Below are 244237 nucleotides of genomic sequence, written 5' to 3'. Positions count from 1 at the left end.
TATTATGTTATGTTGTGAATGTGTGAAACTTGGCACAGAAGTTTGCTTGTTTAGTGCAAAAAACCCCAACAACAGCAAAATTATGACAAGCAAATGATAATAATAATGAGGAATAATGATAAATGAAAAGGGAATTCATTGGTTTCTATTCATTTGAAGTATTCAAATTCTCGTAAAAAATGCAAACAAATAGGAGTTTACATGAATACTGAAAATAATTTTGTGCCACTGAAAACTCTGAAAAGAGGTTACGACAGAAAACAATAAAAGGAATGCCAACCAAACTTAAATTGGTTAAAATATAATGGCTATGTATAAGATAGTGCAGCAGTCTCTGAGTATTGGATTCTATATAAAAATAAAAAAATTCTCTTTGGATTATCGTGTGTTAAATTGTAAAATAACTGGGTTTGTAGATAAAATAGGACCTGATGCTGCTGTTATCCCCCGTCAACCAAAACACTTCACTTGTACTTAATCCTTTAAGTATTTTTATTCATCTTTAGGCATTAAAATAATAAAAACACTAAATAAAAATTCTGATTGAGGTTGTCATAATTCATGCATGACAGGGTTAAATAACAATGATTACAATGAAACACGTCATACAACTATAATAACATTAAATGACCAGTGGGTGGCAGGGTATGGAGTGACACAATAGTGTCCAATGTAGTGATTTATGTGCAAGTATAGCATCAACACTGACACGTATACAAGAAAACAGCCTTTGAATAGCTGCCCATTGTAGTGACCACTATGTCTGAAAGGGTTAAACAAACAAAAACCATTAAACTCAATTTAACAGTTCAACATCTTAACATATGGTTTGAACGATCCTGGACGAGCCCCCAAACTATAGCAAACAGGCTCAAGGTAAATGATATATTGATATGTAAGAGTCCACACATGAGATCTACTAAGTAAACACAAAAGCAACAATGTTGTGTGCAAGTCAGTATAGAAATCAGAAAGAAGGGGAGGTAAAACAGTTAACTGGGCTATATTTGTGTCACCGTATAGGTCTTTGACTATGCAGAGTGAAACATTAAGTGTATGCAACCAGTGTACATGTGCTTACATGCAAAAAACAACAGTGTTTAACAGGAATGCTTGGAAGCCATGCATGAATAGAAATTAATGGAAGTGACACTACAAAAGACAAATGAGACAAAAACATCATAACAATTGTATGAAAATGATAAAATTGCATGATTGTCCAAGTACTTATGGAACTCACTGTAACTCTGTGGTGAGTTAGATCTCAGAGGATAGATGGGACAAGGGACTACAGCAAGCAAAACCCATTTGAGTGTTTCCCTTGGCACCTAGCTAAGGTTTTAAAGTCAGAGACTTGAAAGTCGGTAAGTTTGATGTTAAACAGAATAAAGCTAAACGTGTTACGGCTGTGGCAGCAGTTGTGTGGTGTAGTGAAGAAGGACCCAAAATGCAGGCACCTGCTGTGATGCAAGGGAGCTTTATTGTAGAAGGTGAAAATAACAAAAGCAAGGACAGAACGAAACATATAACCCAAACTGGGGAAACTGATAACAAACAAAACCCGAAACCATAACTCATGGAATAACACTCAGGGAAAAACATATGGAGGTGACAAAGGAGATGAAGAGCGGAGAATGGAGAGCAGAGAGACGCGGATATTCACCAAGTAAGACAGACGGAGCGACGACGAGCAGAGGCAGACACACGATATAAATACACACCAGGTAATCAGGAAATGATACACAGGGAAGGACACAGCTGAAACTAATGGGCATGACGAGACACAGACCTTCAAAGTAAAACAGGAAATTTACAGACTGTTTAACAGCACAAACTCAGGGACACGAACAGAGCACAAGGGGGAGAGCACAGGTAGGAATAGTAAAACACTAAACACAAGAACCAAAACCCTAGGAACTAAGAAAACAAGAATTAACCCGAAACATAAGATGACACCAATATTAAACACAAAACGCTGCGTCTAACGACCCAGGACCATGACAAAGAGGTGATGGGACTATGAGAAACATATTTAAATATCTCAGGAGACTGCATGTTAAAAAAGTCATATCTAACCATATGGTTTTAGATTGTTATCTTAATTATTCCAACAGATTTGTAGAACAACACTTTTATTCACAAATTCAATTAGTTGTCTTCCACACACATATGGACAAACACATAGTTTTCTATCTTTATAAGGAACCTCAGTGACACATCCCTTAAGCAGACTTTTGAATTTCTTTCATAAAAATAGAACCAACAAAAATATCCTTACAATGTATAAACATCCTCAGTCCCGTGGTCTGAAACTTAAACTTGGACCTCACAAAGATAGGCTGACACATACACACTGGCTCAGCTCGGTGTGTATTTGGGTGAGAGCCATGACGCTTGCTGCTGGTTGACATGTTGCATCGCAGCGTGACTTTCTCAAGCAGCAGTGGGTTGCTCAGAGCTGATGACGCCAATCAGGACTATGAATAACACACACATGCACACACAGACACACACAAAAAGAGGGAAAGGAGTACACCTTGTGCGTCACTCGGATTATAAATGCCACCAGCTTTCCTCCCAAACATTTGTCTTTCCTTTTTTCCAGTTCGATTAGTGCTGCAGAATGATCATATTTTCCCATTTTGTAAAAAGATTATTATAAAAAAAAACACACAAAATAAAACTACCAACCGGTTTCATTTTTGTAAAAACAACAGCATAAAATCCCCCAAAACAAACCAAAAAAATGTCACATATTATTAAATAACAGCGATGAACATTATTTTACATAACGATCTCATGGTGTAAACGATTGTTGGAATTTTAGAGAAGTTTATTTTCAATAAAACCATTTCTTAGCTACAATAACGCCTTCAGATTTTCTCAGTTATGGAACCGGCAAATATGTCAGCCAAATGTGGTCTTATGGTAAGAATGGTCTCTGCACACCTGACATCTGGGCCGTATAAGTCATCAATGTAGTCAAGGCCAAATATGGCTCACAGATAACTGCAGGGGTGGGCCACATATGGCCCAAATATTCATTCTACTGTCAGTGCAATCATTAAAGCAAAACAATTCATTCTTTGATATCCGTGGGCTTCATCTCAAACTGACATATTTTCATTCAACATTGTTGTATTTTGTAGTAATACATTTTTTGACTTCGCTGTCTGTTGACAATAAATCCAAAATGTAAATCACATGATCCAATTTTTCTGTCCTCTCTAAAGAGACACACAGGGAAAACTCATGGGACTCATAGGAGACTCAAATGTACAACAAGAAGAAGAAAAAATGACTGAAAAACAATTCACACACAAACAAGGAGCCAGGAAGAAAATGAAGGAAAAACAGGGCTGCACAACAAGGGAACCAAGGGGAACACAAGAGTGCAAACACTGTGGACTGATTGGGGATAAGACACCAGTGCACACAGGAGAAGATAATCAGACAGGGAGGAAGCAAAAAGTAAAAGAAGCAGCATGAGAAAACCAACAATCACAAAAGAGACCAGAAAACTGAACATGATGCAGAGAAAAGCGAAAACTTAGAAATGGAAAAAAAACCTCAACAATATCCCAAAAATCCAACACACACACACACACACACACACACACACACACACACACACACACACAGAATCGGGTCTTGGCAGAGTTATCACTCCTGTCACAGTCTCTCTGGGAGCCTTGGCTCTCGGTATAACACTGGACAGTTTCAAGGTAAAAACGTGCAGGTAAGTGTGTAGATGCAGGATGTTCCCGTACGTGTGTTGTTTTGTGCTCCATACTTGTGTGCGTGTGAATTTATTGGCTTTGTTCCTTCATAATATTGATGAGTGCAATAACTCTTCTGCAGGGCACGCACACACAAACACACAAACACACAGAGGAGAACTATCAATTCAGCTGATGTCTCTAAGAAGGAAGAGGGTTCGTTGAATCGTAAACAGGCTATTTTTATCATTTATGCGTACATGTGTAATTGAAATTGATGCTTTCCCCTGAATCTTCCATAATAAATTTTTCAGATCTATCCCCCCACACACACAGACACACATACATGCACACACACAAACAGCTGTAATACAGCAGTTGAGGCTCTACCCACAAGTCAGCTGGGGCTGACACAGCCTGCAGTGTGGGTAATGTCACCTGAAGGTGCAGTCTGCACATGCTCTGCCTGTCTGGCACAAAGGAGGATCAGAGGGCTGTAGTTGTGTAAATGTAATCACAATTGATGATGCAGTTCTTACAGTAGCCATGACTGTAAGTTGCAAATAACTCTTACTTTATCAAGAATTGATAGATTAGTCCTACCTAAGGTTGATCAGCGGTAAACACATTAGTGCTACAGATGCAATTAGACGTTTAATAAAGTTTGTCTATTAGAGCCAGGGGCTCTGTTAAAATGAAAAAGAAGAGTGTTTATAGAAAATGAGGCAGTGATTTAGCTGGGAGACAGTTGGGGCTTTGCAGGGGCTAATTTTACATCAGAAAGAGGAAGTTGACTGACAAGCAGCCCTGAAGAATGTTTCACTTGTAATTTGTTTGAGGAACTTGTTTGCTCACGATATGCTCGGTAAACGTCTGAAAATCCCTTTGCGTGAAAGTCTGAATCAGAGTGGTGCTCCCGGTGTTTTCTTAATCTCTCAAGCTGAAAACAGGTCAGCAAGATCTAAGACCCCCTTTCAAGAATCTGTTCTTATTTTTTTCCACTCAACTTTTCCATCATCTTTTCTGTCCAAATATGTGGTGGACCTGAGAGGTCAAACTCAATGCAACTTAAGCAAACAAAAAAATGATGCAAAAGTAGAACCCGCCCTCAAATCTGTCCTGAGACGTCTCGGGGTCAACGCACAATAAAGTGGAGTGAAGCCTGTGTGAAAGTAAGCCCAGTCTCTCCTCATTCCCAGAGTGCTAATCACTGCCACTTTATGAAAGCTGGGGTGTTTGTCAGATCCTGTACATGCAAGGTGTACTAACTGTTGGTGTCTTATTTAAACTGGCTAACCATGAATGTAGTTTTTTACATACAGAGTTATGAGAAAGTGCATCTTTAAACCCCAAATAATTTTTTTACTAAATATATCCAAGTAGTTTTCATATGTAAATGTAACAAATCAGCAAGTGACACAATAACACTGCAACCTTATATATTATGTATACATAAATACAAGCTACTTTATAAAAAGAGACATTTATAAGACTATGCAGTAACAAAATAGAGTGATTTCTCTGTATTTTCACTGCCGATGAAGAAAGAAAAAGTACAGGCAAAAATAGGAACGTCTGTTATATGATGATTAGATCAGAAGCCATATGCTACTTACATCTTTAAATAAAGCAGGACCTTTGAGAGGATGAAGGGTGCATTTGGAAGAGACTTGGGACTGGAACCATCTACATCGGCTGTGAAGAACAGCCTGGATGTCTGAAAGCTGCCAACATGGGCACTTGGAGGACACCCAGATGGAGAAGATCCCAAGAGACTCTCTGGATCAGAAAACAGACTTCGTCATTTGTCCCGTAAACAAAAAACTCAGGTCCAGGTAATGTGTGTGATTGTTGTGCAGAGATATTTTGGTTCAATCACTTCGATGACTTGTAGTTTTCACACATCGAGAGGTTTAAACCATTTCACGTGAAATCAACAAAACAATTCAAACTCACAAAGAATGAAAAAAACAAGGTTAAAAAAAATCTGAACACAAAGGGTGGAAAAACTCTAGAAAAGGACATCAATGCAGTTTATTTTAAATCCTATAAATAAACTGTTATCCTTATATTTTATTCTTGAGTGCTGAAACCTTTTTAGTGGCACCAAAAAAAGCTGAATTTCAACATCTGACATTTACAGTTTGGCTGCAAAGTAGTGCTAAATTTACAAGCTGCACTTTCAGCCACAGTTTCACTCTGACTTTCTTTCTTCTTTCTTTTTCTTTTTCTATTTTAAATTGTTCGTTTCTACAGGTCGTCACATTCAGTGCACCGGTGAGCCAAGTTGTCAAAATGATTTCACAGTATTAATTAACTTAATTATTTTATTCATTTTTTTCACTTTGCCTGCTAAATATGAATTGAGGAGCTGAAGACATGCTACTTTTTACCTAATCATGTTGTAGTATCATTACAACAGTCAAGTTATTACATTGCTTAAGTTTTTAGATTCCACTAACTGAAACCGACAACACAGACAGCTGGACCTTTATCTGGAATTTCACTTTGACTTTTTTGTGGTAACTACAAAAATCCCTAAAAGCAAACACTCAAGTGTTCCTGCACCATCTGCACAAACCTACACAAACCCCCGAGGTCTACATGATGAAGACTAATGAGACGTACAGGTCTGCTGGTACCGTCTGTCAACCCTCCATCTTCAGGTCTCCCTCTCTGCCTTGGTTGACTTCAGCTCCTGATCCGTCCTGTTGCTGATGGAGATAAGATTTGTTTTTAAAATCTGTTTTGTGTATTTTCATTAATGTTGCAGATTAGACTAGAACACCTCACAGGTGAGATATTTCAGGTACATCTTACTGGGAGGAGGCCCAGGGGCAGACTCAGGGCATGCTAAGAGATTATGCCTCTCAGCTGGCCTGAGAAAACCTCGGTGTCCCTCCCTCGAGTTGAGCTGCAGGAGTTGATCTAGGTGCAGGAGGTCCGGGCATCTCTCCTTAGACTGTGATCTAAACCCAGATAAGCAACAATAAATGGATGGATGGATGCTACTCAAGCTTAATGCTCTAAATTCTGGTATATATATTTGTGGTTTTATGGTGGTCAAAATTGAAATAAAATTGAAAACAACAACAACAACAAAAACCCCCAGACAAACAAGAAAAGTAAAGTTAAAGTAGTTTTTGTTTGACTAGATTTCCACGTTGATTAGCAATCTCGTCTTCCACGAAGAGCACCAAATGTAGAGCGTAGGTTAACTGTTAAGAATATATAAGCTGGACCCTGAGGTTTATTATAAACTGAGTTGCAGAGTTGCTTTCTACGAGGGGAATTTGCACAGTAGCTGGTGAGGCACATGGCTCTGATGGTTGGGCTTTGGAGGGTTTAACAAGGTTGTGGGCACACTGATGAGGAGATGACAGCATGAAATGTTGCATGAGCTGGTGGAGAACGGAGAGAAGAGTTGTGGTTTAAACGCTCCAAGCTTAGTGTGAAGATGAGCTTCAAGTGTGCCAGGTGATTTAGCATGATCTGCTATGTCCAGTGTAAACACCTACACCAGAGAGAGGGCTAAACAAACAGGAGACATGAGGAAGGAGAAAACAGAGGGAAATGAAGAGAAGAGGAAAAAAGGAAAGTGTTTTATTTCAAAGGCAATAATATGTCCGCATTTTTGTTCTTATTTATTTTCCTGGCAAAATACTGAATTTCCTTTGCATTTATTTCGATTTTTTTTTACACCGTTTTACTTTTCAAGTGCAGCGCTGAAGCATCAGTTTGTCATCTACTGCAACCTTATTTTGAGAATGGCCTGCAGTAATGTGGTATTGCCCTTCACGCTCGAGTGTGCAGTAACTATATCTTGCAGAATAGTTCAAAGCTGACAAGGTCCTTCGGTCAGCAAATTAAACCACATGCATAACTGCTGTTTAACCAAAGCGCTTTGGTCTCGTAAAAAGCAGTTTTTAATCAAAGAGACGCAGATAAGTAACAGGCATAATGTCCACAGAGGGGGTCGCTCTGCGGCTCTGCTCCGGCCTCTAACTTGCACCACAAACGAGAAGATGGTTCCAGTAAACAGCCAACAAACAACTTATCTGCATCCATATCTGGCACTGGTTAGATACTCACCCACAAATGGGACAGATTCCCCGATTACAGATACGCTGATTCACTAACGGCACCTGTTTTTTATGTAATTCAACTCAGAGCTGGGAGGGAAAAACAAGACAGTCAGCAGTTTTTCAGGCAGGCAGATGCCAGCTGCTACCTGGAAGTCCTTGGCTCGGTTTGAAAGTGAGCAAGATTTGGTCCTTTTGATGGAATAATGTTACTCTCTCTCTCTCCCCCTTTTTTCATTAAATAAATCCCAGTATCCCTGTGACTCAGGGTGTTTTATGGGGTCTAGGTTTCTTGATTGACTTCCAGGAAACAGAAGAAAAACAACATTTGTCATTTCTTCCTAAATCTGTGCATGCAGTACCTCAGTGAGCCAAAAGGGGTCAGTGTGTAACTGTGGTTCGGCAAGCAACTCTTAATTTCCCTCCTTTCTTTCTCTTCTTGTCGCTTGTTTTTCTGTCCTGTTTTTGTTTTGTTTTATCTTTTTTCTTTTCTCTGCTTGCCTTCTCAGATATGAAGATGTTCCATCCTTCCTATCTTATCGTCTCTCCTCTTTTCCACCTCTTCTCCTCTTTATAGGAAATTTACTCCTCTGCCCCCTCATCTAAATCTTCCTTTGGCCCCCTCATGCATTTCTCTCTCTTCTTCTTTTGTTTTTTTTTTTTATCCATCTCAAACTCTCCCATCTGTTTAAATGTCTAGTTTTTCCCATCATCTTCTGGCATAGTTATCATTTCCTTCCCTCCCTTTTACTGCTAGTTCAGAATAACTCCTCTCCCCTCTCGATCATCCTTTTGCAAATTTCCCAACTCTTTTAGTGTCGACTCTCCTCCCTTTTCTAACTTCAGTTATTAAAGTTTCAGTTGTATCATTTCTGCACATTTTATCTCTCACGTGTCCTTTCTGTCCTCTGGTCCCTAATTTTGTTTTCTTGTTGAAAGAGGGAGGATTTTCCACACCTTTCCTATCCTTCCTCTTCTGTCTGTGCCATTCTCCTCTTTTGTGTCTCCTTATGTATGTCTCCTCTACAATTTTGTCCTCTCTCCCGTCTCTGTTTTTCCCACCACATTAAAATCTTCCATTAACCTTTGTCTCGCTTCCCTTCTTCTTGCTATTTCTCCTTCTATTTCAGCTCGTCTAATCTTCTCATCTCTATATATTTTCTCTTTTTTTAATTGCTTTTGGAGATCATGGGAGAAAGCTTTTTGTTTTCTCCTCTCATCTGACCACGTTTGCTATTTTCTTCTTCTTTTATTTTTTTTAAACAAATTTTTGTTTATGAGAGCAGTTGCCCTAATAAGTAAATTTGCATCTGTTTTTGTCCTCCTATCCACTCTCTCGTCTCCTTTGTCCAGTTTATTTAGGAAGCACAGCGAGGCTCCTCTCCTGTATTTCTCTGGGTTAATTTCACCTCTCCTTCTCTCCACTTAAAAGACAAAGGAATTAATTTTAGAATTCTTCATGCTGGCATCTCCCTTAGAGAAAAAAAGAGCTATCACTTCTTTCCATTTGGACACACACACACAGGCACACACACACATATATAGTTGGGAAGGATTTTTTGCTAATTCCCTCTCTTTTTCCTGGCAGCTAAATATGGAAAGTTGTTTATTCCAATGAACAGATGCCTCAATGACACACAAACACACACACAGACCATCAAAGACACACATACACATATGCACACAGACCTGTAAAGTAGACATATCACATTCAAACACAGAGACCACCCGTGGCTCTGTGTGTGTGTGTGTGTGCGCATGTGTGAGACACACGCTGAGATGTGTGTTTCCCACTAAACGAGGCAGTGATCAGCTGAAACATCACACTTTGCCGTTTGATGTGATGCTTCCTCCTCCCGCAGGGAATAAAACTCCAAATATTCTCATTCCTTCTTCTCCTGCGCAGGAGGAAAAATGTGATCTGAGCAGATTTTTTAGGCGGGTATGTTGGATCGCTCAGGCGAGGACAGGCTAAAACCACACTCGGGCCAGATTTACCCTTTGTCAAGTCTCGCCTCTCCTCCGCGCTCCTTGGTTACGGTTGCTCGGTAGAACAAACAATAACCAAAGAGAGTCTGTTTCCATTGAAAACACCTGTTGATTTAATTGACGCGTATTTCTATTCAGCCTCATTCAGCCAGTGTGGTTTCTATCAGAGTAGCAGACGATGCAATGACTGTTCATTATGAATAGCCATAAAACCCAATAAAATTCATTATCAGCGCCATCTAGGGTGCTGATAATGTTCAGAATTAGTTCACAAACATACAACCATATGTAACCAAATTTCACTGTCATAGGTGGAGTTTTCCTGCAGGACATGATATTTTAGAACACTTAGAGCAGTTTAGAGCAGCAGGGCCAGCAGGGTCAGCACTGCTGACACTGCAAGGGTTATCTCCAAGTCTTTGCATAGTCCAAAAACATGCGCATTGGATGAACTGGTGATTGTAAATTGGGTGAGGTGTCAATGTATGTTCGTCTCCATGTGTTTGACCTGCAGCTTGGTGACCTTTTGCCCTATGACAGCTGATGGATGGATAAATGGATGGATGGATAGATAACATATGTCTATGTTAAAATATCCAATTTAATGACATTAAAAAGCATGTCTGCAGTTTGTGACTCTATGGATAATTTCCATCAATTTGACTCTGATGCTTGATGGCAGCTGTTGTCAATCACTGTCCACCAATTAGAGTCACTGAACTTTACTTTTTCAACTGTGTTTGTATGGTTGGTGCCTCTCAGAGGATTTTTAATGAATTACCTGACCAGTAATACCTACTAGTATGTCTCGATGTGTGTTACAGACAATCCAAGAAGTTTGTGCTTTTGTTTAGGTGAGTGAAATTATTTTATTAATCTTTTACTTTGCAGTAATTCGCAGGTACATTACAGCCACATCTGTATCTGAAGCCACAAAACATCGTAATATAAACTTGTTTAGAAATTATTACTTCAAGATGGACTTGGTTGCAAAATAACCACTTTTTACACATATTTATATTGTATTTATAATTATGATAATAACTCTTTGGGTCAAACATAACACATGTTCATCAAAATGCCACACAGCAAACAACAGTTGTCGGCACCTTCACACTCTTCCTTCACTGTCAGCTTGGCCTTGTGTGGCTGCAGCTTCAGTGCCACTTCTCAGTCACTTGTCAGTAAAGACAAATTAAACTTCCAATTCCATTTCCTCTCAGCACAAACACATTACAAAAAGAAAATGCCCCGTCCCTCAGAGACTCTTGTCATATTACATCAGCGATGGCGAAGGCCAACCCGAGGATAAAGTCTGCTTAAAAGCTCAAACACCCAGAAGTACGACCTGTTAAAACTCAGAGATGAATTCATAAATCATTCACGTTGTGATTGGTATTATGCAGGAATAAACAGTGTAAATGTGAGTAATAGGAGATGTACGAGTCAGTAATCTGCTGACTTTATACTCAACAAAATCAAAATCGACCCTCACATGATGAAGTGCCAGTGTGATTTATTTAAATTGGAATTACTTGATAATCTCTCAGAGCCTGATGGTGAAAAAGCCAGGGAATGAAAAGGGGTATTATCACTCTTTAAACTTTATAAGGGCAGGTTTTCACATGTGAAGTTGACCTGTAAGATCATATCAAGGTCTAAAACTATTTCCACAACCTTGGGAGCTGGATCATGTGGAGTTGTTTGTACTTAACAGGGACCATGAATGGTCCATAGTGATTTTTTCTAATGGTGATAAATAAGAGGGAGGATACGCGATGGCCAAAGCAAAGTTTTAACTGCGGGAAAAAATCTGTGTCCACTTCTTTGTGCATATACAAATAGGAATGTATTTTCAATGCAGGAGAGGACACTAAAGGTTAATTCCAGGACACGTCACTCTGTTAACCCGAATTATTGTTACTAGTGTGACCTTATGGGTCATGCTAACTTTGTACATCTTGATGCATTCTCAATCATCCAGGAAAGTAAATCTCCAAAAGTTGATTCTGTTCATCTGGACGTAGCGTTTTTGTGGGAGAAACATTTCGTCACTCATCCAAGTGACTTCTTCAGTCTCAGCTGACTGCAGGTTTCCCCAAATCTTATAAACAGTAAATTTGCATAATGACTGAAACCAGCCCACTGAAGGAACAATGGGCTGGGAGGTCAGTTCCTTAATCGTAATTATGCAAATTCTCATGACCATTGATCAACAACCACTGACCAAAACCCACTGATCAATGGCCACGAGTACCATTCACACAGAGTTGGGGAATGGCTGCAATCACAGCATTGTAAGATGGTGAAAGATGTACCCTTAGGCCCGCTGGTGGGCAGCTCTGAACACCACATCCAGAACACCCTGGATTTTGTTGAGAAGGTGAGAGATGTCATTATGGAGACAGATGAAACCATGGTCTCGTACGACGTTACATCTCTCTTCACTTGCATCCCGGTCACGGAAGCGTTGGAGGTAGTCCGTAAGAGATTACAGGATGACACCAACCTCAGCAACAGGATCACTCTCAGCATCGACCAAGTGTGTTTGCTTTTGGAACTGTGTCTTCATTCCACCTACTTCACATACAAGGGTCAGTTCTACAGGCAGAAACAAGAAACACGGGTGTGCCATGGGCTCCCCAGTTTCACCCACCGTGGCCAATTAGTACATGGAAGAAGTGGAAAAGAGGGCCTTGCTATCCTACCCTGGAACACCACCAAGCCATTGGTTCAGATATGTGGATGGCACCTGGGTGAAAATCAAATCTCAGGACGTACTACATTTCACGGATCATATTAACTCGGTGGACGGACACATCAAATTCACCAGGGAGGATATGAAAAGTGGCAGGTTAGCCTTGATGGAAATCTAACAGTCTAAGGACTGTTAGATTTCCATCAGTAATGGGGGACATCTAAAAGCTGACGTGTACCGTAAACCTACACATACGGATCAGTATCTAAGGTTTGACTCTCATCATCCACTGGAGCACAAACTGGGTGTCATCAGGATGCTACAACACAGAGTGAACACCATCCCCACAGACACAGCAGCCAGGGAGGCAAAAGAACAGCACATCAAGAAGGCCCTGAGTAAATGTGGTTATCCCAGCTGGACTTTTGTCAAAGCGGGAAAGGCACCTAAAGAAAGCTCCAGCCGATCCAGGAGAGAAGGACAACCGCTGCCCAGGCGAAAACCTGTAGTGATCCCATATGTGTCAGGAGTATCGGAGCAGTTGAGACACATTTTTTCTAAACACTGGGTCTCTGTGGCTTTTAAACCCCAAAACACGCTGCGCCAAAAATTGGTCCACCCCAAGGATCGGGCCCCCGACACAAACAGAGTAACATAGTGTACGCTGTTAAGTGCCAGGAGGATTGCCAGGATTTATACATCGGGGAAACCAAACAACCTCTGGCGAATCGGATGGCACAACACAGAAGAGCTAACTCGTCAGGCCAGGACTCTGCAGTCTATTTACATCTACAGGCCAATGAATGATGATGAGGATGTACACATCCTGGACAGGGAGGAATGCTGGTTTGAGCGCGGAGTCAAGGAGGCCATTTATTTAGGGAAAGACCATCTCTGAATCGAGGTGGGGGCCTAAGGGTACATCTGTCACCATCTTACAATGCTGTGATTGCAGCCTTTCCCCAACTCTCTGTGAATGGTACTCATGGCCATTGATCAGTGGGTTTTGGTCAGTGGTTGTTGATCAATGGTCATGAGAATTTGCATAATTATGATTAAGGAACTGACCTCCCAGCCCATTGTTCCTTTAGTGGGCTGGTTTCAGTCATTATGCAAATGTACTGTTTATAAGATTGGGGAAACCTGCAGTCAGCTGAGACTGAAGAAGTCACTTGGATGAGTGACGAAACGTTTCTCCCAGAAAACACTACGTCCAGATGAACAGAATCAACTTTTGGACACTAATTTTGTACACTTTAACGGTTTTGTTGAGCTGAGGAAAGTCACACAAAGTCACTGGTTTATCTGCACGATAGCACAAGATCTCTACACTCAGGTAGGTGATACAAAGATTATACACAGCTGTGGCACAAAAATGGGCGGGAAACAGAATAGAGGCAGGAAGTAGAATAACTTGGTTAAAGTGATTTCCAAATTAAACATGAAGTGACAAAACTGAAACCAAGCATACCTTACATAATAAAAGATACTTTATATCATTTTGTGTTAGTTTAAACTTCTTAGCTTTTTTCAGCTTAGGTACAAAAAAGATATTTTGCTTCCTAGAGTTACAGGTTCATATAAACAAACACTTGGTGATGGTGGGGAGGAACAACTTTTTTCTCAGCTCTCAGATGAGGGCACTCATTTCCTGCATCTGGTTTAGGGGGTGAGAAGAAAGTCAAGGTGGAAAACAAGAGTACTGAGAGACCATTAAAAAAAAAACAGGACAAAATGTGACTACAGGAAAGGGAAAGGTAATGGTGAGGGGAGAAGAAATTCTTAGTGCGTCATGGAAAGTCCCCCAGCAGCCTGAGCCTACAGAGGCATAAGTAAATGATGGTTCAGGGTCACCTGATTTAGTCTTATCTATGAGATTTATGAAAAAGGAAAGTTTGAAGGCTAACTGGGTTTGGGTTTTGAAATGTTTGCTCTCTGTTGGAGTAATATGATGCTACAAGGTCTTTAAGGTACGATTAGGCCTGATTGACTCATTCAAATCAAAAAGTATATTTTTAAAAGATACAAAAAGAGAAATAACTGATAATAGGTGATGGGCTGCAAACAGAAACCAGAAGGCTTCCGGCAACCTAATTACTTACGTTTTGTTAGATGCTGAACAATTACAATAATCACCTCCTGGGGGACTTTAAAATGACTGTAAGATGCCCAACTCAAACAACAGTTAAATATGGCTGGGCTGTGAAAACGGCGTTGATAAAAATAGCCACATATTCAGTTTTAAATACTATATGTGTTGCTTTATCCGTAAGCTGACATTTTCAGCATGAGCCAGAGAAATCTCCTAAAATTTGGCAGCGGGAGAAAACCCTACTTTATCTTTAGAGTTAATTACAGCTAGGAAAAATGCTGCAGCTAAACGTGGTATTCCCTTTCACAGACACACACACGCGGGCGTCCCACCACAGGCTGTCTGCTGCTAACCATTAAGGCATGTAAACAAGGCGATTTGGGTGACATACAACCAGAAATGAGAGCTTTCCCAGGGTGCACTCACAGATCTATCCTGTGTTCGTTGGCTTGCGGCTCTGACAGAGCGGCGTCGATAGCGTGACTTTGCAAAATAACTCCCAGTTGGGAAATGACATGCTCAGCAACTTGTTTGGTGTAATTGACTCTTAAGTACTTTCTGACAAATCATAATAGTCAGTGTTTGTGACAAGAAATGTGACTGCAGAGCCAGCAGAGGAGATATTTTTAAGATCGGGTGATCCCCTGAGCAGGAAAATGTTGTTTTTTCGTTTTTATTTTCTTCCTTGCTGCCAACAACAAGGAAGAAAAAATGTGAAACTGCAGCTTTGCTTTCATTATTTTAGATACACCGAATCATGACTGCAGCTTGTTTAATGTTAATATGTTTCTCCACAAACATGACTGCAACTTTGGAGATGGGCGGCCACCGTTTGGCCAGCCTTCAGGCCTGTCACAAGTAACTCTCTGAACTGGTGCCGGTTATCAGAGACAACCAAACATCCACAGGAATATGGTATCATTACTTCTAGGCAGGATTCAGACTTAGAGATATTCAGAAATAATCCCATAGATGGTAGCTTAGCACCAATGGCTCATCACCCAAGCACATTCACCAAATCTTGAACTTGGAGTTCTGCGTACTGAGCAGAATTCCCATTGCAACAACAGATCATCAGCAGGGTAAAACTAACCTCTCTTACGGAGTTCTAAATCCAGCTCACTTCCTGTGAGAGGAAGAGCGACAGAGAAGCAACGCTGCTATGACTGCTTGTTCGCCACAAGTCAGTTATTCCTCTGGTAACTTCTCTGATATCTCCTGCCTAAAACACCAAAAGCCAGAAAAGTCATGAGACCTCACTTTTGGGTGTTGGTTAGCACTTTTGTTGTATTTAGTCCTCTTCTAGACAAAATAATGACAGCACTTTGTGTCAGGGCTGAGCCAACTAATTGGAGTGATGTTGCATGCGGCACCAAAGTCAGTCTGGAACTTTATAATATTGTTGTCCATGAGCATGCTTGCAAAGAGCTGAGAATCATTCACTCTTTTAGTGTCCACTTCATTTACATTCTCTGTCACTACTTTGATACACAGAGAGTTTTTTTCTCATTCTGCCTCCTTCTGTACAAGTTTCTTTTTCCTGTGTTCTGAGCATGCTTTACATTTAGCTGTGAAGTGATTGTTTCTGCCATATTTTTTGCATTTCTCACCATACACTGGACATCTGAGTTTGGTTTTTCATGTGATTTCCCACAGTACCTGCAGTCCACTGTGCTGCTTTGTCTCTGGCTAGCTGTTCCTTGGACAGCAATGAACCTGTCCTGAGATGGCTTTGTTGATCTCCTGAGAGAACTCTGCTGCCCTGCAAAGCTGTATGCATGTGTCAAGTATCGAGCTTTTCTCCCGCAGTAATCTCTCCGTCATGTTGGCATTATTAATCCCACATGCAAGCCGGTCACGAATGAGTGAGTCTCTCAATGTCCAGAAATTGCAAAATTTGTCAGCAACAGCTCAGTGACATAGGTGTTGATAGGTGTCAATCAACCGATTAAAACAGATTATTATTGATTTTTAAAATCTTTTTTGAGTTTCACGTGTACCTATTTTCAGTGATATCAATAGTGGGAAATTAACAAGGCATGTAATTCTCTCTTTTTGCTCTCAAATAACCTGTATTTGACAACAGCATAATGAAACTAGTTTTGGTGCGGCGTCTTGACCGTCTCCAGTTAGTCCCGAATGCTGCTGCAAGGCTTTTAACTAAGACACGGAAAAGAGCGCACATTACACCAGTGTTACGTTCATTACACTGGCTTCCAGTACATTTTAGAATTAATTTTAAAATATTGGTACTGACTTTAAAGCTTTGAATTGTGATGCCCCTGCCTACATTTCTGATCTTTTAGAACCCCACGTTCCCTCTCGCAGCCTGAGATCATCTAATCAAAGGCTGTTGGTAGTCCCATGAACTCATTTTAAGACCAGAGGAGACAGATCTTTTAGTGGAATGCTCACCCTCCATCATCACGTTGCCTTGATTGTATTTATTCTTTTAAAAAGCAGCTTAAGACTAATTTATTTAGATTGGCTTTTAATTAGATTTGTGCTGCGTTTGATTATTGATGTATTTTATGTATTTCTGTTTCTATATTACTGTGAAGCACTTTGTGGTTTTTATCCTGTGAAATGTGCTATATAAACAAATTGATTTGGTTTGATCCCTCTACATAGATTTTAACAAAGTCCACAACCGCTGCCACCATCTTGTTGACATTTTTTCACATAGAGGTGACAGATTCAAGTGCAGCCCGATTCAAATATCAGTCTCCAAGCAAGACAATTATTGTCCCATTTTCAGATTCTGTGCGATCTTATATGACTCTGAACTCATACTGTACAAGCAACAAAGCCTACTGTCTGTCTGTGGTTTGTTAATTTACAGTTTCCATCTTAAGTTTGTTTATTTTGTGCCTCCATTCCTTTGTTGAGTCTTGGCCCGTCTCTTCCATCGTCAAACGCGAACACCAACACAACATATCCGTCTATATATATTTCCACAGAAGCAGAAGTGGACTGACACTTATAATGCACTGGTATTACTGACCACTTAAAGCACTTTAGACTACAAGCCACATTCACCCATGCATTCGTGTCTTTGGACTGTGGGAGGAAACCCACACAGAAAGGCGCCGGCCTCCAAAGCCAAAGCCTTCATGCTGTGAGGCAACACCAGGGGGGCACGGAGCAAATGGTGTGGGGTGGATTTAAACTCCGGCAACCGCAGTAAGGATTTAATCGTACAGTACATGTGGAGCATGCTCTACCAGAAGAGCTGCTCCAGTGCTGCACCTTTGAAAGTCAAATGGTTCATTTTGGAGACCAATAACAAGAAATGCATCGTATCACGTGCCCACTCAGCAATTCACTGAAAGGTTAACCACATCGGGTCAACAGTATCCACCCCCATTACATCACTTAAATGTAAGTGACTGCATATTCATCCTCCAGTGGGCAGAAACATATTTTAGGATTCAATCAGAAAGCAGTGGAAACCAGTGAGATAAAAGTGTTTATCCAAAAGCAGTCTTGCTAAACATAAGGCCCAGGGGCCAGAATCGGCCTGGCAAAGACGCCACTCTGGCCCACTGGACGGCTTTGGAAAATTTAATGCAGAGTGTAAATTTTAGCGCAGGTTTCACAGATTTATTGTCCCCCTGATCCATTCATACTTTGCCAAAGTAATTAAGCAGTGGCTAAATACTTATATGACAGGAAAATTCCTGCTTTTTCACTGTCTATAATAGAAATTTCAGCTTTTAATAAGTGGATCAACAGTGGAAATAAATTCTGCAATTAAAAAAAACTTTTTGTAATTTTGTTGTGCAATTACAAGTGAGTCCGGGCATTGAGCTACCAGAATGTATGTTTTCTGTAATTTTACACATTGATTTCTTATAATTTAGGCCCAAAGAGTCTGACAGATTTCTTTCATTTACTATGACAGCATTTCTTTATCTTGTAGAAAAACAGAGATGTAGTGTAGAAACTGTGCTTCTTTTTTTCTTCTATTAAGATACCCAAGGGATTAAATATGTAGTTAAACTTCTTTACAATGGCAGAGAGGTGAGTTTAACTACTCCAGCCACTTCAAAGATCAAAGTGGGCTGTATCTGGCCTGTGATATGAAACGAGTTTGACATCCTTGTCCTAAAGCCTCAACTACAGCTGGGTAACTGCTGACTCAGTCATTGGCTAATTGGACTTTGCTTGCTCAAAATGTAAAGAAGTCTTCATGCTTTAACATTGTTATTCACATGCATGCAAACAACAAAACACATTCTTACAAACAGACAAACAAAAGCAGTCTCTCACACACACACACACACACACACACACACACACACACAGATGCTATAAAGCAACGACGCGCTGAAGTCTCAGGGGAGATTTCCATATGCTCGCAGCGCTGAACCATGAAAACTACACTCGCGCTCACACCCTACAAACTAGTGATGAAAGTGATTCCTCCAAACGCTAATCATGACTAAAATAACTCGCTTGATCATCCTCTATCAAAGGCCACGGGACTCACCGACATGTGGACAGACTGACAGAATAAATGTAAGTTGACACCAACCCAGTTGTGTCAACAAAAAAGAAAAAAAAACATACAAAAAAAGAGATGTAGACAGGTAGACATATGTGGGACATGGCTAACAACAGGGACTGTATTAAAATTAGAAAAATGAGTGAGACAGAAAAGAGGGTGAAGGCAGAATAAAGACATTAATACTGTTGGAGTCGCATGTGCCAAAGACTTATTAGCTGACCTTGTTCAAAGACTGTTTTCCAATAGTGTTCATGTTAGACAGTTTGAATTAGTGCTCCTGCTTCTGGTGACATTAAAATCGGACCTATTAATATTATTTATTCTTTGTCAGTACTGCTTTCAGCATTACTACAAGTATAATCTATTAATAAGCACTGGGGGAATGAATCCCTTCCACAGTGCTTAATAATCACCATCTTGTGTTCTTTTGTTTGCAACACCTGGACAAGACGTTGAACAGGGTACTTCCTAGAAAGTGTCCCTTATTTATTTATTTTTTTGCATTCTTCAAATGAAATGGAAATGAGATGGAAATAAAGCACCGCTGGCTAAAACCGTCTTCAACAATAGTTTGCTTTCGAGAATGAAAGACATCATCCTGACAACAGCTGGGCATGCTCTTTTGGTCTCTTATTTTTTTGCAGCACCAACACAACACAAGCATCCATCAAAAATTTTAACATTCATTGTTCTTGCATTCAAGTTTTTATTTGCTGCTGTTGGGCTCAAAAACAATTGAAACATGTCAGAAATAATTTTTCAGCTTCTAAGCTTTTGAGGGAAAAAGGCATTGGACGTGTTTGATTGACGGCTGAGTCAGAGGAGGCACAAAACTGAATGTGAACAAATTTTCAAAGACATGCCAAGCAGCCAAGCGTCAGCTCCGAAGTGTGAAAATGCACAAGACGCTGTGGACAATGTGTGTCTTTTACTGTGTATTTTGCTGTGGGTTGTTTTTTGTTGTTTTTAAAATGTTTCTAGTTTTAGGATGACCACACGAGCACAGTGCAGTTCAATTTTATTTTTAAATTTTCATATTGTAAGGTAGGGACTCTAAAATAGCAGAGAGAAAACCCCAACAATCAGACGAGCCCCAATGATCAAGCGCTTTGTGACAGTAGGAAAGAAAAACTTCCTGTCAACAGGAAGAAACATCCAGCCGAACCAGGCTCAGGGAGGGACGGCCATCTGCCGCGACTGGTTGGGCGTGAAGAGAGGGAAACAAGACAAAAGACTGTGAGGATGATCGTTACTGCTCACCACGAGGCAACAGGAAAGAGGAGCATACAGTTAGAAGTCCAACATATATGTGATGAGGAAGGTTTAAGTAGAGGTTACAGGATAGCAAGAATATTCTAAATATGAATGATGAACCACATTTGTTGAATGAACGGGGAGAAAAAAAAGGCCTGGTACATATATTGAGGAATACTGAGAGAATGGGAAGTAGGTTTGGTAAATCCAGACATCACTGCAGGGAAGTAAAGTGGGAAACTGGATGGGAAAGAAAGTCAGCAGGCATGTGGTAGATGGATGGAAAATGGCAGGGAGGAGTTAATGCGACTGACAGCTGACTCCCAGTCGGCATTGATGTGGGGAGGCTCTGACACATGTGGATTTACAAGCTGCTTCTCCCCACCTGCCGCTGAGGGGATTGTCAGCATGTTCATGCCTTTCCCACACATCCACCCTTCGTGCTCTGCTGTCAGCCATTAGGAATCACCAGGGCAGCGACAAGGACATGATCCCTCACAGGCTTCCCACCTGCCAACACTGCCAACTGTGTTCGAGAGAGCACAGAGCCAAGACAGAAGCACCACTGTTGGGAATTACATATGGGTCTCAGCAGTTGTGGGTAAGTGGTTTTCTCAAACAGTATGGCGCCCCTTGCTGGGTGCCTGAAAAGAACATGATGATTTTTCCATATGGCAGCTTGGTGAGCTTAGTGACAGATGTCCATATTTGTGTTTCATAATACTTCACCAAAGACATAAATATGTCAACAACTAAATGATAAGGAATCCTAATACAATCATAAACCAAAACTAGCTCAAATACAAAGTCAACAATCTCTTAAATGGTTGTCAACAGATTATGTGATGTTATTATGTTGTAGGTTAAAAGCACGATAACACATGCCTGCGAGAAGGTCATTTTTCACATGTGCAGGTATTCACTGTTACACCAAATGACAACACTCTGGGCCTAAATTCAACTACTGCCCTCGTCAATCTACCTAGCACACAAAGCAGCAACCAGGCAGCTCACGCGCGTGCTGGAGGGCATTTACACTCTTGCAGGAAAATCTACTCAAGAGGCTGGATTCTCCTATACAGTGGGGCAAAAAAGTATTTAGTCAGCCACCGATTGTGCAAGTTCCCCCACTTAAAATGATGACAGAGGTCAGTAATTTGCACCAGAGGTACACTTCAACTGTGAGAGACAGAATGTGAAAAAAAAATCCATGAATTCACATGGTAGGATTTGTAAAGAATTTATTCGTAAATCAGGGTGGAAAATAAGTATTTGGTCAATAACAAAAATACAACTCAATACTTTGTAACATAACCTTTGTTGGCAATAACAGAGGTCAAACGTTTACTATAGGTCTTTACCAAGTTTGCACACACAGTAGCTGGTATTTTGGCCCATTCCTCCATGCAGATCTTCTCAAGAGCAGTGATGTTTTGGGGCTGTCGCCGAGCAACACGGACTTTCAACTCCCGCCACAGATTTTCTATGGGGTTGAGGTCTGGAGACTGGCTAGGCCACTCCAGGACTTTCAAATGCTTCTTACGGAGCCACTCCTTTGTTGCCCGGGCGGTGTGTTTTGGATCATTGTCATGTTGGAAGACCCAGCCTCGTTTCATCTTCAAAGTTCTCACTGATGGAAGGAGGTTTTGGCTCAAAATCTCATGATACTTGGCCCCATTCATTCTGTCCTTAACACGGATCAGTCGTCCTGTCCCCTTGGCAGAAAAACAGCCCCATAGCATGATGTTTCCACCCCCATGCTTCACAGTAGGTATGGTGTTCTTGGGATGCAACTCAGTATTCTTCTTCCTCCAAACACGACGAGTTGAGTTTATACCAAAAAGTTCTACTTTGGTTTCATCTGACCACATGACATTCTCCCAATCCTCTGCTGTATCATCCATGTGCTCTCTGGCAAACTTCAGACGGGCCTGGACATGCACTGGCTTCAGCAGCGGAACACGTCTGGCACTGCGGGATTTGATTCCCTGCCGTTGTAGTGTGTTACTGATGGTGACCTTTGTTACTTTGGTCCCAGCTCTCTGCAGGTCATTCACCAGGTCCCCCCGTGTGGTTCTGGGATCTTTGCTCACCGTTCTCATGATCATTTTGACCCCACGGGATGAGATCTTGCGTGGAGCCCCAGATCGAGGGAGATTATCAGTGGTCTTGTATGTCTTCCATTTTCTGATGATTGCTCCCACAGTTGATTTTTTCACACCAAGCTGCTTGCCTATTGTAGATTCACTCTTCCCAGTCTGGTGCAGGTCTACAATTCTTTTCCTGGTGTCCTTCGAAAGCTCTTTGGTCTTGGCCATGGCAGAGTTTGGAGTCTGACTGGTTGAGGCTGTGGACAGGTGTCTTTTATACAGATGATGAGGTCAAACAGGTGCCATTCATACAGGTTACGAGTGGGGGACAGAAAAGCTTCTTACAGAAGACGTTACAGGTCTGTGAGAGCCAGGGATTTTCCTTGTTTGAGGTGACCAAATACTTATTTTCCACCCTGATTTACAAATAAATTCTTTACAAATCCTACCATGTGAATTCATGGATTTTTTTTTCACATTCTGTCTCTCACAGTTGAAGTGTACCTCTGGTGCAAATTACTGACCTCTGTCATCATTTTAAGTGGGGGAACTTGCACAATCGGTGGCTGACTAAATACTTTTTTGCCCCACTGTATATATGTATTAGGGGTGCAACAATACTCGTATTGATATTGAACCGTTCGATACAGTGCTTTCGGTTCGGTACGCATATGTATCGAACAATACAAAATTTTTAAATTGACGATGCTATCTGTGTTGAGCGCTCAGTGGATCTGCGCTCGACAGTGCAGCCTAGGCGGAGTAGTCGAACGCAGATTCACTGAGCGCAGGGCAAGCTAGTGAGACCGAAGTTAAGCTCTCGTTGCAACATGGCAAATTGAACCTCCCCCACCCTCATTCAGATCTGGCATTTGGAACTATTTTGGTCTTCATGTGAAGTATGACCCTGAAGGTAAGCGCGTCATGGACAAAAGTAAAACAGTATGCCAGATGTGCCACGCAATGCTCAATTACATTGGTGGGAACTAGTGTGTTAGCGCAGTTAGCTTGTTAACGTGTTGACGCCGTCCAGCCCCACGCGCGGGGCGATCCGCGGTAGCTTGTTAACGGAGATTTGCCGTGTTGTGGCGTTAACGGCATTTCAACGAGATTAACGCTGACAGCACTAGTGGGAACACAACGAATATGACTGCACATTTACGCCGACATCATCCTAGTGCAAAGACAAGTGGAAGCAGACAAAAACAACAAGCACGCATGCTACAAACTTTACCCGAGTCATTTAGACAGCCGTTAGCACATGATTCTCCTTATGGGGACCTGATATGTTTAATATGCTGCTGAGAATATAGCCCAGAAGAAGCGTATAGTATAGCTTTTATTTTGGAAAGAGACATTTCTCTGTAATAAACTCTCTTTTCCAAAGATGAGTGATTTCTCGATCAGATAGATTTTTTTTTTTTATTACTTTGTTGTTTCAGCAACATTAAATTTAAAAACTGTACTTTTGAGTAAAATATATATTTATAATTTTAATAAATGACAAATTAAAAAGGCATGAACATTTTTTTGTATCGAAAAAATATCGAACCGTGACACCAAAGTATCGAACCGAACCGTGAATTTTGTGTATCGTTGCACCCCTAATATATATATAGGGAAACCGAGGGAAAAACTGGCCCGCTTATAAATTATCATCTTTCAAAACAATGGCATGCAGATGACCTCCTTAATTAAAACCTTAAGTTACACCGTTCTTTTATAATACATTTTTTAGCAATTTAGAAAAGGAACTATGAACAGCGGATTTATTTTATGTGCACATTTGCATGTACTGACAGCTGTTACTGGGATATTGATCTTGAAGAAACACTGGAGGATTCTCAAGGACTTCCCGAGGGTTGATTGCTGATTGTACTAGTTGTTGTTTAACTGTGTGCACTGACTTTTTGTACAGCATGCCTAGAAGCTTTTCTACTCAACCACTACCTTTCCCCCCTATGTAAGTGCTTTCTACTGAACATTTACAGTCCTTATCAGATAGCAACTTGGGGTGAAGGATCCAACCTTTCGATTAGTGGGTGACCTGCTCTACCTCTTGAAATGACAGTTTCAAGACAACATGTTGTAAACTATTGTGGGTTGCAGCTTTACAATCCACTCTCATTAGCTTGTGTGCATATCTGATATCTGCTTTCTTTGGAGCAGGGCTCGCAAAATTTCAAAGTCCCTGGAAGCCCTTCGGGCAGGGACTCTTCAGTTTTTGGTAGCCCAAAATAAATTTAAGTAGCCCGAATAAAAAAGAGAGCAATTTTTTGATTGATGTTTTGTTTCCTGTTTTGTTTCCTTTACAATATTATACATTAAAGTATAATATTGTAACAAAACATTAATCAAAAAATTGTTGAAACACAAATTACAACATTGTATAAAAATTACAATCATCAACTCAAATACTTGGTTCTAATTGAACAGAAATTTCTATGAACTTGTAAGAACTGTGTAGGACATGAATCAGTCTGTGTCAGATCCTGAATTTGAAATTTCCACTGAAGTCACGGGTAAGAAGCAAGTGGAACCAAGATGTAGGCCATTTGCTTTTTGAAGTTTGCAAAGACTGCTAAATTTTGCCAGTGGTAGTTCACTCTCTGCAACATAGTACGCTGTTCTAAACAGATTTTTCAGGTTTATTGTTAGTATGTTATTTGCAATTGGTGTTTGTTCTGGGAAAGATATTGCAGACTGAGCAATAATGCATTTCTTTTTTTTCTTTTTTTTCTTTTTTTTTCCTGTCCCATTTGGTTCTTTAGCCGTCAGAATTGTTGTCTGAAGACCAACAAGGATACCCAATGGATTTATTTTGCCAAATGGATCATCATGGCATTGCCGTATTGGTCCATTTGATCGACCTTTGTTTTTATTATTTATTTTATTTTATTTTCAGTTGTTACAGACGGGACAGACATGAGTGAGGGATAGGAAAGGGAGAAAGAAAGAGGAAGGAAAAGAAAAACAGAAGGGGAGAGGGACAGTGAGAAAGGGGAAAAAAAATATCTCCTGGATCACCTGTTGAGAGAAAAAGAAGAAAAAACAAGCAAAAAAACCCAAAGCAACATACTAAACACAACACCATTGCATTAATCTAGCTAAGTGTAAACAGCAGTAAATACTAAATATTGAATGTTGTTGTGCAGCACGCAGGACAGACAGCGCACAATGTGCTTTGAAGTAGCAGCCAAGAAAGGTGTGATTTAAGTCTACGAACAGTGAACACCCGTGTGCACACCTGTGTGGATCGGCGCGCTTGTATTCAAATGGTTTCCCCATGTAATGGTCTGCAAGAGGATGTAGAGAGCCATAGCCCTGTCCCCCAGGGCATGAAGCAGGCATGGAGGAGATCCAGGCCCCAGACATCCAGAGGCCCCAGAGTGCAAGAGCCCAAGGAGGACCACCGGAGGGGCATCCGTGCCACCTTCATGGGAAGGGCTGAGGATCCCCAGATGAGGGGTCACCCAGTAGCCACCGGCAGCCAGCTGTGCCAGAGTGAACCGAGCCGCAGGCACAGAGGCCAGAGGCCCGAGGGCCCTCCGCACCCCGGAAGAGGCCTGACCGAGCAACAGGCGCCAGGCCCCGCCAAGTAGCCACCGGGAGTGAGCTGGTACAAACCTGAGCGCCCAGCCCCAGACACCAAGAACCACCAATGCACCGACCCCTGAGGGCATCAGTCACCGGCAGGGAGTGTGGTGAGGGGAGATATCAATAATGCATTTCTTGCATTTCTCATGGGTTCTAATGGGAGCCTTTCTTAAAATGACTGGTCCCAGTAACAAAGGCGCTTGTCGACTCAGAAATCAAGGGAAAACCAACAACACACCTGGCAGAACATTATGTTATTTACACAGGTGCACATAAGTGGTCCGCATGTGCGCATTCGCTGTCAAAATAAAAGACGCGCACCAGATAAGAAGTTGCAACGCGCGTTTGCGTCCATATAAAAGGCACTGTTTTTGTCCGCTAGAGTGGGATTTTTACGGCACATTCTGCACCACATCTCTGTGCGTTCATCATTTGTTTGAAGCCAGCTCACCTCCTGCAACCACTTTTCCGAGAATACGCGCTTCTTTTGTGATGCCAATGTTCACATTTTGGACAGAGAGGACAGATGGTTTGTGAGGAGTGAAAGAAGTCATCTATGTCCACTGTGAGCGACCATCTTTGAACAGAGGCGGTGGTTTACGACACCAACTGTCTGCCATCTATAATCCAGTTTTGAGATCCCTCCCCAGACGCCTTAACGCCCACTCACATCCTGGGCCATCTAACCTCAGGAATTCGCATGATAAGGTGGGGCCAGGTTTCACAAAGAGCTCACCCGAAACCCTGGCTGATTGGGACCCACACCCAGTTTCTCACCTTGGCTCAGGCGATTAGAGGATCATCAGGGGGTCCTTTTGTCCCTCTGTGGGGGGATACTCCCACTAGGTTTAAATCTGGGACTCCCCACCATTTGACCTTAGAACTGAAGAAGCTTCTCGGATGAGAGGTGAAACGTCTTCAAGCAACTTAAAGAAGTCCAGACGCTTTTCTTTGCAAGCTCCTTTGACTTTTGTGGTTCGGACTCCTGACATTTCTTTGGAGGTGGAGGAACACCAAAGTAATTGCTTAAAGGAGCTTCTTCGACATCTTTAAGAGTTCTAAACAAATGTCTGTCCTCCTCCAGAAAATCTTATGTATGCAAACACGCGTTGCAACTTCTTATCTTGTGCGCGTTTTTTATTTTGACAGCGAATGCGCACCTGCGGACCACTTATGTGCAGCCCTGGTTATTTAGCTTGTCATATTGCAGCCACAGAAATTCTTTTGTCCATGAAACCATAAAGCTGCACTTTCTTTTTGCCTTATAGCCTGATTTGTCATAACTTTTCCGTTTTGTGGTAAGCTTTTCTTTGGCTGTCACTTCTTCACGCTGACCTGTCTTATTTGGCTCAGCAGAACTAAAATATATATCCTGTTGCTTTTACACACGCACTCACATAACGCTCAGTGATTCTCTGCGCGATCAACCTCTCACATGTTTAAGCTGCGGGAGATTTCACTTGTCATGTTTGCATAGTAAGCTAACGATTGATAAGACGATGTCAGAGGAATTGGTGCGCAATTAATTGTCACTCACCAATCAGTGCTGTCGCTCTCTATACACAGTTCGCGCGATTGCAAAGTGAAAGCAAAAAACAAGCGCAAATTCAAACGCGATTTCAATATGTCACATAGTGGCACAGTGGCTCACCGATGCCAATGACATAATTACCCAGCTACATTTCTGAAAGAATGCAAAAGCATTGGCATATATTTTTCCTTCCTATAATAGCCCGACGGGCAGGGCTGAGATATATTTTGGTAGCCCGACTGGAAAAATCGCTAGCCCCGGGACGTCGGGCTAACGATTTTGCGAGCCCTGCTTTGGAGTATTAGCTGCTCCTCTGCCTGCCCTTGGGTTCTCCATGTGTGCATATGGAAAGGCAAGTGGGTCCCAAACGAGCAAGTGAAAAAAAAGAGGCAAGAGAGGCAAAAGATGCTAAGAGGTAAAATATAAGTCCAGCAATAATTACCTCCTATATTTTTCTATAAGCAACACTTCGCAAAGTAGACACATTTATAAATATTTTATTAAAATTTTTTGTTAAAGACAAACTGAACGCACACAAAAAAATTATACTATTCATATTTATTTGAAAACAACAATCCATTTCTTCCACTTCTACTGCGATTCCTTGTTGCAACTGGGGTCATACATGATATTTGTATTAATTCCACAGAACACCATCACAAAAGTTACCCTTTTATATGTATGTTTACCTCTTTTTTTTGTCCTTTTTATGTATTGTTGTCATTTCTATACAATGACTTGTGCTTTGATATCTTCGAAAGAGAGAAAGAGTTTTTAAAGACATCATTGTCATCAGGATAAGTGTACATAACAGAGGATCGAAATAGAAAAAACGTCGTAAGAAGAGGATATACTGGTCGAATACACACTGGTACAGAATACAGAGATACACACTCACATTGCAGCCTGCCCGACTCGGCCCGAAACTGTCAACAAGAGTAAAGAGTTGTTGTCCCAACCGCTCCCTTCTTCTCCTGATTTTAGGATTTTTAAGTATGCTGTTGTTGCCTTGCAACAAATACAATCCCTGCTGGTAGGCAGAGTTTTGGCTAAATATTGCTTAGCTACAAAAGGGATATCCAGGAGATGAAGAGGGACCACAGGCGGGCCAAAAAAGCAGTGCAGAAAGCCTTAAAATCACGACTGTTGTATGTATTCTTAATATTCTCAGACAGTTTAGGGTTAAGAGCGCAGAGCAGTTCTCCCCCTAACCACTTCTTTCAAAATTTGCTGCAAAAGAAAAGGAAAGAAAAACCGTTGAATACCGGGACGTCCACAGAAGAAATATAAGGTGCATTTGTCAGAAAGTTTGATGCATGTGTTTGCATGTGTGTCCCCCTCGAAATAAATCCATTCAGTAAGAGTTTCAGTGGGTTGATTGCCATTGCCCAAAAAATGTGCATCAATAACAAAAAATGTGTGTATGTGTGAGTTTAGGGGAGATGACTGGGTATTTACATGGACTGGAATGTTTTTCCCGTTTACATATCAGGCATTTATTCAAGAATGTGGAGCTACCTTTGCCTCTGCCTGATGTTAATCTTGGTTGCAGATGGATGCATCGGTTGGGCGGGAGGAGTGCGGGGGTGTATGGAGAGAGGCGGGGCAGAGTTAAAACCAACATTTAAGCACAAAAAAAGAAGAAGAAAAAAAGCCAAGGTGCAAGAAGGCATTCACTTAATGCTGAGCGCAAATCTGTGCCTTCTAAAAATCAAAAGAAAAACAAGACATAATACCACAAAAGTTAAGATAAAAAAGAGGAAAAATCACAAGCAGGAGGCAGGCAAAGAGCAGCAGAGAAAATGTACAAGCAAACTACCATAACCTTAATGTGAATGTAATTCTACATGTTAAGTGCAGATAGATAGATAGATAGATGATAGATAGATGATAGATAGATAGACAGACAGGTTGATAGATTCTATATACTATATGTATTAATATGCTGGGTAAATATTCTGGTAAATCTTCTATGTGTATATACCTCCAAGTAGAGGGGGCTCACTTAGACGTATATAAATAGGTCTAACATAAAAAGCCATATTACAGTGTGCATATCCTCGCCCTAATGTAAGCGATAGCAAAAAACCCATGCTTTACATAGAAAAAGGCATCCACGACATTTAAGAAAAAAATGTACAATTTATGAAACATGGTAACAATAATAATAAATAGTATTATAGGATTGCTGCTGTACACAAAAAAGCAATTTTTAAAATTTCACTCATATAAAAATATGTTTTAGTGCAACCGTACGTAATAGTCATATCCATAACTTCACATCGCTTGTCGAGACTTTTAAGTTTAAGGTGTCCAAAAAAACAGAGAGAGAAAGAAAAAACAGGGATGAAAGGGGGAGGAGGATGAGGGAGGGGGCTGCATTTATTACAAAGCTGATACGTGATAGTATTGTACTTTATTTACATTTACTTTCCTGCTTTGTTTGCTTATAAGAACATAAGCAAAAAAAAAAAAAAGAGAGAGAGATAGAGAGATTAAAGAAAAGGCACACACGTAGCTGTCCGATGGTTTTTTGTTTTTCTTCGTCGTACCGTTTAACTAGAGTCCTTTGTTTTGTTTTTAGCAGATTTTGGTCGGGCTCACGTTGGTGGGAGTTACCGTACATGTGTATGCTCTTTAAAGTCTTTAAATAAGAAAGTCTCTGAGAGCAGGCCCCGTTTAAAACAGGCATGCTGTACACGAACATTAAGAGGTCCGTTTGAGTCTTTTATTTTTCTTTGTATGCATTGTTTTTATGTGTGTAAGAGAGAGAAAATGGGAGAAGAAAAAGTGTGTCAAGTGTGCAAAAGTCAGTTTTTCTCTCTCCTGTTGCACTTCATCCCTTCCTATTATCCGAAAACAAACAAACAAAAAAAAGGAGACATCCATCGTTCTCCTCCTCCCCTTGGTCCTCCTCTGCAGCACTACGACACGTCTTTGCTTCTCTTTGTGCTTTCTGCCTCTCTGTCTCTCTCCATCTTGAGAAGTTTGGATGCCATTGGAGGCTGCAGGCTGTCAGATCCGGGGCTCGGAGGGTAAGGGGATGAGGAGGAGGAAGAGGGCGAGTGAGGAGAGGCTGGGACTGATGAGTGGGGAGGCCTGAGTTCCAGGCTGCTAAAGTGCTGAATACCAGGACCTTGAGGAGGAGATGGTGATGGGTGGGGAGATGGCGAATGGTGTTGATGGGAGTCTGGGGACAAAGCTGAAGGAGAGGAAGAGGAGGAAGGCGCTCTGCTTCCGTCTTTCCCGTCATCCACTCTGCCTCCACCTCCACCTCTCTCAGCTAACTCCTTGGAGTCAATGCAGAGGGAGGCGATGGCCTTTGTGCACGTCTGGATTCCCTCTTCCTGCTCCTGCTCCTGCCTCACGCCTCCTCCTCCTTCCTTCTCCTGTGAGGAGCGGAGAGGTGATACTGAATCCCTCACTGTTTCTCCCACTACTGCTCCATGCCCGCCCCTCTCTGAAAAGGAGGTGAAATGTGCCTCGCTGGTGATGGAGTCCTCTGATATGCTCTTCTGCAGTGACATCCGAGCAGCTTGCAAAGCCCCCTGATGGGCCAGAGGGGTGTTAACGGACGCAGGAACAGAGTGTACAATCTGGATTCCACCGATGGGGATCATTGGGTAAGGCGAGCGCACCTGAAAGAGAAACGTTTAATTCACTCACGTGTTAAATGTCTGATCCCATTTATACTGAACCAAATACTCCACTGGAGCACTTATGCCACTGAAAACAGTCCTTGTTTACTCTGAAGTGAGTAACATTTATACTCTTTTGCAGTTTTGGGAAAAAAAAATCTTTAAAAGAAGAAGAAAAGTTGTTTGTAAATGACAAAAACCTGTTTTCTTAGATAAGTAGATCAATTGTTATCTTCTTCTTTAACCTTTATTTATCACATAACAAAACTCGACTTAATTAACAGAAGTAGCATTGTTACATACAAACTTTTTGTATAAAATGGCTTTATAATTATGGGAATAATAATTTAACAGTTGAGCACTTTTACAACATATGCTTTTTTTCTCAAATTAAGTCAAGTAATAAATGAAATATATAAAATATTACTTAACTAAGGACATAAAAACATGAAAATGTCTTAAACTTTCATTCTTTCAAATCTCCAGCAGGGGTTGATTTTTCTGGTTGCAAACAAGAAAAAATTACCATACATCTCACCGCAGGAAATATTTTCCTGGTGAGCCTCAGTAGCTAGTTTCATGTCTTTAATAGAACATGATGTTCATTTTGTAAGTGATCAAATGAACAATAAAGCATAGTATGATTAATGTGTGGCTACTTTGCTATCCACCTCTTGCTCGTGACAGCTGGCTTTGGAAAAAACAAAAAATGCTAAAGGTTCAAGCTGAGGCTTTAAAACAGGACGGGCTGACATCATGGTGGTTAGGTCCATCTTTTACATACAGTTTTTGTAAAACAATCAAAATCTGTATTATAAGAAAAAAAAATAGAAAAAATACCTGTAGTTGAGAATGTAGGGGAAGGTGACTGAAGAGGACTTGGTGGGGTGGACTAGACTGGTTACCACGGCTACCCTGATCCCCTGATGACGGTGAACCCGGATGCTCCTGGAAGCCAAAGAGAAGATGAAGATGAAAACATGCTGCTGGATATAATCACGAACTGCTGAGTTTACTTGAAAATTTCTTCTACATTTTGACAGGCAGCACATGCCCTCAACATAAATACACATGATTATTGGACAATTCTTCTTACAATAAACACACACAGGAGGTTCTTCAATGGAAATCCAAATCTTATGTAACAAAATAAACAAATGAACCCTGATGAAATGAGCGACGGTGCTGGACAACAGGTGTTGGTACGAGAACAAAGAAATCCAAAGAATGAAGGCTTGCTCAGATTTCTTGTGTATGAAAAATGGTTGTTAAAGCATTAATCAGTTATTTGAAGAGCAGTCAGTTATCCAAGCAGAGTCGCTCTTTGCTTCACGCTTTGTTTAAGTGGGACCAGCAGCAGGAGCTGGAGTTTGAAGTAGAGCTCTTAAGAAGAAAAACAGCCGCGCTATTAACCACACCAGCCAGCCAAGATCCCATTACCACCAAAACCCAGCAGCCCTATCTTCAATCATCCGTCTCTCCAACCCTCTCAGTCTATCTGACTCGCTCTTTATTCCCTCATCCTCTCTGAATGTTTCTTCTGTCTGCCAGACGGCTTCGTCTCTGTCAGGTTCTCTCTTTCATGGCTCCCACTTTCTGTCCTTTTCTTCTATATTCCTAAGTTGTGCTTCGGGTTTTTCACATCAAAACCACAGTCCGCATACTCAAAAGCTCTACCTCAACGGTAGACTTTAGAGAGGCAAATGTTTTTAACAAAACCACAAGCATGTATTTACTGAAAGTGAGGAGAAGTCCATTTCTGTGAACAAAACTGATCAAAATTTTCCTCCCAGACTAATAAAAATGATACTTAAGCAAACTTACAGAGAAATCTGAGCCAAAGAACCTGCGAAACAAGCTAACCTTCTAGTTATGAACATTTATTGTTAAAAAGAGAGAGAAGATATCTTCTGACATGAGCAGCAACAAGAACAGTAGAGTACTACTGTTGACAACTGAGAGGAAAAGGAGGTGGATTTGGGTTGCAAATTGGCTTGCAGCAACATTTCAGAATTTCACATCTCACATCAATGTTCATAACCTAGAGGTAATTTTTCATCAAAACTTACAGTATTACTCTCGAGATCTCGTTTGTTGTAATATAAATAAGTTAAATAAAGGATGCAGAATTTCAAAATATGTGCTAGAGATGCTCGTTCATGAATTCATCTGATATAATTCTTAACCCTGTTTCCAAAATATGCATTAGGTTCAAGCTCACAGTCTAACTATCAGACTGCTTATGTCTCTTTCCTGGCCAATTTCTCTCATGTGTCCATGTTATTCTTTAAAGTTAAACCATTGTCTGTCCCATGCACCAATCAGCGTCAGTGTGGAACTAAAATATTTAAACACTGAAGCATAATCATGAACAAAATCTTACCATCTCCATTTCTGTGCTGGCTGTGTGACGTCCCAGAGCGTTGAACTCTCCTTGACCCAACGCACCAGTCTGATGACTCAGCCTCAGGCCCCGCGCCCCGCTCTGCTGGCTGGTGGTCACAAATACGGACAAATATCACATTATACCTTAATCAAGTGTAAAATGTGCATCTGTTTATCTGTTAATGATACTGAGTAGTTTTAAGTTGAACTGAGGTTTGCTGTTAAGCTATTTAAGTGAATCAGTTAGGGGTACTGGATTAAATGGAAAAGGTTCTTCTTCGGACCTGGAACTTGCTAAAACCATTAACCATTAAGTAACAAAGTGGCTGAAATCATTCAAAATTTGAGCTTACCTTTGGTGGTGAAGGTGTTGGTGAAGTCCTCTGCGAGGAGACACAGGCCGGATCATCCCCCTGTGGCGGCCTCGTGGTGAAAGGTCTCGCTTGTAATCTCTTCCCGATGGAGACGTGGGCCGAGACAAGGGAGAAAGCAGTGACAGGTGTCCCCTTCTTGGGGAAAGGTCTCGCCTGTATCCCCCTGCTGCTCCCAGGTCTCTCTTAGGGGAGATGTGACGCAGAGGAGAAATGTCCCGCCGGGGTGACAGGTGTCCTGCGCGGGGTGAGAGGTCACGACGTGGGGAAAGGTAACGGCGGGCTGAGGGTGAGGAGGATGGGGAAATGGGGGATGGGCAGCCAGAGTTGTCCAAACCGGGTGAGGAAAGTCGTGATGAGGGGGAGGAGAGATCTGGGGAGGGGACGGGAAGGTCTTCATCCATGGAGGAGGAGGAGGAGGGTGGAACCAGCAACCTGCTACCCTGCGGCCGCTGCTGGCCTCTCTGGTACTCTGACTGACTGTGCTCGCGCCTGGCCAGGTCGATAGGCGGAGCCTGTGGTGTGATCTGGATACTCGGCACGGTGGTGAAATAGCCAAACAGAGGCGGCCTGCTGGTGTTTCCCAGGAGGTCGGATGCTGAATGGTAAGAGAAGTGAGGAACAGGTTGGGAGGCGGCCACAGCTGTGACAGAAAGGGAGGGCAGGCCATAAGGCTGCGGGCTGGTGGAGCGCGAGCGAGTCTTTGGGGTGGAGTCACCATCATAGTCTTCTTCGTCGTCGTCTTCATCATCCACCTCATCACCATCTTCTTCACCACCCTCTGAGTCATCAGCATCTGAAAACTGGTGATCTGCCATCTCGCCTCTGGAATTCTTCTCTGAAGACCTCTGGCCTTCATCTCCGACATCTTGAAGAAGAGGAGAAAGCAGCAAGAGAGAAGGAAAAAGAGGAAGTGGAAGAAGATGTGAAAAATATTATAAGCAGGAGATGAAGAGTGAAAAACAGGAATGAAAAAGAGATAAGGAAAAATAATTGAAGGTGAAGTAGTAAGGCAAGAAGAAGAAGAATGGAAGGAAAGATAAGAGACAGAATACAGACACAGGGATAAGGACGAAAGGACAGGAAGAGGAAGAAAAAAGGGGAAAATGGACGAGAAACAACAACAATAATGTATAAAGGAGATGAGGGAGAAAAAGCAGAAACAAAAAGAGTGGGAAGAAACATGCAGAGGAGGCAGAGGAAGAAGAAAAGAAAGCAGAAGGAGTAGAAAGAAGGAAGGAGAGAAACAGGAAGAAGACAAAGAAAGGATAAAGTAAAAGGAACAGGAGGGGAAAACAAGAAGGTAGAAGGAGACGAAAAGGACAATGAAGAACAGAAAAATGAGTGGAGAGAGAAATGGTTTGTATTAATAGGTGACAGAGTTTAGGTGTAAAACAAAACACCAATGAAATCTCATTCCCACCAGCTCAAAACAATAAAACACAATAAAAAGAAAGTTATTTAAACCCTCAACACTTTGGTTTTTCCCACAGGATGGACTACAGCCAAATGTTGGCAGGGTCTTATTGTATAGTAGCAGCAAAGTTACTGCTGGCAGGTAACCAACGCTTTAAAATGCAGCCAGACGATTGGCTGAAAAACGCTAATTCTGGGAATTAAAAAGTTTGTTTGCTTTTTGTGACTTTCAAAAGAGTCCAAGTTGAAACAGAGGCATGTTTTTGTTGTTCAGAGCTTCTTATCTGTCCAGAGAGAGATCGAAAAATATGAAATTGATCTAAAAAAAATAAAAAATAAAATAAAGAAATTCCATCAGCATTTTATTTTCCCCCCATATACAGCTGAAGGAAGAAGTAGTTAATAAATCGTATTTAAGCAACTATTTCAGCGGAAATCAGTTGCAATAACATTGGACTACTTTTCCAGTTAGTCTTATATACAACAGTTTCTCACAAACCACCAGTGTTTATGTCTCAGTGACTCACTCACTGGATTTCTGTAGCGCTCCCTTTCCCCAAAAACCCCCTGTGTATATGTGGGATCATATCCCAATTAAATGGCATGCCAAAACATAGTTACATTTAATTTGGTGGTCTACATGGTGGGGCATTACCACCAGCTACCAGTCCCATTCTGGTTAAATACAATGATAAGGGCTCAGTTCATCCGCTTTTACAAAAATTATGCAACCTACACTTTTTATTCGTAAAACATTTTTTCATAGAAATCTGAAGTGATTGGTTGAGAGATGCTCTCGCTGGTATGTCAGTCAGGTATGACAATAAATGCTTTATACTTTATTTTTTATTTGTTGTTTATTTGGTTGCTTAAATAATTAATTAACGGCTATAGAGAGATATAGAGAATCAGTGGATCCATTCTTTACAAGAGCAAACTAGATACCAAGATGCTGTCCATTCAGATGTTTAAAGAACAAAGTGTAGCAAAGATCAGCTGAAAGTAATAACTGCGAATGGTGAAAACTCCATAGATTATAAAAATAATCCCACTAATTTCCAGCTTCATTATCAAGTCATCAGGAGATTAACGGGAAATCGAGACCACAGCCCCGAGAGACAGCTGATGAATATTTCATGGAAAATCATATTCATTCATCAATATCAGCCTACGACAGGTTCGCCAGTAATAATTTTCAGATTATTTCCACATCAGCACATTAATAGCACGGCGTATTCCTTGGCGTATCCTCATGAACCTCGTCACCGAGGTTGACTGGCTAATATTTGTTTCTTTTTCTAAGCTGTAGCTTTAAATTGTTCCTGGAGTATTTTAAGGCCATAAGAGGTGTTTTTAAAATATTTTTTTTAGTCAGCTTGTGTGTCAGGTGTGGTTGTTTGACATGGATGCTGGCTGTCAGGATAAGCTCTGCTTTCCATTACACTAATTGTCTCTGCACAGCTACACCGAGCCAAGAGCTCTGCAGGCTGCACTCAATAAGACAGCAGGATGTAGTCCAGCTCAAGAAGTGTGTGTGTGTAAATGCATGAGTGTGTTTGTCTCCTACCTCCTTCGTCTGCCTCAGTGTCCTCAACAGAAGACATGGAGACTCCCAACTCCAGACACTTTTTCATATGAGCCTTAGACTTCATGTGCTTCGTCAGGTTTCCTGCAAAATGCGCACACACAAGCATAAACACCATTTAATGACCCTTTGACTAGTCTTACTGGAAACCACAGCTTGTTGGGCTGCATCAACACAAGACTGTAAAAGAAAGGATGAAATGGAAATAGAAGCGGATGAAAGAGTGAGACCGCAAGATTGCAATTTACAAATAATATATAATTTATAACAAATTTAATTTAATAACAAAATTACTCAACCTGTCTGGACTCTGCTTCAGTTGGCAGAAAGTATAGAATCCAAAGATACACATGCTTTACATGTGAATTTGAAAATCTATCCCGTGGATAATGGCTTTTTATTAAAGATCACATATCGGGTAGTCAGCATCTTTAACCTCTGATATGATGGAGGTTCCTGCTGACCACAGCTACAGAAAAACAGCTTTTCTGCATGTTTTATTCATTCATTTAACCACTTAGTGCTGCGCCTTAAGAGTTTTCCTACTAAAAGTCTGCCATAAAAAGCTGCTAACACCTGGAAAAATGTTTAGTGTGATGGTCAAGGAGAAAGTTTAGAAGATATTAATGGAGATCTACAATATCCAGTGGTTACTGCAGTTATAAAATGAATCAAACCCCGGCCTTAATAAGTCACTGCATTACTTGCATACAGAGATAAACATAGTTCAGTCAGCAGCGCTGTAGTCAAAAGAAGATTCATTTCCTCTCTACTAACTTATATTTGCCAGTATAAATGCAAAAGAAGCAAAACCCGAGCACGGATCAGAGCAGACATCAGCGACAACAGACACAAAAAAGCACTTAGGGCGGAGGCGGGTTGCAAGGAGGGTTGCAGTTGCACAGTGACTGTAGCCAGGCTTGCTCATAGCATGCTGCAAAACACACAATATAAAAGAAGCCACACCTTTCGTCTTGAATGCAAAGTTGCAGAACTTGCAGACGTAGGGTCGGATGTCGGTGTGCGTTCGGATGTGTTTCTTCAGCATGCTAGGCTTCTTGCAGCGGATGCCACACTCTTCGCAGATGTATTTCCCTCGTCCGCGACCGCGGACGTAGACGTAGTCCTCATTGGATTTATAGCTGGAGGAAAGAAACAGTGCAGCGATTAGGTTTTTTACATTTTTGCAAAACAGGCACTTTGTTAACACAATAGCAGAAACAATTGTTAACAATGAAGCCATGAAAGTGAGTTTCGCTTGTAATATCATAATTTTGTTCTGCCACAGTTGTTATTTATGCTTATGTATACAGTATAAAGATAAATAATGTACTGCTATAATATAACTGCCAGACAGCCCTCTACGGTTGGCTGTGATTCAGTTCACTTCATCACAATTTATTTTTCCCAGCGGGACAATTAAAGGCTGGCGAAGCAGTAAACGGATACACACATACAGCACAATGCTAACACGCACATACAGAGGAAGACACCAATCCAGTTTTATATTAAAAAATATATGACACATGTATTCCAATCTTCATTGGACACTCTATTCATGGTTATTGAAAATCTTTGTCCTTCACCACAAAGAGGTCAGAGGTCAAAGTCAGAGACACAGATGCTTGCTGACACAGAGGTTCTGGTTAAATAAGACTGAAATGAGGTTTCCTCTGCTCAGATGCATCATAGGGCTCAGAGGCTGCAGTAACCATTCATTCATGTTTAAATCTCATCACCCCTGCTGGGATGGTTCATATAGTGCTATATTTTACACCTTGTCATATGTCACTCCGCGGAATTTTTAATTTCCATTTGCAGTCATTTCCAATTGCTTGCCTCAAAGCTGAGGTTAGTCCCATTCATTACCCAACCACTGCATGCCACCAATAACCCCTGGTGACACGATGGACACCAGAAGGACAATACACCCACACCCCTCAAAAAATGCTCAGGAATGACTCAAGGCACTGATTTGGCCTGTACACTACCACAATCCCACAATCTGAGCATTCGCTCGAACGATTCCAGTGAAAAACACAATCCACAGAAGTCCCAGTGACGTTAAACAGATCTGATGGGTCAGAGGTATTCTGGCAGCTTAGGGGCACCAACATATTGTCAGGCATTATCAGTTTTACTCTGAGGAATACACCACGTGTTTGCCTGTGATGTTACATCTCTGATTGTTCATCTGTCTTTTGCACAATCTCAAGTCACACATTTGGCATAAACAAAGTCTTTTATTTTGAAAATAAATATCATCGCCACGCCCGTCTCTGCTCATCAGCTCTGCACATCTTGACGCAGCTTCTGTCAAAAATGGAGAGCGGAGAGCCGCTTCTGGGATGCTTTCGAAGCACGCTGTGAAGCAGCTGGTGGCGTATTCCACGGGGGTTATTGCCACAGCTGATCATCGTGTGTTTGTAGTAAGCTGCAACAGATTACTTTGTGTCTCACGATGATTACCATGATTAATGTAAGCAGAAAACAAGCCTGCTGTCTTTTATTATCCCTGTGAATTCTGTTGACCTGGTCATAACCTCCATACAGATGCAAACTTTCTTTGTTTTAAGCTAAAACGGGAACCACTGGAGCGTTCCACTTCTGGCTTTGTTGTTCATCATCTTTTCTAAAAAAAAAAAAGATAACCACAGTCCTTCAGCCAGTCCCACTTATTCTTTTACAAGATTTCTTTTTTTTAAGCATCGCTGTCAGTCGTGATTTTCTATCCCACATGAGGCTTTGAGTGAAAGAGCGGACACTTGGCAGTGGGATCAGTGCATGTCTGCCTGAGTCTGTCAGTCATGGAGGGAAGTTACCACCAACCACCAGTCAAATTCTGGTAAATTCTGTCTGTTTTTGCTCTGCCGCAGAAGCATCGCATTTAGTTCAGTTTTTTTGTACTAAAGAAAAAAAAACGAATAAATCCTTGTGGAGGAGTAGCAAAAGCTGCTGGAGGATTGTATAGTTTCCTGTTGTGTCTGCAGTGGCTGGAGAAGTGGATAATGTGTAGTTCAGGGCCTCATGTGTTAAAGGAGGTCAAATATCAGATACATCAAACAATCCATCTGCAGCAGCGAGGGGAAATTTGTCTTTCAACTGCACCGCGGACTGGGAAATACCTCTGAGTGCTCGTCTGAGCCGAGACGTTTGCACAGCTGTGTCCAGTTACCAAAAATGAATTATGATGATTATTTCGTTTTATTCTATTTTATTCAGGGCACACGGTAAGATCATAAAAGCAGATTCACTTTCAAAACTACTGAAACGTTCGACTGACGGCGAAACGTAAAGCCAGTAAAAGATCTGGTTCTTTGGCCAAAATTTGCACTTAATGGATTTCTGTCATAGAGAAAGATTTCACCTCAGGTTTCTTTCTTTTTTTAAGGTATGGTCTGTTTGTGTGAGTGTATGTGTGCATATGTTTGTCTTTCCTGTGCACTCTGTTTGTGTGCTTTCATCCACTTATTCCTCTTAAGTGTCCTTTGGGGACACCAGAGAATTACTTCACTGTCTGCTGCATTTAATAACTCCCCTCCCTGTATATATGTGTGTGTGTGTGTGTGTGTGTGTGTGTGTGTGTGTGTGTGTGTGTGTGTGTGTGCGTGCATGCGTGTGTGCGTGTGTGCGTGTGTGTGTGTGAAAGCGAGAGAGAGAAGGGGTATATTTGAATGTGTGTGTCTGCACCGTCTGTTCCATTCGGTAACCTTGGTCTTACTGTCTCTACTGTAGGCTATAAAACATTATGACACTGTGGGAATGTCTCTCTCTACAGGGGTTAGCTTTAACTCCCTCGTACAGGCTTTATTTGACCATTGAATGTACACTTGAAAAAAAAAAATCCCTTAGTTTTCTATATGGAAAATAAGCCAGATGTGAGTTTAATGACAACACAATAATAAACAAAACATTTTCTCTGCTTCGTCGCTGGATTTGAGTAACTTTCAGGAATATAAATAGAATATATAAACTTTGACTGCTCAGCAAAAGATGCCAGCCTTCTCAAATAGACGCAGACATGCAAGCCAATTTATGATTTAAAGCCAGAGTAGATTAAAGATTTCATGATTCTTTGCATACTTTGTGCTATAGATACATTTTCTTTAACCAAAAAAGTTTCATGTGGCCATATTAACCTATTTAGGAGCCTCAAGGTGCTGTGGGCCCCTTTTCATCCTCTGTAAATAGATTCTACCTTCATACCAGGTTCCTGTAAATAGTGAGAATGTATCTGCTGTACTGAAACATTCTTAATATGTCTCTTTACTCAGCTTTATCGTGAATCTATCTGGAAATATTCCGCCAACATGAGAACAATATAAAATAAAGCAATTAAAAACTTTATGCACCCGACAAGATGGAGTCCTCTCACAGTATCAGATGCTGGAGGTGTCTCACATACATGCACACACACAAGCTAAGAATCCTTAATTGTTGGTGCAGCCATGGTGGCACTGGATGCTAAATGTCCATTTTTTATTCTTTTCCCCTTGGACGCCTGCTCAGGTTAACTTGTTTTTCCTTTCTGAACTGAGTGTTTACTCTTGTATTTCACGTCTGCTTCCTGCACCAAATGACAGGGTGTGCATCAGAAGTTAGTGAGGGTTAGCTTACCAGGGCTACCCTTGGAAAACCCCAGAGCCTATTATAATTCTTGTGAAATGATGATCATCCAGTGTTTTTCATGTGACCCCCAGAGGTCTTTTCCAACCATTCATACGTGACTAGTTTGGAGTGACAGCCCTTAAATGCGGTTCATCACGGCACAATTGCCAACGAGTATGTGTATCTTTGAGCCGCCACTTTGACTGAACAACAGTATCTGACACTCTGAGACTAAGAAGGAGACATATTTTATTCAATTTTTTAAAAACACATTAGTTTAACATGGTTAGATTACCCCAGGCATAAACTTTAGTTAGTTTAGCTGGTGATAAGTTTTGCACCTGCAACATCTGTTGTGCTGAAACAATACCTCATACACTCATTTTTTGGGGAACTGATAAATTTATTTGGGAAAATACTGAACACAAGGATGAAAAAGCTAAAGTAGGGTTTTAACAACAGTTAAAGATTTATGTTAAAAGGAGGGGCAACGTTTGCTGTAACAATGTGATTAAGCAGTTCATCTGCTTTGAGTCAAAACCAGAAGATAATACTTAAAGTTATGACTTCTGCCAAAGATTTTCTGCTTTCTTTTTTGGCTTCTGCTTTTATTCATCAGCTGACTCGTGTTCACAAAGATGGATGCAAAGTCGCTTAAAAGAGCTTTCTTATCTCATGCAGGAAAAAAAACCCTTTTCTAAAGCTCTGGTGAATCTGAACTTCCATTTCCAAAGTGTCCTGCGTTTTGTCATCGCTGTATGGTGGAAATATTTTTTCAGTTGTGTGGGAGTAAACGAACTTTATGCAGTTGTAAAATGCTGAAACTGTTCTCTAAAAACAGAAATTGGCAAAAATGCACCGCTTTCAGAAAGGTGCTGCACATTGCAGTAATTTATTAGAACTGCAATCGCGCATGAAGTCACAGACAAACAATAAACTTTGAAAAAAAATCTATAAATAATTTTGAATAAAGGCAAAAAACTCGTAAAAGTGTTAAAACTAAAATAAAACATTGCGCCGAATAAATGAAGTAATCTAATAGGATTTTTAAAAAAGCATTTCTCCTCTCAGCAACTAACAAAAGAAATAAATACTGAAGTTGTTGGTGTCAGAAAAACTGCGTGAAAAAGGCTTTAAAACACAACTAACGAGGGACAAATCCCACTTCACACCAGTCTATAAAACTCAGAGCAAGAATTATGAAAGTTGATGTCCAATTACAGCAATGCAGCCTGAGTCGTTAGCCTGTGATGGGTTTACCAGGCTCAGGCTCTTGGCCCGACTCTCGCAGGCACAAATTAAGCCCAAAGAATAGGCTGTAAAGGGATAAGTCTTCTTTTTTTAATACCTAAGAAGATTTTTCTGACTAATCATGATGAGGCAGATGTCTTTACAGTTCATACAGAGGTCACCAGTGCTCATTTTTATTGAATACTCAGCTGTTAGGATTAAGAAAAAGACAAAAGCAGCTCAGTATTTTGAATCACGTACTTGTAACAAATCACTTTTCTGTATGCAAGTTTTATGCCTTATTCTTGAGTTTCTAAGGGAAAAGCATTAATACAAATAATATCATAAAAGTGGTTATTAGTTAGTATATGTTTACATTTTAAGTAAAGCCTGACCTTTTCCTTTGACGATTTAATTTTGCATATCTTTAGGGTTTTACCTTATCTGCTCTTTTCATTCACAGAAAAATAAACTGATTTTGACCATACAAGTTTTAATCCGCTTTTTAAAATTTTCTTTATCCCTCTAGTCTCTGAGGAAGTGCGAAGCACGCTACAGAATGATCTCTTTATGTGATCTATGATGCCACAGCAGAAACAGCATTTAAATGCTTTTAAAGGAGCAGTTCACCCCAACATCAAATATTTAAATGTTTGCTACCCTGTACATGATTTCTTTTCATGTTGGAGTGAGAAGATTCACCAAGGAATTATTTTATTTCTGTACCTCTACACCAGCCAAACATATTGCTGTGATAATGAGAGGCTCCTCCTAGTGTGACAGGATGTAAACATTCGAGCATCTTCCTGAGCTGAGCTCTAACGTTAGTTAGCCGCATGCTTTATCTGTTAGAAAGAGGACACTTCCTACATGAAGATTTGTCCTTTTCTAGTCCACAATTTCTCCCAACAAGCTGATGCTGCGTGAATGACATCAACTGGCATGGCTTCAAGTACACAAAAGAAAGAGAGAGTAGTTTTCTGGGGGTTTGACAAGTCATGTTTAGAGGCTGTCCCTGTCCCTTTTAATTGTGTATTTTTATTAGACATACCCGCCTTCGAAGATCTTGATGCGTGTCGGTTCAGCAGCAGGCTGTTTGACTGAGACCTCCTTCTCCACCTGCTCCTCCTTTGAACGATCCCATGAAACTACTCCTTTCATCTTCCTCCCAAAATGACTGACATCCACTGGCATCAGCTCTGGCTTCAGCTAAAGAAAAAAAAAAAGGTAACATAAAGGGCAGATTAAGATTCTTGCGGTTGTGTTTCTCTGTAGTTGCATCCATGCGTGCATAATTCAATATTTCTCTTGGCAAACTTTTATCATTCTGATGACTGCAGCACATACCTGATCAAACCGCAGCTTCCAGGCTACAGAAGAGACCAGTTTTCCAGAGCTGGGTGGAGACATAGCTGCCGTTGTATACATCAAATCAGTGTTCCTCTTCTGTTTGGACCGCAGCAGAGCCAGTGAAGCCTTGGTACTCAGGTTCAGAGGATTGGGATTGTATGAGCTGACACACCATGAACTGTAGACGGAGCTACGCAAAGCTGCCTGGGTGCTGTTGGGTTTGGTGTAGTTCAGGAAACACCAGCTGACTCTGCTCATCGTGCGTAAGCTAGGGAACTGGAAAAGCTGCTGGACATCCGCCACATCTGTGAGCAGCAGAGTCTGACCCGCTGCTCCGGGCAATCCTGGGCTTTGGTTGGCATCGAGCTGAACCAGCATGCTGACAGGCATTTTATTTGAAGTAGGTTGCTTCGTGCTGTCAGCGTCTTCTGCGTCATTGGAGGAAACCATGGACTCTGGGCTGGAGCTCGGCTCTTGGGCTGAATCGTCCACGTCAAGCTCCTCTGGGGAGTCGCGGCCACCTGAAGCTGGAGAACGGTCTGTGACAATCTGGAGCGGAGGGGTGAAGCTCTGAGGCCGAGGGACGTCAGAGAGATGGGGGGCAGAGGAACGGACAGGGATGGCAATCTTGGTAGCAACTGGGAAGTCACTTAATGGAGGAGAAGAGGACATCCTTTCAGAATCATCCATGGAGCCTTCGCTCTTCAGACCTCTTCCTTGTCCCTTGTCAGGCTTGCTGCCACCTTCAGTTCCACTTAGCTCCACAGCACTCATCTCCTTGACAATCTGTCCATACATCCTCTCCTCCTTTACTCTTTTCTGTTGCTTAGTCTCAATGAAGAGCTCAAGTGAGCTGGCAGGAGAGAGCATGCGCTTGCCCCCTCCGATAGCAGACCCTGAGGCATCTGTGGTGGATATAGTGCCTGATGTTAGTGATAGGGGGATCCCTGTGTTTAGACGTTGCTCTGGTAGTGAATCTGGACCCTTCCAGAGTGGGTGCCGCAGCACTGCACCATCCGTCTGCCCTAGGAAATGTGCTAAGTTGAAACCTCCTCCAACTCCTCCATGTGGCTTCGTGACACTCACAACACCAACCGGAGGAGACATGTTGCTGTTGTCAGTGCTGCCTGGCCTGGCTGAACCCAAACCTTGTGCTCCACTACCATGAGAAGCTATCAGCTGGCTAACACTGGTGTACATAACACTACCAAACGATGGCACATGGGTTTGGATTCGTACAGGAACCAGCAAACCAGGCAAAGAGGCCTGTGAGCCCAGGTTCTGGGTAGCAAATATGGGTTGGATCTGTTGCAGAAACATGGAGGAGGTGGTGGACAGCGAGGCTGACAGAGGAGAGCTGCGATTTGAAAAAGAAGCAGAGTAAATCTGAGTGGTCGGATTTTCTGATTTTCCATCATATGGCTGTTGATCGTGGACTTGTTGCAGGGAGTGGAGTGGCTGCTGTTTGTGAAGTGGGAGACCGGGTACATTTCCAGGTGACCTGATGTGAAGTTTTTGGAGTTGCAGTTGGGCTTGCTGGGTCTGCTGCTGTCTTGGTGTCTGTTCAGGCTCCTGATTCCAGAAGAGGCCCGGTTGTGGGAAAGAAATGAAAGGAGGGCCACTCTGGTACTGCTGCATCATATCTTTACTCATGACCTCATGACCTGGATGCTCTCCCTCTGATGACGAGCTTTGGGCCTGCAAGCGATGCTGCTGGGACCTATAGAGGACAAAAACATTATCAATTTTGCTGAAGGCTACAGCAATTTTTGACATAGTACTTGCAGTAATAAATGTGACCCTAAATACAACCATAAAATGGAATGCAATGACTTTCAAATAATGTAAAGCCTCTTAAGAGAAGTTACAACCAAAACAATAACATTTCAAATATTTATTTTACAGAAATGTGAGAAAAAACATTTTGTGGTCTAAACAATCAAAATCTTAAATCTCTTTTTAGAATTCTTGGGTGTTCTGTATTCAGGCCTTCTTATCACCACAAATTTAAAGGCCAGCATCCATGATACTACTTTCAACTTTAAATTCTATGCAATTTACCACATTCTGTTCTCATTGCGTTATTTTACACAGTTTCCCAGATGTTTTGGAAGCAGGGCTGTACTATTATTATTTTAGGTTATTTCTCTGTAAGGATATTTTGTCTGACCTGCTATAGAGAGGTTCCTCTGGAAGGCTGTCTTCGCTGACACTCTGTTGGAGAATATGCTGGTGGCGCTGTTGATGTTGGTGAGGTCCTATATCTGTGCATAAAATCCATACATTTGAAAAGGATACTCATTTTACAAAAGTAAGCCATAATAGCAGAATGCAATCCATGCACGGTAGGATGTGGATAGTTTATTGAGTCAAGAAATTTTTTAATAAAAGTTTGGGAAAGTATGATGAATAAAGTATAAGACAAAAAAATGTATAGATAACATACTAAGATGAATGTAAAGCTTACCAGCACCAGTCCCAGTTCTCTTGGTTCTGCTGACTGCTTCGCTGGTGCTGTGAGGGGATCCTGCTGGACCAGGCCATCCGCCATGCTCCAAACTCTCCTGTTTGATTGAGGTTTCTGCGCCCCCTGGCTCCTGGGTAACTGCCTCTGGATAAACACTCAGTGAAGCCTGCCAAATGCAGAGAAGTGTGGAGGGAAAGAGGTTTAGCTTCTAAAATTATATTTGGTTAGCTTGACTAAGGATACCATATAAACCTTAATATAGTGCATGATAACATTGTGATTGCATTGTATTGAGATGATAATGTCGGTATAGCATGGCATCATTAGGATGTCTTTGAATGAGGCTGATGGGAGTGCTAAAATACTAAATTATTTTGTAGTGCCTTAATAAGCTCCTAGTCCTCTTCTTCCATCTAGCTCAGAGTTTTTAAAGGTTCAGTTGAAGAAGTTGCAAGGTTGTTTTGAATAACAAAGCAAGCTTACTGTGGTCATTAAGTCAAGCTTAGCTACAATCTGGGTAGCCCAGCTAATCACAAGACTAGCTCACATTAGCTCACATTATTCTATGCATCCAATTTGCAATCCCAGAAAGGGTGAGCTATTTAAGTTCTTTTTAGCCAGCCCTCTCTTGCTCTGTATCTGCAAGCTTCTTTGAAACCACCTTTACTCCAGCTCTTTCATTCCATCCATTGTCACTGACAACTTCTGTGTTCTCTTTCTGAGGTATACAAATGACACACGGCCAAATTCATCTAAATATAAGTTAATCGTTTATACGCTACCTGTCTAACAAGATATCCACGCCGACGTTCCTTCATTGCAGAAGCACTGGAGTACAGTTCTCCCTGTCTTGAGGTTGACAAGCTTCCATAGTCAAAGGATTTACTACGCATTTCAGGCAACTCCATAGGCAGCGTGCATGGTGCCTGTTCTGATGAAGACCTCCTCATTTCCCTCTGCTGGTGGTGGCTAGAATAACCACTGCCTGGCACAGTCAGGAACTCTGATTGCTTTGGTCCACCACCAGATACTGAAGAATCATCCTTTACAGAAACAAAGAGACAAAGTTTCCACTTTGTTCAGGATGCAAACCCCTCAGTGAAGACCTTACTATAAAAGAGACGTAAATGCACTTGAAATTACTAAAAAAAATGGGGTACCTGTTTTGTTGGTGAGACAGACTTGAGACCTTCATCTCTGTCAAATGACATGGAAAGGGAAGAGGAGTGGGACAAGTTACTCTCTTGACTGGGGCTACGAGAAAGGCTGGTGCAGGTCGATTCAAAGCTTGATTCTCCAGATGAGTGTTCCATATCTGCTAGGCGGAGCCTCTTCTTCTTGGGTGGGAGCTTTTCTGATGGCATTTGGGATAGTGTGTCGCTTCTCTGTGGCAACTGAAACTCCTCGACATGCTGCTGCTTCTCCAGCTCCTTGGTCATTGGAGCTTCTGTGTCCTTATCAGGCTTGTCTGGCTCCTCTGTCACCCTGATTTCAGGAACCTGGATGTTTGGTTGTCTGACTAGTTTGGGTGGGATATGATAAGGCTGTCCAGGTGAGGCTGCAGCTGATGATGATGAAAGGGAGGCCAAGTCACTGTCACTTTGTGGCTGCTGCTCCATGCTCTCTGTCCTCAGAAGGGTGGATTCAGGACTTAGAGCATCTTCAAAGATCTCTGTGTCAGACTGCTCAGAGTACTGAGTACATGGAGCTTTATCTGAAGGCTGATATGCTGGCTGTTCAAAAGACTCTGACTTGTCGAAGGAATTTGGACGGCTGAGAGAGTTGGTGTGCTGGATAACTGATATGACATTCCCAGCTGTTTTTCTGCCCTCAGAGTCAGTAAATAGTGCAATGTCCTCGGAGCACATGCTGGCACAGGTATCAAAGCTGTCAGACTGACTGTGTGCACTATGAAGAGAACCTTTACCTGTTGGGGTGGCTCTGGACCCATCAAAACTACCTTGTTTAAAGTCATAGTCCCCTATCATTTCCACTGAACCACTACAGCTACTGTCGCAGTGTCCAGGGCTGTCCTCATCATCCCCAACACTCTTTTCTTTCCTCCTTTTTCTTGTGGCTATTTCTGACATACTAACTTTAGTACCATAACTAAAGGCAACATGTTCTGGAACTCCTGGGCCACGTTCACCAATCTTCATACCCAGAGACGAAGTTAAATTCTTAGGTAAGTGTCCAAAGCCCTCGGCCTCTCCTACGTGGGCTTCATTGGTTGAATTTTCAAATGCACTCTGTCTTGTGAGCCTACGATGGCCTGGCGGGTAAAACACATCATCTGTCACAACATTGTCAAAGGATTGGCTACCCCGTATCCCTTGGGGAACACTGAGGTTAGGAGGGGTGGAAGTTGGCATGGAGTTACTCCTAATCAGATGCCCAGAATCTGATGGAGGCTCTAGAAGTCCTGTACTGCTTTGACATGGCCCAGTTGGATACTGCTTTGGATCTTCTGAGATTCCTACATCTCCCCTAAAAGAGATATGATCCTCAGCTATCTTCCCTATTTCCAGAATTGCACCAGGTTGCTTCAGGGTAGTCAAGCTAGTGGGGTCTGCCCCTGACATGCCTACTGTTATAGAGTGTCTTGACCTGGAGCTTGGTCGGTAGTACCAAGTTCGACCAAACATAATCTCCTCGTACGTCTTGACGTTGGTATTTGGAGGGCTGATCTGCTGCTCTGCGCTCTCAGAGCGTGAAAAGTAGCCAGAGTCTGTGCTGCCTTTGCTGTGAGGACTGAGGAGGTTAAGTGACTGGGACATGGCAAGGTCAGTGTCCTGTCCTTTTTTGTCACTTAGCCTCAGGGCCAAACGTTGCTTGATGGTTGGGGAGTCATCCAGGGAACGTGCTCTTCCACCAGCCTTTGATGCTAACATGTGGTGTGACACTTTTATGTCATGAAAGGGGGGGCACTCCATCCCTGTGGAGGGGACTCCCCCAGGCTTGGGAACGATAAGAATAGGCACTTTCATAGATCCAATAGGTAGCTCTTCAGGTGAATCTGCATATGCTGGTTCGGCACCACCTTTATAGTGGGAAAAATGAAGATGATACAGATTACAACCATTCACAGTAAACAAAATACATGCAGAGTTTATATCACTGTAGCTGAACTGCGTAACAGCATTATTGTAAACCAATACATTTTTATTTTGGATCATTGTAAACATACCCATAAAAAATAGTATTTTAAGCATCAAAAGATGTTCATGTATGACGTAGAAGATATAAAGAACTGGCTACGTGTTAAGAAGGGGTTTCTATGAACCAAAACTGTTTTGACTCTTTGGGAAAATTCTACTTTAAAGTGTCTTATAGAAGAAAATAACCTGTATTCTTGTCAGCTTCAAAGGAGATCTGGAGGGTTGGACTGTCTTTGTCTGTTAGCATGGTGGAGGGCTCCACGCCTTCCTCATCCGTATCGGTACTCTGCTCTCCATCTGAATGGACCTCAGCCTCACCCACTGGTGATGCCTGGTCCATGTCCCCACTACGGGCCACAGCTAGCTCTGAAAATGGTACGAGTCCAGCTTTGATGGCATGAGCATGGGACTTGCGATGCTTGTAAAGGTTGCTCTTGGTTTTGAAAGAAAAGCCACAGGGTACACAAGGGTATGGCCTCTCTCCAGTATGTGAGCGGATGTGCTTCTTCAAGACGCTGGGCTTGGCGCACGCTCGACCACAGTAGTGGCAGATGTACTTGCCAGGCTTTTTTGGCTTTTGCTCTTTTTTGCCATAGGCCTCCTCTCCGGGCTCCGGGCCTGATTGAGAATACTGTCCAAAGGAGCTGGGTAAACTAGGAGATTTGTGCCGAGGGAACCTCCCTGCACCAGCCCCATGTGGGTGAGTGTGTCCTGGGTGTCCTGGGAATAGGTCATCCGAGGGCAACTGGCCAGCAAATGGCCAGGCATGAGGCTCTAGGCCTGGCTGTGGTTTGGCTCCTGAGAGAAACCGTTCAGATTGAGGATGTTGAGGGTATGGCTGGCCAAGTTGGTAAGGATATCCCCTGTGGAACCCCTGAGCAAAGGGGCCTTGTGGGTCTTGAGATGGCGGGCCTCCTATGGCCCCAACTGCAGATGGTCCAGATAGCAGCTTTCCAGAATTCCCTGTGATTGGGTACTTCTGCTGGGGTGCTGATCCTCCAGGAGCCTCCAGGTCAGCAAAAGTGCTTCGTTTGGTGTTTGCAGAAGGCTCTGACGCCCATTTTCTTTGTAGAGGTACCTTCTCCCTTGGTAGTTCCTTGTTTGGACATTTCTGCCCTGTCGCAGGTGATTCACGAGCCTCCATTTTCTTGAAGCTCTCCGTGGTTTAGAAGCGGGAGAGAAGAGGGGATGGCAGGGAATTTGGGAGGGTAGGTCTTTGAGGGTTACAAGGTCCCGAAACTACCAGGCATGATAGCGGAACCTTTGCTGGCTGCCAACAAGTTCACAGAAACATAAAATATCCATCCATTTCTCAGAAAGACTGATTATAGAGTCAAGCTGGAAACAGGAATTATCAAGTGGAGCAGAAAGAGGAGCTTCAGTGGATAACATCAGAGAGGTTTCTCTCCTTCTGCCATTTTGTAAAAACACGAACGCTGCTCTCTGTTGTTCTTCTGTCCAGTTCATCTAAGAGCAGAAGAAACCTTGAGTGACCTGCAGAGGGACAGAAAAAGAAAAGAAGAAGCACATGGAGAACATTTTAGGCAAATACTGTAGTCAACAATTGTAATAAACTGTGTTTAACAACATACTCAATTACTAACTTTTCTTGAAGGAAGAGAGCTTCTAGATCCTTTTTCTGTAGCTTCAAGTCCTTCAGTTTTCTCACCAAAAGACCTAAAGCAAAGCAAAAGAGAGAAAAGGCTAATTAGTGTTGTGTACAAAAATCATCCAACAATACAGTAATCAGATACACAGATGGTAAATAACCTTTAGTCTGACATCACCCTTATAACATAAGTCGGATTGGTGTTGATGTGACATTTTTTGCTGCTAAATTCAGCACGCTACCACATACTTTGTTGTGCAGAGACGACTCACTAAGTTGTCAAGTACATGCCTGATGTGCGAATATAAATGTCATTGATTGCTCAGTTAGTTTCTTCACACTGGATTCCATCTGTGCTTGTTGCCTTTTTTCACTCCTTTCTCCTCCCTCCCGCCCTCCCTCCTCCTTCCACTCAGTGAGTCACCGATGAAAAGCAAACCCACACTGTTCCTAAAGAGACACAAAGGCTTATAAATAGCGCTGTGGAAGTGACGTCGGAGTGTCATAATATGTGTAGGCGTCCAAAAAGGCCAAGTCGAAGAGCAGCAATCAGCACTAGCACCTTTTCTTCCTCTCTGGGTTACATCTAACTTGGTATGCACTTGGTTGAAAAGCAATCATGAGAATGCTCACAGATACGCAGAAACAAAAGAAGACACACACAGATGTAGACAGAGTGCTTGCAGGCACTGTAACTGCACTGCAAAACTGCAGTAGACAGTGTATATGTGTGTGTTTCCGTTGTTTAACGTTTCTTAACCACACCAACACCTGACAGCAGAAGGGGCACAGAGCCACAGAGCACACATAAACATGCATGCTGAAGTTGCATTTTTGCTTTGTATTTCCTCATCTCAGAGTTTAAACAACCTCCCTCACACTCTGATTGCGACAGAAACACACACACACACACACACTGTGGCCTCAGTGCTGGTAAGCAGGTCTCAGTGACGTTTGTGTCTGGGGGCCCAATGTGAGACCTATAAATAGCACCGGAGGAAAACATGTTTTATTCTTAGCAGCAAGAACGTTAAATTTAAGCTAACTTGTGTTTTTCACATGTACTCCCGAAACCCCTACGCCCACTCAGAAAGACAGACAAACAAATACCAGAAGCATTATCTCAACCTTGGGTCATATCTTTGTGTTTTCCATGGTGTTAAGAGTGAAAGAATGTGGAAGAAAACTCCAGTTGGGCAACAATGGGGATTCAATTGAGTTTAGCTAGCATTATAATCCGGTGATGCTGACTGGTTAGCATTATGGTCAGCTGACACAAATGCAGCCAAAGGCAGACAATCTTGGTGATTACTACAGGGGAAGTATGGTACTAATAATAGTCAAGGCAAGGCACAGCTTTTTTTTAAGACCTTTCACAGTGTGAATCCAGTAATGTGCATGGCATAATTCCCCTATGTTGAAACACTCCAGTATCAATGAGTCATGGCTCATGTGTCCTTTGACGCCTGTAGCAAACATCGGATGTGCCAGTGTGCACAGCAGCAGAGGATGTGCCAAAGAGGAAAGTGGATTAACGTCAGTTCTGGGTTAAACACGAGTCCAGAGTGAGTTGAGATTAAAAGTTTGATTTAGCTGTCAAAACAGCTTGGTCACTGAATATACAGAATATAACTCTACACATGAGGATAATGGTCCGAGATCTTGTTCAAAGTAACCAGAAAACCTTTGATTACTTAAACATTCATAAAAGCTGACATGACAAGAAATTCCCGGACCAGCTTTTATTATTTTATAGTTTGTAGGAGCTGGATTGGCTTGAGACTTCCTGTTCCATCCTGCGGTCATGTTTTATAAATGCACATACATTTTCAAGAGCAATACGAGGTAATTTCACCCTCAGACCATATCTGGTGATTTTGAGACAGCTTTTCAACAACAAGTTGCCCTTGTCTACAGATTCTTTAACATTCATATGCAAATATGTGGTTTGTAATTATCAGAGGTGTTTCCTGCCTTAGGCTTTCCACGTTTGAGCAAGGAAGGGCACGGAGGTCACAGAACAGAGCTGCACCATCATTAAATATTGGAGATAGACCATTTTTGACTGAAGGGATTCTGTGTTCCCTCTTAAGCCCATTGGGAACCATATGTCCTTTATTATTCTTTTGACCTAGCAATATACCTTTACACAATTTCTACTACTTGGTGTGGCTTTTTGAAGAGATCTTTTAAAAGCACCCAAGATGACTTCTACTCAGTGAATGTTTCACAATCCTATCCTAAATAACCACATATGGCTTCCTTAAAAATCATCTCTAATAAAAAAAAAGAAAAAAATCACTTGACTTCTACTGTACCTCTTGTTGCCATTTGGAGGTCTCATATGGATGAACCTGCCAGTTGCAGCTGTACTAGCTGCTATCACGCACACGTCAACATCCATCAGAATTCAACTCACACCCCACAAATAAACCAGCAGTGAAACTGACCTTTCAGCTTACATGGTTAACTTGGCTTAACTTCCCTTCAACCTTATGCAAGGTGACTGGTTTTGTAATGAAAGTTTTGAATGGTCACAATCTGCTGTGTGAGTGGGAGCCTGTAGTGAATGGCTTACATAAAGCTTTATTCATACATTCACCGACACAACCTGCCCCAGTTCCTGTGCGTAGGAGAGACATAGCTACTGGCGCTGTTTGTGTGTGTATGAGCGTGGGAAGTATACGTGCCAGTTGTGCGCGCGTGTGTGTGTGGGCTGGCAAAGGGCATGACGAGACACCCAAGTTGTAGGTAGGTCAAAACTAAGTACATTCAGAGGCTACACTCAGAGGTAAAAATAGTAGAAGTGATACACACTCAAACACTTGTAAAAAGTGATCTATCAAAATGCCCCAAATAAACACAGTTACTTAACATAAAGGAGCAGAGATCAGCTCTGCTTTCATAGACATGGAAATAGATCTAGGCAGTGTTTTATACCCACGGCATGCTTTACTTGGAACAACACACTCGATCTAAGTTTTTACGTTTGTGTGTAGGCAAACTGAATGGTCCTCTTTTCAGTAAGCATGATAATGTGCCCTCAATCGTCCAACCAAAACACATTTCACACAACATTAAACACAACATTTAAAGACAGTTTTAAGGACACTACATGTGCTGTTTGTATGAATGCAGAAACCTCCACGAATTTACTGAAAACGTGTTCAGGTGTTTTCTCAATAATAAAGAATTTGGAGCTTTAAAATATCTATATGAAGGTTAACACATGTATTGATGAAACCTGTTATATTTTTGCTTGTGTTATATAAGATCTATACAACCCACCTGCTGTTCAAATCTTTTGTTTGTGAAATGCAGCCAATCAGAAGCTATAGTAAAAGGAGAGGAGCTAACATGTTAGTGGATGAGCTGAAGGGCTGCACCCAAGCCCGGTATAAGGAATGAATAAGGATTAAGTGAACTGCGTCAAATGGCATAACGCTGTACAATACCATGAATAAGTGCATCCAGCTAAAACAACATAGTTGGATCCTCAGAGACATTTTCAAAGAGCAACATGGAAACATGAAGGGGGAAGGTCATTATTAGGAGGTATGAGGGGGTGTTGTTGGCTAGAGTCAATTTCAGATCATGGTCCGTGTTCAGTTTGTCCTTGTCTCACTTTGCTTCTTACTTTTGCTCTTCTTGATTTAAGGTACCTGGTTAGCTTGTGGTTCTGGAATTAGATTAGTCTCCTTTCTCAGTGTCAGCTATGCGTCCTGAAGAATTAGACCTAAAGGTACTCAGTGTGTTTAAAAGTGATGACAAGCAGTCTATAGAGTGTATGAGGAGCTGAAAGTGAAACTCCTCTCACCGTTGCCTTCACCCAGACCTTGTTTGAACTGGCAGTTTTACCCTGGACATGAAACTTGGCAGTTTTTCAGCAGTTTGTTGAATCCATCCTCTAGCTTTGTCCTGCTGGGATCTTTCCAACACACCTGTCTTTTAAAACTGAGGAATTCAAAAGGATATTGCAACTACTTCTCAATATCCCAGTTTCCTTGTACAGGAATGCCCTCAGACCTCTTGACAGACTGCTTTACAAAATAGAAGTTCGATGGAAACTAATTAAATAAACATGTTGATATAAATTAAGCAACAAGAGATTCAAGAGAATTCATGTGCTTGCAGGTATGTACAAGTAGACTCATATGCACATATGCCCAAACCCTGGAGGTATGAACACTGTGTGGGCATTAACCATGCAGTAAGAACAAAAGGCTGTGTGTGTGTGTGCTGCTCTGTGAAGTGTGTGGGAGGCTGTTCAATCCTGAGGGCTGAAGGCACTCTCTCTCTCTCCCTTTCTCTTTCACTCGATTTCATCCGACTTATTGGGAAGACAGTTGGGAATAATGTTGCCAAAACGACAAGATAATAGATCAACATTTGTACAAATCCCTTCCCTCCTTGAATCATTATGAGAGTATGCATGCATCACTAACACACCCACACGCACGCTCACCAGTAATCCCTCTCCTACAGTGTCTTGTTCAGATATGCAGTAGATAAGCCTCTCATTTACTTTCAGTGAAAGAAACAGTTGAGGACAGAGCTCTGTGCATGTGTGTCTGTGTGTTTGCGCGCGTGTACGTGTGGCTAGTTATTCTTAAATTGGCCCGCTAGGGTGCTGCATACCAACTCAAATGGTTGGAATTCCTGTGACAAAAAAACAGAGAGAAAGCATATTTGCGAGCGTTTGTCTTGCCCTGTCTGTCACTCATTGCATAATATATTTGTAAAAAAGACACGAGCAGAATACAAATTAGATCCCCGTTCCATATTTGATACTCTATGATTAAGACTAAAAGGATAAAGAGGGAGAACACATGACAAAGATGCAGGGAGGGTGCAAGGAAACAGAAAGGGAACAATCATACAGGACACAAATGAGGAAACAGGTATGGATTATAGGATAAAGAAGGAACAAAGCCACTGATGAGGACTCAGATAAGGGAACAATAATACATAAGGAAATAAGAAAGTAGGGATCCAGTTGGAGAATGGATACTTATGGGTATTAACTTACAGGAGAGAGAACAGGAACACAAAAGATGGAACAATTAATGCTCGTTAAGAAAAGAAAGGGGAATTTATAAAGAAAAAAAAAAGATACAGACGTGAACAATCATAAGGGATCCAAGGTAGAGGTAGAGAGAGAAGGAACAAGGATGTAAAAGGCAGGTGGGGGATTTTGGGAAGAATACACAATGAACAGAAAGAGGACAAAGAAAAGCGAACACGCACCCAAGAATACAGATGGACGGAAAAAGCACATAATGTAGAGAGTAAACGAGGAGAGTTTAGGAGAGAAAAACTGTTTGAGAAGAGGAAAAAAGACCAAAAGAGCAGGAGAAAGGGCACAAATTATAGGAAGGTTACACAAAGAGTGAGGACAAAGCTCAAGGACATCAAGGAGGGGGGAAAGCACTTGTCAAGAAAACCGAGACCTTGCTGAGATGTGGAAACCAAGAAAGGAGAAAAAGAACAAGGATGCAATGGGAACGGGACAAAGTGGAAAGACTAAGGACTCGCTTGCGGGAATAAAGATGAAGGAGAGGTGAGGAAACAAAAACGACAAGCACTCAGGTGAAGTTAAAGACTAAGAGTGAAGAAGACTAAATGAGGAGTCTAAAGTAGAACAAAGGTGAGGAAACAAATCTAAGGAAAGGAGACAAGGCAAAACATCAGTAAAAGAGCACAGAATGAAAAGCCAAAAAAGGGGGATAGAGAAGGTATTTAAGGTTAAGGTTTAAATTGAAAGATTTAGGACTCACAAGAGTAATCAAGGAGAGTGCAACAGGACAGAGGTGAGGAAATAAACACTACAGAAAGGTAACAAGCATAGAAACTGGGGAACTAGGCCACAGCAGAGACGATTCAGGTGAGGTAATGGTATGTTTACAAATGGAACGTAGCTGGTGAGGAAGAGGGTCATGCAAGCTGGTGTCAGATGCCTTTACTCTACTAACACACACACACACACACACACACACACACACACACACACACACACACACACACACACACACACACACACACACACACACACACACACACACACACACACACACACACACACAGAGTTATATGTATACCAAATAGATGCATGCATGGACTGATCACAAACAAAGCCTGGGTTCGAGTTTCTGAGCAGCAGCCGAAGTGTTCTGGTGCTTTGGGTGGTCAGAGGCTAAGTAAATTATTTAAACATGTTACTAATGGTTTCCATTCAGTGATTAACAACTTTATACAGCCAAAGAGAGAGAGAGAGGGGTGGGGGTGGAGGGAGAAGGGCCGGTTGAGGGCAGCTGGCAGTGTGTTTGTTTTTTGGCTCTGCTCTGTTTGGCCCCAACTGGACTGAAACCACACACACCTCCAATAAAACTCTACCTTTGTTTTACCTGGAGGGACACAGAAGTTACTGGAACAATAAGTTGGACTGCTAAGAGAGTGTGTGTACACCCATGCCTGTGTGTGTGTGTGTGTGTGTGTGTGTGTGTGTGTGTGTGTGTGTGTGTGTGTGTGTGTGTGTACTGTTAGAGTGCACCAGGAGCTGGTTCATTTACTGGCATAATAACTAGGTGTTTAATCTGCCATTCAACCATCTGTAGATGTAAATTGTGCCAATAAGGGCTGAAATATCCACAACATCTACTACTACTTAAATCCATTCTAAAGTAAGCTGAATGAATATGATTTGTGCAGTGTGCCTATCTAATCCTAGCCCAGTATCCTAAGACTATCATTCTCATTGAAAGAAGAAAAAAGACACACTTCAAGCATGAATGACAACACAGGGCTCTACCTTCGCCAAACCCAGTGAGCTGTAATATACCTCTTCTTGGAATTAGATTCAGATAGAGATAATGTGGTTGGATTCAGGAAAAGTCATCACTGTCATTGTGTTATAGTCATCAAGTGATAATTGAACCAGGCAGAAACAGGAAACGAACGCCTGCTGACCCATTCATCCACCCCAATGACCACAGTGCCCAGGTCAGATTGGTGTAATCACCCACAACTCTCACCTGTCACCCGATTCCAAATCTCTCTTTTGGACTTTTAGGGTTTTTAGTTACCTAAATGTATATCACCCTAAAAAAATGCCCCCCCCCCCAATATTTCCTTTTGCAAATACATTTCCAAGAAAGCACAATTTGATGCTAATTATGAGTCAAAAAAAATGTGAAATTAAATTTTAAATAATTTTTTTACAAGAATTGAAGACAGCAGTGGAGTCCATAAAGATTAGAATAATCTGGACAAAATGTGAAGAAAGGGAGTTATGTCTGAGAGAAAACATCCTTTTATATTTCTGGGTGAAAACAAAAGTGGCATATGTGTGAACCACAGCAGCGGGCTGACTGCAGGTTGCTGCAAAGTTAAATTTAAAGCACTTTAAGACTTCTCTGTGCCAGGCCAAATAAAATCTGTGGCCAATTTCACGCCCTGCCAAAAGTTTTATAAATAAAAAATTCACTTTCTCAGCAGTTATATTACAATACCTGCTTTCTTACATTAGGCCAGGTAAAAGTTTTACACAACTCCGTGTCGAAAATTAAAAAGCCATGTGTGAATTATGATGTTTGCACAAGGCTTACGTCTTAATGGAAATTAGAAACATCACCTTCCTTCTACACACTTACTGTGCCCTTGAGCAGGGCTTTTGAGCTCAAGCTGGTCCAGTGAAATCCAACAGCAGGAGTCTGTGGTTTCACCAGGATGTTCCCAGCATGAAATAAGTGAAATGAAGTTTAGCAGAAGAGGAACACATGCAGCTCTACCTACTGACAGAAAAATCCAGGTCTTAGGAAGGGAACTGTAACACTTTCTCCATCCCAACTACCCTTCAAAATGTCTCCTTGACTTCTATTTCTGTTTTTCACTTTCTACATTTCCCAAAGAGCTTTGACAGCCTCAAAAGAGAGTGCCTGAGCTGGTGCTGTCACCTCTGGGTTATATGTGTAGGTGGTCAGAGAGCTTTTCCAGGTAAAATACACTCAGACTTTTTCATAACCCGTCCTGTCTTTTACTGCAGCTGCACCGAATTCTGGTCTATTTTCTGCTCTTGTGGGTGCAAAATTCAACCTTCCTGCCTCTTTAACAAAACATTTCTTCTTTTGAGAACGTTGAGTGGCACCACAAGAAGGTAACTCGAAAAAGAAGCCCTCGCTGTTCGATTCAGAGGGACTGACGCCAAAATGTGGGCAATAAGCTGCCAAAAGCAGGTCCTCATTCTTTAAAAGAAGGCAGATGGAATAATAAAAGAAGCAAAAAAAAAACAAGCATTTACATCGTCGCAAATAAAAATGTACAAGCGCATTGAGCGCGAGAAAAGTTATAAACAGCAATGAGATTCAGTTTATAAGATCAACCGCAGATATATAAACTGTATACGAAAGATATACACCACATAAACCTGCAATTCTTCTAATGGACAGCATTTGTTTGAAAAGTCAGACACTATAAAAGCCTATGAGAAAATGCCCGTGACCCCAGTCCCTGGTTTCATGATGTTCATTTAAATTATAGTTACATTTTGAGTGAAATGAATTAGGTTGTGGCTATACTGTGATTTACAGATCACTATGGTAGTGACAATCACAAGGAAGCCGTAGCGCTGACCCCTTTGACTCTAGATGGAGACCAATTAAATGAACCAAAAATTAACAACTGAGGCCATAAATGTATTTGAAAAAACTCGAGAGAGCTGAAAGGTCATTTTCCAAAAGACTTCTGCATAATAAGTCTTTGTGGCGCGGGTGTGGTCTCTGGCACGCTGCAGAGGAGGGGTGGCACGGTGAGCTCCCGGGGCGGCGCAGAGGCGGGGCTGAACAGGTGTTTGGGACGAGTGACTGATTGTGACTCTTCTTATGTTTCAGTGACAGTCGAGGAAGGGAGCGGAGTGACTACTGAGCGGGAGTGTCTGTGTCCCGTGCGCTTAAGCCGAAACCACGGCTATAATAAAATAAGTGTGTGTCACTATACCCACAGTGTGTGTGCGTGTGTTAGGGTCTGACGTCACAGTCTTCTTCTTGAAACCTTAGCCGTCACCCCCTGCTGGTCATTGAAGATTTAAGAGCATGTCTTTTGTCCTATCTTCCTTCTCTCCCCCCAACTGGTCAGGGGAGATGGTCGCCCCTCCCTGAGCTTGGTTTTGATGGAGGTTTCTTCCTGTTAAAAGGGGGTTTTTTACTTCCCACTGTCACCAAAGTGCTTGCTCATAAGGGGTCATATGATTGTTGGGTTTTTCTCTGTATGCATTATTGTAGGGTCTAAAATAATATAAAGTGCCTTGAGCCAACTGTTGTAGTTATTTGGTACTGTATAAATAAATTGAATTAAGGCGCTTCTGCACTGACCTTACTTTTCAGTGTGGACTGGGTATGTTTAAATACCAAAAACTTGGCAGATACTTAATTTTTCATAAAATCATTCAAGTTGCTTCATCCATACAGCAAATTACAACAGATACAACACATTTGGGAGCTTTGACAGGTGAAAAAATGCTGCAATTTTATCTAAATAAAGAATTGGCATGATAAACACTTGTTCATGTTCACTGTTGTCCAATGATGTCACCTCATCATCGAACACAGTCACTGTACCAACAAGGTTTCTGTGTAATTTCATGTAAAGTGATACAAAACATAATTTCCTTTGTCATTTCCTGGTCTGAATTCGCACTTCCACCGAGACTTAGCATTACAAAGTAGATTTTTAGGGTTAAGACTGACTTGAAATGACTAAGAATGGGGTATTATGATTGGCCACAGAGGCAGATGAAGACATAGATTCATTTCTGACACAAAAATAATAGCTCCGAAAACTGATTATTTTATCTCCAGAGTGCAAAACTATCATCATTGTTTTGTCAGCCAAGCACTCATGTTGCCCACCGTTCATGTTGAGGCAGCCGTGTTTGGTTTTAATTTAGTGCTGTCAATCATCAGGCAGGCAGATGCACTGCTGGATTTAAAAGAGAAAAACAGAGCGAAGAGGCTCTCCAGAAATGACTGAAATTAAATCTAAAAGAGTGTGAGAGAGATGAATCAAATGAACTCAATTTGAACTGTGATGCACAACAAACACACACGCATGCACATGCACACACACACACTTGAGCAGGCGGCTTGTAGACAGTGATTTACAGCAGGTAGGAAGTTATTATGCTACTGAATATTTCTCTCAGAAAAAAAAATCTGAAAATATGTGTGTGTCTGTGTGTACAAGTGTGTGTGTGGGCCCAGAATAGAGTAAATGTGTGGGAGGTGGCAGCACAGGCAGGTTTGCAGAGACAGGATGAGGGTGTATGTGCGTGTGTGTGTGTGTGCGTGTGTGTGTGTGTGTGTGTGTGTGTGTGTGTGTGTGTGTGTGTGTGTGTGTGTGTGTGGGAGGAGGAAGTTTTTGGTGTGCCAAGGTTATAGTTTTGCTGCTGCTGAATTACAGTTATAAAAGCTTCTGTTACACAACGGAAAATACTCCAAACTTATCACTAATCTGTGACGGAGAAGAAATCTAACTTTATCTTCTAATGCTAGATATAGATATATGAGGACTGGAATGAACAAAATGATGCATAATTTTTTCTGTACCCACATGATCTCTAAGAATATTACAGAGGATTTTTCTCATCATTATTATTATTTATGTCAGAAATTAGGACAAATCCTCTGACAACTTGAATTCTCATTAAGTGAGAAAAACATCAACCTGTAACATCGGTAAAACGCTGCTGACATAATTGATGCATCAAGGCTGAATCTGCGTGCTGTACTCTTTAGTCTTGATACCAGTAAGACTGAAGAATGCAAGACATTTACTCATAATGCAGTATTTTCTTACTTTGCTTTATGCTTCTTTAAGTAACAAGTCTACAGTACCAGCAGTGTAGAAATGCTGAATGACTCATGAATCGAAACTCAACCAACAAATGGGTTTAAAAAAAAGACATGAGAAACACAAAATTTGGGCGACATGATAGGCGGAGCAGTTGGGGTCCCCTGAGCATCTGATCCCTGCTTCCAGCTGGCCGGATAGTATGCTGAATGTCATTGTCCTTTTCTCTAGCCTGCTTAACTGTCTTCATCGAATTGTTAAGGAACAGCTAAAAAGCCAGTGCAGCATAGAAATGCTGTTTAATTTACAAATTTAAGAAAATACACAAAAACTAAATGATGAAGAAGGAAATATGTTTTTTTAAAGAAAATATTTCTGGCGCTCAAATGAAAAGAAAGCTCTGCAAGCTCATAAAGTCCAAGGGGAAAACAATACGAGGGTATTTGTATGTTTTCCTACACGCGGATTCTTCTTCCAGGCTCGCTGGTGGAGTAAATACATGTGAAAACTGTGTGTGAGCCTGCCAGTGTGAAACATGTGAATCAATGATGGTGTTGTATATGTACACACGAAATTATATGTTTTCAGTCTGAAAGTCCTGAGCGGTGAGGTCACTCTCTGGTCTGCTTCAGCGCTGTCCAATGTCCACATGTGTGTATGTGGTTTCAGCTTTGAAAGACATGCACAGGGAGACCACGACCATATTAGTCCTGGAAAAGAACCTTCAGTGTCAAATCAAATGACATCAAGTTTGGCTTTTCTCTCACAAATTTCATTTTCTTACTACTGTATAACCAAAGGCCGATCTACTTGACTTCTCAAATTGTTTTCTAATTTAGTCCCATTTGTTTGCCGTTACCTCTGTTTGCTCTTAACATCCACCATCTGTTTCAAATTAAAATGTTTCTGGCTGCTTACTGGGGATACTCCCCACCCTTCGCTGGGAAGCTTTAATTGTGAAGCCCTTAAGGAAGTGTTGGGTTTGATTAAGAAAGCATGCTCAAAAGCATAGCGAACACTAACAGAAAGACAGGAGGTAGAGCGGGAGGTGGCAGAGCTGAAGATGTTAAGATTTTTATTGGGAGTGACGAGGACGGACAAAATTAGAAATGAGTACATCAGAGGGACAGCTCAGATTGAGTAGTGTGTGACAAAGGTAGAGAGGCGAGGCTGAAATGGTTTGGACATGTGGATAGGAGGAATTGTGGACAAAAGGTGTTGAATACAGAGCTACAACGCAGGAGGAAAAGAGAAAGACCACAGAGAAGATTAGTGGAAGCGGTGAAGAAGAACATATAGGGAATAATGCGAGGAATAGAGTGAGATGGAGGCAGATGATTTGCTTTGGTGACCCCTAAAGGGAGAAGAAGCCTGAAAGCATCACCGATCAGAGTTTATTAAAGTGCATTAATAAACATGTGAGGACAGGCTTCTTGTTTAGAATTAAACACTGATTTGCAAGATGACTGTTTACACAGTGGGAGCTATGAAAATGTGTGTCATTGCGAAGACTGGGGTTTGGTAATTGGCAATTTTGGTTTTCCATATTTTTCCCCCAAATGCTGAACCCATCTGTTAAAATCATAAATTTTAGTCGAAACAGACTGTATATAAAAGATGTTCCAAAAAAAACAGCACCACCACAAACACGGCTGACTGATCCAGTTCTGTGACTTGCGATATGAGCGTGTGTCAGTCAAATCAGTTAATTCTGCCATACTTTGAGCCCTAATGAAATTTAAAAAGGGGCCTTACATGCAGTTTAGCATGTTCAGTTATAACGGAAGGGGGAAATTAGCTATTGGGACCAAAACTGCATATCTGGATGCCAGGGTGTAAACTGTTAATTGCTGCTGTAAAGCAGAACATTTTAACATTGGGGTCTATGGGGACTGACTTGCTTTTGGAGCCAACCTCAAGAAACTTCTTTCTTGAATTCGCTTCATTTTTCAGGCCTGGAGGCTTTTTCTTGGGCGGAACTTTCTCTGATAAATAATGTTCATTTCGAATTTGGAAACAGTGGGAGCCAAAACCACATGGCCCATTTAGTAACTGTCCTGGAGGTATCAGATGTATTAAGTTCGTTAGTGGATCAAGAATCTGCAGAGCTACATGAGAAGTACTCATGACAACTTGGCAAACTTCGTCTGTTAGGCTAGATTGTGTGATAAAATCAAAAGATCCCGAACAGCTACTAAGCAATGATTAAATTTTGTCAGCTCTTCAGTTTAGTATTTTTCTTTATTTATTCTGTTCTCATGCTGCTCAATATATTGGAGTGTACAATTACTGACCCACAGTGATTCTGAAGAGGTAACAAGAGTTTACACACACACACACACACACACACACACACACACACACACTGTGGTTAACATGGGAAAGATAATGTGACACAGCACCAATTCAGGCTGTTAAAGAATTCCGTGTTCCATGTTCAGGCTCCTGGCTCACGCTCAAACATACAGTATATGCACTGTACCTACAGAGTTTTCTTTTCCGACACAGCGGTTCTTCCACAGCTGTGGCTGTTTGACCAACATGTTTCCATTTAACAGAGAAAGCAAAAAAGAGAGATGGCGAAAAAGATGGAGGAGAGAGAGGGGGGGGGGGGGGGGGGGGGCAAAAGAGACAGAGGGGAGGGGGGTGAAGAGGTAAGGAGGGGAAAAACAGGCGTCCTGTTGGTGTAAATTGCCAGTGGAAAAGAGAAGGCAGTCATATTTTCCACAGGGCTGCTGGGCCAGCCTTGAAACTATTACTGAGTTAGCCACATGCATGTGTGTATGTGCGTGCACGTGTGCATGCATGTGTGTAGCTTCATTACATTTTCCACAACAGTTTGCAAAATGCACTAGGAAGCGAGATGGACAGAGGAAGAGGTAGTTAAGATTTTTTCAGGGATGGACATCTTCTCATGGTTTGTTAAAGGTTCTTCTGTAACCCGGCAACAGCCAATAAGGAGCGTAAAGTTACACAGAGAAATTATACCGTGTTGGAGGTTGGTGGAAGCACTGCCATATTTCTTGAACATGACGGAAATCCAGGGTTGTCATCTGGCCCCTGAGTTACCCGTCAGATGGGCAATGCTACCCGATTTGTCTGAACCACTTTAAATCTCCTCCTGGAGAAACGCTTTAAGTGCACAGTCCACAGTCAAAAAGTTGTTGAGGATGACGGCACGTCTCTTTTTGCTCAACCACAAGTCCAGAAAGTGAGATTTTGGTGAGTCCAAGCTTGGCCAAAGCAGCATTAAAATAGGTATGTCACATTAGCTTGATACTTGATTCTATTGTTTTGATGTTTAAATACAGCAAATTGTGTTTTCTCCTTTTGAACCAACGCCTCTGCTTGAAAGACAAAACTGCATGGTCATCAAGTGACAAAAGTCTGACTCAGTCAGGAGGCTCCATCTGGGGCTGAAAAAGGAACCCAATGTTGAAGTGCCCCAAACTGCAGTTCCTCAAGTAGCTGACACTGGCCACAGAAACACTCCTGTGTTAAAAGGCGTATCAAACATGTTAAGAAAAAAAAAGCTCTGTTCTTGTTACAGCTTAAGGCTAGAGATGTGGCCACTTTGACTGACTACGCAGAAAGCTGTGGCTGCTCGCTGTCTGCTATGCTAAAACCCTGTGAACTGGAGCTCTTGACAGTGACTGTGGTGTTGGTGCCATTTGGGGCAATGGAGGAAATTATTTGATGAATATCATTATTATAATAAGTAATACATCTATGCAGTTATTTATACTAACAGCCCGTTCAGCGGGACATTGCTCCACTTTTGGGGAATTTGGTTTAATTTTATACTTTATACTTATTCTATACTTTACTTTCTATATAAAAGGACACCATACCCAATTAAATGGGAGCACTGAGGCAATGCTTAACCCTGCTGTTGCAGCAGTACAAAAAACCCCAAAAAACATAAGACTTCTGCACAGTTGCTATCGGTCTGAATCATGTGTGAGTTTGTGGCATGTTTCGAGGTTTAAGAGTCGCAGAATGCACAAAGAAGACACAAACTACAAACCACTAAAGCTACTGCAGGAGATGCAGGAAATGAAAATGTAACCCAAGTAACCAAAGAGCAAGAGCACTAGTGTATCTGAAGAAATGCAATCAGAGTTTAAATTAATGACTAATTGTTTAAAGTCTAAACAGTTCAAATGTTTAATGAGATGGATCATTCAAACAATTAGCTATCCTAAAGCCCGTTTTAACCAAAAGCTTGGCCTAAGTTCTTCTCCATGAGATGTAGTCTAATAGGATTTTTAAGCCTATTTTCCAGTTTAACCAAATTTACTTTTGGCTCACTTCGGTAACGTAGGTACAAGTAGGGATGGGTTCAATTCACGGTTTTGAGTTCAAATTCCAGTTTCAGATTTGGGTCAGTGTTTTTGTTTACAGGTTTCAGTTTCATGCCCTTGTAGACCTCTATTGGAGACCAGAGCAGCGTGTCAGAGTAGCTAACACTCTGATCTCCTTGATATGGAATTTCATTTATACTTGAATCATCTCCGAGCTGACCTGAAGCCATACCAAAACAATCGCTCCTCTTTCCTGGTTGATGTATATTTAGCCGTGATGCCTGCAGCTGCGGCCGCAGAGACGTTTGTGACGCAAACTGCAGAACCTCCGCACACTAGCAGCTATTGTAGGAGCCCTTCTTCATGCATTCATGTTGAATTAGCAGCGTGCACAGTGGCAGCCGTTGTAGAAGTCGGTGTGTTTTATGTAACTTTCCTTTAGAGATCCGTGAGTCTTTGAATGAAAAGATGCATCGATGCTCTGCTGCTTCCAGAGTGGGAGCTTCCAGCCCACAACAACTCTGTAAATGTTTGACTCAAGACTATTCCTGGTGTGTGTTTGCGCATATGGGCATGATGCTCACACTTATGTAAGTGTCTTTCATCTGCATCCCTCTTCCCCACTCCACTCTCCTCCCATTGTTGTTTTCAGTCCCCTCTTCTCTCCCAACTCAACGCTTCCTTCGATTTTCTGCTGCCTTGTTTACGCATCTCTCTCCTCTTTCAGCCTTCTTTTCCTTTCCATTCACCCCCCTCCTCTGCTCTCCTCTCGTTAAAAAAAGCCTGCAGGCAGGTTTTAGCAGCACCTATAATGCTGAGTTAGTTTTACTCTCAGGAACCAAGTGTCATCCTGGAGGCCATTTTTCACTGTGTTACATCAGAATCTGCAATCCAAAGCTTGCAACATCACCAATAATAGAACTCCTACTATGTAGGGCAGATAATTACCAAAACTTTCAGTCACACACTTCAGAAACCAAGCGGGATGCACTCAGGGCTTTTGTTACCCTCATTTATGTCAGGAAGGCAGACAAAAAGTATTCCAGCGCAACTACTTTTCTGGCTCCGGGCATTGGGAGTTGCCCATTGTGGTGGGCAATAAAATATGTATATTATGGAAACAACACCTTGTACTTGAATGAAGGAACATGCAGTCCTGCAAGAACTGTTGTACTCTACAAAAAGAAGACTAGTATTACTCAGAATTGCAGCCTAGACTTAGAGTAAGTGCTTTTTGATAATTACAGTCTTTTACTCAGGCATTCACTGTAAATCTTAACCTTTCATGCATTCATCTCAGTGCCTCTGCGGCATCAAAAGTATCTTTGGACTATCTACTGGAGAATGTAATTTTTAAAAGAACGGGGTTAATTTCCTAAACTTGTGAGTTGCCAGTGATTGCCAGCAACAGATTATTTTAACAACCTCCAATTACAGGAGGTTCATCTTGTAGCAACAAAACAAGCACATTTGAACCTTTTACCACCCACCAGGGTCAACAGTGAACCACTTAGGGCTAAGGTTTGAGTTAGGCTGAATTTTTGATGAATGCTATAACAGACATACTTTCAGAAAGTTGAGGATGTCACCTTTCAAATTTGGACCCCAAAGATCTTCTGTAGCTAATAAGATTCCTTTATGGGTATCCCAAAAACATGAAAATTCCATATGCTCCAGGCACAGATTTGAAGGTAACACTAACCTACCCGCTCTAATTGCAATACAGTAATGACAACAATATATCAATATTAGCTTGGGGACACATCTCTAGGCTTGATCAACACATTGGATGAGAGTGTCCAATGATAATGGCTGAAACTCAGAAAACTGATCTAATCTGCTAAACATCAAAGATACCAGTTGTTTCAACATTTCAGTATAAGCACATTTAGACCATTTAACTTGCTATACAAACTTAAATGCATTCCCTTGTTCTTCAAATGGCTTTTCCACTTTGCTTTGTGTCTACCATAACCCTAACCTCTCAACACCTCTGTGCCTAACCATAATCTTGGGGATGTAACCCATCTGCCTGATGTAGATCTTTAATCGAGTTATAGGTTCCGCTAAACATGACAAATACTCATCCACTACAGAGGCCTTTGCTTGTGCAGCTACGGCACATTACTTCTGTCAAAAAAATGTTGGGTATGGAGCAAAACCCGCATCTTCAGTCCAACATTATATATTTACACGATTCAGGTGTTTGTCACAAGGATCTCTGCATCCTCCAAAAACACTCAGGCGAAGTGAACCGTGAACACATCAAGCTGTGTTTGTTTGACTGCCAGAGCTGCTCAGCATCATCTGAATCATAGCTGGTGTTTCTGATACGAGCTTCCAGCACTTTCAGTAATGTGTCACAATGACATCATGGCATAAAATAAATCTTTTACACAGCAGCGGTATCAACATGAGAAATTCTCTCCGCTCCCAACGCTTTCTTTTCACCTTAAAGGTGAGAGAATCATCATGGCTTCAGGGCTCGATGTGAGTTTTTCGTTTCTTGCTGTGTTTCCATATGAAACTACTTTTAAACTACTGTTAAAAAAAAACCTATTAAAAGGCAGAGTTGGGGTACAAATCTACAGCTTAAATTCGTAATTCCACTGTATGAACATGTCGGGATGGATCTGTGAAGATGTAAGTGCGACAAAAAGGGAGTACAAACTGCTTCTAACATGATAGGTATTCCAAGAAAGCAGCAGCCATCACTGTCGCTCAAGTGGCCAATTCCCCCCTCTGCCAGTAACTTGATGTTTACAGAAGAATACAACTCCAGAAGGACCAAACGATGGTTGGTTAGCTGCAAAATTGGCCGACAGAGTAGAAAAACCCAGACTCTGCCAGAATGTATCCCAACATTTGGATGATAGCTGCCGGCAATTTCTGAGTCTGTTTGTAGCATCTTATCCTGTCCTGGCTGGTTATTTATAAGCAGCAAAATGTATGTGCTGTGCATGCTGTAGGTGTGTGTGAGTGCACTGCAGTTTATTCTTGACACAATGGGGGCGGGTGGTTGAATGACTACTGTCCCCAACACCCGTTACTTGCATGCACGCGCGCACGTATACACACACACACACACACACACACACACACACACACACACACACACACACACACACACTAGTGCTGAATGTCCACCCACGCACAGAGCTAATCTCTGTCCCTTCACATCCGCAGAGCAGCAGGTAGGTAGGAGGTGTGTGGTCTGAGTGTGTGTGTGTGTGTGTGTGTGTCTGTTCACCAGTATGACTAACATCTTACAGAATTAAAAACCCTCAGTAGCACAGATGGCTCGGTGAGCAAACTAGACGGACAAGAGTTGGCTAATTTCAACTGATTAATGCATTAAATTCTTCCTAGATGTTACCGCATTTTCAGGCCAGAAGCAGACACATCAGGTTGTTTGTGTGCACGCCACACCTGCATGTAAAACTCTTCCTGTTACATTTGCTGCTGCAGTTTTTGCTGCTGATTTGCATCTCTCTTCCTTCTTGCCCTCACACTTTTCAGCATGTAAGACAGAGAATGGCCAGAACTATGCGGACACCTAAACATGACATTGTAATTCCCAAGAAGGTCAACACTGACATTACAGCATGACCTTTTCTGTATTCTCGCTCTTCTTTTTTTAAGTCTGCCTGATATTTTTCACATGGTGGTTGTTTAAGGGTTCCCTACATGTGATGAATTATCTTATTCTCTACATTGTGGACACAGGAAACATTTGACAAAATGGTAATAAATTGTACTCCTATTGTGTTCAGGCACCTCAACAATGGTCAAAAATTGAAATAATAAAATTGTTCAGAGTTTTAACCTTTGCAGACTGAATGCTCTTGTAAGTAGGAAGTAGGTGATGCTGTGCCAGAAACCTATACATGTTGCTCTCTGACGCACCAGAAGGAAAATGTGTTGTAAGAGAACTTCCAGTTTAGAGTCAACATTGTTTTTGCACAATAGGATGAAAACATGTCTCTGACTTTAGGTGTCACTTTATTCCATAAAAGACACCTTAACTTATCGCTATGTATGATATACGGTGCTGTGTAAAAGTCTTCTTTATATCTTTCTGGAAAATGTTAAATAGGTGCAGTGATGTATTGAGACATCTGACAATATAAAATATACACATAAAAGGCAAAAGAAGATTCTGTAAAAGTATGTGTGAGTGTTTGCATTTGGTATGACCACTCTTTGAAGGACATTTAAAACTTTTCTTTGGCTGCCTTTTCTCACACTGCCGCAGTGATATTGAGGTCCAAGTTCTGGGGAGGCCGATCCATGATTAATAGTTAATAATACTATAATAATAGTAGTCTATTCAGGCATGCTTTTACTGCACTGGCAGTGTGTCTGACATCATTGTCAGGCTAAAAAATGGTGTTGCCAATCAAATACTTTCCATATCCCAACACCACTGCCAGAAATGCAACCATGTTTTCCAGACAACTGTAGAAACCCACTGTTGAACCTCTCTCTTGACCCCCTCTATACATATTGACAAATATTTTAACCAAAAATATTTAAATTGCATTCATCACATCATCAGACCTGTTGCCACTGATTGTCAGTCCAGTTCTTCTGTAGTTTGGCGTACCTCACCCTTTTCATCCTGCTTCCTTTCCTTATGAATGGCTTCCTGACAACCATCTACTGAGACTTCCTGATGAAGCTTCAGTGAACAGTAGATGTATCAACAGGAGAGCCAAATGCATGGCTCAGGTCCTGTGTCCGGATACTGTTAAAAAATATTGTTTTATGCCTGTCAAACTGTGTTATTAAGATTTTTCATTGATTTTTCTTTCAACATTCAGTTCAGTGTTTTTTGCAACAGACGGCTAGTAACAAAGTGTGAACATACAATTTAAAGTTGTCTGCTATGTGTAAACACAACACTGGATCAACCCTCGAGGTAGGTGTCTTTTCTATGGTTGAATGATTCATAGGTCAGTGGCTTAACAAACAAACAAACAACAAAACAATCCTTTGAAATGGTAAGGTACAAGGACTGGACTGAAAACGAGTGAAAAAGCAGGACTGGAGAACTGTTGCTCAACAAAACAAAGTCTGGCTCCTTGGAAGCAAAATACAAAGAAATAAGGAGCGGCTGAACAAATATGCAGGAGAAATATCGAGATGTTTGCATGTGGATTAATATTTTAATCCGATCATAAATTTTACCATTGTGACCCTATCACATGACTCCTACCATATGATTGATGATGGTGTTTTTTAATACGTGATTGTCTGATGAGGAAGAGTAGTGCTCTAAAATCACTCTGTTTGAGATATTTCAGTACTGGCTTTTTAGGGTGTAGCAGCTGCCTGCTTTAGCTTGGATGTGCCTCTCTTCCTTTTAGTGTTGTATACACTTCATTACTTTCTACCTGAGCTTGAAACTCCATTGCTGGGATTTTCCTTTCATCGAGACACAACAAGACAGAACTTTGACATGCAGTCTGCTATGCTGACCCGGTCGTCTACATACCTTTGGTCACATCATATAAATCGACATCAAAGCATCAGTGAGAAAGTTATCAGATTTTCTAGATCTACACGGCTGCATTATACATGCCTGGGTGAGTATACTGTATGTGTACAGTGCTGTACTGTAGACAAATCCCCAAGTGTTGTAAAAATATCCCGCATGAAGGGCGCTGACATCCCGTCTCTGTGGAAACCAGATGGATGTTTACTGTCCAAACAGCACACCTGATAGAAGCACACTGACACTTTCAGCTGTGGCGTTTTTTTTTTTTTCAGCAAGTGAATGAGAAAAAGAGGCATCCAGAGGGACAGAAAGAGAAGCAGAGGGTTGAGTTAATTGGATGGAGGACAAGAAGCAGGGAGAGGAAATGTAGGAGAGAGATTGCATAAAGCCGGAAAGAACAAAAGGCTTTACAGCGGATGAAACAAAGACACAGAGAGAGAATCATGTGCAGAGGTCAGGTGAATTTCAGCTTCCAGGAAACAGAAACTTCAGACTGATTAAAGATTCCTGCTTCCTGCTACTGTTCCTGCCTGCAAAGATAGAGGTTTCCATTCGCTCAGAGTCCTTAGAGGCAGAGCTCAACACAGAGTAGCCATCTTGGTCACACCTCCACTCCAGTATGTTAGTGCAGGCTAACTAAACTAGTCCTGACCATCATGAAAAGTGCTAGTAAATTTTCTAAAGTGTTCCCAAAATATCCTTTTAAATCAACTTCCTTCCCCACAGGACGATACAACCACCATGGTGGTGGTGCATTATTTTTCTGTAAATTTCTATTCAGATTTGTCTTTAATTTAACACCTCCAACTCATATAAGTACATAGTATGAATATACTCTTATTTACAATTCACATTAAAAAATATTTTCTAAAAAATGAAATACAAAATGTGAAGAAGAAATTGTGTGCTACTGGAACAAACAGAAGTAGTAGTTCACTTTTAAATTAGCACAAACCTGCAGCGACTGATCGGTAAACATGGCTTGGTTTAACTAGGACTTAAACCCTTCCCTAAATTTAACCAAGTAGCTTCTGTGCCTAGACTCTACCACATCTTAACCACAGTGCTGAAGGATCATGAGACACTCACATGCTCATTTTTGGAACAATCACATGGATGAGTTTTGAGATGCTGATAAACAAGTAAGTGTGGGAAATTTAAAACAGATGCAGAGACAGACTCTGTCTCTTTACATGGTATTGATTATTAGTGTTTGTGCTTAACTCTTAGCGAAATGTGCCATCCTTAGCTTTTTCCTGGGGTTTATCAGCAAAAAATATTGCAAAAGTATCTGGTGAAGGCTCACTCACCTCAATAAAAACCAAATTAAGAATTAATTAAGGACAAAAATGTAACAAATAAATCAGATGACTGTCACTAAGAAAGACTAGTGTAAGCACTTTATGTCCAAGGAAGTTCTACCTAATCAAATATTTCCATAAGTCCATCTGTCCATCCATTTTCTTCTGGTTATCTGGGGCCGGGTCGCAGGGGCAGCAGCCCAAGCAGAGAAGCCCAGACCTCCCTCTCCCCAGCCACCTCCTTCAGCTTATCCGGAGGAACATCAAGGCGTTCCCAGGTCAGCCGAGAGATATAATCTCTCCAGCATGTCCTGGGTCTGCTCCGTGGCCTCCTCCCAGTGGGACATGCCTGGAAAACCTCGCCCAGGAGGCGCCCAGGGGGCATCCTTGTCAGATGCCCGAACCACCTCAGCTGGCTCCTTTCGATGTGGCGGAGCAGCGGCTCTACTCTGAGCCCTTCTCGAATGGCCGAACTTCTCACCCTATCTCTAAGGGAGAGGCCAGCCACCCTTCGGAGGAAGCTCATTTCCGCCGCTTGTATTCATGATCTTGTTCTTTCGGTCACTACCCACAGCTCGTGACCATAGGTGAGGGTAGGGGGGGTAGATCGACCGGTAAATTGTGAGCTTCGCTTTTACACTCAGCTCTTTCTTCACCACAACAGACCGGTACAGCGTCCGCATCACTGCAGCCGCTGCACCAATCCATCTTTCGATCTCCCGCTCCCTTCTCCCATCACTCGTGAACAAGACCCCGAGATACTTAAACTCCTCCACTTGGCACTCCACCCTTTTCTGTCTGAAAAGGGTGGAGTGCCTCATGGTGGAGTGCCTCTCATTTCCAGAAGTGAGAAACTATTTGGATTTTCTTTTGGCTTTTGCCCTCACACTCTGAGGAGCTTATAAGGTCATTGTAGGCCACACTGTGGGATATGGATCTCATAAACTTTGACTGCACACTGAATTGGCAGCAACTTTTTATTTTGCATGTTTTACTTCTGTCTTTTCCTTTTTTTTCTTTAAACAGTGACTGTGTCACCAATCCACTTTTTTTTTTCTATGTAAGACCATTACACCATCTGACATCACGACTCACATTATCACTATGACTCTTTTATTTGAGTCTCCTGGGATTTTGGTCACCTGGAATAGCGTCATTGGTAAATGCCCATTTTATGCTACGTAAACACATGAGGGCAAAACCACATGCGTGATCAATACCAGACACACATGGGCTTGACACAGTTCTTGTTTTCTCCTGCAGTCTTTACTACTGTCTTGTCTCACACATGCACACACAGAAGGTGAGGAAACCAAAGGAACAGATGAAGCTGCTGTCAGCAGCACCTGCTCCTCCTCCACAGCTCACAGTCCTCCCCTGATCCCTCTTGTCTCTCCCCTCTTTTTTTCTTCATATCTTTATCGCTGTTCTCCCTTCTCTTGTTTTTGTTTGTAGTCTCCTCTCGACTCTCTTTCCAACTTCCTCCTCACTTCACCCAACCACCTCCCTCAACAGTCTTATTTCTTTACCGCCGCAGCCTCTTTAACCTCAACGCGGGGTTACAAAACATTAACAAAATCACACGAGGTGAACCATATAATTTGCTGGAAAAAAGATTGGGAAAAAAAGCTGTTTTTCATTCTACAACTACTTTTGCTTTTCCTTGCAATAACTTTTATGTTCTCTTACAATACTTTTGGTTTACCTCGCAATAAACTTTGCACTGCCTTGCATAAAACTTTGCATTTCTTCCCTAAGCCATACGAACAGCTGATATGTCACTTTAGTCCAGTTCAACACACCACCAGTTCAGGGAATGGCATGACCGATGATGTGACGCTCTACATAAAGCATTTGCTGCTCATTACTCTGTTAAACATGTGGATCCCTGATGCGACGCAGCCACTGGCTGTGAGGACAGCTGCGCTGCTCAGCCTTATTTGCACAGCAGCCACAGCTTTGCATGGGGATGGATGGTTATACTGCTCAGACTGCAAATGCGCTTGAATTATTATATTAATTAGACCATGGTAGCTGTACTGTGGCTACATTTACTATTTTTTAATAGTTTTGGCTGTTAGCATCATCAATTTGAATCAGCAGTGCTTCACTTCACCAAAACACTACAGTACTACAACCACACATACAACTCCTTTATGTAATTGGTGCCGATTCCATAAATTAATGTTTCGCAACCCTGCCATTACTTTATAACACAGTATAGGAAGCTAGGAAACACATTAACATTTGACCTGTACACTTAGAGAGAGGGGTCAAGAGGCAACTGAAAATTATGTGAATTAACTACTAGAACATTTGCAGGCACCACACATCAGACTACTTGAACACCTCAGAAGATTTTAAATGCATTAGTACACTATTAGTGTACGCAACTCAGACTATGATTGGATGGGCTACCCAGGTGTATAAATAACAACTGAAATAATTTTTTGATATATATTTCAAGATTTTCATCCATGTTATTTTGTGGTTCTTGATATGAACACCTGTCTCAATAAGCACTGTGGAACAGACTCCAGCTCTACTATCTTGGATGGCAGATATTGAAAGAATTGCTCAGGTTGAGTCTTTTGGAGGCAAAGTTAGGGAGGCAAGAGTGAGATGGTTTGGACATGTGCAGAGGAAGGACAGTGGATATGTTGGATAAAGGATGCTGAATATGGAGCAGCCAAGCAGGAGGAAAATAAGACGAAGGTGACAGAGGTATAGCGTGAGATGGAAGCACGCGATTTACTGTAAACGGTGTAGCCCGAAGAATAAGGAGACTTGGAGAAGCAATGCCAAGAAGTACTGAAGCTGTTGAGTGTCCCATCACATTTCCCATGACAGGTGCTTCATGTTCTTTTGGCTCATTGGATTTGGCACTGATCTGAAGCTCTATTCTTTATACATCTATTTGCACTGGCACAGGCTTTCTGCTCAAGAGTGACACAGAAGAATGTTAAAAGGATGGTGGTGGTGGCTTGAATCAACCGGCCAACTGAGTGGAGTGTGCATGTTCTTCCAATGCTAGGATGAAAAAAATCGATAGATATGATAGGGTTTATTTTTCCTCTATGTGTGGAACTTAACTCAAAAAGAATTACAACCACAAACAAATTAAGTGGAGTTGTTAGTCAATTTCTCAGTCATGAGGAATAAGAACAGGAAAACACAAAATAATCAGAGCGTTATTTTGAAAGGAGAAAGAAGTATTTCTTTCTTCTCTTCCAGCGTGCTAAACATTTTGATCCCTTAGCTCTCGAGGTCAAATTGTTCGACCTCAGATGTCCAGCAAGGGGAGCCGTCACACGACTCGTACTAGACTCGGCCAAACACAAAGAGGAGAGATTCAGGAATCTGCATTTGTGCGATTGTGTGTATTTATGAAAGAGAGGGAGTGAGAGCGTGAGAGGCTGTTGTATTAAGCCTTTGTTTTTCTCTCCACAGTCTTTCTTTGTTTTAATGTCTTGATGTCTTTTGACCTCCGCCACCCTCCCTCTTTCTCTCTTTCTCAATGACTTTCAGTCATTTCTGGTTGACAAAAGCAGGAACAGTTTCCATCTTTCCCTTTGCGTCTCTCTCTGTCTTTAAGTTGGAGAGAACCATGGGGGGAGACTTTCTCTCAGCTTTTCATCCTTCTCAATCCTTCACTTTCTCACTCCTCTGCTCTCTTTTAATCTTTCTTCATTTTTCCATTTTCACTTCTTTCCTTTTCCCACTCTTTCAATTTCTTCCTCGTACTCCATTTCTCTGTTTCATACTTCACTCCCTCCCTCTCCTCCATCATCTATCTCCTGTTTCTATTCATTCCTCTTCTTTTCCCCCTCCTTCCGTTGGTAGTAATCATCCCTCACCTTTTTCCCCATTTAAAGTTACACTTTCTGTCGTCTGTAGTTTTAATTAATCACGCGACTCGTTAGCAAACTCTCCCCCTCGACTGTTAATTAATCAGGTTTCTGGCTTAATGAACAGTCTAAACTCGTTAAACCTGTTTCGCTCTTAATTAGACCGTTAGCTCGGGGGTCTAACACTCCGACAAGACTATTATCCACTACTACGCCTTAATGGCAGCCGCCGTGAGTGTGTGCGTGAGCGTGTGTGTTAAGATTACCTCACTCTCTAATGGGGCTACTCAAATATTTATAGGGCAGGAAGCTGAATGGGAAGAATGATAGCGCTCAGGGAGACAGCAGACACTGAGGGAGTACATGAGAAGACTGATGCTGCCTTCAAGTGCTCCACGTAAGTTCCAACTTCCGGCCTCGGAAGTTGTAAAGATATGAAAAGCCCGAAGGGTCACAACACACCTCTCCTCCTTCAAATGTAATGTGGACATCAGGTTGGACTGGTGAGTGTTTCTAAATTAACGATGGCGGTTATTTAGACCAACATCAGCCCACTGTTGGCTCACAGAAATATATTTGCATGGCCGTTATTTGCCCACATATATCAATAAAAGATGGCAAACATGCGTGGCACAATTCTGCTACATCAATAAAAAAAATCAACAAGGGTAATGCTTTACTCTGTTGGACTGATGCTCGTGTTTACGAGGTTATCTGCTGACCACAAAGGTGTTAACATAGCTGTGTACTGTGTGAACAGAGTGTCCAGTTAGTTGTCCCATGATGTCTAATAGAAACTTATAAAGGCCTTTTGTATGTTATACCAAAGGGTAATCTGATAAATGAAGGTAGCAGGCAGTACCTTACCTGCGAGGGAGATTACAATACGGAATTATCTTAATTATCTGAGGTTGCTGGAGCAGTTTATATGAGAAAGCATATAGAAAAGATGGATAATGTGACACCACTCAGTAGTTTGTGAAGTCCCATCTTGAAGCCTCAAGCACACTCCCTTTAATTTTACACACACAAACTAAAATAAAATATCAACAAACATAAAACCCCATTTTGAAACCTCACGCGATGACAGAGCTGGAAGTTACCCCAAAGTCCATGAGAGAGTGAAGCGCTAGGTTAGCAGCGAATGCCAAATGTTAAACGCTGGCCTAGTTAGTAAGCTTCACTGACCAAAACCTGAATGCCGACTTATTTAATGGGCTTTTAGTCCAATTAAACATGCAGCAAGCCATATTATTGGTCAGATAATTGCATTGAAAATGCTCCAAAAGGTAGAAATAACCACAAGCAGTCACACTCTTAGTAATTGAGAACATGGTTTAAACTTTAAGCCATAAAAAATACACCCCAGTAAACTCACGAAGAGACTGAAAAACGTTTTTTATGCAAGCCCGTTAACATGTTTATCTCTGCTATAAATTTCAGCACTTTAACATCAGAGTCTGCGAGGGCTGACTCACTTTTGAAGCCAGCATCACATGCAATTAATAAGAACGCCCTAACACCCTCCGTCTATTTTAATAAAATCATTACCTGAAAACGCTTTAAATATGATAGTTTTAACCAGACTAGCATGCTTTAACTAGCAAGCTTGGGCAAGGACAGGATGTCATCCATGAGTTTTCTACTGGGGATGTTTGGATAGCAGATTCAGTCTCAGTCTGAGAACTAGTGTTAATTCTAAAAGTCTTTGTTTCAAGTTTACAATGGGAAAAATTGTTTTCAGGAGTCTGAGTGTAACAGAAGCATTTTGCTAACACACCTATCAGGACATTGTGTGCATGTAGCCTTAAGGTCTGAGCTGCTGAAAGCTCTCACATTCCATCTGTAATTTTAGACAAACACAGTAATGTAAAGTGTCAAAACTTGTAAAAGGCAACACAGAGTATGCTAAAGTATCACAGCAATAAGCACTGGAACAATCTGCTGAGGACCATTGGATGTTTTTCCGCTTGTTTGGCACGGGAAAGGTTGGGAAATTTACAAAAACACAAATCTCAGTGATTTAGAGCTGTAATTTAGATCAGATCTGAGTCCTGAATGGTTGCTTCGTCCTTCGGGCGAATCAAAACAGCTCTGCCAAGGGAATGAGGTAATTCCACTTGTTTCCAATTCAGTTCACTTGTTTCAAGAATTTTTCTGGCAGCAAGTGTAAGAATCTTAATAGAAGAGGAAAACAAAGGCAGATTGCTACATGTAATTAAAGAGCCGAAATGTGTGTAAACTGGCACGTGATTGAAAGTAAGTCATGACACAAGTGGCACAACATTGGAGTGACCTCACCCCCATTCAGAGATTTCCCCCTTCGTGTAGAACAAATGGGACTTTAAGACCCTTAATTATGTTAAATGACTGGTTGACGGTTATCTTTAGCGACACAGGAGGCAGAATGACAGGCAGCAAATGAGAGAGATGGGAGATGACGGCATCTCTGTGGTATCTGGCTGGGGAAAGTTGGAGCGATGACATCACACTGTCAGACACACACACACACACACAACACAAATCCACAACGGAGAAAAAGCATGAGGTCAAGGTGTTGTGTTACACTGATGAAAAGCAAGGGAAGACGAGGATAGGAAATGAGAGTTAGGGGAGAGAGAGAAATAACGTGAGGGAAAGCCGGCGAGAGAGAGAAAGAGAGAGAGAGAGATGTGCTCTGGCTGCTAAAGAAAGAAGAAACAATAAAACAAGAGAAAGAAGAAAGATGAGGGAAAATAGGTCAGCATTAAGTCAGTGTTGAGGGACTGGGTGGAACCAGATGGGAAACACATGCTGTGAAGCACACACAGAATGAGTGTGGGTGGAGCCTAATGATGATGACCTATTGACACCAGATACATGAATGACACCCTTCCTCTTTACTTCCTCTCCTCCTGTCATTCGCTCTTGAAAAGATATCCATCTGAACTTTATCACTATCAAGCCTGTGGAATTCTGGGTATCTGAGTCCCTCAAGAATTTTGCAGCAAGCCCCTTCAATCAGTGCTGTAACTTCACAACAATGCTGCATTCAAGTCACATGGGAGAGGGGGTAAATAAGAGCTACCTGTAAGAAAACAGTGATTGCCTAACTTTCAACCTGAGAATAAGATAAGGAAAGACTTCCCAGCCTATTTTCAAATTCTAAATTGCAATACTATTAAAATAATACCATAAAAACACATATTCCAACCAGAAATACTACTCAAATGCATCTATATAACTGCTCTGAACTATAAATTGTAAAGAAAACACATAGTTTTAAGTCACGTGACCGGAGCTGAGGCCTGTTTGGAAGAAGTCACTGTTCAGAGCTGCTGGACACTTGTTACAAAGTGACAGTGTCAAAGTGCTTAGGTATTGAAAAAAAAAGCACTTGTATGAATGTGTGTGTGACTGAGTTGTAGTGAATAACAGTTACGTTCAATTTTTGTTTTTGTTTCAAGCCACGAATGTTTAAAACATAAACCAAAGGTAAAAATAAAATCAAACTGCACGTTGTGGTCACTGAATAGCACATGCTGCAGCAATTTCAATTACTAACAACAGCAAAATTCCTGCCAAAGCTTAATTTTAGCAATGTTGGAAAACCCTTTCCTTTGTTACTGCTGTCTTGATGATCACATACAAAAATAAAGAGCGTTATATATTTCAATCTGGAGTTGTAGATTGTTTTACTGTTTGGGGTTTGCAGGGTAAAAGGGCCAGGGGCTGCTGTGAAGAAGGACAAATCGGTATGATTTAGTGCTGATGTTTGCACTGCAGGTATAAAGAAATGTTTTCACGTGCAGGGCTCTACTCTTTGTAACAGGTGTGAACTAAGTAAATGGCTACTTACTGCACCTGATTGAAAAATTATTCAGCACTAGAAAAATAAACCCATGAGTAGAGGAAAGCTCATCCTTTCCTGAGCTTTCCTGTAATGATGTGATGTCACCTAAAACTCTACCTATCATGTCATTCCATGTTACGTTACTGGATAAAACAAACAGTACAACTGCGGCTGACTTAGGACTCAGATCTTAATTTATTTCTATTATTTATTTAGACTGTTTATGTCAGTGTTGAATACCCAAAGGTAAAGAGATAACACTTCTATTTCCCCAGTTTATTACCGTCATATCAATAAACTACAGAGTTATAATTTTCAGCCTACTGGCTACAATAACTAGTATTAATTGTTAGTAATTGTTCATATGGCTGAAACCTGCTTATTTTTCAGTTCATTAAACATTGAAACGACATGATTTGGTTTAGCATTATTAAAAATGTTTTATGAATTGAAACTTGAGAAACTCGGAGCTGCTGTTCTGGTCTCAGAGGTGAACTAACAAAGAAGAGGCCACAATAATAGACACCCTTTTACAGTTAGAGAAATCTAAATGGCTATGTCGGCTGGTGTGGTCTATCTTAAAGCCACATTAAAAATAAATTAAAAATATCAATGTATTTACCAAATATCTGGAAAACTGTTTACGTGACCTTAACATATAACCCTATTTCGTAAAGAGGGTACTCTGTGGAGGTCTGATCAAGTCATTTCTGGATGTGCCAAAGACAAAACATCTGTAGAAACGTTTTGCACGTCACAGTCAAAAAAAAATTAACTCACACCTGCAATTGAATGAACACCTTGTGGAATTCAGGTGTCCTGTCAGTGTTGGCGCTCACACATGGGAATGTGTGCGCAGTTTGTCTTTGTGGAGCGCTACTGGGCGTATGCATGTTTGCATATTTGTTTTCTTAATCTTTGCATGTTGTTACCAGTGTGCGTAAGTGTGTCTGGGTGAGGACGAAACAGCATGACACCTACGTTTTATTGTCTTTCAGAGCCGCTGAAGCGTGAATACCTGATTGTCTCTATCGTGCAGAGAAGCCAGCCCTCGACACCTGCGGCCGTCACACTGCGGTGTAAACAATACACACTCTCACACACCCACATAGGTAGTATGTAAAGATGGGCACGCATTGATGACATATTGGTGCAAGATCCAAGAAATGAAACATATTACAGTACAAACTCCTGACCAACACTGAAACCAGTCTCACTAACAGTATGCACCAACTGTTCTTCATCCAGGTGGTGTTAACAGTTTAATAAAAATATGCAAAGAGTAAATTTATCGCTGCTCCTTGTTTATTTTAAACTGATTGCATCTTTTCTATCCTAGCTGACCATTCAAAGTATTACTACAAGCAGATTAACAGAAGCATTAGTTTCAGTTAGTTTTCATTTTAGCTTACGTTAAGGTTCACATGGACATTAATTACAACTTAACCTGAAATATACACTTTACCCTGCATGACTTGGCAGGGTGACGTTTTGTCGTAGCTCACATAGCAGTGAAGAAAACAAAAATAGCCCTACTGATTTATGCTCACATGACAATGACAGGGCTGACACTACTAATGTATAAATACATTTACTCCTTTTTAGCAAGAAAGCAAAGTAAATCAATCCTACTGACAGCTCAGTTTGTACAGAGACACCTGATTTCCGTCAAAGACAGAAAGAGCACCGTTCTACTTGAAAAACCCTTCTCCTCACAACAACCAGCCCCCATCTTATCTTAAAGACCTCACAGTACTGCATCACTCCATTAGAGCTCTTTGCTTTCAGACTGCAGAGCCTTCAGCTTTCAGGCCCCTCTTCTGTGGAACCAGCTTCCAGTTTGGATTTTCTACTTTTAATTAGGCATAAAACTTTCTTTTTGATGAAGCTTATAGTTAAGGCTGGATCCTGAACCGTCTTTTAGTTACACTGTAAAAGACCTAGGGTTTGTTTATACACCACTCTACATTTAATCATTTGTTGTTATTAATCTCTCGCTTGCCTTTTGTCTTGACCTGATGCTCTGACCTGAGCCTGGATCTCCCGGATGTTTTTTTGTACTTTATATACATAAAATTGAATTGAAATGGAAGAAAGTACCAAATGAAGCAAAAATTAAAAATTAAACAACCTTAATTGTCCTCAGGTGATAGACGGTGATTTTTAAACTGCATTTTGAGCCTGCTCGAATACAAATCATATAAATATCACATCCTAATTTCGTAGTTTATCATATTTTCTTCCACGTGTAATGAAGTAGATTAGTAGATTTTGTGATGCAAACAGCAGATTTCCAACCAGCTTTCCCATTTTTTCCTGTCACCACACATCACAGCGAGCTATCGCCTGTTACATCACAAATCCGGATCCTTGCAGACATGTTTCCTTACAGCTTAAACGTGTTATCAGGTACCATAAAATAACACATTAATTCAAGTTCCGTCTGATTCTGCTTCTCATGCCGAATCACAAACTCAGGACCACGATCCCATTAAAGTGCTTCAAGCGCTCTCTGCCACTGCTGTGATCCCTGCATCATCACATGTGAAGCTGTCCGTGTGGTATTTGCATGGGAATAATTTGGGATTTTCCACACGTGCCACTGATGTGGTCCCTCTGTAAACACACTGAAAGAACTAAGCAACAACCACTAATCATATCTGGTCGGAGAGACGCGGCCAGCTGCTTCCCTTGTCAGGTGTCGTCAAGGCCGTTTGTACGTCATCACATGTATGCTCTCCCCAGAGAACCTCTTTTAAATCTTCCACAAACATTTTACATGTGGCAGGATTTTTTATTAAAGCATGACATTTTCCCCTCATTTAAGGAAACCTAAGCTGCTCCTACACTCAATTTTATTACAAACACATGAACTGTACAAAAAAAAAAAAAAAACCTGCTAAAAAAACCAGCCGGTCCAGTTCTGCAGGATCCAAATACCTCTACAGGTGTGACCAGTCGTGATCATACCGAACATCATGCACATTTAGACAGAATAACAAACGTCTCCTCTGTAAGCTTTAAGTCAAACAGCTGACTCGAGGTTTACTTCAAATGAGTCAGTGGTGGATTCTGGGAAAGGGTTTGGTAAGGATGACCATGACTGATGGGAAATACATGTACACACACCCAACACACACACACACAAACAGAGTCCCAGATTGTTATGTATTTTATTGCTTTGGCAACATAGTAGTGACAGCCGTGCCAATGATGGATGTTTGAATTTAACTGAACAGAGGGGGAGGAGAGGGGGAGAGACACACACACACAGAAAGATTAAACAAAAAGTGAAACACAAACAGAATTATATTCAAAAAAATAACCAAAGGTACTGAATACTTAGAGACCTGTTTTTTTTTTTTTATAGTTTCACATTTCAAAATACAACCACACGAACTGGGCAACAGTGGAGAAGAGGAAACAGATGCAGCTTTCTTTTGAGACCCCGTCACATGTGTTCTTCTATACCCACGAGGACCCTCAGTGACATGCCCAAGCTTCACCGCCTGACCTCTAACCCTTAACCTTAAAACTAAATCAGGGTTTTAAATGAAGACGAAAGAAGTGCAAGAGCACATGCTCACATTATTGCATGCAAACGAGAATAAATATCTTCTAGATTTACAAAATTATCCATTACCTCATGGAAAAAATGAAACACTTAAAAACTTAATTTTCTGCTGATGTGCAAACCCAAAGCTTAAGTGATTTTAGTGGCACTAAGCTATTATCATTACACGTTAACACAGAAACCAAACCAGCCTCTAGGCCCGCACCCAGCACTGTGTTTCTGGGTCAGCTGCAAAATTATTAATTCCTTCTAAACCCTGGACCAGGCCCCAGTTGGTCAAAAGAAAACTCAAAGATGTATTTCTAACACATGTAGTTATTAGCAACTTTTTCTGATCTTGAAGTTCTGATCGTTTTTAGAAAGTTCTGACCTGCAATGATAATCGCTCCTGGTGGAAACCACTTCAGTGTCGCCAGCATCCAGTTACATATCCAGCAACTTCTTCTTATCACAAATTTCTGGATTTCAGAAAACTCCCTCATCGCCGCAGAATAAGGAAGTGGCTCAATGACATAATTTCTGATTGACCAATGACTGAAATGGTGTGATGTCATGTCTGCTTTGCTGTAAACCAGCTGATTTTCATGAAATGTGGCTGTGCTGCTTGACTAGTTACACATTTTTATTTACCACATATGTGCCAGCACCATTACTGTACCTTTCTGTTGTATGCTGATACAGTTTAATAGAGTACAACAAGGCTGCTGTACAGTACTGACCCTCGCCCATTATTCATCCCGTGCTACTGCGCGCTCAGCAAAATGCTGAAGGTTACAGCTGACTCAAGAAGGTGCTATAGTGGGAAATAGTCAAATTAAAGCGTCCCACAGTTGTCTGCAGTGCACTCCGAGACACAGTCTCTTGAGTCTCACTCAAAAAGGCACAAATATTTTATTTTTATTTTGTGCAATATAACAAATACTTGTGCAACAAAAGATCAGCAGGATTACAAAGTAATTACCCTGTACTGGTAACTGTAGCAGTGTACAATATTACAAGTACAATATTTTCTTTGTATTAGAAGATGGTAGATATTAAAGTACATGGATTTTGTAAGCTAGCATGCCTGGAAAGTCTTGCATGGAAACAGAAAAATGGGCTGGAGCTTTAAAAATAATTCTCAGATAAGACTGGACTGTCCTTTAAAGCCCACAACAGGCTAACCAGTCAAATCAAGGAACAACGAGCCATAGTCAGCCGAAAAGGGTGAGAAGGTGCCTTCTGAAAAGCTTGAAAACAGACAATTAGTGGCATCTTTGAAAGGAAAACGTTCCCTTCTTCCCAGAGACACATATGTCGATGGAAATATAGACACAATGTTATACAACCACAGCCAATCAGAGCAAAGTGAAATAAAACAACGTGTTTCAGACAGATAAAAATTGATTAATCAGATCTTGAGATAATGCAAAATTACTTTTGTAAATTTGTCTAATAGAGTCCAACAATAAAAATATTCATCCCAGGACCACTTTAAATACTTTCCACCGAGATGTGTCGACAGTGATCATGACAAAGAGGATGACTCAGGTCTCCGAGGCCTAGGTCCTCATCAATAGTAGGAAGTAACTCGAACCCTATGGCCTCAAAAATCTTTCCAAGTAACACATGAGACACTATTTATATTTTTCCAAAGAAGTCGTTTTTATTTTTCTCACAAATACATGGACAGGGGTTTGTCTTAGAATTACTCTTCATGAGACCTCAAAGGAATAATCAGTCAATCAATCATCATTTTAATATACTGCCCTGCATGTTTTCCCCCCTCGTCATTCTGGCTTGGCCAGAGTACATTTATAACGCTGCAGGGTTCCCAAGCAGGATCTAATTATCTAATTACGTCCGTTTTGACCTCGAGAGTGGCACGCATCTCCTCTGTCCTTGAAGTCGCCGTGCCCGGTCTCTCAATTTGGCATTTAACCAGCTGATATTTACATCCCTTAAAAAGGCCTGGACTGTTCAAGGAAACAGGACGCATTGGTTGTTTTCCTTGCTCTCTGTAAACTCCTCTTTAGGGCTACTCAGCATGTTCGGCTGAGTAGCCTTAAACATTGTTGTCATCACTGTCAAGTTTGCTCAGATCTTAATTGACAGCAGATGCTCGCTTGTTCTAAATCTACAACAATCTGCTGCTTTTTACGAGTTAATATTTTCAATACTCACAGCTAGTTTAAAGTTACTATCCCAGATGTCTGCCACCTGTTTGCTTCGCGTGCATTTCCCCTCTCTGTCCGCATGCAAACATGTATTTCCATTTAGGTCGTTGCTGTGCATGGGGGCTGCGAAAACAAACTGGATTTATTCTGAAGTTGATATCAGCGCAGCGGGATGCCTGACTTGCCGCCTCTGGAGGTTGTCGGGGCAACTGCATCCTCACTCCCTGTCAATAAACCGAGCGTGGGTGAATTTACCCCTGAATTATTCTGCTGTTTAGTTCTATCTAAATACTGCGGTGACCCGTAATTTGAGCCAGTTCAAATTGTTTGTCATTGCCGTTTATTTTGCACTCTGGACCTCAAATTTGCAACAAAACTGCACCAAACAAACTCTCGCCTCACATTTTGCTGGTGAATCACTGTCTGTTGCGTCATTTGATCTCTTGTTTCTGTATGTTTGGATTATTGTGAGCGAGTACTGTGTTGATGAAAGCCATATTTCCCACAGGGGAGAGTAAAAAAAAAAATCCTCGAAGCCTCGACCTCGAACACCTCTTTTTGCTTTTGTTACAGTGCAAGCATTACCCAACTGGGGCAAAACAGCTGCAACAATATCAGAGCAGAGACAGAAAAGCGGGGAGGGAGTAAGGAGATAGAGGGACGGAGAGGGAGAGAAAGAGGAGGTCAGCGAGGTTCTATTTTTATCTTTCCAGAGTTGGGTCTCAGCTTGAATGGACGTAAAGAAGAATTGTGTTGAAAGGCGCGTGCATGCAAATTGTTTCATAACCTTGGCACGCAGCAGGCTGCTGAAAGCCTCTGAGTTTGTGTGTGTGTGTGTGTTTGAATTATCAGAAAACACTTCATCACATCTTCGCTGTGACATAACTATGGCACATCTTCTCATTGTAACATTTTCTGTGGTGCTGATTTGGGTTTTTTTCATGGTGTCTTTTCATGCTCTGGCTTGTTAATCTTGTGCTGGCAATGTTTAGAATGCTGTCTGTGTGTGCACGTGTGTGTGTGTATGTGTGTGTGTGTGTGCGTTAGCATGTTGGGGCAGGTAACGTATTATTTTACACCTTTCTAAAATACTTTCTCTGTCTGCCAACCGCAGTGTCTGTGTCAAACCAAAATCATTTCAGCTACTTCGGGTGATGGTAATTTGGCTCCCTGGAATGTGTGTGTGTGTGTGTGTGTGTGTGTGTGTGTGTGTGTGTGTGTGTGTGTGTGTGTGTGTGTGTGTGTGTGTTTTATATTTGACTTCTAGTTCCATTTCTGTTTGTGGTCACATTGTAATCCTGTCCTCTCCTGCAGCTCTAATGGTTCACATTAAAAGAATTTTCCTTTTTTCACACACTCATAAAAACATCAGAAACACTAGAAAACAAGTGTAACCAGGTCAGGAGGGGATAAAACCTGAGAAAGCTAACGCTACATTATGATCCATAAAGACATTAAAAGGTTATCAATAAGTTAAGAGAAATGATGTGTAATCAGAAAGAAAATAAAGTGTAACAATCAGAAATAAAGTTTGAAAAGAAGACAAAAACTACTATAAATACCATAGAAACCAGTGTAACCAGGGCAACAAGAGCACAGAAACTCGAATAACTCGTTTTGCAATATTAACTGTAAAAACATGCTAACTTTCACAGAGATCCATCAACAAGTTCAGCACCACCCTGCATTGCTGTTTAACTGAAGAATCACGGATCCCAAACTAATCGGCGCATCGGCATCGTGTCCACACAAGACGCAGGACACTGGATCGTGAAGCAGTCAGACAGGATGTAACCACCTCCGCTGCACTCTGAAACACAGTATTTCCAGTGGCTTGCAATGAGCAGCGGTAGTCTGCTGCTGCGTCAAACACAGCCTGCAGCTCCAGAGATCTCATGTAAATTCTATTGAAAGTCGAAAGTTGATCGCTCTGTGACGAATGTTCGCTTGGCCAATAGAAACAAGGCAACTAGCCATCAACAGGCAGAGAAGGCAAACAGGAAGTTGATCTGAACTGACTGAATACAATTCTGCATTTTCACTGAGACCACAGGAAAGCAGAACTGTATCTATTAGTGTGTCACAGCTTGGAAACCCAGGGTTGTAATCACAGCATTTTAAGGCTTGCGGTTAGTTCTCACTGGCCAACTTATAGATTTGCATGTCCTCCATGCATCCAGGCCAGAGATGAGCCAGTCAGTATGAGATTCACAACAGTGTTGGGCTTCTACACTTGTGGTTGGATTTTACAACACAGCAGTAAAACAATGATCTTAACTCTTCCCCCCCTAAAGATGACATTTAACGACCTCACCAGTACCCTCAGTGACGAGATCTGACACCTCAGTATATATAGGTTGTGCAATTTTCCAAGGGTAGCGCTAGTAAAATGTATAGGCAGAGATCAACCTCTCTAACAATTCTGAAATATGAAAGAAACTGCTGAGTTCAGAAAAGAGAAACAAGGGTTACCCCTAGCAGGCTTCCAAAGGGAAAGGGTTACATTTACAGATGAGGCATCCAAGGAGGAGGCTGATTGCCCACACAGCTTCTGCTTAAGTGAGCTCCACGTGAAGGTCAAACCTCTGCATAAGCTGTAACAACAACTCAAAGCTCCAATACTCAGTCCCTTTGAGTCTTCTGGAGAATGACATGTGATTGGAAATGTTCTCAAAATAAGATCCTAAGTTTGAATTGTATGTATTTATCTTCTAATTCAGGGAGATTTGAGGCTGAATGCAAACCTGAAAGTTCATCAGTTGTTCAGAAACTATTCATATTTTTTTCCCCTATACAATTCAGTGTCACGTTGCTCTAAAACACATGGTCATGGTTGGGTGAGGAATAGTTATCACCAACAATTACCTAGACCTCAGAGGGTTAACGCAGTCATCGTCACTTCGAATGCCAAAATAACAAAATAATGTTTTACTATGGAAAGTCTTTGCAATGTCCCTCCAGTCTGACTGTATACAGGTGTTTACAGTGAAATTGAAAATTCTTTCCTCAAAGAAATTTCCTTTAAAGCAGATTTATGTTATTTCTAAATGCAGCATTAAATGTTAAACATGCTGCGTGGAAAATCCAAAGGTTAAAGACACAAACCTGAATTACCCTGACTATTCAAATGTGTTTGAGTACGAACGGTTTGATAAGTGGATGGAAACAAAGCCTTTAAGGAACATTTTTGGCCCAAACACATTGCTCTGATTCACACCGGTGTTTATTAAAGGAGAAACTCATCATCGCATCTGCAAAGTCCACATTATGCAACACAAACCGCACAGTCCACTGTCCAGAAAAAAAAACCTTGGAACATCTAAAAGTCCGTCATGAAATCAGGATGAGATGCCGGCACGGCTTACCTTTCGGTCTGCGCTCTGTCAGACTGGTTTTAATGGGAGTCCCGACAGAAAGTGTCCTTATATGGCCATCCTGTGAGAAAACACACATGACAGTGATCGTTAGTGTGAGATCATTCATTCAAAAAACAAACAAACAAACAAAAATAGCTGTGACAAGATAACTGGCTATAAAAATATCAACAATATTTTTCCATGATGCATGGAACATGTTAGCCATGAAAATGTGTAATAAGTTTCAGTTATCAAATGCTATACAAACATCCTGTAGCATCAGCAAAGGGCTAAAAAGGTCTGTAAAAAGCATTTCCAGGTGTGAAATCAAGGCTCTTTATACTGCTCACGGCAGCTGTGCCGTTTTTAAGTTTGTCTTTTTATAGAGGTTATTCATACTTGTAGATTCAATCAGAGGCTGCTGTGTGTGTGTGTGTGTGTGGGGGGGGGGGGGGGGGGGGTCTGTGTATTTTTCTGAGAGAGTCCAGTCACAGGAGTAACAGGAAATAGAAGAGAGGAAGAATAAAGAGTGTTGGATGGACAGAGAGAGAGAGAGAGAGAGAGAGAGAGCCATGAAAGTCGGGGTGTGAGAGAGAGAGAGATTAAAAGTAGGAAGATGACAAGATAAGATGGGGTGAGAGAGAGGAAGAAAAAATGGAGAAAGGCAGAGGAGCTGGAGAACAAAGGAGGAGGAGAGGAGACAGGCGGGGAGAAACCTTAGAAGAAGAGGAAGAGTAGAGAGAAAGACAACAGTGAGAAAAAAGAAATGTGGAGTGGGATAAGAAGGTGAAACAAAAGGAAAGACGTTGAGGTTGAGAAGATGAGGGGGAGAACAAGATTGAAAGAAAAGTACCAAAAATAATAAGAAAAGTAAGGACAACAACGACAGAGACGGCGGATGGGTGGGGTTAGGCAAACAGAGTGAAAGAAAGAGCTGCACATTTATAATTAAAGGATGAAAGAGAGAAAAGAGAGAGAGCACGAGAAAGGAGGAGAGGAAGAGCTGAAGAAGGAGAACGGGAGGAGGTGAAAGAGGTTGCTGCACAAACATGGAGGAGACAGGTGGCAAAGGGAGGGCCAGACAGAGGAAGCAAGAGAGAATACTGAGGGGAGACGGGAGGATGGTGTAAAGACAGAGGGGGCAGTGGGGGAGAAAGAAAAAGAGGGAGAAAGAGAAGAAAGAGGAGGGGACAGGCAGAGGAAAATAGAGATGTGTAAACAAGAAAGAAACAAGGGTGTAGAGGAAAGAAAAGAAGGGAGACGAGAGAAAGAATGAGACATGGTAAGAGGGGTAGTGGGGAGCAGGAAGTAGCGAACAGAAAGAGGAGGAAGGAGTGAGTAATAAAGGGGAAGAGAGGAGAGAAAGAAACCTCTCAGACAGGAAAGTTCCTTCTATTCATCTGATTTGTCGTCTCGGTGCCACATGGTTTCAAATATGGCTGAGAACGGAAACACACACGCGCACACGCATACACACACCACATATACTATTTACACACAAACAAGAGCGGAAAAGACCAAAAGAAATCCAAACACATACCAACAACGTAATAGATAGAAAACAACAAAACACATACACTGAGAGAAAAGTGTACAGTCATATGTGTCACTCACACACACACACACACCCTCACACACACTCACACACACACACTGTGTTTGGAGATCAGATTTTTCCAAGTCGTCCTCTTGCTCCAGTCTGCCAGGAGCGAGGCAGGGAAAAAATTACGACAACGTTTTTTCTGTTTCATGTCTGTCAAAACACACGTGCAAACACACACACCGCACACACATGGCGAGGCTGACTCGTGTGTTTCCATCCGTGTGCATGCATCGAGCTTCTCCGCAGAGGAAAACAAAGTTAACCAGCTGCGCCGGGTCGAGTCTCTTTTATTGGACAATTCCTAACAAGATGATCACACTTAATCTACAACGCAGCCTCTCTGCGTGTTTTAGCCATAATCCTGTTAGACTGAGTCCAGTGAATGATTCCATGAGAGCCTAACATGAAACCGATCAGCTCCACTTATTGATTGTAAAACCATGCCTACTGCTATACCTGATGGGGAAATTCATTATGCTTCCAGACTCACAAAAATGCCAGAAAATAATATTTAAACCAGCTGCATCACTTCTAGAAATAATCATTTTGTGATTTTTTTCCTCTGTCGACCTCTGACCCCCAAAAATATTATTACTACTGGTTAATCTGCATTTAATGATCTTGCCTGATCAGTCGTATTCTGTTTAATTTCTCAAATCATAGCAATTGATAACATACATTTTATCCTCAATAAATGACAAACTAACATTCAAATAAGTGTCAATTAGTTTATCATTAATCAGCTATAAATGGGTTAAAAATAGATTAAGTTAAGCAGATTTTAAGCACCTTATCATATAAACACAGATGTATAAACAGGATGAAGGAGGGGTGATATAAATTCCGTAGTCTTAATCAGGTTAACCTCATTAGTATGACTATAAACACACTTAGCAAATGAAGCTGATGCAAGTTGTGTGACACTAGAGGCTTTAAAAGGAAAGCCCATGAATTATTGCTCTAGAGTCAGCAAGAAAAATATAGTTCAAGTAGCATGCAAGATTTAATTTTTAAGTGATACAAAAACACAATGAAGCGAGCAAGGATTTGAAATGTGTTTGCCATATTTCTCAGATTTTTACAAAGATATGTATTTTGAGACCTTACAAACCCAACAAATGTTCTTCAACAAACAAAGAGCCTCTTTTCTTAAGTGTGAAAGGTGGTCAGTGGGCATAGCGTTTAACACACATCAGCCATACAGAGGAGAACATTGGATTTGTTGAGGGATTGCGTTTAGTTGTGGACTGACGCCCAACTGGTTTCATGAACTTGATCGGAATGGCCATTGGATCAAAACAGTGACGCCAGTGCAGACATGCCTTGCACACTCCCTGTTCTCTAACAGCCAGCAGGGGGCGAGTTATTAGAAAAGCAAGTCAAAATAGTTTCACTCTACTTCTCACTCAATATACGAACTTGGTAAACACCTTCCTGGGGTGTTTATGGCCTTGGTTGCTAGTTTTAAGTGTTGTTTTATACAACCCGATGGTCATTTTGTACATTTTGGTCCCATTCAGCATAAAACTGATGATAAACTGGGTAAATGGCCTGCATTTGTATAGCGCTTTTCTAGTCCTTAAGGACCCCAAAGCGCTTTACACTACATTCAGTCATTCACCCATTCACACACACATTCACACACTGGGAACGGCAAGCTACATTGTAGCCACAGCTGCCCTGGGGCGCACTGACAGAGGCGAGGCTGCCGGACACAGGCGCCACCGGGCCCTCTGACCACCACCATGTTGCTTGGTGGTATGCTTACCACTCTGTAATCTGTGGTGTAATCTGTCTCTTAGTCAGAACCTCTTGTCTTGTTTCAAAACTAAGAGGTCAATGGTTGAATTGCTCCACTAAGCGATCAAAAAAGTACTTCACATACCAGCGAGTTAACTATCTTTCTTGGATAGAGTCCATGGATGCGCTGGTTCACATTTGAGGCAGCGGGATGTGGAAATCATAATACAAACATTGTGTGTGTGTGTTTACATTGTAATTAAGGATTATGTCACCCCGCACAACACTGTGACTCATTTCCTATTTATCAACTAACTTACAATGTGAAATTCTTCAAAAAAACAATCATATTTTTAAAAGGACAGTCCAAAATGATTCTATTTAAAAAACAGAACCTTGACTTACATGTTTCTTTAAAAATGCAACTCATGGAGAGAAATGCCGACACCAAAGCTGCTTTGGGACAAGTGTCTATTTCAAGGTCATCTCAATAAGAGCTACCTAGAAAGAAGGTCTTCCCTCACTACTGGTAGGTTTTTCCAGGAATACAAGGAGTGTGAACTAAAAACAATGTAGTTTAAGGTGAACAAACTTCTCTTTTTCGGTCATCCAAATACATTTTTTGTATTCCACAAACGAGATCATACTCAAATTGTTTCAATATTTTACTTACAGTACTGCTTGTTGAGTGTGGAAAGAATGAGGAAAGACTGAGAAAGGAAAAAATTCAGGAGAGAGCGCGAGAGAGGGGATGACATGAAACAAGGTCACAAGTTGGATTTAAATCCACAACATCTGGAATACATGACTGGAGGGTGGGAAACTACCACCAGCCACCAGCCAAACTCTGGCAACTTGTGCCTGTGTCTGGTAGGCTTGGCTTCTGAACCAGCCAGTTTTGGCAGGTAACCAACTCTCATCTGGAGTTTGATTCTGCTCTAAGTAGCACATTCAGCTGCCAAAATGAGGAAAGAAGCAAGTGAATTTTGGAATCTTTTAACCACCCTAGGCTGGCAGATAAAGATCTTCAGCTTTCTTCCCATCATTCCCGATAGTCTGCTCAGTACGCTGCCCAATAAAACCAAGTTGATGTAAAAAACAATCCTTAAAGCCATGTGACTTTGTGAAAGCAAGAGATTAAATCCAGCTACTCACATCATTCTCATTCAGCTTCTTTTCCTACCTTCCTTCCAAACTGGAAGATGGAAAGATCAAGGTGGAGAGGGCAACGGAGAAAAAAAGAGATGTGGAATATTCCTTTGTTGATTTTCCACTGAGCGCAGAATGGGAAGTTATAGGCCTGTGGGCTAGGAACAGTTTGGATTCTATTCTCATCTCTTCCCCATTCTCTTTATTCCTCTTCTCTGATATTATTCTAGTCTTTCCAGACGTGTCCTACTTTTATTATATTAATGTGACAAAACACCCATAAAAAACACCCACTAATCAATCCATCTGCCACAAATAAGGAATCTGAAACAGCCTGGCAGCAATAAGAAATTCATTAAGTTTGCTTCAAAACAAGTGTCCAATCAGCTGGCTAAATGCCTTCTACATATCATTCAGTTTTTCATATAATAATTAGAAGCTGTTAGAAACAACAACGAAAAGTTTGAATTTTTGTTTTTCCAGCCTATCAACCAATTAGCTGACAATTTCACCAGATATTTTTATTTTCTGTTTTGTTTTTTTAAATTGTGCGAGTCGGCCACAGCTTCTCTCACTCGGTCAGAGCAGTAATTAGCAGTAACATAAGATTATCTTAAAGTTGCCACATTGTTGGTAGTTGTATCCACTTTTCATATCAATGACACCACAAGTGATTTTGAAGTTAGATTTTTGGCACCAAGCAAACCACTGAACAGGTAACCAGGCCTCTGGTTTAATTTTCCCCATTAGCGACGTTATGGGACTTGGAGCGCTCTCAGTTAAATCATCGGTTCATTTTGCTGACTTTGGAATTCCAGGTGGATAAATGTGGAAACAATCATGTTATGCATACACGTGATGCTAATAGTGGTAGATACGCATTGGTATTCTACTTAGACTGTTCCAATAACATTGATGATATTTTTTTTTTATATTAAATTGGAAATAATATTTTATCTTATAGAGATTTTTTCCACACTCAGTTTTTTTTCTATTCTGCTCCTATAGGGGCAGCACAGTGTCTTGGTAGTTAGCCTTACTGCAACTAGTCCTTGGTTTGAATTTGAGCCAGAGCCCTTCTGTGTTGAGTTTGCATGTGTCTCCTGGCAACTACTGTCACTGTGCCCTTGACCCGGGCATGAGCTTACAGGTGCAGACGCTGCATGATAGCTGCCCACTGCTCCCAACCTTTAGGATAGGTTAAATGCAATAAATCTCCTTACAGTGATCCCTTAAGCGATCACTGTAAGGAGATTTATTCCATAAACTTAAATATCCACATTCAATTTGATCTTTTAGAAGGTGTTACATGTCTATCACAGCTTGTATTAACCTAGAGAACACATGTATTTCATGTACACTCAGACAAGGAGCCACTAATAAGATAAATACCTACTTGCCCAGCCAAAAACAGTCTAATCCTTCCCATTTAAACCGACTGAGCAGAAAACCAAAGTTTCCGAAAAATGTCTAAACATCTTAGCAAAGCAACAATTTTTTTGTTTCTAATTCCCACCAGATTAAGAACATGCAGTTATAAGTTTTGACCATCAAATTTTCCAATCAAGTATCCACAAATTCTGTACGAGCCACTTTGAACCTGAATACTGATGTACTGTATGGCGCTGTATTTTAGGATTTTATGGTGGTCCTGCAGTACACAGAGAAGTATAGAGAGAAGCAAAATGCCCACTTTTTATTCCACTCTTAAGCTGCTCATTATAAAGGCAGACACTGCACACACACACACACACACACACACACACACACTGATACACACATACAGTAACCTCCAATCTGACAAAAACACATAAACACACATATGCAACATGCAGCTCTGCTCCTTGAGATTTAACGCACACACACACAGGGGGGCGCACACACACACACACACACACACACACACACACACGCACACACATACACAGACTCACTCAAACCACAGAGGAATTTCCTAGTTTCATATAAAACTGATAATGGGATGTGTCCCAGCGGGAGTGGAAAATCAGAGGTGACTTACGAGCCTCCACATTCCAGCCGCACACACATACACAGCTCTTTTCCTTCATCACACACTCACACACAAACACACTTACTTTAACACCTCTTGGAAGAAAAGCAGAAAGAAAGAGGGAGAGGTAGAGAGGGGAAGTTTGGCAGGGAGAAAACAGTTAAGTTTCCACGTCCTCGCTGGGCCTCTTTATCGTTTTTCTTTCGTTTTGACGGAGAAGGAAGGGGAGGCAGAAACATAAGGCCATTCCTTGGAAGTCAGGAGGGCCTTTTAGAACATGTTGCTGCAATGTGCAGCACAGTCAGTGTAAAGAGGTGACAATGCAGAGTCCTGAAGAGACGCAATCTAGGCATGGGAAAGAAAAGGAAACGACAAAGGAAAGAGGGGGACAAAGCAAAAAATAAATGGAATGTAGATGAGGGAGAAACAAGAGAAGGAAGATCCAAAAGGAGAGAAAGATAAAGGGAAGAACATGAGTTCAAAGGAGAGATAAAGTAAGAAGAAAGGAGCAGGGGGAGGTGACAGGAACAGAGAGAAAACAAAAGGAGTATGGAGGAGTTGAGAACATTGAAACGATAAGTTAGGCAACAGAAAACATTTGATGACAAAGCATCTCCATCATCAACCATTAGCTTTCCTTCTTTCAGTTATCATTTCTTCACTTAAGTGGACTTTTAACCCCCATCCTTCATTTCTCTGCCCTCTGCTCCACATCACTCTTTTCATCATGTTTCCTTTTCACCCCATCAACACCTTCTCCCACCTGCGTCTTATCCTCTGTCAGTTCTTCTTTAATACTACTTCATCTTCTCTTTCATCTCTCCTTTCCCCCATTAATCAATCACTCTTTCCATCATCTGCTAACTCTTCATCACCTTTTTTTTTTTTTACCTCTGTTACACACTGCTCCACCTCATTCATTCCTCCATTCTGCTTCTATTCTTCCCTCATCTCTCTTTCAATGTTTCCATCTCTCCCTCCATCAAGCCGGAATCCCTCAGTAATTATTTTCCTTCTTTTGTCACTCCATCAACATCCCTCCACCCCTCCCAGCCTCCATGTATTATTTCTGTTTCATCTGTCCTTCGCTCTAACCCTTTTTCCTCCCTCCATCTGTTCAACCATCTTTCCTGTCATCCCTCCATCATGACGCTCTGTTCGCCAGGCGACCAGAGGCTATGATATGCTGCCACTACCTGCTGCGGGTGCGTGTGTGTGTGTGTGTGTGTGTGTGTGTGTGGTCCTGGCAGTGTTTGGAGCACAGAAGGTATAAGGGGCTTATACCTGCAGAGAGAGAGCAAGAGAGAGAGAGATGACTGTAGAGTGAGGTGTAAAACTGGACGTCAAGGTGATACAGCCACCTGTCCTGCTATGTGTGTGTGTGTGTGTGTGTGTGTGTGTGTGAGAGAGAGAGAGAGTGAGTATTAAGGATAATAGAAGGAAACATGAGTTTTGCAGTTGATTTGGGGTTGAAGGGGAAAGCACAGTTACAGGTCTGAGCAATGTGCTAACCTCTTAAAAGTAGGGCCCCAATATTTCTTAAAAGGCAGAATAATAAATGTAGTAACTTTATTGTACTCTTAATTAATCATGTGAAGCATTAACCATCAGATTTAGTAGCAAAGTTCATTATTATTTACCTCTGAAAGGCTTAATGCTTTTTGTCTTTATAGTCATTTAACTTATTTTGATAGCAAGTTTTCCTGAAATATAAATTATATATTTAACTTCACTGTACATATGAAGCTGAGATTATTCAAGCAAACCAATGACTGGCAAAGTAGGTCAGACCTCACGGGGTTAATTTGGTCTTATTGGCTGGAAATGCAGTTCCTTTAAACAAAACATTTAGTTACTCTGTTACATTTAGTTACTCTCAATGTTACTCTGAAAGAAAAATAAGATGTTAACTTTTCTTTTCTTGGGTTTTGAAATAAAAATATAATAAAAAATAAATGAATTTTAAAAATGCCACAAAGAGGTTGCTTTTTAAACCACCTGAGCTCTCGTTTGGGATAAATTTTTAATTTCTCCAAGCTTAGTTGGACCTGATAATAATATATAAAAATGAAGGTACCTCTTCTAACATTTCATTGCATATGTTACATAAAAAAAAGTATGTCCTCGTGACGACAGTGGGTTTATTTCACGACATAACGCCACAAAGTTAATGCGGCTTAACAAAGTATAAAACACTGTTGAGCAGAATGGATTACAAAGTGCTATATGAAGACTCAGGGTCTCAGGAGGATAAAACCAGGCACTGAGGGCCGACTATGAAACTTAACACAATGACATAGTGACTTAGCAGTCATGCCCTACATCAAGATGTCAAACTCGTCTTATATCTTGAGCCACATAAATGATATATTTTTGTTAATTCATAGAAAATGTTCTTTTTCTTAAGTGGACTCACATAAAAAACCCAAAACAGACAGAAAAACTGTAAATTTTCTGTCATTTAATTGTTTTATGTATTACTTAATTACTTTGGTTTAGTATGAATGGCAAATGCACTGAAAAAAAGAGCATGTTAGATTTACTTAATTCAATAGTGAGCATTGGTTGCACACAGATGTTTTGCTTTGGCAGAAACTTAACTATGTTAAATCAACACAACTTATTCATATTAAATAAACCTGTGCATTTTGTGTTGATAAAACATGATTGAAACATGTTTAGATGAAGTAAGTTGAGCCCTTGGAATATTTTAATCCTTCACAATTTTGTCATTTTATTCCAACACTATTCAATAACCTTTAGTTCAATACTACTTGGTTACTTAAATACTACATGTTGTCTTTATATTAACATATTGTTCAACAAAGGAATGGATTTACAACAACTTCCTTCCTTTATCTGGGTTGCAGGGGCATAAGCCCAAAGTGATAGGTTAAGAGGCAGGGTACACCCCAGACAGCTCACCAGTGTATCACATAGAGACAAACAACCATTTCCACCAATTAACCTAACTCTAATAACTGCATGGCTTTTCACTGTGGGAGAGAACACAGTGCAAACTAACCAGCTTGTGGATTTGAACCCAGGAGCTTCTTGCTGTGGGGCAACAGCACTAACGACCACGCCACCAATCCAGGGTTAACAAGGCTTATCAAGGCTTGATGTAGAATTTTTACGTTTTTGTCCTTGACAGGTTCAACCACAAAAAATGGCGACAGCATACGCGTGGTGTGTGTGTAGTTGTCTGCCTCTTATAACTCCAGTGATTTCCCGGCAGTTTGAAATCTCGTGTGATCTTGTGAATTTCAACTAACCACTCTTACTAGATTGTATCATGTCATCTCAATGAGATCAAATTAAGTTGTTGAATTTCATACATATACTACATGATTTAATTACGTTCACCATAGAAACATGAAATTATTTTGTTCAAATTACAAGTTAGACTTTTGTAAATGTAACAACCACCCATTTTCCTTTTTTTCGGTATTCCGAAAAAAAGTAGAGGCAGCTGCTCAACTTGAATGAGATGGATGCCTTCCTCAAACCATGATCCAAAGTGCGCGAGCCAAAATCACAAGCAGTGTTGCAGGATTTAACAATGCTATATTATTGACTTACTTCACTGAACATGATATGAACAATTTAATATGCCCTCTCTGCATATCATGTAGTTTCTACACTATATAGTTACACTTAACTTTAAAGCATGACGCAATTGTGTTAAATACACACAAGATGCTTACATAAATCCAAGAGATGGGCAATCCCTTTTTTTCAGTGTGCAGGGCCTTGGAGTGCTCTATCAATAGGAAAGGCTGTAAATCTTATGAAAATATAGTATAAATAAAATTGAAATTTGAAATCTATTAACTTCGTCGCGTTTTCCAAAGCCATCCAGTAGGCTGGACTGTCTATGTTTAACACCCCTGCCTTATATCATCCACATCGACTGCCTGACCTTCCGTATTACTGCAAATAGAAGTATTAGTTACCAAAGAAAAGTGCTGTATGAAAAAAGACTCGAAATTAGGTATTCATCAGGGAAGTATTTACTGCGGTCACAGATCCAGTGAGTAATACTGTAATCATCTCATAGACATCAGTATGAGTCGCCCCTGCTGGTCATTAGAAGATTGCAGCTTTACCCCCCCCCCCCCCCCCCCCGCCCCCCCTCCTTTACACACGCACACATTTGCCTACATGTAAAGATCTGCTACCCCAATATTTAATCAAAAGTGTTTCAGAGTTGCTCCCTAGCAGTTACTCTTCAGCTTTGTGCCATAATCAACAGCTGTAATGGTCAACAGTGGGAAAAGTGAACTCAAACTGTAATAAAATTTAAATATATTTTAGTTGTTGAGTATGAACGTTGTTTCTTGACCCTGGAAATTTGATTTATTTTACATTTTTTTCAGCTATTTGCCATTTCTTTAATTACCATTTCATAAGTTACTAAGGACATCTGTGTTGCAAACTGCTGTTTCCTAACTTTGCATGCTGCCGATTCCATCACCGGCACTGTATGTGCATTCAAACTAGTCAAAGCCTAATTTCCTGTAGAGAAGAGAATCTTTTTCAGAATCTTTTTCAGAGAAGCAGCTCCGGTCCCAGACAGACTTTACCAAGCAACAGCCACACAACACGGACAAAAATAAAAGCACACAGTGTGTGAGGCTCAATATTCGCTCTGTGGACGAGCTGTTTCTGCGGGATGATTTTCATACCGTACGCAAATGAGTTGAAGCCTACCTGGAAGGAGAGCAAAAACATTCAGAAATTTTAAACACTCCACTGTTCTCTGGGCAAATGTCAGCTCCAATATGAATTTGTGTTTTTAGTGGGAAATGAGTTTAAACAAATATGACTTTCCTCACTAACAGGCATTCATCATCAGTAATACGATGACTAAAAGTTTATAACCCCAGTGAGCTCTTCATGTGGGGAACAATGTGGTTAAAGTGAATAAACCGAGTTGTATAACGGCACATTTCTGGGAAGCAAGATCTTAGAAAATTCTCCTCTTCAGAGTCACAACTCGCAACAAAATGCATTTAAATGAATAGTGTTATCAGTGCTGAAGAAAAGCAATCGAATGTGGCCTTCACCCACTCACCCGCCTCCGGAGCATCACACCGCTCATGCACATAAACACACGCACACGTGCACTGCAAACACACACGTGCACATACCAGGGCAGAAGCAGCACACTTCACTGTCTGAGAATTTGTGAATGGAAAAATGGTTTAACACACTTGGCGGCAGAGCAGCAGGACTTCCTATGCTTTAGGACCGGAGGAACTGATCATCTCTTGGTCTGTCTGCCTGCTCTGTCTGTCACTCTGTCCATCAGTCAGTCCGGCTGTCTGTCAAATACATATTTGTATAGGAGCCTTATCGCTGGTGCTAAACGGCTGTCTCAGAATTTGCCTGCATGTCTGAGTGTCTGGCTGTTTTTGGCTGAGTTAGCAAGACAGTTCTTTTTCAACCTCTTCTGCCAGGCGTTCTGTCTGTGTGTCCTCGTGTACATTTGTTTACCTGTCTGTCTGTCTGTCTGTCTTTTTCAATGTGTTTACTTGTCCGTCTGACTGCCAGCTCGTCTGACTGCCTCTGTTTTCAAGTGACTTCCTATCTGTCTGCCAGTCTCCTTTCTTAGTTCCCAATCTCTGTCTGTCTGACAGCCCGTCTCATGTTTATGTCTGTCTGTCACTTTATTTGTCTTTTCAGCTACAGTATTTACCGGGCTGTCTTTCTAGAAAAAAACAAAAAAGTTAGACACACAACTGCATCCTTTTAACTGTCTTTGTCTGTCACTAAATTCAGACTGTGTAGGATGTAAATGGTGTAATAGAAACCTGTTTTTTAAAGCATAAATGGGAGCTGTTATGCTCATTTTCTTGTCTCTATACTTTACGTGACTCACACTTCAAAATAATCCATATGTATCTGCAAGTCCTCGGTTCAACTGTCTTAAACAAAGCTGTTTTAGCATCTCTTCCTTTAAGCCTAAGTCTTCTTCTGACGGGCTGTCCCTCATAAATAGAACGTGGAAATGACCATATTAGGGATCTCCCCCCCCCTCTCTCTATGATGTCATACACAGCGAAGAACAGAAAAAAACTATTTGAAACTGAGCATTGAGAGCAGTTTGAATACTGAGCTTTTGCCTCACAGGGATTACTTGTGCACGTACTGACCTCATTATTCAAAACTTTAACTTGGGCAGCCACCCTTTTAACACACCTATACACAAATATGGAAAAGAGGCATGCTAAATTGGACTAGGCATACTTTAATATATTTTCCAAAGTACAAAAATCAGATGATGAGAAGAAAGACAGGAACGACGATGTGAACCAGAGAAGAAGGTCAAATAACATGTATGAAAAGAAAACTCGTTCTAAGGTTATACTGTGATGCCACTTGTAGTAGCAAAAGGGAAGAAGCAAAATAATAAGTAATGAGACAGTGAACACTGTCAAGAAGTATTAGTGGAAGAAAGAGGAAAAGAAAAGAAAAAGAATGGCATTAATAGAAAAGAACCAGAAGGAGAAAAAAAGCTCCAACAGGGGAGAGCAAGGTCACTGTAATCGCACCTCTTTGCTCTGACAGACAAATGGCAGTGTGTGTATACAAGCATGTGTTTGTGCTGTGTGTACTAGAGTAACTTGTTATGCAAGGGACGTCCCAGCGGCAGCGAGGGAGACATGAAACATAAATACAAACACACGCACACACACGCGCACACACACACACACGAGTTCAGCCTGTTTTCTTGTAAATCACTGTGCTCAACGCTCAAGAGGACAAGCACACTAGGTGTGTGTACGTGTGTGTTGTGGTGGCACCCCTCGGTTAATGGAGGGAACTGACACCGCTGTGTGAGACAGTCAGCTGTCTAGTTTATATGTGTGTGTCCATTAACAGCATCCTGGGAGGGAGAGGACGAGCGAGAGAAAGAGAGAGAGGGGGGGGGGGGGGGGGGGCAGATAGATAGATAGACAGATAGATAGATATTTATGATGAACTACTTTATGTCATAGTCACCCTTCTTGCACACATATTACAACACACTGTCATTCACAGCCGCGGACGAGGACATCCCCCCTGCTTGGTTGCTACACACACAATCTCACACAAACACACACACACTCAAAGGAAAGCACCCACTTGACTGAAAAAGAAAGCAAGGCAAAGCAGACGAGAGAAGGGAAAGGAAGAAGAAGCCTGGATATGGACAGACAGACTTTGAACCAACCTGGCCGGCTCTCCTTTTCTATCACCGAAAGCATTCCTCTGTTTTCGCTCTCCCTCCTTCCATCGCCACGGAAACAGACACACCGACCAACCGGCCGACCGTCTCCTTCTCTCTCTCACGCATACACACACTTTCTCTCACATGCACACACAAGTTCAAACCCCCAATATGAAGTCCAGTTTGTCAGCAGCCACCCATTCATCCATGCCTCCATCCGCTGCTCTGTCCGTCTGCCACTGTGTGTGTTTACATCTGAGAGCGCTCACTCGTTCACCAGGCAGGCATGTGAGCGTGTCTCAGTCGGGAGGTGTATGTGTATGAGTCTCTCTCTCTCTCTCTCTCTCTCTCTCTCTCTCTCTCTCTCTCTCGCTCGCTCGTTTTCTCTCTCTCTGTGTGTGTGTGTGTATATGTGTGTGTGTACAGCAGAGTGGGAGCCCTAGAGAAACACTCCTCTTGCCACAGGAGTAAAGCCCAGGCATGACGCAGAGCCAGAAATAGATGGAGGGGCCCCAGCAGGGGGGGAGGAGGCGCCAGGCCAACGCGTATGGCACTTTTGCAAGGACATGAAGAGTGTGTTGTAATATGTAATACACAGTATTTACTACATATATATGAAGGCAACTTAAATGCATGCTTACATTTAGACTTGAAAGGGGTGGCCAGCATATGCACTTTTAACAATGACAGTATTAGTGCGGAAAATCAATTTTAAAGCTGTAGAATAACGTTTCTGAGCAAAGGAACTACAAAAAGTGCAACTGGCTGTAGTGCATGCAGAAGACCAGATGCATCAAATCTGACACCAAACAGCTCATCCAACTTCCTGTCCCTACATATAGAAGACTTATTTTGAGAATGCAAAATAAGGCATAAATGACCACTTTCTCATCATTGCCACATTTGAATTTCCAAAAAGCCAGACTTTGCAAAATCTCAGCGCAGACTGCGCTGTAAGCACAATGTATAAACGCAAAAATGTGAAACTGATCAGAAGAAAGAAAAAACTACCACTGCCGTCATTATAACTGCTTTACAAAAGTAACTCATGCACTCTGTAGCATCATCGATCACACCTGACTTAGTGTCAAGAACTGTTATTCCACTCAGGATTATGCGAGTACCAGAATCCAAAGTGATGTGCACCTCTGTGGTTTTTTAATCCAGCCAACAGCCACTGAGTATTCCCTTGAAGCATGCATTTTCTTTTTCACCAAAACCAAGATGTTTAGATATTTACTCACACACTGTATCATGATATAAGACATAATAAGACACACACAAACTTTTACAGCTTCCTTACTGAGCATTTCCTTATTTTCTGTTACACACATACAGTTACAACTTTAGATGTTCACATTAAACAAAGTTTCAAATAATGTGGTCAATGTACAAGTGATCCCTGTAAAGCATTAATGCACAGTTTCAAACTCTGTTTTCCTACTTTTGGCTCTGAATAAATCCACAAAGAGGTGATATTACAAATTTCAAGCACTGAGATCTGTTCTGTTCAAACCTTCTGTTTATGAGAGGCAGCCAATCAGAAGAAAGACAGCTTTAAGGGATAAGAAAAAAGAGGCTTGTTTCAGTCAGAAAATAAACTACTTTGCTTTAAACAGTCAGCTTACAATGGTTTTTTTCTATTTCAGCATGGTTGATGTCAGCTAGAGGGAATTTCCTTATATGATCATCTCCAGTGTTGCCCGTGTTGCAGCTCAGAACACCGCAAACCAGTCAGTCTAACTCAGAAAGCAGCCACGGATGCTTCCTTTCAATGGAAAATACATTATTACACTTTTTAGTGTGTATAAAGGCTGTTTTTGAAACCTCCACAAAGGCGAGAGAAGGAAGCCCACAAGCATTGGGTTCGGTTTGTGGAAGAGACGTGAGGGGCGACCAATCAGAAAAAAAATGTGACTTTTAAGGAGAGAAAGGCTTTAAAGAGACAGGAGCTAAAACGGCTCGATTCAGACAAAGAATTAACAGAGGGCCTGCATAAAAAACACAGCATAAAATGTACTCCAGAGGAGTCCAAGAACAAAAATAGGGAGCTAGAAATTAGCACAAGTGGAGGTGTGAGAATATAAAGACGGGAAGCATAATAATCTGCATAAAAGCAAAAGAACACATTACATGTGAAAAGAGATTTTGGAAAACCCCACACAAACACATATGCAAATACTGGATACAAGCACACAGGAACTGAAGAATCTACATGCACAAACGGGTAAATACACAGAAAACATCTGACTATACTCTATATGTGTGTCTCACTGGAACCACAATCCATGCTGGTGTGCACTGGGAATACTAAACTTCAATGCATTTGGTATTATTCAAGCACAATGGGCTAGCCTCCGCTCGCTATGCTGCCTTTGTGTGTGTACTGTATGTGTGTATGTGCCTCACGCAGTGCAGTATATTTGTAAATCCCGGCACTTTGCAGCCTGCGCCTGGTTTAACACTGATGTATACACTATGTATTATGTATTGCTACACACACATATACACACACATAAAGATTTATGAATTATGCACATGTGCAGCCTGGCCTGTTCTCTATAAATAGTCCTTGTTCGGTTTAACTCAGCACAAGTCGCTGAGTGTTTTTCTTTTAATTAATACAGTTACATAGTCTGCTGGATTAGCAGTTACATTTCAATTAAGCGGCAAACAATTAGTGTGTTTTTTTTTCATATTTAAGTAACAGAAAGCGCAAAAATATGGCCACGCACACATACACACACACTTCCTCTAACGAGGCCAGATAGATGTCTGTTCTCTCCTAAGCATTAACTGCACATTTATAATTCAGTGCTTTATTGTTGACTATCAGCTATCACACCACACAGACTTGTTAACGTGCACACACATGCATGCAGTAACACACAGAGACACACACACAGTGAGTAGCGACTGCTGGTTATGAAACAGCTGTTGAGTCGAGAGAGCTCTGTATGTATTTGAGCAGTGAGAGTGCAGCTTACATAAATACTTGATCATATCTGGATTGCTCTCAGTCTGAAAATGTATAATCCGCCTTGTTAGGATCACTCGCCAAGAAGATAGAGCAAGAGCAAAGGAGCAGAAAGGCAGGGGAAGAGTAGGAAAACAAAAAAGAAGCATCAACTGTCAGAGCGGGGTGGATACACAGCTCAAAGCGCATCACTTGAACATGTCGTTCATCACAAAACACCTTTTGCATTCAACAACTACAGTTCCCAGCAGGCTTTGACACCCCTCATTTTCCAGCATTGTCATGCCACATCATGTTCGCACTGTGGGAGTTTGGAACATTCATGCATTATTCCAGTATATAATCCCCCAAGAGCCACACCGCAGAAGTGCTGTCTAAGTTGTCCATGTTTGTCCTGAAGTATATTTGGAGCAGCCCCGTAACAAGTTAAAACAAAAAGAATTAAAGTGAAGAGGTGAATCGTTTTAAATTCGATTCAACAGTCAAATTAGTGATAATATCAGATGTGAGGACATTTTTCATTTTCATGTGCCAACATTAAACTATTATCATTAAAATTACATGCACAATGCTTCATTTTCAGTATGCAGGGTTACTGTCGTTAAAGGATGCAAAACACAAGCCACCCAAGCATATGTGGCCATTTGTTTTTATTTTTTCCAGACAGTAACTCGGATCATTTACTACCGGACAATCCCCTCAGTCTTATTTTATTCTGCTAACCAGCTCGGTCTGGTCCTTACTGCGTTTTCCTAGAGGTAGGGGTGGTCAGGTGGGCAGCACTGTGGTGCAACAGTTTGCCCTTCTGCCTCACAGCAAGAAACTCACCAATTCAAACTTTCTGCTCAGCTGGGTCTTTCTTTGTGGAGTTTGGATGCTTTCCCTGCGCTCCTGTACCTGTGTGGGTTTCCTATGGGTGCTTTGGTTTCCTCCCAGTCCAAAGACATGTTTGTTAGGTGATTCCAAGTTGGCTGTAGGTGTGGATGCTAGAGTGTTTGGTGGTCTGTCTCCCTGTGTTAGCCCTGTTAGGGACTGGTGACCAGTCCAGAATGTACTCCGCCTTTCGACTAGTGACAGCTAGGCTGAGCTCTCCTACAAGTCTTAGTTAAGATGTTAAGAAAATGAATGGATGGATGGATCTAATCACCAGCTGAAATCTGTCTTCTGGAGAGCTAGTTGATTTATGCCTCTATATTAGTGAGGTGGCTGTGGCTTAAGAGGCAGAGTACTGGAAAGTCAGTGGTTCAATTCTCCTACGTCTTTGTGTCAAAATGGCATTAAAAGATAACAAATTAGCAAGTAAAAAAAAGTGTAAAATACAAATCTCCCACATGAGTCATGAAAGAAACTCACTTAGTTTTCCTGCATCAAGACACCAACATATATCTCTGTGACTCTGCTTCAGAATGCTTGTACTCCATGCTCTGGCATGGGAACCAGTTACTCATTCTTGACGTCACCCAAAAAGCACTGATTTATATTCTGTTTACTCAGTAGGTAGAAGCAGTCATCAAAACGACACTGCCACACCTTTTTCTCTCATCAAAGATGTGGATGGTGATTCCGAGGTATGGAAACACGTTAAAAACGGCTGATACTGAAAACTAGACAGTCCAGTTAAAATGAAACACATGAAACAACAAAAACTTGCCCGGTGACAATACAGTATGCCCGTTCCTTTTTTTTAACTTTCAGTAGCTGGCAGCTGAAGTGGACCATTTTCTACCCATTGGATACGTTTGACTTTACTGCCTAAGCCGTCCATCATCTTGAACTGTCACTGAAATTAGAGTAGATTAGTTAGATACCAGTAAGACCAGTACATACGCAAACTCAAATTTAAGACCGTCCAGTCCACGTTTGACCGGCAGGTGGATCTTGGGAAGTTTGTTATGGAAACACGGCTACAATGTGCACTTAGCAGCAAGGGGAAAAAAACACTTTGAGGAAGTAATAGATGATTCATTTAAACAGCATAAAATAAAGAGTGAAGGGGAAGTGAGCATGATAAATGTGAGGTGGAACAGATGAGTGTTCAGATTATCATATAGGATGTAGACCGTGACCTGATTTGGATCCCATAATCAGGGAAAGTAAGAACAGAACGTAAACCTCTGGACGGAGGCCGTTTGTCTTTCGTGGCCATTACAAGCCGCTGCTCACTCTTCTTCTTTGTTAATGGGGAATATTAATTTCCTGTATTCCATCTTTACTGCATTAATATTTGATGATTAAATATGGCCGGGAGCGTCTCAGGCTCATTGCCAGCAAGGCTCTGTCTCAGTCTTGGTTTACATTCAGTCTCCCAAAAAGTATTTAATTTGTCTGTTTTATTGTAGCATTTGTCTTTTGCTTTGTGTCTTCCTCTGTGTGTTTTCTTTGGTCAGTTAATCAAGACAAACCCTTGAAATGTCTTCTGTTCCAATCTCTCACTTGCTCCCTTGGAATTATTCTCTATCATGGGTTTCTTCCTCTCGGCTCCATCCGTCGGTCTTAAGCCTGTTTCAGGCTGACTGTTGCCAACAGGATCCCAGGGCTTTACTTCCTTTTCTTCCCATGAGTGACGAGGCATGATGTGGATCCAGCCAAAAACTCTAAAACTGGGAGTTGTCAACCCAGCAACAGTTGTTCAAACAAGTGATATCCCACAGCCAGTTGTGGGTGGATTTAGCCAAAGAGAGCTCAGCTCTGAAGTGGAATTATTTGTGTATGTTGCTTTTCGTCTGTCCACAATAGTCAAAACAAGTTATTAGTTTCTTTGATTTATAATGCTATCTTAGACCACATTTACAAACATATGTTGAATCCATATGCTATTAACACATATATTTTACATTCAATCACATATTTGTGTCTTTGTTTGTCTTTTTGCAAATTCGTGTTGGTTTTTCAGGTGCAGGAAAACAAGAAGCTGTATGGTAACTGTCAAAGACACCACAATGAAAAATAGAGCAAAGCATGAGTGCAGACAGGCCACCAGGTCAAGCTAAGCCACAATCCAGCCAGATTAGTTCATCTCAGTGTCAGCCCTCATGCGCTGGTAGCTTAGCTCATGCCCTTCTACGTATCTGATTGGCTCATACAGAGTACTGCCTTCAGTTGTTGTGCCCCTGCAAGCCACTTTTCAACCCACCTCCTCTTACTGCTTTTCATTTCCTCCATGTCTGACTAAGTCCCTGTCATGCCCGTTGTCCCTGATGCCTCCTCTGGAGTCTGTGGGGGGCACGCTGCTGCTTTCTCTGCCCATCGTTCCATGTTTGCACACGACAAGGTGAGCAGGCCCGAAAACAGGGCCGTACTACTACAACTACTATTATGCAGACTACTTTAACAGTTTCACTACAAATATAATGTATTTGCTATCTCACATTTATAAATTCCAATATTCCAATAAAGTTGCGCTCAGGGCGCTCTCTCGCTCGTATAGATTACTGCTGTTTCATGCCGTTTCACACTTCCAATGAAGAATCAATGGCTACACGTCTTTTTCAGTGAAGCAGCTTGTCGATGAATGACGGGCATGACGCACTACAAATGGAATGTGAGCAGACCAATGATGCATTAAGTGACTTGTAGCTGGCATTGTAGCTTCTGATGGCGGTTTTTTTTCCAACTTTGTGGCTCGTACGTGGATTACTCCATCCATCCATCCATCATCCTCTGCTTATCCAATTCAATTTTACTGGGTGAACTGAGAGGTGGGATAAACCCTGGACAGGCCACCTATTTGTCGCAGGGATAGAGAGACAAATAGGTTCATAGAGATGAAGAACCAATCACTCACATTCACACTTATGACCAATGTAACACACTTGGCTTTGGATTGTGGAAGCAAGGAGAGAACCCAGGGTTGGTGGATTTGGATCTTAACAGTTACAGAGATTACTGCTGCATCGTTTCTGTAATTTTGTACTGGACATTGTGTGTGGTTGTGCCTTCTGGCTTTTGGAAGAATTAAAGGTGTCTTTCGGGTAATGTCTAAAAAGGTCAGGGCTGCAGTGCAAACAGCTCATAATATGTGTACGCAGCGCAAATTACTCACTTGGATCATTTACCACGCCATCAGCTGTCTACTGTACGCACGCCCTCACCTCCTTCTCCACTTTCCACAGCTTTAAACATCGACCAAAACGAAAGCTATCCTGAAGCAGCATTTAACACACATTAATGTGCACAGACACCCACATACACAAATACAGGCATGCAAACAATTAAGACTGCCTGCAAGTGCCCACATGCGGAGTACACACACACACATACACACACATACATACGTGTATAGACAACAAAGAGCAGCCAGCATCTTAGGAAATAGAGCAGAGAAAATGCAGGGCTGTTCTTTCCACAGCAGAGCTTCCCCACAGCAAAGCACCATGGGAAATATGGCATGGTCACAACAACAGGGTGCTTCCCTTCCCGACACTCGGGAGACCCGCATGAGCGAGCGTCTTCTCCATACTTTCCACCTTTAATTTGGATTCTTAAAAGGTGCATTTGACATGTTCTTTCCACAAAGATTTTCCATATTTGAGAAATTATCAATATTGTTTTTCACTTTGATTTTGTTAATAATATTTTCTTTTGTAAAAATGCCACACAGATAAAACCTCTCTTAGCTCAACACAGAGGAAGAGGGAGCGAGAGAGGCACCACTTTAGCCTCTAAGCCATGGGGGACCCAGTAGAGTGTTATGCAACTCAGCCATGCCAACACACACGCTCACTCACACACACACACACACACGCACACGCCAGCTGTCCCTGATTCCAGCAGTGAAAACTATCTCTATGTCTATTTGTTTATCTCTGCTTCCCTGTCTTTCCATCCCTTCCTCTCACTATCTTTCCATCCATCTCTCTCTGTCAATTTGTCAATCCCTTCTCTAATACACTGCCAAAAGTACGTGGACACCCCTTTCAAGCTTGGATCAAGTCTCTTAGTTTAGTAAATCTGAATGCCATGGCATACAGAGGTAATTTAGACTACTTGATTTGGTTGGTTGGATGTTTTTTCTCCTGCCCTGCCATAACATCAAAATTCCTGCAGCCAGGATTAAAAAAAGACCAAAAGGTGACGTCACAGTTCCTATGTCCATCTGTCATATACAGTCTATTTTCTTGACTGGAAAGCACTTTAGGTTAATTCCTGTTGTGATTTAACTTGATATAGGATTAACATTTGTGTGCCTGCATACTTTTGGCCCTGAATCCCTTTGTCTAACCTTTCCGTCTCCCTTCAGTCCCGCTCTCATCTCTTTAGTCCCATTTCTTCCATCACTTCACACTGTCTCTCTTTCTCTCTCTCACCATGTCGGTCTACAGAGTTTCATGTTGCCTGTGGCACCTGTCGCCCCGTGGGGGTGACACAATGTGCGCACACTCACACACACACACACACGGGGTTCGACTTACTCGAAAAGGTGGTATTCATTATTAGAAGTCTTGCAGTGTGTATAGGGGGCTTCCCAAGCATAACACACACACACACGCAACACACACAAGTACCTATTTCCAGCAACCTTCCCAGCAGGGCAAATGAAGACTAAGCACAACCCTTCGAGTTCACCCTCATTAAAGAGACTGTTGCCTGCGTCTCAAACACACACACACACACACACACACAGCAGTGGCCGGCTGCACAGGTACAGCGGACAAAAGCGACTGACGTCAGCTCTTAAAGGTTACCATAAACCTCCCTTGGTGAAAAACACAGCAGATCCAGCCCGATTCCAAAAAAACCCCACAGTGTTTACCCCAAACTTCTGTTCATTAAAGCCAAACCTCAAAACACAAAGGTTATCCCTGACTTTAATTACAGAAAATCAACACAAAACTCAAATCACCCCACATTCCCCCAAATTTCAGAGGTCACACCTGTGACGCAGTGCCTTGATGGAAACAGTATGACAGATATAAAGATGAAAAGGAAGACTTCCTCACTACGCAAGCAAATTTGTCCTTACAATGCAGTCAACAACCGGTTGTTGGAGGATTGTAAATTTGGTAAAACTACTTGATTTTCAGATAAAAGACCAGACTTTTCTTTAGCTCTTCCATTAGTTTCTGTAGCTCTGAAAAAAATGCCTGTCTTCTTAGAAAGAACATGGTTTCCTGTTCCCATCTAACAATAAACGTGATAGCTGAAATTCTTAACAGTTCTGCTGGTATTTAACATAATTTCCAACAAGCCCTCACCACTGCTATGTTTTAAGAGTCTCATGAAAGCTGTATCTGGTTTATACAGTTATTCTTTAGGTAACAATTCAGGTTCTTGAAAACATGTCTAACCAAGCTTCAACTCTTTAATTAGCACAAAAATGCAATGTGTATAACATGATTACAGTTGCACCTGCAATGAAAGATTATTATGTAATTATGCTAACACCTGAAATACAGACTTTAACCCTTGTATGGTGTTTGGGTCTGTGAGACCCGTTTTCATTTTTTTTTTTTTTCAAAATAAAAATTAAACAATTAATTATTTTTTCAACCTGAAATTCATTGGCTTTGGCTTATTTTCTGAGAAGAACATAAATCCGAACTAATTTTCAATGACCTCATACTGTACCTCCCCCCACGCATTTACATTACATACAAGGTGTTCGGGTCCACTGGACCCAGGTCTAATAAAAGTGTTGAAAGTGTAGGTCCTGTGTTCCCACACTCTGTCTTCCTCCTTTCTGGTGCTGCTGATAGTGTTTTCTTCCCCTCCTGCTCCCGCACAAAGTTGCAACATTGTTGAAAATTCAACTATCAACACCGTCTGCTCTTACATTCCCACACATTTTACCCTCTTTCTTGAGGGATCCAAATTTTATTTTCTCATACCCTGTCCCACCTGCAAATTAGGGGCATAATACTATAAATAAGACTTGATCAGTTGTGACAAAGAACCACACTGGCAAAGATGGCAAAAGATTATCTGCTGCGAGGGCCATCCAATTGATTTTGGAAGAGAGAGGGGCTTCGGATGATGATGTCGAGGAAGAGGTTTCAGAATATTTCACATTTCTGAAAATTCAGAGTCTGACAGTGACTTTGAAGAAGAGGATGAGGTTGAGCACCATTTAGTAACAAAACGAAGACGAGTACCCCATCTGCAGCCAGCTCCAGGACCAGAACAAGCCCACCAGACAGCAAGTGAAGAAATATGGATGTCAATAACTGGTGAAATTGAATGGTCTTGCCCAAGAAATGAGCCACCCTGCAGAGCTGTTACTGTGATAAGCCAGGGCCAACACGGCTGACAGGTACTCATGTGCAGGACATCAAGTCTTCATTTGAGCTTTTCATCCCAGATTCCATCCAGAAAATTATTCTGGATTGCAGTAATCTAGAAGGAAGGTGTGTTTTTGGAGAGAGGTGGAAGGAGATGGACCAAATTCATCTAAGAACCCCAAAGGCCTACTTTGCATCAATGTCTCTGGAAAACTTCCACAAAATTTCCAGGATTATCCGTTTTGATAACCGAGACGGCAGAGAGACAAGCTAGCTGCCATCAGGACAGTGTGGGATATGTGTGTGCACCACCTCCCCCTGTTTTACAACTCTGGGCCTAATGTCACCACTGATGAGCAGCTGATCCCATTTAGTTGTGAAACATATTGCTTCACGTGTAAATTTGTTGTGTCTTTCCACTCACTCCACTTGATTATAACTGATTTATTTTTTTATAACATTTTATAAAAAAACCCCCAAAAAAACAAAAAAAAACGAGAAGCACATTAATTCATAAATGTGATCTAACAAAGGTAAAGGGAAAAAAAAATCATGTTTGCTGTTCATATGGCTTGTAATTGGGATGAAGTAAACATCTGTTGAGTAATTTAACATAAAATTGTTTGATAGTGTTAATTTGGAAAGCCAAAACTCTAGCGGGTCCACCAGACCCATGAACACTGGCTGAGTAACAAAAATATGAACACCACACAAGGGTTAATATAACATCAACAGCTTCAATAAATGCTTTGATGAAATGATAATGATAAATGATAAGTAATGCAATAGTAATGATAATGGTTATGAATAGTAACAGTAAAATAATTTTCTAATCTCCACATTGTATTCATTAATGTGAGAGTAATCGCTCAGTTATCTGCGTCACTATGTAGAATAGAGAGGTAAGCAATACAATTTTTAATAAGGAAAACTGGTCCCAGCGGTGAGCAAAGGAGGGACTGCATTCACAGAAATGCAATTTGGAAACCAGCAGCCATCATGTGATAGAGATTTAGCTTCAGATTGAACAGAAAATCTTGCTCTGGCTACAAAAAAAAAAAAAAGCCATTGCTCCAACTCACTAAAAGGTCCCCAAATTGTAATAATAATGACATGTAAATCTGGACCATAAATCTGGTAACTGTAATAATCCAGGATTGGATAAAGTCTGCCCAGAATTATGGCACCTGCCAGTATAGTGTGCAGTATAGCATAGTATATGAAGGGATCACCGATATGCTGAAAGGCTACTGCGATGGCCTGGGTTTAAGTTTCCCCCGGGCCAGTTCCTGCTAATAACTTTTGTGTATTTTTTGACATATTTTGATAATGTGAATTGTAATTACACACAAAAAAATCTACAATATGATTTAAGATTTTACATCACCTTTTCAGGATGGTTTAGCGTGGGAAAGTCTGGGAACTTTAGTTCAATGAGCCAGAGTTTGCCCACTTGCAGAATAGCTTCCTGAATTGCAAATATGGTTTCTCACAAATGACCCCGAGTTAGCCTAAATGCTACTGGTATGAGTCCCCTAACACACAGACAACCTGGCTTTCACAAACAGGTCAAAGGAGGCTAACATCTGAAACCTTTTAACTTTTTAAAATGCATCCAGAATATTCTGCACAATTTTAGCTGAACCTTAGTGACAGCCATCTGTCTGTCTGTTTGTATTTCTGTCTGTTCAGCTATTTGTCTCTCTGCATGTCATCCGGCCCAGGCTTGCCCCGCGATGCTAAAATTATTCGGGCTGTCCCCATGGACGCTCCAGATATGTGCTTGTTTCACAGAAGCCTCTTTGAGACATCAGGGGTATCCAGTTTAGTGTTACACAAGTAAACCATGCCAAAGCGCACACAAGCACAGTCACATAAAAAGTCTGTGATAAATAGCAGCATGACAGGACCAGGAGGGCAGAGCTGTCCATCACGGCTGACTGAGTCAGAATAACTGACAGGCTTCAATACGCAGGTCACTTTCACATGTAAAGACAAAAAAAAAAATCAGACCGCATGTGGCCGTTGGGTTCTTAAGAGGAATGTAATCAAGGCTTTAAATAAGGAGTCTTTCCAAGACAAGATGAATTTTAAAATTAGTTCCCCGATTCTTAGTTAATTTCAGTCCAATTTGAGTCTTTTTCTGCATCGTGCCAATTCCCCGATGCCTTTTATAGCAATTATAAAACAGCTCTTGTCCTTTTTCCAGATGGGTTTCATCTGTGTGTGTTTACCCATTAGTTTCATTGTGTACCTGTGAGTTGTCATGGAAATGTGGGGGGAACATTTTGTAATAAGATCCTGTGAGGTGGGACACACTCATCAGCAACAGTCCAAGCTAAAGAAGTGACATGTTCAGCTTGTTTATTTAGAGCCACACCACCTTCCTGACTTCCTGCATCACAAAACCAAAAAAAAAAAAAAAGGCATAATAATCAAAAACAACCAAAGGTAATGCTACCATGAAAGCATTAAGCTTAAATAAGGTAAATTTCCAGCTCAGTTACTGGCATAGGAAGTGCTTTTCAGACTTAAATGACCCAATTTGGCTGCATTTTGGATCAATTGTTGTTAAATAATGAAACAGTATATGTCATGTGCTTTAATTCATTTAAGGTTATATCTGACAGATCTGCTAAGGACCAGATTATCTTTATTATGTCCTGATATGTAAAACCTTTGATTTTAAAGAGGGTGTACTGTCTTTTTACTATGATTGAACAATTAATATTATGTTTTTAATGTGTCTGCAGTATAAAGAATTGTGTTGTGGTCACTGTGATAAAGACACGTAACAGTGGACTAAAAAAACTTCCATTAAAAACAAGTATTGAAAAGTCTTATGTGTGTATTATAAGTTAAGTGGAGAAGATTCAGTTTGATATCTTCTAAAACATGAAAGTTATGGCACTTTCAGCTTTGAGGGTATTTAAATTTTTTACACTTCTACAGATTCAAATAGATCTACTGAGAAGTAGTTCGTTAAGAGACTCTTACCTTCCCTTTCCCTGTGCTGACAAGAGGAGAAGCTGCCAGGCCGATTCTGTGTGTGCTTGTGTCAGTCAGTCAGCCAGTGGTTCGTTAACTAATTAGTGAGCTCGTTTATCTCATTAGGCTCTGATTGATCTGCCAGCTGATGGACTGGCAACTGAGCGCCCCTGTGTGTGTCTGTTGTACGTCAGACGGAGCGTGCTAATCGATACTAACAACACTGTGAAGAGTTTAATTGTTACGCAACCTCATTATCTGGCAGCGACTGCACAGAGGGGAAGGATTCCTGTGTTACACCAATGTCAGCAGAAGGGCAGACTTCCTGTTACTGGCAGGAAATTAGGTCAGGTAGCACGACTAGCTGGCTGCCGGATGATATCTGAATGCAAGGATGCACACCAACACACATTTACATGGGCAGTTGGTATTAGTGTGTTCCACTGGAAGAGTGGCAATGTGTAGGACTTTTGCTTAGTATTAATCATTTAAAGAACAAGCTAGTCACCATGAAACTTTATCAAACAACATCCTTTGAATCTCACTCCTCAAAAGTGGGTCCTTACCGTACAATATAGAGCACCCACAGGTGACTCTTGTTGCTTTTTGGTGCTATATATTAAAAAAATAATAAGAATTAAACTCAAATTAATGTAATTGAATTATTGATGAGTAATCATAGTCCCATGAAAATGAAAATAAAACAGTAAATAGTTTCTCATGTACTTCAGTATCCCCGATTGCCAAAACCTGGGAGAACAAGGGCATCAAAGGCGAACTTTCATATTGTTGTTAAATTTGTAGCTAAAACAATTCATCTCACGTCATTTTCACTTTACTATTACTCCTTTTTTTCTACCTTTTACACTTTCAAATGTGCGCACAACAACACAGCAATTATCTTTTCTGCCTTTGTGACTTCCTTTGTACCTTTTCCGTCATGTATGTCGATTCTCCTAACACAACATTTCTGTCTCAGTTTTATCTGAATTTATTTTTGGCTTTTGCCTTTTTTAAATAGCAACAATTATAGAGAAGACAGGAAGGTGGGGAGAGACAGTGGGAGGCTGACATACAGGAAAGAGTTCAGCCTACGGGTCCTGCACTACGCCAAGTGAGCTATGTGGCACCTGGTTGTCTCAGAATTTGATAGATTTTCTTTGTGTAGAGATTAGATGTTATGAACGAGTTTGTTTTTCCATTTTAGCTGCTTCTGTTTGCCAGACTCACTATGACTTACTTCCTCCCAGAAGTTAAAGAATGGAAACAAATAAATAAATGTGCAGCATAGCCAGCTGACGAGTCACCGGCTACTTCCCGACAAATACAAATTTAAAACAAGTTGTTTACCACCAAAGTACAGATTCTGGCAACCCGGAAAACTTAAAGCATGTCAGGAAAGCTTAATTAAGGTGGCGTGGGAATGTTTTTATTTTGTTGTTTTTCCTATAAGAGGGAATGCCACACATTCCCACCTGGGAGCTGCCAGTATAACCACAGCTTTGCTCAACTGGGAGCTCTAGCGGGGCAGGCTTTTGACCATAGAGTGTAAAGCTTGACTGGCTGCTGCTGCTGCTGATCTTTACAGAACTGAAAATAGAGTCAAATGAAATATCTAAGTGGCCTGATCTGTGGTATGTTAGCAGCAGTGCTGGGATCTTAATGGGAAAACATTGCTCTTTCTTAATAAATCAGTCTGCACCACATTTCCTGTTTAACGCCATTTCATAAGTCTGTACATGTCAACCACAGTTTACGCATTCACTACTTCCAAGAAAAATAAACCTACAACATTGGTTTTACTCTAATGCAATGAAGAGGAAAAGCAGTCATACTTTCATGCATTTCTCAACCTGACAGTTATTACAATGCTGCAGTCACAGAAAAAAAGCAGAGCTCCACATGAATATTACAGGCAAAAAAAGAAAATCAAAAGCCCTGAAAGTGAACTTACACCCATCCACGAATCAACAATTATTAGTGACTTTCTTTCTTTTGCATTCTGTTTATTTTGTAGCCTTTTTTAGCTTGCTCGTGTGAACTCTGCTCCAAAGCCTTAAAATTCCCACAAGACTTGAAGGCAGCATGAGGCAAGCGAGTTCATGCTTTTGAGGAAACAAATAAAAATGTGGTGAAAGGGGCAGTTTTAACATCAGATTCCGTTTAATTGTCACAGACAGTAAACCTCAGTTCTGAACTGCATTATGGGAAATGTAGGACATTTCAGGACAAAATAAAAGGCCAGATATCTCAGACCCTTCTAGATTAAATTATGGCAGTTCCTTTCTTGATCTGTCCCTCATGAGTCAGTCAAGTTTTAGTTCTCAAGTTTCCCTTTCATGAGGTTAATCTGAACAATAATCTTGAGCAACCGTTCAAGATAAATCTTTGGTAGTAAAGCACCTGAAGCAGTACAAGTCAGCAAAAAAGCTGACCTTGTTTGACAGCGACATCTAATGAAATGTCTGCAGTCCTTCCCTCCGTTATTTTCTGTATCCTGAGTGTGCAGCCAGCAGGGGCATTCCTGATGAAGTGCATCGATGAGGTGAACCCAGGTAGAAAGCCATTAACCTTCATTGATCCTCTTAGTCTACTTAGATCAATGGCAGAGGAGGAAATGGAGAAGAGAGAGAAGTACACGAGTCACAGGACCAGCTTTCAAACTCAAGCCTGGTAAGATGACACTGATAAAAAAAAAAAAAACATATAAGCAGCTCAGTATCAAAACAGTTCTTTCATACTGAGCTGTAATATACTTTGGAGATTCACACACACACACACACACACACAGACTGACACACACACTCTTTTAGTTGTGACTGCCCGTTCACCTTTAGCTTTCCCTCTGACGTAACAACTCAGGGAGGGCAAGGGCAGGCCACATTGCACAAATCTGGCTTACCTTATGTACACACCCACTCACACATACACAGACACACAAAGACACACGCTCACAGCTTTCTGCATTGCCATTGCACCATTCAGCATCAAATATGCATCAAATTATATAAGAGAGCCTCTTATGTAACAGACTCTATCCCCTTCTCTACCCCAGCATGCGTGTGTGTCTGTGTGTGTGTGTGTGTTTTCACGCTGAGGTCTATGGCTAATGAAGCCATCTTTGCAGGGGCAAAACACAGAAACGGAGGGCAGAAAGGAGGAGGAGGAGGAGGAGGAGGAGAGCAGAGCTAAATATAACTCTTCTGGCCCTGAGCAGCATCTGAGAAACAGGAAGAAAGGAGCAGAGGGAAGATGTAGAGACGAAAAATGATCGCAGTGGAGATAAGAGGCAAGAAAGGACAAATTCTACATAAAGTTGAAGATTTAAAGATACAGAACAAAATGACTGTTTTCCAACAATCTTTCAATATTTTTTCATATTTTGTCATATACGTGCACCTGACTGCTTTCCAGTAATTCCCCAACCTACTGTTCTAGAGCCAACCTGCTTCTCTAAACAAAACTCTCTCCAAACAAAGTCTATTCTTTCGTTGTGACCACATGTCATCAGAGGGGGTTATTTTGTACGTTTCCACTTTCCCTCAAGTGCAGGTCAGGACAAACCTTGAGACTCACTCAAAGTGGACAAACTACACGTAAACACATGGTTGTTTTTGACTCTCGGGCAAGAACAGGAACCGTGGAGTCCTTAGACAAAAAATAACTTAGGTGTTGATATGCCCAAAGTCAACAGGGCAGGTGGGAAACCTTCTCTAGCATTCTTCAGCTCAGATCATCAAGCAGCCTTCCTTTCATCACATACTCACACCGCCTAAGAAAAGCATCACCACACACACACAGACAGAAACACTTACAGCATCGCAGTCTCCCACCACATACTGTAGCAGCCTCTCTGCCCGCCGCTGGAATCCACAGCTCTGACATTTCTGCCCGCCACAAGCCCAACTGGAAACCTTTAACAGCCTGAGGTCAGCCTGAGAGAGAGATGGAGATAAATTACAGAGTTTGGTTTGGTGAGGAGGCCAGAAACAGTGACTGGGTTCATGAGCAGCAACTTCGTCCCTGTATGTGCCTTTATATGTACATGTTCATGTGCAAATGCATGTCAGGGTGTATGCATGTATTTATGATGTGTTGATTTTATTTAATGTGCATGTTTTTTTCAGTTATTTCCCTAAATCCTCCACAAATAAAGCAGCCAAATAAAGACACACTCATAGGGAACTATGTTAGGTACATAGCAAGGTTATTATCGTTAACAAAAACTAACGAAATAACGAAAACTAGAAGGGAAAAAACATTTTCGTTAACGGAAATAAAAATAAAAACAAAAAAAGGAAAACTAACTAAAACTGGAATGAGTGTTCACAAAACTAACTAAAATTAACTGAATTTATAGCAAAAATGTGTTTAGTTTTCATTGATGTGTGCGTGTCATACAATAGTCAAGGGTGAAAATGAAGTTTAGTTTCCAGATTTTTTTCTTGCTGTGTCTCATTATGCCAGCAGGTGGCAAGTACGTTAGTCGAGTCGTCTGTGTTGCTGCTCCGTCCACGAGCAGAATTATGTCAGGAAAAGTCGGGAGCCAGAGTCCAATTTGGGATTACTTTGAATATGACTGTGTTTTGGATAAAGCAAGTGTCTTGTAGTGGAAACAGACAGATTATGAGGGACATTTCTAAAGGGAAAAAAATCCCACAAACCTTAAAGTGCACTTGAAAAGCTCACACAAGAAGGCTAACCTAGCTTACCTTGAGAAGGTAAGGGAGCACACTCAACCCTCATCCCCAGAAAACAGAAGCTAACCCCAGGCAAGGCAGCGTGATGCATCCCGAGACAACAGGACTGGGATATCTACACAACTGTGTGAGTCAATTACCTTCAAAAAGTTTATCGATTCACTTGAACCAAAATTACGAACACCCGGTGCTGCAAGAGTTAATAGTCTCATTGGGGCCAAGATATACATTTTATAGTTGCCTGGTATCAATGGTTGTTCATCTGCCTTTATTTATTTATTTATTTAAAGAACCCATAGGTGGGAATGTGAGTTGTCTGTCTCTGCGTGTTAGCCCTGCGACAGACAGGCGACCTGTCCAGGGTGCAGTATGGTAGCTGGAATAGCAACATACCCAAGGATAAGCAGAAGAGAATGACTGATATGATGAAACTGGGATTTTGTTACACTTAATTATTGCAAACACAACTAAAACTATAACTGAAACTAATCAAAACTAAACTGAAACTAAGGATTTTCAAAAAAATAAAAACTAAACTAAACTAGCAAACAATTGGTAAAAAACTAATTAAAACTGATATAAAATTGAAAATCTGAAGTCAAAACTAAATAAAAATAAAAACTAATGAAAATTGCAAAACTATTAAAACCCTGGTGCATAGACTCCCCCATTTGTTAACGTAAATGCCTAACCTGCCAATAAAATGGCAGCAGCTCAATACCTTTGGGCATGTAGACACGGTCAAGTCAAGTCCAAACCGAGCATCGGAATGAGTAAGAAACGGTGATTTAAGTGACTTTGGAAGTGGAATGGCTGTTGGTGGCAGACCTGCTGGTCTGTATTTCACAAACTGCTGAACTACTCAATTTCACTGCACAACCTTCTCTAGTGTCAACCTTCACAGAGAAAGCCCGAAAGAGTGAAAATAATCAGTGAGCTGCTTCGTGCTGACAGGAAGGCAAATCAATTTCTGCCACAATATTCGGATGGTAGGGTCCGAATTTGGTGTAAACAACATGAAAGCATCGATCCATCCTGTATTGTATCAACAAATCAGAGTGGTGGTGGTGGTGGTGTAATGATGTGGAGAATATTTGGTTTGAATATAGTTGGGCGTCCTTTAAATGCCACAGCCCGAGCATTGTTCCCGACCATATCCGTCCATTTATAGCCACACCGTACCTGTCTTCTGATGCCACAAAGCTCAAATCATCTCAAACTGGTTTTTGAACATGAGAATGAGCTCGCTAGACTCAAACAGCCTCCGCAGTAACTAAATCTCAATCCAATAGAGCAACTTTGGGATGAGAACGAACGGGAAATTGGCGTCATGGACACAGACGACAAATCTGTGATGATATCATTTTGGACCAAATCCTTATTAAGTCACAAAGCATTAAGGTGGATCTGACGGCAAAAGAGGGTTCAACCAGGTGAGTATAGTAGTCCAGTATGTGAATTTACATTATGGCATCTTCCCACATTAATACATGACATCGGTTCCTTGTCTTGTGCTGCTAATTAACATGTTCTAAGTGAGCACCAGCCACACAAAAATGTACTGTGTATTGTGAATGTGGGCCTCCATTTAAATTAGATTCACTATTCTAGGATTTCAGATTATATTATTAGTCTTAGTTAATTATTCATGGCTTTGTGTGGTTTTTCCTCAACAGACTACCTCACTGTTGTTTGTCCAGCATTCTGTTTAAGGCTCTAGAGTTACAGGATCAGCAGGATGTGCTGGTATCCATGACTTAAATGTTCACTCTTTGGTGAGGTTTATTCACATTTACTGCATTCGTGTGTCACACTTTCTTGTTCTTACTTACATTTTTAACTAACCTAACCAGGAGAAATATTAAGATATCAAACTGACTTAATGGTCCTAAATGCAGATAAATCACCTCTCCGTCTTCACTGAATTAAAAATTGACACAGCTTAGCTTATACGTCTATATTCACGAATGTGAAGCACATTAAAATATCCCCTAACTCTAATACTTCCCCATAATGTGCTTTACGTTTATGCCAACAATCACACTTTCTGTAGGAACGTCACTATATTTACATTTTTTTTGAAAAACAGGACTTATCTGAACATATTTGCATAGATATTTCTGGCCCTCAGTTGAATGTCTCTGTGTTTAATATCCAGTGGGAATTAGAGAGATGAAGGACAAATTTTACTGATGACACTAAGGTAGTCCAACGCGAAATCGCACGCATGCACACACAAGATGCCTGACAGCTGCTTCTGATCATCCTATGTAGTTTAAGTTCAGAGAGAGGTCTAATATCACCCAGCTGTCAGACAAATCCTGTCACTGACACCGTTTGTGCGTCTGAGTGTGGAAAACACATTAGACACAGATACGTTCAAAACTAACAGTGGAGATATCTGAGCGTCTTTTAATTTCGCCTCGTGCCTCGTCACTTAAAAGCCTGAAACTGAAAAGAGAGCCTGGAGAGAGACCTTACCACTGACAGCCGAAAAGAAAAAGGAGGATCTGTTTTGGATTTTTGGGTTTCTGTTGGTGCATTAGGATGAAAGAGGAGCCGAGGGGAAAGAGGAAAAGAAAGGACAAGGGAGGAAAAGTTAGTCAGAGAATGAGGGAAAACAAGAGGAGAAGCGAGGGAAAAGAGAGCAGATTAAAGGGAAAGGAGCTGGAAGGAAGAAGTTGAAAAGAGAGAAGCAAGGGGGAAAACAGGAGATGGGGGGGGGAAGGAGAAATAAATAGAGGAGGAGAAAAGGAGGAAGAAAAGAGAGAGGAGCACATCACAGGGGAGACAAACAGAAGACCAACGAGTTGAGACAGGACAAGAACAGAGGAGAGGAGATGAGAAGAGAGTGGGGAGGAGAGGAGAGGGAGGAGAGGAAAGGGTGATGAAAGGGAGGAGAGGACTGCATCCAGAGACAGATAGACAGAGCTTTGAAGAGGCGGAGGAGGAGGCGGCAGAGGAGGAGGGGGGATAGACTGGGATCAGAGTGAGTGATGGATGAAACAGAAGGCAAAAGGACTGAGTGGTTGAAAGAAGGGAGACGCCTGGATGGAGGGATGGACGGGTTGTGGAAAAACAGTGAGCGAACCACTCAGAGTGATGAAAGGAGAAAAGGAGCTGGACAACAAGAGGGGAGAAGCTGAAATGTGAAGGGAGAGAGAAAAGAAGAGGTTCTGTTTTTTTCGAGAAATCTGACGCATTTTAGTTACATTTTCTGTAAAAATGTGCACAAAACTTTAGTCGGAAAAAGGAAATTTGCAGTACTGGGGGTTAGTTTATAAAGGCAGCCGGACAAAAACACAGTCTGGGAGCTTGTGGTAAAGTGGAGGGCTCTGTACTGCATTGGCGGTAATAGGATGTGACAATTTTGCATAAACATATGCAAAATATTCCGACTTCTTTTAGAACTTAAACCTTAGTGAGGAAAAGTTAGACACAGACCATGTGGATTTATCGTTAAACAGTAATGAGTAGCGTGCACACAAGAGGGAACATTTAAATTTAGCTGTCGTGCCATGTCCATCTATCCATCCATTCCCATAACTGCTTATCTAACTTAAGGCGACAGACAGGGTGGATTTCTCCCAGCTGGACAGGTTACGAGAGCAACACTGGGCTCAGACAATGCCCGGTTACAACACAGCGTCTGCTTTGACATGATAAAAAAAATGTCGCACTTTGCTCTGAAATGAAACTCACCTGTTGTCAGAAATGCGTCTGAGAAACATGCATGTGAGAAAGAGTTAATCAGTTATTCCTGAACATCATGGCAACAAACTCCACCTGTTTACTGACAACATTTTACTCTAATGCTGATGCTGTGGTGTGTTCAGAGAGAGTGAGGGTGGAGAGTGCTGGGAGAGCAGCTGACATGGGGGTGAGTGACACATAAGAGCAAATATTGATAGTTAAAGGGGAAAAACAGCGATATATTACAAAACACTATTAGAGATTATTGTCTTACACAATATTTTGGAATTGGATTTCATATTTTGACTTATTACTGCACTCAGACCCACCGCAGTCTGATTAGTAAGATGTGTGTAAGTCACTAAATTCCATCTTGTATTATCTCAATAATCTACTGATTGTCTAAAACATAGCAACACACAGGAAGTGAAGAGAAAATCTCCACATGGCAGTGTTAACTGTGACATTGTGTTATAAATACTAATACTATTGTCAAAATGTATATATCTATTAAGACATGATCTAGAATCTATTAACATGTGTGGCTATTCTTCATGCACTGTATGCATGTGAATATAATCTGAATAAAGACCAATTCACACTTTTGCCTCCACAGTATTGTTTTAAACTCAACAGTAACTCATGAATTACTAATCAGTCAAGACCTCACATTATGTCAAACACTGATTGCTGGAATATTTCATCTTTAGTGGGGATAGTGTTAAAGGCCAATACGGATTATCATTTTACACATGTAAAGACATATAGATATCCACATATATCTTTCATTTGTACATGGAGATGATAAATAAATCCACCAGGATTAAGCTGTTTTCTTAACTCAGCAGTTTCTGTCATATTTCAGGCCTGTTTATAGAACAAAATGATTAGCTTTGGGTCTGATTTTAATGAGGATGGCCTCTCCCTATGCAGCTACTCTCAAAAAAGCCAGAAATGGTTTTGAAGGTTGTCAAACTACATCTTTATTGATATATACCTAGTTCATCATTAAGGGTAGAGGGGAGGTCGTCAGATGTTGTTTTCATGGGGGAAGATAAAAAAGGTAGCCAGAAATGCACAAAAGAAATGAACAATATTAAACAGGCCAATCTCAATAGTAGGTTCAATGTGTTACATTTCTAGGGAAGCAGACGCCAGGTTTCAGTGTATGATTTCAGAGAGGTTTGTGGTTATGACTTAGCTACGGCGTAACTTTCCTGCTGAATCATAAATCCCCTGTAAGCAGGCCATGTGTGGTAGCTCTGCTACTATTAGTGTGAATGTGCATGCAAATGCATTTTTGTTAACATTATATCTAGCCTGTTTAGTCTTTGCAAATAAATAGCCATGCTACATTTAAACTTGGTACCAGGAATATTGATAATATTCTATGGCACTGCAGGAAACCACAGTAACTGTTGCTATAAACTGCTGTAGGGTAGTTTTTTTGTGAACCTGAAGAGGAACATTTAATCTGTTTACTGGAATTAAATTGTGAAGAAAGAACTTATTTGAGCCTCTTCTTGGTTTGTTTTTTCTCTTTGTTATTGCTTCAAGTGGTGACTTGCTCATAGACATTTTAAGATGTGAAAAAGGGACACTTGTTTTACCAAGACTTAACCAGTAATTGTACATAGAAACATACATATCTCCATAGTTAAACACGTATGTCTGCTTTGAAGACATCAAAAACATTCAGCTGGAGCATATTTTCAGGTCGTGCCAGATTTACTTAGTCTTTGAAGCACTAATTCTTAGCCTGCCAGAGAGCTAACCATCGCTAGCATGTGCTAATCCCCCATCGCTTGACATGCGAGAGGTGCGAGAGGTGCTAGCCAGCTGTGCTAGCTTTTAAGCTTTAATACTCTGAGAGTGAGTGAGTGAGCTAGCGTTGAGCTAATCGGTCTTAATGCCATGCATATGGAGATGGCTAGCTACTATAGCAGCAGCTAATCCTAGCGGATACAGGAACAACCTCAATCCCTTCACTTTTAAAGAATATGTCAATTTTAGCAACTGCGGCATAAGATTAAGATTAAAGCAGGGGAATAAAAATAGTGCAAAGGAAAGAAAAGAGATAGTAGGAGAGAAGATTGGGCATGTTATTTTGAAAGCATGCACTTGCTCATGTTCATTTCTAAGGTTTATTTATAATAATTATGTCTGAACAAAAGTGCAGAGATAAATATTATTTTATACAAAGGAAGCTTAAAGACAAAAGATGGAGATGCAAAAAGAAATAAGGACTCAAAAGGAAATCAAATGAGGAAGTGAGAGGGACGACCTATTCTGAGCTAATCTTTCTGGGTTAAAGAGCAGCTAAATTACCAGTTTGAGACAAACACCAGAGGGTCTTTAGTGTGCCGAGTTACAGTGTGAGGACAGGAAATGATGTCATGCTGGTGTGGGCACAGAAGTATCTCAGTAGCTCTTATCTTTAAGTGCATGTGTGCGCCTCTACAAGTGCTTCACACTGAAGCACCTGCTGCTCGCTTTCTCTCCCTCAGTCTCTGAAATCACAGCCTTCAGACGGACCCCTCCTCCTCCTCCTCTTCCATTTCCTCCCGCTCCTCCTCCTTCCGTCCGTCACATGTTATAAGCCGGAGAGGCAGTGCACTGACATGGGCCACAATCTCTCTATTGCTCTCTGTGTTTCAGGCAGGAAGCCACCAAGTGGCACAGCAGAGGCGAGCCACCTGTTCCTCCCTGGCAGAGGAGATCATGGAGGGATGAAAAGATGAAGGGAGGGAGTCGAGAAGCAAAAAGGAAGGAATGGAGGATGGAGGAAAGGGGTGCAAGAGCAAAGGAATATGGAAGGGAGGAGTAACAAATGAGGGAATTACAGATCATTATAAACAATTTAGAACAAAGGAGCAAAAAATGAAAAAAAGAAACCAGGCACAGAGGTAAAGAAAGGCAAAGGTAGAGAAAATGCTAAGAAGATAGAAGGGCAGCATAGTGAGGAACTGAAGGAGAAGGGGTGAAAGGGGAAACTGAGGACAGAGCAAGGGAAAGATGGAGCCATCAGGATAAGAGAAACTGGATGGATAGTAGGAGAAAAAAGAAACTCGCTGAAGGTAAGAAAGTAGAGAGATTGATGGTAAGGCAAAGGGATGAAAGGAGTTAAAAGGGAAAATGAAAGATCACTAAAAATCAACTGGAAGCAGAGACGGAGCGAAAGGATGTTGGAAGTGACAGGAGGCGACTCGAGGTGGAGAAAGCAGGGGACGCCTAATTACAATCCCTCCTCCCTCTCTCTTGACCTTGTCCTCTCTCCATTCATCACTCCAGCTCTTCCTCCCACAAACATCCTGTTATTTTTTCTGAACACCTCTTGAGCGGAGCAGTCGCCACGTCACTCTGCAGGCCACGAGTGATGCTTCGACTCGATGGCAAAAGAAAAGGAATCGTCCCTGACAGGGTTTAAACTGAAGGTCACCTTTGTGAATGAACAAATGACTTGTGTTGTGTTTACAGGAAGTTTAAAGATGCTTTCAGATTATAAACATGGCCAGGGACTGAACATATGTATTAGCACATATTCATAACACGATTTGATTGGTTAGCGGCAGCACGGGTGCGATAAAGCAGAACTTTTTTCAATTCTTTAACGCGTACAAAGTGGAGCAGCAGGCATCATCCCATTCAAAGGATGAGTGGCAAGAAGGCGAAAGCCTGAAACCAGCATCTCTGAATAAATGTGAAGAAAAATGCAAAACCTGTGCAGTGCTGGCAACTGCCTGTCCAAACTGGCAACGGAGGTGAAGTGAAGACTGAAAGAAGGTGAAATAGTGTAAAACCACATGGATAGATTAATATATGCAGATATGCATGAACTAAATTTGATGGGTATAGTTTCTCTTTCTCTGACTCACACACTCACACACACATGCACGCACACACACACACACACACACACACACACATATAGAGCATGTACAGGAAATGTGCAGGCTGCAAGCGCAACAAAGCTGTCATTTGCATGAGGAACGATGCGGAAGCGAAACTGAGGCTCTTTATTGTACCGCACTTTACTCAGACACACCACTATTACTCTGCCTGTCTTTATTTTTCTCTCTCTCTCTCCCTCTCTCTCTCTCTCTCTCACACACACACACACACTGCTTTCCATGCCATTTGAATGCACAAACAAAGAAGCCAGTGGACTTCTGGTTACATGGAGGAAATGGGAACCAAACTAACTGCTGTTGTCTCGGCAATATTCATATCCCACTAATGCTATTCAAATTCATCACTCTGTTATCTCACTCATGCCCTGCACATACACACACATACACACACGCACATGGATGAATGCACACACACACACACGCACATCAGGAGGGCGACCACTCACTCTGACACATTACACACGATCGTCAGTCTGCCCTCGACAAGTGTGTGTGTGTGTGTATCAGCCTCACTCTCCAATGTGATGCTGTCAAGGGCACAGCTTGCATCCGCTGTACCAAGCTGTGGTCACCATGGTTACAGAACATACACTTCTTCCTCTTCACCTCCTTCTCCGCCTTTTTTTTTACAGTCTTTATGAGAGCACATTATTTTGTCGGAGTGGACGGGTGTGTTTCTCTCACTTCCTTGTCTGCTTTAACCAATGACTCAACAGATGTGAAGCTTTCACTGGTTTGCTGTTCATTACTGGTTTATCTGCTTACTTCCCAATTTACCGTTTAGCACGGTGTCCATTTGGTTCTCTTTTTTTTTTTTATTAAAATTTTCCTTTTATTATTTCACCTCACTTTTGTGGACTTTTTCTAACTTGTTTATGTGGTCTTGTCAGACTAGGTAACAAAGTGTGGCTAATATTAGCAGCACTGGTATCGGCGACCTTCATTTTTTGCATTTTACCGTCCTCACATCTGTGCAGAAGTTCATTGATTCATTGTACAACATAAAATCTTTACTTTCTGAATGGCTTGTCTGCCACTTTCCACCACAGAGAAATTCAGCAGGTTGCAGCCTTCTGTCAGGCCTGGAGTCCAGGCTAGTGGTAAGTAGTATCATGAAATGTCAGGAACAAAAGTTTATTTGTGTTGTAGATTAATAAATCTAGCAGGGAATCAACAGCGGTTTAATTGGAAAACTGCTGCTCCAGTTTTGACTACATTACCATCAACTTGTGCCAAGCAAACAATGACCCACTTTTAGTAATACGTGCACAGAAATGTTCTCAACCTGCGCAAAAAATGAATGAGCACATAAAATCACCACCAGATTTATGATGTATACATACCAGCCGGTTTTGCTCTTGCCACTGTGTTTATGTTGATATATCGGAGTCATCTTAAATCAACGGGCTTGTGCTCACTGTCTGCAATCTGCAGGATAAACTCCAGCTGAAGAAAATTAAATAATAATGTCTGAGGTGCAAGGGGGAAAGGGGGCAGCTTTCCAAAGTGTTTCCATGGAAGTGATGACCTTTAAAAAACTAAAAACTGATGCTCAGGCTAAAAAGGTGGGAGTATTGTCTACCCTGAGACTTAAACACCGGTTTGTGAATATGCACATGTGAGTATGTTAGTAAATGAGGCCGACTCACCTCATACCATGTAGGGTCCTCTGTTAATCCCTTTTATTAATTAAATTAATTTTAATTCCTCATTCATTTGTTTTTCTTGTTTTTATCACCAAAATGTATTTGCAGATGCTGGACATTAAAATAGGAAGAAAAAACAAAGAAGGTAGAGACAACATAGATCCTACAGCCTAACATACAAAAAAGGTCATGTGTAAAAGCCATATAGCTACAAAATCGACACAATTTTAGGTTTGTGTAAATATTCACAGAAATGAAAAGCTAGCTTTATGCCAAATGAAGCTACTGCACAATGTGGAAGAAATCTAAAAAGAGAGAAAACTGCCCTCCAGTTCTCACAGTACCATCCCCTTTTTCCACCTCTTTATATCGACTAAGTCACCAGTGACTCATAGAGGTGGGGAGAATTTTAGGGTTAAGCTACTGTCTCTTTTTTATGGAATTTTTACCTGTTTGGAAACCTCCACATAAAAGCTTTTAAAACAAAATCTGCCAAGCTAACATCATTCTACATTTTTCTTCTTCAACAAAAACCAACCCCTGACCTTAACCCTAAGAGAACCTTAGCTCAGGTGGCCTGGTTGATATTAAGAGGTTAAGTTGTTAGTTGCATCAACATCACACCTCCAAAATCTAAGAAATACTTTATAATTTGTGCTTTGTGCCACTTGCATTCAGTTTCCTTCACAGAAATTCGTACACACAAGAAAACGGACATGCACGAAGACGCTGACAGAACAGCTTGTAACTGTCTAGTGCAGCCGTTGACATTTGTCACCTTCGATATCCTCAAAAACCACCTGACACGCACAGGCACACGCAGACATCATATGCATTTTTGAGTGCACCCTGTGCAAGCACTGACGCACATCCTGTGCATGTCTTCTGCTCTGTGTTCGTGTGCATGAGTGCGTAACCTTGTGTGTGCAGAAATGACACACTGTGAAGTTTAAAGGCCCACACGTTTATGCTTTGAGGTGCAGATAGTAATCTCTGCTTTACATGATCTATTTCTGTGCACGGTCCGCCTCAACCACACGCACACACACACACACACAGAAACAAAGACTCGTGGGTGACAACACATACAGTTATAGAAGAAAGCATGATGTGAGAGCCAGCGGGAGATAGAAGAAGAGAAAGACGGAGGATTTTTGGATTACATAGTTCATCTCATCCTTGATACCAAGCCGCCTGTTTCACAGGAAGAGGAAGTGACACCGCTGACTCTCTCTCTCTCACACACAAACACACACGCACACACACACACACACACACCCAGTTTCTTCTGCTATCCATCATATTTGCAACCAACACACATTTGAAAAGCAAAGAACGCAAAAGCCCAGTCCCTAATCTTCAGCCTCCAGTACACACTTCTTCCATCCATCATTTTTAGTGTAATCTTCACCGCAGCAGTCACTTCACGAGTCCTCCTTCATGAATTATCCTCCATCTGTTTATAGTCACTGCTGCATCAGTATTTTTCTTCCAGCACAAGCACTATTCTTGCACAGCTCTTTTCCTCTACTACTCCGCTGCTTTGAACTCAAATGCAAAACATTTGTCCTTGGTGATCATTGTCAGGGGATGCTGGTGCTTACGACAGTTTTCTCCGTCTTGACCTTTGACCTTCCCATTATTACTGGAAAATGGGCTTATATCAACTACATTAAAACATTAATGGCCCACAAAAAAAATCATTTTCTACCTGACTTGCATATTAATTTTAATACAAAGCAGCTGTACAAGGTCGGGAATAAGATCTGCATTCAGTCTTTTGATGCTACAAAGCACATCATCTTGTTTTTTTCACACAGTAGTAGTGCGTTTAGGGAATGAATGCATTGTTCATCTGTGTTTTTCTAGTTTCTTGCACTATATGAGGCCGTGGAGGATGTTTTTTAGAGGGTAAGCCAAGAATATCGCATAAAAAATTATGTCAAGATTTCTATTTGATTAAGAGAAAATCATAAGATTATGCACTCGCTTTAAGATTTTTAAAAACTCAGCATCATGTTTCTTTGTGATCGTGGCATAAACTAGCAGAAAACTAATGTGTCATGTTCAGCATTGGGAAGTTATGTGTAGTACTCGTACTTTCCCTTCTTTAAAAAACCCCAACATGCTAAGTTTATGCTTCCTACGTCAGCGTCTTACAAGACAGATTAAGAATCTCTTTTGTTCTGGTTTAACTTCCTGATAAAATAAAAAGATCACTGGCAAGGACCACAACCTCAAACGGGTTATACAATGCTTACTGATAGGGAATGGTAGATGGATTTTAGGCCTTCGTTAAAGCCTTACACAGAGGTTTGGGGAAGGCATCGCAGAGGATCAGTGGTGCTTCCCAAGCCTGGCAGATCCCTGTGGTACCAATGACGACAATAAGCAGGCACACGGAGCGGGAAGGCATTTATAGACATGCGACTGGAAGAGGGGTTTACGAGATCTTGCTCCTGAATTTTGGATAAATTATCCCCAATTGAAAAGAAATGAGTAACATGAACGAACGATCTGACAGTTTCCAATAACACTGAATTACCGGAAACATTAGCATGACGGTTGTTGTCCCACTGCTTCACCTAAACAGCCAGTCATCTGCTTTAACTGCTTCAGGAAATACATTGCCAGGGGAGCATAATTACTCGTTATCATAGTAAACTTATAGAGCACCTCATTTTCCTCTTATTTGGTGTTCACAACACCATCTATTCAGCACAATGTTGGGATGAACCAGAAACATTGACCACGTCAATAAAACCTGAAAATTTACCGACTGTGCTCTTAATCTAGCTGGGCCTTTAACTCGTTTCCAGGATGGTTGCTTAGTGGGCAAAACTGCTATTATTATTATTATTATCTTCATCACGTGTGCTGACTTATTTTTCTTCTTTACTTTGAATTTAGGAGACTCAAAGTGATAATTACTGTCAGCTGAAAACTACTGAAAAAATGTGTAATATTGAGAATTGTTTGGCTTTGCAAATATGACATTTTCAATATTAAACAAGAAGGATAAAATTAATGCCAAAGTTTTTTTTTTCTTGCATTCAAAATTTGTGATTATATTTATTGAGTAGTAATAATTTGTTAATTCTGTACAACAATTAATTCTCAAGATCCTTGCAAAACGTTACGGTATTAAACTGTATAAGAAGCCATGCAAAAGACATACATTACTTTCTTGTGTTTAGTCTTAGAAAAAGTATATTTGTCCTCAACAACTGGCATGAACAATTTTCTGGTATATATATATATATATATATATATATATATATATATATATATATATATATATATATATATATATTAGGGGTGCAACGATACTCGTATCGATATTGAACCGTTCGATACAGTGCTTTCGGTTTGGTACGCATATGTATCGAACAATACAACATTTTTAATTTATTTTATCAACTTTCCTTCTGACGATGCTGTCTGTGTTGAGCGCTCAGTGGATCTGCGCTCGACAGTGCAGCCTAGGCGGAGTAGTCGAACACAGATTCACTGAGCGCAGGGCAAGCTAGCGAGACAGAAGTTAAGCTTGTTGCAACATGGCAAATTGAACCTCCCCCACTCTCATTCAGATCTGGAACTATTTTGGTCTTCATGTGACGTATGACCCTGAAGGTAAGCGTGTCATGGACTAAAGTAAAACAGTATGTCAGATGTGCCAAGCAATGCTCAATTACATGAGTGGGAACTAGTGTGTTAGCGCAGTTAGCTCGTTAATGTGTTGACGCTGTCCAGCCCCACACACGGGGCAATCCGCGGTAGCTCGTTAACGGAGATTTGCCGTGTTGTGGCGTTAACCTAATTTCAGATTAAGGCTGACAGCACTAGTGGGAACACAAAGAATATGACTGCACATTTACCCAATACCATCCTAGTGCAAAGACAAGTGGAAGCAGACAAAAACAACAAGCAGGCATACAAACTTTATCCGAGTCATTTAGACAGCCGTTAGCACACGATTCTCCTTATGGGGACCTGATATGGTTAATATGCTGCTGAGAATATAGCCCAGAAGAAGCGTATAGTATAGCTTTTATTTTGGAAAGAGACATTTCTCTGTAATAAACTCTCTTTTCCAAAGATGAGTGATTCCTCAATCAGATACAGGGCTCGCAAAATCGCTAGCCCGACGTCCCGGGGCTAGCGATTTTTCCAGTCGGGCTGCCCTGCTCTGCTCGTCGGCCTATCGTAGGAAGGAATATATGTCAATGCTTTTGCATTCTTTCGGAAATGTAGCTGGGTAATTATGTCATTGGCATCGGCCACTGTCAATATGTGACATATTGAAATCGCGTTTGAATTTGCGCTTGTTTTTTGCTTTCACTTTGCAATCCCGTGAACTGTGTATAGAAAGCGACAGTACTGATTGGTGAGTGATGATAATTTGCGCACCAATTCCTCTGACATCGTCTTATCAATCGTTAGCTTACTATGCAAACATGACAAGTGAAATCTCCCGCAGCTTAAACATGTGAGAGGTTGATTGCGCAGAGAATCGCTGAGCGTTATGTGAGTGTGTGTGTAAAAGCAGCAGGATATATATTTTAGTTCTGCTGAGCCAAATAAGACAGGTCAGGGTGAAGACGTGAAAGCCAAAGAAAAGCTTACCAAAAAACGGAAAAGTTATGACAAATCAGACTATAAGGCAAAAAGAAAGTGCAGCTTTATGGTTTCATGGACAAAAGAATTTCTGTAGCTGCAATATGACGAGCTAAATAACCAGGGCTGCACATAAGTGGTCCGCAGGTGCGCATTCGCTGTCAAAATAAAAAACGCGCACAAGATAAGAAGTTGCAACGAGTGTTTGCATACATAAGATTTTCAGGAGGAGGACAGATATTTGTTTAGAACTCTTAAAGATGTCGAAGAAGCTCCTTTAAGCAATTACTTTGGTGTTCCTCCACCTCCAAAGAAATGTCAGGAGTCCGAACCACAAAAGAAGCGCGTATTCTCGGAAAAGTGGTTGCAGGAGGTGAGCTGGCTTCAAACAAATGATGAACGCACAGAGAGGTGGTGCAGAATGTGCCGTGAAAATTTAATAAATGACAAATTAATAAAAAGGCATGAACTTTTTTTGTGTATCGAAAAAATATCGAACCGTGACACCAAAGTATCGAACCGAACCGAACCGTGAATTTTGTGTATTGTTGCACCCCTAATATATATATATACTTAAAAAAATATACTTAAAAAAGTATGTTTCTTTTTTTTTTACATAAGCGTCATTTGTTTTTTTGTTTTTGTTTTGTATATCAACAGAAAAAGCCACACCTTCTGTCAGTTGATGTCTGTTAATGACAGTTCCAGTAAAATGCGATGAGGTGATGTCATCATGAACTCAGAAGCTCAAACACAGACATGAAGATAAGCTGTAACTTGACTTGTTTGGTAAAGATATAAAACCTCAGGGCAGTAATTCCAGTTTGAGATGACAAAATCTGAGAATCAGTGACATGCATATGATGTCTGACAATTCTGCACTTCTTGCTATGATACAAACCACAACCCACATATACACATAAACAAATATGTTTGCTTTTATTACCCCAAATTTTATTTAATTTCATTTTTCAGGCAGATTGGCCATCATTGTGAAAGCAGAGTTAGAAGAGATGGGTATACATTTCAGTTGGATTTCCATTGGATTTGGATCCTAACACAGCGTCTGCTTCTGCCTTTACGCTCCATAATCAGCTCAGCTCGCAAAACTTTGGTCTTGGCAAACAAAAGCTCGACCTGATTATTGTGCGTGCGAGGAGGAAAATTAGATCATTTACCAAACAGTACAAAGCATGTTAATGAAAGAGAGTCACAGAAATGTGATTGCAGGCAGTGGGAACGTTAAAGTGAGCTCTATCATTTGCACTCCCAGCTGAGGTCGCACCTCCAATAACGAAGCTGGCCAGTTTCCCCGGCAACCAGCCGGGAGGAAACAGTTGAGAGTAATTCTGGTTAAATGAAAACAGCTCAAATGGCTCCTTGTCTTACCGTCTGTTTTTCTTTATGAGCCTCCCTCTCTCTCTCATCACAGAAGAATCAGCCATTTTAAAAGACGGTTATTATTGCAGAGAAGCACGACTTCTTAAATGAAAACTCTACTCTTGCACAGATAGTTGAAATATTTTCAACTATTTTCAACATTCTTTCTACACAAACTGCATTTTTAAACAGTTTTCTTGACTTTTTTTTTTTAATTAAAGTGACCTACTGTACTTTTCCTTATTATCTGCCATATAAAGTCTGTTAAAGTTGTGGATGCTCATATTAAACATGGCCAAAGTTTCAAATAATGAGGTCAGTGTAAGTTCAAATAATCAATGTGGCAGAAGTTTTGGCTTCAGACTGGTCGAAATGCTCCTTTTATACTGAGTGATTTAATGACAAAGAGAGGATGTCCTTATATGGACATCTCTGACTATCTTCTTATTGGGGAGTTTTTCTTTTCCGCTGTTGCCAAGTCTTTGCTCATAAGAGGTTGTGTAATTGTTGGGTTTTCTCTGCATTATTATAGGGTTCTTACCGTAGAATATAAAGCATGTTGTGGTGACTGCTACTACTTTTGATACTGCGATAGGCAACCAGTCACTAGAAGCTGGCTTAAAGGGCAAAATGTTATCTGAGCTATAAATTTATTTATATTACTGAGTTTTAAATATCTTCATAGATAATCACTGACTTGTCAAATTTGACCTCTATTCATTGCACCCGAAATGTTTTACCTAAACTAGCTCATAAATTATTCTATTTTGTGTGCAATAACTGGATGTCATATATTATTTTACACTATCCGGTCATTAAGTGATGACGTGACGAAGCCTGCTTCCGGGCCTAAAGTAGTCTGCGTTTAATATGGCTTTTGTGTTGTTAACATGTTTAATGTTTTGTATTTTCTTCTATTTAATCTCAAAAAGCTCCTAAAACAGTCAGTGATCACTGTTGACCTCCCTCGGCTTTTATTACCGCTAATCATTTATTTAAGCTCAGTTTTTAAAACCTTATGATGTAACTACAGCCCAGCCCATGCAGCAGTATATGAATGACTAACCTCGTATTGTGGATGGATTATCTCAGTTGTTCTCCTGGCTGAAGCTTGGTCCTTTTACAGCATCCTGCCATGCGATTACATTTGTTCCTGACCACCGAGAACACTCACGTTAACTTTTATCGAGTGGAAAAAAGTTAGCTTGTTTATATAATGCTAACATAGCTGTGTCGCTAGCACGTAGCACATCATTTTATACCAGCTAGCCAAACTCCAGTAATCCTACAAACGTCACTGCTGCTTAGTTTTCTGTCTTCATTTATGTTGGAAGTGATAACAGAGCTGTGCGTTTTAATTTGTTTCCAAAACCCCGTAGTCAGGACATGCTATATTGTATTTAGATAGAAGCTAGCGAGCTAACTTCCTGCTAACTTCTAACTCCGTTAAATGTCATAAATTCCATTTTCATGGAGGCCTGGATGTTAAACTCAATTGTTACACCTGGTAGAGCAGAACGCTGATCATTTTATTAAAGATGAAAGACTTTAAACAGTTTTTCAACTCTCAGTAATGCCATAGTGATCGTTTGATATATGGACCTGCAGCGGAGTTTAGGCCCAGACACAGCTAGTGACGTCAGACTTAACGACCGGATAGTCGCGACATACAAGTACACAGTGGTTATTAGGTTTGTGGATCCTACCTGGTGCAACCGTTTGCTTTCTGGTCCAGTTTATCAAGTCCACAAATTGCCCCTAGAGGAGAAAGACAGATGACAGAATTAGAGCATGATGGCACTCTTATGCAAAACTGCCAGTTTTAAACACACACTGTGTGCTACATACAAATGGCTGCCTCCTGCACTGGAGTCATGCTGATTTCTGACATATTGCCAAATGCCCATGCAGTCTGTATCGCAGTATTGTTGTGAAAAAAGCCCCCCACTGGACCGACGATATGAACATGGCTGGGGGATGTTTAACCCACCCACTGCCCAAAGCCACATTATCCCCAAGATGTGACCCGCAGTATTTGCATAGTTTTGGTTTAGTGCTGCTTGTCCTGCAGTTCAAAACAGGAGCATCTTCAAAAAGCATGCAAATTTCCTTTTTGGCAGAGAGTTAGACATGACGATCAATATTTTTGTTCATCTTTGTTGATTAGGCTACACCCAGCAAAACCAGACATGTTATAAAAATCATATATAATCAAAAATAATCTAAATCTATGGGGGGGGGGGGCCTTAGAAATACTAAAAACGGCATTTGTATCACACTTGTCCTAAAAGGCCGGTCATCTGCGTTTGAGCAGTTAAAGCAATATTACTCTCTCTTTATTCATTAGATTTGGCAATTTTATATATGCAGCTTTTCCTTTCCGAACGGCTTCTTGGTCCACAAAAAACTGCCCTGGGGTTTTTTCAAAGATGGCAGCCAAGCTCACTAATCTACAGCTCACCAATTAAAGCAGTTACACTGAGTCTATTTCATGCCTTTTAAACTGATGTATAAAAATGATAAATTGCTGTTTTAATTGGAGTATTGCTGAAGAGTACTTGGTTACCTTCAGTTGGTCGCCTAACAAACATCCAATGAAAATTATTTCCCTACAGCAAATAAGATTTTTAGTTTAGATGGATTAACTTTGTGGCAACAGTTTGGGAAAGGCCCTTTCCTGTTTCAGCATTACAATGGCTCCAGACATGAAGCCAGAGTTCAAGAGGAAATGGTTTTCAAGTTTGGTGTGAAAACACTTGGCTGACATCAAGGCCATAAAACACTTTTGGGATGAACTGGAATGCATGTTGTCAACCAGGTCTTTCCTCCGGCAGCAGCGTTGTACTGAACCAGATTAAATCCCCAACTGAGGTGGGGAGAAGTTTATCCCAGGAGACCAACACCACACCTACCGCCAATTTAGAAACACCAGTTAACCTAACAAGCATGTCTTTGGACTGTAACAGGAAACTGGAGCACCCAGGGAGGCACATGCAAACTCCAAACAGAAATTTCTCAGTCATGTAGGACAATTAATCTTCAGAAACAGTGGCCCCACATGAAACACAAGCCCCAATCTCCATGATGAAAGTTCAGTGTTGGAGGGAATTATTACTTTCTGGCCGTTTCACCCTCAAAACACTCGGCAGCCTTGCTTTGGTATAGGATCATAACCAAAATACAACTAGTTGGCAACCAACTGAGTCAAGTCTCCAATTCCAAAGAGAGACAACACAGACCAGACTCATCGGCACAGACTGACTCAGTCTGACTCCAGCGTGTTAACAGTTCTTCTGCATTTAGAAACTAGACAGCAGTTATTTTCAAAAACTCTTGCCCACAAGACTGACTGCAGTCCATCTGAGTTACACAAGGCACCCTGTGCAACTGCCTTGGGATCCATATGCAATCCAAAGGGAATCAGCAACGACTGATTTTTTCCTAGTTCTAAGGAGGTTTCTGTCCTATATTTCTTAATATCACTGAGCAAAGAGAGCAAAGGGTCTGTGCACTAATAAATTAATAAAAATGAGAAACAAGTCATTAAATATACTAAGGTGTCGTTTACCATAATTGGCAAGCCTGCCCAGTGAGTGCGTGGGAAACAAAAGTGCATTTGTGTTATTTCAGCAGTTACTGACAATTGACACAACACACTGTTCAGGTTTGAGGACGTCTCACATTTTCAGTCATTTTTAAAGGTGAGAAAGTTATAAGACACTCTCGGCGCACGAATATCAGCGTAGAATTGAAATGGGTGTCAGCTAAAAACACACAGCAGCAATGCTTCTGTAATATCTTCAGAACAGCAGAGGTTACATGCTGATCCTGTGGTTTGTAATCATAAATTCCTAAAAACACGTCTTCAGTAGCTGAAGTCTCTGCTGCCATCTTGGAGGATTGGGAACATTTGACACTGCCATATCAAACCCCACAATGAATCCAGCAATAAGCAAATAAAAACACACGACATCCTGTCTTAGAGCTTCAGATCACTCATGTCATCTGTTTGTCATCTTGATTTTCGCTTTTCTTTTGTCACTTTTTTCTTTGGATGTGATGTTTTTCCATTGTTTTATTTTTTTCAAGCCCACTGGGGTTTCTGTTTAGTCTCACCTGCTGAGATTGGATTTTTTTTTTCATCCCCAGATATTTTCTGAAGTGTTTTTATCTTTTGTATGGATATGCAAATACCTCACCCTAAACCTACAGTAGCAGCTGTCTCTGTGTTTTCACTGTGATAATATCAGACTGGGCAAACAAAGCCTGGGAACGGCACACCGATACCAGCTAGAGTGTTTAACGAAGTTTGTTCTTACAGATTTGCATTAACTTTTGATGAAAAACACAGGTTAGATTAAGCTGTAAAAGTAAATATCAATGCATAGTTCAATTATTATGATTTTTAAAAAACCCAGACATTTGTGGTAGATCTTTTGTAATGACCTTTAAGGGAGAAAACCCTAAATATGGATTACACATAATCAGTTTGCAATGTTTTTCTCATTCGATTAATCATTTTTTAATCATTTTCATCATAATTTACCATTTAAAATGTATCTGCTTACCCTAAATCTGTCCAACCTTCGTCACTTGGATTGACTACATTTCCCAAAATGCCTCTGGACATCCCCCAGAGAAAATGCCAGGGTTCAGCAGGGTTTTACCTACACTTGGACTCATCAGTGAAGTATGAAAGTGAGAGTTTCCCAGTGAGAGAAAGTGAGAATTTTTAATTGTGCAAACACTCATTGCAACGTATTCTGGTTCGGGTTTCGTTTCTGTGGGTGCAGATATTTAAATACTCCCGGTATGACTGCAGAGCGTCGGCACAAAATAGCGGCAGTAAATTCTGAGTGACTAACATCAAAAAGGGATGTATGTTGGTGTTTGAGATCACAGATTTTTAATCATTTTAAATCATATTATCATACTTAGAGATCTAAGATTAAAAGAAAAATCAATACAAGCGAGCGTCTGGGTGTTAATGAAAGCAGGAGTTTGACTGTGTCATCTTACCTGTGAAGTAAGAAATAATTCCTACTACACTCATGATATGAAAAACTTGTATTTACTCTTTACTGTTCACTGACCACTTTATTAGGTACACGTTGCTAGTACTGTATTACACGCCCCTCTTGCCCCCTCTTTTCCCTTTTTTGGTGAGCTGGTGTGAACTGTAACCTCAATTTCCTGTTCTTAGCTAACAAGAGTGACAGACAGTGTGGTCTTCTGCTGCTGTAGCCCATCTACAGTACTTCAAGCTTCAATTTGTAATGCATTCAGAGATGCTCTTGGTTATAACAAGTGGTTATTGTGGCCTTCTTGTCTGACCTCTGACATCTACGAGGCATTTACGACTGCTGTTTACTGGAGATAGTTGTGTGGGAAAATCCCTGTAAATCTGCAGTTTAATAGCAACAAAAAGTCACTTAAATCACCTTTCTTCCTTATTCTGATGCTTAGATTGAACTTCAGCTTGCAGGTTGTCTGGACCATGTCTACATCCCTAAGTACATTGAAAAGGGAGATGGCCTCAGAAAGGAGCTGAAACTGGTTGGGATGAAGTAAAGGGCTGCAGCAAGACTCTGTATAAACAGTCCAAGAATAAGAAGAAAGAGCAGCATATAGATCACCTTTAAATCTTTCCAAATCTCTCCAAAAACTGAGAAAATATGCCAGTAAAACTGCATATAAATGTGAGGTGATCAAATTCTGTCTGATCACAAGTCCAAAGGCATCCAGTGTACAGTTATAGAAGACATGTTGGCAGAGGTGTTGTATTTGATTTCAGGCCCTTATAGCATACAGTGTCATGACAGAAAACAGCAGCTTTTACAATGATATTCAAAATTATTCAACTATAGTTTAAGTTGTCAAATTGGCAGTGTAGAGTACAGTAAAGGAGAACAGGATGACGGTGGTGTCATCTGGGATTTCCTGATTACAAAACACTGATTTAGCTCCACTGTCTGATGCATAAATGCATGAAGTGAGACTAATTACAAGCTGCTGAGAAAGTAGGCCAGTTTGAGTAAAGGTCTCTCTTTCTCCTTCTCTCCATTTATTTCTGTAGCATCGCTATGTCCATTTGAAAAGCCGCAAACACACACACAGCCCACAGCATGTTCAGCGCCTGACTTTGCGTAAAAAGAGATTAGATTTCAATATCAGCCTTTTTTCCCCTCCCTCTGCCTTTTTTGTTTAAAAACCTGCAATATAACTGGCTGATATGGACCAATGGACAATAAAGAGTTCATCGCTGATTGGCTGAGGGACAACTAATGTCCCAGCACATGACATGCTCGCACACTGTTCTCCTTTTTCCCTTCTTTCTTCACCTCCTCCAGTCCTCCAGTCCTCCACTCCTCCACGTGTATAACGGTATGAAACTAAACCACTGTGGAACAATTTATCTGGTACACCCAGTCAACCACCTCATTAGGCTTTGTGTGTGCATATGTGTGGATGTGTCTTAATAATTCACCCGTCGCTGTCAGGACCTCGGTCACCAGAGCGCTCTCAGGTTCCTTTACAGCTCTCAGGTGATCGCACACACTCACACACACACAGGGAAAAATTGTGCAATTGCATTCAAAAGCAGCACAATGCAATGAGATAAACTTTATACGAGTTCAGTGTGCCATTCGCTGAGCGCAGTGTTAGTGTGCTGTGGGTGCATTATGTTGCAAAGCAGATTGTGCACTTCTTTGTTGGTAATAATCCACTCTGAGGTGTCTCATACAATGGTGGCACAACAACAGAGTGAGTGAGGCAAAGGACAACAATATACAGAGTGGAACAAAGTTCCTATTGTCAAATCTTTTCTCATGGAGTGAAATCCAGCAAGGTTAAATGATATAATCTGAATATCAGCGGCTATTTTTTCACTGAACTATGACATGTGGAATGTATTTTTTGGCAGTAAAATATGAAATATGAGAACGAACTACTAGATGTAACCCTATTTGGTTCTCTTTCAACTTTTCAAACTGTTTATCAGTCAAAAATACAATATTTACTCTTTATATTAGGGTCTATGGGTTCATGTGCACGTGCATGCTTTTACCAGCGAATCAGTTCCGAATGAACACCCTGCACACCAGTGAGTCCGAGCTGCAATGAAAGCTGTGTGCATCTGTATGTGTGAAGGGGTTATGTCTTCACACCATGCCATACATCTGCAGTCATTTCAAATTCTCCAGCTATGATGTGTGCACTGTGATAATTGACAGCAAATGCTAACCTAACACGTCTGCAGCGAACCGGCTGCAGCACAGTCAGCGGTGAGACAGACAAAGAGACAGGAGGAGAGGCAGAGCGCTGCAATAAGAAGTATGTGAAAAGAAAAATGGAGGTTGTCAAACAGACATTTGGAATTTAATTCTCTGAATTCTTGTGTTGAATTCCAACTATTCAAAGTAATTTAAGCCTTGCTATTGTTTTTTGAGCCAAACGGGACACCGTGAGTCCAAAGTTCCTGCTGCATGCATAAGACTTTCTGGACAGTGGCATCTTGCAGATAAATGTAATGTAATCAGATGCGGATTCTGGTCACAGCATGAATATATGTGTGGCCACATGACAGATAAGAAATATTTATTACATCTATGGCAAATCCAACAAGGAGACATGTTTGAAAGCCTTGAAGAAAACTGGACATTGAGTTTTTCAATTTAAATTTTGAAATAAGGGTTAAGAGATCCTTTATTATTTGGCAAACTTCTCCCACTATTTAAATTTAAAGCTGTAAAGAAGCTGTTGTGTAAGATTAACAGTCTAAACGCTGTATTTTTAAACTCAGTATAAGCCCAACTTTTTGAGGTGTGGAGGTTTTTCAGAGAACTGTGACTTCTGTCTGCTAAACATTTGGTTTTCAGACTTTTTGTTCTCCAGGCACAACAAGAGAAAAGCCTATGTGAATAATAAAGTAGCCCCTAGCTTATCTGATCTGGTCTTCTTTGATTGTATTGTCATTCACAGCCACTTTTGACAGCCCTTCAGTGGAATCTGGACCTATATCTTCTTATCAGACACTTCCACACATTGTTCTTCTGGTTCATATCCAGTGCTCTTTTGAAGCAGTTGAAGGGATGTTTAGTTTCACAAGTGCCTTTTGAGCTACATGCCATATGTTATCATTCAAGAGCCTCCACAATAGCTTTTGCAATACTGTCTATAGGTAATTTCTCCTTTAGGTGGTGGGTCACACTTGTGGTTAGTTGTAATTTGCCCCACAAAAGAAACAAGCTGTTTACCGTGTTTGCAAAGGCCTTTGATGAGCCATGCCATCACCTGGAAACTGCACAAGCAGCCTGGGTTTTTTCTGTGACAGAGGCTTTTTAGGGGAAATGAGTTAAAACAAAGGAGAGACACAGTGAATTCGCAAGTCATTCATAATGTTTTTCATAGTTATACTTCAACAATAATGTATGGATTTCACAAAATCCCACAACACCTCACAGAACACCAGTCATCCAGGAACCACGGCATGACGAAAAGTAGCACAATCAACTGCTTCACTGAGTCTGACTCAAATTCCCACATCAGGCACTGGTGACGACAGCCGAGCGGTTGAGCCCGTTCGGTGCAGCTCTACTCCAAGCTGCTTTCACAGCTCTGAACTCTTCTGTTCATTATCCAGTGAAAGTGTCGAGCGTGCACGATGGCTGATTGTCAGCGTGTGAGGATGACATGGGTAAATCTCCAGAGAATTCACAGTGAGCGCATGTCATTTGTCCAACCTCCCGGACCTTCTAACCAGGCACCCCACTGCTGTAGTGAAAGAGTGTCTGAAGTGGACTACTTCCTGCTGTGTGCACATGAGAAACGGCATCTTTGATAGTAGTCATGTGCTGATTCTAACAACAAAAGGTCAGCAGTTTAGAGGCGCTTCCCAGTCACACAGCAACAAGTTCCATTTGTGTCTTTTTGCTAGTTTGTGACTTAATTGTGATTTAACATCAAACAAGCAACAAGTGAGTTGGCAAAAACTGAAGAACGGTATCGACGGCGCAGTCTGCAACTTTTCCTCTCTCTTTCATTACTTGGTGGGAACATTTGACGGCACTTAAACTACTGGTATCTTCACTTTACTTTCACTTGTCTGCTAAAATTAAAGGAGTGAAGAATAAATACATTATACAGTTTAAGTTTTCTTATCTTGTTTTTGTTAGGTGTTATTTCATTAATAAATGTATTGATTTCTTTGTTACAATTCTTTCTCTGTTTTACTCAAACTTTATGTTAAACAAGAAAAATATATATTTCCGTCCCTTTTTCTTGAAGTTAGAGACAAAGAAGACTCAATATCAGTATCAGGCCTGAGAAGGTCAGAACAGTACATCACCAGACGTAATTTTAATGCCCTTGAATTTATACAGTGCTTTTCTAGTCTTACTGAGCACTCAAAGCACTTTAAACAATTACATTTTTAGCCGTACATTCATACAGCACTTTATTCTACACACTTAAAGCACTTGATCTTATTCATCATCATCTTTGACCAACCTTGTTACAACTAAAGAAAGTTGCACTGAATTTCTTCGTTTTTGGTGACTGATTGTGAATCGCTCACAATCACGACAAACTGGTCGACCTGAAGTTGAACAAGCAACAACCTCAAACTCAAGTTGGGAGGCAACTTTCAATCTGAAGGCAATCGCGCAGGTCGCCTGGTGGAAAGCAACTTGTCACCAAACATTCGCAGTCTGATTCAGACAGACGGTGATCACTCTTAGGCAGCTGGTTGTCACCACCATCCTTCAGCATTTGCATCACTATTTATGATATGATATATTTTATAATCTCCTTTGGGAAATTTGCTGTGGACTTAACTGCTTTCACAGGAAACATCTTAGCAAAGAGTCAATAAACATTAAAATAAAATAAAAATAAATGAATCAACAAATAAAGGAAAGTAGTCTATTTATAATCACAAACACAAACCACTCAACTTAAAGGCAACGAACACATATTGCACAGATAACTTCAAAAACTGTTATTTAAAAACTTTATTGAAGCTAAATGATTTCTTTAAACTCTTGGGTTGGAATTCCAGGACTCTATTTTGGGATTTATGGAGGAATTTCATAGTTTCATTTTCTAATCTTTGAGGTCCTGTTATCGTCAATTTCTGTTCAATGTGTATTTCTGTGTATGTTAACACCAACAGTGAATTGCTGTATCAACACAACCAGACTGCATGTAATTTACAACTTGACCCCAGTCAATTGCAAACTGATAGCAGATGAACTCTTATTTCCATGTTAACACATTAAAATTGCGTTGAAGAAGGCAACTGACTACAAGTGGTCACATACCCAGTCCCGTTCTTCAGAGCAACCGTTTCAAAGGCAATGAGATTACAAGTTCATTGCACACAGTTGCCATAATTTTTGTTAGTGTCACCAACCACTGGTTGCCCTAGGGTGACTATAGCATAATGTACATCTCTTCAGGAAGGAACCAGAGTACCCAGAGGGAGCCCACGCAGTCACAGGGAGAATAACACTCCGAAGGCCCCAGATGGGGTTCGAACTAGCAACTTTCTTGGAGTGAGGTGACTGTGCTACCCGCTGTTATTGTAGGTTGTTACATATGTAGCTTGTTGTTACATAAGATCACACTGCTTCACCGACATAAATGACTTTCCAGACAGCTGCTGCTTAAATCTGGCATACTGATTCATGCAGGCAGCTGCCCTTGAGCTAACACCGCTGTTGCGGCCAAGCCACCATAGGCTTAAGAATGGTGTGTCCCAAATGCTAACACAGCAACTTCTAAATTAAAATGCTCCTGAAACTGTGCCAGCCCTGGCACAAGCGTGATATATGTAAAAAAAAATCTCCAAGACATTAAGCCAAGGACTGTTAGCACTTTATGAACCTTTTCAACTCCGCTGCATGCTGCTTGTACAAGGGTAGCTTGCTGTATGTTGGGAAGACATAAGAGTTCCCACAAGGCCTAAGTAATAAATTAATTGAATGTTTAGTGCTGAAAATCTTCTCACACCTCATGCATGTTCTCCATACGCCTGTCCTCCCTGGTAACAGTGCACTTGTGTGTGTGCGTGCCTGGATGCTTGCTCCTACGCAGTAGCTACACCGCGATGGCCATCTGAGGTGGCAGTAGGACAGATGGTACGTAGGTCGGCCTTCCCCCGTGCACGCTCTCAAACATCCATCCATCACTGACACGTGCACACACAGAGTCAGCAGCTTGTTCCCTGACAGCAGAATACATACTGTAATCATCTCTTCAGCTGTAGGCTACAAATGCCACCAACACCACGAGTACATTCAGGACTCATTTCTGTGGCTGCTTTTTCCTTCTGCAGCTTTGACTGGCAGAAAAGAGGCATTCATCTGCAGTTATTCTTGCCATATTTCTCATTATTTCACAGTCTCCAAAGCTTTTTACTGTTTCTATAAATAGCATGCACATGGTGTCCATTGTAGTCTAAAATTAGCCACCATCCCTGAACAAAAAGATAATAAAAACACACAAATGCATCATTTATATAAAATTGTTATTGATTCCACTTTTGCAATTTTACTTTTACTTTTCATTAATTATGAATCTATAATTTATTTCACTTTTGTTTTATACTTTCTTTTTTTTTTTATCTTTCTTACAATTTATCATAAAATGTTATTTATTTGATAACTGCATGCTTTTGTAGAGAAGCTCTTTGTTTGAACTTTCTGTCACACATTAAACATCAAACAAATGCTCTGAGATCCAGAAAGTCATGTTGGCTGCAGCTTGGCTGCATGCTGCCCTTCAGCTGTTTCAAACCTGCACTTCAGACCTCACCCTGCCAATCATGTGCACTGCTGTGAGTGTCCTTGAGCAGGATCTTACCACCTGTTGCATGCAGTTGCGTTTGACCCTGATCTTTGACCTCTGACCTAATGGAACCCAGCCTGCAGAGATGACCACTACGAGATGATAATGTAAATCTTCTTTGGAAATGAAGAGAGGCTGACATATTTTCCAGGAGAGTACAGAGGGAGAGGGAGAGGGAGAGAGGGAGTGAGAGCAGGAAGAGCGGCAGGGCCGAGCCGTTAGTCGCAGTCTCCCCGGCTGGGGCCCCTCTCTATACGGCAACACGTCATGGAACATTCCCGGAACCAGCCAGCGCACCACCCACCATCTCTCTCTCCCTCTCATACACAGACACATACACAGAGGAAACAAACGATGAGCATATGAGATAAAGTCACCCCCATCCGAAAAAGAAATGGCCAGTGTCCCCCTGTTCGTTTTCGGCAAGCACAGTGTAAACCAACGCTTAGGTACGGTAGCAACAAGAGTCGTTTGTGACTCTCTGAGGAGTGTCACACTGATCATACTGTAGCAGCAACAAGGAAATACCAAAGAGTTCGCGGAGGTCACAGCTTCAACTCACTTTTGAACATTCCACGCGCGATATAGAGTGATTAAAGAAGTCCCACATGAACGTCAGAGAGAACTGCAGGTAAAGGTTTATTAATCAAACCAACCTGCCGTGGGGTTGTGCTAAAAACAAATCAACCTTCGGACGCAAAAATCACACCAATCACACACCATCCGAGCTTCCACTTTCATCGCTTCCTATCCACCAACACGTACCCTCCCTCTCTTCCTCACTGTCTATCTCTTCCCCGGCCTTGCAACCAGCCTTGCCGGGCAGGCTACTGCAAATTCCTCAGGATATTACGCAACCTGGGTAATCTGCATGCAATGCAATGCGTGCCCGGGGTATTCCCCCAACATAGCCTTGCCTTTATAAGCCAAGCAAAAGCTCAAGTGCCTTGAAAAGATGCCATAAATGTCCACCATGGCGCATAAAATCCCACTGTCAGTGTGATGTGTGTGAGAATATGATCCGTATGCTTTCGTTTTCCCTTCTCCGCTCTTACCTTCTGTCTGCGCTCCGGCTGCGCGTCTCCGTGCGAAAATGACAACAAGCAACCCGGTGACAGCAGATCCGATTCCGGGCGAGCTTCGCTCGTCGCTCCGCTACAAACAGCCAGGGGGTGGTTGTTAGAAATCCACAACAATCGAGGGGGGAGCGCTGGAAACGTCGTAGAGAAGAAGCCGACGAGGAAAAGTTGCGCGTAAAATTGAAAGGAATCCTCTGCGAGCGGATTTCTGCTGCCAGAGCTCCACTCCTGCAGTCAGACAGACAGTAAATGTGTGCGTCTGACTGTGTTGTGAGTGTGTATGTGTGCGTGTGTCAGGGTGAAATCAGGAGACACATACACACGCACACACACACTCATACGCACACGGGGGTTATTCCAAGCGCCACTTCCCAGAATAGCAGCATAGAGGAGAGTGAGAGTGAGAGAGACGGAGCGGCAGAGAGCGAGGAGAGAGGGCGTGTGTGTGTGTGTGTGTCCGCTTGCAGGCGCGCGTCCGTGCAAATGTGTGTGCCGCTGTGACGTCGTCGGATCCCCCAACGCGCAACCAGGGCAGAGGGAGGGGAGGGGAGGAGGAGCAGTGGCCGAGGAGGAGGCTCTGTCTGCCGGCAGAGAGAGAGCAGGATTCCCCGGTCACCTCTGGAGCGACCTGTCTGTCTGACTGCCTGCCTGTCTCCGTGCCTTCTTTTTGCTTGCACATCCATAGATATATAGTAAAACGGAACACATTCAAAAGCATTATTTGCAAATTGTACTTCAAAATCTAGCACATGTCGTCGTATTAAAAAAAAAATCAAATATTTCTATTGTTTACAGATGACACGACCTTATTGAATTATAGATGTGCACAGATATTATTAATATTATATGTGTGTTTGTTTTATTTAATTTCTTACCTTTTCTTATGGATTTACTACACAGCTGGATGCAGGGAACATGTCTTAATTCCCCATGGCAGAAAATTAACCCGTTCACCTCATTTCCCTCTTTCTCTAATACAGTGTGTGCATGCAGTCACTGCTGGAATATTTAGGCTCCGGCATGTGCAGTGTATTTGATTAAACGGATTAATTGAGAATTATCGCTGGTAGCAGACACATATGGGCCTACCATGGGCTGTTTTTGACGCATTAAAGGGCAGGTATGGGATTAGCATGGACCAGATGTGGCCCAAATGTCTCACCTGACTTGACACTTGGCTGGACCCAGAACTAAGAGCATGAATGAGGGGCTGCATGTTTTGCCACTCCTCTACTTTCATTATTATGCATGTACCTTCTGGTTGAGGAACAGGATTGAAACTTAGTTTGAAGTTTTCACCTGCAGAACATGAAGCTTGTTTTCTCATTCAATCTCTTTTCCCACTACAGAAACATTTGGAGCTGCTTGATGCTGGCTCCACCACTAAATAGAGCACTGGAGAGATAAACAGAACATCTCATTATTGCTCAGCCTTGTTTGCTTTTGGTAGCATGAGCACAAAGCCTGAAAAATTATTTTCTTTCTGCTTAATGGCACAGATGCTACTGTTTTTTGTTATTTTAGCTGTGACTGGTTAGCATGGTTTATAAAGTGCATTCTTCTTCTTCTACGAGTAATTGATCCCTAAATCACACACTTTAACTGAGTATTACCTTCACCACTTCTGCGAAATTAGAGTGTTTGATTTTAAGACAGGGGACTTAAAATCTTAGTCTTTCAGAGAGCAAGCAACATAATGGTTACAATTGTAAAAGCAAGCTTCCACACAGGCTTCAGTATGAAAGCTAAAGGCAGACCGGGGCATGTGATTAAACAAAATATATGCTAATGTAAAAGTAATGATATTTTTTAAACATTTCTTGATGCACACATTTCTACAGGTCTCACAGAGCCTGTTCTAAAGCCACTGGTAAAGGCTATGTGAGACGTGTTAAAAAGTTAACAAGAGAAACTCTTTGGTTGTGTGGTTTACATGAAGACATTGACATTGACTGCACAGAAAATAAACTTTATATCTGACAGGTCCATTTCCTGTGCTGCTGTTCATCTTTAAAGCTCCATCATTTTGAGATTTAGCTGACAGGAACATATTTGGGTTTGGTCACGTGCTTCTTTCAGTAATTTTCTGTGGTCTCTGTTTGCTGTCGATGTCTCTTCTATCACCTTGAAGACAGATGGATGCACAGCCAACTCTTGGTAAAGAGGCTCTCAGTCCTGCACTCTTTTCACATCGTCTTCCTTCAGCATCGGCTTTCTCATCTGGGCATTTGGTGTTACCTTCATACTGACCATTAAGCTCTTAAACATTTGACTCAGGCATGCATCAGTGCTGACTATACAGCAAAAAACTATGTGGGCCAGGAGTTATGAAGACTCTAATTTGCAACATGGGCTGAATTACAACTTAGTCTGTTTTGACCTACGTGACCTATTTTATGTACCCAGTGTTCTCCCTATCACTTTATACTTAATTTAAGTATAACTTAAATTAAGTATAACTTAACTTAACTTTAATCTTTAATTGTGATTCAATGAGTGTTGTGTTGTGTTTTTTTCATTCTTATGTGAGTTTGTATTGTTTTACTGTGCTTGTATTTGGTTGAGGAAGCAGAGGGTGTGTGACCTTCCCACCTGTGTGGAAAAGAAAATCTTCATCAGAATTGTTCACGACTTTTAATTATGCTGCATCCGTTTTACCAAAATTATTTATGTGCTCAGTCAACAGTGTATACATATTAGCAGCAGTCCTTTCTGCTTCACTGTAGTCTCCTCAGCAGGGCGTGGCAGCAAAAGAGTTAAGGAAGGCCAATCACCTGGTTAAGAGAGCATGGGGCAAACCATTTTAACAGGCTGGAGGGGTACAGATAGATGATATGTAGTGCCAGAAATTTGTATAACTGCACTTTTATATGTAAATACATATGTTTGTATTCTATTTTTTTAGGTGTTGTTTTTATGTAGATGTTTATTTTCATGTATGGTCTTTGTAGGCTTGTTCATGCCTTGTCTGGGTCTGAGACAGGCAGGATATAAAAGGCAGCTAGTTGCTTTCAGGGTTGGTTGGTGTAAATGTGTGTTTTACTGAGTCCTGCTTTATGTCAATAAATGTCACAAGTTGATGCTTGAATTTAATTTGAGTATAACACTTATTTGTCAAAAATCTGAAGCTACACCAGTCAAACTGGTAGCACTAAAAAGTTATGGTAGAGAATCATTCACACTGATGCCTGATTTAGACTTCAGAGGGAAATCCACATTGGAAATCTGATGTAAGTGGAAACCCATTTTAAACCTATAGCATAACTAAGTAATTACATTTCTGGTGAGGTGCACGTGGAAGGTTAAAAGGAGTTTCTGGTTCGATTTCCCACAGACATCACAGAAGGCACAAGTCTAAACGTGACTGGCAGGATGAAAACTAAAAAATAATAAAAGATTTTTCCTCAGTGTCATTTTTCACTACACTCTAACTCACTCTCTAGTGCCAGATCAGTATCTGGCACTATAAAATGCTTGTCTTATGATGATAGTTGTGTTTGTTTGTGTAGGTTTGCTTACAGAGAGACTGCAGAGAGGAGTTTCAGCCGTAGCAGTAGGTTGAATCCTGATTGGTTGATGAGTTGACCAGAGCAGGGAAAGGAAGTGACATCAGAATTCACTGGGAATGGGAGAAGTGCACAAAACGTTAGTTTAAGTAAAAAAAAAAAAACAGTGTGAGAAGTGGAGGCAGTGGCTGCAGTGGGCACTTTTCATTGTTTTAAATGCTCGGTTTCGATTCAGCTCTTTGTGTTTATAATGTCACTCTTCTCCACAGCTGACTGATGGACCAACAACAGTAGAAGCAAGAGAAACCCACACTTACTTAGAGCTAGTGTCCTCGGTCGAGGCCAAATGTGGCCCACAAGAGAGCTGCATTCATTCCTATCTGGGATGTGCCATAATACAGTGAAATCTGTGTCTACACTATGGACAGGTCACAGGAGACAGTAGTCAATAGCAGCAGCAAGTTTCCCAGCCGCTTTAGCCTAGTGTAGCATGACAAAGGCATGGTTTAGGCTCATCTGATTCACTGCAGACTACATAAGGAAAAGGAAAATTTGAATTGTAACCTTAAAGATAGAGAGCGTGTCTCTCCTTAAGCCACACAAGGAGCTTGATGCTTCCACAGGAAAGGGACCAGAAGGCTGAAGACTCTGCCTCCCATTCTTCTTTTGGAAACTGCAGGAACCACAAGTAAGCCTGCAGTCTGAGAGCAAAGTGCTCTGATAGAATAATATGTCACTATGACGTGTTTAGGATTTTTCTGTGTGAACAGCAAAGGTGTTGGTTGTTTGACTTTATGTACTTCAGGACTGAGGGAAGCCAGCCAATCCTGCTGCACAATACTTATGCTCAGCTAAGCTGACTGGATCTTGGCTAAAGCGCCATCTGAAGTGACATTAATCTTAATGTATTCCTAATAATGTTGAACTGTTTTAGGGTTTGATTATGTTCAGAGTTACATATTGCCAAGAGCCAACTAAAACTGTAGCTACTATATTCTAGTTTTAGTTCAGAACACTCTGCCGGTGTTGAATAGTTTGAAAAATAACCATAATGATGCCAGAAGATGACCGTGAGCTAATGGTTATAATCACGTTTCTTACCACTGAAAATCCAAGAAAGTGAGTGCAGCAATTGTGCATCCATCTGGTGGGTTGCACTATATTTTTAGGTGGGCCCTTAGTATTCACACAATACCTACTCTGGCTCCTTTCATGTGTAAAACACATTTGGAAATACAGCAGAGCTCATTTAGGCAGCCCTCCTGCTAATAAATTAGGCTTGTTAAAGCCTCTTTTTTTTTTAATGTGGCTATCTCTTTGTGCTATTAAGTTACATTAGGCTGTGCAAGTGCCTTTCAGTAGCAGGTGGCAGGTTTTACAAATGACTGGACCTTGTACCTGCAGCTTCACAGGTTTGATGCCTCTGACAGGTACAGCATTAGCCAAAGACACAGGCTCTGGCGTAACCATTCACTCTGACAATAAACAGGTCAGGCCTTTTGCACAGCCCTCAGACATCTTCAAATAGCTCCCATTTTATCCGGGAACACATAATGACACATAATGGTCTGATAATTGTCTCGATGGCATCCGTCCTTTTAGAGAAGTTACCCAAGGTGAGAGTGAAAGAGAAAGAGGAAAAGATCTTGTTCGGCAAAGATGGAGCCATCAGTGAAGGGATTAGAAACACTGTGGTTTTTTTTGTTTGTTTTTTTTCTTGTTGAGGCTTCGCTGGTGCCCACAGCCGATAACACTGTGAAAGTTTTATCTCAAAGAGTTGTATTTGTGGCATTATTATTTCTTATTTCTATTAGGCCTACAGTGAAGAAACCAACATAAGACTGTCCTGGGTCACATTTCAAGCACTTTTCCTGTGGTAATAGAGCCACCAGAAGAAGCAAGTGATTTATTTCTAATTTGTTTCCCAGTGTTCCAGGACATAGTGTTTGTCTGGAGTGGTGTGAATTTTGCAGAGTGTGAATCCCACCTTCCGCTCACAGTTGTGATGCCAGTTGCTCCCCTGCAATTCCAGCTATTCAAAGAACACTTTAGTTCTAACCAAACAATCGGCAGTCTGAGATACCGAGAAGTCATCAGAGACTGATTTGGTACTGACTAAAAAATCAGTTAGTCAAATTTGGCTTGCTTTATCATCTACTTTGACGCTTATGGGGAATATAACGTAAAACTGCATTCAGTAAGACTTGATATAAACAACTGAGACCTCATAAGGAATGTGTTTACAAAGGTCAGAAGTAAAAAGAGACAAGGATTGTTTTCTCATAGACTTCGAAAATAAATCCTTTTGAAACTGGAAGAACTGGTTTGAGGAACTCCTGAATTGTCTTTGCTTTTTAGGCCCAGTAGCTATGATCATCTTTTATATACAGTCTATAATATGACTGATCATTTTTTAAGCTAAAACTAGCAAAACTGTTCAGTAAATTGAACCCAAAGATGATTTAAAGGGAACACATCTGCATCAGACTGGTGAGAAGTCCATGGTGTACCCCGCCTTTCTCCCTACGGTAGCTGGGATAGGCTCCTGGATGAATAGATATCCACAAATCTTTTAACTTCATATATTTTTTTCATGCGCTCTACTAAAACAGCTTTGCTTAATTCACTTCTGCTCCCTTTAAGGCAACCTTCCTTTTAAGCTAACTCTCTTCTGATTGGCAGCCCCTCACAAGCAAAACATTTTGAGTAATGGTTGGGGCTTCTGTGCTCACCAGTAGAGCTGTGTTTCTATGACGACCATATGATAGAGCAGTAAAACGCCTGAGCTTTTAGTTTACATACGCTGACCTCATTTTAAAACATGTTTAATGTCATCATTGACCTTTCCAACATATATTTAAGACAGAAAAAAAAGAAAAAGTATAGCAGAAGGTTCTGCTATCATGAATGATTCAGTTGTTTCATCATTTTTTAGTCATGCTACTGGTGTAGGGACCTGGAAGGGGGGGAAAAAACATTGCTACATAGGACAGTCGGTGGAGCTACTTCAAAAGCTGGTCAATTTTCCATCTGTATAAAACTATAAACATTTATGACACCTCTTCACAAAAGGAAAATATAAATAAATCAGATCTGAAAAAGCTTCAAGGTTTTGGCAGTTGCAAGCAATCGTGAAAAATCTGTTCTCTTATGAGGCTGCAAAAAAAAAAATACAAACTACATTGATAAATATATAAATACTAGGGGTGCAACAATACTTGTATCGATATTGAACCGTTCGATACAGTGCTTTCGGTTCGGTAACGCATATGTATCGAACAATACAAAATTTGTAATTTATTTGATCAACTTTTCTTCTGACGATGCTGTCTGTGTTGAGAGCTCAGTGGATCTGCTTTTGACTACCCCACCTAGGCTGCACTGTCCAGCGCAGATCCACTGAGCGCAGTGCAAGCTAGCAAGACAGAAGCTAAGCTCGTTGCAACATGGCAAACTGAACCTCCCCCACAATCATTCAGATCTGGCCTTTGGAACTATTTTGGTCTTCATGTGAAGTATGACCCTGAAGGTAAGCGGGTCATGGACAAAAGTAAAACAGTATGTCAGATGTGCCACGCAATGCTCAATTACATGGGTGGGAACTACTGTGTTAGCGCAGTTAGCTCGTTAACGTGTTGATGCCGTCCAGCCCCACGCACGGGGCGATCTGCGGTAGCTCGTTAACAGAGATTTGTCGTGTTGTGGCGTTAACGGCATTTCAGATTAACGCTGACAGCGCTAGTGGGAACACAACAAATATGACTGCACATTTACGCCAACATCATCCTAGTGCAAAGACAAGTGGAAGCAGACAAAAACAACAAGCACGCATGCTACAAACTTTACCCGAGTCATTTAGACAGCCGTTAGCACATGATTCTCCTTATGGGGACCTGATATGTTTAATATGCTGCTGAGAATATAGCCCAGAAGAATAGTATAGCTTTTATTTTGGAAAGAGACATTTCTCTGTAATAAACTCTCTTTTCCAAAGATGAGTGATTTCTCGATCAGATAGATTTCTTTTTTATTACTTTGTTGTTTCAGCAACATTAAATTTAAAAACTGTACTTTTGAGTTAAAATATATATTTATAATTTTAATAAATGACAAATTAAAAAAAGCATGAACATTTTTTTGTATCAAAAAAATATCGAACCGTGACACCAAAGTATCAAACCGAACCGAACCGTGAATTTTGTGTATCGTTGCACCCCTAATAAATACATGTTTTTGATATGGCTATATGAGAATTTGCTGTAATTAATTAGCTGAAAGGAAAACAAATATTTGTAAAGCAAAGGTGAGCGCTTCAGTCTTTTGTTTGTTAGTTTCAGTGGGTCTTGTGGTCAGTGCTCTAAGGCAGTATAGTGACAAGGCAGTAATATGGTTTGGTGTCATGACATGCAGTGATGTGTAAATGTCCAGGCCTTTCTCATCATTTTTTAGTGATTTGGAGCGCTAGTTCTCCAGGTTTTCTGATGGTATGATGAAGTTTTTCTTTGAAAATTTTTCATCTATTTTCACTGACATTTCAATCATTCAAGGATTATAAAGGAGCCTAACACAGTATGTTTATCCTAACAAAGTGCCAAAGAGCTATTAGCTGAAAACATATATATCTCAGCATGGTGTGCAGTGTGCTCTTAAAAATTTTGAGAAAACTGGACAAGTGGAAGAGAAAAGTTATAGGCCTACATATCCACAGCAGAAGAACAGTATCTGAAAGTCATACCATTATGAAACTGGGGGAAAAAAATCCACGAGCTGGACATGAGAGATGCATTTGGCTCTTCAGCTGATTCATCTAATGCTTCAACAAAAATGGTCTCAGTGAAAGGATGTCTGTCAAAAAGCCATTCTAAATGAAGGGGGAAAGGAAGAAGTGGCTGAGGTATGCTAAATTACTGGAATGAAAATCAGCCCAATTCTTGTAACTTGAAAATCAGGTCCAGTGGAGAGAATTAAACATTTTTGGTTCAAATTGTTGTCAGTATGGAGGACGTCAGGAGAGACATACAAAAGTAAATGTCTACATCCATGTGTAAAACATGGTGGAGGCTCTGTCATGGTTTGGGACTGCATTTTACCCAGTGTTGTTGGACATTTTGTCAAAATTGATTACATTTGAACACATACAAGCACCATCAGAATAGCTTCACTTTTCAGCATGACAGTGATCCCAAACACACTCCCAATGCAGTAAAAACATACGCAGATAGAAGAAAACAGAAATTCAATTCATGGACTGGCCTCCCCACAGCCTAGAGTCTAACTTCATTGAAGCAGAGTGGGATCATCAAAAGGCAGAAACATCCAAAAACAGCTTTGAATGTCCTTCAACAATCCTGGAGAACCGTTCCTGAAGACTACGTCAAGGAATTACAAGAAAGCTGCTAAGAGAGTTCTGGCTGTACTGAAGAAGGTGGTCAGACCGAATATTGTTGTTTAATTGTATAGACTCTGTTATTGCTTTATATACTTCATTTCCATATCTATTTACACATGTTTCAAAAATTGCCGCATGTACTTCCCATTTTCCAAGCAACAATGTAAAGAAGCGATGGGTGGCTAAGCACTTTCACACAGTACCTCATCTGATCTGATCAACATTAACTTCCAATGTTAGATTCAATGACCCAGCATTGGAAAAACCTGAGTAAAAGAAGGGATTTGGGCTGGGAGAAGTGTGTTCATACATGCTATACATGCTCTAAGCTACACTTCGCAATGGTTACTCGTTATTGCGTCTGATTTAAGAACTATCCAGCATTTGGCTGAACATCATGTACCCTGTCATAATAGCTGGCTTGCCTCGTCTTGTTCTCCATGTGGGCGTTCCTAACGTGATAATGATGTGATGTCACAGGGGAACAATGAATTGTTTACTGCCACACTAGACAGACAGACAGATTTCTCTCTTGGCCCGTATACATGCTTATTGTTGCTTTGTGTTCCTGTTCATGTGTATTTCTATCTGTGTGTGTGTTTGTGCCGGTTACAGATAAGTGGATTAATGTCTGCCATCTCCCATAAGAGGCTCATCGGGATATGACCTCATCACCACTGGCCCCGGAGTCCCCATGGCGACACCGTGGTAACACAGCACCATGGCGACAGGGAGCTGGAGCATTTTCTGATGTGACAATTTGCATCTGCTTTTCATACGAAGCCCAGCAGGAAGGTGAATGCAGTCTTGGAGACCATGCAGTGTTTTTCAATGTATACTGTACAAATACTGTATACGTACAGAAATGTTTGCAGGATTTCAGGCCCCAATGCCATACATGAACAAAAACACGTGGAAAACACTTGAATGCCATTAGTCGATCTCTAGCAAATGCCTTCGTATGACTCACAGCTTTAATAATTTGTTTTTCTTTCAAGCCAGCTGCTGTTTTCATGTGGTGGATATGTCATTCTACTTTAATGAAACACATCAACATCTTTTGATTATACACTGTTCTTCTGCCATGCAGTACGCCTCTGCTTTGAAAGATAATTTAAAAATAAGAGGGAAAAAAACAGGCATCACCTGCAATATAAAAAGGAATAACATTTACCAACCCTAGAGCTTTTTAGACATGGATTTTAGTATTATTATTTTTTTTTTTTTCTTTGCTCTTTGAAAATGTAATTTTAGTGTAATCGAATGGATTAAAATTGGAATGTCTCCATATACAATAATACAAAAGCATTTATCACACATGGCTCATACTTTTTTCTTAAATTATGTTAGATGTTAAAGAAAAAACTGCTTTTCATGCATGTTATTGGTGGAGCAGTCTGGGTCAGTATTTTTAATTATCATTATCATCATTCTAGCTTCAACTTGTTTCCACATCCTGCTGAATATAAAAATACTTACCAAAGAGTTAAAGTAACACACAGTGAAATGTCTGTAGTACACAGTAGATGCTTCTTTTCTGTCATGAAAATCATTTTAGTGTTTTATTAAAAAGGAACAGAAAATCTTTCCACTAACATTTCACAGCAAACTGACACAGCTGACGTTTTATTATAAGATTCTGAGTACAGTCAATGGAGAAGTTCCAGTTTTACTTTATCTTTGTTTTGGTTTCCATTAGTTCCTGAGAAAAATATCATGTTTTTGTATTACCAGTTTTATCACTGTTTTGCATTAGCGTACATTTGCGTAATATAATTTCTGTTTCAAAACCAAAACAAAGACTGTAGCCCTCAAAGATTTGAGGAGAGGAAATAGAGCTGTGACTCATTCATCAGACAGAACGCTTTGTGATCCCGGTGACTAAACAAGTCTCAGAGGATTCTAGCAAAAGTCTTTCACAACAGCTACACATTATTTTAAATGACCTTCTGATGATTACAGCTTAACTTTTAGAGACCATTTAGTGTCAAGCATGACATCAGTTCAGGTACAAAAGCACAAAGTCAATTTCAGCCCACTGTTACTGTAAAGAAGTTGTGTTTGCTTGGCTCTGCAAGCCGCTTTACAACCCACCTCATTTATGGCTCCACCTTTCCATGGTGTATCTGACTTAATCTAAATGATATCTGTGGTCACTGAGAAGCTCAGAAGCTCTCCTCCAGCTCATCAAGGGGAACATGGAGTTGTCCCCAAGCCAGCAAAGATATACAATCTCTCAAGTATCTTCTGGGTTTCTGCCAGGGCTTCCTTCCAATAGGAAATGATAATTGGACTGATTCTTAAACAGCGCTTTATACAACATGACTCATTCACCCATTTACACCCATTCACACAAGCACTTGTCTCTATGATTTGTCCCATTGAAGTGCCTTCTATCTAACATTCACACACTTTCACATTCCAATGGATGCGTCAGACAGCAACCTCGAGGTTAGTCTCATACCCAAAGACATTTGGCATGCAGGCTGGAGCAGCCAAAGATCAAACCACCAATCTTTGGATTAGGAGATGACCGGCTCTAGCTCCTGAGCTACAGACACCACAAAGCACCTTACCTACGAGGCATTTAGGAGGTGTCCTGGTCAGATGTCAACTGCTTTGCTTTCATGCTCAGCTCTCTCTTCACCACAATAGATCGACACTTGTCTGCCTGTCTATCTCCAGCTCCCCCCAATCTATCTTCCCCAATCATGAACAAGAATCTGAGATACTTGAACTTACCGACTTGGGGCAGCAAGTCTTTGAACTGATCATTCCTCCTTTTTCCAAATGAGAACCAGTGCTTTGGAGGTGACAATTCTTACTTATGCAGCTTCACACTCAGCTGCAAACCCCCCCAGACCCAGGTGGAGACCACAGCCTGATGAAGCCCGAAGAACCAAATCATGCACAAAAAGACAATTTTACTCACTAAAACTCATGCACACACTTTTTGACAGCCTGTCTCACACAGTAAGCCATCTTCTTTGTCAGATAATTACATCAATATGCTGCAAAACACACCGAACGTCTAAACGTGTGTTGGCACTTACACACTGAGGTGTGTAAGTGCCAACTGTGGATTTCAAGATTCGTCTTACACACAGGTTATTTGGTTCTTCTGATTAAAGCTGATATAAGAAGTACTGAGAGGCAATTCATGAAAAATGAGATCATTGCTCATGACTCAAATTAAATCAGCCGTTTACAACTACTTAGCATTAGTATTCACAGAACCTTCTATGACACAGAGATGGTTTTGGTGCCAATTCTCTCATCACATTGAGTATCGGTTAAAATAATAAGCATGGCCACAATCCCATCAAGCGAGTCATTTATCAAGCTTTAATGTACTGGTTGCAGTCCCAGACTGGAACTCTTAATCCTCTCTATTCATGGTCTGTATGCTCTGCTCAGTGTAAAGAAAAACAACCGTGAACAAGGAACCTGCTGAGTATTTATGGGAAGTTGTGAATAATCCATTACATAAGAGAAGTGAATACACACACACACACACATAACACACACACACAATACATGCAGACAGTCAAGTAGTTGCCTACAGCTTTGTGCTTGAGTTGAACTGTAACGCTTTGCAAGACAAAGCACTTCTATGACAGCTGAGTGATTACTAATGCTTACTCATACAAGGATACGCATATTCAACACACACACACACACAGAGCAAGACCGCTCCCCTTACTACCACACCTAGTTTCTCACAGAGTGACACACACTTCGGAACACGCACACACACGCACACACACGCACACATACATACTGTACTCTTTATCTTACCATCTTCTGTTCCTTGCTGGTGGACACAGACACTTGCACATGCTCACATTTTATTAAGGCGTGGCCTAAGGGTTACGTAAAAGCTTGGGAGGGCAAAGGTCAAACCACATGCGAAATATCATTCAAAGGGGCATCTTCATAGGTGGTGTGATACTTCCAACAGAAATAGCACCATACCAGAGATTTTAGGGCTAAACAGCGCCCCTTGCTGGTCTGTGATACACAGACACACTCAACCAGTGTCTTCATTGTGAACTTGGAAAAACAAGGAGTTAAAAATCAGTGTGATTATTAATAATTATGTTCATGATGTGGATAATGTTCTCAACTAGTATTCTGTTGACATCTATTTATATTCTTTACGGTTGCTGTCATTATAACATGACATTGTTCACCTATTGCTTCCACTTTTTAAGCCAATCAGAAAATGTCTAATCGTTCCCCACTTTATTTTTTTTTTCTATCCTAGAATTTTGTTTTCATTTACTCTCTTGTGGTGGATCATAACTAGTATTTCAAAATAAAAGAAAGCAAGACAGAGAGTATCTGCGAAATCACCTGGACCTGTGTTTATTCTTCTGCAGATAGACCTTGTTTGGTCAAAATGCTATATACTTTGACTTGATTAATTGAATAATAATGTATTATTTAATTTAAAAATATTTGGAACTTTATTTTTTTTTATAACTCATAACACCTACTGGCTTCATCGAGCTTTAAAGATCGCATAAAGTAACCAAACCTACATAAAATGACATTTTTAGGAAATGAGCCTACAGAGGCCACTAAAGGGATGTTATTGCAGTCATTATTATACCATATACTCTAAGCAGTCGTGTGAATAACTAAGTGCACCCTTGTACCTGCTTGTAGCTAGGTGCTGCTGATCAAATGCACTTCAATAACTGATCACCAGTAAGTGTGAGCACCTATATAAAAAAAGGAGATTTTGTGCTGGTCCAGATGAACAAAATGTCAGAGAGGAAAGATATCAACCGTAAGCTTAGAGAAGTTGCCTATCAATCTGGGAAGAGTTATAAGACCATTTACAAACAATTTCAAGTTCATCATTCTACAATGAAAAGGTACAAGTGGAAACAGTCAAGACATTCACATATCTTCACATGAGTGGATGTCTCAGTTACTACTTCACCACAGACTGTGCAATTCTGGGAGAAACTTAAAAAAAAAACAGGAGATACATCTCAGACCCTACAGGAATCAGGCGTCAGCATGTTAAAAGTTAAAGTTCATGGCTGTATAACCATAAAAAGACTTAACAAGTATGACTTATTTGAATGCATGACTTCTTAACAACAGCAAAAACAACCTTCTGTAAGAATGTCCTTTGGACAGACAAAACCACAGCAGTCTGTCTGTGTTTGGTGAAAACCCAACACAACATATCAGAACAAACACCTCATGCCAACTGTCAGCACGGTGATGGAGGGTTGATTGTGTAGGCTTGTTCTGCAGCCATGGGACCTGGGCACCCTGCAGTTGATGAGTTGACCGTGAATTCCTCTGTATACCAAAGTATTCTGGAGTCAAATGTGAGGTCACCTGTGTGACATCTAAAGCTTAGCTCAGATTGGTTCATTCAAAAGGATAATAATGCCTAGCACACAAGCAAATAGAAAGAAGACAACAGTCAAGGTGTTGCAATGGACCAACCAAAGTCCAGACCTGAACCTGATTGAAGTTCGGTAGCAGGACCTTAAGAGAGCTGTGGGTAAATGAATCCCCTCGAACCTCAATGAACATAGAGAGGACCAATATTCCTCCACAACAATTTAAGTAAAGCAATCTTTTATATGTATAGCACCTTTCTAGATATACATCACAAAGAGCCTCAGAGTAAAACACCAAAACAAATGCGAGAGCTGGATAAAGTCATTCAGCTCTTACTGCTGTTCTACAAGTTATTTCAGGAAGTGTGGTTAGTTTTTAACCTCTGGAATATGTTGTCTTGTTCTTACTTTCTCCCTCTTATTCCCCGACAGTCACAATAATGTTTCCACACTGGAATATTTTGGAGAGGAAAAGAGGAAGACAACAAGAACGAGAAAAGGGGAAAGAGGAAGCAAGTTTCTGCCAGCTCTATGCAGACCCTCCATAGAATTAAAAGTGTGTCTCCACAAGGCTGGAAACTGGCATCCTGGTACAACTGACTTATTTCCACAATGGGAAACTCACATGCCCCTAACACACTGACAGAAACAGAGCTATCTTTGTGAGGTCATATACTAACATAGTTTCCTAGCCCCTTACTTTACGTTAACCAAGCAGCTACCCCATTAATCTGACCTAAACTCAAACCTGAACCCTTCAACAGTGGGACCTATTATTCCAAAATGTTATACTTTTTTTTTTATTTTTTATTTTTTAGCTTTTTATGATTTGCTATTCAAAATAATCCTTACTTATCTTTTACTGGGCACAGATACAGCCCAGCAGTTCATTCACAAGCTTTATACATGCAGCCACACACTGACACACATGCACACACACTCTCTCAAAAGCACCAGCTTTTTCCAGGATTCTCAGGGATCTGTGAGGGTCAAAGTATTCCATCCAATCATTCTGGCATTTTCCACAAAACTCTTCCAAACCCCAAAACAAGCGGTATTAAGAGCTTTCTCCCATGGCAGCCATGGTTACTGCTTTGAGTTGCCAGTCGGAATAAGACACTGTTTTCAGTCACTCAGCAACGACGACTGAGGTGCCCTTTAGCAAGACACTCAATCCTTAAATATCTCAAGTGGAGTTGTTCTGTTAGCTCTGTTGTTGGGAATCTTTTGTGTTTACAAAATATACTATGAAAGCAACAGTGGCAGTTGACAACAGATTTGACCCATTCACACTTTGTTACTGAATCTCAAAGTAATCACACATATTACTTGCGTTTTAAATTGAACTGACTACTTGGATTTGGACACGTCTATCACTATGTTACGGTAATTTAACAGCGGAAATCCCAAATCTTCCCAAATCTGGATCATCACCAAAACATATTCAGTATTCCTTGTTCCAAGCCTTGCAGGCAGGCAGCTGGATGAAGTCATAGGCTACGTCCACACGTACACAGGTATTTTTGAAAATGGAGATTTTCCGTTTTCGTTTTAAAAAATAATCCCGTCCACACGTAAAGGCAGAAATGAAGGAAAACGCTGCTAGGAACACACCAAAGCAACAGGTGGCGATATATTCCTAACCGTGCAGAAATGTTGGCCAATCAGAAGTCTAGAAGCCTCGGTGGGAAATAGTAAACAAGGATGGGGCATAGAAGCAGAACCGAGTCGTATGTGTGGAGGGACAGTAACTGTGTGTGTATATGTAAGCATTTAAACACTGCAGAGAGTACAATTAACAGTAACAGTATTGTAGAAATTCATGTCACCAAAACAATAACGTAGCGCACAGTGGGACGTCAAAAAAGGCGCACACCTTTGACGCTGCGTTTTCTCCGTTTTTCTCGTCCACACGTAAATGCAAAAACTGAGTTTTCAAAAATATCCACCGTGGCCGGAGTTTTTAAAAATCTCAGTTTTCAGTGACCGAAAACGCAGTTTACGTGTGGACGAAAGGTGCAAACGCATAGAAAAATCTGCGTTTTCAAAAATACCCGGGTATGTGTGGACGTAGCCATAATGTCTCTGGCACGACTAAATAAATGACTCAGTATTTTAAGAGGGGGCTTTACCAGTTTGACTTCAAGCTCAGACCCCTCCAATTTAGAACAAGAAGCTTGCAACGTAAACTGGGGGTGCAGAGATTGACAGTTTTACCAGGTGTGAATGGTTTTACAGTGTAAACTACTGTGTTGAGTCATACTTTTTTATGGAAAAGAAACTAATTGCTTTGGGCTCGACCTATATTAGGAAGTATGGATGTACTGATTTTGACCTGTTTCTTATGAGTTCCCAAACTTGATAGACACACAAAATTAAATCACTCGTCACTACTCTTATAAACAAAGATGTCACAAACTGAGTCAAATCAATTCATTACTCTTGCTGGGTCCATGGAAAGCATCTAGCAGCTAAAAGGGACTGGATTTTACAAAACCGTCAGTGCAGGCAGACAGTCCAGACAAGGTAAGAGGGGAAAGCTGACCATAATCTCAATGTCTATTCTGAACAAGGAGGAATGCTGAATATTCTGGAACAGGAAGTGGACTTAGATCCGCTTCCTGAGTTTTGGCGTTCCTTCATGGAAAATACAACCTCATGGGTGGCTGTAGCTCTGGAGGTAGAGCAGATCATTTGCTAACTGGAAGGTTCATAGTTTAAACCCCGGCTGCTGCAGTCTGCCTGCCAAATATCCTTAGGCAAAAAACTAACCCCAAATTGCTCTCGGATCCACCCATCGGAGTTTAGATGTGTGTGAATGTTAACTAGAAAGCACTTAAGCATAGAAGGAAGTGCTTGTATGAATAGGCGAATGAGGTAAAGTTGTACAAAGCGAGTTCTTTGAGTACTAAGGTAGAGTAGAAAAGTGCTTTACTGTATAAGAACCAGTCATTGACAGGTATTATTTCCATGTATAGCACCTGCCCCTGTTTCTTTTCCTCCTAACCACACTGTGGTGGAGAAGTACGTATTTCTGAAAGGGTGAAAACATTTGGTGACAAAATTGGGTTTCAGCTGAAGTTTTTATTAGGTGGAGAACAAACCCCTATAACCTGTTTTTTTGTTTTTGGTCTTTTTCCTCATGCATTGGTACAGCTCCAGCTCCAGCTCCCAGCCAATCACAGCTGATGACCATCCTTCTATGAGCCTGTTTCTGACAGGGAATTGGGGGAGTTCTTCCTTCCTACCATCACCAAGTGTTATTTAGATCACATGATCACTGAGGCTCTCTCTGTATTCTCTCTAGATCTTTACTCTTGAAGGTACTTTGTCACAAGTGCTGTTGTGAACTGGGGCTTTGCAAATAAAACTAAATAGAAAGTAACTCTAGGTCTATGACAGGTAGCTTAGCCACTTAACCACCACAACCACTGGTTGTGTGGTGTAACCAGATGGGCGGCTATGGTGGGATAGATGTACTGTCACTTCTTGCGGTCACCCCTTGGCTAGTCAGGCTGACTGAAGTTTCCTATTCCATCATTAATTTATCTTCTTGCTGTGAGGTAACAGTAATAACCTCTGTACTGTGCCTACTTATGTTATCCAAATGAATAGAAATTTTCAATATATGAAATATATGAGCTAAAATACTAGAATGGAGCTGCACATCCTGTTGACAAATCTCTGTAGGTTCATCATTAGCACTGAGTCCTTCACATTGTAATTAGACATGAAAAGTGGATCTTCATCCAAAGCATGTTCTTTTTACTCAAAAGGATGACTATTAACACTAAAATGATAAAATGATTGACCCTTTGCAGATGTGTCACCAAGCCACTAAGTTCCTTTACAATTCAGTTTGGTAGTTTTTGTGTTGTCTTGCTGGCAGACAAAAAAATTAACAGACAAACAGATGGCTCTGTAAACAGAGCTTCACCGCAACATTTGGCCTGGCAAAGGAACCCAAAAAGGGAGACTTTTTTAGGCATAAGTGTGTGGTCTTTACAGTATTTTGGCAGGTGGAACAGGCGGCTCAGTCACAGGCGTGACGTATGTTGCACTAAACACACTGAAACACATTACATGATAGTCACAAGAGACTTGTGTAAGGTCTATCTGTTCGTGTGCCCATCCATCCATAAAGCTGTAAGTGCAGAGATGGCACAGCACTTCTGCCTGAGTAGCTGCTCAGCATCACCATAGCAACAACATCACCTCTCTGCTCGCCTGCAGAGCTTCCTTAAATACTCTACATAGCTTAAATCAGTTGATTTTTATTTCAGCAACTGATTTATTAAAAACACACAGGTTTACCCCCCATCATCAAATTAGGTGACACACATTTACATTCATTGTTTTCATTAAAGCTTAAGTATTTTTTTTAAAAAAAGAACAATATTTGAAGGGTATGACAAACAAATGAACCAAGTCCACCATCAGGTTGGTGGACACTCTTGAAAACCAGAAGGAGCCGTTACAGTGTAACTGGTAATGACTCTTTCACATCACTGTTGAAGATATTTGGTCCAATCTTAAGATTTGTATCACTGCCAAATTTAACTGCTGGCTTGACGTTCTTTGTATAAATAATTTTATGCCAGATGTAACAGGGACTCAAACCTTCTAAAAGGTTCTGCTATTGTCTCGTCAGTCCACAGAATATTTTCCCAAAAGTCTTGAGAATCCTCAAAATGTTTTTTTGGCAATTGTGAGACGAGCCTTTGTGTTCTTTTTGGTCAGCAGTGGTTTTCACCTGGGAACTCTCCCAAGGATGTCATTTTTGCCCAGTCGCTTTTATATTGTTGAATCATGAACTCTGACCTTAACTGAGAGAAGTGAGGCCTGCTGGTCTTTAGATGTTTTTCTGGTTTCTTTTGCGACCACCTGGATGAGTCACTGATGTGCTCTTGGAGTAATTTTTGGTAGGCTAGCCACTCCTGGGAAGGCACACCACTGTTCCAAGTTTTCTCTATTTATGGGTGGCGGTTATGGATGGACATGGTGGTTTCACTGGAATCCAAAATCCTTAGAAATGGCTTTATAACCCTTTCCAGACTAACAGATGATTCTCAGATGTTGTTGCTTCTTTAGATGATGTCAGTGAAAAAGAATAATTCTAAATCAAACAGAAAATACTGTCTGACCATGAAGCCAGAAAAGGCCACACCTTTCAAAACAATTTCCTTGGCAGTGACAAAGTGCAAGGCGAAATTATGGGGATGCTGAACATAATTTCTACAGAGACACTTGGTATGGCTCAGGTTTAAAAAAAAAGTATGTTAAACAATGCCATGCTTTCGTTAGCTGACCCTTATAAAACCTAAAACTCCAGTCTAAGATAACGGCCATCACTACAGCAGCTATCAGCTTTTCACTTCAGCCTCTGTGTGATTTTTGCTTCACGTGTCGTATGATTTTTCATATGTGCATATAGAATCGATGCGTGCTGCCTGTTTCAATCGGCTGTTAATAGATGATAAAATTGCGATTAAAAAAACTATAAAAAAAGCCCAAAATGTAACAGCAACATACAATACTGTTGCAAATAAGAGACTAATGCTGCAGAAAGCCATAAATCTGATGATTTATTACACACAGTGGTGAAACAAACATTTTAATTAGTTTTTTACTAGTTATTTTATGAGTGCGCTCTCACTGCTGACACTTATTTTTAATATGTTGGCTGGTTGCACATTACAGCTCTGACACATTATAGGGCTACCATGACATAGTCCTGTGAAGGAGATGATGTGTCAGTTTGTTGGTATATCAAAGTGAAATTATTCATTCACTTATTGATTAAACAGGTATTCTTGGTATGCGTTTACTGTTCTACTGGCTTTATTCCCACTAGTTTCATCAACATTTTCTGCACCACCTGCTGAATGAATGCACAGTACCCCAACCTTTGGGTCATTTGTATCTCTAAGTGCAGATTGATTTTTATTTAATTGCAATTTTATTTTGGATTTAAACTAAACTAAGCTTTTATGTGTATTTTTTTTAATTGTCCTAGTGTGCTTTATTCTAATATTCTTCAAGCTATGTGTTCTTTAAGAAAACAGCAACATACTGCTTCCACACAAGTTTAAATAATCCATCTTTACTTTTTGTTTTGGTTATCCAATTCAGAGTCAGACGGTGAGAGTCAGGGTACAAACAATAAAATAAAAAGAAATATATGAAGAATCTATGCGATATTTTACACTTGAAGGTCAGAAAAAAGTTTTTTTTTTTTACCCAAATATATTTTTAAAGTATTCATTCTTCATGCTGGTCATTTAATGTCCTTTTACTTTGAAACACAAAAATAAATCGAATATTTTGTTTATACAGCAAGTCCCGCTATAACTGCACGGACTGTGGGGATTACACTCCTCCCCCTTTCATCATCACCATAACACGGAAGCAGTACACAGACAGTAGGGGGGCAGGAAAAACACGGACAGGCAGGCAGGTTAAGCCAAGTAAAAATACGGACACATAGAGACATTAGGGAGGTGAAAACAAGCGCAGGCAGGTAGACGGACAAACAGATACAGGTGCAAAGCGAGCATCATGGCGCTGATCCCCTCGCAGGTTCTCCGGGTCGCCATCCTGCTGTCTTATTTCTCCATCCTGTGCCACTACAAAGCCTTAGACATGCCGGCACACCAGACCTACGGAGGCAGCTGGAAGTTTCTCACCTTCATCGACCTGGTGAGATTTCACGTCTAATCTGATCTCAACCCTAAACACCCCGGTGAAGTTACCGCGCAGCTCGAGGCGATGCACGCGCTGGAGAGAGTGCGCGCGTGGCGCTGCGATCACATTTAAATTCCGCCTCCTTGCGCTCTTTGTTTGGCTCGATGATTCGTCGGCAGTGGCAGAGGGAGGGGTAAATTACACGGAGTTTCACTAAACGGGGTCTGCAGTCGCGTTTGAAGCTCGCAACGTGGTTAGGTGCTGAAGTGAACCGGAACAGGTGCGCTGTGGGGCAGAAAGCTCTCCCGTCATAAAGGCTTCCCCTTGCGGGAGCGCGCCGCGGGTGCACCGAACCTTGTGAAAGCTTGCAGTTGGGAAGTGTCAGGAAAATGATGACGAAGGACTGAGAGGCTCAGAAATGACAGGGATGTGGGATTTTTAGTGCTCGCTGATTGTAGGACAAGAAAAAAAAATAGGTAATAAACTGTCAATCAATTTCTCAGTTATTTCTTATGTGTTTTAAAGAAGTTTGAAACAAGCTGCAGCCCAGAACACATCTGTACTAAGAAAGTGGGATTTACACTCTTAGACAATAGACTGTATATATAAAAAATGGACATAGCCACTGGGATGGTTGCACTGTTGGGCTAGATCAGACTCTAATCACCTTCTCAAGAACATGTTCTGGAAAATTCTCTTTTCTGACTTGCAGAATGAAATGATTTCTATAAAATAGACTTGATGTTTTATTCAGTGAAACTTGAAGCTATCTACCGAAGTGCTTACCGAGGTCATTGAGCAAGGACACCGAGGGATGCTTTCACATAGACATCCCATAAGTCACACAGCACTAGGGTCAACTCCTGGTGGCCTTCTTAAAGTGCCGGTTAAGGCATTTTGGGTTGATGATGTTGATCATCGTGCACACTCACGCTAATAGCATAAGGGAATGGAAATATGCATAAGTTATCTGTAGGTCCTGCTTGTGAACAAATTTTGCTTGTTTTAATTTATAAATTAGTTCTCCACTTTACAGACATCATACAAGACAGATGTAGTTTGGAGAAAGTGGCTTAAACCAGCAGAAGGTGTTTGTTGTTTTTGCAGAAAGTCTTCTGGTTGCATAGAAGTCTACAGGAAAACGTTTAGATTTCTGTGTGACCCCAGTAAACAGTAATGATGTGACCTGAATTTAAGTATTAATCGTTGTGACCGGACTCAAAAGCCACAACATAAAGACTGATACCTTTATCCACACCTCATCAGGTGTAGATCATCACACAGGATCAGGCCCAGACAAAACACAAAAACTCCTGTACAGTGTCTGGATAGAAGATAAGCGCCTGCAATCACCTGCAAAGTTGGCAGCTCAATGCACAGAATTTTGTCAGTGCTCAGTGTCCCTGTTTTCTCAGTGGCCAATCAAAATCAAGAAGAGGCTTGACCCAATGATATAAATTTTGTGTTAACAGCAAAGGAAATATGTTTAAGTGCTTGAGAGTGACCTCTCAGGGGCTAAAGACACATAATGTTAAAACAACACTGAAAGCCGATATTAGCAGAAGCTTGTGATTGACAAGGTGTGGACCAATGAGAGCGCAGTGTCTGTCAGTTTGAAAGTCAAAATATGGTGTTAGTGAAAATGCGCAGCATCCCCTATCCTTGAATAATAAAGCGTTTGTGGTCAGCGTTCTTTGAAGATTGTGCCCGTGTAGATTTTATTCTTGTACACTTACATGGTGTATCATAACGTCTCACTGTCCATTCAGTGCATGTGCTCTTTTTGCATCCATTTGTGCAGCTGTTGTCTCGTCACATTGCTAAACATATTTGTATTTTATTTTCTAAAAATGTGCAGAACACACATTAACAAACACAGAGATATGAACAAAAAAAGTAAGATCTAATTAAAAAGTTTTTTTTAGATCATGCAATAATGTCATTGAAGTGAATTCTGTGGTTTATTCTTGTATTGAAAGCCTGATGTAATAACAGCCCTAATTCTTTCTTCTTTTTTTTTTTTTTGCATTAAAATCTTTTGTTTTCTTCTCACTCACTTTAGTTTCCAAATTTTTGTGATTCATCAACAAGGAAGCGCTCATGCTTCTTTTTGCTGCCTTTATGCTTTCTAAACAGGGCTGTACTGCGTTGCACATGATATTTGCCTGTGATTACCTTGGGCCTAAATATCTAGAAAGATATCTGATTAGTTTTATGATACAAAGCGCAGCATTGCATTGGTAGCCAGACATCATGAGAGTTGCCAGAGGTTAATCATCAGCCATTATTTACTTACAGTAGCGACTCTAATAAAATCAGTTCTCCCATAGAGATCAGTAAATCGTGTCAGCTGAGTTTTCATTTGTGTGGTGACTGCTGACAGAGCGATAGTGTTTGTTTTCTTGTGCTTTAAAATTGTCCTGGTCTCTGTTAGATGAGTTTATCGTTATCAAACTTATATTACTGATAACATACTTTATATTATTATAGTTGCTGCCAGTCGAACAAAGCAATTGATTACTAAAACCTGAAGCTGCAATGATGGAAGCTGAAGTTTTTGCACTGGTAATATTTACTTTGTGCTGCAACGCAAAATGAAGTGCTTGAGCTAAAGTACACCGCGTATTTCCTTCAATAGCAGCAGCACATGTGTCGCTTTGAGGCCATAAAATGTGCACAACGAGCATTTTGTCTCGGCGCTCTTTACTGTACTTGTAAAAGCTGCTTAACATATCAGCTGAGAGGCAGCAACAGGCCAAACATTAGTGTTCACAATCAGTTTTCTCGATTCTCAAGTGTTATTAAATTAAGGAAATTATGCTGCAATGAGAGGCACAAAACTGCAGACACACACAGCTCCCATTCATCCCGAACAATGCGCTCACACATGCACTCACAAAGAGGGACTTCTGTTAGAGGCCGGTTCTGTTAGGCAGTCATTCACAAGCACGCTTTAAAGTTGGTGTGAAGTCGCTATAAAAAGCTAACCAATTTTAGAGAAATATCCAGCCAGAGTTTGTCTTCTTTCTGCAATGTTTGTGTTTGAAGAGGAAGCTAGCTGACATTTCTTGTTTTGCGTGCACCGTTTGAGTTCTTGCTGTCGTTATCTAAATGCGGCAGGGATGTCGATGCGTTTGTTCATTCACTGGTTGACATCCATTGTTAAAGAAAAGTAAAACAACAACACATATCATATGTAAAAATGCTCAGATTCCACTGATTGTGCTAAACAGTTTTTACAAATGTAATCGATTTTGGCCACTTGCCATATTCTCATCCCTGGCTGCGATGGCTCATTAATGCACAAGGTGAGGTGAAAAAAAGAAGCAAAGTGCAAAACACAAAGGTGTGTCCTGGGTGATAACTCGGGGGGAAAATGTCACCTCCAACCTACTAATGCAGACTTTGGACATTTCTAAAATAGGCACATTATCTCTCGAAAGCCAATATAAGGACACCTTGCAGGCTCTACAACATGTCAGGATTAGAATACATTAGACTTTCTTTTTGAAAGTATACAATAATTGTTTTATATAAAACTTCTCTTTAAATATTCATTATAAAAAACATGTTACAGTTATCAGCAGGTTAGGGGGCCTTTTATTGTTCTCATTCAAGGAAGTTTCCTAATAGAATATTCAACATTTCTTTAAATTAGCTAATAGCTACAGTATATCCAAGTCGATGTGACGTGTTAGACATGTGACGTGCCTACAGTGCTCTGCAGTTTAGCCTCTAAAATACTAGTCGGTGGTAAGGTTTCTGTAATGCATGGCGTCTCTTTCTGTACTTCAAACAGAGGCACATGTTGGGGGGGGAAAAAGTTCAGAAGTGTACCTTCAAATTGCTGCAACACAATTTGCCCGAACCATCTGAGTGTACACATGGATCAGCAGAGCTATAAAAACAAAAACAGCAGATGGCTGCGTTCGCTGATTACCAGTTAGTGCATTAGCATTATGAAGATGCCAGATGTAATCATGACCCGTTACATATCACATGTTGTTCCTCTGAAGAAATATCTTTGCACAAATCAGCACGCCACGTTTCTATAGCTACGTTTTTGATAAGGTGCGTGTCAGGCAGCAGCACAGGCTAATTAAATTGGCTCAGAACTGAATACGTCTGTGACTGATTGGCCTGTCACCAGTTATAGCCGATCAGCTGAAACAGGTTTGTCTGGCCTACCTGTTTCAAATTTTTTACTTGTAGTAGTAATAATAACAATAATAATGATCCTTAGATATTTATAAATCTATGGGATTGATCAATTTGGCATGTATAAACTTTAGTTTAGGCCCTTTTAAAGGCAAAATAATCTCTGAAGAGCATACCTGTGTCTTTGTGAGCATGGGAAATAGCTGTGTCATATTTTCCACATTAGACCTCTCCCCCAGTTAACTGTACCATGAAAGACCTGTACACACCAGCAGCCAGGAAACACACTGCGCTGCAACATCTGGCTCCAGCGTTTGTGTGTATCAGTTTCTCACGAGGAACACAAAAGCCTCAAAATTGATGCAGTATTGATACGGAAACGAGGGCTTGAGTTCTAGGTCCATTTCAGAATTTCTTGTGTGCGTGCCTGTGAGTGTGCTGTTGCTGCTCATAGTTCTCATGGAAACCTATTATTTATGTAGCAGGCATGCTGCTTTAGACATGCTAGCTGTCTAAGATTTATATTTGCTGTCCACACATATTTCAGTGAGTAGACACACACATTTATTTAGGCTGCCCGCTGTAAAATGCCAGTATTCACCAGCAGAATCGTGTATATACCGAAGCACCCATAACTATGCTTTAAAGCCAAAATGCCTCTAATGACCAGCCGTCATCACACCGGGCGATACCTAATAGTCTCAGAAGGAGGTTTTAGGAGAGGAGAGGTAGTCTGTGCCTCCTCTCCATCTTCCTCTGGAAGCGAAGGTCACATCCGTCATTGTGAACATGTTGAAAGTGTTTCCTTACGACGCAAAGATGGGTAAAATATACAGAGCTGGTTTTCTCCTTCACCACAGCCCACTTAATGGAGATTCTATTGAAATCGAGCATTTGAAGTGTGAAGTATTTTTGGTGCATGTTGAAAGAAGCCACGTGTGGTTTTATTGAAATATTGTGCATCTCGTCAGGAATAGTTTTTGCACGCAGGTCACAGTGTTTCTGCTGGTGGAGGATTCTTTCATGTTGGACAAACACTCCAGAAGTCAGTTTGAGAGCTGTTAAGCTCAATTTTGCTCACGGGGATTCATGCAGCAGTGCCCTTAGAGATTGTTCCAACTGTTTTCTGTATGTTTTAGGTAATCAGCGACAATAATAGCCAGTTATAGCTGCTAGTTTCTTCACTGTACCTGCTTAAAGGGAAAGCTCTTCAGGGTCTTTGCATCTTATTATGGCATGGCCTATTGTCATGTATATTTCACCATTTTCTTTGCTCGATATACAGTAACTACACTATAATGCCTTTTAAGTAAGGTTCTGTTTAACACAGGAACTGTGCAGGATGTCTTTGGCATTTAAGTGTTTCAAGCCTGAGAGCACTGTTGCTAAGTGATGGGCATGAATTGGAAATATCCCTCCTCCCTTTTGCAGGCAGCAAATTATTTTTGTTCACTGGATTTCTGAATTAAGTTTAGAAAGAAAAGAGCAAAACCCACTGAAACTTCAAGTTATTTAAAGTGGACCTATAATGTTGGATTCCAGCTCCATGTTTTTATTCTTGGACACAAGAGTAGGTTTGATTAAAAATGACCCTTAGTTGTCCTAGCTGTTTTAGCTCCTCCCCCTTTGCCTGTTTCTCTGCAAACACTCTTGTGATTGGCTGTCCCTCACAAGTAGAAGGTTTGAGCAGCAGCCAGAGCTGTGAACCTATGATAGAGACTGACCAATGTAGGCTTTTAAAAAACAATAATGATATTTAGTAATTAAAGTACTAATAAAAACCAATATCTTTCCTGACATTTATTTTTCTCAGTCTCATATCGAAACATTTTTTATAACAGTTTTTTTTAATGTACTTCTATATCAGTTCTTGTTAGGATGATATCACAGTGCAGTTTTTTAAAAAGACTTCATTAACCTTAATAATCTTCACTTTCACAGCAAATCGCGGATTCTTCGTTTACGCTCAACCCGACTCTATCAGCTGCTTGTTGTGTTTGTGGTTTTCCAAACACGAGTAACGCCAACAGTGGAGTTCCAGAGTGCCCTCTGAAGTTGTACTATGAAGCAAAATGAATGGCTTTGCGAGCTTTGTTGAGCTTAAAGGCAGAGTTTCGTGTGTGTTTTTAACTGTGTAAATCACCATGGTGACCTCTGCTGAACAAACTGGTTAGGCTTGTTCTGAGTTTCACTTTAAAATCGGTCGGTTTTTAAGTACATTACAGATTCTGTGCTTTACACTTGCAAGCTGTTAAACTGTACCACACTGAAGCGACTAAATGAAGCGCAAACTGTGTGTCACGTTGGTAGGGGAATGTGCATGTGTTCATTTAGTGATGCAGAAAATGTATATAAGTTATAACTGATTTTAATCAGCTGCTAAGATGCTTTTACGCTGCTGGAAATGCAGCTACTAGAACACAGAATGTCTGTTCAGTCAATAAAATTCATTTCACTTTTTGATCTGCCAACAAACTCAAGGGATTTCCACATTTTTGGCAGATAAATGCTGCCCACTGTGGTGACCCCTTTTAAAGGAACTTTGTACAAAGTTTTTTAACACGGTGCCAGTTTCTTGGAACTAGTTAATACCAACAGCTGGTCTTTACTAAACCCAATCCTAACTGCTAAGAGAATATTTGTGGGCTTTTTTTGGTTGCTGGAAGCAAACTTAAGCCAGAACAGCACTCAAATAACTCTTAATAGAAGTCTATGGGAGAAACTGTTACACTGAACACGGTAGCTGTCGTAGCCCTTTTAGCTGAAGAGCTAATCGGCAGCTGAACTGGTAAACAAGCATTATGTGTTTATACGCCTCTCTGCATTTAATCATTAGTTATTATTCATCTCTGGCTCTCTTCCACAGTGTGTCTTCATCCTGTCTTCTTCCCCTCATCCACAATCAGTTGTGGCAGATGGCCAACCTTTCCTGAGCCTGGTTCTGGTGGAGGTTTCTTCCTGTTAAAAGGGAGTTTTTCTTTCCCACTATTACCAAGTGCTTGCTCATAGGGGGTGATCTGATCTGTTGGAGTGTTCTCTGTATTATTGCAGGGTCTTTACCTCATAATAGAAAGTGCCTTGAAGCAACTGTTGTTGTGATTTGTATAAATAAAGTTGAATTGATTTGAAACATAAATGATGAGGACAAAAACACTGGCCTGCCCGCAGATTACCCCTACAGGCATAGAAACCAATGCCAAGAAGCTCCCAGCATACAGTGTTTGTACTGATGTTAATGCCAGAGGAGGTTTGAAACTCTGTAGTTGTAGCAGATAACGATTGTGTTGTTGCTCTGGTTCATGATACTTTCAGGTGAGTGGTGGCAGATATAAATATATATTGAATTAGCATAACATTGGTCATTTATTAAATCATAAGACTTTGTAACTCTGTGCCTGGGCACAGCCTGTTTTTTTTCTTTCAACCGCTTTTATTGAATTTGACTGGAGAAGTGAGCAGTGAAAGAGTTAACAATTGTTTGCAGTCTGTTCTCTTTGGCTCTTCTTCTTTCTTCTGAAAAATCTACCGTCTAAGCTCTTTTTCTCCTCCTCTCTTCATCTCTTTGTTGTGAGAAAGTGTTTGTGCTGCCAAAGAGCTCGCTGAACTCCCCCTGTTCCTCTCTGCAGGTGATCCAGGCGGTGTTTTTCGGATTGTGTGTCCTGATCGATGTGTCCAGTCTGCTGACTAAGGGAGGCGACAGCAGGGAGCAGGAGCGGCAGCTGAGAAAGCTGATTGGCCTGCGAGACTGGATGATGGCCGTCCTGGCCTTCCCTGTCGGAGCGGTGAGAGGATTAATGCACATAGGCAAGCACGTACACAGGCAAACACACAATAGCCCGGGAATGGATGGGCTTGCCTTGCAGGGACTGAAGGCCGGAGTAATCCATTTTTAGCATAATCAACTCTCCGCCATGCTCCCCTTTTCTTAACGCCTCTCTTGCCCTTATTTTCTTCCACTCCTGAGGGTGGTGGCAGTGTCCTACCAACCTGTAATCATGGAAATTGTTAATGTCAACCGCATAAAAATTGTCTGACATTTTCAGTCTCACCTCATGGGGTGATTAATGTCTGGGAATGATGCTTTAAATTGAGCTTTTTTTCTGATTTGGCGCATGGTTAGGTTAGCCCGAGAGCCTTTGACCTTGATGGTTCACATAACAACAACAATAAACTATTTAAAAACACTAGAACTATAAAATCTCATTACACCGTGTATCTGCAAACGATCACACTGCAAAGCACAAAGGTCTACAGTTTACAATGTGATATCTAAACACTGTCTGGTGCCAACAATTATTGTTTTTAACTTTTTATTTAATTTGTTTATTTGTAACAGGGACAATGTTCATTATTAAACATTGCTGTAAATGCACCAGTGGTAGCCGTAGGCTAATTTTTCATCCATAATCCCTGGCTAGACCTTAAAAGCAACCTAAAAACAAAACAAAATATATAATATCGACATTCTAAAAAGAAATAAAAGGTAAAAAGAGAAAAAAAGGCAAACGAGAATAAGCCATACTAAAAGGAAACAACTAGGAAATAGGAGAATAAAACCAATTTCCCCCTGCTTGATTTCTTAGTATTTTTAATATTTGTTTTTCATGTTTCAAATCATTAAAAAAATAAATACAAAATGCAGTTTTTAAATGATGATTTTATTTATTAAGGGAAAAAAGCTGTGCAAACACACCTGATCCTGTGTAGAAAAACTAATTACATCTGGGATAAAACTAACGCCGTATTTCACAGAAAAATATTGTACCAACTAGTCGGTGATTATAGTGTTGTGGTCTGAGGCTGCTTTGCTACCAGAAAAATCCTGAAGGAGAATGTCCAGCCATCAGTTCATGCCCGAGGCTCGAGCTCAGTTGGGTTATGCAGCACAACAATGACCTGAAAAAACACCAGCACGTCCACTTGTGAATCGTTCAATAAAAGAAGGTTTTGGAGTGGCCTAGTTAAAGTATTAATTTAAGTTATGTTAAATGGCATGATTGAAAACCCCCCAGTGTGGCTGAATTAAAAGAATTCTGCAAAGAACAGGGGGCTGATATCAGTCCACAGCAATGTAAAAAGACTCATTTTCAGATATCACAAATGCTTGATTGCAGTTCTTGCTATCAAAGCTGGCGCGATCACTTATTAGGTTTAGAGGGGAATTATTCAGGCAGGTTTAGATGGCTTTTTTCTATTAATAAATAAAATCATCTCTTAAAAAGCTAATTTTTGCTCTGCCACAACTATGGATGGTCAGCGTGTTAGTAGGGAAACATGAGATGAAAAGGGTCCCGGCTGGTTAGCAGCAACTTAAACTTAAAAAGAAGATCAACAGCAGTGATTGCTCACTCAGTTAGATGGGAAAAAATGCTGAAAAGAGTCACCAGTTATACTTTGGCTACATTCATATACCTGGGTGAACTCCTTTTGTGAGAGTTTGTGTAAAGAGAAAGAACATAGATTAACTGGATGTGAAAATTTACTGAGGTTAAAAAAATGGGTGTAATGGTATGATGTGCTTCATCTTTTTCAATCCTGCTGTGAATGAACAGAACAGAGAAAGCACTGACGAGTCATCCAGACAACCAGACTTTGACCTCTGTCTAATCCATTTTTTTTTTGCAAGGCTGGCAGTCTTTTGCTTAACACACACACTTTTATTCAAGATTTTAGTAGGCAACGTGCCCCACAGCTGGCATACTGGAGAATTTGTGTGGCTACCTGACTATTACTGTGTCCTGGGGTTAGATCACTGGCACAAGTTGATCTCTAAACCTAAATAACCCAATAGTTCCTGGCTCTATTGTCACACACACACACACACACACACACACACACACACACACACACACACACACGCACACACACACACCTGTAGAAGCTGTTAACTGGTGCGTGTGAATTGGCCTCACAGTTTAGGTTACATACAGCACAACAGGTGCAGCTACTACATTACCACAGGTAATGTCTCAAACTTTGCCCGTCTGGTAAAGGAAGTGTGTGCGTTCCTGCATATGTTGCTATAGCTCCATTTGTGCATTGCATATATGCGTGAGTGTGGAGTGTGCATATATTGCAGGCATTTGCACGCGGTATGGTGTGGTGGAAAATTGCGGGTGCCCCACAGGGGACAAAGTGCATGCATTGTTTCCCGCCACCACTGGCCTGTTGAAACAGAGAACACGCCAGTCACGGTATAAAAAGAGGTGGGTTGGTTCAGATGCCTCGAACTGGAACGCAGATGCCTGTCAGGTAATTCCACCCTCGTCTTACAGAACCTGGACTGGCCTTGATCCCAACCGTGAAGATACATTAGACTGGAAGCTGGTCAGCTTATGGTGCGTTCAGGTCATGTGGGAAATCTGATTGCTGCAATAGCTGCATGTATCATTGGGAAGTTTTTGGTTTACAGAAGGCATGCAGAAGGCATCACAGATGACCCTCATGTGTCTCCCTCCAATGTCCTTCTTTACCCAATGGATAAATGAGGACAGTGTATATGTATCTCTAACAGTAGGTAAAAAGTAGAGTGTAGCCTAATGCATGTGCCAAGGGCCAGGTTTTCACTGCCTAAGGACTAAAAGATGTAAGTAGTCAACATGCATGCACATGTTAAATTATTACATCCACATGTTAAATTAAAAAATTAGATAAACAACATACATATCTTAAGCATATTTTATTTTAACAGACTGTATCCAAAAGATGGATGCGGTCACCTATTGGTTTCCAGACTCAGTTCCAGACTCCCAGACTGCTGCCATTTTAGTTTTTGAAGCCAGAAAATATCAAATTGGTTTGAGAGGGTTACAAGCTGAATCATAAACTGTTCAGGCGCAGCACACATATTTGCTAGTAATTTTCACTCACCAAAAATACAGCACACAATCCTTCGATAGTCTGTACCTCAAAACAAGCAATAATATTTGTTAAAATAATTTAATTTAAAAATGCTCCAAGAGGCACCGAGACTGCAAACATGGTCAAGAGGTCCAAATCAATGTCTTGAGTGGAGGCAAAGCTTTAAACCTTACAGTCTAACTCTAGGATGAGGTGGATAATATTCCCCCCCCCCCCCCCCCCCCCCCCCCCCCCCCCCAGTAGTAGTAGTAGTAGTAGTAGTGCTGGAGTTTGCCTCTTGAACGATCCTCTATTGTCTGTTTTTATAAAATTATACTGAGATTTCACTTTCTGTTGACTTTTTTACTCATGTAACATGTCACAAACATTGAATTGGCTGTCTCTGTAACACTTAACTGCATTTTCCAAGGTAAATAGTCCCAGTGGGGTACCGTCAACATATTAAATAACCACTGATAGAGTGTAATGAAATGTAAGTGGTGGATATGAGGAATGTTTCTCATCACTGACCTGACAACAGAGCAGACGTTGTGTAGGCAGGAGTAGTCCAGAAACGTTGTGCTGCATGCTAAAAGTCACTGTTTTTGTCCACTTATTTGGCGCTGATGTCTTTTCCATAAGACATGTTGCACTTTAGTTGCTAACTTTTTGTTTTTTTTCCTGTGTGTGTGTGTCTCTCTCTCCAGTTTGTGGTGTTTACTTTCTGGAGCCTCTACCTGTATGACAGAGAACTGGTCTACCCCAAATTACTGGACAACTTCATTCCTCAGTGGCTCAACCACGGCATGGTGAGTTGGATTTTCTCTACAGATGTTGTGGTTCAACTGATCATACGACTTACTGAGATTACAACACATAAGGCAGAGTTGTAGAGGTAGATGGTGAAGGAAAGTGATGAGATGCAGTAAATGTTTTTAAATTCATTGGATTAATATAAAGTGATCATCAAGGTCTGAAAGAAATGGAAAGAAGTAAATTTTCCTCTTCTTCTCAACTTTAGATAAATAATAATGAACACTGAATGATTAAAGAAACAAAGAATCGCTCAAATTAATAATTAAAAAAAGTCACTGAAGACGGCTTTTAAATTCTGCTGCTATCTGCTGATATGAGTTAGTTTCACCAGTGTAATACAAGAAGCCATTCCTTTCATCCACACATGAATTGAAGGTAACGTATTTCCATATTTTTCCATGATAAGAATCATTCTCCTGGCCTGGAGTAGTCCAAATTAGAGTTGAGTGCTTCAAATTAACTGTAAAATTATTTGGATACATACCCATAGAAACACTTTTTTTTCTTCGTAGCTTCTTCTGTATGAAGGGTATTTCCTCAGTCTTGAGCACATCAACATGCAGTTAGCCAGAGCAGCTTTTCCTCACAAACTTTTTCAACATGTGTCTGAGATGTTGGGACCAATATTTCAGCTTTTCTGGGATTCAACCATTTGTATTGTAACGGCTTTATCTAACCTCATAATACATCAAAGAAGAACGCGAGGAACATGTAAGTTTAATCTTTCCTTTTTAGGCTTTCAGGTGTAGGATTTTCAGATGATCGTGGGAGTTCAGAGTTGGATGAAATAAAAGTTTCCTAAAATCAAAATGTGCATTTTAGGAATGTAATTTATTTTGACACAGCTCACCGAGTGAAAGATAATTACCATTCAAACAAAGGTTTCCTGTCTTCTTTACACTTTTGTCAGCACATATTTTGAAACCACCATCTGCCCGCCCTGCTCTGAAATAGGTGTTTTCCCTCGTGAGGGAGAAGTGAGAAATGAGAAGGGTATCCCCAGTATGTTGATAGGCTTTATATAACTTTAATGGAAGGTATTGTGGAAAATATTGTGGAACATATCTGAGCAGACCAGTAAAACCATTTTATGTTTGGGAACTAGAGTCCTCCCCTTTTCTAGAGCTGAAATAATAGCCTAACGCTTAGCCATTAGCATCCTGGAGCCAGAATTAACCACGAGCAGTTGAGATATCAGCGAGTGGTAGGAGCCTGATCAGCAACCTGTGTCTATAAACTGTATGGATGCACTGTGTAGACTAACCGTAAACTGCACATCAAAGTTGTAACTTCATGAAGGGGTCCAGTTGAGTTACTAGAAGTAGCTGATGCAGCTGGTGAACCACGTCGCTAATAATCCAAACGTTTTAAATGAGTGAGTTGGTGCAACATCTGCCCAATCTCTAAAGACCAAAACCATTAAACATGTTTATTTCTGCAGTTACATTAGCTTTTTTAACATGAGTGTCTGTGGGGATTGACATACATTTTTGAGCCAGCCTCTAGTGGTCATTAGAGGAACTGCAGCTTTTGGGACTTAATTTGAACCATTAAGATTTCTTTCACTCCATGTTGTTCATAGGGGTCACTGAAGCCTATGGCAGCTCTCATAGAGTGAAAGGTGGGGTGTACACCCTGGACACGTGGTTTGGTGGTCACAGGGCTAACACAGAGAGACAGCTACATGCTTACATCCACACATGTGGCTGATTCAAAAGCTTGTCTTGGGACTGTGGAAGCCTGAGAACCCACACAGACTTCAGGAAAGTGTGTAAACTCCACACCGACAGGCTGTGTCTCTGTCTAGTATTTACAAAAAGACATTACAAGTTCTAGATTCATCTGATTTGAAGCTGAGAGGGAGAATTTGTCCTCAAGTTAAGAAAATAAAATGGTTAGAAATGTGATCCCATTTGTCTCAAGTCAGAGCTAAAGAACTTTTAAATAAATTGAGGATCTCTGTGTCGAATAATAGATGTTCAAAGACGTAAAATGTAAAGCAGAGACAGGCAATGTCTAAAAGTTTTTATCTTTTTTGCACAGTATCTGGCACTTTGGGTAAGCACATCAAGTGCAGGACTCATACATCTTTCCCCTGGCATGCATTTGCCTCAGGACCGTCATGGGAACCTGGAGGATGTTTGAGAAACCCTCTCCTCAGCCTGCTGTGGAAGAAGTGGCACTAAACAGTTTTATTGATTGATGAATCGCCATATTAGGTTTCTATATGGCAGGACATGTAAAGCTGGTCCTCCTTGGGTTATTAGTCATGTCAGTGGATCATAACTCCATAAACCTTGATAAATCTTATCAGTGGAGAACACTGGTGCTGGTGAACCTCTAAATTTGAATAGAGCGAGCGGCGGGTCGCTTTGATTTGTCATCTAGAGGAAGCAGGTTTAATCTCATGTTTAGACAACGACCAGCACACCACACCTCCTGGCTGATAGTACTGTCAGCTGTGTGTGTTGCGAGTGATAATCGGAAAATTTTCCAGAACTCTGTCTGTGATATGCAAAACCTCATGAAACTTCCTGCAGCCAGAAAGTGATCCACAGAGGCGTGTGAGGTGATCGTTCCCGTTAACGCTTGCTGAAATGAAAAAGACAAAGATGGTGTGTGTGTGTGTGTGTGCGTGTGTGTGTGTAGTTTGATGTATCATACTCCAGGAGTTGATGTAATAGAATTGTTGCTATGGTGCCATCGCCAAAGACCAAAACAACCAGAGCACTACCAAAGCCTTCGTGCATGCGTGTCCCTTAGACACAGAAAACGTGAGGAGTCTTTTGTATGTATGTGTGTGTGTGTGTGTGTGTGAGTCCAGTGTGGTTGTAAATATTTTGCGGTATTCCATGGTATCACTGTTGTTTGTTTATCTGGGCTACCACGGCAACCATATGGCCGTTCCCATTGGAGGAGGGAAGGGTTGAGTGATGTTGATCGAGGGAGAAAGAGGAGACATGATATTGTAATAATGTGTCTGACTCTCACAGCTAGAAGCTAATTGGAAGTTAACAAAAAGAAGAATGCCTGCAGGCTCGTAACTGAACTGTTGTGATTTATCCGCTGTTTGCTAATGCTCATTATGCAATGAGTTTATACACACAGATTGCAGATTGCTTTCTTTTGTCATTGGCAGGCTTGGGTTTGGGATTAAAGTTAAGTGTGTTTCCCCTCAGTTGACTGCACAAGGGGGATGGGTGGGTACAGAAATGAGAAAGAGACTTATTTTGCCCTGTTGTTTGATTCAGATTAACCATGCTTGGGGTGCTTTTGCTAAACTTGCAGTAATAGAATAACTAATGTTACTGATTGCTCTGCTATTTTAGCAGTGCTGTGCAAAGTGGGGTGGATATTTGGTGGCAGTATCAGGGACAGGTTTATCAGCCAAGAGACCACGGTTCATTTCCTGTTTCGAATGTGGTGCTCTTTGTTTCTTTAACTCGTAGATTCATTTTCTTTTCATCTTAGTTTTACTTGGTTCTCATCCCGTGATGGGGCCCTGAGACTGTGGTACGCCACCCTTTTGGACCTTGGTGTTTTGCAGCTTGTTCTCCTTTTTACTGTTGCTTCCACTCGTTAATTTAGTTAAGGCACAGTTTGTGCAACTTAAATTTTATTTTAATGTCAATCTTGACCCATTTAAAAGTGCAGCTCGAACTCTCATTTTTCCATTTTTAAGATGCAAGAAAATAAAAGCAACTGCATGAGAGGGAATCAAAAAAACGAAAAAAAAAATATCACCCGATTTATCAGAATCACTGAATATTAGCATCAGTATCAGTCTTAAGTATGCTACATTAGGTGGGCTCTAATAAATCATTCCTTTTCTTAAAGGGATGTTCATGTATTTTATGTAAAACCAGCATCTTAGATACATTTTTTAAGCCCTGGACGTGGACTGGCTTGGTTCTGCATTATGTGTAAGAGGAGGTAAGAATTAACTTCATATATCAGAGAAGCTGATAAACCTATAACTGCAAGAAAATTAGTTTATTTTATTGTTAATATTCAATTTAATAAAAGAAAAGTTCCTTCTTACTCACCATTTACAAGAGAGGTTTGTTTCTTTATAATGTTGATAAAGTGAGAGGTATTATTAAAATTGCCTTTTTTTCGCAAGACATTTCAGACATTTCTTTACACTGAAAGCAACAATTCAGAGGTCTTTTTTTATAGGTTTTACAGGCTGCTTGACTGTGTCTAGTGCTTTTATTATTGTCTTACTGTGCATTTCTTAACAACAGAAGACAAAGTGAAACAAGCAAAACAACTTTGGAAACTAAAGGAAAATAAAATAAAATAAAGATAATTAAGAAAAGATATAAAACTCTAATAAGAAGCGCACACTGTGAAACATGGTAGTCAAGAGTGAAGAGAGAAAGACTTCCAAAGAGCATGCCTGTAAATGACAGCGGCACACAGCAGAGACTCGCACACTGAAGCTGAAATAAATTCAGGAAATGTGGAGAATATAAGTACAAAAAAACACTAAATCTTGATGATATAATTCAGGGATGGGATCCTGTTCCATCATTGTGCTTAGTGTTGGTTTCTAGGGAAACTACACAAATAACAACAAAAACACTGACCATCATTTATTTATTTAATCCTTCATTCCTTGTATACTTAAAACAGAATTGTCCCAGCCTCACAGAGGGTCGGTTTTGCTACATAAGTGTAGCAAAACCAGCAGACTGATAGTGTGTGTGTTTTCTTTTTCTGTTAATCTTGCAGTTTATAAAGGCAAACACACACACACACACACACACACCATGAGGTTTCTCCTAGCAACAGGGGATTATAGCCCCACACTGGGTCTGACACCATTGACTTACGGCACACACACACACACACACACAAACACACAGTCATTGCTTTGTTATTAAAGCTCTTCTGGTTCTGGTTGTGGAGTTTCAGTACACACACACACACACAAACACACACATGCACAGAAGCCTCATTCAGCATCCACACTTAACCTTCATCTCTTGTCTGCTCAGCCTGCATCGCTATCACTCCGTGTGTGCTCGTCAGACTCATTCGCTGTGCCAATGTGAAAACCTATTTTTACCTTTTACATATCATGTGGAGCTGCAGTGATGTCAAATGAGAGGAAATTATCAGAAATTGCTTCTCCACAGTGAGAAGGTGAGCTGCTGCTGTTTTATTATCCAAGACTGACTAATTTCGGAGGCTAGAATTGTGGGTTGATTAAAACAAGCTAACTGAAAGCATCATTTTTGATTTGGGGAAATTGAAAATGCTACTTAGGCTGCAGGCTTTTGCCAATTTTACTATTACAGTTATTTAAGGTGCAGTACTGTGCAAATGTCTTGAGATACTGTATTTTTTTAGGGCTTTCACTTCTTCTTTTGTCTTACTTACCTTTAGTTGATGCAATAAAGCAACAAGTTAAGTTTATCAAAACATTTTGGGCATTTGGCTTCATTAAAGATCAGTACTCTGGAGTAGGCTTCAGAAGTAGAAGATAGCTAAAAGAAACTTTAATATTGGTGTTAAATATGCAACTTATTCCAAGAAAAACATCATGCTAAATACTGGCAGTGTTGCCGCAGGATCATTCAAGTTCACACACGTTTTCAGTGAGTGATAGAAAGTGTAACTGGATTGTCCCTCTGTGACATGATAAGCTCCTTTAGTTGGAAAGCTGAGAAAAATGTCAACAGGAGACTTATCTTTTGATTTTCAGAGTTCAGCTGCAGTTCAGTTAAAAACCTTTATCAGTGCAGGGTTAAAAGACTAAGCAATGAGCTCTGCATCAGCTGCTTCCCTCTGACTGCTTAAACTCTAATGCTGTAACTATAGGGAGGGAAATATTTCCCCCCAAACCCACTAAAGTTTATTTTGAATTCTCTTCAGGTTACAAAAGTTTGCAAAGATATGAAAAGTGTCAGTTTAACTTAATAAAAGAGTCAATGTGATGTTATTGTGGAGAGTTAAGAAGTTGTGTTGGTCTAGAATGGCACACACTCAATATTTTATACACCAATCATATATCTCTCATACATTTAAATAAACACATGGGAAAATTAAACTGATTAAAGTGGACACGGCTAGTAAAATGAGCTGTAACAAGTTAATACTTTCATCATCAGTTACTCTGAGGGAATAATACCCACCACAGTATCCCTGGATACAATGAATGCAATCATGAATTTTATTTTTTCAAGGTTACTCAAACATATTCATTTCAGAATTCATCCGGCTCCTTCTGTCAGCAGTCACATCATCAATAAACCCTTAGTGGGTTTATCCTAAGATTGTTTTCTCTGTACTTAAGTGTTTTCTGGCAAAGTCTAATCTGACCTTGTTGTTTTGGGTGTAGCCAGTGGTTTGCACCTTGTTGTAAAACCTCTGTATTTCCATCCATGAAGGCATGTCTTGATTGTAGACTTGGAGAATGAAACCTCCAGTGAGGTAGGTGCACCATATTCTTGAATTGTTCAGCTGTTGGGAAGCGTTTTTTCCTTAACCATGGAAAGAATTCTGCGATCATCCACATTTTCTAGGCATTTGCTGTTGCTTAGCTGACGTTCCTTCTTTGGATCTAATATTTCCAGTTCCTGTGAAATGCTTCCAAGTGCAAGTTTACCTCAAGATCTCTTGTCTGCTTAATTTGTCTTGGAATAACAAGGAAACAGGCCTCAACTGGTCATGATACTGGTTGTCAATCAATTGTTCAGTTACCTTTGAGCTTCTGAAAACAGAGGACTACTCTGACTAAAAAAAGGCTGTAATTTGTAATCAGTCAAAGTAATACTTCTTTAAGCCTTTGAATTAAAACTGAAAATCTGCACTTCAGTCACATCTTGAACGTTTAATTTAAAACCCACTGATGATTGCAGTGATGCAAAAATGACCGAAGTTGCCTACTTGTTATACTAACTACCACTTGAGTGTCATAATTTCAGCTGTAGCACCTTTCTCAAGAGCCAATCAATAGCATGGTTATTGTTTCTCGAATAAAATGTTTTCTTTTGATTTTGGAGGTGAAACTTGCAAGTCAGATGGTTTCCTTTTAAATCCTTTCCCACAGTAAAGCTTTTTTTTCTGATGCGTCAGTTTCAGCGGTTTGTTGCCGCTGGAAGATGTTTGACCTCGCGAAGCTGCCCTCAGTCATGTGACCCCACCCGGCCCCCAGCTGTGTATTTCTGTGTGAGATGGTTTGTCCCATTTTTAGCCCCAGACCACAGGATCGCGCCACTGCTGTTTGCTGACGAGGGGGGATTTTCCATGCAGGCAGAAAGCTGGCTGCTGGAGTGCAACCACAAACCTCCTGGGGGGAGATGGACATAGAGAGGGTGAGAGAGAGGACAACAAAGGAAGAGACCCAGGAGCAAAAATAGAGAGCGAGAGGGACAGAGAGAATAAAGGGAGTATTATTTACGCGTCCTCTCAGCAGATACTAAACTTATACTTGACCGGGAGACTGGAATTCCTCTGAGGCGCATGGGGGAAAAATGCAGCGTCAGGACATTTGCTTGTGTGTCTGTGTGTACAGTATAATGAAGGAGGAGAAACCTAAAATTTAAGACCCTAGGAGAGAGAGAGCTATATTGTTACTCAGTTGGTGCATTCTTGGCATCTCCACTCTGACCTTTCCGAGTGCTTCAAGGGAAGCCTGAAAAGGAGTCAAGGTCAGGCTTTGACACCGCGGCCAGTGTAGAGATCAGTGCTGCTTTTACAAATAGACACTCAGAAATTTTTAATTTGCTGTGAAAACCACTTAGAATGTTTGAGAATTGCTAAACTGTAACTGAATGTCAAAACTTTCTGATTCCCTACAGACACAGAAACTAAGGCCATTTTAAGACATGTACAGCAGCCTCGAACTTTTCTGAACCTCTTTGAAGAAGGTGCATGTGTGATATTTGTGGATATATACAGCAGATAGATTGGGAATAATCTGTTGTTTTTGCCTGCTAATTCTCCAGTTCAAAGACTTCGTGATGTCCAACTGCACACATAAGAGAATGGTGCGGTCATTGTCCGGTGAATTCACAGCCAGTGAGTGGGCCTCATGCGTCCTGCTTAAATTCACTTTTAAACATGATATTTAGTAAATGAAAGAATCCGTCACATGGATTCAAATTTTAAATATTTTAATTTAATGGTAAGCTTGTGAAAACTCGCAATGACATACTTAGGAGTTATTTTTCAATTGTCTTTTTATTATTTGCAAGCTTCCCTCGTTTCGCTCCACTTAATTTGCGACCTTGATTAGAAATGAATCCGGTTTCATTGTTCGTGCACCACATGTTAGCTAGCAAGAGACCTTGAAACTGCTTAATAGCACTGTGGCCAGACTGGACAATTTTCTCCAGTTTCATTTAGAAGCATTGACTGAGATAAACAAAGTCTACATGTTTGTATTGCACCGTAGTGTACATATATAATCACCCCAGATTAATCGTGATCAGCTCATTAGTCCAAATGCACTTTGTGGTTCTTCAGAAGGCTGTAAGCTGCAGTGAGTATGGGTATGTCACTTGTTTGTAGCCTGTGTAGCTTTCAGGGACTTTAGAAATTATGCATATTGGCTGCATTATTATATAATCATTTGGTGTTATGCAAGCGTCTGATTAAAGCCTGGCAAGCCACAAAAGTCATGCTACCGTTGATGATTGATGGAAACATTACCACTTACTGATTTCCTTGCTGTTTTTTCTTTTTAGATTCATTCGTTTATTTGTAAGGTGGTTGTTTTGAAATGTATATATGAACTGTAAAAAGGACAAAAAATCCAGCAGCAGCCATCACTTAGCTCTGTCTGCTCTTCAGTCTGGCTGTAAAGCCACAAGATCAGCTAATCAGGCTGGGAAAAACAAAAGTGATGCTAATCAGTGTGGGCCACTCCACTTATTGATCTGATAAAGATTGTTTTCTGTAAATGATGCAGTGTTGTTACTTACTGGCATGTATGCTACATACACATCCTGTCTCTCAGACAATGAGAAGTTTAATACTGAACACTGAAATTCTGCTGTAATCTGAAGGTCACTTATTGTTTTCCTTTGTCGAAATGTATATACTGATTTATTTGAGACATTTGCAGCTCAGAAGGTAGAGCAGAGGGCTAAACTACAAAAAACTCAGCTGATCATTCTGTCTTAGCTGAAGCAACTTAAGAAGTTATCAACTTCCTCTGTTAAACCAATCTTTCCGCTTCAGGTTCTCACATAAAAATGGCATTTCATATGATTGTTTCTGCACTAAATGATCCCACCTACAAAGCCAAAGATGCTGTCAAATGTTGATGATAAAATGGTGAACTTAAAAAAAGAAGAAGCTGGACTTGTTGTGGCCTTCTCTTGAACTTTATTCCAGGAAAAAAAAAACCTGCATCAGTGATGATCAAGGAGAGGAAAGAGCTGAACCAGGAAGTGAACATTTTGTACATCTGTGTCTTAAACCTGATTACAGATATGAAGAGATGCATGACGAACGTGGTGCGCATTAGCATTCGTAACTTCTGGCCCACGCAGGCATGTGAATATAAAGAGGAAACCATAAATGGCAGAAATTATTTACATTTTAAGGCTACTTATCTTTAACCATATGGTTCCTTCATAATTTACTGCTTATCTGAACTTTATGCTAAGGTGGCACCTGAAAGTGTTCAGTTTCTGTCACTGCAGCGACTTTTCTCACACACCAGCAGAGATCATCTCCTACAATGAACCTGCTGAGATACGCTGAGTCACTCGCACAGGAGCCGCTAATCTGTTACTTTGTTGAGTAAAGCGTGGATACTGTTGCATAATTGTGTAGTTAATTGATTGAATTACAGTTTTGTTGTCTTTTGCGCCTCTGTTACAGCTGTTTCTTCAGTTTGTGGCTGGGTACTCCATTTTTAGCTGTTCACATTGATGCAGGCATTTATCATTTATGAATTTCCTTATAAAGAATTCTTATAGGATAAACTTGAATTAAATGCACCAGCGTGTACAGCCACTGTAGCCCACAGCATCGTACAAACGGCATCACTCCCAGCTGTCCGTCTGGGAACATCATCCCATTGTAACATAACAAATCCGACTAGCTCAACTGCTGGAGACTAAAAGGCTCAACTGTTTGACTCTTCTCAGGTTAGGCGCGCACACACACACACACACACACACACACACACACACACACACACACACACACACACACACACACCCACCGATCGACAGCTGTGCTCCTTTGAGAGCAAGTGAAGTAAGAGGTTTAAACTCTACTGAGACAATTATGCTTGATTTTTGGTTTGTAGGCATGTGTGTGAGTGCCCCCTGCTGGATAGTAGTGCACACTAGTGGACTTTAATAGTGGGATGAAATGATTGAATTACTGATGTTTGGTGGATTATGAATAAGACAGATGTTACAAGCATGCAGGAAGTGTGTGTTTGTGCGTGTGCAAACAGCTGTGAGTGTATCACATTAATGACAATTCTCATGTGTTTTTGTGAGAAATGGCTTCAGAGAAAATAGCACCACATGTCGTGACCTCCATTAAATGACACTTTTGTGTTTAGATGGATAACTCTGGTGCCTGAACACAAACACAAACAAACAAACAAATACACACACACACACACACACACACACACACACACACACACACACACACACACACACACACACACATTCTGTATTTAGAGATGAATGAATAATTAAAAACAGACCAAACCAGTGACAATTGGGGTTACATGTAATGTAAAAAGAGTACAGGGATCTTATTTTATTTCTTTTATTCCAGTTTTTCTGGACTTCTGGGACTGCAGAAATGAATCAATTGAAGAAAATTAAATGCTGGTGGATAGTGTATTATTTCCTTGTTTGTTTTGCTGGTTGGATGAAGGAATACAGAGCAGAATAGAGTCATGGCTCTGTCTTCATGATTGAGATTTTTTCCAATAATGGTGATGACAATAATAATAAAGTGTTAGCTGTTTATAGCTTGGATACTTTCATGTGCAGTACCACAAATGGCCACTAGGTGGTTGTCTCTAAATAAAGGAACTTAAGCTTCAATCAAAAAGCGTTTTAAAATCCTTTCGTTTTTTCTTATCCACGTCATTATGACTTCAACATTATCAAGCTGGTAAAAAAATTTAAATTACAGTACAAACAAAAAATAATAATAAAGTAATTTTCAATTAAACAAACTTTTAGGATATCATCTCAGTCTCAAAAATCTTCAGTCTCACCAATCTACTCCAGCCATGTTAATTATCATGCTAGTGTTTCCGTGGCCTTCAGCACCCCAAGGTTAAAACTAAGCCGTAACTTTCTTGTCCTGTAAAGATTGTAAGATTTGTGAACTTTTTTTCCTGATGTTTTGTGTAACTGTCACTTTTTGAAACTGGAAGTCTTTCGTTTAGTAATATAAAATAATCTTTGAAAAGGAAAGCACTTCTTTTTCAAAGATTTAATTAGTTTCAGCAGTCACTTTACCATCTTTCGATTTAAGTCTGCGCTGAGCCTTGTCCATGATGTAGCTGCAATGAATATTGGGTAGGTACAATATGCCAAAAATGGCAATTAGTTCCCTAATTCCCATTTTTGCTTTTGTCGGTTTTGGGTAGTTCAAGAGAAACCTCTCAATGAATACCAGAATGATGTTTACTGTTTTGAAGCTATCCTTACCTTCATCTGTTCCCCTCTCTTTCGCTCAGCACACCACTGTTCTTCCCTTCATCATCATCGAGATGCGGACCACCCACCATCGGTATCCCAGCAGGTTGTGGGGTCTGGTGGCGGTGTGCTGCTTCGGTGTGGGATATATCCTCTGGTAATGAATGTTTACTCTTCTCAGCAGTCAATAAATGCCGCGTACACCACACGTCCTAAATAAGTAACAAGTGAAGTGCCTTGACATTTAGCAGTATGGGAGAATTAAAGGTGCAGTATGTAATCAAACAACAATTCCATATGTTTAGCTTTGCGGTGATATCTACTGATTTTATTATGCCACAGAATACAGTAATAGTCAGTGTAGCATCCAGTCTACCCCTAGTTCAACTTAAGCCAAAGGACTACAGTATAGTAACTGATGTGTGAAATAAAGCCCATCAATATCTCTGCCTGCTCAGGACATGTTGGGTGCACCAGGTGACGGGCGTGTGGGTGTACCCGGTGCTGGAGCGCATCGCACCCGTAGCTCGAGTCGCCTTCTTCAGTGCAATGATGGCAGTAATTGGTGTCTTCTATGTCCTCGGAGAAATCCTCAACAGCTACATCTGGGAGAAACCACACACAGGTATACACACGCGCACACAGACACACACACACACATGTGCATTTATATCTTGTGGGGACATCTGATTGACATAATGCTTTCCATAGCCACTTACCCTAACTCTAAGCATCAAAAATGAATGCCTAATGCTGACCCTAAACCTACCATAACCATAACCCAATTGTAACCCTGACACTAAAACCACATTTTGAGTCTCAAAAATCCCTTCAAACTCGTGGGGACTGTGAGTTTGGTCCCCACAAGGGCTGTTGGTCCCCACAAGTATAGTAAACTTCCAACTTCCAACACTTGCGCACACACACACATCAGCTGTCACACATTGCGGCTAAATTCTCACGTCGCAAAATATCTTTTTGACGTAATAAGAAATAATAAGAAATTATTTTGTTATTTTCAAGTTGAATAAAATGTGATTCAGAACCAATATCAAACGTTGTAAAATAACGGTCACTAGATACAAGCTTCTCAGAGACGACAGAGTCAAGATCAGGCTCCAAGCAGAGATCTGAAAACACACAAGGACAGACGCTTAAGAGCGGAAAACCTTTTTATTGTTGCCGTAAGACAGAACCTGCAACTCCGTAGCTGCACGCTTCTCTTTAGCAATAAAACAAGTGTCATTTTCACTCATCATTGCTGTAAGTGATTCTTTCCATTCTCTACAGTGCATCCGTAAGGATTCAGCGCACTTCACTTGGTCCACATTTGACTGTGTTACAGCCCTAATCCAAAATGGGTTAAATTTATTTTTTACCTCAAAGTTCTACACACAGTACCCCATAATGACAAAATGTAAAAAGTTACCTTGAAATTCTTGCAAATTTATTTAAACACAAACAAAACTAGGTGCCGTTTATCACCTGGTGAAGCATGGTAGAGGCTCCATGATGCTGTGGGAAAGTTTGTCATCATGAAGAACTGGGAGGCTAGTTGGGGTCGAGGGGACAGGTAAATAGAGCAAAAAGAAAGACATCCTTGATGGTAACCTGCTCCTGAGCACTCTGGACTTTGGACTGGGGCGAAAATTCATCTTCCAACAACAACTCTATAAGCACATGACCAAAATAAGGAAGGAGTGGCTTCAGGATCCTCTCTGAGTGCCGTTGTGCGCCCCAGCCAGAGCCCAGACTTGAACCAACACACCCCATCCAACCTGGTGGAGCTTGTGAGGTTCTGCAAGGAAGTATGAGAGAAACGTCCCGTAAATACAGTGGGGCAAAAAAGTATTTAGTCAGCCACTGATTGTGCAAGTTCCCCCACTTAAAATGATGACAGAGGTCAGTAATTTGCACCAGAGGTACACTTCAACTGTGAGAGACAGAATGTGAAAAAAAAATCCATGAATTCACATGGTAGGATTTGTAAAGAATTTATTCGTAAATCAGGGTGGAAAATAAGTATTTGGTCACCTCAAACAAGGAAAATCCCTGGCTCTCACAGACCTGTAACGTCTTCTGTAAGAAGCTTTTCTGTCCCCCACTCGTTACCTGTATGAATGGCACCTGTTTGACCTCATCATCTGTATAAAAGACACCTGTCCACAGCCTCAACCAGTCAGACTCCAAACTCCGCCATGGCCAAGACCAAAGAGCTTTCGAAGGACACCAGGAAAAGAATTGTAGACCTGCACCAGACTGGGAAGAGTGAATCTACAATAGGCAAGCAGCTTGGTGTGAAAAAATCAACTGTGGGAGCAATCATCAGAAAATGGAAGACATACAAGACCACTGATAATCTCCCTCGATCTGGGGCTCCACGCAAGATCTCATCCCGTGGGGTCAAAATGATCATGAGAACGGTGAGCAAAGATCCCAGAACCACACGAGGGGACCTGGTGAATGACCTGCAGAGAGCTGGGACCAAAGTAACAAAGGTCACCATCAGTAACACACTACAACGGCAGGGAATCAAATCCCGCAGTGCCAGACGTGTTCCGCTGCTGAAGCCAGTGCATGTCCAGGCCCGTCTGAAGTTTGCCAGAGAGCACATGGATGATACAGCAGAGGATTGGGAGAATGTCATGTGGTCAGATGAAACCAAAGTAGAACTTTTTGGTATAAACTCAACCCGTCGTGTTTGGAGGAAGAAGAATACTGAGTTGCATCCCAAGAACACCATACCTACTGTGAAGCATGGGGGTGGAAACATCATGCTATGGGGCTGTTTTTCTGCCAAGGGGACAGGACGACTGATCCGTGTTAAGGACAGAATGAATGGGGCCAAGTATCGTGAGATTTTGAGCCAAAACCTCCTTCCATCAGTGAGAACTTTGAAGATGAAACGAGGCTGGGTCTTCCAACATGACAATGATCCAAAACACACCGCCCGGGCAACAAAGGAGTGGCTCCGTAAGAAGCATTTGAAAGTCCTGGAGTGGCCTAGCCAGTCTCCAGACCTCAACCCCATAGAAAATCTGTGGCGGGAGTTGAAAGTCCGTGTTGCTCGGCGACAGCCCCAAAACATCACTGCTCTTGAGAAGATCTGCATGGAGGAATGGGCCAAAATACCAGCTACTGTGTGTGCAAACCTGGTAAAGACCTATAGTAAACGTTTGACCTCTGTTATTGCCAACAAAGGTTATGTTACAAAGTATTGAGTTGTATTTTTGTTATTGACCAAATACTTATTTTTCACCCCGATTTACGAATAAATTCTTTACAAATCCTACTATGTGAATTCATGGATTTTTTTTTCACATTCTGTCTCTCACAGTTGAAGTGTACCTCTGGTGCAAATTACTGACCTCTGTCATCATTTTAAGTGGGGGAACTTGCACAATCGGTGGCTGACTAAATACTTTTTTGCCCCACTGTATGTGTTCCAAGCTTTTAGCATCATATTTAAAAAGAGCATGCTTCAACAAAGTATTAAGCAAAGACTATGAATACTTATGTGTATGTTATGTTTTTGTTTTTAATACATTTGCAAAAACTTGAGGTGTTATGTGCATAATTTAAAGTTGAATATGAAGGCTGTAACATAACAAAATATGGAACAAGTGAAGTGCTGTGAATACTTTCCAGATGCACTGAAAGTGCAAAAACTATGCAACAAATACACAGAATTTTACAAAAAAGTTAATGTTTTGACAACTAAAATGCGAGTCACAGTCTGTGTCTATGACCTGGTTCATTATCCTCTTAGTTTATCTGAAGCTCAGTTGTGGTGTTTAGTATTTAAAAGGTTAGTTTTGAGTCCCCCTAGCTTTGGACTCTAAATCCAAACAGCAGTGGACAGATTTGCTTGCTTTCACCACCAACACTGCTGGCTTAGCGGCATGCCTGGTCTGTGGGTGGACCTGAGTCAAAATTATATTGAAAGTGTCCTGATAACTGATCCGAAGCAATTTCCTAGAAACCTGTGCAATTTTTTCTGTCAACGCCTCTGTTTCGATCAGTATATCAAAAGTCTTGTCTGGCCTCACTGTGCGCAGATTAGAAATGCAAAGGTCAAACCAGTTCTTCCAAATAATGCAATCGAACATCTTATCCATATCCTCATTTCCTCCTGATTAGATTATTGCAACTCATTGTAAACATGCCTCAGTGATGCAGCAGTTTCCTGTCTACAGTTAGTAGAAAACAGCAGAAATAACGCTCACAAGCACTCGACTCCAGCCCTCGCAGAATTACTCTGGCTTCCCATCCGCTACAGAATCCAATTTAAAATTTCACTGATTACTTTAAAATCACTACATGTCGCCCCTGAGTCCCTCAGATCAGACAATCAATTCCTGTTGTAGATTCCGGGTCTGGGCTGGAATCTGGCTGCTTTTTGCCGTTTTGGCCCAAACTGTGGAACAATTTTCCTCTTCCGATCAGCACAATCAGTTCTCCTCAGTAAATAAACAAAACAAAATGTGTAGGCTGGCTTTTGTTTAATGTTTTAGATTAATTTTGTTCAAGCCTCACATTTACTCATTTCATGTACTTTGTAATGTTTTAATACTGCTATTTATTGTGGAGCACCTTGTGAGTGCTTTGCTATAGAAATGAAGCTTGTCACTGTTATTTTTGTAGTATTTTCAAAGCTATTCTGTTTTATTTATTATTAAATTAGGTCACTTCGTTTGATTAATTTGCACAAAAACATGTGTGTTCACAGCGTGCCTATACATGAGCATTTGTAACATAAAGGTCACCTGCCATCTTTTCACTAAATCTGGCCCCTTTTGTCTCTGTCTCAAAGAAAAGGTCAAAGGTGAGTGATCTTCAGAATCGTTTCAGAGGACTTCTCCTGCCCCGCGCTCCCAGGACAGCACCAGAACACAAACAAGCGACTTCTCTGGACGTGGAAAAGACGTGTACTTTTTGAACTCTATCATAACATTACGCAGTAAAAAGAAGAAGACAGATGCATCATCGATTAAATGTAAATAAGGAAGAAAAAAAGGTAATGAATGAGAGCTCATCTTTTTGTTTGCTTTCTTTCGTTTCCTCAGAAGCGAAAGCTAAGCATCCATCCTGCAGATCGAGGACAAAACATGGACGAAATATGCACATACATACATCTTCATAAAACATAGGACATAAACTCTGACATACGGTAAACACATGTATGTAACACATGTATGCAGGGAAAGGAAACACATTAATGGGACTTGTTTTTCTGGAATGAGCACATTCAAGTGAACAAATTTCTTTATTAGCTCTTCATAATGATTGAAAACCAGTGCTGTGTTGAAGATTATTATTATTATTATTAGTACTATTCATCCTGCGCTCTCACTACATGTGTGAAAGAAACTAGAGGTCGGTAAATTATCAATAAAGTCTGATTTAAAAATATTTTCTTTCTTCATGCGAATCCAGAGTTGCACTCGATGCTGCAAAAAACCAAAAGATATTAATAGCAAGTCACAAGACAGGAAATACAGCCACACTTTACATGATGACCTGCCTGATTGATGCTGTTGGAGGCCACTGATAATAATCAGGACAGCTGTAATATGGCGTTTACAGGTATGTCAAATGGTGACAAAGGGGGCAACAGAAAGTAGCTTTTTCCGGGCAGTTATATTGAAGTAGTGGATCTGACAGAGTAGTTAGTGCTGTCTGCTCAGCTGTGATGCTTAGACTTGTTTACCATACTCTGTCTTTTTTAGTGTGCCAATCAGATTTATGTCAGTACTACCGAATACTATAGACCAGAGTCCATCTGATTTGGAGTAAGAAACACAGCAAGACCATGTCACGGGAGACGAGGCTTTCTGCAACAACATCAGCAAAGCTGGCGACACATCTAATCAAAGAAACACCTGGAAAAAAAAGGTGTCTGAAAGCTGAATATTGTACTTGAGACTGAAAGACAAATTCATCAAAGGTCCTCCAATGTGTGTACTTCACTACATCTGTCGCCAACAGAGATGGGCAGTTATCCAATTACCTTTTTTAAGTAATGAGTAAAGTAAGGGATTACTATTGCAAAAAAGGTAATTAGATTACTGTTACTTTCCCGTAAGCACGCTGCGTTACTGCGTTACGAAACCGTGATTTCGTTTGCGAGAGTGTTTTATGACAATGACATAAACAAGTGCGATGTTCGTGACAACAGCTGTGTGCAGATCAAAAATGGATAATATATGGAGTGCAGGAGAGAGTACGAGCGTGCAGCGTTTAAAGCGTGGAAGTACTGACCTTACTTTGAGTTTGATTCCGTAAAAGTGACAAAAACATTAGCGACCGCTGTTCACTGCGTGGGAAGAAAACTTCTTTTTACAGCGAAAAAAAACCCAAAACACAAAAAACGATTTTATTTAAATGCTGGAATGTGCAGAAGATAGGTTTAAATGATAAACTAATTTCTTCCAGTCAGAGAATGTTGCATATAATTTAACGTTTGCTTGATGCATAAAGTTAAAAGATTAAAACTAATAAAACAAGTTTTAAAAAGAGACTTTTCCATTTGATTACATTTTATATGATGGATTATGCAGAAAAAGTAGAACTGGGCTGAAAGATCTATTGCTTTATTACCTATTCAGGTTGTGTATCATGTTTTTAAAAAGTAACTAAGTAACTAATTACTTTTGAAAATAAGTAATCAGTAGTTATTTACTGATTACTTTTTTCAAGTAACTCGACCAACACTGATATAAGAAGTTGAACCCATGGATGATGGTGAGATTCATCGACATCTTCTTCAATAAATTAGGTAGTTTGATAGGAAATAACGTTTATTTTGAATTTGATATAAGATAAGATAAGATAAAACTTTATTAATCCCTCGGGTGGGTTCCTCTGGGAAATTTGGTTTCCAAAAAAGCACAGCACCGACAGAAGTTACAGAGTTACAGAATATTATATATCTCTATATATATCTCTCTATATATATCTCTATATCTATCTATCTATATATATATATACACATACACATATATATATCTATATATATATATATACATACACATATATACACATATATACACATATATAAATACAAAGACATGTATAGATAAAATATACAAAGGGGATAAATAGAATAAATAGGAATAAAAATAAAAATACAAGTGAATTGCACATTTCAAGTATGGAGTCTATTCTATTGCACCGTTGACTATTAACAAAAAGTGTTGCACAAAAGGTAATTGCACAGTGAAGTGAAGAGGCACTACAGCTTAGTTGTTCCCCCCTCCTTTGTCCTCCTGTTTCCCTTCCCTCTCCCCTCCAGAGAGGAGTTAAACAGTCTGATGGCGTGTGGGACAAAGGAGTTTTTAAGTCTGTTGGTTCTTGTCTTTGGGAGAAGCAACCTGTCACTGAACAGACTCTTCTGGTTGTTTATGGCCGTGTGCAGAGGATGCCCAGCATTGTCCATAATGTCCAGCAGTTTCTTTAGTGTCCTTTTCTCTGCCACTGACACCAGAGTGTCCAGCTTCATGCCAACCACAGAGCCAGCCAGAGTCCTTCTTTGCTGTGCTACTCCCCTAGCACACCACAGCATAGAAAAGTACTCCAGCAACCACCGACTGGTAAAACATCCTCAGGAGCTTCCTGCAGATGTTAAAAGACCTCAGCCTCCTGAGGAAGTACAGTCGGCTTTGGGCTTTTTTGTACAGGTGCTCTGTGTTGCATGACCAGTCCAGTTTGTTGTCCACCCACAGCCCGAGGTACTTGTACTTGTTGACCACCTCCACCTCCTCCCCCTCTATCTGAACCAGCAGTGGACCTGCTCTGGACCTCCCAAAGTCCACAACCAGTTCCTTAGTCTTTGAGGTGTTGAGTTGCAGGTGGTTTGTGTGACTCCATGCGACAAAGTTCCTCACCAGACTTCTGTACAACTCTTCCTGATTATCCCAGATACACCCCATATCTGCAACATATCAGATTCACTGTCATTTAAGATTCAAGCCACACCCCCTTTTTCACTTTATGTGCCTTTTCTGCAAAAATGAATGATAAATTTCTCCTACTGTGTCACTTAACACTTTTTTTTAAATTGAGTCACAAGGTTTTGGTCGAACTGACCTTCAATTGGTACAAAGCAGTGTTCATATAATCACTCACACACCAGGTAGAATTTCAGTCATCCAATTAGAGAATAATAATCAGATAATGAGACTAATAAAAACATCGGTTTAGTCATAAAACCTTCATAAGGCCTCTAAAACCAAGAATAGAAATATAAATTCATCCTTAATTACACCCACACACATTACAAGACGGTAACAGTCTACACACTACTCTACACACTACTTTATACTTTATAAAGTCTGTAATATTTGGCCTCGGTGTCCATGCTGGTCGCACACACAAGCAGAGATGGGTTAAAGCAGTGAGCAAAGAAAGAAAGAATTCACCGCGCCCGAGTTTTCCAGCTCTCTGTCACAATGGAAACTTCAAGCAACAATAGGACACGGTGTGAATGACACTCATGACACCCCGTTAGCTGTAAATTGCCAAGGCCTCCTCTGAATAAACCAGAACAAAATAAATCGAGATCTGTCGCCCAGATGTGCGAGGCTGAAAGCAAATATGTCAAGAATGAAAGAAGGAACCGAAGCAGTTGGACCCACAATGAAAGAGGAACTAATTAAATAAGGAGACGAAAATAAAACTGATGTGTGCAGAAAATTACCAAAGCAGAAAAAAATAATAAAGAGGGAACAAACAGAAAATAAGTAATGCGGTGGGTTTCTCAATGTTGGACAGATGTGACAAAGAAAACAGACATGCAGGAAGGATGAAAGAGAAGTTAGGACCATAAAGTAAATACATGCAGACTGATTGAAACATATTTGACTTAAAAGAATTTGCAAAACAAAGCACAGGCAGAAGCTAAGATGCCTCCCCCTCTGCGCTGAGCAGAAAGGTGGAGCACGACCCTTTTAGTTCGATTTCTTTAGACTGCAAAGGTTAAAATTGTGAACCCACAAAACACATCAATGCAACACTTCCTGTCAGCAGCTAAGCTCCCCCCGCATCTGCTTCCTCCTTGAACACAAACACACCTCTTCTCTTGTGACAGTAATATAATAAAAACACCTTTACACATCTCGTATTACACAGCTTTTTCCTTTTTTTGGTGTTCTCCAGTGTGTGTGTGTGTAGAAGTGTGGTTGTGTGAGACTCCTCTCGCTGTCGTTTTGGAAAGGAGAGTTTGACACAACACACGCTGTTCATTAGCGCCTCGCAGCCAACCCTGCACTGCTCTGTGTGTGTGTGTGTGTGCGCTGTCTCTTCATTAACACATCACCTCCTCCACTCTGAGGTGACACATTAAAACATTCTCGAATATTCTGCTCTGCATGTATTAGCATATATTTACATGCTAACGAGAAGAGAGGAGCTGGACTGAGGCACGTGTTTCACGTGAATACAAAGAACTGTGTATCTGATATATCTGATGTATCTGTGAGCTCAGTGTCCTCAGGAAAACGGGTTCATGAGAAAACCTACGCGGCTTTAAATTCTCAGCTGCTTCTTGTGATGATTTTAGTAAACAAAAAATATTGTGGGAACATGTGCATGTATTTTACAAGTTTGTAATAAAAGGAACGAAAAAGTGGAAGTGGAAAATTAAAAAAAAACCCTGTATGATAGAAGAGATAGTAAGGGGGAATGAAGGGGAAAGTGAACAAGGTCATAAAAGGAAGTGGAAAACCGCTGAAGTAAATTAACTGGTGAGAAACTGCTAACACAAGAAAGAAAAAGGAAGAAGGCAGTTTAAAACATCACACCATCTAAGATCACAGACTATAAATGGAAGACAAAACGTGAACGTGCCAGAAACCTGTACTCTTTCTAACGACCAGCAGGAGGCGACACCAACATTTGCACAAAATGAGATCCTATAGAACAGCCATTTGGAATTTAACAAACTTTAGTTGTGACTCTTGATGAAAACTTCATTCTCCATTAACAGCTTTAATTTTCTAATGACAAGCTCAGCAATAAAAACAGGTGAGAAGAGGAGTGATAATGGCACATAAGTATTTTCAAATCCCACTGCTGTGTTTCATTAGTTCAATTTCATTCTAAAAATTAAATATTTAAGTCAATTTTAAGCTGAAATACAGAAAGTATTGGGATTAGTTCCCATATCAGTATCCCAACTGATATGGGAACTAATCCCAATGGATTTGATCCTGTAGAAGACTGAAAGCATTTTATTCACCCTATAAAAGGCATCGTATCACAGAAGTGTATCCTACAGGATTCATCTGTAGGTCAGCAGCAAAGCTTCTAAAGGTGTAACTTCATTCATATAAATATATATAAATATAAATACAGTTTTTTGTGCAGCGTAGCCTACCTGGATTACGTGTAGGAGGGAAAAATGAAGCCAATGTGGAAGTGTGGCGATACCTGTGAATGCAAAAAACAAAAACAAAACTTCCAGTCCTGTAGGAGTCTGTGGAAAAACAGCTTTCTGACTTCACCCCCGTAAATGCTTTCCTGCTGAGTTTATTGGCTCAGTCACTCATTTTTAGTCATATAGACTAAAAAAAATTAAAGCTGTTTAGAAAATGATACTTGTGTTTTAAAATGAAGGATTGGCGGTAGTATCAAAATGATATACTCATTGGCTAACGAGATGTCAGTAATTAGACAATTAGCGTCCAGTTTAACAATCAGGGCCTCCTTTGTCACGTCTAAGAAATCTTAAAGTTTCAAAACAGCACATCAGAAAGCCATGTGTAGAAGTATATGGGGGAAAAAACTAACCAACAAACAAAACTAGAAAAATTGAAAAAGTGACTTAATCCCCACAGACTCCAATGTTAAAATGTCCAGACCTGCAGGAGTAATAAATCTAATAAATACAGCCTGACACAAAATAGTTATTGTCTGTAGAGCTAATTTCACTGTTGATGCCAAGTGAGAACGTTTTTTTATTATTAAAGCTTAAGGTTAAGAGACATGGCTACAGAGTAGTATTACACATATATTTATACTTTCAATACACAATCATGTTTATTGTATTGTATAATTATATATATTATACAATATATATAACGGTTATGGAATATTAGATTATTAGTGATGCTTAGCAGACGGCTATTGCACATCAATAAAGCTTATAACTCTTATTATCTAAAGACAGTCGCTGATCTGGACGTCACATTTATGCTTTTGGTGCATTTTTAATGGAATTACTATGTAACAAATAACATGAACTGTTTGAGCTTCAATAAGTTTGTGCTTCAGTTTTGGTGATTAAAATGTAGCACTTAGTCTATTACATAGTGCTAATTAGCAGGTGTATTATATGCAGCTTGATCGTGTTAGCACAATGTTATTCTGTTTTATCATTATTATTATTTTATTATGCAGTAACATAAAATAACTTTCTACTTTAAGATAGCAAAAACTGATAGTCGCAAATTAAAAAAGTAAAAAGCAGAAAAAGGACGGTAAGCAGAAGAACGTTTTAAGACAAAAAACTACTTTTACAAAATTATGGAAAAGAAGGGGAGTGGGAAATTAACAAATAAAAGGACGGAAATGGAGAAGGAAGGAAGGAAGTTATCAGCCACAAAAAGGAAGGAAGGAGACAGGAAGGAAGTGGTGACAACCTTGAAAAGACAAAGAGTAAAAGAAAGTGCAAAAAAGTTTAAATTCCATCAATCCCTTTTTTGAGCCAGGGGGAGGAATAAAAACAGCAGGACACATGAAACAGACACACATACCCAGCAACGCACACGCAGACACTGTCAATACAACCTAACTGCTAATGCTACCAACTGACACACCACAGAGTGTGTGTGTGTCTGAGAGGAAGTGAAACGAGCTGAATTGTGTCAGCATGTGTGTTTCTCTTATACGAGCAGCTGTGAAGGTCACTCCCGTTGAGAAGCGCTCTCAGGCACACTTCCTTAGTTTCTCACACTGCCTGACTCGTTCTCGGAAAAATATCACAGGAAGTGGTATGCATCACATTTAGAGCTGAAGCAGGCCAGGAGTGTGCTTCTAAACGATACAAATCAATACGCAAGACGGAGAAAAGAGCGTTCACCCACACAACATCCAGTGAAGATTTGCCTCCTCCTTTCTAAAAATGATTTCTTATTGTCATTCTTGAGCCTTTACTTTTGGAAAATATCATAAATTTCTTTTAAATATAGTATTTATTAGTCAAAGACTATAGTTTTATTTCTTCTATGTGGAGGTTCAATGACAGGAAGACCGCTGGTCTATAGCGCCCTCTGGTGGCAGTCTGCATGAACAGAAACACTGATGCTAAATTATAACTGTAAATAAGATGTCCTTTATTAACGTCATATTAATAGGTAAAAAAAAAAAAAAGGTTAGACAAATAGTAAAAAAAAAAAAACAATAGACAAAAATGTATGTAAAATATAATTTAATTAATAATATTATAAAAAAATCCACACAAAACTATTAAAAACTTGTAATAGGATGTTTCTTGGAGATCACTCCTTCCTTGTTTTGGGTTTGGGGGCTGAAACAGACAGAAAGTTTAACACTGTGAGAAAAGAAGAGAAGGAATAATAGTGCAAAAAAGGAAAAAAAGGTGCAAAAAAGCAACAGTAAAGTATGAAAATATAAAACATTTTGATAATGGAGCGTGAGGAGGAGAAAAAAAAGACATGCAGAGTGGTTTTGTTTTTCACCATTTGGATTCTCCTGTTTGTAGAAAGTCTTCAGCATGTCTACGGCTTCCTCTGCTCTGTGACCTGAAATACACTGAACACACACACACACACACACATATAATACACACTACACACTGCACCACACAAGGACTTTACATTCATGTAACTCTTGAACATCCCATTCAGAAAAGGAGCTGATCTGCTTCCCTAAAGATTTCTGAACTCAGCTGCTGGAATCACAAACTACTCCACAAACATGCAGGCGGAATCCAGAAAGACACCAGGAGCAAACACGGACCTTGAACTGGGTCCCAGTGTGAGGCAGGTCTGCAGAGGAGACATCCAGGACTGAGCCGCAGCCTCCGAAACGCTCGTTCCTGCAGCCATACACGACCACGGGGATGTCTGACAGCTGGTAAAGGAACAACAACTGAATCCCAACACACACACACGCACACACGCACACATGCACACACACTAGCAGAGAGGTGAGGCAAGGATACTGAGGAGGCGCAGCGCTGCAGCACACATTATGCACGGCTCCACGGTGACATACAGCGCTATCCGCTCGCACACGCTCTTCACGTCCAAGCTGCTACGCCAGCACCAGTCCAGGACCTGATCCAGAGCGACCATCTCAGCGTGCCGAGTGGCCTGAAAAAACCACCACGCACAAAGAAACGTATGCAAACCTCAGGTATCATGTTGACGCTCAGGTATTTGTTCCTCTACTTCATTAAACATTAAACAGCTGATTGAAACTCTGATATACTGATGCTCAAAAGCCAATGGCGAGTGTGACCCTTGGAGTGGCTTTAAATTGATTTGGTTGCAGTTTTTAAACAGAGGTTCAGCCCTGAAACTTTCAAAATTTACAAAAGACTCTTTGTAATTTAATGAGATGGGCTGAAATCATTAAACAAAAAAGCACAGCTGATTCTGTGGAGGTCAGGTGGGAACTTTTTGCACTTCAGTCCAGATAAGGTGACGCTTTAACTCCGAATTTCTTCAGCAGTAAAAACACTTTTTGATACCATCTCTCTTTGCAAAGCTGAAAGGATTTCCTCTATCTGTATGGACTTTAAAAATAAAGCTACTCAGACTTTAAGACAAAAATTGAATGACCCAAGCAACCAAATAAAAGGAGCAAAGTGTTTTCCTCTTTATATATAAATAGCATCTATATTTAAATCCAAAATCTACTTTCTCATCACGAAGAGTGCCCAGATGTATCTCTGCACTGTTCACGGCCTTTTGCTCATCTTTCATCAGACATGATGCAGGGACAGCGGGGACTTTTCCTTAGTTTGAGCCACATTTACTTGGAAGGAAAACTGTTCACACCATGAAAGAATTTTCTCAGTTATGGGCTCTCATGCCACAGAGGACTCACTATTGCAGAGTCACTGGCTTACTTAAGGACAAATATTGATCAGTGATTGATCTGACACTCGCAGATTACAGAAACTAATTAGGTCGGTCAAAGCAAACTACACAGTGGGGGATTACTGTTCAGAGTACCATTAACCCAGACCCTCTGGGACCTGTTTGTTCAATAGTTTGAACAGATAATTGTTCAAACTATTGAACTTGTTACATTTTAATATACCAATACATTATTTCTTCTTCTCCTCTTTTCTTTTCTCCACACCAATAGTTATTGTATCAGTTTTATAATTTATTCATTTTGAAGAAGACCATTCATACATACATCTGCATTTGCAGAGACAAATAACTTCAGTCATGTGCTGTACATTTTGCCTACATTTTTAGTCTCATTGACTTCATTCCTTCCCTTCCCCACAACTTCGTCTTTGTAGACCATGAGACATCCGACAGGCACCTCTCCATTCTCCAGAGCTTCTTTGGCCTGCAGCAACACATTTAAAAAGGCAGTCAACAGGAAGCAACTAAAGATGGAAAATTGGTTAGTGTTAAGAAGGACTTCAGAAGAGAAAAATCACCGATACGCCTGTGCACAGATCTCTGGCTGCAGCTCACAGCTTTGAGAGTGTGGTGTCTTTAGGGTTCTCTAGATTAAACTTTTAGACATTTCTTAATATCATAAAGGAGGCACATGAAATTATTTATAACATTATACACTAATTATTAAGGATTTAGGGGTTATTTTAGCAGATCATCTGCCTCCTGCCATCTCTCTCATCCTCCTCTGCCATACTAACCCTTCTTTCACTACATCCATGAACCTCCTCTGTGGCCTTGCCTGGCAACTCTGAATTCAACACCCTTTATCCAGTACATGTTCTGCACATGTCCAAACCACCTCAGCCTTGCCTCTTAAGCTTTCCCTCTGATTTCTAATCTTGTGCATCCTGCTCACTGCAACTGAAAATCTGAGCATCTTCAGCTCAGCCTCCTGTATTTTTCTCAGTGCCACATCTCCAAACCATCACAGCAGGTCTCATTACCATCACCTTCACTTTTACTCTTGCTGCTGACCTTCTGTCTCCACCTGCTCCATCCTGGCTGTACTCTCTTCTTCATCTCTCTTGTGCACCGTCTGTTGCTTGGGATGGTTGACCTCAGGTATTTAAACTCGTCTAACTTGACTATTACACTTATCTCTTTCTCATTCACACACAGATTTTCTATCTGATTTTCATTACACTCTCTTCCACCTGTTTACTACAGATCACAGTGCTATCTACAAACATCTACGAGGTTCACGGAGACACCTGTGTGACCACATCTGACAAATATTTACATTATTTATTATTTACTATTATAAAGAAACTTTTTTCCAGCTGTATATAATATCACTACTTAATCCCTAAACATGATCAGAGCCTGGATAAACAGCAGAAAAAGGGCATCAGAGGTCTATAACAGAAAAACTGAAATACAAATAAAGACATCTAAGTAGCATTAGTATATAAAATTATCTAGAAAAATAATAATAATAAAAACAATAACTCAATCAATACAATAAGGCAAATAAAAAAAATAGAAACTTCGTAGTTCACATACCGAGTAGTTTAAATGAAAATGAAATAATTACTTTAAAACTGCAAATTTTACAAAACAAACAACAAAGTCGCCGTGACTCGGCTGAAGAGTTAACGGAGTGATTAAAAACACGAGCTCACCATGTCAAAAGCTCTGGCCATCCACCTCTCAATTTCCTCTTCACTCGGACAGAACAGCTCCACAGACTCTTCTTTACTACACTCCTCTGTTCCCATTTCAACTGCTGTGACCAAAACTCAATATAAAAAAGCTGCATGTAATACACCTGCTAATTTTTAATTCCTGTTTTACCCGTTGCCTCGCCGATGTAACGAACTCACACCGGTAGGGGGAAGATAATATTGGACGGACCACTCGCTGCACCTGCGCTCCACGCTCGTTCTGGTCTAATGACGTCAAGTTGATGAGTATTGTGGAGGGATCTAAACCGGATGTTATCGATTTTACACCCAAAAATAAAAGAACAAAATAACATACGATACGATTCGTTTATAAGATTTTAAAAAAATCTATTGTGTTTTACTTCAGAGACCAGTCTGAAGATGGTGACAAACTAGTGTCTCAAAACTATCTATATATTAGATATTCATCTTTGCTTTCGTCTGATATTATTTGTATCCCGCTGTAACTTTACTGTATAAAGTATAGTATAGTATGTATATCTCCAAAATGTCAGGAGTAGTTAGTCATTACAAGAAGTGTTTGTGAACTAAAAATCACGAATGTGGGATACTGTTTGTCCGCGATTTAAACAGCCCAGCGCTGCTTCCGATGAAGGGAAAACCAATTCTGCAGGGGAGACCTACCTCGGCACTTGTGCAGGTGAAGCCAAAGGGAAGATATTCTTCACCATATTTTCTAGTCTTTGGCTTAGAATGAAGTTGGTTTTGAAACATATTCAGCGATGCTTCATCTCCTGCTTTGCGTTTCTGTAGGCGCCCGTGCTAGCAGTGTCCAAGCGTTTTGTTCCCCCCCTTTTCATTCCGCGCCCCCCTGCCGTGGCTCTGCGCCCCCCCTAGGGGGCGGGCCCCACACTTTGGGAAGGTCTGCTGTAGTTCGACTTGTGGTTTTATTTTGACATAGATAACCGGAAGTCATCACAATAGTTACCATGACCGAAGTACTTTGGCACTTTTGAGAGTTAGCAAGCTGCTACCCGAAACATGTCCGTAAAATAGTAAGAAAGAATTTAGAAATAGAGTTTTTGTTGTTTTAGTTTGTGGCCCTCTTTCTGTCCGAGGATGTTTTCGTCTGCGTGGAATTTTATAAAGCGCCATAAAAATAAATTTATTTTCACCGGAGCTCTAATTGGAGGTAAGTCATGTTCCTGTTAGCCGCCGTGCTAATGCAAGACTGCAGCAACACGCCAGACTCCGCAGAACAGCCTTTAGACTGGGCTTTTTATCCCCCTGTAAAATAAAGAAAGATGAAATGCACGCTAACCCATATTTCAAAAGCATAAAAAAAGAATGGTATTTGGTTTATTCGGAATTTGTTTTCACCATCGTGCCGCAGAATATTTAGTGAAACTACCCTGTTTTTTTTAACAACCCACAAGGTGTGTTTGCATTGAAAAGACCTTTTTAGGAAACCAGTTAGTTTCACCGAAATTAACACTGCTTTATGTGGTAGTTGATTATTAAGTTAAATGCTATTCATTGGAGTTCTTACCGTGTATTTTATTTGGGGCACTTTAAATAGCCAACAAATGAATGAAGTTTGGTGTAGCTGTTCATTATTCGTGTTTAAAATTAGTTAAGTGTACACTGACCTCCACATAACTGCTGGCCTTTTCACACACCAGACCCCACACCCAACACTCCCTCATCCCCTATGCACCTCAAGTTGCAGAAAGCCAGCTAGTAAAAGGAGACCAAATACAGTTATACTGATAAACTTTGACTAATAAACCATAAGTCACTTTTTCGTAGGATGCCAATTTAACCATTGTCGTCAACCATTCTTCCTGGGGGGCGCTTTTCCCGCCAGTGTCAGACCTGCTTAGCCGTAGTAAGGGCAAGGATGATCTTTTTTTTTTTTTATTATCGGGGGAGAAGTCGCAGTTAGAAAGTTCTGTGGTTATACCAAGCATGGACAGTTTTGGTGAGACGCGAAATCTTATTTTCAGAACACTAGAAATGACCTCAATGATATTTTCCCACCAGTCCCAAAGTATATATAGAATATAGAATATGTAGAGTCGATGCATCCTGGCCATCACATCTCCAGCAATTGTCCATTGAATCAAATTCCATTTGTGCAATTGTTGCGGTGTTCAATACCACCTGTGGATTATCTTTAACTGGATAAATCTGCTGCCTATTTCCTTATACATGGTATTAACGTTATGAAGACATGACTCCCATTCAGCTGGAGATCTGTCCACTGCCAGATCTTGGGACCAACAACCTTTAACTTTGGAAAGAGGGTCAGCTAACTGATCTTGCAGTAAATGGTACATCTTAGAGGTAATACCTTTACCAAAGGGTGATCTTGAAAGCAGTGCTTCCACAGGGCTGCCTGCAGGACAACTCATGGGGCTTTCCAGCCATTTTGATAAAGAACTGCGTGTTTGGACATATATCCAGAATTGATTGCACTGCAAATTATATAGCTTAACAATCTGATCGAAGCTCAGGAAACGTTTGGTTCTGCAATCAAATAAATGTGATACATAGAGGATGCCTGCCTTACGCCACTGTAGCCAGTCAACCTGTGCCCCACCAATTAAAATTCTTTCCCCATAAAGGTGCTAAAGGCCATTTAAAGAAGTCCCAATGGCCCGTCCTGTGTAATTTGCACCATAATGTTTTCACAGTTACAATTATTGGATGGTTAGGTTTGGGGAATATACTTTTGAAAAACAGTGTTTATCCTTGCACTGGAGATACTTGGAGAATCCATTTCAAGGCTCATTTCAGCTGTTACATTTTACACAGTGATTCAACACCTTTAATTTGTCACAAGTCTGTAAATCTGCTACTGAAAGTACAGCCCTCTGGTATTATTCCATGTCATAAATATCTGCAGGGCAAATCTTGGTTAGCTTTTGCATCGTACCAAAGCCAAGGATAGTTTTCTGCATTTAATGTGACCTCATTGTGCTGTCTGCGTCCCTTCTCAGGCGTATACCTTTTAGGTAAATATGCCCAGAAGAAGTTCAGTGAGATCCAAGAGAGGGAGGCTACAGAGTACATTGCTCAGGCCAGAAGACAGTTCCACTTCGAGAGCAACCAGAGGACCTGCAACATGACTGGTAATTATTTTACACTTGACCTGGTTATGACTAACAGTTGACAGAAAAAGGTGAGGACCAACACTACAGTGAAAGATTTAAATGTGTGTTGCAGTGCTGTCCATGCTCCCAGCGCTCAAAGAAGCCATCGTCACGCAACTCAACTCAGAAAGTCTCACAACACTACTCAAGTCCAAGTGAGGAAAAAGCTTCTTCAACTCGGTCAAACAGTAGTAGTACACACAAGTTTATTATTTAAGGCTACATTTTTCTTTTGTTCGTTATTTTATGTTGATTATTGCAGTTGTTGATTTTATTGTTGAGGAAAACATTTAATTTTAAAATTAGGACAAGTTCATGTAGTGAAATAAATGTGTACAGTGGCTGACGACCATTTCCCTCATTCACATCTACTTTACAGACCGGCTAATAAACTGGAGATCTGGGAAGATTTAAAGATCATCAGTAAGTGTTTTTCAGTTTAGATGTCACTGAGTGTATCTGAGTAAAATCTAAATGCCTCTAAATAATCTAATAAATGACTTATTGGATTTAAAAACAAACATAAGAAAACTTAAAATATGATAACAGAACTTGTCGTTTCGTTCAGGTTTTACACGCACAGTTGTGGCGGTGTACAGCACCTGTATGCTGGTGGTTTTACTGAGAGTCCAGCTGAACATCATTGGAGGATACCTGTACCTGGATAACTCAGTGGGAAAGAGCACAACGGTGAGAAGCACAGTATTTCCTAGAACTGATTGACTGTGTGTAAAATGATCAGCTGCAGCTCACTGTGTCAGGAGTTTTGGGAACTTTGGAAACTGTTTGGAAAGAGAGATACATATTAGACAGGTTAAATATCGGTCTGATAATATTTATCCATAATCATAAAAAATACACCTTTTAAACATTACCTGGTTTCCCCAAAAAAGCCCTGACCTGTTGTGAACCTCTCGGGCTGTCCTGCAGTTTCTGCCACACTGAGGTGATGAATTGTGGGGTGGTTTGTCTGTTGGAGAGTTTGGAGCCCAGGGCAAAGCCTCGGGTTCTTTGTCATGCTCCATACACGTCCACTGGCAGGGTGGACATTGTTTGGGTGGGTGGTACATGTCAGAAAATATTTCCCACATCTGTCAGTGATATGAGAATGTGAGAATGCCCATTTCTGACCTGCTAGTTCCCAGTTTGTGTCCAGTTATGCTGATTTGTGTCAGTCTGAGAGTAAGACGGGTAATATTTTGGTGTACCCACAGTTAGGAAATACTCATCCTGTGTACTGACTCCTGCACCAGAAACCTGTTTCCTGTTGTAAAATGAAAGATTATCTAAGGTTTGTGTGAAAATGTTTGAATCAATATCCAGATATGCCAGGACCCAAGGTTTCCCTGACGAACACTGTTAACAGGTTAATTTGATTCCCCAGTAAAACTGGTGAAGCTTTTCGGTGCAGTGTAACACATGGCTGTGATTAAAGAGAGCAGCACAGTAGTGCTTTTTGCCTGAACTGAATAACATAGAAGAGAATACATTAAAGATTTAATTAATGACCTGTTGATTAAAATAAGCTTAGATTGGCTCAAAGAAATCTCTGCCTGTTTAAAGCTGAGGTGAATATTATTCAGGAGTGTGTCTGTGTTGTGTGTCTGCTTGCAGACCCCTCTTGCCCCCCCAGACGTCCAGCAGCAGTACTTGTCAAGTATCCAGCACCTACTGGGAGACGGTATAGCACTGACACAAAAGCAAAAAACTGTAAAATCCTGGTTTCCATCTGTCAGTGCAGGACTCTTGTAGTAACAGACTTCTGTCTCTGTCTCACACTAGGTTTGACAGAGCTGATAACAGTAGTGAAGAAGGCGGTACAGAGCTCACTGGGAAGGTGATCTGCAACAATTATTCTCTTCATTATCCATCAGGGATCTATAAAGCAACAGAACAAGTTATTAACAACTTAGCTTAGGCTGGTAAAAACAATGTGGAACAAATTCTTTGTATTGATCTTTGTTGTGCATCTTTTAAATTAAAAAATCAATCATCAAAACATCAACATGGTTTATTTCTCATCTCCAGCGTGTCTCTGAAGGAGACCTGGTCTCTGCTGGAGTTGGAGCAGCAGCTGAACTGGATCAGAGCGGAGGTGGAGACCAGCTCGAGGCGGTCTCTGTCCTGGTACCTGCTTGCAGATGATGAGAACGTGCTGGCCGATCAGGTGACTGCTCAAAGCAGATTTACACTGCTGTTCACGGGAAAACCCCATTACAGAGTATTACAGATCTCTTTTCTTCTGCTTCTGTAGGCGTGCGGGCTCACAGAGAATGACATTATGACCATAAAGCTGCTTAACGAGACTAGAGACATGCTGGATAGGTAAATGACACACCTGTTTGTAGGTATGCTTTAACAAGATTGTGTTTGGGCTCCTGTGAAAGGTGAATTTCTGCTTTTTGTGTCTGATTTCAGTCCAGACTTCACCACTGTCCTCAAAGTCTGTCTGAACCGAGGTTTCTCCCGTCTCTGTGACAATCTGGCCGAGTTCTTCCGCCCGCTTCCAAGTGACTCTGCCCCCAGCTGTGCACCTGATAGGTAAGCCATTGACACCTGTTTTATTTATTTGTTTTACTGCTATCATTTGCATTTGAAACATGGAGAAATCTTATTAAATCCCTACATATGTGATAGCAGCTGGAGATATTATTATTCTGTCACTGGAGTTTGGTGACCTGAGGGTTACACTATGAACTAATTTCAATAACGCCGGGCTTTCTTTGGCTTCGTTGGCTTGACAACTGCTTCATTCTGCTCACATAAAACGGGGCACTTCATATTCTTCCACATAAAATAATCCCTATGTGTCCTGCATTCGAGCAGCTGCAGTTCCAGCAGTGTTAAACAGACCAAGCAGCAGATTACCTTCAAATATAAAGACATTTATACAATTTCATTCCTGTGACATTACAGCGTTCAATTTGTACTTCATTCAGTGGTTTTAGTAAAGTATGGCTTAACAGCTTGCACTTAAAAAAATGTCCCTCCAGCAGAGAATCGATATTGCATTTAAAATGTGTTGCGAATATAAGAATAAGAAAATGTGGGCCCTCCTGGCGATTTTAAACTAAACCTCTGAGCATAACCTGCTCCTCACCAGGGCATATATTAAGTATGGGTTGACACAGTGATTTAGACAGGTAACCAAAGAGCCAGTTTCACAAGCTGAAACTGAAAATGCACTTATGATTTAGAAGATGTTAACATTCAAGTCAGGTCTCAGACGTGTACTTTGATAGTTTTTTTTAAGCTTTTCCTTTTGGAATTCCAAAATGGACATTAATATAGTCCTACCTGTTCAGGAGGACTATATTAACATCTAATGTGCTTCGGTTGTTTGGGGTTGTTAGATATGATTCTGTTTAGGTCGTGGTCACTCCTCGGTTTTGTCTGAACATAAATACCGGCAAATGTGTAATGTAAAAGACACTCCTTATACACATATTAAGTGTTATGAGGTGGGCGGGTTTTATTTTTTTGTCTTTGTTCTTATTTCCCAGCAAACATTAGCATCAAGTGGACATTACCTTAACTTTGCCGTCTTTTTCTGTGTTTGTGTGTTCAGTCTGTCTGCAGTCAGTCTGCCGCTGGCAAAGATCATCCCCATCATCAACGGTCAGATCAACACCATCTGCAGTGAGACCCCCAGTCACTTTGTTCAGGTAACATCGAACATCAAACGGTGGAGTGAACTGTATCAGAGCGATGTGCAGTATTTCAAAATAGCAAACAGCCAGATTCAGGGTGAAACAGTTGGAACAGGCAGCTGCTGTAGCTGTTAGTTATCTGTCAATCGGTCATTGTCCACACCGTTTGCTTTTTGATTTTCTTTACTGTTGGGAGCGTAATGTTCAAACATGTTCCAATCTGCTGACAGGTGCAGCTCTCATTTCAGAATACACATGTTAATGAGTTTTAGAGAATCACTGATTATGAAATCTTTAATCTCCGTTTCACTTTCTTTGTGTTTCAAACACTCTTAGATTATTTTATTCTTATTCATCTGCACGTTTGGGCTCTTTATCAAACCTTTATTTTGATTGAAATTATTTAAGAGGATTGTCTGAGTATATATATATATTTTTTTTTTCCAAAAAAGTTAGGATTTGTGTAACATGTAAATAAAACCAAATCATTTCTAGCCTTTACTTAATAAAAAAAATTGTACAAAGACAACATATCACATTGTTTAACTGAGAGATTTGGGGGTTTTTTTTTCACTTTTATTTTCTTACAAACTTGGTTGTATGTTAGTCAAACATGTTTAAATCTGTGCGATCTCTGCAGGAGCTGCTGATGAATGACCAGGTGAAGGAGTTTGCAGCCAATGTCTACGAGACCTTCAGCACGTCGCAGGAGCTGCAGAAGTAATCGTCTGGATTGGACGAGATGAAGAGGAGAAGGAGGATTCGAGAGGAAGAAGAGTGGGATGAAAATGGAGATTATTAAAGTCCTGGATTGTCAGCTCCTCCTGAGACACTTTTCCTCCTCAGCATCTTGCAAACTTCTCACTCCGTGATTTGTGGCCACGGCAGGACAAGCAGGGGTGTTCAAGCTCAGCGCCGTGATGAATTCCCAAACGGGAGGAGGAAGATGAGACCTCCACTGAGTCTTTAGTCAGAGCAGAGCCTGCAGTCAACTTTAGGACCATTGCTGCTTGGGAACTGGAGTCCCATTTAACCCAGTAAGGTGGCTTTTGTTTGCTCTGCACCTCAGCTGTGTGTTTGAAGATCAGAAGAGTTTACAGTGTGTTTCTCTTTTTCTGTTCAAACTTCTGTAGTGGGCTGTTTGTAAGATAGGTCAGGTGTGGACACATTTCTATTATTGTTATTAATCAATATTTTTATTGTGGGGTGCTGAAGCAGATGGTGTTTTCAGAATATTTCAACTTAAACTTGGATGAAGAAGCTAATGAAAATGTCATGGATAGTTAAATCTGTATGTTTTCATTCTGGGAGTGTCACATGGTGATGGAATGAGAGTAAATGACCCATTTTTAGAGCTCTACAAACATTGGAAGGTTTGATGGGTGCTGATGGCGTAAGGTCTCTGGTCACAGGTTGATCAGTCAGCGGACGGTGGTATGTGTCACCTTTGGACCTTTTTCACATGTTTTCACTCTTATTTACTGGTTGAGTTTGGGCTCTAAAATTCATTCGGCTGGTCTACGGAAAAGACGAGGTGGTTTGGGTTAAAATGGGGCGCTCCACAACGGGATATGTGTGAAGCATGACAGGCTGGGAGTGACAGTCGTATGTCACCAATGCTGTAATCCAGTGTATATAGCTACGGAAAGAGACCGTGTGCATAGCTGAGACATGCCAATGGCGTTGTCTTTCATCCTGGAAACACCCAGTGTAGTTAACTATTTTTTTTTAATATGGAGCTATAAATTACATGAAGACTTCCTTGAATTTTAATCTGATTTCATGCTACAAATCTGTTTTGGAGGCTCTTTTAACTCTAACTTCTGCAGTTCCTTTGTTGTCCAGAAGGTGTCACACTTCTTAAACTGTTTATATGCTTATTTCCAACCTTTAGCTTCACATGAAGTTGCTTCCCCTGTTTTGAAGTCCCTCGTCTTTTGATTCTTTATATTATTGGTATATTCTGGTCTTTGTGAAAATGCAGCATCATTTTATTTAAATGGCACAGATATTTTTCTCATTAATTTCAAGTTAATGTTATTTTTGGTGCAAAATCTTTCTAATCTTTCCCATTTTTCTTATGCTCATATGTATTTGACCACTTGGCTTTAGACTAATCTGTATAGACACAACAGGACTGTTATTCAAAGCTCCGTCTTTCTCCTGTCGTCCCGCTGTGCTACATATTTTCACTCTCTGCCTACACATGCTACATCAGGCCCTTTTCTGAGACATGGGCGCGTTTCATCAGTCTGGTAAAGTGACACTTTTACATCAAAGTACTTCACTGCTTTATTTGTGCATACCTCTCACAGTGATGGAAAGAGCAGAAGTGTGTGCATTTGCAACAAGGGCAGATGAACCTTTGCACTCTTTGTGTGTTGTTTGCATTGTTTCTAGAAAAGTGTAACCACACCTTTGAATGTTGGATAGTGTACCTACCCCTGGGCTGTCCTCTGAGAAAGAAATGTCTTTTGTATTTTTGAAACAGTAAAAATTCACCCTGTAAATCAGAAATGGAGTTTGTGAGATGAATTGTTTTAAGAAGTCTAACTCACAAGCAACTCAGAAGGATGCACAAGAGATCTTGTATATGCCTTTCCGTTAGTATGGCACCGTGTATGCAGTCTTGTTAAAATGAATACTAGTTAGGAGCTGGTATGATTGCAGTTTTACAAAGGAGCAACCACTGTTTGCTTTTAGATGTGAAGCTGACACTGAGATGCCATCGGGTTGAGGGGAGGAAGAAGTGCATGTGCAAAAGAGAGTTTAAAAGAAATAGTCACACCTGATCAGCTGATCGTGTAGGTAGAACAGTGACAAATACTGCACTTTGAGCCCCTATAAGTCACTATCTTTCACTGAGAAGAACTCAATGCCAGGTTTCAGTTTTGAATTCTGTCTCCATCATAGTTTTCATATGATGTGTGATATGTTATGTCTCATCTGGCTTTGATTGCAAGAATTTACAACATCCAGCCAGGTGTATTCACTCTCATATCTGCTGCATAAAAATCTCTCCTCCTAAAAGTCTTAATTTAAGCAAAGTTGGGGATCACTTTTGATGACCTGAAATGCTCCTGCAGCTGTAATGGAGAAAAACTTAGTCGAGTCAGACTAAGTTTCTAAGTCATCCCTTAAAGTCGAGTCTGACTTTCCACTAATTGTTTGTCAAGGCAGATTTTTCACTTAGTTTCCTTCTCAGAAGATGAGGAAACATCAGGTGACAGTCCGACTAACTTAGTTCCTGGTTCCTGAGTTGCATAATAAACGCAGCAGGGTGAGAATGTAAAACTCTGTATTTAATCACAGATGTTATGCCTTTTTGAAGCATAATGTCCTGAATGACAGCTGAAATGTATGTTTGTATCAATTTATTAAAGAGATAATACATATGACACGTGATTTCATATACTGTCTTTCATTTGTGTATTTTTAAAGGTTCAAACTGGAAATTGTCATGGAGTTTCTGTGCCACTAGGGGGCACTCAACTGTGGGCTCTTATCATCCTCAGATAAGATCCCACATGTTGGAAAATGCTGGTATTGGAAAATGATCATTGTGGCTGTTAAAAATTGTGTGACTCTTGTGACGTATGAAAGGATGAAATAATCTTTTAATTACTTACTTTAGTGGAAAGATTTTCCTAAAATAGAAATAAAACATTTTGTAATCACAGTCACATTATTTTGTTTCCACTGTAGTCTTATGGATAGATTGAGACAGCCTCTTCGAGTGTGCTATTAAAAGCCCAGCTCATTGCTTTCTTGCATCGCAAACCACGATAAGGCTGTCTGAACTTGCATTATGATGTGAAAAAAGTTGGTCACACTGAAAATTAGGACAAAAGGAGAAAGCAGATTAAATATTGTCATTATTATTATTCAGATGTAGTTTGTGTATTAACTTTTTCATCAGAGTTTGAATTTTTCTATTTGCCAACTTGATGTAATGTTGTCTGTATTTAGTTTGATAGAAGTGTAAGTTTACTCACAGATGTGATACAGTTTATTATGACCTGAAGGTTAAATCTGATCAGAGAAAGTTGAAGAGATTAACCACAGCTCACATGCTCTTGAACATATCAAACCCATCATAAACGCTCCAGTTAAGCTTTGGAGTTTTGGAAAATCAGAGTGTGGTTATAATGTGCAACTATCCCAACCAAAATGGAAAACACAAGACTAAAACCCTTTTCCACTAGTGCTCAATTTAGAACCAGTGCCATCGACTTCATCGACCACATTTTGTAGCACTGATTTAGTCTACCGACCACTCAAAGTGACTTTATGGTTAGAATTAGATTTTTAATCTAGAGTCACACAGCACGTTATCTACTCCATAGTCAATTTAGGATAATTGGTTAACCTAACATGGACATGTTTGGCGTAAATCTATTCGGGTACAAGAGCAACATGCAAACTCTACATAGAAAGCAGAAAGGAACATCACTAACTAGTGTCTAATAAGAAGTGTTGCCACCTTGATCACCCAGTGATTTTTGCAGTTCCTCTAGCTGACCACTTTTTGCTGTTCCCATATTGGAGTTTTGCACAGACAGCATAAAAGATTGACACAGCCAGCGCTATGCTCCAGCACACTGCCAAGTCTTTTGTTTTTTGCTTTGGGTGGAAGCCAACAATATTTAGACAAGGGTACGCTAAAGTGGCTTTCCATCAAAGCAAGCAGTGCTTATCTAATGAGATGTAAAAATCAACATCAATTAAAATAAAACGATCTCTCTCGTTTCATCTCAAGCATCATCGCAAAGCTTCGCTATTGCATATTTACCACCTTTTTCATTACTGCCATCTTGTGGCCACAGTCGGCCATTGTCTCTGCAAGCAAAATTATTTCCGCTCGATTACAGAGCTTCTGAAATCTGATTGAGGTAGGCGTTCCCATGGACATGTCTTTATCCCATTAAAAGTAAATGAAGCTTCTGAAGATGAGAGGCCAGCTTCTTTTTCTGGTTGTTTGTCCATGTGCATGTGTGGATAAGCCTCTGGTGTTTGACAGGAAACTGATAGGAGACGATCGTGCTAGGCAAGCTGCTGCTGGCTCTGCTTTCACAGTTCTGAGATCAGTTACTATGTAGACTTTGTGTGGAAACAACTAGCATTACCAAGTAGATCAGCACTCGCATTCAGTTATAACAGATACTTTTGTCTAGCTAATCACCTCAGCCAACATGTAAGACATATGAAAGTTTCAATAACTCATTTTAATAATTCATCACTAATGAAAGCGTTGATGATTGAGAGGGGACCTCCTGCCACGTCCAGTTTAATAAAACTGTAATGCTGAACAGATGCATGTTCCATCAGCACCAGATTAGTATCTCTGAGAAATCACTTGATTGATTAAATCTACAAAGTTTAACCATCTGTCTTGCTAATGTCCCACCTTTATTTTTCATTAATATTTGATCCGCCTGTAGATATTGATAAATACTCACGTCACACTCTACTCAAGCTTTTAAAGCTGTTTGTTTGAAATAAATATATTTATTATATTCTTATTATAATCAAGTGGCATGCCTGTTTCTGAGCAGATTTTTAGAATATGATGGATTGCTGTGTAGCGTATTTACAGGAAATTCAACCTTAAACACGTGAATCATCTTCAGCAGTAATAATAACACTGATGGGAACATTTTGCCAGAGAATAAGTACTTTTACTTTTGTTATTATTAAGGATCTGTCTTTGTCTGTGAATATGGTGTTGGTGCCAGAACTAGTTTAAGGTATTTCCACAGAAAAATCATTAGTGCCAAAGGAAAATGCTGGGCTTGGATCTCAAAAGGCAACAAACCTTTAAGCTTTTTGTTCTGGCTGCCTGCACTTTACAAAGAAAATTCAAACAGCTTGTGGGTGGGGCTTCCACATTCACAGCCAGAGCTGACCTTATTAGGGATATATCCTCTAACTCTGACATGACAGAGCACAAAGAGTAGAAAAAAATGGCTGAAACTGGGCATTTACAGCAGCCTGAAGCCCGTGCTTTTTGCTCACAGCGATTACTTGTTCACCTCATTATTTGAAACTTTTCCATGTTCAGAAAGAGCATTATCTTTTTAACAGTATGGCAGAAAATACAGAAAATGTCCCATTTGAGTGCCATTTTCAGCTTTTTCAGAAAACTTCATAGCAAGTCTATTTAGTCAGAATGCTGTTATTGGACTGTCTCATTGAAAACGCCATAGTATTTGCAATGACACCAGTCATAGCACGATGATGATGATGCTTGTTTAAAGAGATTCAGAAAGTGAAAGGTTAGCTCTCAAAAATAGTTTGAATTCACTTAGAAGCGTATACTAAAGGTTGTGAGGCAAGTTAATGTAATTACAGTACAAACATTATATAGACATATTTCCCCGATACTCATTTCCGCTTATGCATCATGTTTTGAATTTAAATGTCAAACTACAGACAGAAAAGATTACTCTTAAACTAAGCCAGACGCTAACAGAAAACTTCCTGCTAAGAAACTCAGTAACCTCTAGGCTGTCTGCTTTCTGGGTGGAGGAAGTGTTTCGATCTGTAGGTCAACCGAGGGACAGATCTTAACTGATTCACGTTTCCCAAGTTTGAGCTTTTAAATTAAAGTTTCACATATCCAACCTCAGGCTCTGTTCCAGACTTGACAGACAACTGGAGAGAAAAGCTCCGGAGTCAGCTAAATTCGTAAATGTTTACCTGCCTCCATGTGTCACCACAGTTCCAGATAACCCAAGGTCCAGGTGGGGGGTTATTTTTGTATACCGTCTATCAAAATAATCGATGAATCAGCTGTTGCACAAGTGTTAAGATCACCAGCTGGCAGAAGATTTGAATACTGTTGTGAGCACTCTTCTTATCTAAATAAAAGTGCAAGAAGTGCAAACAGCGGGAAAAAAACAACAGACTAAACATCAGCAGTGGGGAAGACAAAAGAGGCACGGCTGCACACAAGTACAAGGGTCAGCTGTGAGGAAGCAGGAACAATCAAAACACCAATCAATCATCAACCTCACTCAGATTGATTTCTAATATTCCAGTGCTGTGGTGTCCTTTTGGGATTTTAATCGAAAATCTTTTTAAAGTCGTGTGTGTGTAACTGACACACATAATGACATTCATTTTCTTCCTGGTGGAGTGTGAGTCAACATGACTTCATCTTCTCCTCTGACCTGAACATTTTCCCTTATATGGAGGAGAGAATATGAGCCCTTTTTGTCCTTTGGGTGTGGGTGGATTAAATGGTTAAAATAATAAAATGATACATTGCAACAAACCGAGCAACTCAGTTAATTTACAGTAAATGGAAACAAAGGAATTAGGCTAAGTAGGAGTAACCACTGGACCTCGTAACTGTGTACTCTTTTAGGGATCTAATGTATGAATAAATGCATAAAATTAGATTGAATTAATCTAAATATGAAAAAACTTTTACTGTTTCACTGATTATTTAAGTTAAATTATTCAGAACATAGGTTAGTACTGTTCCCTCACAGAGGGAGGTGAGGGAACAGTGTTTTGTTCGGGGGTTTTACACGTTGGGGTAACTGCTCACACTTTGGAGGCCACATTCAAAAACGAAAATATAAATAAATGAATGGGCACCCCAATTTTCAAAAGATAAAATTTTTTTCTTTTTTTTTTTGTAAGATAGAGATAAAGACATTTAGAGATAATTTTATCTAGCATTTGAAGTCAGACAATTGCACTGACAGAAGCAATTTTCTCTGTTCCTCGATTTAAGTGTGGCAGAATTTCCACATAACCTTGCAGCATGTATTTTCAGAGGAACTACCTGTTCCTCTGTTGCAATAAGGGTTGAGAGTTCAGGCGTGACTATCATCATGCAGAAACATGAACCGGGTCAGACTTTAACTCAGCAACAAGGGGATTTCCATTTCTGTAGCACAAACAGGACAAAGACAGTCACAGTGTGGAGCAGGAACAAACAGCACCGCTGCAAGAGTTCAAACTGTGACAAACAGTCATGTGGTGAGCGGCCATATTGAGCTGAACCTGTTTTGCTGTGTTGAACGTGCCTCTGCCCAGCAGTGCTTTCATGGAAAAGTGCCTCACCACACACAGTTACTCAGCATATAAAGGCCTTTTTTCATAAAACAAAGCCTTCATTCTCTTGCGCTGCATGATTCTGCTTGTTTATGTTGAGCTCGGTCATTATTTCAGCACGCAGCAAATTACGTCAGCGCAACTGGCCGACTGGCACAATTAATATGTCCATTCATCAGAGGAGTGTTGCCAGTTTTGTATCTGTTGTCCAGAGTAGATCGCAAGACATGACACTGTGTTGAAAGTCTGAAAACCACTGGGGGTCAAACTCATCCCTTATAGTCACAGTGTGTCAAAGCACATGGCATTTCTTCTCATGTGGCTGTTTCTTCACCATCAGCCCCACAAACTGTGCGCGTATAAGTGTGTGTGCAGAGAGAAAAACAGCATTTTGCTATGATTGTTACACATTTTTGGGCAACTAATATTAACTCAAAGTTAAAATGCTATTTTCCCTCCTCAATAACTGGTGAAGATGAGGAAAAGAGTTTTTTTTCCCAAATGTGTTAAAGATAGAGTAATATCTCTTGTTCAGCCACTAAATTTAGGACTTTGCAGAAGTTCCTTTGAATGTCATTGCAGGTTTATCTGTATAAAAACCTTCAAACTGGAAGGGAAGTATGCACGGATGTTGAGTGGACCAGGCTTTGGCTGGTCAGAAACTTGTCCAGCATTGTTTTGGATATATAATTTGGTTCTCTGTCACTGTAAATCACACCTCTTACTCTGTAACAGGTTTTCTCTGAGCACCTTTGCATTTTCCCTTCACTGATGAGTCTTTCTATCTTTCCTGCGTATGGGCAACACTATAGCATTAGAGTACCACTACCATGCTTCACTGCAGGATTTGTTTTAGCAAGTGTTGAGCACCATTTAGAGTTTGCTAAACATGGTGTTTAGCGATGTGCCAAGTGGCATCATTCTATATATAAAATCCTGATGGATGGCCGAGGTGGTCTAGGCTTAAAAGTCTTCATCATAGATGCAAGAATTATCCAAAGGACAAACATCCAAAGTCATGCAAAGTTGCAAATACAGACAAACCCAGTGTGATTAATAGTTCTTGTACTTCCCCAGTTTTTCCTGGACAGGGATAGCTCAGTAGGTAAAGTGGTCGCCCTATAATCGGAAGGTCGGGGTTTTGGATCACCTGAATGACTACTACCTACACACTGGTCCCCAGGCGCTGGATTGGCTGCCTACTGCTTCACTGAGTGAATGGGTTAAATGCAGAGAGTAATTTCTGCATGTACATTGTTACATTAAACCCATAACCCATTAAACCCATAATAGAAAACTCAAAATGCTCAGACGTGCTCAATAAATGTGTAGTGATTATTCACACAGTAATGAATGAATCCCTTGTTTTGCTTTCAAAATGCATAAAAGGTAATAATGAGTAAAAAAAACATGACTGGCTTTACAATCTGAAATCACCACTATTTTACTCAACTGTGAGTCTTTCAGAGCTCAGCGTCACTGAAACTGGGCCTTTATATGGAGCACAATAGCAAAAGTATCTACAGTTTCTGTTTTACTCTTTCTGACAACAAACCTTTTTATTATCTCTACCTTCCCACATATTCAGCAACTCAGTGATGGGAAACTGTGCTTCAATTGGGCGTTAAACGCAACAAGCCAGACATTCTGAGAACAAGATGGCAAACAAAGAGTTTGGAAAGATTTGGCTTTGCACAAGGAGTGGTGGCTTTACAAGTCACATGGGCAGGCGAGAGGGGCATTCCCATAGTCTTAAATCAACTAAAGATTTGGCTTCAGCTTTTAAGCCGAAGCCAAGACCCAGTTTGAATGGTTTACTTGCATCTTTTTGAAAGAGTGAGTGTAAACACAAAGAATTGTTTTATTATAATATGCTGGAATATATGAAGAAAACAGGTTTAAATGTTAAACAAATTTCTTCAAGTCAAAAAATGTTGCATATAATTAAATTTTTGCTTGATGCAATGTGCATAAAATTAAAAGAATAAAACTCATAAAACAAGTTTTAAAAAGAGACATTTTCATTTGATTCAATTTAATATGATGGATTATGCAGAAAAAATAGAATTGAAAAGTCTATTGTTTTATTACATATTCATGTTGTGTATCATGTTTTTGAAAAGTAGCTAAGTAATAAACTAACTAATTACTTTTTAAAATAAGTAATCAGTAAAGTAACTGGATTGCTTTCTTGGAGAAGTCATCAGTAATTAGTAACTAATTCCTTTTTTTAACTAACTTGACCAACACTGGTTATTATTCATCTTTGGCTCTCTTCCAGAGCATATCCTTTGTCCTGTCTGCCTCCCCTCACCTCCAGCTGGTCGCCCCTCCCTGAGCCTCATTCTGCTGGAAGTTTCTTCCTATTAAAAGGGATTTTTTTTCTTGCCACTGCAAGTACTTGCTCATAGGGGGTCATCTGATTATTGGGTTTTTCCTCCCCATTAGTGTTGTTATCTTTTAGTATAAAAACAACTGGAGGTGATTTGAGGCTGTTTAAATACAACCTCATTAGATTGAACTAAATCACTTAATCATCAGTGTTCATTCTGAAACAATGGCTGTCTAAGTGCTGTATATTGTGATGTATCATGACCCAAAATATGAGCACATCAAATGTTGGCGTAAAGCTGTAAGTTACAGACTTACATCACACCTGATAGCAGTAAAAAACATCATTACGCAGGTGTGTCCCTGAAATGAGCAGAGCAACAAGCAAAGAACAAAATGTTCACACTTTACAAAGAGGTCATTCAGACCAGCTGTAGTGCTACGTGTGATTACAACATCAAAGCTGAAACAAAATGAACTTAGTGTGGTGTGTTGCACTGATAGTGTGTTACTGTCTAGTTGTTCATAGCAATATGTACAAGTACGCATTATGTATTTGTATTGTTGATATCACTTCACGTACATCCACATCATTCATGCTTTGCAGTATGTGAACAGCATTAAGTTAGGAGATTAGGTGCTCTCTCATTGGTAGGGACAAGAAAATGGAAAATAACCATACCCACTGGAATCCAACTGGAGATGTGGATCACTGTATCCTCAGTGAGTCTTGATGTTGTGAAACTGTGTTTGTGGTAGAAATATATCATGTGGAGGACAAGCTCTTTAAAGCCTTTTTAGGGGAAATATTTAGATTTAGTGATAAGTGTAGCTTTTATGACATAGTGACCACTGAATTTATTATTCTTTAGTCATTGGCTTGATCATTTTGCCTTGAATGGACAGAGCATCTATCCAGACGTTTTTCTATTTTCTATTCCAAACCACAACAAGACACTTCATATTCCTAAATGAACATCTTCATTTGGTAATGAAGATGCACATAGAGTATTTATTTCACTCCCAACTGGTCACGGGAGCCTGGTTCTGCCAGAGCTTTCTTCCTGCTAAAAGGGAGTTTTTCCTTCATGCTGTTGCCAAAGCACTTGCTCACAGGAGGTTTTCCTTACCTTACAACATAAAGTGCACTGAGGCAACTGTCTGGGATTTTACTCTATATAAGTGAAATTGGATTGAATTGAAATTAATTGAATTAAAAAAGGCAAAATGTTATGTGCACTAAAGTTGACGTTACTTTGCATTTCTGTTAGTTAGTTATTTTATTAGGTTACCTTGAACACTAAAATCATGATTACTTGATTTCATACCTGATTTCAGGATTACTGAGCACTATTAAGCCTTTAAGCCTTTAAGACATTGTGAGATAGACTATAGAACTTATCTTGTTTTAACAATCTTTGGGTGGCAAAATGTTACTTGAAGCAAGAAACCAACACCTTACACCAGTACCAGCTTTTATCTTCAAATCCATCCTAGAATCACATTACTTTTCATGGTCAAATCGACTCTGTTTTCCAATCTCTTCCAAGCAAATCATATCAAACACGTGTAGAGACATCTCCCTTATTTTGATTACAAGTGCCAAATAATCACTTACCAGTGCAGCTTTGGCTAAAAAAGGAGATTGTCAGTCATGCATTTGGAAAGTACAAGATCAAACTATTTCCTTAGCAGAACGTCAAATAACCGTTCATGACAAACTGCCAGTATCAATCCTTATGACACTTGTCCCGTGACACAATAATTAATTTAATCATCTCTTCTATTGTGTCGCCTACAGAAGAAGTCAGTAATTTAAATTCCACAGTCACTGGAACATTTCCTTTTAAGAGTTCAGGTTCACTGCTGATCATATCAGATGAGTGCGGGCGTTGTTCAGAAAAAAATTCCCATCATGTTTGGACTACGTGGGTTTAAATTCAAGTTTGTTCAAGTCCACATTACAGTTCATTTCAAGTTTGAAGCTCGTGCACAAGTGATACAGAACTCATGCAGAAATGAAGTCAGCTTCACTCCAGCCAGGTTTAAAGGTACTTTCAGAAGTTATACTTCCCTCCTAAAGTATTAAAGTTTCTGCTACTCTTCCTGTTTCTGCTAAAGATTACCAGCTTTTATCAAACTGCTACTGCTTATTTTGTAACTCAGATGAAATACTGAGGTCTGTAATGTGGCCCAGAGGCTCAGGCTTTACACTGCTATAAATGCTCTTGTTCAGACATTTTTTTCCTGTGCTTGGCCCTACTTTTGTTGGGTTTGTGTGGGAAAGTCAACAGTTTCACAGTATTAATTTAACTCCTATCTCCAAAATGTTCAGTCAAACAATTCAAATGGTGTTGCTGAATCATTAAACAACCAACCTGCCCTATGGTCTGTTGGACAGACGGCATATTCTTAGCTTCCTGTGAGGAATAAGCCTCCATTCCTTACCATAAGTGTGTGAAGAAGTGTTAAAATCTAGTGTATAGCACTATATCCTTCTTTTCAGTTGTTGATTGTCTTTTTTTTTTACTTTGTTTTGGCCATCTTTGCATTTAATATTTCATGGCAATTACTGTCCTTCAACACGATTGGCAAGATATCAGAATTACAGGTTTTATGAGATAAAAGTAAGATTTCAGGCTTTATGTACATTGAGGTGTTACATGAGATTTTGGGCTGGTGCCCAAAAGTATCAAAACAAACAAACAAACAAACTGTCTTGAATTTATCTTTTGCCCATATGCTGCATCTAGTTTTGGCTGTATAATTGCTGTATTATTACTGCAGTATTATTGCAACTATTTCTCTCTGCAAAAACTAAATCAAGTTCTGTTTAGTCTGATGGTTCTCCAAGTTAGAACATATCTGGTGAAGTATGTAGAAAATCGAGTAGGGGGAAAGAAAAAAGGAAAATACGATGCTGAAGGAATCAGTTTCCTCTTTGGAGCATCAGCAATGAGTGGCAGGTGAACAGTAGCTGAGTATTAATCTCACTTAATCCCGATGGTTTTAAATTGCTGCTGCAGGGGTGACTCAGCTACTGCCAATGAATCATATGCAATAGACTGAGATCATCTTGTTGTCTTTGATTTCTCGCTCTGCTCTCACTTTTCTCCTCTTTACTTCTGTCTTTCCTCCCCTGTGCAAGTCAGTCTGTCCCTCCCTTTCTCTGTAGTACACTATCTGCCCTCAGCATCGTCATTTACCGTAACACAGGCAGGCGCAGGGCAACTGTGCGTGAGTGAGTGTGTTTCTACATTATTGATTCCCTCTGAGTACCGGGCAGTAATCTCTGTACTCAACTCTGATTGGCTGTGTGCTGTCATGCCTCATTACCTGATAATCCAGACTACAGCTGATTGGATGCTGAAAGACCAGTCATTAGAAATTCATGATGATCTAAGCTGAAGTCACACTACTGATTGGAGGGGTGATGTCATCTCACCTGAGCTCTCTGATAGGCCCACAGTGACAGACAGACAGACAGACAGACAGATATATATATATATATATATATATATATATATATATATATATATATATATATATATATATAGATAGATAGATAGATAGATAGATAGTGGATTTGTGGTCATTTCATGTCCTTCTAGACATATTTCTCCCTTTGTTTCTTTTTGTTTTGTTAATCTATCTTTATAATCAGTTTGTGTCTTGTTTTAGTCATTTTATGCCTTATAGTCTGTGATAGACTGGAGCCCTCCCCAAGGCATAATCAAAACCAGCTGAGGCTTTTGCCCCTCTGGAGCCTTAGATGTACAGATGTTTGAGAAACTGGATGTATGTATGTATGGATGCATGAATGGATCAAAAGAGCACAAAGAAAAAAAAAACAAAAGGATGTTCACCATTACTCTTAGGATACAGTCTCCACCACACATTTATATTTCTTTGTATTTTTTGAGTGAGATCATGCCTTAAAACTGAATGACATCACTCTAGTGTCATAACAGAACAAGGGTGGGACTGAACAGACACACTCAGCACACATGGGGGCTTTGAAATATTTAAAACTGTTGTCTGAGAGTTGGGAGGGAAGTGAGACTGGCTGGATTAATGCAGAGCTCCTTGGAAATGCACGTTAGTCGGAAACCAGAATCACTAAATACTCAGACTGATGAAGAGATTGGGAACAGAAGGTGGACCCAGAGGAATATTTCCCAACAACTCTACCTGCACAGAAAATAAAGCTGAAAAAACAAGTGAGAGAGAAAAGAAACTGGTCCCTAAGCCTACCGTGGACCATGACATCTAGAGCCCAATAAACATTAGGCTTCCTAAAAACTGTCCTCAAACTTGCTAGTTACCACTGATGCACTGACTGTCATATCAATGACTGTTTGCCAAAGAAACTGAGAACTGAGAAAAGGTCTCAGTGGAAGGACAGCCGTTAAGAAGCCATCCTTAAGGAAGGGAAACGTGAAAAAAGGCTGAGCGCCAATCAGACAAGAACTAGACTGAAAATAAGTGTCCACGGGTCATAGGGAGTGATGAATCCAAATGTAAAATTTTTGGTTCAAATTATTGTCAATATGTACACAGGAGGTCAGCAGAGAGGTACAACAGTGAGCGTCAGCCATCTCTAGAACTCAGTGAAGGCTCTGTCATGATTTGGGCTGCATTTCAGTCATGGTGTTGGAGATCCTGTCAGAACTGGTGGAATTATGAATCAGGAAAGCACAGCAAGATTTTGGCACATCTAGAAAACATCACATTGGCATTCGCTTTATTTTCAGCATGACAATGAGCCCAAACACACTAACGATGCCGTAAAAACCTGGATACCTGGAAAGAAAAACACAATGGACAGAAAAAAGGCAGAAGAGCTTTAAATATCTTCAAGAAGCCTTGAAGATTATTCCTGAAGTCCACTGGGGGAATAATTACAAGATAAGCTGCTTCAGATAGTTTAAGTTATATTGAAGAATAAAGGTGATCATACCAAATATTTACTTTGAAACTGGTTAGAACTGGACATACTTTATTTTCACCTTGTATACTGTATTTCCTCCCTGAGCCTGGTCTTGCCAGAGCTTCTTCTCACTTCTGATTTTTGGGTTTTTCTCTGTGGCGCTATAGTGAAGAAAATACAACTGAGTTGAACTGAATGACTAATATCTCACTGCAGCAGCTCAGTTTGCCAAGCCAGATGTGATTATATATGAAGCCTCACAGCACCTCGGTTCTGGATTTTAACCCCCTGACTGTGTAAAGCTTCGGGACCGAAACTAATGAAAGGGATTCACTGTAAAAAGTGTCCACAGAGCTTGTCCGGTGTTTGACGAGCATGGGAAACGTTCTTCACCACGTCTCAGATGTGACACTGAAAGCTCACATACATGTCGGTCAGCTATGTGGAAACGAAAGCAGTTTTGGTTTCACTTCAATGCTTATTGTGGCACTTCTTATGTGTAAAGTAGTATTACACAATGAATATCATCTAGAAATGTGTGCTGTGACCCCAATTTAAAATCATATTCTGTGTTATGATCTCTGTAAGGACTGACTTTTCTCTCTATGAGTAAATACTATAGCTCACTTACTTAGGTACATTTACCCTGCTCTTTGTTATGATTACATAACATATTTACTGTAGCTACTAAATACATCTTTCACAAACCCACAAGGCTTTTATTAATTATGATTCTGAAAAAAAACTAAGAATAAATATTTGTATATACGACATATTATTACATGTGTATTACATACACAATATGTGTGTACATACTCACCATGGGTTGTGTCTTTAACCCTTTAAAGACAGAGTCGTAAAATAATTGCCATAATTTTTTTTTTACTTTTCAAAACTGGAGTGTTTATTGAACCTTATAACACATTCGAGGTTTATTGTGTGATTTATTTAGTTCTTTCAGAAAAAAAAAACCTAATAAAAACACACATATGACACACTTGGCATCAAAGCCTGAACTCAACTGAACTACTATTAAAAAATGGACCCTCAAGTAATAATTCTTGCACTGACTAAGTGATCTTACATGAGGTTTCATAAGCCACAACGAGACAGTAAATACAGGTGAAACATCATGACTTTTCAAAAACGAGCTGGGATTCAAAGAAATGACTCACGCTTACATGAGATCCGATTATATGATGAAACCGAGTCAGACACAATGTAAACCAGGTCACATGCTACCTTGCTCTGCAGGCTGAGATCTGCTGTGTCATGCAGCCTGACAGAGAAGCAGGAAACTGGAAACTAAAAAAAAAAAAAGACTGATAGGGAAAAAATCCACAGAACAAACACACTGAGTCATGATCATTGGAGTGAAACAACTGCAACTCCTGTGTTTTTGTGTTTGGTGTGTGTGCGCATTGGAACGATCTGGTAAAAGAGGAATCAGGAAGCAGTTTGACTTCAGTGGAGTTAAACTTTTACTTTAACGATGGAACAGTGGCGTCACACAAAAGAGAGGGGATTCCTATTTGAGTTTATTTTTAGAACCGCCTCCATTTCACATCCCCAGGGTATGTGAACTGACCACCAACTACACACTTTCAAGGCTAAAAATCTAAATACCAACTTTATTATAACTACTATTCTTTTGTGATGGCACAAGTACAGAAACGTCTTCAGAGCCCAGGAGTCACATAGCAATAGTAGCATAGTAACATATCTCTGTCTTTAATACTGAAACAGTGACGTGATGTCTTTTTAAATCACCGCTTTACACCCTGTCGTGTGAGACAAATAAAGATCTGTAGTGTCTTGACGTCACTCTGGCTTAAATGGGGATGTGTCTGAGTATTGTATGTTTGTGAGTTGCAGCTGCCAAGGCCTTTTACACTTGATCTTAAAATAGCAACACTGAGCCATCGAGGAGGCGGTGTCACCACAAGCCGAAAGAGATGAAGGACGATGACTTGGGAATCCTGAGATACCCGTACCGTTCCAAAACAGTTTCCAAAACAGCGCTCGCCTCTGTGTGTCTTTGTTTGTGCTTTCTTTTTGGTCTTTGTAGGTCAGCAGTTTAATAAAAAGAAAGAAAGAAACTTCATTCACACCTGAAAAGAGTTATTTTTCATTGTTATCGTCATAACAACCTCATAATGCGAATGTTTTTCTGCAGCTGTCAGCCACACTGGATTTTCTCAGAGGATGGAAAAAATTAAAATGTTATTTTGTCAGTTTCCTGTTGTCAATATTTTGTGTTACAGTTGCCCCCTTTTAAGGTTTTTTAAACACAAACATTAAACAAGGACTTGGAAATCTATCAGTTGTGTGACATTAGATGTGATTCATATAAAAATACAGTATAATAAATGTTCATGCCTTTGCAGAAAAAAATTGAGAACTCTGTAAAGAAAGAATACATCTAAATAAACACCAGAAGGAAAAATTAAAATAAAAACCTTTTAAAAAAATTGACATTAATAAATCTCATTTATTATTTTTCAGGACCCAAAACAGAGCTTTAGATCTAGAAACTAAATATCATGATTGAAAACTGTGACAGTTTTTGTCACTATGCAAAATAAAAACTGTACAAAGGTGTGAATTTTACAGGATGTATCGAGACTCTGACAGAGGATTCCCTTCTCTCGCTCTCTCTCTCTCTCTCGCTCTCCGCCACTCCCTTTGTGCGACTACCTCACTTGATCGCCTGTGTTTGTGAGCCAAGGTTGTGTTGTCTCCATGGTGGCAGCCATGTAAACATAAATAGAGGGGTTAGTAGAGCAGCCTGAAGCCTCAGTCAGGGATCCACTTACAGAGCGTATAGCGAATAATGATTGGGGTCATCAGGCAGCAGATTTACTGGGAAATGAGTGAGAAAACAGTTTCTCCTTGTGTTATTTATAAACCCTGTCCTTCCTTTACAAGGATTTGTAACGTGTCTAGGTTGAACTCAGTGCAGGATTTAAAAAAAAAATTATGTTCTGTTCTTATACTTTTTGCTCTTTGTGAGGATATTTACTGCCATTCATGTATTTCCTGTGCCAGGTTTACCCTAACCAAACTTTAACCCTAAACTAAATCTCTTAAACAGGGATGTACAAAAAATGAGACCCAGCCAAAGAGTTCAAAAGAGTACAAAATTTCATCACTAACAGTCTAAAACTTGCCTCACATCTGGGCAAGTACACACAACATCTTTCTAATTATAAATTAATATATTTTAATCCTTCTTGGATTCCTGACAAATGATTAAGGTGTGGTTCTCAAGAAAGCCGCAGTCTGCTCAGACACACACACACACACACACACACACACACACACTCAGTGAGTGTATCCTTATATCTTCCCACTCCAAAACACTTGACTAATTGCCTGCAGGGGAGCATCTGTAAATTATAGTCTCACCATAAAACGTAACCTGGGTTACGCTCTCCCCAAACAGGCTCTCATTATTTTTGTGTTATTCAGAAACACAAAGCTGAAACACAAGCAAACATTTGATTGGGATTCTTTTGTTAGGGATTTGGCAACCTAGGAAGAGTTTTCAGTTTCTGTATAAAGAGAAAGAAAGTTGATTTACAAGATTATAATTTGAGATTTTTGCAGCAGTCAGCACTGTCACCTCCCAGCAAGAAGATTCTGGCTGAGGTGCTCCAGCTACTCCAACTTCCTCCCACAGTCCAAAGACTTGCATTGGTGATTATATGAGCTGTAGGTGTTTGTTGTGACAGAGTGAATGGTTAGCTGTCTCTCTGTTAGACTGGTGACCTATCAAGGGAGCACTCTGACTCTTGCATCATGAAGTTGGAACAGGCTCTGCCTACCTGCAACAGTAAATTGGTTACAAAATGGATACATTTTATTCATCTACAAGTTTATTCCTCTTTTATTTTATTAGTCTACTCAGCTCCAACAACTCCAAAAGTCCCTGAAAAAATTAAGGGGGACAAAATTTCATCCATCACTGGTTAATGAACTATCTGAATAAAAGTAGTAGATACCGTCATGATCTGGCTCCAAGCAACAGCTAATGAAGAGCTACAAACTGTGATCAGAGTTGGTTATGCTTACTATCCACTAGTCGATTTTAAAATAAAGACAAATATCTAAAGTGTGCCTTCCTCTGAGTCATAAACTCATCTAAACCGTCTCCCGAATCATGTCTGTTTGGGAGACAGACATCCTCTCTACTTTTAAGATTAAGTTTAATACTTTCATTTTTGCTAAAGCATAGAGTTAGGGCTGAATGAAGTGACTGAATCCTCCCTTAGTCAAGCTGCAATAGGTGTAGGCTCCTGCAGGCTTCCCTTGATGGATTGAATATTTCTCCTTTCCTCACTGTCTGTTTATACACCACTCAGCACTTAATCATGAGTTACTATTAACCTGTGGCTCTCTTCCAGAGTGTGTCTTTTGTCTTTCTCCTCTCACTCCCAGCCAGTCGTGGCAGATGGCTGACCCTCCCTGAGCCTGGTTCTGCTGGAGGTTTCTTCAGGGAGTTTTTGCTTCCCACTGCCAATAAGTGCTTGATTGTTGGGGTTTTCTCTGTATCATTTTTCAGGACCTTTACCTTACAATATAAAAAATGTTGAAGTGACTGTTATGATTTGGTACTGTATTCACTAGCTGGGACCACATCCTCTGAACGATGAGCGGAGAGGGATGACGGAGTATGAACTGGTGCTGCGGTTTGGGGAAGGTCTCGAAGGGGACTAGCGACGGCTCCGGGGCCGGGCAGAACCCCATGTACTAACGAGAGGTGAATGAAAGAAGGGAGGAGGAGAGAAGAGGAGAAGAGAGGGAAAAAGGGGGGGGGGGCATGGAAATGAGAACAGCGGGTATTGGAGAAAGGGGCATTTATAGTCTGAGGTCAGAATGGGCGTGAAGGAGGAGTGGTCCCACTCCTGAAATTCAGATGATATCTCCACTAAATAAAATTGAATTGAACTGATCCACACTGGGGATCTCACAGGTTCACTATTTACAAGACTACAAGTAGATTTATTTTGGAATTATTTCCCATGATCTTGCATGTGGAAATTTCCAAAAAGCAAAAAAGTTGGATTCTATTGGCACGTCAAGATAAGAAAAAGACTTGTGACCACCTTACACCAAATAACTGAAATAGCAGAAGCTGTTTTACTCTGACATTTTTCTGCGTCACTGAAAAGGTTTGAAAAGTTGTTGTGTTCGGGGCCTGCATGGTGGTGTAGATGTTGTTGGATGACCAGAGTGAGGTGCAAAGTGTTGTAAAGTGGGCTCTTATTTTCAAGGTCACTGGTTACGGGTTCATCAAATCTAGGTAAATACCGAGTCTGTTTTCCTCTGCTGCTCTCTCTTTTGTGCTTCCACACCATCTCTGTCTTCCTTGGCTTAATCCGAGCACCTTACTGTGGTGGTGTATGATCTTTTTCTTTATATTCATAAAATGCTGGAGTCATTTAAGATGATAACTGTGTGAACATAGTGGTATTCCTCTGCTGCCCTCTTGGCCAAGTCTTTCTTGGAAAAGAAAATTTCATCTCAATGAGAGTTTCACCTGGATAAATAAAAGAACTTTAATGACTGTCAGCATACAAATCAAATGTGTCACAAACACTGCTCGTGTGACCTCTGAGATCATAAGTACACTAAACAAAATAATAGACAGACAATGGAGCTGTGATATTTTTCAGTGACACATTAAATAATTTTCTTATTTTCCTAAATGCTTGTTTCCTTGACTCCTCTCTTTTTGTGTCTCTTCCTTGGTTCCTGTCCCGAACTAACATATTTGGTAAAGGGATGAGGAAAGGAAACAAGAATGTACAAATGCACCAGGAAAGGAAAGAAGGAGTAAAGAGGAAAATTAGGACCAAGCAGTGGAAGTGCATTGGCACTCCATGGGCAGCTCTGGACTGCCCATGTACCTGCAGAGATCATTTTCTGTCACATGAGGGTGTTGTCAAAAATATGTGGTACAACCGGTCTGTGGGCCACTCTTGCTTACGCTGTTGTTTTTCCATCAGCCAGCTGTGGAGAAGAGCAAACGCACAAAGAGCTGAAGTAAAATGGAGTTAAAAACAATGAACAAGTATCCACTGCAGCCACTGTCTGCACTTTGCAAACTGTTTTTTTTTTTTATCTTTTTAATCTTTCTAATATTTTTTTGTACTTCTTTCATTCCTAATACGCCCCACTGGTGCGCTCTTACCGATTCCGGTCCACTTTATGACCAGTCAGCAGTGTCCACATCGACCAATGTGCAGTTGGGATTTTGGAGGAGTGCATGGGAGCAGCTTGGTTTAAAAAAAAAAAAAAAAACTTTCTAAAGCAGTACAGTGCAAATAGACACAATCACAGCATCATAAATTAACCATATCTTGAACTCACATTAACAATAAGACATCAATACAAGATAGACAAAGCCAAACTCATTCATCAGTCTAGTGTTTTCATCATGAAGAACTGTTAAAAAATGTGCCGTGCCAGGAAATTGCCTTGAAACAAAAATTATTTTTATGAGTTTTGACAAAGATTTCAAAGGCGTTAATGCTTTTCTCAGCTTATGATGGGTCTTTTTTTAAACTCACAAACACCTTTTGTTTTGCTCAAGTTAAGTGCCGACAAAAGAAGCAGCTTGCAAAGCATTCATGGAATGGATACCTGCCATAGTTCATTCTCACGTTAGCGTCAAGGTGACAAAAGTTGCACTGTCAGAGCAAACTCAGAGGGAACTTCCATTTTTTCGCAGCAAGTCTTTGAAATTGAAATATTTACGTAGATCACATAACTTTCACTTTGCATGCCTATATAAGGAAAGGAAACAAAATCAAGTCTGTGGACTTTTCACGTAATTTCCATAATGGCTTCCGGCTGTACTGCGTAAACCAGCAAGCATGCGGGTTCAGGACATGTTGTTAAAACAACAGGGGGTCATTCCTTGTATTATGTAATCTTCTAAAAAAGGAGTAAAGTTCAATCAGGTGTCTTGGAGAATCTTTTACCTTCACCTACATCAGCAGGGTGGAGTTTATAAAATAAAATAAAAATAACAAAATAGTTCAAAATAAAAATGCTAGATTTACTTTTATATATTATACATTCTTATCATTGGAGCAGATCACGACTGCTGGGAAGAAAAAAAGAGGAAAATTTAGGAGTACAAAGGAAAAACATGAAGAAGAAATGAAAGGAAATAAAAAGAGGGATCACACACTGGGAAGGAAGAAAGGGAAGTACTGTTGAAGTACTCTAAACCTTTCTGTGTGGCACTGACATGAAGTCAGCTCGCCAAGTTTAGAGTCTCAAAACCACAAAGTCACCGACAGCATTACCAACAAACTATACTTACATCGTTGTGCCAGTGTTTGTGTTTTCATATACAAAGACACAAAGACAGAGTGCAAATGTCACAATTATCCGACTGAGCTCAAAAACACACATAACGACGGCAACATGTGCAAGAAATGACTTTCATGCAAAAATAAGCAAACATAAAGAAGCCAGAAGGACACTGCAGTCACTTGTTTTTGGTTTACTGCTGAACTTTCTCACTGAATTAGTACGCTGATTATTACAGAAATTTAAAAATAGATGTCCCTAATAGGAGAAAGGAATGTTTTTACTCCATGTTTATCAGCTTTTACTTGTTTTTGATCAAAATTATTATTTTTTTCAGCAGTTCAACACCTAAAACACTTTCAGATTATACAGTTTAAAGCTTTGTTAATGATTACGTTTTCTTTAAGGTCCAGCATTTCAGATTTAGACTGCCTTTGAAAGAACTGGTAGGAATGACAAAGTATAACCTGTCTGACTGCTGATCAGTGAGTGTTGTTAAATACATTTAAAATAAGGAAAATAAAAGGTGGTAATTACACAATAAGAAGTGTCAATACGGCGAGGAAACAAAACAATTGCAGAAAAATGTGGTTATTTATGAATAGTTTATTATAATCATAAATTATACCACTAAACACACCTCCCATCTTTTATAACACACCATACAGCATATCTGAGAGACCCTGTCCTCTGCTCCCTGTCATCATGTTTTACTTTTACTTCTTAAAATATGTAATTTCTTCATTTCATGTTCTGATACTTGCACCAGTTAAGTAAATAAGTGAATAAAGCCAGAGAGACAAATCTAGCTTTAACAACTTGCTGGTGAACAGTTAACACGTGGCTAAATGATGACTTTGCAGTTCCTGCTAGGAATCCTGCATACTTTGCATGGACAGTCAGTAAATGTCACTGCCATATCCTGCTCTTCTTCTGTGGCTTCATACTGTCACGTTAGCAGAAAACACTGAGCCAAAATGGAGAGAACGATCCAGGTATTTCCTGCCCTCAGGATGTTTATGCATTATTTCTGACTCCTCAGCTGTTTTTAATTAACCTATTAACCTACCAAATTAAGTCAATCACAGCTTCACTGCTGTAAGGTCAGCTTCTGTGGAAAAGAGAGACTTAGCTCAAACCACACAAGCCTAGAGATCAGCCTTCAGACTCCTTAGCAACCACAAAAAAATAGTGTAAAAATAGTTGCCTGCAGACAAGTTTGTGAGTTCCATGCAATCTACTGCTGACAGCTGCAAGCTGCTAGCAATCAAAGAAATCACTAGAAGACTTTCATTGCATTAGCACGACTGCTTTGGGACTGATTACAACCAATGACAGCCTTCAGCAACCTTCAGCAACCACTCACTGACTGATTGGGGACTACACAGATTTCCAGAGCAACCAGGGATTGTCAGTGGAGTCAGTGACCAGTCTCTAGGCCTTTGCAAATAGGTTCTTATCCATCCATCTCAACTGGAGGGAGCCTTTTGCAAGCCAGCTGAGAGATATAATAATTCCAGTGAGTTCTGAGTCTGCCCTGGGGCCTCCTCCCAGTAGAGCATGCTCAGAGGCATCCTGTGTGAGGATGCCTCCTGGATGCCAAACCACCCAACTGGCTCTATTTGATGTGGAGGAGCAGCGGCTCTACTCCAAGTCCTTCTTGAGCTCTTTATGTACGGACAATGTTTTCATTTTGCTTGTTGGGAGTGTGATTTGAAAAACTTCACTTTCACTTTAATTAAAATTAATAATAATAATAATAATAATAATAATAATAATAATAATAATAATAATAATAATAATAATAATAATAATAATAATAAAAAACAGTAAATAAGAGATAAATTATCTGTGACCCTTTATAAAATGTTTTAGCTGTATCTCATCTAGAACTGATGAAACACAAATGAAACACACAGTAGTAGCAGGTTTCCTCTTCAGCAAATAGCCCTTCAAAAAATGGCATCAGATGGATTTAAAAAACAAACAAACAAACAAACAAAAAAAACAAACGGACACAAATGGGGATCTAAGGAAAAAAGTTTTTAAAAATCTAAGATTTCCTTGTCTTTCTCTTTGGATTTTCTTAATTTTAAAAAGCAGTGAAACATCAAATAACTTTAGTTATGCTGCATAACTCACAAAACTGATGTAACTGACATAAACCACATTATGAGCATAAGAAGATTCAGTGGCATGCCCGTGCAATGCTGGTTCCTGTCTCTGCCGCTGCTGCCCACAAACACACAAGCTTACACACAGAGACATACATGATTTTACTGTGTTACGCAATCGACATAATTACATGTCTGTAAGCATGGAGTTTTCACTGTTGAGAAATTAGGCCAGATGAGTTCAATTCTGATTACAAGTCAGCGCTTGTCACTTAAAATATTTTACTGCCAGCTTCCACTCCAACTCAGTTCAGTTGTATTTATATAGATCCAGTTCATAACAACAGCCACCTTGTCACACTGTGAGGCAAAGACTCTACAATAACAGAAAGAAACCATAGCAAATCACATCAAAGGTCATTTGCATTTTATATTGACTCAGAGAGTATTCAGTCCATTAATCAACTTGTATATTCAATTCTAAATGGATGAAGTCGTTTTTTTGTCAATCAGTACACGTTAACACATAATAATATGTGTTAACGTGCATGCTTACATAATATGTAAGCATGCAAGTGTATGCATAGACATTTATGCATACCTTGAAGTTGAAGGTAAAAAATTTTTGATTTGATAAAGAGCTTATATATCTTTTGTATGCTGTTAATATAAGTCATGTAAGTCATTATTTTAACTTGATATGTATGTATAACCAAAAACAAAACTTTATTAGCAAATTCCTTAAGTTATTCTGCTTAACAGCTATACTGCATTTTATGTCATGTATTCATTAACCTCAAAGTTCAAGGTTCTTTATTTGCCATTTGTGTATAAAACCAGCAGTCAAGCCACATTTGAAATCTTGTGCCGAGCATCAAATCTGTCCAGGATTATTCCTGCCATATTTTCAACAACAATAAATAAGGTGTGAAAGATTTAAATGCAGCAGCAAAATGTCCTTGAAATAGTTTGTTGAAAATGTTTTTTTATGAGCAATGGCATGTTATCACATGTATATCATCAATGACAGTTGTTTTCCTCATTAACATTGCACAACATGAAATGTCAAAACTTCCCTTGGCATAACCTTCCACTGAAATAAAAGCAAGGAAAACACAATTAACAGTGAGTGGCATCAGTTAAAACACCGCAGGCGAGTTCACCTACGCTCTGTCATAAATCACTGAATCCACCTGTTGGTTTGAAAAAAATATAAGCAGACGCAGGAACAAGTCAAGGGAGAAGTTTCGGTCCCAGAGGCGATCTCAGCAAAAGTGTCTCCAGCAGGAGGGTGGTGTTTCCGTTTAATCAACTGACATGAAATATGAACATCAGGAACTTCCTGTTTGGAAATTTATTTTATTTTTAGCCTGATTGGTAATGCATGGATAGAGAGGGGATGAGAAGAGTGAGAGATGAAACATACATGAAACTTTAATCAGCCCTCAGGGGAAACGGTGTCACTATTGCAGAATGCACCTCAAATAAAGAGAGGTCTTTTTACATCCAAGCTGCAGAAACTGGTTTGGTTTTCACTTCCTCTCTGGGACATTGAAGAGACAAATTACTTCTAAACAAATCACGTAGGACACGTCTCTGATAGAATAGAGATCCATGTCGTTCTTGAAGACTGAATACTAAAGGGAAAAAATATGCAACAAAATATAAAAAATGGGCAAAAACACTACAGCTCAACCTGGGAACACTGATTTAGTCATTTTCACGTCAGTAAAAGTCTAAAAGAGCAGCTTTTTTATTGATTTTATAGAATTCAAGAGCACCACTTCACTGTGAAGCAGATTCTGCCAACACTTTGTATTAAAGTAATTAAAAATAAGTTGATTTACTGGATTAAGATCTGATGACTCTGGAGGCCATTTGAGTACAGTGAACTCACTGTCATATTCAAGAAACCACTTTGAGATGATTTGAGTTTTGTGACATGGCCTGCTAGCCTGTTGGAAGCATCCATCGGAAAATGGGCGCACTGTGGTCATAAAGGGATGGACACGGTCTGCAACAATACTGTGGTGGACTGCGAGGTGGTTAAATGATGCTCAGTTCGCACTAAGGGGCCCAAAGTGTGCCAAGAAAAATTAAGATGCCATTACACCACCGAGTGTTATTACAAGGTTGGATGGATTCATGCCTTCGTGGTGTTTACATCAAATGCCGACCTTACATTCAAACTTAAGACTCATCAGAGCATGGCTGACCTTTGCTGACGCCCAACTCACAGTCACGTTACCTTAACATCCACGGTCAGCTCTGTCACAGAAACACAGTGTGGTCACCATAATGTGGTTTTATGAAAAAGGCAGAAAATGAGGAGGAAAGAGATGTAGGAGGAAAGACTGGCAAGGAGAAGGAAACAATGATGAAAACCAAAAACAAAGGGTAAGACTAAGAGAGAGAAGGTCATAAAAGGATTTCATAATGGAAAGTTTGAGGAGTAATGTTCAGTAATGTTGTATTTATAAGTATAGGTAATAGGTAATATAGGTAATTTGAGGAGGGTATGATGATCTGCAATTCTGCCCAATAAAATCAAATAAACATACCCACTTTATATGTGGCTAATTGCTCCTTCATGGTCATCTC

General features: G+C 40.6%; 4 protein-coding genes across 8 annotated transcripts; 2 read left to right on the top strand and 2 right to left on the bottom strand.

Moving 5' to 3' along the window:
* Window positions 1–28105: 28105 nt before the first annotated feature.
* hivep2a (HIVEP zinc finger 2a) lies at window positions 28106–150320 on the bottom strand. 3 transcript variants are annotated; one of them, XM_035908984.2, is made up of 19 exons: window positions 149846–150320; window positions 138647–138698; window positions 120809–120928; window positions 119397–119583; window positions 90102–90171; window positions 51375–51447; window positions 49957–51264; window positions 47773–49652; window positions 47395–47655; window positions 46613–46778; window positions 46316–46409; window positions 44143–45865; window positions 43847–44004; window positions 37924–38099; window positions 36940–37041; window positions 33939–34824; window positions 33584–33692; window positions 32041–32148; window positions 28106–31200 (listed from the first exon to the last, which is right to left on the bottom strand). In XM_035908984.2, exons 7-19 carry the CDS (start codon window positions 50912–50914, stop codon window positions 30487–30489), a joined length of 7335 nt encoding a protein of 2444 aa, XP_035764877.2. In that variant the 5' UTR covers window positions 50915–51264; window positions 51375–51447; window positions 90102–90171; window positions 119397–119583; window positions 120809–120928; window positions 138647–138698; window positions 149846–150320; the 3' UTR covers window positions 28106–30486. The 3 variants fall into 3 exon arrangements, with proteins under 3 accessions (XP_035764877.2, XP_006793574.2, XP_006793575.2); XM_006793511.3 differs by lacking the exon at window positions 119397–119583; XM_006793512.3 differs by lacking the exons at window positions 119397–119583; window positions 120809–120928; window positions 138647–138698; window positions 149846–150320 and adding an exon at window positions 103815–104108.
* A 20209-nt stretch (window positions 150321–170529) lies between these two features.
* Window positions 170530–199685, top strand: aig1 (androgen induced 1). Its single transcript, XM_006793513.3, has 6 exons — window positions 170530–170832; window positions 178602–178757; window positions 182523–182624; window positions 194315–194430; window positions 194732–194898; window positions 199087–199685. Exons 1-6 carry the CDS (start codon window positions 170692–170694, stop codon window positions 199104–199106), a joined length of 702 nt encoding a protein of 233 aa, XP_006793576.1. The 5' UTR covers window positions 170530–170691; the 3' UTR covers window positions 199107–199685.
* A 6964-nt stretch (window positions 199686–206649) lies between these two features.
* Window positions 206650–210868, bottom strand: adat2 (adenosine deaminase tRNA specific 2). Of its 3 annotated transcripts, none has more exons than XM_087852193.1 (6): window positions 210748–210868; window positions 208719–208823; window positions 207457–207607; window positions 207252–207358; window positions 206972–207044; window positions 206650–206799 (listed from the first exon to the last, which is right to left on the bottom strand). In XM_087852193.1, exons 1-6 carry the CDS (start codon window positions 210835–210837, stop codon window positions 206771–206773), a joined length of 555 nt encoding a protein of 184 aa, XP_087708319.1. In that variant the 5' UTR covers window positions 210838–210868; the 3' UTR covers window positions 206650–206770. The 3 variants fall into 3 exon arrangements, with proteins under 3 accessions (XP_087708319.1, XP_006793577.1, XP_087708318.1); XM_006793514.3 differs by lacking the exon at window positions 210748–210868 and adding an exon at window positions 210061–210404; XM_087852192.1 differs by lacking the exon at window positions 210748–210868 and adding an exon at window positions 210061–210412 and having other exon boundaries at window positions 206650–207044.
* Window positions 210869–211034: 166 nt separating this feature from the next.
* On the top strand, window positions 211035–220266 carry pex3 (peroxisomal biogenesis factor 3). The gene is made up of 12 exons (XM_006793515.3): window positions 211035–211255; window positions 213066–213197; window positions 213292–213373; window positions 213598–213641; window positions 213787–213908; window positions 214833–214899; window positions 215001–215055; window positions 215247–215385; window positions 215473–215543; window positions 215637–215759; window positions 216787–216883; window positions 217509–220266. Exons 1-12 carry the CDS (start codon window positions 211183–211185, stop codon window positions 217590–217592), a joined length of 1089 nt encoding a protein of 362 aa, XP_006793578.2. The 5' UTR covers window positions 211035–211182; the 3' UTR covers window positions 217593–220266.
* Window positions 220267–244237: the final 23971 nt, after the last annotated feature.

The sequence above is a fragment of the Neolamprologus brichardi genome, chromosome 15, assembly GCF_056152115.1.
Source record: "Neolamprologus brichardi isolate AB-2024 chromosome 15, ASM5615211v1, whole genome shotgun sequence".
In the NCBI taxonomy this organism is placed as follows: Eukaryota; Metazoa; Chordata; class Actinopteri; order Cichliformes; family Cichlidae; genus Neolamprologus; species Neolamprologus brichardi.
Note: the sequence above shows the minus strand (reverse complement) of the source record. Positions and strands in the feature narration are given on the sequence as shown.

Bases quoted from the DNA above. Each gene is read 5' to 3' on its own strand.
- hivep2a (XM_035908984.2), bottom strand. From the start codon at position 50,914: ATGGAGGCTCGTGAATCACCTGCGACAGGGCAGAAATGTCCAAACAAG. The intron at 49,653-49,956 runs GTTATTTTCTTC...CCCACTATAAAG, and splicing joins TGAAGCTGACAAGAATACAG to GTGGTGCCGAACCAGCATAT. The intron at 31,201-32,040 runs GTATTTTTTCTA...TTTCTCTTTCAG, and splicing joins CCCTACATTCTCAACTACAG to GTGCGCTCGCCTTACCCAAT.
- aig1 (XM_006793513.3), top strand. From the start codon at position 170,692: ATGGCGCTGATCCCCTCGCAGGTTCTCCGGGTCGCCATCCTGCTGTCT. The intron at 178,758-182,522 runs GTGAGAGGATTA...CTCTCTCTCCAG, and splicing joins TGGCCTTCCCTGTCGGAGCG to TTTGTGGTGTTTACTTTCTG. The intron at 194,899-199,086 runs GTATACACACGC...TCTGTCTCAAAG, and splicing joins CTGGGAGAAACCACACACAG to AAAAGGTCAAAGGTGAGTGA.
- adat2 (XM_087852192.1), bottom strand. From the start codon at position 210,156: ATGGGAACAGAGGAGTGTAGTAAAGAAGAGTCTGTGGAGCTGTTCTGT. The intron at 208,824-210,060 runs GTGAGCTCGTGT...GTGTTGCTGCAG, and splicing joins TGGCCAGAGCTTTTGACATG to GCCAAAGAAGCTCTGGAGAA. The intron at 207,045-207,251 runs GTCCGTGTTTGC...GTGTGTGTTCAG, and splicing joins ACACTGGGACCCAGTTCAAG to TGTATTTCAGGTCACAGAGC.
- pex3 (XM_006793515.3), top strand. From the start codon at position 211,183: ATGTTTTCGTCTGCGTGGAATTTTATAAAGCGCCATAAAAATAAATTT. The intron at 213,198-213,291 runs GTAATTATTTTA...TGTGTGTTGCAG, and splicing joins GAGGACCTGCAACATGACTG to TGCTGTCCATGCTCCCAGCG. The intron at 213,909-214,832 runs GTGAGAAGCACA...GTCTGCTTGCAG, and splicing joins CAGTGGGAAAGAGCACAACG to ACCCCTCTTGCCCCCCCAGA.